Genomic DNA, 288,358 nt, shown 5'->3' with positions numbered 1-288,358 from the left:
TATCGAATCGACTTTAAGCCAGATAATCACATTGGCCTCTCTTCTCTCTCAGACGGTTACATTTATCGTCTGCATGCAAAGCTATGTCGCGTGATCGGTATGTGGAGACACTAAAAGCACCAAAGTATAACACATAAGAAGCTTCTAAGTAGATGTAATAGCCAGCAAGAAGCAGTACAATTCAAGTTTTAGTTATCGATTATTGACTTTTTACCCTTCTTTGATGCCTTGGACATGAGCTAGGACCTTAAGATTTTGCATGAAAGGAGGACAAGCAGCCGCGTTGCACGGGAGAATGTGAAAAGTCATCATATGTAGTAAAAACCAGAGAAATCCGTCCGTTTTCGTCATTTGTTATCGAATCGACTTAAAGCCAGATCGTCACATTGGCCGCTCTTCTCTCTGAAACGGTTTTATTTATCGTCTGCAATGCTATGTCGCGTGCTGAGGTATATACAGACACTAAAAGCACCATAGTAGAACACAGAAGAAGCTTCTAAGTTGATGTAATAGCCAGTAAGAAGCAGTACAATTTAAGATTTAGTTATGGATTATTGACTTTTTACCCTTCTTTGGTGCCTGAGGCATGAGGTAGGACCTTGAGATTTTGCATGAAAGGAGGGCTAGCAGCCGCGTTGCATGGGAGAATGTGAAAGGTGTTCATATGCAGTAAAAACGTGAAAAATCCGTCCGTTTTTGACCATTTGTTATCGAATCGACTTAAAGCCAGATCGTCACATACTCCACTCTTCTCTCTGAAACGGTTACATTTATCGTCTGCAAAGCTATGTAGCGTGCTGCGGTATGCGGAGACACTAAAAGCACCATAGTAGAACTCAGAAGAAGCTTCTAAGTTGATGTAATAGCCAGTAAGCAGCAGTACAATTCAAGTTTTGTTATCGATTATTGACTTTTTACCCTTCTTTGGTGCCTTGGGCATGAGATAGGAGCTTAAGATTTTGTATGAAAGGAGGGCTAGCAGCCGCGTTGCATGGGAGAATGTGAAAGGTGTTCATATGCAGTAAAAACCTGAGAAATTCGTCCGTTTTCGTCATTTGTTATCGAATCAACTTAAAGCCAGTTCGTCACATTGGCCGCTCTTCTCTCTGAAACGGTTACATTTATCGTCTGCAAAGGTATGTCGCGTGGTGCGGTACGCGGAGACACTAAATGCACCATAGTAGAACTCAGAAGAAGCTACTAAGTTAATGTAATAGCCAGTAAGAAGCAGAACAATTCAAGTTTTAGTTATCGATTATTGAGTTTGTACCCTTCCTTGGTGCCTTGGACATGAGGTAGGACTTTAAGAATTGCATGAAAGAACGTCTAGCAGTCGCGTTGCACGGGAGATTGTGAAAAGGGTTCATATATATTAAAAACCTAAAAAATCCGTCCGTTTTTGACCATTTGTTATCGAATAGATTTAAAGCAAGATCGTCACATTGGCCGCTCTTCTCTCTGAAAAGGTTACATTTATCGTCTGCAAAGCTATGTAGCGTGCTGCGGTACGCGGAGACACTAAAAGCACCATAGCAGGCCATAGAAGAAGCTTCTAAGTCGATGTAATGGCTAGCAAGAAGTAGTACAATTCATGTTTTAGTTATCGATTATTGACTTTTTACCCTTCTTTGCTGCCTTGGACATGACCTAGGACCTTAAGGTTTTGCATGAAAGGAGGACTAACAACCGCGTTGCACGGGAGAATGTGAAATGTGTTGATATGTAGTACAAACCTGAGAAATTCGTCCGTTTTCATCACTTTTACTTGAATCGACTTAAAGTAAGATCGTCACATTGGCCGCTCTTCTCTCTGAAACTGTTACATTTATCGTCTGCAAAGCTATGTCGCGTGCAGCGGTATGCGGAGACACTAAAAGAACCGTAGCAGAACCCAGAAGAAGCTTCTAAGTTGATGTAATAGCCAGTAAGAATCAGTACAATTCAAGATTTAGTTATCGATTATTGAGTTTGTACCTTTCTTTGGTGCCTTGGGCATGAGCTGGGACCTTAATATTTTGTATGAAAGGAGGGCTAGCAGCCGCGTTGCACGGGAGAATGTGAAATGGTTGATATGTAGTACAAACCTGAGAAATTCGGCCGTTTTCGTCATTTGCTATCGAATCGACTTAAAGCCAGATCGTCACATTGGCTGCTCTTCTCTCTGAAACGTTTTTATTTATCGTCTGCAAAGCTATGTCGCGTGCTCAGGTATCCAGAGACACTAAAAGCACCATAGTAGAACACAGAAGAAGCTTCTAAGATGATGTAATAGCCAGTAAGAAGCAGTACATTTTAACTTTTAGTTATCGATTATGACTTTTTACCCTTCTTTATTGCCTTGGACATGAGGTAGGTCCTTAAGATTTGATTGAAAGGAGGTCTAGCAGTCGCGTTGCCCGGGAAAATGTGAAAAGTGTTCATATGTAGTAAAAATCTGAAAAATCCGTCCGTTTTTGACCATTTGTTATCGAATCGACTTTAAGCCAGATCATCACGTTGGCCTCTCTTCTCTCTCAGACGGTTACATTTATCGTCTGCATGCAAAGCTATGTCGCGTGATACGGTATGTGGAGACACTAAAAGCACCAAAGTAGAACACATAAGAAGCTTCTAAGTAGTTGTAATAGCCAGCAAGAAGCAGTACAATTCAAGTTTTAGTTATCGATTATTGACTTTTTACCCTTCTTTGCTGCCTTGGACATGACCTAGGACCTTAAGGTTTTGCATGAAAGGAGGACTAACAACCGCGTTGCACGGGAGAATGTGAAATGTGTTGATATGTAGTACAAACCTGAGAAATTCGTCCGTTTTCATCACTTTTACTTGAATCGACTTAAAGTAAGATCGTCACATTGGCCGCTCTTCTCTCTGAAACTGTTACATTTATCGTCTGCAAAGCTATGTCGCGTGCAGCGGTATGCGGAGACACTAAAAGAACCGTAGCAGAACCCAGAAGAAGCTTCTAAGTTGATGTAATAGCCAGTAAGAATCAGTACAATTCAAGATTTAGTTATCGATTATTGAGTTTGTACCTTTCTTTGGTGCCTTGGGCATGAGCTGGGACCTTAATATTTTGTATGAAAGGAGGGCTAGCAGCCGCGTTGCATGGGAGAATGTGAAAGGTGTTCATATGCAGTAAAAACCTGAGAAATTCGTCCGTTTTCGTCATTTGTTATCGAATCGACTTAAAGCAAGATTGTCACATTGGCCGCTCTTCTCTCTGAAACGGTTAGATTTATCATCTGCAAAGCTATGTAGCGTGCTGCGGTATGCGGAGACACTAAAAGCACCATAGTAGAACTCAGAAGAAGCTTCTAAGTTGATGTAATAGCCAGTAAGCAGCAGTACAATTCAAGTTTAGTTATTGATTATTGACTTTTTACCCTTCTTTGGTGCCTTGGGCATGAGCTAGGACCTTAATATTTTGTATGAAAGGAGGGCTAGCAGCCGCGTTGCATGCGAGAATGTGAAAGGTGTTCATATGCAGTAAAAACCTTAGAAATTCGTCCGTTTTCGTCATTTGTTATCGAATCGACTTAAAGCCAGATCGTCACATTGGCCGCTCTTCTCTCTGAAACGGTTACATTTATCGTCTGCAAAGCTATGTAGCGTGCTGCGGTATGCGGAGACACTAAAAGCACCATAGCAGGCCATAGAAGAAGCTTCCAAGTTGATGTAATGGCTAGTAAGAAGTAGTACAATTCATGTTTTAGTTATCGATTATTTACTTTTTACCCTTCTTTGCTGCCTTGGACATCACCTAGGACCTTAAGGTTTTGCATGAAAGGAGGACTAGCAGCCGCGTTGCACGGGAGAATGTGAAATGGTTGATATGTAGTACAAACCTGAGAAATTCGGCCGTTTTCGTCATTTGCTATCGAATCGACTTAAAGCCAGATCGTCACATTGGCTGCTCTTCTCTCTGAAACGTTTTTATTTATCGTCTGCAAAGCTATGTCGCGTGCTCAGGTATCCAGAGACACTAAAAGCACCATAGTAGAACACAGAAGAAGCTTCTAAGATGATGTAATAGCCAGTAAGAAGCAGTACATTTTAACTTTTAGTTATCGATTATGACTTTTTACCCTTCTTTATTGCCTTGGACATGAGGTAGGTCCTTAAGATTTGATTGAAAGGAGGTCTAGCAGTCGCGTTGCCCGGGAAAATGTGAAAAGTGTTCATATGTAGTAAAAATCTGAAAAATCCGTCCGTTTTTGACCATTTGTTATCGAATCGACTTTAAGCCAGATCATCACGTTGGCCTCTCTTCTCTCTCAGACGGTTACATTTATCGTCTGCATGCAAAGCTATGTCGCGTGATACGGTATGTGGAGACACTAAAAGCACCAAAGTAGAACACATAAGAAGCTTCTAAGTAGTTGTAATAGCCAGCAAGAAGCAGTACAATTCAAGTTTTAGTTATCGATTATTGACTTTTTACCCTTCTTTGATGCCTTGGACATGAGCTAGGACCTTAAGATTTTGCATGAAAGGAGGACAAGCAGCCGCGTTGCACGGGAGAATGTGAAAAGTCATCATATGTAGTAAAAACCAGAGAAATCCGTCCGTTTTCGTCATTTGTTATCGAATCGACTTAAAGCCAGATCGTCACATTGGCCGCTCTTCTCTCTGAAACGGTTTTATTTATCGTCTGCAATGCTATGTCGCGTGCTGAGGTATATACAGACACTAAAAGCACCATAGTAGAACACAGAAGAAGCTTCTAAGTTGATGTAATAGCCAGTAAGAAGCAGTACAATTCAAGATTTAGTTATGGATTATTGACTTTTTACCCTTCTTTGGTACCTTGGGCATGAGGTGGGACCTTATGATTTTGCATGAAACGAGGGCTAGCAGCCGCGTTGCACGGGAGAATGTGTAAGGTGTTCATATGCAGTAAAAACTTGAGAAATTCGTCCGTTTTTGACCATTTGTTATCGAATCGACTTCAAGCCAGATCGTCACATTGGCCACTCTTCTCTCTGAAACGGTTACATTTATCGTCTGCAAAGCTATATAGCGTGCTGCGGTATGCGGAGACACTAAAATAGCCTTAGCAGAACCCAGAAGAAGCTTCTAAGTTGATGTAAGCGCCAGTAAGAATCAGTACAATTCAAGATTTAGTTATCGATTATTGAGTTTGTACCTTTCTTTGGTGCCTTGGGCATGAGCTGGGACCTTATGATTTTGCATGAAACGAGGGCTAGCAGCCGCGTTGCACGGAGAATGTGAAAGGTGTTCATATGCAGTAAAAACCTGAGAAATTCGTCCGTTTTCGTCATTTGTTATCGAATCGACTTAAAGCCAGATTGTCACATTGGCCGCTCTTCTCTCTGAAACGGTTACATTTATCGTCTGCAAAGCTATGTAGCGTGCTGCGGTACGCGGAGACACTAAAAGCACCATAGCAGGCCATAGAAGAAGCTTCTAAGTTGATGTAATGGCTAGTAAGAAGTAGTACAATTCATGTTTTAGTTATCGATTATTGACTTTTTACCCTTCTTTGCTGCCTTGGACATGACCTAGGACCTTAAGAGTTTGCATGAAAGGAGGTTTAGCAGCCGCGTTGCACGAGAGAACGTGAAATGTGTTGATATGTAGTACAAACCTGAGAAATTCGGCCGTTTTCGTCATTTGCTATCGAATCGACTTAAAGCCAGATCGTCACATTGGCTGCTCTTCTCTCTGAAACGGTTTTATTTATCGTCTGCAAAGCTATGTCGCGTGCTGAGGTATCCAGAGTCACTAAAAGCACCATAGTAGAACACAGAAGAAGCTTCTAAGATGATGTAATACCCAGTAAGAATCAGTACAATTTAAGTTATAGATATCGATTATGACTTTTTACCCTTCTTTGTTGCCTTGGACATGAGGTAGGTCCGTAAGATTTGCATGAAAGGAGGACTAGCAGTCGCGTTGCCCGGCAAAATGTGAAAAGTGTTCATATGTAGTAAAAACCAGAAAAATCCGTCCGTTTTTGACCATTTGTTATCGAATCGACTTTAAGCCAGATCATCACATTGGCCGCTCTTTTCTCTCAGACGGTTACATTTATCGTCTGCATGCAAAGCTATGTTGCGTGATGCGGTATGTGGAGACACTAAAAGCACCATAGTAGAACACATAAGAAGCTTCTAAGTAGATGTAATAGCCAGTAAGAAGCAGTACAATTCAAGTTTTAGTTATCGATTATTGACTTTTTACCCTTCTTTGATGCCTTGGACATGAGCTAGGACCTTAAGATTTTGCATGAAAGGAGGACAAGCAGCCGCGTTGCACGGGAGAATGTGAAAAGTCATCATATGTAGTAAAAACCAGAGAAATCCGTCCGTTTTCGTCATTTGTTATCGAATCGACTTAAAGCCAGATCGTCACATTGGCCACTCTTCTCTCTGAAACGGTTTTATTTATCGTCTGCAATGCTATGTCGTGTGCTGAGGTATATACAGACACTAAAAGCACCATAGTAGAACACAGAAGAAGCTTCTAAGTTGATGTAATAGCCAGAAAGAAGCAGTACAATTCAAGACTTAGTTATGGATTATTGACTTTTTACCCTTCTTTGGTACCTTGGGCATGAGGTGGGACCTTATGATTTTGCCTGAAACGAGGGCTAGCAGCCGCGTTGCACGGGAGAATGTGAAAGGTGTTCATATGCAGTAAAAACCTGAGAAATTCGTCCGTTTTTGACCATTTGTTATCGAATCGACTTCAAGCCAGATCGTCACATTGGCCACTCTTCTCTCTGAAACGGTTACATTTATCGTCTGCAAAGCTATATAGCGTGCTGCGGTATGCAGAGACACTAAAAGCACCATAGCAGGCCATAGAAGAAGCTTCTAAGTTGATGTAATGGCTAGTAAGAAGTAGTACAATTCATGTTTTAGTTATCGATTTTTGACTTTTTACCCTTCTTTGCTGCCTTGGACAACACCTAGCACCTTAAGGTTTTGCATGAAAGGAGGTTTAGCAACCGCGTTGCACGGGAGAATGTGAAATGTGTTGATATGTAGTACAAACCTGAGAAATTCGGCCGTTTTCGTCATTTGCTATCGAATCGACTTAAAGCCAGATCGTCACATTGGGTGCTCTTCTCTCTGAAACGGTTTTATTTATCGTCTGCAAAGCTATGTCGCATGCTGAGGTATCCAGAGTCACTAAAAGCACCATAGTAGAACACAGAAGAAGCTTCTAAGATGATGTAATAGCCAGTAAGAAGCAGTACAATTTATTTATAGATATCGATTATGACTTTTTACCCTTCTTTGTTGCCTTGGACATGAGGTAGGTCCGTAAGATTTGCATGAAAGGAGGTCTAGCAATCGCGTTGCCCGGCAAAATGTGAAAAGTGTTCATATGTAGTAAAAACCAGAAAAATCCGTCCGTTTTTGACCATTTGTTATCGAATCGACTTTAAGCCAGATCATCACATTGGCCGCCCCTCTCTCAGACGGTTACATATATCGTCTGCACGCAAAGCTATGTCGCGTGATGCGGTATGTGGAGACACTAAAAGCACCAAAGTAGAACACATAAGAAGCTTCTAAGTAGATGTAATAGCCAGTAAGAAGCAGTACAATTCAAGTTTTAGTTATCGATTATTGACTTTTTACCCTTCTTTGATGCCTTGGACATGAGCTAGGACCTTAAGATTTTGCATGAAAGGAAGACAAGCAGCCGCGCTGCATGGGAGAATGTGAAAAGTCATTATATGTAGTAAAAACCAGAGAAATCCGTCCGTTTTCGTCATTTGTTATCGAATCGACTTAAAGCCACATCGTCACTTTGGCCGCTCTTCTCTCTGAAACGGTTTTATTTATCGTCTGCAAAGCTATGTCGCGTGCTGAGGTATCCACAGACACTAAAAGCACCTTAGTAGAACACAGAAGAAGCTTCTAGGTTGATGTAATAGCCAGTAAGAAGCAGTACAATTCAAGATTTAGTTATCGATTATTGAGTTTGTACCCTTCTTTGGTGCCTTGAGCATGAGCTGGGACCTTATGATTTTGCATGAAACGAGGGCTAGCAGCCGCGTTGCACGGGAGAATGTGAAAGGTGTTCATATGCAGTAAAAACATGAGAAATTCGTCCGTTTTCGTCATTTGCTATCGAATCGACTTAAAGCCAGTTCGTCACATTGGCCGCTCTTCTCTCTGAAACGGGTAGATTTATCGTCTGCAAAGGTATGTCGCGTGGTGAGGTACGCGGAGACACTAAAAGCACCATAGCAGAACACAGAAGAAGCTTCTAAGTTGATGTAATGGCTAGTTAGAAGTAGTACAATTCATGTTTTAGTTATCGATTTTTGACTTTTTACCCTTCTTTGCTGCCTTGGACATGACCTAGGACCTTAAGATTTTGCATGAAAGGAGGGCTAGCAGCCGCGTTACACGGGAGAGTGTGAAATGTGGTGATATGTAGTACAAACCTGAGAAATTCGTCCGTTTTCATCACTTTTTCTTGAATCGACTTAAAGCCAGATTGTCACATTGGCCGCTCTTCTCTCTGAAACGGCTACATTTATCGTCTGCAAAGCTATGTAGCGTGCTGCGGTATGCGGAGACACTAAAGGCACCATAGTAGAACTCAGAAGAAGCTTCTAAGTTGATGTAATAGCCAGTAAGAAGCAGTACAATTCAAGATTTAGTTATGGATTATTGACTTTTTTCCCTTCTTTGGTGCCTTGGGCATGAGGTGGGACCTTATGATTTTGCATGAAACGAGGGCTAGCAGCCGCGTTGCACGGGAGAATGTGAAAGGTGTTCATATGCAGTAAAAACCTGAGAAATTCGTCCGTTTTCGTCATTTGTTATCGAATCGATTTAAAACTAGATCGTCACATTGGCCGCTCTTCTCTCTGAAACGGTTACATTTATCGTCTGCAAAGGTATGTCGCGTGGTGAGGTACGCGGAGACACTAAATGCACCATAGTAGAATTCAGAAGAAGCTTCTAAGTTGATGTAATAGCCAGTAAGAAGCAGTACAATTCAAGTCTTAGTTATCGATTATTGAGTTTGTACCCTTCTTTGGTGCCTTGGACATGAGGTAATACCTTAAGATTTGCATGAAAGGACGTCTAGCAGTCGCGTTGCACGGGAAAATGTGAAAAGGGTTCATATGTAGTAAAAACCTGAAAAATCCGTCCGTTTTTGACCATTTGTTATGGAATCGACTTAAAGCCAGATCGTAACACTGGCCGCTCTTCTCTCTGAAACGGTTACATTTATCGTCTGCAAAGATATATAGCGTGCTGCGGTATGCGGAGACACTAAGAGCCCCATAGCAGAACATAGAAGAAGCTTCTAAGTTGATGTAATGGCTAGTAAGAAGTAGTACAATTCATGTTTTAGTTATCGATTTTTGACTTTTTACCCTTCTTTGCTGCCTTGGACATGACCTAGGACCTTAAGATTTTGCATGAAAGGAGGGCTAGCAGCCGCGTTACACGGGAGAGTGTGAAATGTGTTGATATGTAGTACAAACCTGAGAATTTCGTCCGTTTTCATCACTTTTTCTTGAATCGACTTAAAGCCAGATCGTCACATTGGCCGCTCTTCTCTCTGAAACTTTTACATTTATCGTCTGCAAAGCTATGTCGCGTGCTGCGGTATGCGGAGACACTAAAAGAACCGTAGCAGTACCCAGAAGAAGCTGCTAAGTTGATGTAATAGCCAGTAAGAATCAGTACAATTCAAGATTTAGGTATCGATTATTGAGTTTGTACCTTTCTTTGGTGCCTTGGGCATGAGCTGGGACCTGATGATTTTGCATGAAACGAGGGCTAGCAGCCGCGTTGCACGGGAGAATGTGAAGGGTGTTCATATGCAGTAAAAACCTGAGAAATTCGTCCGTTTTCGTCATTTGTTATGGAATCGACTTAAAGCCAGATTGTCACATTGGCCGCTCTTCTCTCTGAAACGGTTACATTTATCGTCTGCAAAGCTATGTAGCGTGCTGCGGTATGCGGAGACACTAAAAGCACCATAGTAGAACCCAGAAGAAGCTTCTAAGTTGATGTAATAGCCAGTAAGAAGCAGTACAATTCAAGATTTAGTTATGGATTATTGACTTTTTTACCTTCTTTGGTGCCTTGGGCATGAGGTGGGACCTTATGATTTTGCATGAAACGAGGGCTAGCAGCCGCGTTGCACGGGAGAATGTGAAAGGTGTTCTTATGCAGTAAAAACCTGAGAAATTCGTCCGTTTTCGTCGTTTGTTATCGAATCGATTTAAAACTAGATCGTCACATTGGCCGCTCTTCTCTCTGAAACGATTACATTTATCGTCTGCAAAGCTATATAGCGTGCTGCGGTATGCGGAGACACTAAAAGAACCTTAGGAGAACCCAGAAGAAGCTTCTAAGTTGATGTAATAGCCAGTAAGAATCAGTACAATTCAAGATTTAGTTATCGATTATTGATTTTTTACCCTTCTTTGATGCCTTGGACATGACCTAGGACCTTAAGGTTTTGGATGTAAGGAGGACTAGCAGCCGCGTTGCACGGGAGAATGTGAAAGGTGTTCATATGCAGTAAAAACCTGAGAAATTCGTCCGTTTTCGTCATTTGCTATCGAATCGACTTACAGCCAGTTAGTCACATTGGCCGCTCTTCTCTCTGAAACGGGTAGATTTATCGTCTGCAAAGGTATGCCGCGTGGTGAGGTACGCGGAGACACTAAATGCACCATAGTAGAACTCAGAAGAAGCTTCTAAGTTGATGTAATAGCCAGTAAGAAGCAGTACAATTCAAGTCTCAGTTATCGATTATTGAGTTTGTACCCTTCTTTGGTGCCTTGGACATGAGGTAATACCTTAAGATTTGCATGAAAGGACGTCTAGCAGTCGCGTTGCACGGGAGAATGTGAAAAGGGTTCATATGTAGTAGAAACCTGAAAAATCCGTCCGTTTTTGACCATTTGTTATCGAATCGACTTAAAGCCAGATCGTAACACTGGCCGCTCTTCTCTCTGAAACGGTTACATTTATCGTCTGCAAAGATATATAGCGTGCTGCGGTATGCGGAGACACTAAGAGCCCCATAGCAGAACATAGAAGAAGCTTCTAAGTTGATGTAATGGCTAGTAAGAAGTAGTACAATTCATGTTTTAGTTATCGATTTTGACATTTTACCCTTCTTTGCTGCCTTGGACATGACCTAGGACCTTAAGATTTCGCATGAAAAGAGGGCTAGCAGCCGCGTTGCACGAGAGAATGTGAAATGTGTTGATATGTAGTACAAACCTGAGAAATTCGTCCGTTTTCATCACTTTTTCTTGAATCGACTTAAAGCCAGATCGTCACATTGGCCGCTCTTCTCTTGGAAACGGTTACATTTATCGTCTGCAAAGCTATGTAGCATGCTTCGGTATGCGGAGACACTAAAAACAACATAGTAGAATTCAGAAGTAGCTTATAAGTTGATGTAATAGCCAGTAAGCAGCAGTACAATTCAAGTTTTAGTTATCGATTATTGACTTTTTACCCTTCTTTGGTGCCTGAGGCATGAGCTAGGACCTTAATATTTTGCATGAAAGGAGGGCTAGCAGCCGCGTTACACGCGAGAGTGTGAAATGTGTTGATATGTAGTACAAACCTGAGAATTTCGTCCGTTTTCATCACTTTTTCTTGAATCGACTTAAAGCCAGATCGTCACATTGGCCGCTCTTCTCTCTGAAACTGTTACATTTATCGTCTGCAAAGCTATGTCGCGTGCTGCGGTATGCGGAGACACTAAAAGAACCGTAGCAGTACCCAGAAGAAGCTGCTAAGTTGATGTAATAGCCAGTAAGAATCAGTACAATTCAAGATTTAGGTATCGATTATTGAGTTTGTACCTTTCTTTGGTGCCTTGGGCATGAGCTGGGACCTCATGATTTTGCATGAAACGAGGGCTAGCAGCCGCGTTGCACGGGAGTATGTGAAGGGTGTTCATATGCAGTAAAAACCTGAGAAATTCGTCCGTTTTCGTCATTTGTTATCGAATCGACTTAAAGCCAGATTGTCACATTGGCCGCTCTTCTCTCTGAAACGGTTACATTTATCGTCTGCAAAGCTATGTAGCGTGCTGCGGTATGCGGAGACACTAAAAGCACCATAGTAGAACCCAGAAGAAGCTTCTAAGTTGATGTAATAGCCAGTAAGAAGCAGTACAATTCAAGATTTAGTTATGGATTATTGACTTTTTTACCTTCTTTGGTGCCTTGGGCATGAGGTGGGACCTTATGATTTTGCATAAACGAGGGCTAGCAGCCGCGTTGCACGGGAGAATGTGAAAGGTGTTCATATGCAGTAAAAACCTGAGAAATTCGTCCGTTTTCGTCGTTTGTTATCGAATCGATTTAAAACTAGATCGTCACATTGGCCGCTCTTCTCTCTGAAACGGTTACATTTATCGTCTGCAAAGCTATGTAGCGTGCTGCGGTATGCGGAGACACTAAAAGCACCATAGTAGAACTCAGAAGTAGCTTCTAAGTTGATGTAATAGCCAGTAAGCAGCAGTACAATTCAAGCTTTAGTTATCGATTATTGACTTTTTACCCTTCTTTGGTGCCTGAGGCATGAGCTAGGACCTTAAGATTTTGCATGAAAGGAGGGCTAGCAGCCGCGTTGCATGGAAGAATGTGATAGGTGTTCATATGCAGTAAAAACCTGAAAAATCCGTCCGTTTTTGACCATTTGTTATCGAATCGACTTAAAGCCAGATCGTCACATTGGCCACTCTTCTCTCTGAAACGATTACATTTATCGTCTGCAAAGCTATATAGCGTGCTGCGGTATGCGGAGACACTAAAAGAACCTTAGGAGAACCCAGAAGAAGCTTCTAAGTTGATGTAATAGCCAGTAAGAATCAGTACAAATCAAGATTTAGTTATCGATTATTGATTTTTTACCCTTCTTTGCTGCCTTGGACATGACCTAGGACCTTAAGATTTCGCATGAAAAGAGGGCTAGCAGCCGCGTTGCACGAGAGAATGTGAAATGTGTTGATATGTAGTACAAACCTGAGAAATTCGTCCGTTTTCATCACTTTTTCTTGAATCGACTTAAAGCCAGATCGTCACATTGGCCGCTCTTCTCTTGGAAACGGTTACATTTATCGTCTGCAAAGCTATGTAGTATGCTTCGGTATGCGGAGACACTAAAAACAACATAGTAGAATTCAGAAGTAGCTTATAAGTTGATGTAATAGCCAGTAAGCAGCAGTACAATTCAAGTTTTAGTTATCGATTATTGACTTTTTACCCTTCTTTGGTGCCTGAGGCATGAGCTAGGACCTTAATATTTTGCATGAAAGGAGGGCTAGCAGCCGCGTTGCATGGGAGAATGTGAAAGGTGTTCATATGCAGCAAAAAACCTGAGAAATTCGTCCGTTTTCGTCATTTGCTATCGAATCGACTTAAAGCCAGATGGTCACATTGGCTGCTCTTCTCTCTGAAACGGTTTTATTTATCGTCTGCAAAGCTATGTCGCGTGCTGAGGTATCCAGAGACACTAAAAGCACCATAGTAGAACACAGAAGAAGCTTCTAAGATGATGTAATAGCCAGTAAGAAGCAGTATAATTTAAGTTTTAGTTATCGATTATGACTTTTTACCCTTCTTTGCTGCCTTGGACATGACGTAGGACCTTAAGGTTTTGCATGAAAGGAGGACTAGCAGCCGCGTTGCAGGGGAGAATGTGAAATGTGTTGATATGTAGTACAAACCTGAGAAATTCGTCCGTTTTCATCACTTTTTCTTGAATCGACTTAAAGCCAGATCATCACATTGGCCGCTCTTCTCTCTGAAACGGTTACATTTATCGTCTGCAAAGCTATGTAGCGTGCTGCGGTATGCGGAGACACTAAAAGCACCATAGCAGAACATAGAAGAAGCTTCTAAGTTGATGTAATGGCTAGTAAGAAGTAGTACAATTTAAGTTTTAGTTATCGATTATGACTTTTTACCATTCTTTGTTGCCTTGGACATGAGATAGGTCTTTAAGATTTGCATGAAAGGAGGTCTAGCAGTCGCGTTGCTCGGGAAAATGTGAAAAGTGTCATATGTAGTAAAAACCTGAAAAATCCGTCCGTTTTTGACCATTTGTTATCGAATCGACTTTAAGCCAGATCATCACATTGGCCGCTCTTCTCTCTCAGACGGTTACATTTATCGTCTTTATGCAAAGCTATATCGCGTGATGCGGTATGTGGAGACACTAAAAGCACCAAAGTAGAACACATAAGAAGCTTCTAAGTAGATGTAATAGCCAGTAAGAAGCAGTACAATTCAAGTTTTAGTTATCGATTATTGACTTTTTACCCTTCTTTGATGCCTTAGACATGAGCTAGGACCTTAAGATTTTGCATGAAAGGAGGACTAGCAGCCGTGTTGCGCGGGAGAATGTGAAAAGTCATCATATGTAGTAAAAACCAGAGAAATCCGTCCGTTTTCGTCATTAGTTGTCGAATCGACTTAAAGCCAGATCGTCTCAATGGCCGCTCTTCTCTCTGAAACGGTTTTATTTATCGACTGCAAAGCTATGTCGCGTGCTGCGGTATGCGGAGACACTAAAAGAGCCGTAGCAGAACCCAGAAGAAGCTTCTAAGTTGATGTAATAGCCAGTAAGAATCAGTAAAATTCAAGATTCAGTTATCGATTATTGAGTTTGTACCCTTCTTTGGTGCCTTGGGCATGAGCTGGGACCTTATGATTTTGCATGAAACGAGGGCTAGCAGCCGCGTTGCACGGGAGAATGTGAAAGGTGTTCATATGCAGTAAAAACCTGAGAAATTCGTCCGTTTTCGTCATTTGTTATCGAATCGACTTAAAGACAGATCGTCACATTGGCCGCTCTTCTCTCTGAAACGGTTACATTTATCGTCTGCAAAGCTATGTAGCGTGCTGCGGTATGCGGAGACACTAAAAGCAGCATAGTAGAACTCAGAAGAAGCTTCTACATTGATGTAATAGCCAGTAAGCAGCAGTACAATTCAAGTTTTAGTTATGGATTATTGACTTCTTACCCTTCTTTGGTGCCTTGGACAAGAGATAGAACAATAAGATTTTGCATGAAAGGAGGGCTAGTAGCCGCGTTGCATAGGAGAATGTGAAAGGTGTTCATATGCAGTAAAAACCTGAGAAATTCGTCCGTTTTCGTCATTTGCTATAGAATCGACTTAAAGCCAGATCGTAACACTGGCCGCTCTTCTGTCTGAAACGGTTACATTTATCGTCTGCAAAGCTATATAGCGTGCTGCGGTATGCGGAGACACTAAAAGCCCCATAGCAGAACAGAGAAGAAGCTTCTAAGTTGATGTAATGGCTAGTAAGAAGTAGTACAATTCATGTTTTAGTTATTGATTTTTGACTTTTTACCCTTCTTTGCTGCCTTGGACATGACCTGGGACCTTAAGGTTTTGCATGAATGGAAGGCTAGCAGCCGCGTTGCACGAGAGAATGTGAAATGTGTTGATATGTAGTACAAACCTTAGAAATTCGTCCGTTTTCATCACTTTTTCTTGAATCGACTTAAAGCCAGATCATCACATTGGCCGCTCTTCTCTCTGAAACTGTTACATTTATCGTCTGCAAAGCTATGTCGCGTGCTGCGGTATGCGGAGACAGTAAAAGAACCGTAGCAGAACCCAGAAGAAGCTTCTAAGTTGATGTAATAGCCAGTAAGAATCAGTACAATTCTAGATTTAGTTATCGATTATTGAGTTTTTACCCTTCTTTGGTGCCTTGGGCATGAGCTGGGACCTTATGATTTTGCATGAAACGAGGGCTAGGAGCCGCGTTGCACGGGAGAATGTGAAAGGTGTTCATATGCAGTGAAAACCTGAGAAATTCGTCCGTTTTCGTCATTTGTTGTCGAATCGACTTAAAGCCAGATCGTCACAATGGCCGCTCTTCTCTCTGAAACGGTTTTATTTATCGCCTGCAAAGCTATGTCGCGTGCTGAGGTATCCACAGACACTAAAAGCACCATAGTAGAACACAGAAGAAGCTTCTAAGATGATGTAATAGCCAGTAAGAAGCTGTACAATTCAAGATTTAGTTATCGATTATTGACTTTTTACCCTTCTTTGGTGCCTTGGGCATGAGCTCTGACCTTATGATTTTGCATGAAACGAGGGCTAGCAGCCGCGTTGCACGGGAGAATGTGAAAGGTGTTCATATGCAGTAAAAACCTGAGAAATTCGTGCGTTTTCGTCAATTGTTATCGAATCGACTTAAAGCCAGATCGTCACATTGGCCGCTCTTCTCTCTGATACGGTTACATTTATCGTCTGCAAAGCTATATAGCGTGCTGCGGTATGCGGAGACACTAAAAGCAGCATAGTAGAACTCAGAAGAAGCTTCTAAGTTGATGTAATAGCCAGTAAGCAGCAGTACAATTCAAGTTTTAGATATGGATTATTGACTTTTTACCCTTCTTTGGTGCCTTGGACATGAGATAGAACATTAAGATTTTGCATGAAAGGAGGGCTAGCAGCCGCGTTGCATAGGAGAATGTGAAAGGTGTTCATATGCAGTAAAAACCTGAGAAATTCGTCCGTTTTCGTCATTTGCTATAGAATCGACTTAAAGCCAGATCGTAACACTGGCCGCTCTTCTGTCTGAAACGGTTACATTTATCGTCTGCAAAGCTATATAGCGTGCTGCGGTATGCGGAAACACTAAAAGCCCCATAGCAAAACAGAGAAGAAGCTTCTAAGTTGATGTAATGGCTAGTAAGAAGTAGTACAATTCATGTTTTAGTTATCGATTTTTGACTTTTTACCCTTCTTTGGTGCCTTGGACATGACCTAGGACCTTAAGATTTTGCATGAAAGGAGGGCTAGCAGCCGCGTTGCACGGGAGAATGTGAAATGTGTTGATATGTAGTACAAACCTGAGAAATTCGTCCGTTTTCATCACTTTTTCTTGAATCGACTTAAAGCCAGAACATAACATTGGCCGCTCTTCTCTCTGAAACTGTTACATTTATCGTCTGCAAAGCTATGTCGCGTGCTGCGGTAAGCGGAGACACTAAAAGAACCGTAGCAGAACCCAGAAGAAGCTTCTAAGTTGATGTAATAGCCAGTAAGAATCAGTACAATTCAAGATTTAGTTATCGATTATTGAGTTTTTACCCTTCTTTGGTGCCTTGGGCATGAGCTTGGACCTTATGATTTTGCATGAAACGAGGGCTAGGAGCCGCGTTGCACGGGAGAATGTGAAAGGTGTTCATATGCAGTAAAAACCTGAGAAATTCGTCCGTTTTCGTCATTTGTTATCGAATTGACTTAAAGCCAGATCGTCACATTTGCCGCTCTTCTCTCTGAAACGGTTACATTTATCGTCTGCAAAGCTATGTAGCGAGCTGCGGTATGCGGAGACACTAAAAGAACCGTAGCAGAACCCAGAAGAAGCTTCTATGTTAATGTAATAGCCAGTAAGAAGCAGTACAATTCAAGATTTAGTTATCGATTATTGAGTTTTTACCCTTCTTTGGTGGCTTGGGCATGAGCTGGGACCTTATGATTTTGCATGAAACGAGTGCTAGGAGCCGCGTTGCACGGGAGAATGTGAAAGGTGTTCATATGCAGTAAAAACCTGAGAAATTCGTCCGTTTTCGTCATTTGTTATCGAATCGACTTAAAGCCAGATCGTCACATTGGCCGTTCTTCTCTCTGAAACGGTTACATTTATCGTCTGCAAAGCTATATAGCGTGCTGCGGTATGCGGAGACACTAAAAGCCCCATAGCAGAACAGAGAAGAAGCTTCTATGTTGATGTAATGGCTAGTAAGAAGTAGTACAATTCATGTTTTAGTTATCGATTTTTGACTTTTTACCCTTCTTTGCTTCCTTGGACATGACCTAGGACCTTAAGATTTTGCATGAAAGGAGGGCTAGCAGCCGCGTTGCACGGGAGAATGTGAAATGTGTTGATATGTAGTACAAACCTGAGAAATTCGTCCGTTTTCATCACTTTTTCTTGATTCGACTTAAAGCTAGATCATCACATTGGCCGCTCATCTCTCTGAAACTGTTACATTTATCGTCTGCAAAGCTATGTCGCGTGCTGCGGTATGCGGAGACACTAAAAGAACCGTAGCAGAACCCAGAAGAAGCTTCTAAGTTAATGTAATAGCCAGTAAGAAGCAGTACAATTTTAGTTTTAGTTATCGATTATGACTTTTTACCCTTCTTTGTTGCCTTGGACATGAGATAGGACCTTAAGATTTTGCATGAAAGGAGGGCTAGCCGCCGCGTTGCATAGGAGAATGTGAAAGGTGTTCATATGCAGTAAAACCCTGAGAAAGTCGTCCGTTTTCGTCATTTGCTATCGAATCGACTTAAAGCCAGATCGTAACACTGGCCGCTCTTCTCTCTGAAACTGTTACATTTATCGTCTGCAAAGCTATGTCGCGTGCTGCGGTATGCGGAGACACTAAAAGAACCGTAGCAGAACCCAGAAGAAGCTTCTAAGTTGATGTAATAGCCAGTAAGAATCAGTAAAATTCAAGATTCAGTTATCGATTATTGAGTTTGTACCCTTCTTTGGTGCCTTGGGCATGAGCTGGGACCTTATGATTTTGCATGAAACGAGGGCTAGCAGCCGCATTGCACGGGAGAATGTGAAAGGTGTTCATATGCAGTAAAAACCTGAGAAATTCGTGCGTTTTCGTCATTTGTTATCGAATCGACTTAAAGCCAGATCGTCACATTGGCCGCTCTTCTCTCTGAAACTGTTACATTTATCGTCTGCAAAGCTATGTAGCGTGCAGCGGTATGCGGAGACACTAAAAGCACCATAGTAGAACTCAGAAGTAGCTTCTAAGTTGATGTAATAGCCAGTAAGCAGCAGTACAATTCAAGTTTTAGTTGTCGATTATTGACTTTTTATCCTTCTTTGGTGCCTTAGGCATGAGCTAGGACCTTAAGATTTTGCATGAAAGGAGGGCTAGCAGCCGCGTTGCATAGGAGAATGTGAAAGGTGTTCATATGCAGTAAAAACCTGAAAAATTCGTCCGTTTTCGTCATTTGCTATCGAATCGACTTAAAGCCAGTTCGTCACATTGGCCGCTCTTCTCTCTGAAACGGTTAGATTTATCGTCTGCAAATGTATGTCGCGTGGTGAGGAACGCGGAGACACTAAATGCACCATAGTATAACTCAGAAGAAGTTTCTAAGATGATGTAATAGCCAGTAAGCAGCAGTACAATTCAAGTTTTAGTTGTCGATTATTGACTTTTTATCCTTCTTTGGTGCCTTAGGCATGAGCTAGGACCTTAAGATTTTGCATGAAAGTAGGGCTAGCAGCCGCGTTGCATAGGAGAATGTGAAAGGTGTTCATATGCAGTAAAAACCTGAAAAATTCGTCCGTTTTCGTCATTTGCTATCGAATCGACTTAAAGCCAGATCGTCACATTGGCCGCTCTTCTCTCTGATACGGTTACATTTATCGTCTGCAAAGCTATATAGCGTGCTGCGGTATGCGGAGACACTAAAAACACCATAGCAGAACATAGAAAAAGCTTCTAAGTTGATGTAATGGCTAGTAAGAAGTAGTACAATTCATGTTTTAGTTACCGATTTTTGACTTTTTACCCCTCTTTGCTGCCTTGGATATGACCTAGGACCTTAAGATTTTGCATGAAAGGAGGGCTAGCAGCCGCGCTGCACGGGGGAATTTGAAATGTATTGATATGTAGTACAAACCTGAGAAATTCGTCCGTTTTCATCACTTTTTCTTGAATCGACTTAAAGCCAGATCGTCACATTGGCCGCTCTTCTCTCTGAAACTGTTACATTTATCGTCTGCAAAGCTATGTCGCGTGTTGCGGTATGCGGAGACACTAAAAGAACCGTAGCAGAACCCAGAAGAAGCTTCTAAGTTGATGTAATAGCCAGTAAGAATCAGTAAAATTAAAGATTCAGTTATCGATTATTGAGTTTGTACCCTTGTTTGGTGCCTTGGGCATGAGCTGGGACCTTATGATTTTGCATGAAACGAGGGCTAGGAGCCACGTTGCACGGGAGAATGAGAATGGTGTTCATATTCAGTAAAAACCTGAGAAATTCGTCCGTTTTCCTCATTTGTTATCGAATCGACTTAAAGCCAGATCGTCACATTGGCCGCTCTTCTCTCTGAAACCGTTACATTTATCGTCTGCAAAGCCATGTAGCGTGCTGCGGTATGCGGAGACACTAAAATCAGCATAGTAGAACTCAGAAGAAGCTTCTACGTTGATGTAATAGCCAGTAAGCAGCAGTACAATTCAAGTTTTAGTTATGGATTATTGACTTTTTAACCTTCTTTGGTGCCTTGGACATGAGATAGGACATTAAGATTTTGCATGAAAGGAGGGCTAGCAGCCGCGTTGCATAGGAGAATGTGAAAGGTGTTCATATGCAGTAAAAACCTGAGAAATTCGTCCGTTTTCGTCATTTGTTATCGAATCGACTTAAAGCCAGTTCGTCACAGTGGCCGCTCTTCTCTCTGAAACGGGTAGATTTATCGTCTGCAAAGGTATGCCGCGTGGTGAGGTACGCGGAGACACTACATGCACCATAGTAGAACTCAGAAGAAGCTTCTAAGTTGATGTAATAGCCAGTAAGAAGCAGTACAATTCAAGATTTAGTTATCGATTATTGAGTGTTTACCCTTCTTTGGTGGCTTGGGCATGAGCTGGGACCTTATGATTTTGCATGAAACGAGAGCTAGGAGCCGCGTTGCACGGGAGAATGTGAAAGGTGTTCATATGCAGTACAAACCTGAGAAATTCGACCGTTTTCGTCATTTGTTATCGAATCGACTTAAAGCCAGATCGTCACATTGGCCGTTCTTCTCTCTGAAACGGTTACATTTATCGTCTGCAAAGCTATATAGCGTGCTGCGGTATGCGGAGACACTAAAAGCCCCATAGCAGAACACAGAAGAAGCTTCTATGTTGATGTAATGGCTAGTAAGAAGTAGTACAATTCATGTTTTAGTTATCGATTTTTGACTTTTTACCCTTCTTTTCTGCCTTGGACATGACCTAGGACCTTAAGATTTTGCATGAAAGGAGGGCTAGCAGCCGCGTTGCACGGGAGAATGTGAAATGTGTTGATATGTAGTACAAACCTGAGAAATTCGTCCGTTTTCATCACTTTTTCTTGAATCGACTTAAAGCTAGATCATCACATTGGCCGCCCTTCTCTCTGAAACTGTTACATTTATCGTCTGCAAAGCTATGTCGCGTGCTGCGGTATCCGGAGACACTAAAAGAACCGTAGCAGAACCCAGAAGAAGCTTCTAAGTTAATGTAATAGCCAGTAAGAAGCAGTACAATTTTAGTTTTAGTTATCGATTATGACTTTTTACCCTTCTTTGTTGCCTTGGACATGAGATAGGACCTTAAGATTTTGCATGAAAGGAGGGCTAGCCGCCGCGTTGCATAGGAGAATGTGAAAGGTGTTCATATGCAGTAAAAACCTGAGAAATTCGTCCGTTTTCGTCATTTGCTATCGAATCGACTTAAAGCCAGATCGTAACACTGGCCGCTCTTCTCTCTGAACCTGTTACATTTATCGTCTGCAAAGCTATGTCGCGTGCTGCGGTATGCGGAGACACTAAAAGAACCGTAGCAGAACCCAGAAGAAGCTTCTAAGTTGATGTAATAGCCAGTAAGAATCAGTAAAATTCAAGATTCAGTTATCGATTATTGAGTTTGTACCCTTCTTTGTATGTCGCGTGGTGAGGAACGCGGAGACACTAAATGCACCATAGTATAACTCAGAAGAAGTTTCTAAGATGATGTAATAGCCAGTAAGCAGCAGTACAATTCAAGTTTTAGTTGTCGATTTTTGACTTTTTACCCTTCTTTTCTGCCTTGGACATGACCTAGGACCTTAAGATTTTGCATGAAAGGAGGGCTAGCAGCCGCGTTGCACGGGAGAATGTGAAATGTGTTGATATGTAGTACAAACCTGGGAAATTCGTCCGTTTTTATCACTTTTTCTTGAATCGACTTAAAGCCAGATCATCACATTGGCCGCTCTTCTATCTGAAACTGTTACATTTATCGTCTGCAAAGCTATGACGCGTGCTGCGGTATGCGGAGACACTAAAAGAACCGTAGCAAAACCCAGAAGAAGCTTCTAAGTTGATGTAATAGCCAGTAAGAATCAGTACAATTCAAGATTTAGTTATCGATTATTGAGTTTTTACCCTTCTTTGGTGCCTTGGGCATGCGCTGGGACCTTATGATTTTGCATGAAACGAGGGCTAGCCGCCGCGTTGCATAGGAGAATGTGAAAGGTGTTCATATGCAGTAAAAACCTGAGAAATTCGTCCATTTTCGTCATTTGCTATCGAAACGACTTAAAGCCAGTTCGTCACATTGGCCGCTCTTCTCTCTGAAACGGGTAGATTTATCGTCTGCAAAGGTATGCCGCGTGGTGAGGTACGCGGAGACACTAAAAGCCCCATAGCGGAACAGAGAAGAAGCTTCTAAGTTGATGTAATGGCTAGTAAGAAGTAGTACAATTCATGTTTTAGTTATCGATTTTTGACTTTTTACCCTTCTTTGCTGCCTTGGACATGACCTAGGACCTTAAGATTTTGCATGAAAGGAGGGCTAGCAGCCGCGTTGCACGGGAGAATGTGAAATGTGTTGATATGTAGTACAAACCTGAGAAATTCGTCCGTTTTCATCACTTTTTCTTGAATCGACTTAAAGCCATATCATCACATTGGCCGCTCTTCTCTCTCAGACGGTTACATTTATCGTCTTTATGCAAAGCTATGTCGCGTGATGCGGTGTGTGGAGACACTAAAAGCACCAAAGTAGAACACATAAGAGCTTCTAAGTAGATGTAATAGCCATTAAGAAGCAGTACAATTCAAGTTTTAGTTATCGATTATTGACTTTTTACCCTTCTTTGATGCCTTGGACATGAGCTAGGACCTTAAGATTTTGCATGAAAGGAGGACTAGCAGCCGCGTTGCACGGGAGAATGTGAAAAGTGATCATATGTAGTAAAAACCAGAGAAATCCGTCCGTTTTCGTCATTTGTTATCGAATCGACTTAAAGACAGATCGTCACATTGGCCGCTCTTCTCTCTGAAACGGTTACATTTATCTTCTGCAAAGCTATGTAGCGTGCTGCGGTATGCGGAGACACTAAAAGCACCATAGTAGAACTCAGAAGTAGCTTCTAAGTTGATGTAATAGCCAGTAAGAAGCAGTACAATTCAAGTTTTAGTTATCGATTATTGAGTTTGTACCCTTCGCCGGTGCCTTGGACTTGAGGGAGAACTTTAAATTTGCATGAAAGGACGTCTAGCAGTCGCGTTGCATGGGAGAATGTGAAAAGGGTTCATATGTACTAAAAACATGAGCAATTCGTCCGTTTTCGTCATTTGTTATCGAATCGATTTAAAGCCAGATCGTCACATTGGCCGCTCTTCTCTCTGAAACGGTTACATTTATCGTCTGCAAAGCTATGTAGCGTGCTGCGGTATGCGGAGACACTAAAAGCACCATAGTAGAACTCAGAAGTAGCTTCTAAGTTGATGTAATAGCCAGTAAGCAGCAGTACAATTCAGGTTTTAGTTATCGATTATTGAGTTTGTACCCTTCTTTGGTGCCTTGGACATGAGGTAGGACTTTAAGATTTGCATGAATGGACGTCTAGCATTCGCGTTGCACGGGAGAATGTGAAAAGGGTTCATATGTAGTAAAAACCTGAAAAATCCGTCCGTTTTTGACCATTTGTTATCGAATCGACTTAAAGCCAGATCGTAATATTGGCCGCTCTTCTCTCTGAAACGGTTACATTTATCGTCTGCAAAGCTATGTGGCGTGCTGCGGTATGCGGAGACTCTAAAAGCACCATAGTAGAATTCAGAAGAAGCTTCTAAGTTGATGTAATAGCCAGTAAGAAGCAGTACAATTCAAGTTTTAGTTATCGGTTATTGACTTTTTACCCTTCTTTGGTGCCTTAGGCATGAGCTAGGACCTTAAGATTTTGCATGAAAGGATTGCTAGCAGCCGCGTTGCATGGGAGAATGTGAAAGGAGTTCATATGAAGTAAAAACCTGAGAAATTCGTCCGTTTTCGTCATTTGCTATCGAATCGACTTAAAGCCAGTTCGTCACATTGGCCGCTCTTCTCTCTGAAACGGTTACATTTATCGTCTGCAAAGGTATGTCGCGTGTTGCGGTACGCGAAGACACTAAATGCACCATAGTAGGACTCCGAAGAAGCTTCTAAGTTGATGTAATAGCCAGTAAGAAGCAGTACAATTCAAGTTTTAGTTATCGATTATTGAGTTTGTACCCTTCGATGGTGCCTTGGACTTGAGGGAGGACTTTAAGATTTGCATGAAAGGACGTCTAGCAGTCGCGTTGCACGGGAGAATGTGAAAAGGGTTCATATGTAGTAAAAACCTGAGAAATTCGTCCGTTTTCGTCATTTGTTATCGAATCGACTTAAAGCCAGATCGTCACATTGGCCGCTCTTCTCTCTGAAACGGCTACATTTATCGTCTGCAAAGCTATGTAGCGTGCTGCGGTATGCGGAGACACTAAAAGCACCATAGTAGAACTCAGAAGTAGCTTCTAAGTTGATGTAATAGCCAGTAAGCAGCAGTACAATTCAAGTTTTAGCTATCGATTATTTACTTTTTACCCTTCTTTGGTGCCTTAGGCATGAACTAGGACCTTAAGATTTTGCATGAAAGTAGGGCTAGCAGCCGCGTTGCATTGGAGAATGTGAAAGGTGTTCATATGCAGTAAAAACCTGAGAAATTCGTCCGTTTTCGTCATTTGCTATCGAATCGACTTAAATCCAGTTCGTCACATTGGCCGCTCTTCTCTCTGAAACGGTTAGTCGCGTGGTGAGGTAAGCGGAGACACTAAATGCTCCATAGTAGAACTCTGAAGAAGCTTCTAAGTTGATGTAATAGCCAGTAAGAAGCAGTACAATTCAAGTTTTAGTTATCGATTATTGAGTTTGTACCCTTCTTTGGTGAATTGGACATGAGGTAGGACTTTAAGATTTGCATGAAAGGTCGTCTAGCAGTCGCGTTGCACGGAAAATGTGAAAAGGGTTCATATGTAGTAAAAACCTGAAAAATCCGTCCGTTTTTGACCATTTGTTATCGAATCGACTTAAAGCCAGATCGTCACATTGGCCGCTCTTCTCTCTGAAACGGTTACATTTATCGTCTTTATGCAAAGCTATGTCGCGTGATGCGGTATGTGGAGACACTAAAAGCACCAAACACGAACACATAATAAGCTTCTAAGTAGATGTAATAGCCAGTAAGAAGCAGTACAATTCTGTTTTAGTTATCGATTATTGACTTTTTACCATTCTTTGCTGCCTTGGACATGACCGAGGACCTTAAGATTTTGCATGAAAGGAGGGCTAGCAGCCGCGTTGCACGGGAGAATGTGAAATGTGTTGATATGTAGTACAAACCTGAGAAATTCGTCCGTTTTCATCACTTTTTCATGAATCGACTTAAAGCCAGATCGTCACATTGGCCGCTCTTCTTTCTGAAACTGTTACATTTATCGTCTGCAAAGCTATGTCGCGTGCTGCGGTATGCGGAGACACTAAAGAGCCGTAGCAGAACCGAGAAGAAGCTTCTAAGTTGATGTAATAGCCAGTAAGAATCAGTACAATTCAAGTTTCAGTTATCGATTATTGACTTTTTACACGTCTTTGGTGCCTTGGGCATGATCTGGGACCTTATGATTTTGCATGAAACGAGGGCTAGCAGCCGCGGTGCACGGGAGAATGTGAAAGGTGTTCATATGCAGTAAAAACCTGAGAAATTCGTCCATTTTCGTCATTTGTTATCGAATCGACTTATAGCCAGATTGTCACATTGGCCGCTCTTCTGTCTGAAATGATTACATTTATCGTCTGCAAAACTATGTAGCGTGCTGCGGTATGCGGAGACACTAAAAGCACCATAGTAGAACTCAGAAGAAGCTTCTAAGTTGATGTAATAGCTAGTAAGCAGCACTACAATTCAAACTGTAGTTATCGAATATTGACTTTTTACCCTACTTTGGTGCCTTGGGCATGAGCTAGGACCTTAAGATTTCGCATGAAAGGAGACCTAGCAGCCGCGTTGCATGGGAGAATGTGAAAGGTGTTCATATGCAGTAAAATCCTGAGAAATTGGTCCGTTTTCGACATTTGCTATCGAATCGACTTAAAGCCAGATCTTCACATTACCCGCTCTTCTTTCTGAAACGGTTACATTTATCGTCTGCAAAGCTATGTCGTGTTCTGCGGCATGCGGAGACACTAAAAGCACCATAGTAGAACACAGATGAAGCTTCTAAGTAGACGTAATAGCCAGTAAGAAGCAGTACAAATCAAGTTTCAGTTATCGATTATTGACTTTTTACCCTTCTTTGATGCCTTGGACATGAGCTAGGACCTTAAGATTTTGCATGAAAGGAGGGCTAGCAGCCGCGTTGCACGGGAGAATGTGAAAAGTCATCATATGTAGTAAAAACCAGAGAAATCCGTCCGTTTTCGTCATTTGTTATCGAATCGACTTAAAGCCTGATCGTCACATTGGCCGATCTTCTCTCTTTAACGGTTTTATTTATCGTCTGCAAAGCTATGTCGCTTGCTGAGGTATCCACAGACACTAAAAGCACCATAGTAGAACACAGAAGAAGCTTCTAAGTTGATGTAATAGCCTGTAAGAAGCAGTACAATTCAATTTTTAGTTATCGATTATTGACATTTTACCCTTCTTTGGTGCCTTGGGCATGAGCTAGGACCTTAAGATTTTGCATGAAAGGAGGGCTAGCAGCCGCGTTGCATGGGAGAATGTGAAAGGTGTTCATATGAAGTAAAAACCTGAGAAATTCGTCCGTTTTCGTCATTTGCTATCGAATCGACTTAAAGCCAGTTCGTCACATTGGCCGCTCTCCTCTCTGAAACGGTTACATTTGTCGTCTGCAAAGGTATGTCGCGTGATGCGGTACGCGAAGACACTAAATGTACCATAGTAGAACTCAGAAGAAGCTTCTAAGTTGATGTAATAGCCAGTAGGAAGCAGTACAATTCAAGTTTTAGTTATCGATTATTGAGTTTGTACCCTTCGATGGTACCTTGGACTTGAGGGAGGACTATAAGATTTGCATGAAAGGACGTCTAGCAGTCGCGTTGCACGGGAGAATGTGAAAAGGGTTCATATGTAGTAAAAACCTGAAAAATCGTCTTTTTTTGACCATTTGTTATCGAATAGACTTAAAGCCAGATCGTCACATTGGCCGCTCTTCTCTCTGAAACGGTTACATTTATCGTCTGCAAAGCTATGTAGCGTGCTGCGGTATGCAAAGACACTAAAAGCACCATAGCAGAACATAGAAGAAGCTTCTAAGTTGACGTAATGGCTAGTAAGAAGTAGTACAATTCTGTTTTAGTTATCGATTATTGACTTTTTACAATTCTTTGCTGCCTTGGACATGACCTAGTACCTTAAGATTTTGCATGAAAAGAGGGCTAGCAGCCGCGTTGAACGGGAGAATGTGAAATGTGTTGATATGTAGTACAAACCTGAGAAATTCGTCCGTTTTCATCCCTTTTCTTGAATCGACTTAAAGCCAGATCATCACATTGGCCGCTCTTCTTTCTGAAACTGTTACATTTATCGTCAGAAAAGCTATGTCGCGTGCTGCGGTATGCGGAGACACTAACAGAACCGTAGCAGAACCCAGAAGAAGCTTCTAAGTTGATGTACTAGCCAGTAAGAATCAGTACAATTCAAGATTTAGTTATCGATTATTGACTTTTTACCTTCTTTGGTGCCTTGGACATGAGGTAGGACTTTAAGAATTGCATGAAAGAACGTCAAGCAGTCGCGTTGCACGGGAGAATGTGAAACGGGTTCATATGTAGTAAAAAACTGAAAAATCCGTCCGTTTTTGACCATTTGTTATTGAATAGACTTAAAAGCCAGATCGTCACATTGGCCGCTCTTCTCTCTGAAACGGTTACATTTATCGTCTGCAAAGCTATGTAGCGTGCTGCGGTATGCGGAGACACTAAACGCACCATAGTAGAACTCAGAAGAAGCTTATAAGTTGATGTAATAGCCTGTAAGAAGCAGTACAATTCAATTTTTAGTTATCGATTATTGACATTTTACCCTTCTTTGGTGCCTTGGGCATGAGCTAATACCTTAAGATTTTGCATGAAAGAAGGACTAGCAATCGCTTTGCACTGTAGAATATGAAAAGTGTTCATAAGTAGTAAAAACCTGAGAAATCCGTCCGTTTTCGTCATTTGTTATCGAATCGACTTAAAGCCAGTTCGTCACATTGGCCGCTCTTCTCTCTGAAACGGTTACATTTATCGTCTGCAAAGGTATGTCGCGTGTTGCGGTACGCGAAGACACTAAATGCACCATAGTAGGACTCCGAAGAAGCTTCTAAGTTGATGTAATAGCCAGTAAGAAGCAGTACAATTCAAGTTTTAGTTATCGATTATTGAGTTTGTACCCTTCGATGGTGCCTTGGACTTGAGGGAGGACTTTAAGATTTGCATGAAAGGACGTCTAGCAGTCGCGTTGCACGGGAGAATGTGAAAAGGGTTCATATGTAGTAAAAACCTGAGAAATTCGTCCGTTTTCGTCATTTGTTATCGAATCGACTTAAAGCCAGATCGTCACATTGGCCGCTCTTCTCTCTGAAACGGCTACATTTATCGTCTGCAAAGCTATGTAGCGTGCTGCGGTATGCGGAGACACTAAAAGCACCATAGTAGAACTCAGAAGTAGCTTCTAAGTTGATGTAATAGCCAGTAAGCAGCAGTACAATTCAAGTTTTAGCTATCGATTATTTACTTTTTACCCTTCTTTGGTGCCTTAGGCATGAACTAGGACCTTAAGATTTTGCATGAAAGTAGGGCTAGCAGCCGCGTTGCATTGGAGAATGTGAAAGGTGTTCATATGCAGTAAAAACCTGAGAAATTCGTCCGTTTTCGTCATTTGCTATCGAATCGACTTAAATCCAGTTCGTCACATTGGCCGCTCTTCTCTCTGAAACGGTTAGTCGCGTGGTGAGGTAAGCGGAGACACTAAATGCTCCATAGTAGAACTCTGAAGAAGCTTCTAAGTTGATGTAATAGCCAGTAAGAAGCAGTACAATTCAAGTTTTAGTTATCGATTATTGAGTTTGTACCCTTCTTTGGTGCCTTGGACATGAGGTAGGACTTTAAGATTTGCATGAAAGGTCGTCTAGCAGTCGCGTTGCACGGAAAATGTGAAAAGGGTTCATATGTAGTAAAAACCTGAAAAATCCGTCCGTTTTTGACCATTTGTTATCGAATCGACTTAAAGCCAGATCGTCACATTGGCCGCTCTTCTCTCTGAAACGGTTACATTTATCGTCTTTATGCAAAGCTATGTCGCGTGATGCGGTATGTGGAGACACTAAAAGCACCAAACACGAACACATAATAAGCTTCTAAGTAGATGTAATAGCCAGTAAGAAGCAGTACAATTCTGTTTTAGTTATCGATTATTGACTTTTTACCATTCTTTGCTGCCTTGGACATGACCGAGGACCTTAAGATTTTGCATGAAAGGAGGGCTAGCAGCCGCGTTGCACGGGAGAATGTGAAATGTGTTGATATGTAGTACAAACCTGAGAAATTCGTCCGTTTTCATCACTTTTTCATGAATCGACTTAAAGCCAGATCGTCACATTGGCCGCTCTTCTTTCTGAAACTGTTACATTTATCGTCTGCAAAGCTATGTCGCGTGCTGCGGTATGCGGAGACACTAAAGAGCCGTAGCAGAACCGAGAAGAAGCTTCTAAGTTGATGTAATAGCCAGTAAGAATCAGTACAATTCAAGTTTCAGTTATCGATTATTGACTTTTTACACGTCTTTGGTGCCTTGGGCATGATCTGGGACCTTATGATTTTGCATGAAACGAGGGCTAGCAGCCGCGGTGCACGGGAGAATGTGAAAGGTGTTCATATGCAGTAAAAACCTGAGAAATTCGTCCATTTTCGTCATTTGTTATCGAATCGACTTATAGCCAGATTGTCACATTGGCCGCTCTTCTGTCTGAAATGATTACATTTATCGTCTGCAAAACTATGTAGCGTGCTGCGGTATGCGGAGACACTAAAAGCACCATAGTAGAACTCAGAAGAAGCTTCTAAGTTGATGTAATAGCTAGTAAGCAGCACTACAATTCAAACTGTAGTTATCGAATATTGACTTTTTACCCTACTTTGGTGCCTTGGGCATGAGCTAGGACCTTAAGATTTCGCATGAAAGGAGACCTAGCAGCCGCGTTGCATGGGAGAATGTGAAAGGTGTTCATATGCAGTAAAATCCTGAGAAATTGGTCCGTTTTCGACATTTGCTATCGAATCGACTTAAAGCCAGATCTTCACATTACCCGCTCTTCTTTCTGAAACGGTTACATTTATCGTCTGCAAAGCTATGTCGTGTTCTGCGGCATGCGGAGACACTAAAAGCACCATAGTAGAACACAGATGAAGCTTCTAAGTAGACGTAATAGCCAGTAAGAAGCAGTACAAATCAAGTTTCAGTTATCGATTATTGACGTTTTACCCTTCTTTGATGCCTTGGACATGAGCTAGGACCTTAAGATTTTGCATGAAAGGAGGGCTAGCAGCCGCGTTGCACGGGAGAATGTGAAAAGTCATCATATGTAGTAAAAACCAGAGAAATCCGTCCGTTTTCGTCATTTGTTATCGAATCGACTTAAAGCCTGATCGTCACATTGGCCGATCTTCTCTCTTTAACGGTTTTATTTATCGTCTGCAAAGCTATGTCGCTTGCTGAGGTATCCACAGACACTAAAAGCACCATAGTAGAACACAGAAGAAGCTTCTAAGTTGATGTAATAGCCTGTAAGAAGCAGTACAATTCAATTTTTAGTTATCGATTATTGACATTTTACCCTTCTTTGGTGCCTTGGGCATGAGCTAGGACCTTAAGATTTTGCATGAAAGGAGGGCTAGCAGCCGCGTTGCATGGGAGAATGTGAAAGGTGTTCATATGAAGTAAAAACCTGAGAAATTCGTCCGTTTTCGTCATTTGCTATCGAATCGACTTAAAGCCAGTTCGTCACATTGGCCGCTCTCCTCTCTGAAACGGTTACATTTGTCGTCTGCAAAGGTATGTCGCGTGATGCGGTACGCGAAGACACTAAATGTACCATAGTAGAACTCAGAAGAAGCTTCTAAGTTGATGTAATAGCCAGTAGGAAGCAGTACAATTCAAGTTTTAGTTATCGATTATTGAGTTTGTACCCTTCGATGGTACCTTGGACTTGAGGGAGGACTATAAGATTTGCATGAAAGGACGTCTAGCAGTCGCGTTGCACGGGAGAATGTGAAAAGGGTTCATATGTAGTAAAAACCTGAAAAATCGTCTTTTTTTGACCATTTGTTATCGAATAGACTTAAAGCCAGATCGTCACATTGGCCGCTCTTCTCTCTGAAACGGTTACATTTATCGTCTGCAAAGCTATGTAGCGTGCTGCGGTATGCAAAGACACTAAAAGCACCATAGCAGAACATAGAAGAAGCTTCTAAGTTGACGTAATGGCTAGTAAGAAGTAGTACAATTCTGTTTTAGTTATCGATTATTGACTTTTTACAATTCTTTGCTGCCTTGGACATGACCTAGTACCTTAAGATTTTGCATGAAAAGAGGGCTAGCAGCCGCGTTGAACGGGAGAATGTGAAATGTGTTGATATGTAGTACAAACCTGAGAAATTCGTCCGTTTTCATCCCTTTTCTTGAATCGACTTAAAGCCAGATCATCACATTGGCCGCTCTTCTTTCTGAAACTGTTACATTTATCGTCAGAAAAGCTATGTCGCGTGCTGCGGTATGCGGAGACACTAACAGAACCGTAGCAGAACCCAGAAGAAGCTTCTAAGTTGATGTACTAGCCAGTAAGAATCAATACAATTCAAGATTTAGTTATCGATTATTGACTTTTTACCTTCTTTGGTGCCTTGGACATGAGGTAGGACTTTAAGAATTGCATGAAAGAACGTCAAGCAGTCGCGTTGCACGGGAGAATGTGAAACGGGTTCATATGTAGTAAAAAACTGAAAAATCCGTCCGTTTTTGACCATTTGTTATTGAATAGACTTAAAAGCCAGATCGTCACATTGGCCGCTCTTCTCTCTGAAACGGTTACATTTATCGTCTGCAAAGCTATGTAGCGTGCTGCGGTATGCGGAGACACTAAACGCACCATAGTAGAACTCAGAAGAAGCTTATAAGTTGATGTAATAGCCTGTAAGAAGCAGTACAATTCAATTTTTAGTTATCGATTATTGACATTTTACCCTTCTTTGGTGCCTTGGGCATGAGCTAATACCTTAAGATTTTGCATGAAAGAAGGACTAGCAATCGCTTTGCACTGTAGAATATGAAAAGTGTTCATAAGTAGTAAAAACCTGAGAAATCCGTCCGTTTTCGTCATTTGTTATCGAATCGACTTAAAGCCAGATCGTCACATTGGCCGCTCTTCTTTCTGAAACGGTTACATTTATCGTCTGCAAAGCTAAGTCGCGTGATGCGGCATGCGGAGACACTAAAAGCACCATAGTAGAACACAGATGAAGCTTCTAAGTTGATGTAATAGACAGTAAGAAGTAGTACAATTCAAGTTTTAGTTATCGATTATTGACTTTTTTATTTATTTATTTATTTATTTATGCATTTATTTTACGTGGCAAGATTAGGGCCTTCAGGCCCTCTCTTACACCTAACCAGGCATACTCAGATTGAACGAGTTACAGTTACTAAATAACATTAAGAACATTTAACGTATTATGCAGTATTGATGTCAAACGAAAAAAATTTGAGATTATAACAGTAGTACAATGATAGTTATAACAATAAAAATAATTATAACAATCAACGATAATAATGATAATAATAATGATAATAGTAATGATAATAATAATAATAATAATAATAATAATAATAATAATAGTGACTAAGTATATGAAAGTAAACATACATTTCTTTTGTGAATGTCAGTTAGTTGGGAATTTTCTCGTTATATTCTTGCAGCTTGTGAGTTATTCTCATCGAGTAGAGACATAAGACGATAGAATGGGGTGAAAGAGGTAGATAGGTTTGAGGAAGAGAAAAAGAATGGTAAAATTCGAAGCTGTGATGGAGAGAAGAAAGAAAGAGATGTTAGGGGCACAACAATGGTGGCTATACCGTCCCTAATATGTAAGTTTTGAGTTCCCTCTTGAATGTTGAGTAGTTCTGGATAAGACGCAGATCACAGGGGAGTGCGTTCCATAGTCGTATGGCTGAGATGGAGAATGACATGGAGAAAGATTTTGTGTTATGTAAAGGTACAGCCAAGATGATAGACGTATCCGATCTGGTATTGCGATTGTGGAATGATGATAGATGTTTAATGTGAGAAGATAAGTATTGAGGGCACCAGTGGCTAAGAAATCGATGAAGTAAGCACATCGTGTGGAGATCGCGTGCCTTATGTGGGCGTATCCAACCTAGCTGGGAGTATGAAGGACTGATATGATCATACAACCGAATATTGCACACGTATCTGACACAAGCATTCATCACTAGCTCGAGGCATCTAGAATTTTCACTATTTGTGCCATGTTGAACTACATCGCAGTAGTAAAGATTAGGCAAGACTAGTGTTTGGACTAATTTTTGTTTAACATGGGTTGGAAATATTTTTCTAAATTTTTGAATTGCATGTAGGGAGGAGAGCGATTTCCGGCAAGCTGTGACTGTTTGTTCTTCCCAGTTTAGGTGTTCATCCAAGATTATTCCAAGGTCTTTTACTGTTTTTTGGTATGGTAGTTGGGTAGTCGGCTTTGGCGCCTTGGACATAAGCTAGGACTTTAAGATTTTGCATGAAGGCAGGACTAGCTGCCGCGTTTCACGGGATAATACGAAAAGTGTTCATATGTAGTAAAAACCTGAGAAATCCGTCCGTTTTCGTCATTTGTTATCGAATCGACTTCAAGCCAGATCGACACATTGGCCGCTCTTCTCTCTGCAACGGTTACATTGATAGACCGCAAAGCTGTGTCGCGTGCTGCGGTATGCGGAGAAACTAAAAGCACCATTATAGAACAGAGATGAAGCTTCTAAGTTGATGTAACAGCCAGTATAAAGTAGTACAATTTAAGTTTTAGTTATTGATTATTGCCTTTTTACCCTTCTTTTGCGCCTTGGACATGAGCTGGGACCTTAAGATTTTGCATGAAAGGATTACTAGCAGCCGCGTTGCATGGGAGAATGTGGAAAGTTTCATATGTAGTAAAAACCTTAGAAATCCGTCCATGTTCGTCATTTGTTATCGAATCGTATTAAAGCCAGATCGTCACATTGGCTGCTCTTCTCTCTGAAACGGTTACATTTAGCGTCTGCATAGCTAAGTCGCGTGCTGCGGTATGCCGAGACACTAAAAGCACCATAGTAGAACACAGATGAAGCTTCTAAGTTGATGTAATAGCCAGTAAGATGTTGCGCAATTCAAGTTTTAGTTATCGATTATTGATTTTTAGATGGCTTTGGTGCCTTGGACATGAGCAAGGACCTTAAGATTTTGCAGGAAAGGAGGACTACGAGCCCCGTTGCATGGGAGAATGTGAAAAGTGTTCATATGTAGTAAAAACCTGAGAAATCCGTCCATTTCCGTCATTTGTTATCGAATCAACTTAAAGCCAGATCGTCACATTGGCCGCTCTTCTCTCTGAAACGGTTACATTTATCGTCTGCAAAGCTATGTCGCTTGCTGCGGTTTGCGGAGACACTAAAAGATCCATAGTAGAACAGAGATGACGCTTCTAAGTTGATGTAATAACCAGTAAGAAGTAGTACAATTCACGTTTTAGTTATTGATTATTGACTTCTTACCCTGCTTTCGTGCCTTGGGCATGTGCTAGGACCTTAAGATTTCCATGAAAGGAGTACTAGCAACCTCGTTGCACGGGAGAATGTGAAAAGTGTTCATAAGTAGTAAAAACCTGAGAAATCCGTCCGTTTTCGTCATTTGTTATCGAATCGACTTAAAGCCAGATCGTCACATTGACCGCTCTTCTCTCCGAAACGGTTACATTTATCGTCTGCAAAGCTGTGTGGCGTGCTGCAGTATGCGGAGTCACAAAAAGCACCATAGTAGAACACAGATGAAGCTTCTAAGTTGATGTAACAGCCAGTAAGTAGTGGTACAATTTAAATTTTAGTTATAGATTATTGACTTTTAGCCGGCTTTGGTGCCTTGGACATGAGCTAGGACCTTAAGATTTTGCATGAAAGGAGGACTACCTGCCGCGTTTCACGGGAGAATATGAAAAGTCTTCATATGTAGCAAAAGCCTATGAAATTCGTCGGTTTTCGTCATTTGTTATCGAATCAACTTAAAGCCCGATCGCCAAATTGGCCGCTCTTCTCTCTGAAACGGTTACACTTATCGTCTGCTAAGCTGTGTCGCGTGCTGCGGTATGTGGAGGCACGAAAAGCACCATAGTGGAACACAGATGATTCTTCTAAGTTGATGTAATAGCCAGTAAGAAGTAGTACAATTCAAGTTTTAGTTATCGATTATTTACTTCATACCCTACTTTGTTGCCTTGTACATGAGCTAACACCTTAAGATTTTTCATGAAAGGAGGACTAGCAATCGCTTTGCACGGTAGAATATGAAAAGTGTTCATAAGTAATAACAACCTGAGAAATCCGTCCGTTTTCGTCATTTCTTATCGAATCGACTTAATGCCAGATCGTCACATTGGCCGCTCTTCTCTCTGAAACGGTTACATTTATCGTCTGCAAAGCTGTGTGGCGTGCTGCGGTATGCGGAGACACTAAAAGCACCATAGTAGAACACAGATGAAGCTTCTAAGTTGATGTAATATCTAGTAAGTAGTAGTACAATTCAAGACTTGGTAATCGCTTATTGACTTTTTACTCATCTTTGGCGCCTTGGACATGAGCTGGACCTTAAGATTTTGCATGAAAGGAGAACTAGCAGCCGCGTTGCACGGGAGAATGTGAAAAGTGTTCATATGTAGTAAAAAGCTGAGAAATCCGTCCGTTTTCGTCATTTGTTATCGAATCGACTTCAAGCCAGATCGTCACATTGGCCGCTCTTCTCTCTGCAACGGTTACATTGATAGACCGCAAAGCTGTGTCGCTTTCTGCGGTTTGCGGAGACACTAAAAGAACCATAGTAGAACAGAGATGACGCTTCTAAGTTGATGTAATAACCAGTAAGAAGTAGTACAATTCAAGTTTTAGTTATTGATTATTGACTATTTACCCTGCTTTCGTGCCTTGGGCATGTGCTAGGACCTTAAGATTTTGCACGAAAGGAGTACTAGCGGAATCGTTGCACGGGAGAATGTGAAAAGTGTTCATAAGTAGTAAAAACCTGAGAAATCCGTCCGTTTTCGTCATTTGTTATCGAATCGACTTAAAGCCAGATCGTCACATTGGCCGCTCTTCTCTCTGAAACGGTTACATTTATCGGCTGCAAAGCTGTGTGGCGTGCTGCGGTATGCGGAGACACAAAAAGCACCATAGTAGAACACAGATGAAGCTTCTAAGTTGATGTAATAGCCAGTAAGTAGTGGAACAATTTAAATTTTAGTTATAGATTATTGACTTTATAGCCGGCTTTGGTGCCATGGACATGAGCTAGGACCTTAAGAATTTGCATGAAAGGAGGACTAGGAGTCGCTTTGCACGTGAGAATGTGGAAAGTGTTCATATGTGGTAAAAACCTGAGAAATCCTTCCGTTTTCTTCATTTGTTATTGAATCGACTTAAAGCCAGATCGTCACATAAGCCGCTCTTCTCTCTGAAACGGTCACATTTATCGTCTGCAAAGCTACGTCGCGTGCTGCGGCATGCGGAGACACCAAAAGCACCATATTAGAACACAGATGAAGCTTCTAAGTTGATGTAATAGACAGTAAGAAGTAGTACAATTCAAGTTTTAGTTATCGATTATTGAATTTTTAGCTGGCTTTGGTGCCTTGAACATGAGGTAGGCCCTTAAGATTTTGCATGAACGGAGGCCTAGCAGGCCACGTTGCACGGGAGAATGTTAAATGTTTTCATATGTAGTAAAAACCTAAGTAATCCTTCCGTTTTCGTCATTTGTTACTGAATCGACTTAAAGCAAAATCGCCACATTGGCCGCTCTTCTCTCTGAAACGATTACATTTATCGTCTGCAAAGCTATGTCGTGTGCTGCGGCATGCGGAGACACTAACAGCACCATAGTAGAACACATATGAAGCTTCTAAGTTGATGTAATAGACAGTAAGAAGTAGTACAAATCAAGTTTCAGTTATCGATTATTGACGTTTTAACCTGCTTTGGTGCCTTGGATATGTGCTGGGACCTTAAGGTTTTGCAAGAAAGGATGACTAGCAGCCACGTTGCACGGGAGAATGTGAAAAGTGTTCATACGTTGTAAAAACCTGAGAAATCCGTCCGTTTACGTCATATGTTACTGAATCGACTTAAAGCAAGATCGCCACATTGGCCGCTCTTCTCTCTGAAACGGTTACATTTATCGGCTGCAAAGCTGTGTGGCGTGCTGCGGTATGCGGAGACACAAAAAGCACCATAGTAGAACACAAATGAAGCTTCTAAGTTGATGTAATACACAGTAAGAAGTAGTACAATTCAAGTTTATTTATCCAGTATTGACTTCATACCCTTCTTTGGCGCCTTGGACATGAGCTTCGACCTTAAGAGTTTGCATGAAAGGAGGACTAGCAATCGCTTTGCACGGTAGAATATGAAAAGTGTTCATGAGTAGTAGAAACCTGAGAAATCCGTTCGTTTTCGGCATTTGTTATCGAATCGACTTGAAGCCAGATCGTCACATTGGCCGCTTTTCTCTCTGAAACGGTTACATTTATCGCCTGCAAAGCTAAGTCGCGTGCTGCGGCATGCGAAGACACTAAAAGCACCATAGTATAACACAGATGAAGCTTCTAAGTTGATGTAATAGACAGTAAGAAGTAGTACAATTCAAGATTTAGTTATCGATTATTGACTTTTTAGCCGGCTTTGGTGCCGTTTACATAAGCTAGGCCCTTAAGATTTTGCATGAAAGGAGGACTAGCTGCCGCGTTTCACGGGAGAATATGAAAAGTGTTCATATGTAGCAAAAGCCTGAATAATCCGTCGGTTTTCGTCATTTGTTATCGAATCAACTAAAAGCCACATCGCCAAATTGGCCGCTCTTCTCTCTGAAACGGTTACACTTATCGTCTGCTAAGCTGTGTCGCGTGCTGCGGTATGCGGAGACACTAAAAGCACCATAGTGGAACACAGATGATTCTTCTAAGTTGATGTAATAGCCAGTAAGAAGTAGTACAATTCAAGTTTTAGTTATCGATTATTGACTTCATACCCCTCTTTGTTGCCTTGGACATGAGCTAGGACCTTAAGATTTTTCATGAAAGGAGGATTAGCAATCGCTTTGCACGGTAGAATATGAAAAATCTTCATAAGTAGTAAAAACCTGAGAAATCCGTCCGTTTTCGTCATTTGTTATCGAATCGACTTAAAGCTAGATCGTCACATTGGCCGCTCTTCTCTCTGAAACGGTTACATTTCTCGTCTGCAAAGCTGTGTGGCGTGCTGCGGTATCCACAGACACTAAAAGCACCATAGTAGAACACAGATGAAGCTTCTAAGTTGATGTAATAGCCAGTTAGTAGTAGTACAATTCAAGACTTGGTAATCGCTTATTGACTTTTTACCCATCTTTGGCGCCTTGGACATGAGCTGGACCTTAAGATTATGCATGAAAGGAGAACTAGCAGCCGCGTTGCACGGGATAATGTGAAAAGTGTTCGTATGTAGTAAAAACCTGAGAAATCCGTCCGTTTTCGTCATTTGTTATCGAATCGACTTCAAGCCAGATCGTCACATTGGCCGCTCTTCTCTCTGCAACGGTTACATTGATAGACCGCAAAGCTGTGTCGCGTGCTGCAGTGTGCGGAGAAACTAAAAGCACCATAGTAGAACACAGATGAAGCTTCTAAGTTGATGTAACAGCTAGTAAAATGTAGTACACTTTAAGTTTTAGTTATTGATTATTGCCTTCTTACCCTTCTTTTGCGCCTTGGACATGAGCTAGGACCTTAAGATTTTGCATGAAAGGAGTACTAGCAGCCTCGTTGCACTAGAGAATGTGAAAAGTGTTCATAAGTAGTAAAAACCTGAGAAATCCGTCCGTTTTCGTCATTTGTTATCGAATCGACTTAAAGCCAGATGGTCACATTGGCCGCTTTTCTCTCTGAGACGGTTACATTTATCGTTTGCAAAGCTATGTCGCGTGCTGCGGTATGCGGAGACGCTAAAAACACCATAGTGGAACACAGATGAAGCTTCTAAGCTGATGTAATAGCCAGTTAGTAGTGGTACAATTTAAATTTTAGTTATAGATTATTGACTTTTTAGCCGGCTTTGGTGCCTTGGACATGAGCTAGGACCTTAAGATTTTGCATGAAAGGAGGACTAGTAGTCGCTTTGCACGTGACAATGTGGAAAGTGTTCATATGTGGTAAAAACCTGTGAAATACTTCCGTTTTCTTCATTTGTTATGGAATCGACATAAAGCCAGATCATCACATTAGACGCTCTTCTCTCTGAAACGGTTACATTTATCGTCTGCAAAGCTAAGTCGCGTGCTGCGGCATGCGGAGACACCAAAAGTACCATAGTAGAACACAGATGAAGCTTCTAAGTTGATGTAATAGACAGTAAGAATTAGTACAATTCAAGTTTTAGTTATCGATTATTGAATTTTTAGCTGGCTTTGGTGCCTTGAACATGAGGTACGCCCTTAAGATTTTGCATGAACGGAGGCCTAGCAGATCACGTTGCACGGGAGAATGTTAAAAGTGTTCATATGTAGTAAAAACCTTAGTAATCCTTCCGTTTTCGTCATTTGTTACCGAATCGACTTAAAGCGAGATCGCCACATTGGCCGCTCTTCTCTCTGAAACGCTTACATTTATCGTCTGCAAAGCTACGTCGCGTGCTGCGGCATGCGGAGACACTAAAAGCACCATAGTAGAACACAGATGAAGCTTCTAAGTTGATGTAATAGCCAGTAATAAGTAGTATAATTCAAGTATTAGTTATCGATTATTGACTTTTTACCCTGCTTTGGTGCCTTGGATATGTGCTAGGACCTTAAGATTTTGCATGAAAGGAGGACTAGCAGCCACGTTGCACGGAGAATGTGAAAAGTGTTCACATGTAGTAAAAATCTGTGAAATCCATCCGTTATCCTCATTTGTTATCGAATCGACATAAAGGCAGATCGTCACATTGGCCGCTCTTCTCTCTGAAACGGTTACATTTATCGTCTGCAAAGCTAAGTCGCGTGCTGCGGCATGCGGAGACACTAAAAGCACCATAGTAGAACACAGATGAAGCTTCTAAGTTGATGTAATAGACAGTAAGAAGTAGTACAAATCAAGTTTCAGTTATCGATTATTGACTTTTTAACCTGCTTTGGTGCCTTGGGTATGGGCTAGGACCTTAAGGTTTTGCACGAAAGGAGGACTAGCAGCCACGTTGCACGGGAGAATGTGAAAAGTGTTCATACGTTGTAAAAACCTGAGTAATCCGTCCGTTTTCGTCTTATGTTACTGAATCGACTTAAAGCAAGATCGCAACATTGGCCGCTCTTGTCTCTGAAACGGTTGCATTTATCGTCTGCAAAGCTGTGTGGCGTGCTGCGGTATGCGGAGACACTAAAAGCACCACAGTAGAACACAGATGAAGCTTCTAAGTTGATGTAATAGACAGTAAGAAGTAGTACAATTCAAGTTTTAGTAATCGATTATTGACTTTTTAGCCGGCTTTGGTGCCGTGGACGTAAGCTAGGACCTTAAGATTTTACATGAAAGGAGGACTAGCTGACGCGTTTCACGGGAGAATATGAAAAGTGTTCATATGTTGCAAAAGCCTGAGAAATCCGTCGGTTTTCGTCAATTGTTATCGAATCAACTTAATGCCAGATCGCCAAATTGGCCGCTCTTTTCTCTGAAACGGTTACACTTATCGTCTGCAAAGCAGTGTCGCGTGCTGCAGTATGCGGAGACACTAAAAGCATCATAGTGGAACACAGATGATTCTTCTAAGTTGATGTAATAGCCAGTAAGAAGTAGTACAATTCAAGTTTTAGTAATCGATTATTGACTTCATACCCTTCTTTGTTGCCTTGGACATGGGCTAGGACCTTAAGATTTTGCAAGAAAGGAGGACTAGGACTCGCTTTGCACGTGAGAATGTGGAAAGTGTTCATATGTGGTAAAAACCTGTGAAATACTTCCGTTTTCTTCATTTGTTATGGAATCGACTTCAAGCCAGATCGTCACATTGGCCGCTCTTCTCTCTGCAACGGTTACATTGATAGACCGCAAAGCTGTGTCGCGTGCTGCGGTGTGCGGAGAAACTAAAAGCACCATAGTAGAACAGAGATGAAGCTTCTAAGTTGATGTAACAGCCAGTAAAATGTAGTACAATTTAAGTTTTAGTTATTGATTATTGCCTTTTTACCCTTCTTTTGCGCCTTGGACATGAGCTAGGACCTTAAGATTTTGAAGGAAAGGAGGACTACCAGGTCCGTTGCATGGGAGAATGTGAAAAGTGTTCATATGTAGTAAAAACATGAGAAAACCGTCCGTTTTCGTCATTTGTTATTGAATCGACTTAAAGCCAGATCGTCACATTGGCCGCTCTTCTCTTTTAAACGGTTACATTTATCGTCTGCAAAGCTGTGTGGCGTGCTGCGGTATCCACAGACACTAATAGCAATATAGTAGAACACAGATGAAGCTTCTAAGTTGATGTAATAGCCAGTAAGTAGTGGTACAATTTAAATTTTAGTTATAGATTATTGCCTTTTAGCCGGCTTTGGTGCCTTGGACATAAGCTAGGACCTTAAGATTTTGCATGAACGGAGGCCTAGCAGGCCACGTTGCACGGGAGAATGTTAAAAGTGTTCATATGTAGTAAAAACCTTAGTAATCCTTCCGTTTTCGTCATTTGTTACTGAATTGACTTAAAGCAAGATCGCCACATTGGCCACTCTTCTCTCTGAAACGGTTACATTTATCGTCTGCAAAGCTATGTCGTGTGCTGCGGCATGCGAAGACACCAGAAGCACCATAGTAGAACACAGATGAAGCTTCTAAGTTGATGTAATAGCCAGTAAGTTGTGGTACAATTTAAATTTCAGTTATCGATTATTGAATTTTTAACTGGCTTTGGTGCCTTGAACATGAGGTAGGCCCCTTAAGATTTTGCATGAACGGAGGCCTAGCAGGCCACGTTGCACGGGAGAATGTTAAAAGTTTTCATATGTAGTAAAAACCTTAGTAATCCTTCCGTTTTCGTCATTTGTTACTGAATCGACTTAAAGCAAGATCGCCACATTGGCCGCTCTTCTCTCTGAAACGATTACATTTATCGTCTGCAAAGCTATGTCGTGTGCTGCGGCATGCGGAGACACTAACAGCACCATAGTAGAACACAGATGAAGCTTCTAAGTTGATGTAATAGACAGTAAGAAGTAGTACAAATCAAGTTTCAGTTATCGATTATTGACATTTTAACCTGCTTTGGTGCCTTGGATATGTGCTAGGACCTTAAGGTTTTGCACGAAAGGATGACTAGCAGCCACGTTGCACGGGAGAATGTGAAAAGTTTTCATACGTTGTAAAAACCTAGAAATCCGTCCGTTTTCGTCATATGTTACTGAATCGACTTAAAGCAAGATCGCCACATTGGCCGCTCTTCTCTCTGAAACGGTTACATTTATCGGCTGCAAAGCTGTGTGGCGTGCTGCGGTATGCGGAGACACAAAAAGCACCATAGTAGAACACAGATGAAGCTTCTAAGTTGATGTAATAGCCAGTAAGAAGTAGTACAATTCAAGATTTAGTTATCCAGTATTGACTTCTTACCCTTCTTTGGCGCCTTGGACATGAGCTAGGACCTTAAGAGTTTGCATGAAAGGAGGACTAGCAATCGCTTTGCACGGTAGAATATGAAAAGAGTTCATGAGTAGTAAAAACCTGAGAAATCCGTTCGTTTTCGTCATTTGTTATCGAATCGACTTAAAGCCAGATCGTCACATTGGCCGCTCTTCTCTCTGAAACGGTTACATTTATCGTCTGCAAAGCTAAGTCGCGTGCTGCGGCATGCGAAGACACTAAAAGCACCATAGTAGAACACAGATGAAGCTTCTAAGTTGATGTAATAGACAGTAAGAAGTAGTACAATTGAAGACTTAGTTATCGATTATTGACTTTTTAGCCGGCTTTGGTGCCGTTTACATAAGCTAGGCTCTTAAGATTTTGCATGAAAGGAGGACTAGCTGCCGCGTTTCACGGGAGAATATGAAAAGTGTTCATATGTAGCAAAAGCCTGAGAAATCCGTCGGTTTTCGTCATTTGTTATCGAATCAACTTAAAGCCAGATCGCCAAATTGGCCGCTCTTCTCTCTGAAACGGTTACACTTATCGTCTGCTAAGCTGTGTCGCGTGCTGCGGTATGCGGAGACACTAAAAGCACCATAGTGGAACACAGATGATTCTTCTAAGTTGATGTAATAGCCAGTAAGAAGTAGTACAATTCAAGTTTTAGTTATCGATTATTGACTTCATACCCTTCTTTGTTGCCTTGGACATGAGCTAGGACCTTACGAATTTGCATGAAAGGAGGACTAGGACTCGCTTTGCACGTGAGAATGTGGAAAGTGTTCATATGTGGTAAAAACCTGTGAAATACTTCCGTTTTCTTCATTTGTTATGAAATCGACTTCAAGCCAGATCGTCACATTGGCCGCTCTTCTCTCTGCAACGGTTACATTGATAGACCGCAAAGCTGTGTGGCGTGCTGCGGTATGCACAGACACTAATAGCACCATAGTAGAACACAGATGAAGCTTCTAAGTTGATGTAATAGCCAGTAAGTAGTGGTACAATTTAAATTTTAGTTATCGATTATTGAATTTTTAGCTGGCTTTGGTGCCTTGAACATGAGGTAGGCCCCTTATGATTTTGCATGAACGGAGGCCTAGCAGGCCACGTTGCACGGGAGAATGTGAAAAGTTTTCATACGTTGTAAAAACCTGAGAAATCCGTCCGTTTTCGTCATATGTTACTGAATCGACTTAAAGCAAGATCGCCACATTGGCCGCTCTTCTCTCTGAAACGGTTACATTTATCGGCTGCAAAGCTGTGTGGCGTGCTGCGGTATGCGGAGACACAAAAAGCACCATAGTAGAACACAGATGAAGCTTCTAAGTTGATGTAATAGCCAGTAAGAAGTAGTACAATTCAAGATTTAGTTATCCAGTATTGACTTCTTACCCTTCTTTGGCGCCTTGGACATGAGCTAGGACCTTAAGAGTTTGCATGAAAGGAGGACTAGCAATCGCTTTGCACGGTAGAATATGAAAAGTGTTCATGAGTAGTAAAAACCTGAGAAATCCGTTCGTTTTCGTCATTTGTTATCGAATCGTCTTAAAGCCAGATCGTCACATTGGCCGCTCTTCTCTCTGAAACGGTTACATTTATCGTCTGCAAAGCTAAGTCGCGTGCTGCGGCATGCGAAGACACTAAAAGCACCATAGTAGAACACAGATGAAGCTTCTAAGTTGATGTAATAGACAGTAAGAAGTAGTACAATTCAAGATTTAGTTATCGATTATTGACTTTTTAGCCGGCTTTGGTGCCGTTTACATAAGCTAGGCTCTTAAGATTTTGCATGAAAGGAGGACTAGCTGCCGCGTTTCACGGGAGAATATGAAAAGTGTTCATATGTAGCAAAAGCCTGAGAAATCCGTCGGTTTTCGTCATTTGTTATCGAATCAACTTAAAGCCAGATCGCCACATTGGCCGCTCTTCTCTCTGCAACGGTTACATTTATAGACCGCAAAGCTGTGTCGCGTGCTGCGGTGTGCGGAGAAACTAAAAGCACCATAGTAGAACAGAGATGAAGCTTCTAAGTTGATGTAACAGCCAGTAAAATGTAGTACACTTTAAGTTTTAGTTATTGATTATTGCCTTCTTACCCTTCATTTGCGCCTTGAACATGAGCTAGGACCTTAAGATTTTGAAGGAAAGGAGGACTACCAGGCCCGTTGCATGGGAGAATGTGAAAAGTGTTCATATGTAGTAAAAACCTGAGAAAACCGTCCGTTTCCGTCATGTTTATCGAATCAACTTAAAGCCAGATCGTCACATTGGCTGCTCTTCTCTCTGAAACGGTTACATTTATCGTCTGCAAAGCTATGTTGCTTTCTGCGGTTTGCGGAGACACTAAAAGAACCATAGTAGAACAGAGATGACGCTTCTAAGTTGATGTAATAACCAGTAAGACGTAGTACAATTCAAGTTTTAGTTATTAATTATTGACTTTTTACCCTGCTTTCGTGCCTTGGGCATGTGCTAGGACCTTAAGATTTTGCACGAAGGGAGTACTAGCAGCCTCGTTGCATGGGAGAATGTGAAAAGTGTTCATAAGTAGTAAAAACCTGAGAAATCCGTCCGTTTTCGTCATTTGTTATCGAATCGACTTAAAGCCAGATCGTCACATTGGCCGCTCTTCTCTCTAAAACGGTTACATTTATCGTCTGCAAAGCTGTGTGGCGTGCTGCGGTATGCACAGACACTAATAGCACCATAGTAGAACACAGATGAAGCTTCTAAGTTGATGTAATAGCCAGTAAGTAGTGGTACAATTTAAATTTTAGTTATAGATTATTGACTTTTTAGCCGGCTTTGGTGCCTTGGACATGAGCTAGGACCTTAAGATTTTGCATGAAAGGAGGACTAGCAGCCTCGTTGCACGGGAGAATGTGAAAAGTGTTCATATGTGGTAAAAACCTGAGAAATCCTTCCGTTTTTTTTCATTTGTTATGGAATCGGCTTAAAGCCAGATCGTCACATTAGCCGCTCTTCTCTCTGAAACGGTTACATTTATCGTCTGCAAAGCTAAGTCGCGTGCTGCGGCATGCGGAGACACCAAAAGCACCATAGTAGAACACAGATGAAGCTTCTAAGTTGATGTAATAGACAGTAAGAAGTAGTACAATTCAAGACTTAGTAATCGATTATTGACTTTTTACCCATCTTTGGCGCCTTGGACATGAGATGGACCTTACGATTTTGCATGAAAAGATTACTAGCAGCCGTGTTGCACGGGAGAATGTGGAAAGTGTTCATATGTAGTAAAAACCTGAGATATCCGTCCGTTTTCGTCACTTGTTACTGAATCGACTTAAAGCCAGATCGCCACATTGGCCGCTGTTCCTCTGAAACGGTTACATTTATCGCCCGCAAAGCTGTGTCGCGTGCTGCGGTATGCGGAGACACTAAAAGCTCAATAGTGGAACACGAAGCTTCTAAGTTGATATATTAGCCAGTAAGAAGTGGTACAATTCCAGTTTAAATATCGATTATTGATTTTTAGCCGTCTTTGGTGCCTTGGACATAAGCTAGGACCTTAAGATTTTGCATGAAAGGAGCACTAGATGCCGCATTGCACGGGAGAATGTGAAAAGTTGTCATACCTTGCAAAAACCTGAGAAATCCGTCAGTTTTCGTCATTTGTTATGGAATCGACTTAAAGCCAGATCGTCACATTGGCCGCTCTTCTCTCTGAAACGGTTACATTTATCGTCTGCAAAGCTATGTCGCTTTCTGCGGTTTGCGGAGACACTAAAAGAACCATAGTAGAACAGAGATGACGCTTCTAAGTTGATGTAATAACCAGTAAGAAGTAGTACAATTCAAGTTTTAGTTATTGATTATTGACTTTTTACGCGGCTTTCGTGCCTTTGGCATGCGCTAGGTTCTTAAGATTTTGCATGAAAGGAGTACTAGCAGCCTCGTTGCACTAGAGAATGTGAAAAGTGTTCATAAGTAGTAAAAACCTGAGAAATCCGTACGTTTTCGTCATTTGTTATCGAATCGACTTAAAGCCAGATGGTCACATTGGCCGCTTTTCTCTCTGAGACGGTTACATTTATCGTCTGCAAAGCTACGTCGCGTGCTGCGGCATGCGGAGACACTAAAAGCACCATAGTAGAACACAGATAAAGCTTCTAAGTTGATGTAATAGACAGTAAGAAGTAGTACAATTCAAGTTTTAGTTATCGATTATTGAATTTTTAGCTGGCTTTGTTGCCTTGAACATGAGGTAGGCCCTTAAGATTTTGCATGAACGGAGGCCTAGCAGATCACGTTGCACGGGAGAATGTTAAAAGTGTTCATATGTAGCAAAAACCTTAGTAATCCTTCCGTTTTCGTCATTTGTTACCGAATCGACTTAAAGCGAGATCGCCACATTGGCCGCTCTTCTCTCTGAAACGCTTACATTTATCGTCTGCAAAGCTACGTCGCGTGCTGCGGTATGCGGAGACACTTCAAGCACCATAGTATAACACAGATGAAGCTTCTAAGTTGATGTAATAGCCAGTAATAAGTAGTATAATTCAAGTATTAGTTATCGATTATTGACTTTTTACCCTGCTTTGGTGCCTTGGATATGTGCTAGGACCTTAAGATTTTGCGTGAAAGGAGGACTAGCAGCCACGTTGCACGGAGAATGTGAAAAGTGTTGACATGTAGTAAAAATCTGTGAAATCCATCCGTTATCCTCATTTGTTATCGAATCGACATAAAGGCAGATCGTCACATTGGCCGCTCTTCTCTCTGAAACGGTTACATTTATCGTCTGCAAAAGTAAGTCGCGTGCTGCGGCATGCGGAGACACTAAAAGCACCATAGTAGAACACAGATGAAGCTTCTAAGTGGATGTAATAGACAGTAAGAAGTAGTGCAAATCAAGTTTCAGTTATCGATTATTGACTTTTTAACCTGCTTTGGTGCCTTGGATATGGGCTAGGACCTTAAGGTTTTGCACGAAAGGAGGACTAGCAGCCACGTTGCACGGGAGAATGTGGAAAGTGTTCATACGTTGTAAAAACCTGAGAAATCCGTCCGTTTTCGTCTTATGTTACTGAATCGACTTAAAGCAAGATCGCCACATTGGCCGCTCTTGTCTCTGAAACGGTTGCATTTATCGTCTGCAAAGCTGTGTGGCGTGCTGCGGTATGCGGAGACACTAAAAGCACCACAGTAGAACACAGATGAAGCTTCTAAGTTGATGTAATAGACAGTAAGAAGTAGTACAATTCAAGTTTTAGGAATCGATTATTGACTTTTTAACCTGCTTTGGTGTCTTGGACATGAGCTAGGACCTTAAGATTTTGCATGAAAGGAGGACTAGGACTCGCTTTGCACGTGAGAATGTGGAAAGTGTTCATATGTGGTAAAAACCTGTGAAATACTTCCGTTTTCTTCATTTGTTATGGAATCGACTTAAAGCCGGATCATCACATTAGCCGCTCTTCTCTCTGAAACGGTTACATTTATCATTTGCAAAGCTAAGTCGCGTGCTGCGGCATGCGGAGACACCAAAAGCACCATAGTAGAACACAGATGAAGCTTCTAAGTTGATGTAATAGACAGCAAGAAGTAGTACAATTCAAGTTTTAGTTATCGATTATTGAATTTTTAGCTGGCTTTGGTGCCTTGAACATGAGGTAGGCCCTTAAGATTTTGCATGAACGGAGGCCTAGCAGGCCACGTTGCACGGGAGAATGTTAAAAGTTTTCATATGTAGTAAAAACCTTAGTAATCCTTCCGTTTTCGTCATTTGTTACCGAATCGACTTAAAGCAAGATCGCCACATTGGCCGCACTTCTCTCTGAAACGGTTACATTTATCGTCTGCAAAGCTATGTCGTGTGCTGCTTCATGCGGAGACACTAAAAGCACCATAGTAGAACACAGATGAAGCTTCTAAGTTGATGTAATAGACAGTAAGAAGTAGTACAAATCAAGTTTCAGTTATCGATTATTGACCTTTTAACCTGCTTTGGTGCCTTGGATATGGGCTAGGACCTTAAGGTTTTGCACGAAAGGAGGAATAGCAGCCACGTTGCACGGGAGAATGTGAGAAGTGTTCATACGTTGTAAAAACCTGAGAAATCCGTCCGTTTTCGTCATATGTTACTGAATCGACTTAAAGCAAGGTCGCCACATTGGCCGCTCTTGTCTCTGAAACGGTTGCATTTATCGCCTGCAAAGCTGTGTGGCGTGCTGCGGTATGCGGAGACACTAAAAGCACCACAGTAGATCACAGATGAAGCTTCTAAGTTGATGTAATAGACAGTAAAAAGTAGTACAATTCAAGTTTTAGTAATCGATTATTGACTTTTTAGCCGGCTTTGGTGCCGTGGACATAAGCTAGGACCTTAAGATTTTGCATGAAAGGAGGACTAGCTGACGCGTTTCACGGGAGAATATGAAAAGTGTTCATATGTGGCAAAAGCCTGAGAAATCCGTCGGTTTTCGTCATTTGTTATCGAATCAACTTAATGCCAGATCGCCAAATTGACCGCTCTTTTCTCTGAAACGGTTACACTTATCGTCTGCAAAGCAGTGTCGCGTGCTGCGGTATCTACAGACACTAATAGCACCATAGTAGAACACAGATGAAGCTTCTAAGTTGATGTAATAGCCAGTAAGTAGTAGTACAATTCAAGACTTAGTAATCGATTATTGACTTTTTACCCATCTTTGGCGCCTTGGACATGAGCTCTACCTTAAGATTTTGCATGAAAAGATTAGTAGCAGCCGCGTTGCACGGGAGAATGTGGAAAGTGTTCATATGTAGTAAAACCTGAGATATCCGTCCGTTTTCGTCACTTGTTACTGAATCGACTTAAAGCCAGATCGCCACATTGGCCGCTCTTCTCTCTCAAACGCTTACATTTATCGTCTGCAAAGCTACGTCGCGTGCTACGGTATGCGGAGACACTACAAGCACCATAGTATAACACAGATGAATTTTCTAAGTTGATGTAATAGCCAGTAATATGTAGTACAATTCAAGTTTTAGTTATAGTTTATTGACTTTTAACCTTTCTTTGGTGCATTGGACATGAGCTAGGACCTTAAGATTTTGCATGAAAGGAGGACTAGCAGCCTCGTTGCACGGGAGAATGTGAAAAGTGTTCATATGTGGTAAAAACCTGAGAAATCCGTCCGTTTTCGTCATTTGCTATGGAATCGACTCAAAGCCAGATCGTCACATTAGCCGCTCTTCTCTCTAAACAGCTACATATTTCTTCTGCAAAGCTAGGTCGCGTGCTGCGATATGCGGGGACACTAAAAGCACCATAGTAGAACACAGATGAAGCTTCTAAGTTGATGTAATAGCCAGTAAGTAGTAGTACAATTCAAGACTTAGTAATCGATTATTGACTTTTTACCCATCTTTGGCGCCATGGACATGAGCTGGACCTTAAGATTTTGCATGAAAAGATTACTAGCAGCCCCGTTGCACGGGAGAATGTGGAAAGTGTTCATATGTAGTTGAAACCTGAGATATCCGTCCGTTTTCGTCATTTGTTATCGAATGGACTTAAAGGCAGATCGTCACATTGGCCGGTCTACCGTCTGAAACATTTACATTTATGGACTGCAAAGGTATGTCGCGTGCTGCGGTATGCGGAGACGCTAAAAGCACCATAGTGGAACACAGATGAAGCTTCTAAGTTGATCTATTAGCCAGTAAGTAGTGGTACAATTCAAGTTTTAATTATCGATTATTGACTTTTTAGCCGGCTTTGGTTCCTTGGACATAAGCTAGGACCTTATGATTTTGAATGAAAGTAGGACTAGCTGACGCGTTTCATGGGAGAATATGAAAAGTGTTTATATGTAGCAAAAACCTGAGAAATCCGTCGGTTTTCGTCATTTGTTATCGAATCAAGTTAAAGCCAGATCACCAAATTGGCCGCTCTTCTCTCTGAAACGGTTACACTTATCGCCTGCAAAGCTGTGTCGCGTGCTGCGGTATGCGGAGACACTAAAAGCACCATAGTAGCACACAGCCGAGGCTTCTAAGTTGATGTAATAGCCAGTAAGAAGTAGTACAATTCAAGTTTTAGTTATAGATTATTGACTTCTTACCCTTCTCTGGTGCACTGGACATGAGCTAGGAGCTTAAGATTTTGCATGAAAGGAGGACTAAAAGCCGCGTTGAACCGGAGAATGTGAAAAGTGTACATATGTAGTAAAAACCTGAGAAACCCGTCCATTTTCGTCATCTGTTATCGAATCGATTTGAAGCCAGATCGTCACATTGGCCGCTGTTCCTCTTCAACGGTTACATTTATCGCCCGCAAAGGTGTGTCGCGTTCTGCGGTATGCGGAGACACTAAAAGCTCCATAGTGGAACACGAAGCTTCTAAGTTGATGTATTAGCCAGTAAGAAGTGGTACAATTCCAGTTTAACTATCGATTATTGACTTTTTAGAAGGCTTTGGTGCCTTGGACATAAGCTAGGACCTTAAGATTTTGCATGAAAGGAGCACTAGATGCCGCATTGCACGGGAGAATGTGAAAAGTTGTCATATTTTGCAAAAACCTGAGAAATCCGTCCTTTTTCGTCATTTGTTATCGAATCAACTTAAAGCCAGATCGTCACATTGGCCGCTCTTCTCTCTGAAACGTTTACATTTATCGTCTGCAAAGCTATGTCGCGTGCTGCGGTATGCGGAGACGCTAAAAACGCCATAGTGGAACACAGATGAAGCTTCTAAGTTGATGTCTTAGCCAGTAAGAAGTGGTACAATACAAGTTTTAATTAACGATTATTGACCTTTTAGCCGGCTTTGGTGCCATGGACATAAGCTAGGACCTTTATAGTTTGCATGAAAGGAGGACTATCTGCCGCGTTTCGCGGGAGAATATGAAAAGTGTTCATATGTAGCAAAAACCTGAGAAATGCGTCGGTATTCGTCATTTGTAATCGAATCAACTTAAAGCCAGATCGCCAAATTGGCCGCTCTTCCCTCTGAAACGGTTACACATATCGTCTGCAAAGCTGTGTCGTTTGCTGAGTTGTGCGGAGGCACTAAAAGCACCATAGTGGAACACAGACGAGGCTTCTAAGTTGATGTAACAGCCAGTAAGAAGTAGTACAATTCAAGTTTTATTTATCGATTATTGACTTCATACCTTTCTTTGGCGCCTTGGACATGAGCTAGGTCCTTATGATTTTGCATGAAAGGAGGACTAGCAATCGCTTTGCACGGTAGAATGTGAAAAGTCTTCATAAGTAGTAAAAACCTGAGAAATCCGTCCGTTTTCGTCATTTGTTATCGAATCGACTTAAAGCCAGATCGTCATATTGGCAGCTCTTCTCTCTGAAATGGTTACATTTATCGTCTGCAAAGCTGTGTGGCGTGCTGCGTTATGCGGAGACACTAAAAGCACCTTAGTAGAACACAGATGAAGCTTCTAAGTTGATGTAATAGCCAGTAAGTAGTAGTACAATTAAAGACTTAGTAATCGATTATTGACTTTTTACCCATCTTTGGAACCTTGGACATGAGCTGGACCTTAAGATTTTGCATGAAAAGATTACTAGCAGCCGCGTTGCACGGGAGAAAGAGGAAAGTGTTCATATGTAGGAAAAACCTAAGATATCCGTCCGTTTTCGTCACTTGTTAGTGATTCGACTTAAAGCCAGATCGCCACATTGGCCGCTCTTGTCTCTGAAACGCTTACATTTATCGTCTGCAGACCTACGTCGCGTGCTGCGGTATGCGGAGACACTACAAGCACCATAGTATAACACAGATGAAGTTTCTAAGTTGATGTAATAGCCAGTAACAGGTAGTACAATTCAAGTTTTAGTTATCGATTATTAACTTTTTACACTTCATTGGCGCCTTGGGCATGAGCTTGGACTTTACGATTTTGCATGACAAGAGGACTAGCAGCCACGTTGCACGGGAGAATGTGAAAAGTGTTCATATGTAGTAAAAACCTCAGAAACCCGTCCGTTTTCGTCATTTGTTATCGGATCGACTTAAAGCCAGATCGTCACATTGGCCGCTCAACTCTCTGAAACGGTTGTACTTATCGTCTGCAAAGCTGTGTCGCGTGCTGCGGTGTGCGGTGACACTAAATGCACCATAGTAGAACACAGATGATGCTTCTAAGTTGATGTAATAACCAGTAAGAAGTAGTACAATTCAAGTATTAGTTATCGATTATTGACTTTTTACCCTGCTTTGGTGCCTTGGATATGTGCTAGGAGCTTAAGATTTTGCATGAAAGGAGGACTAGCAGCCAAGCTGCACGGGAGAATGTGAAAAGTGTTCATATGTAGTAAAAACCTGAGAAATCCATCCGTTTTCGTCATATGTTACTGAATCGACTTTAAGCAAGATCGCCACATTGGCCGCTCTTGTCTCTGAAACGGTTACATTTATCGTCTGCAAAGATATGTCGCGTGCTGCGGTATGCCGAGACACAAAAAGCACCATAGTAGAACACAGATGAAGCTTCTAAGTTGATGTAATAGATAGTAAGAAGTTGCACAATTCAAGTTTTAGTTATCGATTATTGACTTTTTAGATGGCTTTGGTGCCTTGCACATGAGCTAGGCCCTTAAGAGTTTGCATGAAAGGAGGACTAGCAGCCCCGTTGCATGGGAGAATGTGAAAAATGTTTATTTGTAGTAAAAACCTGAGAAATCCGTCCGTTTCCGTCATTTGTTATGGAATCGACTTCAAGCCAGATCGTCACATTGGCCCCTCTTCTCTCTGAAACGGTTACATTTATCGTCTGCAAACCTATGTCGCTTGCTTCGGTTTGCGGAGACACTAAACGAACCATAGTAGAACAGAGATGAAGCTTCTAAGTTGATGTTATAACCAGTAAGAAGTAGTACAATTCAAGTTTTAGTTATTGATTATTGACTTTTTACCCTGCTTTGGTGACTTGGCCATGTGCTAGGACCTTAAGATTTTGCATGAAAGGAGAACTAGAAGCCGCGTTGCATGGAAGAATGTGAAAAGTGTTCATTTGTAGTAAAAACACGAGAAATCCGTCCGTTTTCGTCATTTGTTATCGAATCGACTCAAAGCCAGATCGTCACATTGGCCGCTCTTCTCTCTCAAACGGTTACATTTATCGTCTGCAAAGCTGTGTCGCGTGCTACGCTATGCGGACACACTAAAAGCACCATAGTAGAACACAGATGAAGCTTCTAAGTTGATGTAATAGCTAGTAAGTAGTGGTACAATTTAAGTTTTAGTTATAGATTATTGACTTTTTAGCCGGCTTTGGTGCCTTGTCATGAGTTAGGACCTTAACATTTTTTTTCATGAAAGGATTAATAGTAGCCTCGTTGCACGTGAGAATGTGGACAATGTTCATATGTAATAAAAACCTGAGAAATCCTTCCGTTTTCGTCATTTGTTATCGAATCGACTTAAAGCCAAATCGTCACATTGGCCGCTCTTCTCTCTGAAACGATTACATTTATCCTCTGCAAAGCTGTGTCGCGTGCTGCGGTATGCGGAGACACTAAAAGCACCATAGTAGAACACAGGTGAAGCTTCTAAGTTGATGTAATAACCAGTAAGAAGAAGTACAATTAAAGTTTTAATTATCGATTATTGACTTCTTACGCTGCTTTGGTGCCTTGGATATGTGCTTGGACCTTAAGATTTTGCATGAGAGGAGGACTAGCTGCCGCGTTGCACGGGAGAATATGAAAAGTGTTCATATATAGCAAAAACCTGAGAAATCCGTCGGTTTTCGTAACTTGTTATCGAATCGACATAATGCCAGATCGTGACATTAGCCGCTCTTCTCTCTAAGCGGTTACATTTATTGTCTGCAAAGCTATGTCGTGTGCTGCCGTATGCGCAGACACTAAAAGCACCATAGTAGAACACAGATGAAGCATCTAACTTGATGTAATAACCAGTAAGAAGTAGTACAATTAAAGTTTAACTTATCGATTATTGACTTTATACGCTGCTTTGGTGCCTTGGATATGTGCTAGGACCTTAAGATTTTGCATGAAAGGAGGACTAGAAACCGCGTAGCACGGGAGAATGTGAAAAGTGTTCATATGTAGTAAAAACCTGAGAAATTCATCCGTTTTCCTCATTTGTTATCGAATCGACTTAAAGACAAATCGTCACATTTCTGCTCTTCTCTCTGAAACGGTTACATTTATCGTCTGCAAAGTTATGTCGCGTGCTGCGGTATGCGGAGACAATAAAAGCACCACAGTAGCACAGAGGTGAAGCTTCTAAGTTGATGTAATAGCCAGTAAGAAGTAGTACAATTTAAGTTTTAATTCTCTATTATTGACTTTTTACCCATCTTTAGCGCCTTGGACATGAGCCAGGACCTTATGATTTTGCATGAAAGGATTACTAACAGCCGCGTTGCACGCGAGAATGTGGAAAGTGTTCATATGTAGCAAAAACCTGAGAAATCCGTCGGTTTTCATCATTTGTTATGGAATCGACTTAAAGCCAGATCGTCATATTAGCCGCTCTTCTCTCTAAACGGTTACATTTGTCGTCTGCAAAGTTATGTCGCGTGCTGCGGTATGCGGAGACACTAAAAGCATCATAGTAGATCACAGTTGAAGTTTCTAAGTTGATGTAATAAGCAGTAAGAAGTAGTACAATTCAAGTATTAGTTATCGATTATTGACATTTTACCCTGCTTTGGTGCCTTGGATATGTTCTAGGACCTTAAGATTTTGCATGAAAGGAGGACCAGCAGGCACGTTTCACGGGAGAATGTGAAAAGTGTTCACATGTAGTAAAAATCTGTGAAATCCATTCGTTTTCGTCATTTGTTATCGAATCGACTTAAAGCCAGATCGTCACATTGGCCGCCCTTCTCCCTGAAACGGTGACATTTACCGTCTGCAAAGCTAAGTCGCGTGCTGAAGCATGCGGAGCCACTAAAAGCATCATAGTAGATCACAGTTGAATCTTCTAAGTTGATTTAATAGCCAGTAAGAAGTGGATCAATTCAAGTTTTAATTATCGATTATTAACTTTTTAGCCGGCTTTGGTGCCTTGTACATCAGCTTGGACCTTAAGATTTTGCATGAGAGGAGGACAAGCTGCCGCGTTGCACGGGAGAATATGAAAAGTGTTCATATATAGCAAAAACCTGAGAAATCCGTCGGTTTTCGTAACTTGTTATCGAATCGACATAATGCCAGATCGTGACATTAGCCGCTCTTCTCTCTAAGCGGTTACATTTATTGTCTGCAAAGCTATGTCGCGTGCTGCCGTATGCGCAGACACTAAAAGCACCATAGTAGAACACAGATGAAGCATCTAAGTTGATGTAATAACCAGTAAGAAGTAGTACAATTAAAGTTTTACTTATCGATTATTGACTTTATACGCTGCTTTGGTGCCTTGGATATGTGCTAGGACCTTAAGATTTTGCATGAAAGGAGGACTAGAAACCGCGTAGCACGGGAAAATGTGAAAAGTGTTCATATGTAGTAAAAACCTGAGAAATTCGTCCGTTTTCCTCATTTGTTATCGAATCGACTTAAAGACAAATCGTCACATTTCTGCTCTTCTCTCTGAAACGGTTACATTTATCGTCTGCATATCTAAGTCGCGTGCTGCGGTACGCCGAGACACAAAAAGCACCATAGTAGAACAGAGATGAAGCTTCTAAGTTGATGTATAGCCAGTAAGAAATAGTACAATTCAAGATTTAGTTATCGATTAGTGACTTTTTACCCTTCTTTGGCGCCTTGGACATGAGCTAGGACCTCTTGATTTAGCATGAAAAGATAACTAGCAGCCGCGTTGCACGGGAGAATGTGGAAAGTGTTCATATGTAGTAAAAACCTGAGAAATCCGTCCATTTACGTCATTTGTTACTGAATCGACTTAAAGCCAGATAGCCACATTTGCCGCTCTTCTCTCTGAAACGGTTGTACTTATCGTCTGCAAAGCTATGTCGCGTGCTGCGGATTGCGGAGACCATAGTAGAACACAGATGAAGCTTCTAAATTGATGTAATAGCCAGTAAGATGTAGTACAATTCAAGTTTTAGGTATCGATTATTGACTTTTTACCCTTCTTTGGCGACTCGGACATGAGCTAGGAACTTAAAATTTTGCATGAAAGGAGGACTAGCACCCGCGTTGCACGGGAGAATGTGAAAAATGTTCATGTGTAGTAAATACCTGAGAAATCCGTCCGTTTTCGTCATTTGTTATCGAATCGACTTAATGCCAGATCGTCACATTGGCCGCACTTCTGTCTGAAACGGTTACATTTATTGTCTGCAAAGCTATGTCGCGTGCTGCGGTATGCGGAGACACTAAAAGCACCATAGTAGAACACAGATGAAGCTTCTAAGTTGACGTAATAGCGAGTAAGATGTAGTACAATTCGTGTTTTTGGTATAGATTATTGACTTTTTACCCTTCTTTGGTGCCTTGGACTTGAGCTAGGGACTTAAGATTTTGCATGAAAGGAGGACTAGCAGCCGCGGTGCACGGGCGACTATGAGAAGTGTTCATATGTAGTAAAAACCTGAGAAATCGGTCCGATTTCGTCATTTGTTATCGAATCGACTTAAAGCCAGATCGTCACTTTGGCCACTCTTCTTTCTGAAACGGTTACATTTATCGTCTGCAAAGCTATGTCGCGTGCTGCGGTATGCGGAGACACTAAAAGCACCATAGTAGAACACAGATGAAGCTTCTAAGTTGATGTAATAGCCAGTAAGAAGTAGTACAATTCAAGTTTTAGATATCGATTATTGACTATTTTCCCTTCTTTGTTGCCTTGGACATGAGCTAGGAACTTAAGATTTTGCATGAAAGGAGGACTAGCAGCCGTGGTGCACGGGCGACTGTGAGAAGTGTTCATATGTAGTAAAAAGCTGTGAAGTCCGTCCGTTTTCGTCATTTGTTGTCGAATCGAATTATATCCAGATCGTTACAATGGCCGCTGTTGTCTCTAAAACGGTTACATTTATCGTCTGCAAAGCTATGTCGCGTGCTGCGGTGTGCGGAGACACTAAAGGCACCACAGTAAAACACAGATGATGCTTCTAAGTTGATGTAATAGACAGTAACAAGTAGTACAATTCAAGTTTTAGTTATCGATTATTGACTTTCTACCCTTCTTTGGTGCCTTGGTCAAGAGCTAGGACCTTAAGATTTTGCAAGAAAGGAGAACTAGAAGCCACGTTGAATGGGAGAATGTGAAAAGTATTCATCTGTATTAAGATCGTGATAAATCCGTCCGTTTTCGTCGTATGTTACTGAATCGACTCAAAGCCAGATCGTTACATTGGCCGCTCTTCTCTCTGAAACGGTTACGTTTATCGTCTGCAACGCTGTGTCGCGTGCTGCGGTGTGCAGAGACACTAAAAGCACAATAGTATATCACAGATGAAGCTTCTACGTTGGTGTGATACACAGTAACAAGTAGTACAATTCAAGTTTTAATTATCGATTATTGACTTTTCACCCTTCTTTCGTGCCTTGGACATGAGCTAGGACCTTAAGATTTTGCATGGAAGGAGAACTAGCAGTCGCGTTGCACGGGAGAATGTGAAAAGTGTTCATATGTAGTAAAAACCTGAGAAATCCGTCCGTTTTCGTCATTTGTTATCGAATCGACTCAAAGCCAGATCGTTACATTGGCCGCTCTTCTCTCTGAAACGGTTACATTTATCGTCTGCGACGCTGTGTGGCCTGCTGCGGTATGCGGAGACTCTAAAAGCACCATAGTAGAACACAGATGAAGCTTCTAAGTTGATGTATAGACAGTAAGAAATAGTACAATTCAAGATTTAGTTATCGATTAGTGACTTTTTTCCCTTCTTTGGCGCCTTGGACATAAGCTAGGACCTTAAGATTTTGCATGAAAAGATAACTAGCAGCCGCGTTGCACGGAAAATGTGGAAAGTGTTCATATGCAGTAAAATCCTGAGAAATTCGTCCGTTTTCCTCATTTGTTATCGAATCGACTAAAAAAACCAGATCGTCACATTGCCCGCTCTTCTCTCTGAAACGGTTACATTTATCGTCTGCAAACCTATGTCGCTTGCTGCGGTTTGCGGAGACACTAAAAGAACCATAGTATAACAGAGATGAGGCTTCTAAGTTGATGTAATAACCAGTAAGAAGTAGTACAATTCAAGTTTTAGTTATTGATTATTGACTTTTTACCCTGCTTTGGTGACTTGGCCATGTGCTAGGACCTTAAGATTTTGCATGAAAGGAGGATTAGCAGCCGAGTTGCACAGGCGAATGTGATAAATGTTAATATGTAGTAAAAATCTGAGAAATCCGTCCGTTTTCTTCATTTGTTATCGAATCGACTTAAAGCCAGATCGTCACATTGGCCGCTCTTCTCTCTGAAACGGTTACATTTATCGTCTGCAAAGCTGTGTCGCTTGCTGCGGTGTGCAGAGACACTAAAAGCACAATAGTATATCACAGATGAAGCTTCTACGTTGGTATGATACACAGTAACAAGTAGTAGAATTCAAGTTTTAATTATCGATTATTGACTTTTCACCCTTCTTTCGTGCCTTGGACATGAGCCAGGACCTTAAGATTTTGCATGGAAGGAGAACTAGCAGCCGCGTTGCACGGGAGAATGTGGAAAGTGTTCATATGTAGCAAAAACCTGAGAAATCTGCCCGTTTTCGTCATTTGTTATCGAATCGATTTAAAGCCAGATCGTCACATTAGTTGCTCTTCTCTTTAAACAGTTACATTTATCGTATGCAAACCTATGACACGTGCTGCGGTATTCGGAGACACTAAAAGCACCATAGTAGAACACAGATGAAGCTTCTAAGTTGATGTAATAGCCAGTAAGAAGTTGCACAATTCAAGTTTTTGTTATCGATTATAGACTTTTTAGATGGCTTTGGTGCCTTGCACATGAGCTAGACCCTTACGATTTTGCATGGAAGGAGGACTAGCAGCCCCGTTGCATGGGAGAATGTGAAAAGTGTTTATTTGTAGTAAAAACCTGAGAAATCCGTCCGTTTCCGTCATTTGTTATCGAATCGACTTCAAGCCAGATCGTCACATTGGCCGCTCTTCTCTCTGAAACGGTTACATTTATCGTCTGCAAACCTACGTCGCTTGCTGCGGTTTGCGGAGACACTAAAAGAACCATAGTAGAACAGAGATGAAGCTACTAAGTTGATGTAATAACCAGTAAGAAGTAGTACAATTAAAGTTTTACTTATCGATTATTGACTTTATACGCTGCTTTGGTGCCTTGGATATGTGCTAGCACCTTAAGATTTTGCATGAAAGGAGGACTGGAAACCGCGTAGCACGGGAGAATGTGAAAAGTGTTCATATGTAGTAAAAACCTGAGAAATTCGTCCGTTTTCCTCATTTGTTATCGAATCGACTTAAAGACAAATCGTCACATTTCTGCTCTTCTCTCTGAAACGGTTACATTTATCGTCTGCATATCTAAGTCGCGTGCTGCGGTACGCCGAGACACAAAAAGCACGATAGTAGAACACAGATGAAGCTTCTAAGTTGATGTATAGCCAGTAAGAAATAGTACAATTCAAGTTTTAGTTATCGATTAGTGACTTTTTACCCTTCTTTGGCGCCTTGGACATGAGCTAGGACCTCTTGATTTAGCATGAAAAGATAACTAGCAGCCGCGTTGCACGGGAGAATGTGGAAAGTGTTCATATGTAGTAAAAACCTGAGAAATCCGTCCATTTACGTCATTTGTTACTGAATCGACTTAAAGCCAGATAGCCACATTTGCCGCTCTTCTCTCTGAAACGGTTGTACTTATCGTCTGCAAAGCTATGTCGCGTGCTGCGGTATGCGGAGACCATAGTAGAACACAGATGAAGCTTCTAAATTGATGTAATAGCCAGTAAGATGTAGTACAATTCAAGTTTTAGGTATCGATTATTGACTTTTTACCCTTCTTTGGCGACTCGGACATGAGCTAGGAACTTAAAATTTTGCATGAAAGGATGACTAGCACCCGCGTTGCACGGGAGAATGTGAAAAATGTTCATGTGTAGTAAATACCTGAGAAATCCGTCCGTTTTCGTCATTTGTTATCGAATCGACTTAAAGCCAGATCGTCACTTTGGCCGCTCTTCTGTCTGAAACGGTTACATTTATCGTCTGCAAAGCTATGTCGCGTGCCATGGCATGCGGAGACACTAAAAGCACCATAGTAGAACACAGTGAACCTTCTAAGTTCATGTAATAGCCAGTAAGAAGTAGTACTATTTAAGTATTAGGTATCGATTATTGACTTTTTACCCTTCTTTGGTGCCTTGGACATGAGCTAGGAACTTAAGATTTTGCATGAAAGGAGGATTAGCAGCCGAGTTGCACAGGCGAATGTGATAAATGTTAATATGTAGTAAAAATCTGAGAAATCCGTCCGTTTTCTTCATTTGTTATCGAATCGACTTAAAGCCAGATCGTCACATTGGCCGCTCTATCGTCTGCAAAGCTATGTCGCGTGCTGCGGTATGCGGAGACACTAATAGCACCATAGTAGAACACAGATGAAACTTCTAAGTTGATGTAATAGCCAGTAAGATGTGGTACAATTCAAGTTTTAGGTATCGATTATTGACTTTTTACCCCTCTTTGGTGCCTTGGACTTGAGCTAGGAACTTAAGATTTTGCATGAAAGGAGGATTAGCAGCCGAGTTGCACGGGCGAATGTGAAAAATGTTCATATGTAGTAAAAACCTGAGAAATCCGTCGGTTTTCGTCATTTGTTATCGAATCGACCTAAAGCCAGATCGTCACATTGGCCACACTTCTGTCTGAAACGCTTACATTTATCGTCTGCAAAGCTATGTCGCGTGCTGTGGTATGCAGAGACACTAAAAGCACCATAGTAGAACACAGATGAAGCTTCTAAGTTGACGTAATAGCGAGTAAGATGTAGTACAATTCGTGTTTTAGGTATAGATTATTGACTTTTTACCCTTCTTTGGTGCCTTGGACTTGAGCTAGGAACTTAAGATTTTGCATGAAAGAAGGACTAGCACCCGCGTTGCACGGGAGAATGTGAAAAATGTTCATATGTAGTAAATACTTGAGAAATCCGTCCGTTTTCGTCATTTGTTATCGAATCGACTTAAAGCCTGATCGTCAAATTGGCCGTACTTCTGTCTGAAACGGTTACATTTATCGTCTGCAAAGCTATGTCGCGTGCTGCGGTATGCGGAGACACTAAAAGCACCATAGTAGAACACAGATGAAGCTTCTAAGTTGATGTAATAGCCAGTAAGAAGTAGTACAATTCAAGTTTTAGGTATCGATTATTGACTTTTTACCCTTCTTTGGCGACTCGGACATGAGCTAGGAACTTAAGATTTTGCATGAGAGGAGGACTAGCTGCCGCGTTGCACGGGAGAATATGAAAAGTGTCCATATATAGCAAAAACCTGAGAAATCCGTCGGATTTCGTAACTTGTTATCGAATCGACATAATGCCAGATCGTGACATTAGCCGCTCTTCTCTCTAAGCGGTTACATTTATTGTCTGCAAAGCTATGTCGCGTGCTGTGGTATGCGCAGACACTAAAAGCACCATAGTAGAACACAGATGAAGCATCTAGGTTGATGTAATAACCAGTAAGATGTAGTACAATTAAAGTTTTACTTATCGATTATTGACTTTATACGCTGCTTTGGTGCCTTGGATAAGTGCTAGGACCTTAAGATTTTGCATGAAAGGAGGACTAGAAGCCGCGTAGCACGGGAGATTGTGGAAAGTGTTCATATGTAGTAAAAACCTGAGAAATCCGTCCATTTACGTCATTTGTTACTGAATCGACTTAAAGCCCTTCTTTGGTGCCTTGGGCATTAGCTCGAACCTTACGATTTTCCATGAACGGAGCACTAGCAGCACCGTTCACGTGAGAATGTGAAAAGTGTTCAATCTAGAAAAAACCTGAGATATCCGTCCGTTTTCGTCATTTGTTGTCCAATCGAATTATATCCAGATCGTTACAATGGCCGCTGTTGTCTCTAAAACGGTTACATTTATCGTCTGCAAAGCTATGTCGCGTGCTGCGGCATGCGGAGACACTAAAAGCACAATAGTATATCACAGATGAAGCTTCTACGTTGGTGTGATACACAGTAACAAGTATTACAATTCAAGTTTTAATTATCGATTATTGACTTTTCACCCTTCTTTCGTGCCTTGGACATGAGCTAGGACGTTAAGATTTTGCATGGAAGGAGAACTAGCAGCCGCGTTGCACGGGAGAATGTGAAAAGTGTTCATATGTAGTAAAAACCTGAGAAATCCGTCCGTTTTCGTCATTTGTTATCGAATCGACTTAAAGCCAGATCGTCACATTGGCCGCTCCTCTCTCTGAAACGGTTGTACTTATCGTCTGCAAAGTTATGTCGCGTGCTGCGGTATGCGGAGACACTAAAAGCATCATAGTAGAACACAGATAAAGCTTCTAAGTTGATGTAATAGCCAGTAAGAAGTAGTACAATTCAAGTTTTATTTATGGATTATTGACTTTTTACCTTTCCTTGGAGCCTTGGACATGGGCTAGGACCTTAAGATTTTGCATGGAAGGAGGACTAGCAGCCGCGTTGCACGGGAGGATGTGAAAAGTGTTCACATGTAGTAAAAACCTGAGAAATCCGTCCGTTTTCGTCATTTGTTATCGAATCGACTTAAAGCCAGATCGTCACATTGGCCGCTCTTCTGTCTGAAACGGTTACATTTATCGTCTGCAAAGCTACGTCGTGTGCTGAGGTATGCAGAGACACTAAAAGCACGATAGTAGAACGCAGATAAAGCTTCTAAGTTAATGTAATAGCCAGTAAGAAGTAGTACAATTCCAGTTTTAGTTATCCATTATTGACTTTTTACCCGTCTTTGGTTCCTTGGACGTGAGCTAGTAACTTAACATTTTGCATGAAAGGAGGACTAGCAGCCGCATTAAACGGGAGCATGTGAAAAGGGTTCATATGTAGTAAAAACCTGAGAAATCCGTCCCTTTTCGTCATCTGCTATCGAATTGAGTTAAAGCCAGATCGTCACATTAGCCGCTCTTCTCTCTAAAGCTGTCGAATTTATCGACTGCAAAGTTATGTCGCGTGCTGCGGAATGCGGAGACACTAAAAGCACTCTAGTAGAACACAGATAAAGCTTCTGAGTTGATGTAATAGCCAGTAAGAAGTAGTACAATTCAAGTTTTAGGTATCTATTATTGACTTTTTAACTTTCTTTGGTGCCTTGGACGTGAGCTAAGAACTTAAGGTTTTGCATGAAAGGAGGACTAGCAGCCGTATTAAACGGGAGAATGTGAAAAGTGTTCATATGTAGTAAAAACCTGAAAAATCCGTCCGTTTTCGTCATTTGTTATCGAATCGACTTAAAGCCAGATCGTCACATTATCCGCTCTCCACTCTGAAACGGTTACATTCATCGTCTGCAAAGCTATGTCGCGTGCTGCGGTATGCTTGGACACTAATAGCACCATAGTAGAACACAGATGAAGCTTCTAAGTTGATGTAATAGAAAGTAAGAAGTAGTACAATTCAAGTTTTAGTTATGGATTATTGACTTTTTACCCTTCTTTGGCGCCTTGGACATGAGCTAGGACCTTAAGATTTTGCATCAAAGGATGACTAGCAGCCGCGTTGCAAGGGAGAATGTGAAAAGTGTTCATATATAGTATAAACCTGAGAAATCCGTCCGTTTCCGTCATTTGTTATCGAATCGACTTAAAGCCAGATCGTCACATTGGCCGCTCTTCTGTCTGAAACGGTTACATTTATCATCTGCAAAGCTATGTCGTGTGCTGAGGTTTGCAGAGACACTAAAAGCACCATAGTAGAACACAGATGAAGCTTCTAATTTGATGTAATAGCCAGTAAGAAGTAGTACAATTCAAGTTTTAGTTATCGATTAATGACTTTTTACGCCTCTTTGGTGCCATGGACATGGGCTACGACCTTAAGATTTTGCATTAAAGGAGGACTAGCAGCCTCGTGGTATGGGAGAATGTGAAAAGTTTTCATATGTAGTAAAAACCTGAGAAATCCGTCCGTTTTAGTCATATGTTATCGAATCGACTTAAAGCCAGATCGTCACATTGGCTGCTCTTCTCTCTAAAACGGTTGTACTTATCGTCTGCAAAGTTATGTCGCGTGCTGCGGTATGCGGAGACACTAAAAGCACCATAGTAGAACACAGATAAAGCTTCTAAGTTGATGTAATAGCCAGCAAGAAGTAGTACAATTCAAGTTTTAGGTATCGATTATTGACTTTTTAACTTTCTTTGGTGCCTTGGATGTGAGTTAGGAACTTAAGGTTTTGCATGAAAGGAAGACTAGCAGCCGTATTAAACGGGAGAATGTGAAAAGTGTTCATATGTAGTAAAACCCTGAGAAATCCGTCCGTTTTCGTCATTTGTTATCGAATCGAGTTAAAGCTAGATAGTCACATTGGCCGCTCTTCTGTCTGAAACGGTTAACTTTATCGTCTGCAAAGCTATGTGGCGTGCTGCGGTATGCGAAGACACTAAAAGCACCTTAGTAGAACACAGATGAAACTTCTAAGTTAATGTAATAGCCAGTAAGATGTAGTACAATTCAAGTTTTAGTTATCGATTATTGACTTTTTACCCTTCTTTGGTGCCATGGACATGGGCTACGACCTTAAGATTTTGCATGAAAGGAGGACTAGCAGCCGCGTGGCATGGGAGAATGTGAAAAGTTTTCATATGTAGTAAAAACCTGAGAAATCCGTCCGTTTTCGTCATTTGTTATCGAATCGACTTAAAGCCAGATCGTCACATTGGCCGCTCTTCTCCCTGAAACGGTTGTACTTATCGTCTGCAAAGTTATGTCGCGTGCTGCGGTATGCGGAGACACTAAAAGCACCATAGTAGAACACAGATAAAGCTTCTAAGTTGATGTAATAGCCAGTAAGAAGTAGTACAATTCAAGTTTTAGGTATCGATTATTGACTTTTTAACTTTCTTTGGCGCCTTGGACGCGAGCTAGGAACTTAAGGTTTTGCATGAAAGGAGGACTTGCAGCCGTATTAAACGGGAGAATGTGAAAAGTGTTCATATGTAGTAAAACCCTGAGAAATCCGTCCGTTTTCGTCATTTGTTATCAAATCGACTTAAAGCCAGATCGTCACATTAGTTGCTCTTCTCTTTAAACGGTTACATTTATCGTATGCAAACCTATGTCACGTGCTGCGGTATGCGGAGACACCAAAAGCACCATAGTAGAACACAGATGAAGCTTCTAAGTTGATGTAATAGCCAGTAAGAAGTAGCACAATTCAAGTTTTTGTTATCGATTATTGACTGTTTAGATGGCTTTGGTGCCTTGCACTTGAGCTAGACCCTTACGATTTTGCATGAAAGGAGGACTAGCAGCCCCGTTGCATGGGAGAATGTGAAAAGTGTTTATTTGTAGTAAAAACCTGAGAAATCCGTCCGTTTCCGTCATTTGTTATCGAATCGACTTCAAGCCAGATCGTCACATTGGCCGCTCTTCTCTCTGAAACGGTTACATTTATCGTCTGCAAACCTATGTCGCTTGCTGCGGTTTGCGGAGACACTAAAAGAACCATAGTAGAACAGAGATGAAGCTTCAAAGTTGATGTAATAGACAGTAACAAGTAGTACAATTCAAGTTTTAGTTATCGATTATTGACTTTTTACCCTAATTTGGTGCCTTGGACATGAGCTAGGACCTTAAGATTTTGCATGAAAGGAGGACTAGCAGCCGCGTTGCACGGGGGAATGTGAAAAGTGTTCATATGTAGTAAAAACATCAGAAATCCTTCCGCTTTCGTCATTTGTTATCGAATCGACTTAAAGCCAGATCATCACATTGGCCGCTTTTCTCTCTGAAACGTTTACATTTACCGTCTGCAGAGCTATGTCGCGTGCTGCGGTTATCGGAGACGCTACAAGCACCATAGTGGAACACAGATGAAGCTTCTAAGTTGATGTATTAGCCTGTAAGAAGTAGTTCAATTCAAGTTTTAATTATCGATTATTAACTTTTTAGCCGGCTTTGGTGCCTTGGACATAAGCTTGGACCTTAAGATTTTGCATGAGAGGAGGACTAGCTGCCGCGTTGCACGGGAGAATATGAAAAGTGTCCATATATAGCAAAAACCTGAGAAATCCGTCGGATTTCGTAACTTGTTATCGAATCGACATAATGCCAGATCGTGACATTAGCCGCTCTTCTCTCTAAGCGGTTACATTTATTGTCTGCAAAGCTATGTCGCGTGCTGCGGTATGCGCAGACACTAAAACCACCATAGTAGAACACAGATGAAGCATCTAGGTTGATGTAATAACCAGTAAGATGTAGTACAATTAAAGTTTTACTTATCGATTATTGACTTTATACGCTGCTTTGGTGCCTTGGATAAGTGCTAGGACCTTAAGATTTTGCATGAAAGGAGGACTAGAAGCCGCGTAGCACGGGAGATTGTGGAAAGTGTTCATATGTAGTAAAAACCTGAGAAATCCGTCCATTTACGTCATTTGTTACTGAATCGACTTAAAGCCCTTCTTTGGTGCCTTGGGCATTAGCTCGAACCTTACGATTTTCCATGAACGGAGCACTAGCAGCACCGTTCACGTGAGAATGTAAAAAGTGTTCAATCTAGAAAAAACCTGAGATATCCGTCCGTTTTCGTCATTTGTTGTCCAATCGAATTATATCCAGATCGTTACAATGGCCGCTGTTGTCTCTAAAACGGTTACATTTATCGTCTGCAAAGCTATGTCGCGTGCTGCGGCATGCGGAGACACTAAAAGCACAATAGTATATCACAGATGAAGCTTCTACGTTGGTGTGATACACAGTAACAAGTGTTACAATTCAAGTTTTAATTATCGATTATTGACTTTTCACCCTTCTTTCGTGCCTTGGACATGAGCTAGGACGTTAAGATTTTGCATGGAAGGAGAACTAGCAGCCGCGTTGCACGGGAGAATGTGAAAAGTGTTCATATGTAGTAAAAACCTGAGAAATCCGTCCGTTTTCGTCATTTGTTATCGAATCGACTTAAAGCCAGATCGTCACATTGGCCGCTCCTCTCTCTGAAACGGTTGTACTTATCGTCTGCAAAGTTATGTCGCGTGCTGCGGTATGCGGAGACACTAAAAGCATCATAGTAGAACACAGATAAAGCTTCTAAGTTGATGTAATAGCCAGTAAGAAGTAGTACAATTCAAGTTTTATTTATGGATTATTGACTTTTTACCTTTCCTTGGAGCCTTGGACATGGGCTAGGACCTTAAGATTTTGCATGGAAGGAGGACTAGCAGCCGCGTTACACGGGAGGATGTGAAAAGTGTTCACATGTAGTAAAAACCTGAGAAATCCGTCCGTTTTCGTCATTTGTTATCGAATCGACTTAAAGCCAGATCGTCACATTGGCCGCTCTTCTGTCTGAAACGGTTACATTTATCGTCTGCAAAGCTACGTCGTGTGCTGAGGTATGCAGAGACACTAAAAGCACGATAGTAGAACGCAGATAAAGCTTCTAAGTTAATGTAATAGCCAGTAAGAAGTAGTACAATTCCAGTTTTAGTTATCCATTATTGACTTTTTACCCGTCTTTGGTTCCTTGGACGTGAGCTAGTAACTTAACATTTTGCATGAAAGGAGGACTAGCAGCCGCATTAAACGGGAGCATGTGAAAAGGGTTCATATGTAGTAAAAACCTGAGAAATCCGTCCCTTTTCGTCATCTGCTATCGAATTGAGTTAAAGCCAGATCGTCACATTAGCCGCTCTTCTCTCTAAAGCTGTCGAATTTATCGACTGCAAAGTTATGTCGCGTGCTGCGGAATGCGGAGACACTAAAAGCACTCTAGTAGAACACAGATAAAGCTTCTAAGTTGATGTAATAGCCAGTAAGAAGTAGTACAATTCAAGTTTTAGGTATCTATTATTGACTTTTTAACTTTCTTTGGTGCCTTGGACGTGAGCTAAGAACTTAAGGTTTTGCATGAAAGGAGGACTAGCAGCCGTATTAAACGGGAGAATGTGAAAAGTGTTCATATGTAGTAAAAACCTGAAAAATCCGTCCGTTTTCGTCATTTGTTATCGAATCGACTTAAAGCCAGATCGTCACATTATCCGCTCTCCACTCTGAAACGGTTACATTCATCGTCTGCAAAGCTATGTCGCGTGCTGCGGTATGCTTGGACACTAATAGCACCATAGTAGAACACAGATGAAGCTTCTAAGTTGATGTAATAGAAAGTAAGAAGTAGTACAATTCAAGTTTTAGTTATGGATTATTGACTTTTTACCCTTCTTTGGCGCCTTGGACATGAGCTAGGACCTTAAGATTTTGCATCAAAGGATGACTAGCAGCCGCGTTGCAAGGGAGAATGTGAAAAGTGTTCATATATAGTATAAACCTGAGAAATCCGTCCGTTTCCGTCATTTGTTATCGAATCGACTTAAAGCCAGATCGTCACATTGGCCTATCTTCTGTCTGAAACGGTTACATTTATCATCTGCAAAGCTATGTCGTGTGCTGAGGTTTGCAGAGACACTAAAAGCACCATAGTAGAACACAGATGAAGCTTCTAATTTGATGTAATAGCCAGTAAGAAGTAGTACAATTCAAGTTTTAGTTATCGATTAATGACTTTTTACGCCTCTTTGGTGCCATGGACATGGGCTACGACCTTAAGATTTTGCATTAAAGGAGGACTAGCAGCCTCGTGGTATGGGAGAATGTGAAAAGTTTTCATATGTAGTAAAAACCTGAGAAATCCGTCCGTTTTAGTCATATGTTATCGAATCGACTTAAAGCCAGATCGTCACATTGGCTGCTCTTCTCTCTAAAACGGTTGTACTTATCGTCTGCAAAGTTATGTCGCGTGCTGCGGTATGCGGAGACACTAAAAGCACCATAGTAGAACACAGATAAAGCTTCTAAGTTGATGTAATAGCCAGCAAGAAGTAGTACAATTCAAGTTTTAGGTATCGATTATTGACTTTTTAACTTTCTTTGGTGCCTTGGATGTGAGTTAGGAACTTAAGGTTTTGCATGAAAGGAAGACTAGCAGCCGTATTAAACGGGAGAATGTGAAAAGTGTTCATATGTAGTAAAACCCTGAGAAATCCGTCCGTTTTCGTCATTTGTTATCGAATCGAGTTAAAGCTAGATAGTCACATTGGCCGCTCTTCTGTCTGAAACGGTTAACTTTATCGTCTGCAAAGCTATGTGGCGTGCTGCGGTATGCGAAGACACTAAAAGCACCTTAGTAGAACACAGATGAAACTTCTAAGTTAATGTAATAGCCAGTAAGATGTAGTACAATTCAAGTTTTAGTTATCGATTATTGACTTTTTACCCTTCTTTGGTGCCATGGACATGGGCTACGACCTTAAGATTTTGCATGAAAGGAGGACTAGCAGCCGCGTGGCATGGGAGAATGTGAAAAGTTTTCATATGTAGTAAAAACCTGAGAAATCCGTCCGTTTTCGTCATTTGTTATCGAATCGACTTAAAGCCAGATCGACACATTGGCCGCTCTTCTCCCTGAAACGGTTGTACTTATCGTCTGCAAAGTTATGTCGCGTGCTGCGGTATGCGGAGACACTAAAAGCACCATAGTAGAACACAGATAAAGCTTCTAAGTTGATGTAATAGCCAGTAAGAAGTAGTACAATTCAAGTTTTAGGTATCGATTATTGACTTTTTAACTTTCTTTGGCGCCTTGGACGCGAGCTAGGAACTTAAGGTTTTGCATGAAAGGAGGACTTGCAGCCGTATTAAACGGGAGAATGTGAAAAGTGTTCATATGTAGTAAAACCCTGAGAAATCCGTCCGTTTTCGTCATTTGTTATCAAATCGACTTAAAGCCAGATCGTCACATTGGCCGCACATCTATCTGAAACGTTTACATTTATCGTCTTCAATGCTATGTTGCGTGCTGCGGTATGCGGAGACACTAAAAGCACCATAGTAGAACACAGGTAAACCTTCTAAGTTGATGTTATAGCCAGTCAGAAGTAGTACAATCAAGTTTTATTTATGGATTATTGACTTTTTACCCTTCTTAGGTGCCTTGGACATGGTCTAGGACCTTAAGATTTTGCATGAAAGGAGGACTAGCAGCCGCGTTGCATTGGAAAATGGGAAAAGTGTTCATATGTAGTAAAAACCTGAGAAATCCGTCCGGTTTCGTCATTTGTTATCAAATCGACATAAAGCCAGATCGTCACATTAGCCGCTCTCCTCTCTGCAGCTTTTTGAATTTGTCGACTGCAAAGTTATGTCGCGTGCTGCGGTATGCGGAGACACTAAAAGCACCATAGTAGAACACAGATAAAGCTTCTAAGTTGATGTAATAGCCAGTAAGAAGTAGTACAAATCAAGTTTTAGGTATCGATTATTGACTTATTACCCTTCTTTGGTGCCTTGGACGTGAGCTGGGTACTTAAGGTTTTGCATGAAAGGAGGACTAGCAGCCGCGTTCCACGGGAGAATGTGAAAAGTGTTCATATGTAGTAAAAACCTGAGAAATCCGTCCGTTTTCGTCATTTGTTATCGAATCGACTTAAAGCCAGATCGTACATTGGCCGCTCTTCTCTCTGAAACGGTTGTACTTATCGTCTGCAAAGCTATGTCGCGTGCTGCGGTATGCGGAGACACTAAGAGCACCATAGTAGAACACAGATGAAACTTTAAGTTGATGTAATAGCCAGTAAGAAGTAGTACTATTCAAGTTTTAGGTATCGATTATAGACTTTTTAGCTTGGTTTGGTGCCTTGCACTTGAGCTAGGTCCTTAAGATTATGCATGAAATGAGGACTAGCACCTGAGTGGCAAGGTAGAATGTGAAAAGTGTTCATATGTAGTATAAACCTGAGATATCCGTCTGTTTTCGTCATTTGTTATCGAATCGAGTTGAAGCGAGATCGTCACATTGGCCGGTCTTCTCTCTGAGACGGTTACATTTGTCGTCTGCAAAGCTATATCGCGTGCTGTTGTATGCGGAGACACTAAAAGCACAACAGTAGAACACAGATGAAGCTTCTAATTTGATATAATAGCCAGTAAGAAGTAGAACAATTCAAGTTTTAGTTATCGATTATTGAATTTTTAGCCGGCTTTGGTGCCTTGGACATGAGGTAGGACCTTAAGATTTTGCACCAAAGGAGGACTAGCAGCCGAGTTGCAGGGGAGAATGTGAAAAGTGTTCATATGTAGTAAAAACCGGAGAAATCCGTCGGTTTACGTCATTCGTTATCGAATCGTCTTAAAGCCAGATCGTCACATTGGCCGCTCTTCTCTATGAAACGGTTACATTCATCGTCTGCAAAGCTATGTCGCGTGCTGCGGTATGCTTGGACACTAAAAGCACCATAATAGAACTCAGATGAAGCTTCTAAGTTGATGTAATAGCCAGTAAGAAGTAGTACCATTCAAGTTTTAATTATCGAATATTGACTTTGTAGCCGGCTTTGGGGCCTTGGATATGAGGTAGGACCTTATGATTTTGCGTGAAAGGAGGACTAGCAGCCGCGTTGCAAGGGAGAATGTGAAAAGTGTTCATATGTAGTAAAAACCTGAGAAATCCATCCGTTTTCGACATTTGTTATCGAATCGACATAAAGCGAGATCGTCACATTGGCCGCTCTTCTCTCTGAAACGGTTACATTTATCGTCTGCAAAGCTATGTCCCGTGCTGCGATATGCGGAGACACTAAAAGCACCATAGTAGAACACAGAAGAAGCTTCTAAGTTGAAGAAATAGACAGTAAGAAGAAGTACAATTTAAGTTTTAGTTATCGATTATTGACTTTTTTCCATACTTTATTGCCGTGGACGTGAGCTAGGACCTTAAGATTTTGCATGAAAGGAGGACTAGCAGCCACGTTTCACGGGAGAATGTGAAAAGCGTTCATATGTAGTAAAAACCTGAGAAATCCGTCCGTTTTCGTCATTTGTTATCTAATCGACTTAAAGCCAGATCGTCACATTGGCCGCTCTTCTGTCTGAAACGGTTACATTTATCGTCTGCAAAGCTATGTCGCGTGCTGCGGTATGCGGAGACACTAAAAGCACCATAGTGGAACACAGATGAAGCTTCTAAGTTGATTTAATAGCCAGTAAGTAGTAGTACAATTCAAGTTTTGTTATCAATTACTGAATTTTTAGCCGGCTTTGGTGCTTTGGACATGAGCTAGGACCTTAAGATTTTGCACCAAAGGTGGACTAGCAGCCGAGTTGCAAGGGGACACTGTTCATATGTATTAAAAACCTGGGAAATCCGTCCGTTTTCGTCATTTGTTATCGAATCGACTTAAAGCCAGATCGTCACATTGGCCGCTCTTCTCTCTGAAACGGTTACATTTATCGTCTGCAAAGCTATATCGTGTGCTGCGGTATGCGGAGACACTAAAAGCACCATAGTAGAACACAGATGAATCTCCTAAATTGATGTAATAGTGAGTAAGAAGTAGTACAATTCAAGTTTAATTATCGATTATTGAATTTTTAGTCGGCTTTGGGGCCTTGGACATGAGCTACGACCTTAAGATTTTGCACCAAAGGAGGACTAGCAGGCGCGTTGCAAGGCAGAATTGAATAGTGTTCATTTGTAGTATAAACCTGAGAAATCCGTCCGTTTTCGTCATTTGTTATCTAATCGACTTAAAGCCAGATCGTCACATTGGCCGCTCTTCTCTCTGAAACGGTTACATTTATCGTCTGCAAAGCTATGTCGCGTGCTGCGGTATGCGGAGACACTAAAAGCACCAAAGTAGAACACAGATGAAGCTTCTAAGTTGATGTAATAGCCAGAAAGAAGTAGTAACTTTCAAGTTTTAATTATCGAATATTGACTTTGTAGCCGGCTTTGGGGCCTTGGACATGAGGTAGGACCTTATGATTTTGCGTGAAAGGAGGACTAGCAGCCGCGTTGCAAGGGAGAATGTGAAAAGTGTTCATATGTAGTAAAAACCTGAGAAACCCGTCCGTTTTCGACATTTGTTATCGAATCGACTTAAAGCGAGATCGTCACATTGGCCGCTCTTCTCTCTGAAACGGTTACATTTATCGTCTGCAAAACTATGTCGCGTGCTTCGATATGCGGAGACACTAAAAGCACCACAGTAGAACACATATGAAGCTTCGAAGTTGATGTAATAGCCAGTAAGAAGTAGTACAATTCAAGTTTTAGTTATCGATTATTGGCGTTTTAGCTGGCTTTGGTGCCTTGGACATGGGCTAGGACCTTAAGATTTTGCACCAAAGGAGGACTAGCAGGCGCGTTGCAAGGCAGAATGTGAAAAGTATTCATATGTAGTATAAACCTGAGAAATCCGTCCGCTTTCGTCATTTGTTATCGAATAAATTTAATGAATGATCGTCACATTGGACAGTCTTCTCTTTAACGGTTATTTTTATCGTCTGCAATGCAATGTCGCGTATTGCGATATGTGGAGACACTAAAAGCACCACAGTAGAACACAGATGAAGCTTCTAAGTTGATGTAATAGACAGTAAGAAGTAGTACAATTCAAGTTTTAGTTATCGATTATTAAATTTTTAGCCGGCTTTGGTGCCTTGGACAAGAGCTAGGACCTTAAGATTTTGCATGAAGGGAGGTCCAGCAGCCGCGTTGCACGGGAGAGTGTGAAAAGAGTTCATATGTAGTAAAAACCTGAGAAATCCGTCCGTTTTCGTCATTTGTTATCGAATCGACTTAAAGCCAGATCGTCACATTTGCCGCTCTTCTCTCTGAAACGGTTACATTTATCGTCTGCCAAGCTATGTCGCGTGCTGCGGAATGCGGGACACTAAAAGCACCATAGTAGATCACAGATGAAGCTTCTAAGTTGATGTAATAGACAGTAAGAAGTAGTAGAATTCAAGTTTTAGTTATCGATTATTGACTTTTTTCCCTAATTTATTGCCTTGGACATGAGCTAGGACCTTAAGATTTTGCATGAAAGGAGGACTAGCAGCCACGTTGCACGGGAGAATGTGAAAAGTGTTCATATGTAGTAAAAACCTGAGAAATCCGTCCGTTTTCGTCATTTGTTATCTAATCGACTTAAAGCCAGATCGTCACATTGGCCGCTCTTCTGTCTGAAACGGTTACATTTATCGTCTGCAAAGCTATGTCGCGTGCTGCGGTATGCGGAGACACTAAAAGCACCATAGTGGAACACAGATGAAGCTTCTAAGTTGATTTAATAGCCAGTAAGTAGTAGAACAATTCAAGTTTTGTTATCAATTACTGAATTTTTAGCCGGCTTTGGTGCTTTGAACATGAGCTAGGACCATAAGATTTTGCACCAAAGGTGGACTAGCAGCCGAGGTGCAAGGGGACACTGTTCATATGTATTAAAAACCTGGGAAATCCGTCCGTTTTCGTCATTTGTTATCTAATCGACTTAAAGCCAGATCGTCACATTGGCCGCTCTTCTTTCTGAAACGGTTACATTTATCGTCTGCAAAGCTATGTCGCGTGCTTCGATATGCGGAGACACTAAAAGCAACACAGTTGAACACAGATGAAGCTTCTAAGTTGATGTAATAGCCAGTAAGAAGTAGTACAATTCAAGTTTTAGTTATCGATTATTGACGTTTTAGCTGGCTTTGGTACCTTGGACATGGGCTAGGACCTTAAGATTTTGCACCAAAGGAGGACTAGCAGGCGCGTTGCAAGGCACAATGTGAAAAGTATTCATATGTAGTATAAACCTGAGAAATCCGTCCGCTTTCGTCATTTGTTATCGAATAAATTTAATGAATGATCGTCACATTGGACAATCTTCTCTTTAACGGTTATTTTTATCGTCTGCAAAGCAATGTCGCGTATTGCGATATGTGGAGACACTAAAAGCACCATAGTAGAACACAGATGAATCTCCTAAATTGATGTAATAGTGAGTAAGAAGTAGTACAATTCAAGTTTTAGCTATCGATTATTGAATTTTTAGTCTGCTTTGGGGCCTTGGACATGAGCTACGACCTTAAGATTTTGCACCAAAGGAGGACTAGCAGGCGCGTTGCAAGGCAGAATTGAATAGTGTTCATTTGTAGTATAAACCTGAGAAATCCGTCCGTTTTCGTCATTTGTTATCTAATCGACTTAAAGCCAGATCGTCACATTGGCCGCTCTTCTCTCTGAAACGGTTACATTTATCGTCTGCCAAGCTATGTCGCGTGCTGCGGTATGCGGGACACTAAAAGCACCATAGTAGATCACAGATGAAGCTTCTAAGTTGATGTAATAGACAGTAAGAAGTAGTAGAATTCAAGTATTAGTTATCGATTATTGACTTTTTTCCCTAATTTATTGCCTTGGACATGAGCTAGGACCTTAAGATTTTGCATGAAAGGAGGACTAGCAGCCACGTTGCACGGGATAATGTGAAAAGTGTTCATATGTAGTTTAAACCTGAGAAATCCGTCTATTTTAGTCATTTGTTATTGAATCGACCTAATGCCAGAACATCACATTATCTGCTCTTCTGTCTGAAACGGTTACATTTATCGTCTTGAAAGCTATGTCGCGTGCTGCGGTATGCGGAGACCCTGAAAGCACCATAGTAGAACACAGACAAAGGTTCTATGTTGTAATAGCCTGTAAGATATAGTAACATTCAAGTTTTAGTAATCGATTATTGACTTTGTAGCCGGCTTTGGTGCCTTGGACATTAGCTAGGACCTTAAGATTTTGCACCAAAGGAGGGCCAGCAGCCGCATTGCAAGGCAGAATGTGAAAAGTGCTCATATGTAGTATAAACCTGAGAAATCCCTCCGTTTTCGTCATTTGTTATCGAATCGACTTCAAGCCAGATCGTCACATTGGCCGCTCTTCTCTCTGAAACGGTTACATTTATCGTCTGCAAAGCTATGTATCGTGCTGCAGTATGCGTAGGCACTAAAAGCACCATTGTAGAACACAGATAAACCTTCTAAGTTGATGTAATAACCAGTAAGAAGTAGTAGAATTCAAGTTTTAGTTACGGATTATTTACTTATTACCCTTCTTTGGTGCCTTGGACATGAGCTATGACCGTACGATTTTGCATCATAGGAGGACTAGAAGCCGCGTTGCAAGGGAGAATGTGTAAAGTGTTTATATGTAGTATAAACCTGATAAATCCGTCCGTTTTTATCATTTGTTATCGAATCGACTTAACGCCAGATCGTCACATTGGCCGCTCTTCTCTCTGAAACGGTTACATTTATCGTCTGCAAAGGTGTGTTGCGTGCTGCGGTATGCGGAGACACTAAAAGCACCATAGTAGAACACAGACGAAGCTTCTAAGTTGATGTAATAGCCAGTAAGAAGTAGTACAGTTCAAGTTTTAGTTATCGATTATTGACTTTTTGCCTTTCTTTGGTGCCTTGGACATGAGCTAGGACCTTAAGATTTTGCATGACAGGAGGACTAGCAGCCGCGTTGCATGGGAGAATGTGAAAAGTGTTCATATGTAGTAAAAACCTGCGAAATCCGTCCTTTTTCGTCATTTGTTATCGAATCGACTTAAAGCCAGATCGTCACATTGGCCGCTCTTCTCTCTGAAACGGTTACATTTATCGTCTGCAAAGCTATGTCGCGTGCTGCGGTATGCGGACACAAAAAACACCATTGTAGAACACAGATGAAGCTTCGAAGTTGATGTAATAGCCAGTAAGAAGTAGTACAATTGAAGTTTTAGTTATCGATTATTGACTTTTTACACTTCTTTGGTGCCTTGGACATGAGCTAGGACCTTAAGATTTTGCATGAAAGGAGGACTAGCAGCCGCGTTGCACGGTAGAATGTGAAAAGTGTTCATATTTAGTATAAACCTGAGAAATCCGTCCATTTTCGTCATTTGTTATCGAATCGACTTAAAGCCAGATCGTCACATTGGCCGCTCTTCTCTCTGAAACAGTTGTGCGGTATGCGGAGACACTAAAAGCACGATAGTAGAACACAGATGAAGCTTCTAAGTTTATGTAATAGCCAGTAAGAACTAGAACAATTCAAGTTTTAATTATCGAATATTGACTTTTTACCCTTCTTTGGTGCCTTGGACATGAGCTAGGACCTTAAGATTTTGCATCAAAGGAGCACTTGCTGCCGCGTTGCAAGGGAGAATGTGAAAAGTGTTCATATGTAGTAAAAACCTGAGAAATCCGTCCATTTTCGTCATTTGTTATCGAATCGACCTGATGCCAGAACATCACATTATCTGCTCTTCTGCCTGAAACGGTTACATTTATCGTCTGCAAAGGTGTGTTGCGTGCTGCGGTATGCGGAGACACTAAAAGCACCATAGTAGAATACAGACGAAGCTTCTAAGTTGATGTAATAGCCAGTAAGAAATAGATCAATTCATGTTTTAGGTTCCGATTATTGACATTTTAGCCGCCTTTGGTTCTTTGGGCATGAGCTAGGACCTAAAGATTTAGCATTAAAGGAGGACTAGCAGCCGCGTTGCACGGTAGAATGTGAAAAGTATTCATATGTAATATATACCTGAGAAATCCGTCCGTTTCCGTCATTTATTATCTAATCTACTTAAAGCCAGATCGTCACATTGGCCGCTCTCCTCTCTGAAACGGTTGTATTTATCGTCTGCAAAGCTATGTAGCGTGCTGCGGTATGATAAGACACTAAAAGCACCATTGTAGAACACAGATGAAGCTTCTAAGTTGATGTAATAAAAAGTAAGAAATAGTAGAATTCCAGTTTTAGTTATCGATTATTGACTTTTTAGCCGGATTAGTTGCCTTGGACATGAGCTACTACCTTAAGATTTTGCAGGAAAGAAAGACTAGCAGCCGCGTTGCATGGGTGAATGTGAAAAGTGTTCATATGTAGTAAAAACATGAGAAATCCGTAAGTTTTCGTCATTTGTTATCGAATCGACTTTATGCCAGATCCACATTGGCCGCTCTTCTCTCTGAAACGGATACATTTATCGGCTGCAAAGCTATGTCGCGTGCTGCGGTATGCGGAGACGCTAAAAACACCATAGTAGAACACAGATGAAGCTTCTAAGTTCATGTAATAGCCAGTAAGAAGTAGTACAATTCAAGTTTTATTTATGGATTATTGACTTTTTACCCTTTTATGGTGCCTTGGACATGAGGTAGGACCTTAAAATTTTGCATGAGAGGATGAGTAGCAGCCGCGTTGCATGGGAGAATGTGAAAAGTGTTCATATGTAGTACAAACCTGAAAAATCAGTCCGTTTTCGTCATTTGTTATCGAATCGACTTGAAGCGAGATCGTCACATTGGCCGGTCTTCTCTCTGAGACGGTTACATTTGTCGTCTGCAAAGCTATATCGCGTGCTGTTGTATGCGGAGACACTAAAAGCACAACAGTAGAACACAGATGAAGCTTCTAATTTGATGTAATAGCCAGTAAGAAGTAGAACAATTCAAGTTTTAGTTATCGATTATTGAATTTTTAGCCGGCTTTGGTGCCTTGGACATGAGGTAGGACCTTACGATTTTGCACCAAAGGAGGACTAGCAGCCGCGTTCCACGGGAGAATGTGAAAAGTGTTCATATGTAGTAAAAACCTGTGATATCCGTAAGTTTTCGTCATTTGTTATCGAATCGACTTAAAGCCAGATCGTCACATTGGCCGCTCTGCTCTCTGAAACGGTTAAATCGTCTGCAAAGCTATGTCGCGTGCTGCGGTATGCGGAGACAATAAAAACACCATTGTCGAACACAGATGAAGCTTCGAAGTTGATGTAATAGTCAGTAAGAAGTACTACAGTTCAAGTTTTAGTTATGGATTATTGCCTTTTTACCTTTCTATGGTGCCTTGGACATGAGCTAGGACCTATAGATTTTGCATGAAAGGAGGACTACCTGCCGCATTGCACGGTAGAATCTGAAAAGTGTTCATATGTAGTATAAACGTGAGAAATCCGTCCGCTTTTGGCATTTGTTATCGAATCGACTTAAAGCCAGATCGTCACATTGGCCGCTCTTCTCTCTGAAACGGTTACATTTATCGTCTGCAAAGCTATATCGTGTGCTGCGGTATGCGGAGACACTAAAAGCACCATAGTAGAACACAGATGAATCTCCTAAATTGATGTAATAGTGAGTAAGAAGTAGTACAATTCAAGTTTTAGTTATCGATTATTGAATTTTTAGTCGGCTTTGGGGCCTTGGACATGAGCTACGACCTTAAGATTTTGCACCAAAGGAGGACTAGCAGGCGCGTTGCAAGGCAGAATTGAATAGTGTTCATTTGTAGTATAAACCTGAGAAATCCGTCCGTTTTCGTCATTTGTTATCTAATCGACTTAAAGCCAGATCGTCACATTGGCCGCTCTTCTCTCTGAAACGGTTACATTTATCGTCTGCAAAGCTATGTCGCGTGCTGCGGTATGCGGAGACACTAAAAGCACCAAAGTAGAACACAGATGAAGCTTCTAAGTTGATGTAATAGCCAGAAAGAAGTAGTAACTTTCAAGTTTTAATTATCGAATATTGACTTTGTAGCCGGCTTTGGGGCCTTGGACATGAGGTAGGACCTTATGATTTTGCGTGAAAGGAGGACTAGCAGCCGCGTTGCCAGGGAGAATGTGAAAAGTGTTCATATGTAGTAAAAACCTGAGAAATCCGTCCGTTTTGACATTTGTTATCGAATCGACTTAAAGCGAGATCGTCACATTGGCCGCTCTTCTCTCTGAAACGGTTACATTTATCGTCTGCAAAACTATGTCGCGTGCTTCGATATGCGGAGACACTAAAAGCACCACAGTAGAACACAGATGAAGCTTCGAAGTTGATGTAATAGCCAGTAAGAAGTAGTACAATTCAAGTTTTAGTTATCGATTATTGACGTTTTAGCTGGCTTTGGTGCCTTGGACATGGGCTAGGACCTTAAGATTTTGCACCAAAGGAGGACTAGCTGGCGCGTTGCATGGCAGAATGTGAAAAGTATTCATATGTAGTACAAACCTGAGAAATCCGTCCGCTTTCGTCATTTGTTATCGAATAAATTTAATGAATGATCGTCACATTGGACAGTCTTCTCTTTAACGGTTATTTTTATCGTCTGCAATGCAATGTCGCGTATTGCGATATGTGGAGACACTAAAAGCACCACAGTAGAACACAGATGAAGCTTCTAAGTTGATGTAATAGACAGTAAGAAGTAGTACAATTCAAGTTTTAGTTATCGATTATTAAATTTTTAGCCGGCTTTGGTGCCTTGGACAAGAGCTAGGACCTTAAGATTTTGCATGAAGGGAGGTCCAGCAGCCGCGTTGCACGGGAGAGTGTGAAAAGAGTTCATATGTAGTAAAAACCTGAGAAATCCGTCCGTTTTCGTCATTTGTTATCGAATCGACTTAAAGCCAGATCGTCACATTTGCCGCTCTTCTCTCTGAAACGGTTACATTTATCGTCTGCCAAGCTATGTCGCGTGCTGCGGAATGCGGGACACTAAAAGCACCATAGTAGATCACAGATGAAGCTTCTAAGTTGATGTAATAGACAGTAAGAAGTAGTAGAATTCAAGTTTTAGTTATCGATTATTGACTTTTTTCCCTAATTTATTGCCTTGGACATGAGCTAGGACCTTAAGATTTTGCATGAAAGGAGGACTAGCAGCCACGTTGCACGGGAGAATGTGAAAAGTGTTCATATGTAGTAAAAACCTGAGAAATCCGTCCGTTTTCGTCATTTGTTATCGAATCGACCTGATGCCAGAACATCACATTATCTGCTCTTCTGCCTGAAACGGTTACATTTATCGTCTGCAAAGGTGTGTTGCGTGCTGCGGTATGCGGAGACACTAAAAGCACCATAGTAGAATACAGACGAAGCTTCTAAGTTGATGTAATAGCCAGTAAGAAATAGATCAATTCATGTTTTAGGTTCCGATTATTGACATTTTAGCCGCCTTTGGTTCTTTGGGCATGAGCTAGGACCTAAAGATTTAGCATTAAAGGAGGACTAGCAGCCGCGTTGCACGGTAGAATGTGAAAAGTATTCATATGTAATATATACCTGAGAAATCCGTCCGTTTCCGTCATTTATTATCTAATCTACTTAAAGCCAGATCGTCACATTGGCCGCTCTCCTCTCTGAAACGGTTGTATTTATCGTCTGCAAAGCTATGTAGCGTGCTGCGGTATGATAAGACACTAAAAGCACCATTGTAGAACACAGATGAAGCTTCTAAGTTGATGTAATAAAAAGTAAGAAATAGTAGAATTCCAGTTTTAGTTATCGATTATTGACTTTTTAGCCGGATTAGTTGCCTTGGACATGAGCTACTACCTTAAGATTTTGCAGGAAAGAAAGACTAGCAGCCGCGTTGCATGGGTGAATGTGAAAAGTGTTCATATGTAGTAAAAACATGAGAAATCCGTAAGTTTTCGTCATTTGTTATCGAATCGACTTTATGCCAGATCCACATTGGCCGCTCTTCTCTCTGAAACGGTTACATTTATCGGCTGCAAAGCTATGTCGCGTGCTGCGGTATGCGGAGACGCTAAAAACACCATAGTAGAACACAGATGAAGCTTCTAAGTTCATGTAATAGCCAGTAAGAAGTAGTACAATTCAAGTTTTATTTATGGATTATTGACTTTTTACCCTTTTATGGTGCCTTGGACATGAGGTAGGACCTTAAAATTTTGCATGAGAGGATGAGTAGCAGCCGCGTTGCATGGGAGAATGTGAAAAGTGTTCATATGTAGTACAAACCTGAAAAATCAGTCCGTTTTCGTCATTTGTTATCGAATCGACTTGAAGCGAGATCGTCACATTGGCCGGTCTTCTCTCTGAGACGGTTACATTTGTCGTCTGCAAAGCTATATCGCGTGCTGTTGTATGCGGAGACACTAAAAGCACAACAGTAGAACACAGATGAAGCTTCTAATTTGATGTAATAGCCAGTAAGAAGTAGAACAATTCAAGTTTTAGTTATCGATTATTGAATTTTTAGCCGGCTTTGGTGCCTTGGACATGAGGTAGGACCTTACGATTTTGCACCAAAGGAGGACTAGCAGCCGCGTTCCACGGGAGAATGTGAAAAGTGTTCATATGTAGTAAAAACCTGTGATATCCGTAAGTTTTCGTCATTTGTTATCGAATCGACTTAAAGCCAGATCGTCACATTGGCCGCTCTGCTCTCTGAAACGGTTACATTTATCGTCTGCAAAGCTATGTCGCGTGCTGCGGTATGCGGAGACAATAAAAACACCATTGTCGAACACAGATGAAGCTTCGAAGTTGATGTAATAGCCAGTAAGAAGTACTACAGTTCAAGTTTTAGTTATGGATTATTGCCTTTTTACCTTTCTATGGTGCCTTGGACATGAGCTAGGACCTATAGATTTTGCATGAAAGGAGGACTTCCTGCCGCATTGCACGGTAGAATCTGAAAAGTGTTCATATGTAGTATAAACCTGAGAAATCCGTCCGCTTTTGGCATTTGTTATCGAATCGACTTAAAGCCAGATCGTCACATTGGCCGCTCTTCTCTCTGAAACGGTTACATTTATCGTCTGCAAAGCTATATCGTGTGCTGCGGTATGCGGAGACACTAAAAGCACCATAGTAGAACACAGATGAATCTCCTAAATTGATGTAATAGTGAGTAAGAAGTAGTACAATTCAAGTTTTAGTTATCGATTATTGAATTTTTAGTCGGCTTTGGGGCCTTGGACATGAGCTACGACCTTAAGATTTTGCACCAAAGGAGGACTAGCAGGCGCGTTGCAAGGCAGAATTGAATAGTGTTCATTTGTAGTATAAACCTGAGAAATCCGTCCGTTTTCGTCATTTGTTATCTAATCGACTTAAAGCCAGATCGTCACATTGGCCGCTCTTCTCTCTGAAACGGTTACATTTATCGTCTGCAAAGCTATGTCGCGTGCTGCGGTATGCGGAGACACTAAAAGCACCAAAGTAGAACACAGATGAAGCTTCTAAGTTGATGTAATAGCCAGAAAGAAGTAGTAACTTTCAAGTTTTAATTATCGAATATTGACTTTGTAGCCGGCTTTGGGGCCTTGGACATGAGGTAGGACCTTATGATTTTGCGTGAAAGGAGGACTAGCAGCCGCGTTGCCAGGGAGAATGTGAAAAGTGTTCATATGTAGTAAAAACCTGAGAAATCCGTCCGTTTTGACATTTGTTATCGAATCGACTTAAAGCGAGATCGTCACATTGGCCGCTCTTCTCTCTGAAACGGTTACATTTATCGTCTGCAAAACTATGTCGCGTGCTTCGATATGCGGAGACACTAAAAGCACCACAGTAGAACACAGATGAAGCTTCGAAGTTGATGTAATAGCCAGTAAGAAGTAGTACAATTCAAGTTTTAGTTATCGATTATTGACGTTTTAGCTGGCTTTGGTGCCTTGGACATGGGCTAGGACCTTAAGATTTTGCACCAAAGGAGGACTAGCTGGCGCGTTGCAAGGCACAATGTGAAAAGTATTCATATGTAGTACAAACCTGAGAAATCCGTCCGCTTTCGTCATTTGTTATCGAATAAATTTAATGAATGATCGTCACATTGGACAGTCTTCTCTTTAACGGTTATTTTTATCGTCTGCAATGCAATGTCGCGTATTGCGATATGTGGAGACACTAAAAGCACCACAGTAGAACACAGATGAAGCTTCTAAGTTGATGTAATAGACAGTAAGAAGTAGTACAATTCAAGTTTTAGTTATCGATTATTAAATTTTTAGCCGGCTTTGGTGCCTTGGACAAGAGCTAGGACCTTAAGATTTTGCATGAAGGGAGGTCCAGCAGCCGCGTTGCACGGGAGAGTGTGAAAAGAGTTCATATGTAGTAAAAACCTGAGAAATCCGTCCGTTTTCGTCATTTGTTATCGAATCGACTTAAAGCCAGATCGTCACATTTGCCGCTCTTCTCTCTGAAACGGTTACATTTATCGTCTGCCAAGCTATGTCGCGTGCTGCGGAATGCGGGACACTAAAAGCACCATAGTAGATCACAGATGAAGCTTCTAAGTTGATGTAATAGACAGTAAGAAGTAGTAGAATTCAAGTTTTAGTTATCGATTATTGACTTTTTTCCCTAATTTATTGCCTTGGACATGAGCTAGGACCTTAAGATTTTGCATGAAAGGAGGACTAGCAGCCACGTTGCACGGGAGAATGTGAAAAGTGTTCATATGTAGTAAAAACCTGAGAAATCCGTCCGTTTTCGTCATTTGTTATCTAATCGACTTAAAGCCAGATCGTCACATTGGCCGCTCTTCTGTCTGAAACGGTTACATTTATCGTCTGCAAAGCTATGTCGCGTGCTGCGGTATGCGGAGACACTAAAAGCACCATAGTGGAACACAGATGAAGCTTCTAAGTTGATTTAATAGCCAGTAAGTAGTAGAACAATTCAAGTTTTGTTATCAATTACTGAATTTTTAGCCGGCTTTGGTGCTTTGGACATGAGCTAGGACCTTAAGATTTTGCACCAAAGGTGGACTAGCAGCCGAGTTGCAAGGGGACACTGTTCATATGTATTAAAAACCTGGGAAATCCGTCCGTTTTCGTCATTTGTTATCTAATCGACTTAAAGCCAGATCGTCACATTGGCCGCTCTTCTTTCTGAAACGGTTACATTTATCGTCTGCAAAGCTATGTCGCGTGCTTCGATATGCGGAGACACTAAAAGCACCACAGTTGAACACAGATGAAGCTTCTAAGTTGATGTAATAGCCAGTAAGAAGTAGTACAATTCAAGTTTTAGTTATCGATTATTGATGTTTTAGCTGGCTTTGGTTCCTTGGACATGGGCTAGGACCTTAAGATTTTGCACCAAAGGAGGACTAGCAGGCGCGTTGCAAGGCACAATGTGAAAAGTATTCATATGTAGTATAAACCTGAGAAATCCGTCCGCTTTCGTCATTTGTTATCGAATAAATTTAATGAATGATCGTCACATTGGACAGTCTTCTCTTTAACGGTTATTTTTATCGTCTGCAATGCAATGTCGCGTATTGCGATATGTGGAGACACTAAAAGCACCACAGTAGAACACAGATGAAGCTTCTAAGTTGATGTAATAGACAGTAAGAAGTAGTACAATTCAAGTTTTAGTTATCGATTATTAAATTTTTAGCCGGCTTTGGTGCCTTGGACAAGAGCTAGGACCTTAAGATTTTGCATGAAGGGAGGTCCAGCAGCCGCGTTGCACGGGAGAGTGTGAAAAGAGTTCATATGTAGTAAAAACCTGAGAAATCCGTCCGTTTTCGTCATTTGTTATCGAATCGACTTAAAGCCAGATCGTCACATTTGCCGCTCTTCTCTCTGAAACGGTTACATTTATCGTCTGCCAAGCTATGTCGCGTGCTGCGGTATGCGGGACACTAAAAGCACCATAGTAGATCACAGATGAAGCTTCTAAGTTGATGTAATAGACAGTAAGAAGTAGTAGAATTCAAGTTTTAGTTATCGATTATTGACTTTTTTCCCTAATTTATTGCCTTGGACATGAGCTAGGACCTTAAGATTTTGCATGAAAGGAGGACTAGCAGCCACGTTGCACGGGAGAATGTGAAAAGTGTTCATATGTAGTAAAAACCTGAGAAATCCGTCCGTTTTCGTCATTTGTTATCTAATCGACTTACAGCCAGATCGTCACATTGGCCCCGCTTCTGTCAGAAACGGTTACATTTATCGTCTGCAAACCTATGTCGCGTGCTGCGGTATGCAGAGACACTAAAAGCACCATAGTGGAAAACAGATGAGGCTTCTAAGTTGATGTAATAGCCAGTAAGTAGTAGTACAATTCAAGTTTTGTTAACAATTACTGAACTTTTAGCCGGCTTTGGTGCCTTGGACATGAGCTAGGACCTTAAGAATTTGCACCAAAGGTGGACTAGCAGCCGAGTTGCAAGGGGAAAGTGTTGATATGTATTAAAACCCTGGGAAATCCGTCCGTTTTCGTCATTTGTTATCGAATCGACTTAAAGCGAGATCGTCACATTGGCCGCTCTTCTCTCTGAAACGGTTACATTTATCGTCTGCAAAGCTATATCGTGTGCTGCGGTATGCGTAGACACTAAAAGCACCATAGTAGAATACAGATGAATCTTGTAAGTTGATGTAATAGCGAGTAAGAAGTAGTACAGTTCAAGTTTTAGTTATCGATTATTGAATTTTTAGTCGGCTTTGGTGCCTTGGACATGAGGTACGGCCTTAAGATTTTGCACCAAAGGAGGATTAGCAGGCGCGTTGCAAGGCAGAATTGAATAGTGTTCATATGTAGTTTAAACCTGAGAAATCCGTCCGTTTTCGTCATTTGTTATCGAATCGACTTAAAGCCAGATCGTCACATTGGCCGCTCTTCTCTTTGAAACGGTTACATTTATCGTCTGCAAAGCTATGTCGCGTGCTGTGGTATGCGGAGACACTAAAAGCACCATAGTAGAACACAGATGAAGCTTCTAAGTATATGTAATAGCCAGTAAGAAGTAGTACAATTCAAGTTTTAACTATCGAATATTGACTTTTTACCCTTCTTTGGTGCCTTGGACATGAGCTAGGACCTTAAGATTTTGCATCAAAGGAGGACGTGCAGCCGCGTTGCAAGGGAGAATGTGAAAAGTGTTCATATGTAGTAAAAACCTGAGAAATCCGTCTATTTTCGTCATTTGTTATTGAATCGACCTAATGCCAGAACATCACATTATCTGCTCTTCTGTCTGAAACGGTTACATTTATCGTCTTGAAAGCTATGTCGCGTGCTGCGGTATGCGGAGACCCTGAAAGCACCATAGTAGAACACAGACAAAGCTTCTATGTTGTAATAGCCTGTAAGATATAGTAACATTCAAGTTTTAGTAATCGATTATTGACTTTGTAGCCGGCTTTGGTGCCTTGGACATTAGCTAGGACCTTAAGATTTTGCACCAAAGGAGGGCTAGCAGCCGCATTGCAAGGCAGAATGTGAAAAGTGCTCATATGTAGTATAAACCTGAGAAATCCCTCCGTTTTCGTCATTTGTTATCGAATCGACTTCAAGCCAGATCGTCACATTGGCCGCTCTTCTCTCTGAAACGGTTACATTTATCGTCTGCAAAGCTATGTATCGTGCTGCAGTATGCGTAGGCACTAAAAGCACCATTGTAGAACACAGATAAACCTTCTAAGTTGATGTAATAACCAGTAAGAAGTAGTAGAATTCAAGTTTTAGTTACGGATTATTTACTTATTACCCTTCTTTGGTGCCTTGGACATGAGCTATGACCGTACGATTTTGCATCATAGGAGGACTAGAAGCCGCGTTGCAAGGGAGAATGTGTAAAGTGTTTATATGTAGTATAAACCTGATAAATCCGTCCGTTTTTATCATTTGTTATCGAATCGACTTAACGCCAGATCGTCACATTGGCCGCTCTTCTCTCTGAAACGGTTACATTTATCGTCTGCAAAGGTGTGTTGCGTGCTGCGGTATGCGGAGACACTAAAAGCACCATAGTAGAACACAGACGAAGCTTCTAAGTTGATGTAATAGCCAGTAAGAAGTAGTACAGTTCAAGTTTTAGTTATCGATTATTGACTTTTTGCCTTTCTTTGGTGCCTTGGACATGAGCTAGGACCTTAAGATTTTGCATGACAGGAGGACTAGCAGCCGCGTTGCATGGGAGAATGTGAAAAGTGTTCATATGTAGTAAAAACCTGCGAAATCCGTCCTTTTTCGTCATTTGTTATCGAATCGACTTAAAGCCAGATCGTCACATTGGCCGCTCTTCTCTCTGAAACGGTTACATTTATCGTCTGCAAAGCTATGTCGCGTGCTGCGGTATGCGGACACAAAAAACACCATTGTAGAACACAGATGAAGCTTCGAAGTTGATGTAATAGCCAGTAAGAAGTAGTACAATTGAAGTTTTAGTTATCGATTATTGACTTTTTACACTTCTTTGGTGCCTTGGACATGAGCTAGGACCTTAAGATTTTGCATGAAAGGAGGACTAGCAGCCGCGTTGCACGGTAGAATGTGAAAAGTGTTCATATTTAGTATAAACCTGAGAAATCCGTCCATTTTCGTCATTTGTTATCGAATCGACTTAAAGCCAGATCGTCACATTGGCCGCTCTTCTCTCTGAAACAGTTGTGCGGTATGCGGAGACACTAAAAGCACGATAGTAGAACACAGATGAAGCTTCTAAGTTTATGTAATAGCCAGTAAGAACTAGTACAATTCAAGTTTTAATTATGGAATATTGACTTTTTACCCTTCTTTGGTGCCTTGGACATGAGCTAGGTCCTTAAGATTTTGCATCAAAGGAGCACTTGCTGCCGCGTTGCAAGGGAGAATGTGAAAAGTGTTCATATGTAGTAAAAACCTGAGAAATCCGTCCATTTTCGTCATTTGTTATCGAATCGACCTGATGCCAGAACATCACATTATCTGCTCTTCTGCCTGAAACGGTTACATTTATCGTCTGCAAAGGTGTGTTGCGTGCTGCGGTATGCGGAGACACTAAAAGCACCATAGTAGAATACAGACGAAGCTTCTAAGTTGATGTAATAGCCAGTAAGAAATAGATCAATTCATGTTTTAGGTTCCGATTATTGACATTTTAGCCGCCTTTGGTTCTTTGGGCATGAGCTAGGACCTAAAGATTTAGCATTAAAGGAGGACTAGCAGCCGCGTTGCACGGTAGAATGTGAAAAGTATTCATATGTAATATATACCTGAGAAATCCGTCCGTTTCCGTCATTTATTATCTAATCTACTTAAAGCCAGATCGTCACATTGGCCGCTCTCCTCTCTGAAACGGTTGTATTTATCGTCTGCAAAGCTATGTAGCGTGCTGCGGTATGTTAAGACACTAAAAGCACCATTGTAGAACACAGATGAAGCTTCTAAGTTGATGTAATAAAAAGTAAGAAATAGTAGAATTCCAGTTTTAGTTATCGATTATTGACTTTTTAGCCGGTTTAGTTGCCTTGGACATGAGCTACGACCTTAAGATTTTGCAGGAAAGAAAGACTAGCAGCCGCGTTGCATGGGAAAATGTGAAAAGTGTTCATATGTAGTAAAAACATGAGAAATCCGTAAGTTTTCGTCATTTGTTATCGAATCGACTTTATGCCAGATCCACATTGGCCGCTCTTCTCTCTGAAACGGTTACATTTATCGGCTGCAAAGCTATGTCGCGTGCTGCGGTATGCGGAGACGCTAAAAACACCATAGTAGAACACAGATGAAGCTTCTAAGTTCATGTAATAGCCAGTAAGAAGTAGTACAATTCAAGTTTTATTTATGGATTATTGACTTTTTACCCTTTTATGGTGCCTTGGACATGAGGTAGGACCTTAAAATTTTGCATGAGAGGATGAGTAGCAGCCGCGTTGCATAAGAGAATGTGAAAAGTGTTCATATGTAGTACAAACCTGAAAAATCAGTCCGTTTTCGTCATTTGTTATCGAATCGACTTGAAGCGAGATCGTCACATTGGCCGGTCTTCTCTCTGAGACGGTTACATTTGTCGTCTGCAAAGCTATATCGCGTGCTGTTGTATGCGGAGACACTAAAAGCACAACAGTAGAACACAGATGAAGCTTCTAATTTGATGTAATAGCCAGTAAGAAGTAGAACAATTCAAGTTTTAGTTATCGATTATTGAATTTTTAGCCGGCTTTGGTGCCTTGGACATGAGGTAGGACCTTACGATTTTGCACCAAAGGAGGACTAGCAGCCGCGTTCCACGGGAGAATGTGAAAAGTGTTCATATGTAGTAAAAACCTGTGATATCCGTAAGTTTTCGTCATTTGTTATCGAATCGACTTAAAGCCAGATCGTCACATTAGCCGCTCTTCTCTCTGAAACGGTTACATTTATCGTCTGCAAAGGTGTGTTGCCTACTGCGGTATGCGAAGACACTAAAAGCACAACAGTAGAACACAGATGAAGCTTCTATGTTAATGTAATAGCAAGTAAGAAGTAGTACAATTCAAGTTTTAGTTATCGATTATTGAATTTTTAGCCGTCCTTGGTGCCTTGGACAAGAGCTAGGACCTTAAGATTTGGCATGAATGGACGTCCAACAGCCGCGTTGCACGGGAGAGTGTGAAAAGAGTTCATATGTAGTAAAAACCTGAGAAATACGTCCGTTTTCGTCATTTGTTATCGAGTCAACATAAAGCCTTATCGTCACATTGGCCGCTCTGCTCTCTGAAACGGTTACATTTATCGTCTGCAAAGCTATGTCGCGTGCTGCGGTATGCGGAGACACTAAAAACACCATAGTAGAACAGAGATGAATCTTCGAAGTTGATATAATAGCCAGTAAGAAGTAGTACAACTCAAGTTTTAGTTGTCGATTATTGACTTTTTACCCTTCTTTGGTGCTTTGGACATGAGCTAGGACCTATAGATTTTGCATGAAAGGAGGACTACCTGCCGCATTGCACGGTAGAATCTGAAAAGTGTTCATATGTAGTATAAACCTGAGAAATCCGTCCGCTTTTGGCATTTGTTATCGAATGGACTTAAAGCCAGATCGTCACGTTGTCCGCTCTTCTCTCTGAAACGGTTACATTTATCGTCTGCAACGCTATGTCTCGTGCAGCGGTATGTGGAGACACTAAAAGCACCTTAGTAGAACACAGATGAAGCTTTTTAGTTGATGTAATAGCCAGTAAGAAGTAGTACCATTCAAGTTTCAGTTATCGATTATTGACTTTGTAACCGGCTTTGGTACCTTGCACATGAGGTAGGACCTTAAGATTTGGCGTGAAAGGAGGACTAGCAACCGCGTTGCATGGGAGAATGTGAAAAATGTTCATATGTAGTAAAAACATGACAAATCCGTCCGATTTCCTCATTTGTTTTCGAATCGACTTAAAGGAAGATCGTAACATTGGCCCCTCTTCTCTCTGAAACGGTTACATTTATCGTCTGCAAAGGTATGTCGCGTGCTGCGGTATGCGGAGACACTAAAAGCACCATAGTAGAACACAGATGAAGCTTCTAAGTTGATGTAATAGCCAGTAAGATGTAGTAGAATTAATGATTTAGTTATCGATTGTTGACTTGTTACCCTTTTTTGTTGCCTTGGACATGAGGTAGGACCTTAAAATTTTGCATGAAAGGAGGACTAGCAGCTGCGTTGCACGGGAGAATGTGAATAGTGTTCATATGCAGTACAAACCTGAGAAATCCGTCTTTTTACCTCATTTGTTATCGAAACGACTTAAAGCCAGATCGACACATTGGCCGCTCTTCTCACTGAAAAGGTTACATTTATCGTCTGCAAAGCTATGTCGAGTGCTGCGGTATGCGCAGACAGTAAATGCACCATAGTATAACACAGATGAAGCTTCCAAGTTGCTGTAATAGCCAGTAAGAAGTAGTACTATTCAAGTTTTAGTAATGCATTTTTGAGTTTGTACCCTTCTTTGGTGCGTGGACATGAGGTAGGACCTTATAATTTAGCATGAAAGGACGACTAGCATCCGCGTTGCACGGTAGAATGTTAACAGTATTCATTTGTAGTATAAAACTGAGAAATCCGTCCCTTTTCGTCATTTTTTATCGAATCTATTAAAGCCAAATCGTCACATTGGCCACTCTTCTCTCTGAAACGGTTACATTTATCGTCTGCAACGCTATGTATCGTGTTGCGGTATGTGGAGACACTAAAAGCACCATAGTAGAACACAGATGAAGCTTTTAAGTTGATGTAATAGCCAGTAAGAAGTATTACACTTCAAGTTTTAGTTATCGATTATTGACTTTTTACCCTACTATAGTGCCGTGCACATGAGCTAGGACCTTAAGACTTTGCATGAAAGGAGGACTAGCAGCCGCGTTGCACGGGAGAATGTGAATAGTGTTCATATGCAGTAAAAACCTGAGAAATCCGTCCGTTTTCGTCATTTGTTATCGAATCGACTTAAAGCCAGAACGTCACATTGGCCGCTCTTCTCTCTGAAACGGTTACATTTATCGTCTGCAAAGCTATGTCGCGTGCTGCGGTATGCGGAGACACTAAAAACACCATTGTAGAACACAGATGAAGCTTCCAAGTTGATGTAATAGCCAGAAATAAGTAGTATAATTGAAGTTTTAGTTACCGATTATTGACATTTTACCCTTCTTTTGTGCCTTGGACATGGGCTAGGACCATAAGATTTTGCATGAAAGGAAGACGAGCAGCCATGTTGCACGGTAGAATGTGAAAAGTGTTCATATGTAGTATAAACCTGAGAAATTCGTCCGTTTTCGTCATTTGTTATCGAATCGACTTAGAGCCAGATCAAACATTGGTCGCTAATCTCTCTGAAACGGTTACATTTATCGTCTGCAACGCTATGTCTCGTGCTGCGGTATGTGGAGACATTAAAAGCACCTTAGTACAACACAGATGAAGCTTTTAAGTTGATGTAATAGTCAGTAAGAAGTTGTACCATTCAAGTTTCAGTTATCGATTATTGACTATGTAACCGGCTTTGGTGCCTTGCACATGAGGTAGGACCTTAAGATTTTGCGTGAAAGGAGGACTAGCAGCCGCGTTGCATGGGAGAATGTGAAAAGTGTTCATATGTAGTAAAAACCTGAGAAATCCGACCGTTTTCGTCATTTGTCATCGAATCGACTTGAAGGGGGTCGTATCATTAGCCGCCCTTCTCTCTCAAACGGTCACATTTATCGTCTGCAAATCTATGTCGCGTGCTGCGGCATGCGGAGACACTATAAGCACCCTAGTAGAACACAGATGAAGCTTCCAAGTTTATGTAATAGCCAGTAAGAAGTAGTACCCTTCAAGTTTTAGGTATCGATTATTTACTTTGTACCCAGCTTTGGTGCCTTGGACATGAGGTAGGACATTAAGATTTTGCGTGAAAGAGGACTATCAGCCGCGTTTCACGGGAGAATGTGAAAAGTGTTCATATGTAGTAAGAACCTAAGAAATCCGTCCGTTTTCGTCATTTGTTATCGAATCGACTTAAAGCAAGATCGTCACACTGGCCGCTCTTCTCTATGAAACGGTTACACTTATCGTCTGCAGAGCTACGTCGCGTGCTGCGGTATGCGGAGACACTAAAAGCACAATATTAGAACACAGATGAAGCTTCTATTTTGCTTTAATAGCAAGTAAGAAGTAGTACAATTCAGGTGTTAGATATCGATTATTGACTTTTTAGCCGTCTTTGGTGCCTTTGACATGTGCTGGGCCTAAAGATGTTGCAGGAAAGGAGGACTAGCATCCGCGGTGCATGGGAGAATGTGAATAGAGTTCAAATGTAGTAAAATCAAGAGAAGTCCGTCCCTTTTCGTCATTTGTTATCGAATCGACTTAAAGCCAGATCGTCACATTGGCCACTCTTCTCTCTGAAACGGTTACATTTATCGTCTGCAAAGCTATATCGCGTGCTGCTGTATGCGAAGACACTAAAAGCACCACAGTAGAACACAGATGAAGCTTCTGAGTTGATGTAATAGCAAGTAAGAAGTAGTACAATTCAAGTTTTAGTTATCGATTATTGACTTTTTACCCTACTTTGGTGCCTTGGACTGAGCTAGGACCTTTAGAATTTGCATGAAAGGAGGACTACTAGCCGCGTTGCACGGTAGAATGTGAAAAGTGTTCATGTGTAGTGTAAACCTGAGAAATCCGTCCGCTTTTGGCATTTGTTATCGAATGGACTTAAAGCCAGATCGTCACATTGACCGCTCTTCTCTCTGAAACGGTACCATTTTCGTCTGCAGAGCTATGTGGCGTGCTGCGGTATGCAGAGACACTAAAAGCACCATAGTAGAACACAGATGAAGCTTCTAAGTTGATGTAATAGCCACTAAGAAGTAACACAATTCAAGTTTTAGCTATCGTTTATTGCTTTAAAGTGAAAAGTGTTCATATGAAGTATAAACCGGAGAAACCCGGCCGTTTCCGTCATTTGTTATCGAATCGACTTAAAGCCAGATGGTCACATTGGCCGCTCTTCTGTCTGAAACGGTTACATTTATCGTCTGCAAAGCTATGTAGCGTGCTGCGGTATGCGGGGACACTAAAAGCAACATGGTAGAACACTGATGAAACTTCTAACTTGATGTAATAGCCAGTAAGAAGTAGTACCATTCAAGTTTTAGTTATCGATTATTGACTTTGTAGCCGGCTTTGGTGCCTTGGACATGAGGTAGGACCTTTAGATTTTGCGTGAAAAGGAGGAATAGCAGCCGCGTTGCATAGGAGAATGTGAAAAGTATTCATATAAAGTTAAAACCTGAAAAATCCGTCCGTTTTGTCATTTGTTATCGAATCGACTTGAAGGTGGTCGTACCATTAGCCGCTCTTCTCTCTGAAACGGTCACATTTATCGTCTGCAAGCTGTGTCACGTGCTGCGGTATGCTGAGACACTAAAGGAACCATAGTAGAACATAGAGGAAGCTTCTAAGTTGATGTAATAGCCAGTGAAAAGAAGTACAATTCAAGTTTCAGTTATGGATTATTGAATTTTTAGCTAGCTATGGTGCTTTGGACAAGAGCTAGGACCTTAAGATTTTGCATGAAGGGGGGTCTAGCAGCCGCGTTGCACGGGAGAGTGTGAAAAGATTTCATATGTAGTAAAAACCTGAGAAAACCGGCCGGTTTCGTCACTTGTAATCGAATCGACTTACAGCCAGATCGTCACATTGGCCGCTCTTCTCTCTGAAACGGTTACATTTATCGTCTGCTAAGCTATGTCGCGTGCTGCGGTATGCGGACACAAAAAACACCATTGTAGAACACAGATGAAGCTTCTAAGTTGATGTAATAGCCAGTAAGAAGTAGTACAATTCAATTTTTAGTTATCGATTATTGACCTTTTACCCTTCTTTGGTGCCTTGGACATGAGCTAGGACCTTAAGATTTTGCATGAAAGGCGGTCTAGCAGCCGCGTTGCACATGCGAATGTTAAAGGCAGATCGTCACATTGCCGCTCTTTTCCTTGAAACGGTTACATTTATCGTCTGCAAAGCTATGTCGCAAGATGCGGTATGCGGAGACACTAAAAGCACCATAGTAGAACACAGATGAAGTTTCTAAGTTGATGTAATAGCCAGTAAGAAGTTGTACAATTCAAGTTTTAGTTATCGATTATTGACTTTTTACCCTTCCTTGGTGCCTTGTACATGAGCTAGGACCATAAGATTTTGCATGAAAGGAGGACTAGCAGCTGCGTTGCACGGGAGAATGTGAATCGAATTCGTATGTAGTATAAACCAGAGAAATCCGTCCGTTTTCGACATTTATTATCGAATCGACTTAGAGCCAAATCGTCACATTGGCCGCTCTTGTCTCTGAAACGGTTACATTTATCGTCTAAAAAGCTATGTGGCGTGCTGCGGTATGCGGAGACACTAAAAGCACCATTGTAGAACACAGATGAAGCTTCTAAGTTTACGTAATAGCCAGTAAGAAGTAATATAATTAAAGTTTTAGGTATTGATTATTGACTTTTTAGCCGGCTTTGATTTCATGGACATGAGCTATGACCTTACGATTTTTCATGAAAGGAGGACTAGCAGCCGCGATGCACGGGAAAATGTGAAAAGTGTTCATATGTAGCATAAACCTGAGAAATCCGTACGTTTTCGTCATTTGTTATCGAATCGACTAAAATCAAGATCGTCACATTGGCCCCTCTTCTCTATGAAACGGTTACATTTATCGTCTGCAAAGCTATGTCGCGTGCTGTGATATGCAGAGACACTAAAAGCACCATAGTAGAACACAGATGAAGCTTCGAAGTTGATGTAATAGCCCGTAATAAGTAGTACAATTCGAGTTTTATATATCGATTATTGAGTTTTTACCCTTCTTTGGTGCCTTGTACATGAGCTAGGACCTTAAGATTTTGCATGAAAGGAGCACTAGCAGCCGCGTTGCACGGGAGAATGTGAAAAGTGTTCATATGTAGTAAAAACCTCAGAAACCCGTCCGTATTCGTCATTTGTTATCGAATCGACGTAAAGCCAGATCCTCACATTGGCCGCTCTTCCCCTGTAACCGTTACATTTATCGTCTGCAAAGATATGTCGCGTGCTGCGGTATTCGGAAACACTAAAACCACCATAGTAGAACACAGATTAAGTTTCTAAGTTGATGTAATAGCCGGTAAGCAGTAGTACAATTCAAGTTTTAGTTATCGATTGTTGACATTTACCCTACTTTGGTGCCTTGGACATGAGGTAGGACCATAAGAATTTGCATGAAAGCAGTACTGGCAGCCGCGTTGCACGGGAAAATGTGAAAAGTGTTCATATGTACTAAAAACTTCAGAAATCCGTCCGTTTTCGTCGTTTGTTATCAAATCCACTTAAAGCCAGATCGTCATATTGGTCGCTCTTCTCTCGAAACGGTTACATTTATCGTCTGCAAACCTATGTCGCCTGCTGCGGTATGCGGAGACACTAAAAGCACCATAGGAGAACACAGATGAAGCTTCAAAGTTGATGTAATAGCGAGTAAGAAGTAGTACAATTCAAGTTTTAGTTATCGATTATTGACTTTTTACCCTTGTTTGATGCCTTGGACATGAGCTATGTCCTTAAGACTTTGTATGAAAGGAGTACAAGGAGCCGCGTTGCACGGGAGAATGTGAAAAGTGTTGATATGTAGTAAAAACCTTAGAAATCTGTCCGTTTTCGTCATTTGTTATTGAATCGACGTAAAGCCAGAACGGCACACTGGCCGCTCTGCTCTCTGAAACGGTTTGTATTTATCGTCTGCAAAGGTATGTCGCGTGCTGCGGTATGCGGAGACACTAAAAGCACCATTGTAGAACACAGATGGAGCTTCTAAGTTGACGTAATAGCCAGTAAGAAGTAATATAATTCAAATCTTAGTTATGGGTTATTGACTTTTTAGCCGGCTTTGGAGCCTTGTACATCAGCTAGGACCTTAAGATTTTGCATGAAAGGAGCACTAGCAGCCGCATTGCACGGGAGAAAGTGAAAATTGTTCATAAGTTGCAAAACCAGAGAAATCCGTCCGTTTACGTCATTTGTTATCGAATCGACTTAAAGCCAGGTCGTCACATCGGCCGCTCTTCTCTCTGAAACGGTTACATTTATCGTCTGCAAAGCTATGTCACGTGCTGCGATATGCAGAAACACTAAAAGCACCATAGTAGAACACAGATGAAGCTTCGAAGTTGACGTAATATCCCGTAAGAAGTAGTACAATTCAAGTTTTATGTATCGATTATTGACTTTTTACGCTTCATTGGAGCCTTGGACATGAGCTAGGACCTTAAGATTATGCATGAAAGAAAGACTAGCAGCTGCGTTGCACGGGACAATGCGAAAACTGTTCATATGTAGTAAAAACCAGAGTAATCCGTCCGTTTTCGTCATTTGTTATCGAATCCACTTAAAGCCAGATCGTCATATTGGTCGCTCATCTCTCTGAAACGGTTACATTTACCATCTGCAAAGGTATGTCGCGTGCTGCGGTATGCGGAGACACTAAAAGTAACATAGTAGAACACACATGAAGCTTATAAGTTGATGCAATAGCGAGTAAGATGTACTACAATTCAAGTTTTAGTTATGGATTATTGATTTTTTTACCACCTTTGGTGCATTGGACATGAGCTTGGACCTTAAGATTTTGCATATAAGAAGTACTAGCTGCCGCGTTGCACGGGAACGTGTCAAAAGTGTTCATATGTAGAAAAAACCTGAGATATCCGACAGTTTTCGACATTATTATCGAATCGACTCAAAACAAGATCGTCACATTGGCCTTTCTTCTCTCCGAAACGGTTACATTTATCGTCTGCAAAGGTATGTCGCGTGCTGCGGTTGCGGAGACACTAAAAGCACCATAGTAGATTACAGATGAGGCTTTTAAGATAATGTAATAGCCAGTAAGATTTAGTACAATTCAAGTTTTAGTTATCGAATATTGACTTTTTACCCTTTTTTGGTGCCTTGGACATGAGGTAGGACCTTAAGATTATGCATGAAAGGAGGACTAGCAGCCGCGTTGAACGGGAGAATGTGAAAAGTGTTCATATGTAGTAAAAACCAGTGAAATCCGTTCGTTTTCGTCATTTGTTATCGAATCGACTTAAAGGCAGATCGTCACATTGGCCGCTCTTCTTCTTGAAACGGTTACATTTATCGTCTGCAAAGCTATGTCGCAAGATGCGGTATGCGGAGACACTAAAAGCACCATAGTAGAACACAGATGAAGTTTCTAAGTTGATGTAATAGCCAGTAAGAAGTTGTACAATTCAAGTTTTAGTTATCGATTATTGACTTTTTACCCTTCCTTGGTGCCTTGTACATGAGCTAGGACCATAAGATTTTGCACGAAAGGAGGACTAGCAGCTGCGTTGCACGGGAGAATGTGAATCGAATTCGTATGTAGTATAAACCAGAGAAATCCGTCCGTTTTCGACATTTATTATAGAATCGACTTAGAGCCAAATCGTCACATTGGCCGCTCTTGTCTCTGAAACGGTTACATTTATCGTCTGAAAAGCTATGTGGCGTGCTGCGGTATGCGGAGACACTAAAAGCACCATTGTAGAACACAGATGAAGCTTCTAAGTTTACGTAATAGCCAGTAAGAAGTAATATAATTCAAGTTTTAGTAATGGGTTATTGACTTTTTAGCCGGCTTTGGTGCCTTGGAATTGAGCTAGGACGTTAAGATTTTGCATGAAAGGAGGACTAGCAGCCGCGTTGCATGGGAAAATGTGGAAAGTGTTCATATGTAGTAAAAACCTGAGAAATACGACCGTTTTTGTCATTTGTTATCGAATCCACTTAAAGCCAGATCGTCATATTGGTTGCTCTTCTCTCTGAAACGGTTACATTTATCGTCTGCAAAGCTATGTCGCGTGCTGCGATACGCGGAGACACTAAAAGCACCATAATAGAACAAAGAAGAAGGTTCAAATTTGATGTGATAGCCAGTACGAAGCAGAAAATACAGGTTTTAGCTATCGAATATTGACTCTTTAAAGGGCTTTGGTGCCTTGGACATGACCTAGGAACTTAAGATTTTGCATGAAGTGAGGTCTAGAAGCCACGTTGCACGGGTGAATGTGAAAAGTGTCCATCTGTACTGAAAACCTTAGAAATCCGCTCGTTTTCGTCATTTGCTTTTGAATCGACTTTATGCCAGATCGTCTTATTGGTAGCTCTTCTCACTGAAACGGTTACATTTATCGTGTACAAAGCTATGTCGCGTGATGCGGAATGCCTAGACACTAAAAGCACCATTATAGACCACAGAAGAAGCTTTTATGTTGGTGTAATAGGCAGTACGAAGCAGTGTAATTCAACTTTTAGTTATCGATTATTGACTTTTTAGACGGCTTTGGCGCCTTGGACATGAGCTAGGACCGTAAGATTCTGCATGAATGGAGGTCTAGCTGCAACGTTGCACGGGAGAATGTGAAAAGTGTTCATATGTAGTGAAAAACTGACAAATAGGACCGTTGTCGTCATTTGCTATGTAATCGACTTAATGAAAGATCGTCATATTGGCCGCTCTTCTCTCTGCAACGGATACATTTATCGTGTGCAAAGTTATGTCGCGTGCTGCGGAATGCCTAGACACTAAAAGCAACATTATAGACCACAGAAGAAGCTTCTAAGTTTTTGTAATAGACAGTACGAAGCAGTGTAATTCAACTTTTAGTTATCGATTATTGACTTTTTAGACGGCTTTGGTGCCTTGGTCATGAGCTAGGACCTTAAGATTTTGCATGAAGGGAGGTGTAGCATCGCGTTGCACGGGAGAATGTGAAAAGTGTTCATATGTACTGAAAAACTGACGAATAGGCTCGTTTTCGTCATTTGCTATCGAATCGACTTCATGCCAGATCGTCATATTGGCCGCTCTTCTCTCTGAAACGGTTACTTTCATCGTGTGCAAACCTATGTCGCGTACTGCGGAATGCCTAGACACTAAAAGCACCATAGTAGAACACAGAAGAAGCTTCTAAGTTGATGTGATAGCCAGTACGAAGCAGTACGATTCAGGTTTTAGTTATCGATTATTGACTTTTTAGCCGGCTTTGGCGCATGGGATATGATCCAGGATCTTAAGATTTTGCATGAATGGAGTTCTAGAAGCCACGTTGCACGAGAGAATGTGAAAAGTGTTCATATGTACTGAAAACCTGTGAAATCCGGCCGTTTTCGTCATTTGCTATTGAATTGACTTAATGCCAGATCGTAATATTGCCCGCTCTCCTGTCTGAAACGGTTACATTTATCGTGTACAAAGCTATGTCGCGTGATGCGGAATACCTAGACAATAAAAGCACCATTATAGACCACAGAAGAAGCTTTTATGTTGGTGTAATAGGCAGTACGAAGCAGTGTAAATCAACTTTTAGTTATCGATTATTGACTTTTTTGACGGCTATGGTGCCTTTGACATGAGCTAAGACCTTACGATTTTGCATGAAGTGAGGTCTAGCAGCCACGTTACATGGGAGAATGTGAAAAGTGTTCATATATAGTGAAAACCTGAGATATCCGCCCGTTTTCGTCATTTGCTATCGAATCGACTTAATGCCAGATCGTCATATTGGCCGCTCTCCTTTCTGAAACGCTTACATTCATCGTGTGCAAAGCTATGTCGCGTATTGCGGAATGCGGAGACACTAAAAGCACCATAACAGAAAACAGATGAAGCTTCTAAGTTGATGTGATAGCCAATACGAAGCAGTAGAATTCAAGGTTTAGTTATTTATCATCGACTTTTAGACGGCTTTAGTGCATGGGACATCAGCTAGGACCTTAGGATTTTGCATGAAGGGAAGTCTAGCAGCCACTTTGCACGGGGGAATGTGAAAAGTGTTAGTATGTAGTGAAAACCTGAAAAATCCGCCTGTTTTCGTCATTTGCTGTCGAATCGACTTAGTCCCAGATCGTCATATGGGTCGCTATTATCTCTGAAACGTTTACATTTGTCGTGTGCAAAGCTATGTCGCGTGCCGCGGGATGAGGAGACACTAAAAGCACCATAATAGAAAACAAAAGATGCTTCTAAGTTGATGTGATAGCCAGTACGAAGCAGTAAAATTGAAGGTTTAGTAATCGATTATTGAATTTTTAGACGGCTTTGGTGCCTTGGACGTGAGCTAGGTCCTTAGCATTTCGCATTAAAGGAGGTCTAGTAGCCGCGTTGCACGGGGGAATGTGAAAAGTGTTCATATATAGTGAAAACCTGAGATATACGCCCGTTGTCGTCATTTGCTATCGAATCGACTTGATGCTAGATCTTCATATTGGCCGCTCTTCTCTCTGAAACGGTTACATTGATCGTGTACAAAGCTATGTCGCGTGATGCGGAATGCCTAGACACTAAAAGCACCATTATAGACCACAGAAAAAGCTTCTAAGTTGTTGTAATAGACAGTACGAAGCAGTGTAATTCAACTTTTAGTTATCGATTATTGACTTTTTAGACGGCTTTGGTGCGTTGGTCATGAGCTAGGACCTCAAAATTTTGCATGAAGGGAGGTGTAGCATCGCGTTGCACGGGAGAATGTGAAAAGTGTTCATATGTAGTGAAAAACTGACGAATAGGCTCGTTTTCGTCATTTGCTATCGAATCGACTTCATGCCAGATCGTCATATTGGCCGCTCTTCTCTCTGAAACGGTTACTTTCATCGTGTGCAAACCTATGTCGCGTACTGCGGAATGCCTAGACACTAAAAGCACCATAGTAGAACACAGAAGAAGCTTCTAAGTTGATGTGATAGAAAGTACGAAGCAGTACAATTCAAGTTTTAGTTATCGATTATTGACTTTTTAGACGCCCTTGGTGCCTTGGACATGAGCTAGGACCTTACGATTTTGCATGAAGTGAGGTCTAGCAGCCACGTTGCACGGGAGAATGTGAAAAGTGTTCATATGTAGTGAAAACCTGAGATATCCGCACGTTTTCGTCATTTGCTATCAAATCCACTAAATGCCAGATCGTCATATTGGATACTCTTCTCTCTGAAACGGTTACATTTATCTTGTGCAAAGCTATCTCGCGTGCTGCGGAATGCATAGACACTAAAAGCTCCATAATAGAACACAGAAGAAGCTTCTAAGTTGATGTGATAGCCAGTACGAAGCAGTACGATTCAGGTTTTAGTTATCGATTATTGACTTTTTAGCCGGCTTTGGCGCATGGGATATGATCCAGGACCTTAAGATTTTGCATGAATGGAGTTCTAGAAGCCACGTTGCACGAGAGAATGTGAAAAGTGCTCATATGTACTGAAAACCTGTGAAATCCGGCCGTTTTCGTCATTTGCTATTGAATTGACTTAATGCCAGATCGTCATATTGGCCGCTCTCCTGTCTGAAACGGTTACATTTATCGTGTACAAAGCTATGTCGCGTGATGCGGAATACCTAGACAATAAAAGCACCATTATAGACCACAGAAGAAGCTTTTATGTTGGTGTAATAGGCAGTACGAAGCAGTGTAAATTAACTTTTAGTTATCGATTATTGACATTTTTGACGGCTTTGGTGCCTTTGACATGAGCTAAGACCTTACGATTTTGCATGAAGTGAGGTCTAGCAGCCACGTTACATGGGAGAATGTGAAAAGTGTTCATATATAGTGAAAACCTGAGATATCCGCCCGTTTTCGTCATTTGCTATCGAATCGACTTAATTCCAGATCGTCATATTGGCCGCTCTCCTTTCTGAAACGGTTACATTTATCGTGTACAAAGCTATGTCGCGTGATGCGGAATACCTAGACACTAAAAGCACCATTATAGACCACAGAAAAAGCTTTTATGTTAGTGTAAGAGGCAGTACGAAGCAGTGTAATACAACTTTTAGTTATCGATTATTGACTTTTTAGACGGCTTTGGTGCCTTGGACAAGAGCTAGGACCTTAAGATTTTGCATGAAGGGTGGTCTAGCATCACCTTGCTCGGGAGAAAGTGAAAAGTGTTCATATGTAGTGAAAAACTGACGAATAGGATCGTTTTCGTCATTTCCTATCGAATCGACTTAATGCCAGATCGTCATATTGGACGCTCTTCTCCCTGAAACGGTTACATTCATCGTGTGCAAAGCTATGTCGCGTATTGCGGAATGCGGAGACACTAAAAGCACCGTAACAGAAAACAGATGAAGCTTCTAAGTTGATGTGATAGAGAATACGAAGCAGTAGAATTCAAGGTTTAGTTATTTATCATCGACTTTTAGACGGCTTTAGTGCATGGGACATCAGCTAGGACCTTAGGATTTTGCATGAAGGGAAGTCTAGCAGCCACTTTGCACGGGGGAATGTGAAAAGTGTTAGTATGTAGTGAAAACCTGAAAAATCCGCCTGTTTTCGTCATTTGCTGTCGAATCGACTTAGTCCCAGATCGTCATATGGGTCGCTATTATCTCTGAAACGTTTATAGCTGTCGTGTGCAAAGCTATGTCGCGTGCTGCGGTACGCGGAGACAATGAAAGCACCATAATAGAGCAAAGAAGAAGCTTCTAAGTTGATGTGATAGCCAGTACGAAGCAGAAAATTCAAGTTTTAGCTATCGAATATTGACTTTTTAGAGGGCCTTGGTGCCTTGGACATGAGCTAGGACCTTAAGATTTTGCATGAAGTGAGGTCTAGAAGCCACGTTGCACGGGATAATGTGAAAAGTGTTCATATGTACTGAAAACCTGTGAAATCCGGCCGTTTTCGTCATTTGATATTGAAACGACTTAATGCCAGATCGTCATATTGGCCGCTTTCCTGTCTGAAACGGTTACATCTATCGTGTGCAAAGCTATCTCGCATGCCGCGGTATGCGGCGACACTAAAAGCACCATAATAGAAAACAAAAGATGCTTCTAAGTTGATGTGATAGCCAGTACGAAGCAGTAAAATTGAAGGTTAAGTAATCGATTATTGAATTTTTAGACGGCTTTGGTGCCTTGGAGGTGCGCTAGGTCCTTAGCATTTCGCATTAAAGGAGGTCTAGCAGCCGCGTTGCACGGGGGAATGTGAAAAGTGTTCATATATAGTGAAAACCTGAGATATACGCCCGTTGTCGTCATTTGCTATCGAATCGACTTGATGCTAGATCGTCATATTGGCCGCTCTTCTCTCTGAAACGGTTACATGTATCGTGTACAAAGCTATGTCGCGTGACGCGGAATGCCTAGACACTAAAAGCACCATTATAGACCACAGAAGAAGCTTTTATGTTGGTGTAATAGGCAGTACGAAGCAGTGTAATTCAACTTTTAGTTTCGATTATTGACTTTTTAGACGGCTTTGGTGCCTTGGACATGAGCTAGGACCGAAAGATTTTGCATGAAGGGAGGTATAGCTGCAATGTTGCACGGGAGAATGTAAAAAGTGTTCATATATAGTGAAAACCTGAGATATCCGCCCGTTTTTGTCATTTGCTAGAGACTCGACTTAATGCCAGATCGTCATATTGGCTGCTCTTCACTCTGAAACGGTAACGTTTATCGTGTGCAAAACTATGTCGCGTGCTGCCTTATGCGGAGACACTAAAAGCACCATAATAGAATACAGAAGAAGCTTCTAAGTTGAAGTGATAGAGAGTACGAAGAAGAAAATTCAAGTTTTAGCTATCGAATATTGACATTTTAGAGGGCCTTGGTGGCTTGGACATGCGCTAGGACCTTACGATTTTGCATGAAGTGAGGTCTAGCAGCCACGTTGCATGGGAGAATGTGAAAAAGTGTTGATATGTAGTGAAAACCTGAGAAATCTGCACGTTTTCTCCATTTACTATCGGATCGACTAAATGCCAGTTCGTCATATTGGATACTCTTCTCTCTGAAACGGTTACAATTCTCGTGTGCAAAGCTATGTCGCGTGCTGCGGAATGCATAGACACTAAAAGCTCCATAATAGAACACAGAAGAAGCTTCTAAGTTGATTTGATAGCCAGTACGAAGCAGTACAATTTAAGTTTTAGTTATCGATTATTGACTTTTTTGACTGCTTTGGCACCTTGGACATGAGCTAGGACCTTACGATTTTGCATGAAGGGAGGTCTAGCTGCCACGTTGCCCCGGATAATGTGAAAAGTGTTCATTTGTAGGAAAAACCTGAGAAATCCGCCCGTTTTCGTCATTTGCTATCGAATCGACTTAATGCCAGAACGTCATATTGGCCGCTCTTCTCTCTGAAACGGTTACATCTATCGTGTGCAAAACTATGTCGCGTGCCGCGAAATGCGTGGACACTAAAAGCACCACAATAGAACACAGAGGAAGATTCTAAGTTGATGTGATAGCCAGTGCGAAGCAGTACAATTCAAGTATTTTTATCGATTATTGACTTTTTAGTCTGCTTTGGTGCCTTGGACATTAGCTAGGACCTTACGATTATGCATGAAGGGAGGTCTGGAATCCGCGTTGTACGGGTGAGTGTGCAAAGTGTTCATATGTAGTGAAAACCTCAGAAATCCGCCCGGTTTCGTCATTTGCTATAGAATCGACTTAATGCCAGGTCGTCATATTGGCCGCTCTTCTCTCTGAAACGGTTTCATTTTATCTTGTGGAAAGCTATGACGCGTGCTTCGGAATGCCTAGAAACTAAAAGCACCACAATAGAACACAGAAGAAGCTGCTATGTTGATGTGATAGCCAGTACGAAGCAGTACGATTCAAGTTTTAGTCATTGCTTATTGATTTTTTAGACGGCTTTTGAGACTTGGACATGAGCTAGGACTTTAAGATTTTGCATGTAGGGAGGTCTAGCAGCCGCATTTTATGGGGGAATGTGAAACTTGTTCATATATAGTGAAAACCTGAGGATTCCGCCCGTTTTCGTCACTTGCTATCGAATCGACTTAAAGCCAGATCGTCACATTGGCCACACGTCTCTCTTTAACGGTTATATTTATCGTGTGCAAAGCTATGTCACGTGCGGTATGCGGAGACACTAAAAGCAATATATTAGAACACAGAAGAAGCTTCTAAGTGGATGTGATAGCCAGTACGAAGCAGTACAATTCAAGTTTTAGTTATCGATTATTGACTTTTTAGACGGCTTTGGTGCCTTTGACATGAGCTAGGACCTGAAGATTTTGCATGAAGGGAGGTCTAGCTGCCACGTTGCACGGGGAATGAGTAAAGTGTTCATATGTAGTGAAAACCTGTGAAATCCGCACGTTTTCGTCATTTGCTATTGAATCAATTTAATGCCAGATCGTAATATTGGCCGCACTTCTCTCTGGAACGGTTACATTTATCGTGGGCAAAGGTATGTCGCGTGCTGCGGTTTGCGGAGACACTAAGAGCACCATAATAGAACACAGAAGAAGCTTCTAAGTTGATGTGACAGCCAGTACGAAGCAGTAATATTCAAGTTTTAGTTATCGATTATTGACTATTTAGACGGCTGTGGTGCCTTAGCCATGAGCTAGGACCTTAAGATTTTGCATGAAGGGAGGTGTGTCTGCCGCGTTGCACGGGGGATTGTGAAAAGTGTTCATATATAGTGAAAACCTGAGAAATCTGCCCGTTTTCTTCTTTCGCTATCGAATCGACTTAATGCTAGAACGTCACATCGGCCGCTCTTCTCTCTGGAACGGTTACATTTATCGTGTGCAAACTATGTCTCATGCTGCGGTATGCGGAGACGCTAAAAGCACCATAGTAGAACACAGAAAAAGTTTCTAAGTTGATGTGATAGAAAGTACGAAGCAGTACAATTCAAGTTTTAGTTATCGATTATTGACTATTTAGACGGCTTTGGTGACTTCGACATGTTCTAGGACCTTAAGAATTTGCATGAAGGGAGGACTAGCAGCCGCGTTGCACGGAGGAATGTGAACCATGTTCATATGTAGCTTAAACCTGAGAAATCCGCCCGTTTTGGTCATTTGCTATCGAATCGACTTATTGCCAGATCATCATATTGGCCGCTCTTCTCTCTGATACGGTTACATTTAAAGTGTGCAAAGCTATGTCGCGTGCTGCGGCGTGCCTAGACACTAAAAGCACCATAATAGAACACAGAAGAATCTTCAAAGTAGATGTGATAGCCAGTACCGAGCAGTACAATTCAGGTTTAAGTTATCGATTATTGACTTTTTAGACGGCTTTGGTTCCTTGCACATGAGCTAGGACCTTAGAATTCTGAATGAAGGGAGGTCCAGCAGCCGCGTTGTACGGGGGAATGTGAACCGTGTTCATATGTAGTTTACACCTGAGAAATCCGCCCGTTTTCGTCATTTGCTATCGAATCGACTTAATGCCAGAACGTCATATTGGCCGCTCTTCTCTCTGAAACGGTTACATCTATCGTGTGTAAAGCTATGTCGCGTGCTGCGGTATGCGGAGACTCTAAAAGCACCATAATAGAACACAGAAGAAGCTTCTAAGTTGATGTGATAGCCAGTACGAAGCAGTGTAATTCTACTATTAGTTATCAATTATTGACTTTTTAGACGGCTTTGGTGCCTTGGACATGAGCTAGGACCTGAAGATTTTGCATGAATGGAGGTCTAGCAGCTACGTTGCACGATAGAATGTGAAAAGTGTTGATATGTTGTAAAAACCTGAGGAATCCGCCCGTTTAAGTTATTTGCTATCGAATCGACTTAATGCCAGATCATCATATTGGCCGCTCTTCCCTCTGAAACGGTTACATTTATCGTGTGCAAAGCTATGTCGCGTGCTACGGTATGCGGAGACTCTAAAAGCACCATAATAGAACACAGAAGAAGCTTTTAAGTTGATGTGATAGCCAGTACGAAGCAGTACAATTCAAGTTATAGTTATCGATTATTGCCTTTTTAGATGGCTTTGGTGCTTTTGACATGAGCTAGGACCATAAGATTTTGCATGAAGTGAGGTGTAGAAGCCGAGTTCCACTGGGCAATGTGAAATGTGTTCATATGTAGTGTAAAACTAAGAAATCCGCACGTATTCGTCATTGGCAATCGAACCGACTTAATACGAGATCGTCATATTGGCCGCTCTTCTCTCTGAAACGGTTACATTTATCGTCTGCAAAGTTATGTCACGTGCTGCGGTATGAGGAGACATTAAAAGCACCATAATAGGACACAGAAGAAGCGTCTAAGTTGATGTGATAGAAAGTACGAAGCCGTACATTTCAAGTTTTAGGTATCGATTATTGACTTTTTAGACGGCTTTGGTGCCTTGGACATGAGCTACGACCTGAAGATTTTGCATGAAGGTAGGTATAGCAGCCGCGTTGCACAGGGGAATGTGAAAAGTGTTCATATGTAGTGAAAACCTGAGAAATTCTCCTTTTCGTCATTTGCTATCGAATCGACTTAATGCCATATCGTCAAATTGTCCTCTCTTCTCTCTGAAACGGTCACATTTATCGTGTGCAAACCTATGTCGCGAGCTGCGGAAAGCCTTGACACTAAAAGCACAATAATAGAACACAGAGGAAGCTTCTAAGTTGATGTGACTGCCAGTATGAGACAGTGCAATTCAAGTTTAAGTTATCGATTATTGCCATTTTAGACGGCTTTGGTTAATGGACATGAGCTCGGACCTTGAGATTTTGCAGGGAGGGAAGTATAGCAGCCGCGTTGCATGGGGGAATGTGAAAAGTGTTCATATGTAGTGAAAACCGGAGAAATCCGCCCGTTTTCGTCATATGCTAATGAATCGACTTAATGCCAGATCGTCAAATTGGCCGCTCTTCTCTGTGAAACGGTTACATTAGTCATGTGCAAAGCTAAGTCGCGTGCTGCGGTATGCGACGACACTAAAAGCACCATAATAGAACGCAGAAGAAGCTTCTAAGTTTATGTGATAGCCAGTATGAAGCAATACAATTTAAGTTTTAGTGATCAATTATTGACTTTTTAGACGGCTTTGGTGCCTTGCACATGAGCTAGGACCTTAAGATTTTGCACGAAGGGAGGTCTACTATACGCGTTGCACGGGGTAATTTGAAAAGTGTTCATATGTAGTGAAAACCTGAGAAATCCGACCGTTCTCGTCATTTGCTATCGAATCGATATAATGCCAGATCGTCATATTGACGCTGTTCTCAATGAAACGGTTACATTTATCGTGTGCAAAGCTATGTCGCGTGCTGCGACATGCGGAGACACTAAAAGCACCATTGTAGAACACAGAAGAAGCTTCTAAATTGAAGTGATAGCCAGTACGAAGCAATACAATTCAAGTTTTAGTTATCGATTATTGCCTTCTTAGACGGCTTTGGTGCCTTTGACATGAGCTAGCACCTTAAAATTTTGCATGAAGGGAAGCCTATCAGCCGCGTTGCACTGGGGAATGTGAAAAGTGTTCATATGTAATGAAAACCTGACAAATCCGCCCGTTTTCGTCATTTGCTATCGAATCGACTTAATGCCAGATCGTCATATTGGCCGCTCTTCCCTCTGAAACGGTTACATTCATCGTGTGCAAAGCTATGTCGCGTGCTAAGTTAAGCGGAGACACTAAAAACACCACAACAGAACACACATGACACTTCTAAGTTGATGTGATAGGCAGTACGAAGAAGTATAATTCAAGTTTTAGTTATCGATTATTGAATTTTTATACGGCTTTGGTGCCTTGGACATGTCCTAGGACCTTCAGAATTTGCATGGAGGGAGGCTAGCTGCAGCGTTGCACGGGGAAATCTGAAAAGAGTTCAAATGTAGTGAAAACCTGAGATATCCGCCTGTGTTTCGTCATTTGCTATCGAATCGACTTAATGCCAGATCGTCATATTCTCCGCTCTTCTCTCTTAAACGGTTACATTTATCGTGTGCAAAGCTATGTCGCGTGCTGCGGAATGCCTAGACACTAAAAGCACCGTAATAGAACACAGAAGAAGCTTCTAAGTTGATGTGATAGGCAGTACGAAAGAGTACAATTCAAGTTTTAGGTATCGATTATTGACTTTTTAGACAGCTTTGGTGCCTTGGACATGATCTAGGACCTTAAGATTTTGCATTAAGGGAGGTCTAGCAGCCGCGTTGCACGGGGAATGTGAAGAGTGTTCATATGTAGTGAAAACCTGAGAAATCCGCCAGTTTTCGTCATTTGCTATCGGATCGACTTAATGCCAGATCGCCATATTGGCCGCTCTTCTCTCTGAAACGGTTACATTTATCGTGTGCAACGCTATGTGCGGGCTGCGGTATGCGGAGACACTAAAAGCACCATAACAGAACACAAAAGAATCTTCTAGGTTGATGTGATAGCCAGTACGAAGCTGTACAATTCAAGTTTTAGTTATCGATTATTGACTTTTTACACGGCTTTGGTGCCTTGCACATGAGCTATGACCTTACGATTTTCATGAAGGGAAGTCCAGCAGCAGCGTTGCACGGTGGAATGTGAAAAGTGTTCATATGTAGTGAAAACCTGAGAAATCCGCCCGTTTTCGTCATTTGCTATCGAATCGACTTAATGCCAGATCGTCAAATTGGCCGCACTTCTCTCTGAAACGGTTACATTTATCGTCTGCGAAGCTATGTCACGTGCTGCGGTATGCGGAGACACTAAAAGCACCATAATTCACTCCTGGAAATGGAAAAAAGAACACATTGACACCGGTGTGTCAGACCCACCATACTTGCTCCTGACACTGCGAGAGGGCTGTACAAGCAATGATCACACGCACGGCACAGCGGACACACCAGGAACCGCGGTGTTGGCCGTCGAATGGCGCTAGCTGCGCAGCATTTGTGCACCGCCGCCGTCAGTGTCAGCCAGTTTGCCGTGGCATACGGAGCTCCATTGTAGTCTTTAACACTGGAAGCATCTGCGACAGCGTGGACGTGAACCGTATGTGCAGTTGATGGACTTTGAGCGAGGGCGTATAGTGGGCATGCGGGAGGCCTGGTTGACGTACCGCCGAATTGCTCAACACGTGAGGCGTGCGGTCTCCACAGTACATCGATGTTGTCGCCAGTGGTCAGCGGAAGGTGCACGTGCCCGTCGACCTGTGACCGCACCGCAGCGACGCACGGATGGACGCCGAGACCGTAGGATCCTACGCAGTGCTGTAGGGGACCGCACGGCTACTTCCCAGCAAATTAGGGACACTGTTGCTCCTGGGGTATTGGCGAGGACCATTTGCAACCGTCTCCATGAAGCTGGGCTACGGTCACGCACTCCGTTAGGCCGTCTTCCGCTCACGCCCCAACATCGTGCAGCCCGCCTCCAGTGGTGTCGCGACAGGCGTGAATGGAGGGACGAATGGAGACGTGTCGTCTTCAGCGAAGAGAGTCGCTTCTACCTTGGTGACTATGATGGTCGTATGCGTGTTTGGCGCCGTGCAGGTGAGCGCCACAATCAGGACTGCATACGATCGAGGCACACAGGGCCAACACCCGGCATCATGGTGTGGGGAGCGATCTCCTACACTGGCCGTACACCTCTGGTGATCATCGAGGGGTCACTGAATAGTGCACGGTACATCCAAACCGTCATCGAACCCACCGTTCTACCATTCCTAGACCGGTAAGGGAACTTGCTGTCCCAACAGGACAATGCACGTCCGCATGTATCACGTGCCACCCAACGTGCTCTAGAAGGTGTAAGTCAACTACCCTGGCCATCAAGATCTCCGGATCTGTCCCCCATTGAGCATGTTTGGGACTGGATGAACCGTCGTCTCATGTGGTCTGCACGTCCAGCACGAACGCTGGTCCAACTGAATTGCCAGGTGGAAATGGCATGGCAAGCCGTTCCACAGGACTACATCCAGCATCTCTACGATCGTCTCCATGGGAGAATAGCAGCCTGCATTGCTGCGAAAGGTGGATATACACTGTACAAGTGCCGACATTGTGCATGCTCTGTTGCCTGTGTCTATGTGACTGTGGTTCTGTCAGTATGATCATGTGATGTAACTGACCCCAGAAATGTGTCAATAAAGTTCCCCCTTCCTGGGACAATGAATTCACGGTGTTCTTATATCAATTTCCAGGAGTGTAAAACACAGAATAAGCTTCTAAGTTATTGTGAAAGCCAGTACGAAGCAGTACAATTCTAGTTTTAGCTATCGATTATTGACTTTTTAGACGGCTTTGGTGCCTTGTATATGATCTAGGACCCTAAGATTTTCCGTGAAGCGAGATCTAGCAGCCGCGTTGCACGGGAGAATGTGAAAAGTGTTCATGTGTGGTGAAAACCTGAGAAATCCGCCCGTTTTCGCCATTTGCTATCGAATCGACTTAATGCCAGATCGTCATATTGGCCATTATTCTCTCTGAAATGATAACGTTTATCGTGTGCAAAGCTATGTCGCGTGCTGCGGTATGCGGAGACACTAAAAGCACCATAATAGAACACAGAAGAAGCTTCTATGATGACATGACAGCCAGTACGAAGCAGTACAATTCAAGTTTCAGTTATCGATTATTGACTTTTTAGACGGCTTTGGTTCCTTTGACATAAGCTTCGACCTTAAGATATTGCATGAAGGGAGATCTAGGAGCTGCGTTGCATGGGGGAATGTGAAATGTGTTTATATGTAGTGAAAACCTGAGAAATCCGCCCGTTATCGTCATTTGCTATCGAATCGACTTAATGCCAGATCGTCATATTGGCCGGTGTTCTCTCTGAAACGGTTACATTTATCGTGTGCAAAGCTATGTCGCGTGCTGCGGTATGCGGAGACACTAAAAGCACCATAACAGAACACAGATGAAGCTTCTAAGTTGATGTGATAGCCAGTGCGAAGCAGTACAATTCAAGTTTTCGTTATCGATTATTGACTTTTTTGACGGCTTTGGTGCCTTTGACATGAGCTAGGACCTTAAGATATTGCATGAAGGGAGATCTATGAGCTGCGTTGCACGGGGGAATGAGAAAAGTGTTCATATGTAGACAAAACCTGAGAAATCCGCCCATTTTCGTCATTTGCTCTCGAATCGACTAAATGGCAGATCGTCATAATGACCGGTATTTTCTCTGAAACGGTTACATTTATCGTGTTCAAAGCTATGTCGCGTGCTGTGGTATGCGGAGACAGTAAAAGCTCCATAATAGAACAGAGAAGACGCTTCTAAGTTAATGTCATAAGCCAGTAAGAAGCAGTACAATTCAAGTTTTAGTTATCGATAATTGAATTTTAGATGGCTTTGGTGCCTTGGACATGAGCTGGGACCTTACGATTATGCATGAGGGAGTTCTACCAGCCGCGTTGGACGGGGGAATGTGAAAAGTGTTCATATGTAGTGAAAACCTAAGAAATCCACCCGTTTTCGTCATTTGCTGTCGAATCGACTTAATGCCAGATCGTCATATTGGCCGGTATTCACTCTGAAACGGTTACATTTATCATGTACAAAACAATGTCGCGTGCTGCGGTATACGGAGACACTAAAAGCACCATAATAGAACATAGAAGAAGCTTCTAAGTTAATGCGATAGCTAGTACAAAGCAGTACAATCCAAGTTTTAGATATCGATTATTGAATTTTTACACGGCTTTGGTGACTTGGACATGAGCTATGACCTTACTATTTTGCATGAAGGGAGGTCTTGCAGCCGCGTTACACGGGAGAGTGTGAAAAGTGCTCATATGTAGTGAAAACCTGAGAAATCCGCCCGTTTTCGTCATTTGCTGTCGAATCGACTTTTGCCAGATCGTCATATTGGCCGCCCTTCTCTCTGAAACGGTTACATTTATCGTGTGCAAATTATGTCGCGTGCTGTGGAATGCAGGAGACAGTAAAAGCTCCATAATATAACAGAGAAGAAGGTACTAAGTTGATGTGATAGCCAGTACGAAGCAGTACAATTCAAGTTTTAGTTATCGATTATTGACTTTTTAGATGGCTTTTTTGCCTTTGACATGAGCTAGGACCTTACGATTTTGAATGAAGGGATGTCTAGCAGCCGCGTTGCACGGGAGAATGTGAAAAGTGTTCATGTGTGGTGAAATCCTGAGAAATCCGCACGTTTTCGTCATTTGCTATCGAATCGACTTAATGCCAGATCGTCATATTGGCCGCTCTTCTCTCTGAAACGGTTACATTTATCGTGTGCAAAGCTATGTCGCGTGCTGCGGTATGCGAAGACACTAAAAGCACCATAACAGAACACAGAAGAAGCTTCTATGATGACATGATAGCCAGTAAGTACGAAGCAGTACAATTCAAGTTTCAATGATCGTTTATTGACTTTTTAGACGGCTTTGGTTCCTTTGACATAAGCTTCGACCTTAAGATATTGCATTAAGGGAGATCTAGGAGCTGCGTTGCATGGGGGAATGTGAAATGTGTTCATATGTAGTGAAAACCTGAGAAATCCGCCCGTTATCATCATTTGCTATCGAATCGACTTAATGCCAGATCGTCATATTGGCCGGTGTTCTCTCTGAAACGGTTACATTTATCGTGTGCAAAGCTATGTCGCGTGCTGCGGTATGCGGAGACACTAAAAGCACCATAATAGAACACAGAAGAAGCTTTTAAGTTGATGTGATAGCCAGTACGAAGCAGTACAATTCAAGTTTTCGTTATCGATTATTGACTTTTTTGACGGCTTTGGTGCCTTTGACATGAGCTAGGACCTTAAGATATTGCATGAAGGGAGATCTATGAGCTGCGTTGCATGGGGGAATGAGAAAAGTGTTCATATGTAGACAAAACCTGAGAAATCCGCCCATTTTCGTCATTTGCTATCGAATCGACTAAATGGCAGATCGTCATAATGACCGGTATTTTCTCTGAAACGGTTACATTTATCGTGTTCAAAGCTATGTCGCGTGCTGTGGTATGCGGAGACAGTAAAAGCTCCATAATAGAACAGAGAAGACGCTTCTAAGTTGATGTCATAAGCCAGTAAGAAGCAGTACAATTCAAGTTTTAGTTATCGATTATTGAATTTTAGATGGCTTTGGTGCCTTGGACATGAGCTGGGACCTTACGATTTTGCATGAGGGAATTCTACCAGCCGCGTTGGACGGGGAATGTGAAAAGTGTTCATATGTAGTGAAAACCTAAGAAATCCACCCGTTTTCGTCATTTGCTGTCGAATCGACTTAATGCCAGATCGACATATTGGCCGGTATTCACTCTGAAACGGTTACATTTATCGTGTACAAAGCAATGTCGCGTGCTGCGGTATGCGGAGACACTAAAAGCACCATAATAGAACATAGAAGAAGCTTCTAAGTTAATGTGATAGCTAGTACAATGCAGTACAATCCAAGTTTTAGATATCGATTATTGAATTTTTACACGGCTTTGGTGCCTTGGACATGAGCTATGACCTTACTATTTTGCATGAAGGGAGGTCTAGCAGCCGCGTTACACGGGAGAGTGTGAAAAGTGCTCATATGTAGTGAAAACCTGAGAAATTCGCCCGTTTTCGTCATTTGCTATCGAATCGACCTAATGCCAGATCGTCATATTGGCCGCCCTTCTCTCTGAAACGGTTACATTTATCGTGTGCAAATTATGTCGCGTGCTGTGGAATGCAGGAGACAGTAACAGCTCCATAATATAACACAGAAGAAGGTACTAAGTTGATGTGATAGCCTGTATGAAGCAGTACAATTCAAGTTTTAGTTATCGATTATTGAATTTTTAGACTATTTTGGTGCCTTGGACATGAGCTAGGACCTTACGATTTTGAATGAAGGGAGGTCTAGCAGCCGCGTTGCACGGGGGAGTGTGAAAAGTGTTCATATGCAGAGAAAACCTGAGAAATCCGCTGTTTTTCCTCATTTGCTATGGAATCGACTTAATGCCAGATCTTCATATTGGCCGCACTTCTATCTGAAACGGTTACATTTATCGTGTTCAAAGCTATGTCGCGTGCTGCGGTATGCGGAGACACTAAAAGCACCATAATATAACACAGAAGAAGCTTTTAAGTTGATGTGATAGCCAGTACGAAGCAGTACAATTCAAGTTTTCGTTATCGATTATTGACTTTTTTGACGGCTTTGGTGCCTTTGACATGAGCTAGGACCTTACGACCTTGCATGAAGGGAGATCTATGAGCTGCGTTGCACGGGGGAAAGAGGAAAGTGTTCATATGTAGACAAAACCTGAGAAATCTGCCCATTTTCGTCATTTGCTATCGAATCGACTAAATGGCAGATCGTCATAATGACCGGTATTTTCTCTGAAACGGTTACATTTATCGTGTTCAAAGCTATGTCGCGTGCTGTGGTATGTGGAGACAGTAAAAGCTCTATAATAGAACAGAGAAGACGCTTCTAAGTTGATGTGATAGCTAGTACAAAGCAGTACAATACAAGTTTTAGATATCGATTATTGAATTTTTACACGGCTTTGGTGCCTTGGACATGAGCTAGGACATTACGATTTGGCATAAAGTGAGGTCTAGCAACCGCGTTGCACGGGGGAATGTGAAAAGGGTCCATATGCAGCGAAAACATGAGAAATCCGCCCGTTTTCGTCATTTGCTATCGAATCGACTTAATGCCAGATCGTCATATTGGCCGCTCTTCTCTCTGAAACGGTTACATTTACCGTGTGCAAAGCAAGGTCTCGTGCTGCGGTATGCGGAGACACTAAAAGCACCATAATGGATCACAGAAGAAGCTTCTCAGTTAATGTGATAGACAGTACGAAGCAGTACAGTTAAAGTTTTAGGTATCGATTATTGACTTTTTAGACTGTTTTGGTGCCTTCGACATGAGCTAGGACCTTACGATTTTGAATGAAGGGAGGTCTAGCAGCCGCGTTGCACGGGAGAATGTGAAAAGTGTTCATGTGTGGTGAAAACCTGAGAAATCCGCCCGTTTTCGTCATTTGCTATCGAATCGACTTAATGCCAGATCGTCATATTGGCCGCTCTTCTCTCTGAAACGGTTACACTTATCGTGTGCAAAGCTATGTCGCGTGCTGCGGTATGCGGAGACACTAAAAGCACCATAACAGAACACAGAAGAAGCTTCTATGATGACATGATAGCCAGTGCGAAGCCGTACAATTCAAGTTTCAGTTATCGATTACTGACTTTTTAGACGGCTTTGGTTCCTTTGACATAAGCTTCGACCTTAAGATATTGCATGAAGGGAGATCTAGGAGCTGCGTTGCATGGGGGAATGTGAAATGTGTTCATATGTAGTGAAAACCTGAGAAATCCACCCGTTTTCGTCATTTGTAATCGAATCGACTTAATGCCAGATCGTCATATAGGCTGCTATTCACTCTGAAACCGTTACATTTATCGTGTGCAAAGCAATGTCGCGTGCTGCGGTATGTGGAGAAACAAAGAGCTCCATAACAGAACACAGATGAAGCTTCTAAGTTGATGTGATAGCCAGTACGATGCAGTACAATTCAGGTTCTAGTTATCGATTATTGATTTTTTAGACTGCTTTGGTGCCTTGCACATGAGCTAGGACCTTAAGATTTTCCATGAATGGAGATCTAGCAGCCGCGTTGCACGGGGGAATGAGGAAAGTGTTCATATGTAGACAAAACCTGAGAAATCTGCCCATTTTCGTCATTTGCTAGCGAATCGACTAAATGGCAGGTCGTCATAATGACCGGTATTTTCTCTGAAACGGTTACATTTATCGTGTTCAAAGCTATGTCGCGTGCTGTGGTATGTGGAGACAGTAAAAGCTCCATAATAGAACAGAGAAGACGCTTCTAAGTTGATGTGATAGCTAGTACAAAGCAGTACAATACAAGTTTTAAATATCGATTATTGAATTTTTACACGGCTTTGGTGCCTTGGACATGAGCTAGGACCTTACGATTTTTGCATAAAGTGAGGTCTAGCAACCGCGTTGCACGGGGGAATGTGAAAAGGGTCCATATGCAGCGAAAACATGAGAAATCCGCCCGTTTTCGTCATTTGCTATCGAATCGACTTTTGCCAGATGGTCATATTGGCCGCTCTTCTCTCTGAAACGGTTACATTTATCGTGTTCAAAGCTATGTCGCGTTCTGCGGTATGCGGAGACACTAAAAGCACCATAACAGAACACAGATGAAGCTTCTAAGTTGATGTGATAGCCTGTACGAAGCAGTACAATTCAAGTTTTAGTTATCGATTATTGAATTTTTAGACTATTTTGGTGCATTCGACATGAGGTAGGACCTTACGACCTTGCATGAAGGGAGGTCTAGCAGCCGCGTTGCATGGGAGAATGTGAAAAATGTTCATATGTAGTGAAAACCTGAGAGATCCGCCCGTTTTCGTCATTTGCTATCAAATCGACTTAATGCCAGATCGTCATATTGGCCGCTCTTCTCTCTGAAACGGTTACATTTATCGTGTGCAAAGCTAGGTCTCGTGCTGCGGTATGCGGAGACACTAAACGCACCTTAATGGATCACAGAAGAAGCTTCTCAGTTAATGTGATAGACAGTACGAAGCAGTACAGTTAAAGTTTTAGGTATCGATTATTGACTTTTTAGACTGTTTTGGTGCCTTGGACATGAGCTAGGACCTTACGATTTTGAATGAAGGGAGGTCTAGCAGCCGCGTTGCACGGGAGAATGTGAAAAGTGTTCATGTGTGGTGAAAACCTGAGAAATCCGCACGTTTTCGTCATTTGCTATCGAATCGACTTTTGCCAGATGGTCATATTGGCCGCTCTTCTCTCTAAAACGGTTACATTTATCGTGTTCAAAGCTATGTCGCGTGCTGCGGTATGCGGAGACACTAAAAGCACCATAACAGAACACAGATGAAGCTTCTAAGTTGATGTGATAGCCTGTACGAAGCAGTACAATTCAAGTTTTAGTTATCGATTATTGAATTTTTAGACTATTTTGGTGCCTTCGACATGAGGTAGGACCTTACGACCTTGCATGAAGGGAGGTCTAGCAGCCGCGTTGCACGGGAGAATGTGAAAAATGTTCATATGTAGTGAAAACCTGAGAGATCCGCCCGTTTTCGTCATTTGCTATCAAATCGACTTAATGCCAGATCGTCATATTGGCCGCTCTTCTCTCTGAAACGGTTACATTTATCGTGTGCAAAGCTAGGTCTCGTGCTGCGGTATGAGGAGACACTAAACGCACCATAATGGATCACAGAAGAAGCTTCTCAGTTAATGTGATAGACAGTACGAAGCAGTACAGTTAAAGTTTTAGGTATCGATTATTGACTTTTTAGACTGTTTTGGTGCCTTGGACATGAGCTAGGACCTTACGATTTTGAATGAAGGGAGGTCTAGCAGCCGCGTTGCACGGGAGAATGTGAAAAGTGTTCATATGTAGTGAAAACCTAAGAAATCCACCCGTTTTCGTCATTTGCTGTCGAATCGACTTAATGCCAGATCGTCATATTGGCCGGTATTCACTCTGAAACGGTTACATTTATCATGTACAAAACAATGTCGCGTGCTGCGGTATACGGAGACACTAAAAGCACCATAATAGAACATAGAAGAAGCTTCTAAGTTAATGCGATAGCTAGTACAAAGCAGTACAATCCAAGTTTTAGATATCGATTATTGAATTTTTACACGGCTTTGGTGACTTGGACATGAGCTATGACCTTACTATTTTGCATGAAGGGAGGTCTTGCAGCCGCGTTACACGGGAGAGTGTGAAAAGTGCTCATATGTAGTGAAAACCTAAGAAATCCGCCCGTTTTCGTCATTTGCTGTCGAATCGACTTTTGCCAGATCGTCATATTGGCCGCCCTTCTCTCTGAAACGGTTACATTTATCGTGTGCAAATTATGTCGCGTGCTGTGGAATGCAGGAGACAGTAAAAGCTCCATAATATAACAGAGAAGAAGGTACTAAGTTGATGTGATAGCCAGTACGAAGCAGTACAATTCAAGTTTTAGTTATCGATTATTGACTTTTTAGATGGCTTTTTTGCCTTTGACATGAGCTAGGACCTTACGATTTTGAATGAAGGGATGTCTAGCAGCCGCGTTGCACGGGAGAATGTGAAAAGTGTTCATGTGTGGTGAAATCCTGAGAAATCCGCACGTTTTCGTCATTTGCTATCGAATCGACTTAATGCCAGATCGTCATATTGGCCGCTCTTCTCTCTGAAACGGTTACATTTATCGTGTGCAAAGCTATGTCGCGTGCTGCGGTATGCGAAGACACTAAAAGCACCATAACAGAACACAGAAGAAGCTTCTATGATGACATGATAGCCAGTAAGTACGAAGCAGTACAATTCAAGTTTCAATGATCGTTTATTGACTTTTTAGACGGCTTTGGTTCCTTTGACATAAGCTTCGACCTTAAGATATTGCATTAAGGGAGATCTAGGAGCTGCGTTGCATGGGGGAATGTGAAATGTGTTCATATGTAGTGAAAACCTGAGAAATCCGCCCGTTATCATCATTTGCTATCGAATCGACTTAATGCCAGATCGTCATATTGGCCGGTGTTCTCTCTGAAACGGTTACATTTATCGTGTGCAAAGCTATGTCGCGTGCTGCGGTATGCGGAGACACTAAAAGCACCATAATAGAACACAGAAGAAGCTTTTAAGTTGATGTGATAGCCAGTACGAAGCAGTACAATTCAAGTTTTCGTTATCGATTATTGACTTTTTTGACGGCTTTGGTGCCTTTGACATGAGCTAGGACCTTAAGATATTGCATGAAGGGAGATCTATGAGCTGCGTTGCATGGGGGAATGAGAAAAGTGTTCATATGTAGACAAAACCTGAGAAATCCGCCCATTTTCGTCATTTGCTATCGAATCGACTAAATGGCAGATCGTCATAATGACCGGTATTTTCTCTGAAACGGTTACATTTATCGTGTTCAAAGCTATGTCGCGTGCTGTGGTATGCGGAGACAGTAAAAGCTCCATAATAGAACAGAGAAGACGCTTCTAAGTTGATGTCATAAGCCAGTAAGAAGCAGTACAATTCAAGTTTTAGTTATCGATTATTGAATTTTAGATGGCTTTGGTGCCTTGGACATGAGCTGGGACCTTACGATTTTGCATGAGGGAATTCTACCAGCCGCGTTGGACGGGGGAATGTGAAAAGTGTTCATATGTAGTGAAAACCTAAGAAATCCACCCGTTTTCGTCATTTGCTGTCGAATCGACTTAATGCCAGATCGACATATTGGCCGGTATTCACTCTGAAACGGTTACATTTATCGTGTACAAAGCAATGTCGCGTGCTGCGGTATGCGGAGACACTAAAAGCACCATAATAGAACATAGAAGAAGCTTCTAAGTTAATGTGATAGCTAGTACAAAGCAGTACAATCCAAGTTTTAGATATCGATTATTGAATTTTTACACGGCTTTGGTGCCTTGGACATGAGCTATGACCTTACTATTTTGCATGAAGGGAGGTCTAGCAGCCGCGTTACACGGGAGAGTGTGAAAAGTGCTCATATGTAGTGAAAACCTGAGAAATTCGCCCGTTTTCGTCATTTGCTATCGAATCGACCTAATGCCAGATCGTCATATTGGCCGCCCTTCTCTCTGAAACGGTTACATTTATCGTGTGCAAATTATGTCGCGTGCTGTGGAATGCAAAGGGCAGTAACAGCTCCATAATATAACACAGAAGAAGGTACTAAGTTGATGTGATAGCCTGTACGAAGCAGTACAATTCAAGTTTTAGTTATCGATTATTGAATTTTTAGACTATTTTGGTGCCTTGGACATGAGCTAGGACCTTACGATTTTGAATGAAGGGAGGTCTAGCAGCCGCGTTGCACGGGAGAATGTAAAAAGTGTTCATGTGTGGTGAAAACCTGAGAAATCCGCTGTTTTTCCTCATTTGCTATCGAATCGACTTTTGCCAGATGGTCATATTGGCCGCTCTTCTCTCTGAAACGGTTACATTTATCGTGTGCAAAGCAATGTCGCGTGCTGCGGTATGCGGAGACACTAAAAGCACCATAATAGAACACAGAAGAAGCTTCTATGTTGATGTGATAGCTAGTTCGTAGCAGTAGAATTCAAGTTTTAGATATTGATTATTGAATTTTTAGACGGCTGTGGTGCCTTGGACATGAGCTAGGACATTACGATTTTGCATAAAGGGAGGTCTAGCTACCGCGTTGCACGGGGGAGTGTGAAAAGTGTTCATATGCAGAGAAAACCTGAGAAATCCGCTGTTTTTCCTGATTTGCTATCGAATCGACTTAATGCCAGATCTTCATATTGGCCGCACTTCTATCTGAAACGGTTACATTTATCGTGTTCAAAGCTATGTCGCGTGCTGCGGTATGCGGAGACACTAAAAGCACCATAATATAACACAGAAGAAGCTTTTAAGTTGATGTGATAGCCAGTACGAAGCAGTACAATTCAAGTTTTCGTTATCGATTATTGACTTTTTTGACGGCTTTGGTGCCTTTGACATGAGCTAGGACCTTACGACCTTGCATGAAGGGAGATCTATGAGCTGCGTTGCACGGGGGAATGAGGAAAGTGTTCATATGTAGACAAAACCTGAGAAATCTGCCCATTTTCGTCATTTGCTATCGAATCGACTAAATGGCAGATCGTCATAATGACCGGTATTTTCTCTGAAACGGTTACATTTATCGTGTTCAAAGCTATGTCGCGTGCTGTGGTATGTGGAGACAGTAAAAGCTCTATAATAGAACAGAGAAGACGCTTCTAAGTTGATGTGATAGCTAGTACAAAGCAGTACAATACAAGTTTTAGATATCGATTATTGAATTTTTACACGGCTTTGGTGCCTTGGACATGAGCTAGGACATTACGATTTGGCATAAAGTGAGGTCTAGCAACCGCGTTGCACGGGGGAATGTGAAAAGGGTCCATATGCAGCGAAAACATGAGAAATCCGCCCGTTTTCGTCATTTGCTATCGAATCGACTTAATGCCAGCTCGTCATATTGGCCGCTCTTCTCTCTGAAACGGTTACATTTACCGTGTGCAAAGCAAGGTCTCGTGCTGCGGTATGCGGAGACACTAAAAGCACCATAATGGATCACAGAAGAAGCTTCTCAGTTAATGTGATAGACAGTACGAAGCAGTACAGTTAAAGTTTTAGGTATCGATTATTGACTTTTTAGACTGTTTTGGTGCCTTCGACATGAGCTAGGACCTTACGATTTTGAATGAAGGGAGGTCTAGCAGCCGCGTTGCACGGGAGAATGTGAAAAGTGTTCATGTGTGGTGAAAACCTGAGAAATCCGCCCGTTTTCGTCATTTGCTATCGAATCGACTTAATGCCAGATCGTCATATTGGCCGCTCTTCTCTCTGAAACGGTTACACTTATCGTGTGCAAAGCTATGTCGCGTGCTGCGGTATGCGGAGACACTAAAAGCACCATAACAGAACACAGAAGAAGCTTCTATGATGACATGATAGCCAGTGCGAAGCCGTACAATTCAAGTTTCAGTTATCGATTACTGACTTTTTAGACGGCTTTGGTTCCTTTGACATAAGCTTCGACCTTAAGATATTGCATGAAGGGAGATCTAGGAGCTGCGTTGCATGGGGGAATGTGAAATGTGTTCATATGTAGTGAAAACCTGAGAAATCCACCCGTTTTCGTCATTTGTAATCGAATCGACTTAATGCCAGATCGTCATATAGGCTGCTATTCACTCTGAAACCGTTACATTTATCGTGTGCAAAGCAATGTCGCGTGCTGCGGTATGTGGAGACACAAAGAGCTCCATAACAGAACACAGATGAAGCTTCTAAGTTGATGTGATAGCCAGTACGATGCAGTACAATTCAGGTTCTAGTTATCGATTATTGATTTTTTAGACTGCTTTGGTGCCTTGCACATGAGCTAGGACCTTAAGATTTTCCATGAATGGAGATCTAGCAGTCGCGTTGCACGGGGGAATGTGGAAAGTGTTCATATGTAGTGAAAACCTGAGAAATCCGTCCGTTTTCGTCATTTGCTATCGAATCGACTTTTGCCAGATGGTCATATTGGCCGCTCTTCTCTCTGAAACGGTTACATTTATCGTGTTCAAATCTATGTCGCGTGCTGCGGTACGCGGAGACACTAAAAGCACCATAATAGAACACAGAAGAAGCTTTTAAGTTGATGTGATAGCCAGTAAAGAGCAGTACAATTCAAGTTTTCGTTATCGATTATTGACTTTTTTGACGGCTTTGGTGCCTTTGACATGAGCTAGGGCCTTAAAATATTGCATGAACTGAGATCTATGAGCTGCGTTGCACGGGGGAATGAGGAAAGTGTTCATATGTAGACATAACCTGAGAAATCTGCCCATTTTCGTCATTTGCTAGCGAATCGACTAAATGGCAGATCGTCATAATGACCGGTATTTTCTCTGAAACGGTTACATTTATCGTGTTCAAATCTATGTCGCGTGCTGCGGTACGCGGAGACACTAAAAGCACCATAATAGAACACAGAAGAAGCTTTTAAGTTGATGTGATAGCCAGTAAAGAGCAGTACAATTCAAGTTTTCGTTATCGATTATTGACTTTTTTGACGGCTTTGGTGCCTTTGACATGAGCTAGGACCTTAAGATATTGCATGAACTGAGATCTATGAGCTGCGTTGCACGGGGGAATGAGGAAAGTGTTCATATGTAGACAAAACCTGAGAAATCTGCCCATTTTCGTCATTTGCTAGCGAATCGACTAAATGGCAGATCGTCATAATGACCGGTATTTTCTCTGAAACGGTTACATTTATCGTGTTCAAAGCTATGTCGCGTGCTGTGGTATGTGGAGACAGTAAAAGCTCCATAATAGAACAGAGAAGACGATTCTAAGTTGATGTGATAGCTAGTACAAAGCAGTACAATACAAGTTTTAAATATCGATTATTGAATTTTTACACGGCTTTGGTGCCTTGGACATGAGCTAGGACCTTACGGTTTTTGCATAAAGTGAGGTCTAGCAACCGCGTTGCACGGGGGAATGTGAAAAGGGTCCATATGCAGCGAAAACATGAGAAATCCGCCCGTTTTCGTCATTTGCTATCGAATCGACTTTTGCCAGATGGTCATATTGGCCGCTCTTCTCTCTGAAACGGTTACATTTATCGTGTGCAAAGCTAGGTCTCGTGCTGCGGTATGAGGAGACACTAAACGCACCATAATGGATCACAGAAGAAGCTTCTCAGTTAATGTGATAGACAGTACGAAGCAGTACAGTTAAAGTTTTAGGTATCGATTATTGACTTTTTAGACTGTTTTGGTGCCTTGGACATGAGCTAGGACCTTACGATTTTGAATGAAGGGAGGTCTAGCAGCCGCGTTGCACGGGAGAATGTGAAAAGTGTTCATGTGTGGTGAAAACCTGAGAAATCCGCACGTTTTCGTCATTTGCTATCGAATCGACTTTTGCCAGATGGTCATGTTGGCCGCTCTTCTCTCTGAAACGGTTACATTTATCGTGTTCAAAGCTATGTCGCGTGCTGCGGTATGCGGAGACACTAAAAGCACCATAACAGAACACAGATGAAGCTTCTAAGTTGATGTGATAGCCTGTACGAAGCAGTACAATTCAAGTTTTAGTTATCGATTATTGAATTTTTAGACTATTTTGGTGCCTTCGACATGAGGTAGGACCTTACGACCTTGCATGAAGGGAGGTCTAGCAGCCGCGTTGCATGGGAGAATGTGAAAAATGTTCATATGTAGTGAAAACCTGACAGATCCGCCCGTTTTCGTCATTTGCTATCAAATCGACTTAATGCCAGATCGTCATATTGGCCGCTCTTCTCTCTGAAACGGTTACATTTGTCGTGTGCAAAGCTAGGTCTCGTGCTGCGGTATGCGGAGACACTAAACGCACCATAATGGATCACAGAAGAAGCTTCTCAGTTAATGTGATAGACAGTACGAAGCAGTACAGTTAAAGTTTTAGGTATCGATTATTGACTTTTTAGACTGTTTTGGTGCCTTGGACATGAGCTAGGACCCTACGATTTTGAATGCAGGGAGGTCTAGCAGCCGCGTTGCACGGGAGAATGTGAAAAGTGTTCATGTGTGGTGAAAACCTGAGAAATCCGCACGTTTTCGTCATTTGCTATCGAATCGACTTTTGCCAGATGGTCATATTGGCCGCTCTTCTCTCTGAAACGGTTACATTTATCGTGTTCAAAGCTATGTCGCGTGCTGCGGTATGCGGAGACACTAAAAGCACCATAACAGAACACAGATGAAGCTTCTAAGTTGATGTGATAGCCTGTACGAAGCAGTACAATTCAAGTTTTAGTTATCGATTATTGAATTTTTAGACTATTTTGGTGCCTTGGACATGAGCTAGGACCTTACGATTTTGAATGAAGGGAGGTCTAGCAGCCGCGTTGCACGGGAGAATGTGAAAAGTGTTCATGTGTGGTGAAAACCTGAGAAATCTGCCCGTTTTCGTCATTTGCTATCGAATCGACTTAATGCCAGATCGTCATATTGGCCGGTGTTCTCTCTGAAACGGTTACATTTATCGTGTGCAAAGCAATGTCACGTGCTGCGGTATGCGGAGACACTAAAAGCACCATAATAGAACACAAAGAAGCCTCTATGTTGATGTGATAGCTAGTTCGTAGCAGTAGAATTCAAGTTTTAGATATCGATTATTGAATTTTTAGACGGCTTTGGTGCCTTGGACATGAGCTAGGACATTACGATTTTGCATAAAGGTAGGTCTAGCTACCGCGTTGCACGGGGGAGTGTGAAAAGTGTTCATATGCAGAGATAACCTGAGAAATCCGCTGGTTTTCCTCATTTGCTATCGAATCGACTTAATGCCAGATCGTCATATTGGCCGCTCTTCTATCTGAAACGGTTACATTTATCGTGTTCAAAGCTATGTCGCGTGCTGCGGTATGCGGAGACACTAAAAGCAAAATAATAGAACACAGAAGAAGCTTTTAAGTTGATGTGATAGCCAGTAAAGAGCAGTACAATTCAAGTTTTCGTTATCGATTATTGACTTTTTTGACGGCTTTGGTGCCTTTGACATGAGCTAGGACCTTAAGATATTGCATGAACTGAGATCTATGAGCTGCGTTGCACGGGGGAATGAGGAAAGTGTTCATATGTAGACAAAACCTGAGAAATCTGCCCATTTTCGTCATTTGCTAGCGAATCGACTAAATGGCAGATCGTCATAATGACCGGTATTTTCTCTGAAACGGTTACATTTATCGTGTTCAAAGCTATGTCGCGTGCTGTGGTATGTGGAGACAGTAAAAGCTCCATAATAGAACAGAGAAGACGCTTCTAAGTTGATGTGATAGCTAGTACAAAGCAGTACAATACAAGTTTTAGATATCGATTATTGAATTTTTACACGGCTTTGGTGCCTTGGACATGAGCTAGGACATTACGATTTTGCATAAAGTGAGGTCTAGCAACCGCGTTGCACGGGGGAATGTGAAAAGGGTCCATATGCAGCGAAAACATGAGAAATCCGCCCGTCTTCGTCATTTGCTATCGAATCGACTTTTGCCAGATGGCCATATTGGCCGCTCTTCTCTCTGAAACGGTTACATTTATCGTGTTCAAAGCTATGTCGCGTTCTGCGGTATGCGGAGACACTAAAAGCACCATAACAGAACACAGATGAAGCTTCTAAGTTGATGTGATAGCCTGTACGAAGCAGTACAATTCAAGTTTTAGTTATCGATTATTGAATTTTTAGACTATTTTGGTGCCTTCGACATGATTTAGGACCTTACGACCTTGCATGAAGGGAGGTCTAGCAGCCGCGTTGCATGGGAGAATGTGAAAAATGTTCATATGTAGTGAAAACCTGAGAGATCCGCCCATTTTCGTCATTTGCTATCAAATCGACTTAATGCCAGATCGTCATATTGGCCGCTTTTCTCTCTGAAACGGTTACATTTATCGTGTGCAAAGCTAGGTCTCGTGCTGCGGTATGCGGAGACACTAAACGCACCATAATGGATCACAGAAGAAGCTTCTAAGTTAATGTGATAGACAGTACGAAGCAGTACAGTTAAAGTTTTAGGTATCGATTATTGACTTTTTAGACTGTTTTGGTGCCTTGGACATGAGCTGGGACCTTACGATTTTGAATGAAGGGAGGTCTAGCAGCCGCGTTGCACGGGAGAATGTGAAAAGTGTTCATGTGTGGTGAAAACCTGAGAAATCCGCACGTTTTCGTCATTTGCTATCGAATCGACTAAATGCCAGATCGTCATATTGTCCGCTCTTCTCTCTGAAACGGTTACACTTATCGTGTGCAAAGCTATGTCGCGTGCTGCGGTATGCGGAGACACTAAAAGCACCATAACAGAACACAGAAGAAGCTTCTATGATGACATGATAGCCAGTGCGAAGCCGTACAATTCAAGTTTAAGTTATCGATTACTGACTTTTTAGACGGCTTTGGTTCCTTTGACACAAGCTTCGACCTTAAGATATTGCATGAAGGGAGGTCTAGCAGCCGCGTTGCATGGGAGAATGTGAAAAATGTTCATATGTAGTAAAAACCTGAGAGATCCGCCCGTTTTCGTCATTTGCTATCGAATCGACTTAATGCCAGATCGTCATTTTGGCCGCTCTTCTCTCTGAAACGGTTACATTTATCGTGTGCAAAGCTATGTCGCGTGCTGCGGTATGTGGAGACACTAAAAGCTCCATAACAGAACACAGATGAAGCTTCTAAGTTGATGTGATAGCCAGTACGATGCAGTACAATTCAGGTTCTAGTTATCGATTATTGACTTTTAGACTGCTTTGGTGCCTTGTACATGAGCTAGGACCTTAAGATTTTCCATGAATGGAGATCTAGCAGCCGCGTTGCACGGGGGAATGTGGAAAGTGTTCATATGTAGTGAAAACCTGAGAAATCCGCACGTTTTCGTCATTTGCTATCGAATCGACTTTTGCCAGATGGTCATATTGGCCGCTCTTCTCTCTGAAACGGTTACATTTATCGTTTTCAAAGTTATGTCGCGTGCTGCGGTATGCGGAGACACTAAAAGCACCATAACAGAACACAGATGAAGCTTCTAAGTTGATGTGATAGCCTGTACGAAGCAGTACAATTCAAGTTTTAGTTATCGATTATTGAATTTTTAGACTATTTTGGTGCCTTCGACATGAGGTAGGACCTTACGACCATGCATGAAGGGAGGTCTAGCAGCCGCGTTGCACGGGGGAATGTGAAAAATGTTCATATGTAGTGAAAACCTGAGAGATCCGCCCGTTTTCGTCATTTGCTATCGAATCGACTTAATGCCAGAACGTCATATTGGCCGCTCTTCTCTCTGAAACGGTTACATTTATCGAGTGCAAAGCTAGGTCTCGTGCTGCAGTATGCGGAGACACAAAAAGCACCATAATGGATCACAGAAGAAGCCTCTAAGTTGAAGTGATAGCCTGTACGAAGCAGTACATTTCAAGTTTTAGTTATCGATTATGGAATTTTTAGACTATTTTGGTGCCTTGGACATGAGGTAGGACCTTACGACCTTGCATGAAGGGAGGTCTAGCAGCCGCGTTGCACGGGTGAATGTGAAAAGTGTTCATATGTAGTGAAAACCTGAGAGATACGACCGTTTTCGTCATTTGCTATCGAATCGACTTTTGCCTGATGGTCATATAGGCCGCCCTTCTCTCTGAAACGGTTACATTTACCGTGTGCAAAGCAAGGTCTCGTGCTGCGGTATGCGGAGACACTAAACGCACCATAATGGATCACAGAAGAAGCTTCTCAGTTAATGTGATAGACAGTACGAGGCAGTATAGTTAAAGTTTTAGGTATCGATTATTGACTTTTTAGACTGTTTTGGTGCCTTGGACATGAGCTAGGACCTTACGATTTTGAATGAAGGGAGGTCTTGCAGCCGCGTTGCACGGGAGAATGTGAAAAGTGTTCATGTGTGGTGAAAACCTGAGAAATCCGCCCGTTTTCGTCATTTGCTATCGAATCGACTTAATGCCAGATCGTCATATTGGCCGCTCTTCTCTCTGAAACGGTTACACTTATCGTGTGCAATGCTATGTCGCGTGCTGCGGTATGCGGAGACACTAAAAGCACCATAACAGAACACAGAAGAAGCTTCTATGATGACATGATAGCCAGTGCGAAGCCGTACAATTCAAGTTTCAGTTATCGATTACTGACTTTTTAGACGGCTTTGGTTCCCGTGACATATGCTTCGACCTTAAGATATTGCATGAAGGGAGATCTAGGAGCTGCGTTGAATGGGGGAATGTGAAATGTGTTCATATGTAGTGAAAACCTGAGAAATCCACCCGTTTTCGTCATTTGTTATCTAATCGACTTAATGCCAGATCGTCATATAGGCCGCTATTCACTCTGAAACCGTTACATTTATCGTGTGCAAAGCTATGTCGCGTGCTGCGGTATGCGGAGACACTACAAGCACCATAACAGAACACAGATGAAGCTTCTAAGTTGATGTGATAGCCAGTACGATGCAGTACAATTCAGGTTTTAGTTATCGATTATTGATTTTTTAGACTGCTTTGGTGCCTTGTACATGAACTAGGACCTTAAGGTTTTCCATGAATGGAGATCTAGCAGCAGCGTTGCACGGGGGAATGTGGAAAGTGTTCATATGTAGTGAGAACCTGAGAAATCCGTCCGTTTTCGTCATTTGCTATCGAATCGACTTTTGCCTGATGGTCATATTGGCCGCTCTTCTCTCTGAAACGGTTACATTTATCGTGTTCAAAGCTATGTCGCGTGCTGCGGTATGCGGAGACACTAAAAGCACCATAACAGAACACAGATGAAGCTTCTAAGTTGATGTGATAGCCTGTACGAAGCAGTACAATTCAAGTTTTAGTTATCGATTATTGAATTTTTAGACTATTTTGGTGCCTTCGACATGAGGTAGGACCTTACGACCTTGCATGAAGGGAGGTCTAGCAGCCGCGTTGCACGGGGGAATGTGAAATATGTTCATATGTAGTGCAAACCTGAGAGATCCGCCCGTTTTCGTCATTTGCTATCGAATCGACTTAATGCCAGATCGTCATATTGGCCGCTCTTCTCTCTGAAACGGTTACATTTACCGTGTGCAAAGCTAGGTCTCGTGCTGCAGTATGCGGAGACACTAAAAGCACCATAATAGAACACTGATGAAGTTTCTAAGCTGTTGTGATAGCCAGTAAGAAGCAGTACAATTCAAGTTTTAGTTATCGATTATTGACTTTTTAGACGGCATTTGTGCCTTGGGCATGAGCTAGGACCTTAAAATTTAGAATGAATGGAGATCTAGCAGCCGCGTTGCATGGAGGAATGTGAAAGGTGTTCATATGTAGTGAAAACCTGAGAAACCCGCCCGTTTTCTTCATTTGGTATCGAATCGACTTAATGCCAGATCGTCATATTGGCCGTACCACTCCCTGAAACAGTTACATTTATCGTGTGCAAAGCTATGTCACATGCTGCGGTATGCGTAGTCACTAAAAGCACCGTAATAGATCAAAGAAGGAGCTTCTAAGTTGATGTGATAGCCAGTACGAAGCAGTACAATTCAAGTTTTAGTTATCGAGTATTGACTTTTTAGACGGCTTTGTTGCCTTGGACGCGAGCTAGGACCTTAGGATTTAGCATGAAGGGCGGTCTAGCAGCCGTGTTGCACTGGGGAATGTGAAAAGTGTTCATATGAAGTGAAAACCTGAGAAATCCGACCGTTTTCGTCATTTGCCATCGAATCGACCTAATGCAAGATCGTCATATTTCCCGCTCTTCTTTCTGAAACGGATACATTTATCGTGTGCAAAGCTATGTCGCGTGCTGCGGTATGCGGAGACAGTAAAAGCACCATAATGGATCACAGAAGAAGGTTCTAAGTTGACGTGATATCCAGTACGAAGCAGTCCAATCCAAGTTTTAACTATCGATTATTGACTTTTTAGACGGCTTTCGTGTCTTGGTCATGAGGTAGGTCCTTAAGATTTTGCATGAGGGAGGTCTAGCAGCCGCGTTGGACGGGGGAATGTGAAAGGTGTTCATATGTAGTGAAAACCTTGGAAATCCGCCCGCATTCCTCATTTGCTATCGAATCGACATTTGCCAGATCGTCATATTGGCGGCTTCTCTCTTTGAAACGGTTACATTTATCGTGTGCAAAGCTATGTCGCGTGCTGCGGTACGCGGAGACACTAAGAGCACCAAAATGGATCACAGAAAAAAGCTTGTAAGTCGATGTGATAGCGTGTACGAAGCAGTCCAATTCAAGTTTTAATTATCGATTATTTATTTTTTAGACGGCTTTGTGGCCTTGGACATGAGCTAGGTCCTTAAGATTTTGCATGAAGGGAGGTCTAGCAGCCGCGTTGCACGGGGAAATGCGAAAGGTGTTCATATGTAGTGAAAACCTGAGAAATCCGACCGTTTTCGTCATTTGCCATCGAATCGACCTAATGCTAGATCGTCATATTTCCCGCTCTTATCTCTGAGACGGTTACATTTATCGTGTGCAAAGCTATGTCGCGTGCTGCGGTATGCGGAGACACTAAAAGCTCCATAATAGAACACAGAAGAAACTTCTAAGTTGATGTGATAGCCAGTACGAAGCAGTACAATTCAAGTTTCAGTTATCGTTTATTGACTTTTTAGCCGGCTTTGGTGCCTTGGACATGAGCTAAGAACTGAAAGTTTTGCATGAAGGGAGATCTGGCAGCAGCGTTGCACGGGGGAATGTCGAATGTGTTCTTATGTAGTGAAAACCTGAGAAATCCGCCCGTTTTCGTCATTTGCTATCGAATCGACTTTTGCCAGATCGTCATATTGGCCGGTATTCTCCCTGAAAAGGTTATATTTATCGTGAGGAAAGGGATGTCGCGTGCTGCGGTATGCGGAGATACTAAAAGCACCATAATAGAACACAGAAGAAACTTCTAAGTTGATGTGATAGCTAGTACGAAGCAGTACAATTCAAATTTTAGATATCGATTATTGAATTTTTAGACGGTTTTATTGAATTGGACATGAGCTAGGACATTACGATTTTGCATGAAGAGAGGTCTAGCAACCGCGTTGCACAGGTGAATGTGAAAAGTGATCATATGTTGTGAAAACCTGATAAACCCGCCCGTTATGGTCATTTGCTATCGAATCGACTTAATGCCAGATCGTCATATTGGCCGTACTTCTCTCTGAAACGGTTACACTTAACGTCTGCAAAGCTATGTCGCGTGCTGCGGTATGCCGAAACACTAAAAGCACCATAGTAGAACACAGAAGAAGCTTCTAAGTTGATGTGATAGCCAATACGCAGCAGTACAATTCAGGTTTCAGTTGTCGATTATTGACTTTTTAGACGGCTTTGGTTCCTTTGACATGAGCTAGGACCTTAAGATATTGCATAAAGGGATGTCTAAGAGAAGGGATGCACGGGCGAATGTGAAAATTGTTCATATGTAGAGAAAACCTGAGATATCCGAGCGTTTTCGTCATTTGCTATCGAATCGACTTAATTACAGATTGTCATATTGCCCGCAATTCTCTCTGAAACAGTTACATTTAGCGTGTGCCAAGCTATGTCGCGTGCTGCGGTATGAAGAGACACTAAAAGCACCATAATAGATCACAGAAGATGCTTCCAAGTTGATGTGATAGCCAGTAAGAAACAGTGCAATTCAGGTTTTAGTTATCGATTATTGAATTCTTAGACGGCTTTGTTGCCTTGGACATGACCTAGGACCTTAAGATTTTGCATGAAGGGAGGTCTAGCAGCCGCGTTGCACGGGGGAATGTGAAAAGTGTTCATATGTTGTGAAAACCTGAGATATCTGCCCGTTTTCGTCATTTGCTATCGAATCGACTTTTGCCAGATCGTCATATTGGCCACTCTTTTCTCTGAAACGGTTACATTTATCGTGTGCAAAGCTTCGTCGAGTGCTGCGGTATGCGGAGACACTAAAAGCACGATAATAGAAAGCAGAAGAAGCTTCTATGTTGGTGTGATAGCCAAAACGAAGCAGTACAATTCAAGTTTTAGTTATCGATTGTTGACCTTTTTGACGGCTTTGGTGCAATGGACATGAGCTAGGACCTTAAGATTTTCCATGAAGGGAGGTCCAGCAGCCGCGTTGCACGGAGGAATGTGAAAAGTGTTCATATGTAGTGGAAACCGGAGAAATCCGCCCGTTTTCGTCATTTGCTATAGAATCGACTTAATGCCAGATCTTCATATTGGCCGCTCATCAATCTGAAACTGTTACATTTATCGTGTGCAAAGCCATATGGCGTGCTGCGGTATGTGGAGACACTAAAAGCACCATAATAGAACACAGATGAAGCTTCTAAGTTAATGTGATAGTCAGTACGATGCAGTACAATTCAAGTTTTAGTTATCGATTATTAACTTTTTAGACGGCTTTGGTGCCTTGGACATGAGCTAGGACCTTAAAATTTTGCATGAAGGGAGATCTAGCAGCCGCGTTGCACGGGGGAATGTGAAAAGTGTTCATATGTAGTGAAAACCTGATAAACCCGCCCGTTTTCTTCATTTGCTATCGAATCGACTTAATGCCAGACCGTCATATTGGCCGTACTTCTCTCTGAAACGGTTACATTTATCATGTGCAAAGCTATGTCGCGTGCTGCGGTATGCGGAGACACTAAAAGCACCATAATGGATCACAGAAGAAGCATCTAAGTTGATGTGATAGCTAGTACGTAGCAGTACAATTCAAGTTTTAGATATCGATTATTGAATTTTTAGACGGTTTTAGTGCCTTCGACATGAGCTAGGACATTACGATTTTGCATGAAGGGAGGTCTAGGAGCTGTGTTGCACTGGGGAATGTGAAAAGTGTTCATATGTAGTGAAAACCTGAGAAATCCGCCCGTTTTCGTCATTTGCTATCGTATCAGCTTAATGCCAGATCGTCATATTGCCCGCTTTTCTCTCTGAAACCGTTAGATTAATCGTGTTCAAAGCTATGTCGCGTGCTTCGGTATGCGGAGACACTAAAATCACCATAGTAGAACACAGAAGAAGCTTCTAAGTTGATGTGATAGCCAGTACGAAGCAGTACAATTCAAGTTTTAGTTATCGATTATTGACTTTTTAGACGGCTTTGGTTGCTTTGAGATGTCCTAGGACCTTAAGATATTGCATAAATTGATGTCTAAGAGACGCGTTGCACGGGGGAATGTGAGAAGTGTTCATATGTAGAGAAAACCTGAGATATCCGAGCGTTTTCGTCATTTGCTATCGAATCGACTTAATTTCAAATCGTCATATTGCCCGCTTTTCTCTCTGAAACCGTTACATTTATCGTGTACAAAGCTATGTCGCGTACTGCGGTATGCGTAGACACTAAAAGCACCATAATAGAACAAAGAATAAGCTTCTAAGTTCATGTGATAGCTAGTACGAAGCAGCACAATTCAAGTCTAGCTATCGATTATTGATTTTGTTGACGGCTTTGTTGCGTTGGGCATGAGCTAGGACCTTCAGATTTTGCATGAATTGAGCTCTAGTAGCCACATTGCTCGGGGGAATGTGCAAAAGTGTTCATATGTAGTGATAACCTGAGAAACCCGCCAGTTTTTGTCATTTGCTATCGAATCGACTTAATGCCAGATCGTCAGATTAGACGCTCTTCTCTCTGATACGGTTAAATTTATCGTCTGCAAAGCTATGGCGCGTGCTGCGTATGCGGAGATACTAAAAGCACCATAGTAGAACTCAGATGAAGCTTCTAAGCTGATGTAATAGCCAGTAAGAAGCAGTACAACTCAAGTTTTAGCTATCGATTATTGACTTTTTACCCTTCTTTGGTGCCTTAGACATGAGCTAGGACCTCACGATTTTGCATGAAAGGAGGCCTAGCAGCCGCATTGCACTGGAGAATGTGAAAAGTGTTCATATATAGTAAAAACCTGAGTAATCCGTCCGTTTTCGTCATTTGTTATCGATTCGAGTTAAAGTCTAATCGTCACATTGGCCGCTCTTCTCTCTAAAACGGTTACATTTATCGTCTGCAAAGCTATGTCGCGTGCTGCGGTACGCGGAGACACTAAATGCACAATAGTAGGACACAGAAGAAGCTTCTAAGTTGATGTAATAGCCAGTAAGAAGTAATACAACACAAGTTTTAGATATCGATTATTGTCTTTTTAGACTTTGGTGCCTTTGACATGAGCTAGGAACTTACGATTTTGCATGATGGGAGGTCTAGCAGCCGCGTTGCACGAGAGAGTGTGAAAAGTGTTCATTCGTAGTAAAAACCAGAGAAATCAGTCCGTTTTCGTCATTTGTTATCGAATCGGCTTTTATCTAGATCGTCACATTGGCCGGTCTTCTCTCTGAAACGGTTACATTTATCGACTGCAAATCTATGTCGCGTGCTGCGGTATGCGTAGACACTAAAAGCAGCATAGCAGAACCCATAAGAGGCTTCTAAGTTGATGTAATAGGCAGCAAGAAGCAGTACAATTCAAGTTTTAGTTATCGATTATTGACTTTTTAGCCTTCTTTGGTGCCTAGGACTTGAGCTAGGACCTTACAATTTTGCACGAAAGAAGAACTAGCACAAGGGAGAATGTGAAAAGTGTTCAAAAGTAGTAAAAACCTGTGAAATCCGTCCGTTTTCGTCATTTGTTATCAAATCGTCTTAAAGTGAGATCGTCACATTGGCCACTCTTCACTCTGAAACGGTTACATTTATCGTCTGCAAAGCTAAGTCGCGTGCTGCGGTATACGGAGACAATAAAAGCACCATAGTAGAACACAGAAGAAGACTCTCAGAAGATGCAATCTTCTAGTACGAAGCATTACAATTCACATTTTACTTATCTATTATTGACTTAATAACCGGCTTTGGTTATTTGGAGATGAGCTATGACCTTGAGATTGTTCATGAAACGAGGTCTGTCTGCCACGTTGCGCGTGAGAATGTGAAAAGTGTTCATATGTAGTAAAAACCTGAGAAATCCTCCCGTTTTCGTCATTTTCTATTTAATCGATTTACTGCCAGATCGTCACATTGGCCGCTTTTCTCTCTGAAACTGTTACATATATCGTCTGCAAGCTTATGTCACGTGCTGCGTTATGCGGAGACAGTCAAAGCATCACAGTAGAACACAGATGAAGCTTCTCTGTTGGTGTAATCAGCGAGAAAGAACCAGTAATAAGCAGTACAATTTAAATTTTAGTTATCATTTATTGACTTATTAGCCTGCTTTGGTACCTTGGACATGAGCTAGGGCCTTAAGATTTTGCATGAAACGCGGTCTGGACGCCACGTTGCACGTGATGATGTGAAAAGTGTCCATTTGTAGTAAAAACCTAAGAAATCCGACCGTTTTCTTCATTTGCTGTCGAATCGACTTATTGGCAGATCCTCACATCGGCCGCTTTACGCTCTGAGACGGTTAAATTTATAGTCTGCAAACTTATGTCGCCTGCTGCGGTTTGCGGAGACACTAAAAGCACCAGAGTAGACGACAGAAGAAGGTGTTAAGAAGATGTATTTGGCCAGTAAGAAGCAGTACAATTCAAGTTTTAGTTATCGATTACTGACTTATTAGCCGGCTTTGGTGCCTTGGACATGATCGAGGACCTCAAGCTTTTGCATCAAACGAGGTCTGAACGCCACGTTGCACGGGGAAATGTGAAACGTGTTAATATGTAGTAAAAACCTAAGAAAACCTTTCGCATTTATTTAAGTTCCGTTAGTACAATAAGAATCTGTTAAAAATCTGACTACAATAATCATAATCTTGCTGTACAAGGGAAGTAGCTACTATTATTAACAGTATTTATTAACAGCAAATAAAACAAAAGGTAAAACAGAAAGATTATCAAACGTCTAATGGCACAGTAACGAAACTGAAAACAGTTCGCGACAATTTCTTCTGAAATTATTTCACCAGGAAACAACAAGAACAGCGATTGAAGACTACTAAAGTTCCAAAATAAACCACTATACACAAACAACTAATTAGTACTTAGCTTTGGATGTCCCGCTACAGCTGCAACTGGTCAGCGCGGAATGTAAACACAGGTAAGAAGTTAAGTTGCTCGATACGAAACACTCGCAAATATCAGGTCACAACCCAAGAAAGGCGGAGGTGAATGAAGAAACCACTAATAAGTATCTTATATAGTAAATATTATCACAAAAACCGTTAAAATATGTATCTGAAACCTATAAATGTATGAAAACTTAGAGAGCGATTTCACACGCACTCACGCGCCTAATCGTAATGCCAGATCGTCGCAGTGGCAGCTTTGCTCACGGAACTGTTTACATATACATCTGGAAACTTACGTCATGTGCTGTGGTATGCGGTCGCACCACAAACAACAAAATAGGAGCTTCTCATTTGATGCAATCGGCAGGTAAGAAGTAGTACTACTCAAGTTTTAGGTATCGAAAATTCAACTGTAGGCCGGTTCTGGTGTCTTGCAGTTGATAGAGGACCTTGGAACATGTCTGTCTTTTTACCCCCCTCCGCCCTCGTAAGATGACTGTCTACGTACACCCGCCACCCCCCCCCCCCCACCTCGTAATATGTCTGTCTACCTACTCACGCCTTCTGAAAATGTGTGTCTACCCACTTCCCCCTCAGAAGATGACTCTCTACTTATCCCCCCAACCGGAAAACGTCAGTTTTCCCACCCCCTCAGAAGATGACTGTCTACCTACACACCCTCGGAAGATACCTGTCTACCTAACCCCCCCCCCCCCTCGTTTGGAACATGTCTGCCTACCTACCAGCCTCTCAAAATATGTCTTTCTATCTACATCCCCCACCCCCCTCAGAAGATCACTCTCTACCTACTCCGCACGTGGATGATGTCTGTCTCCCTAACCCACCCTTCAGAAGATGTTTGCCTACCTACTACTCCATGGAAGATGTCTCTATACATACCACCTATCGGGTGATGTTTGTCTACTCGCCCCCCCCCCACCCCATAAGATGCCAATCTAACATCCCCCCCTGTGAAGATGCCTATCTATCGCCTAGCTCGGAAGCTACCCCAACTCAGAAGATTCCTATCTACCTGCACTTGGAAGATGACTATCTCTCCATCACCTTCAGAAGACTCTTATCTACCCCCTCAGAAGATGGCTGTCTACATACCCCACCCTCAGAATATGACTCTCTCTGATCTCCCACCCTATCTATCTGTCGACCATTCTCACACATCGAGAGAGGTGGTACAGTGGTTAGCACACTGGACTCGCATTCGGGAGGACGACGGTTCAATCCCGTCTCCGGCCATACTGATTTAGGTTTTCCGTGATTACCCTAAATCGTTTCAGGCAAATGCCGGGATGGTTCCTTTGAAAGGGCACAGCCAATTTCTTTCCCAATCCTTCCCTAACCCGAGCTTGCGCTCCGTCTCTAATGACCTCGTTGTCGACGGGACGTTAAACACTAACCACCACCACCACCATTCTCACAATCAGAAACTGTCTGTCTACCTACCCCCCCCCCCCCCCGAAGATGTTTGCCTATCTGCCTAGGTACCGCCATTTAGATGGTGTCTGCCTACCTACACCCACTTCAAAAGATGTGTAACTGACTACCCCACCTCCGAAGATCTCTGTCAAACCCTCCTCCCATCCCTGGAGGATGTATGTGTGCAGACCCCCGTCTTGGAAGACATTTGACAACCGAAAAAACCGCTTTGGAAGATGTATGACTTCCTACCACTACCCTCGAAGATGCCTGTCTATCTACCGAACCACGGTATATGCCTGCCTCACCCTGTCAGAATATGTCTGTCTACATACCCCACATGGAAGATGTCTGTCTACTTACCCCCCCCCCCCCCCCCTTGGAAGATGTTTGTCTACGTAGCCCCTCTTGGAAGATGTCTGCCCACATAAACACACACTCGGAATATGTATGACTAGCCACCACTCCCCTCGGAACATGTGTGTCTACCTACCCCACTTCCGGACATGTCTCTCTACCTACGCCCCCACTCATAAGTTGTGTGTCTACCAACCCGCCATTTGAAGATGTCTGTCAACCTGGCCCTCCCTCAGAAAATGTCTGTCTACCTGCCCACCTTGGAATATTTATGTCTACCAAAACCCGGAGGATGTCTGTCTACCCAACACCCCCCTCAGAAGATGATTGTCTACCTACCCCCGGAAGATTTCAGTCTACCTGCACCCCCTCACTTCTGAAAGATGCCTGTCAATCAACCCCTCCAACAGAAAATGTCTGTCTACCTACTGCCCCTCGAAAGTTGTATGTCTATCACCCCTCCTTGGGAGATGTCTGTCTACCTACCCCCCTTCAGAAGATGTCTATCTACCTACCCTCCACCCCCTCGGTAAATGCCTGTCTACCCAACCCCCTCTCGGGAAAAGTATGTCTATCTATCCCCACTCGGAAGATGGCTGTCTACCTACCACCTCCCTCGGAATATGTCTGTACATCTAACCCGACCTCGGAATATGATTTTCCACCTACTGCATGGGAGATGTTAGTCCACCTGCACCCCACTTTGTAAAATGCCTGTCTACTTTCCACCCCTTTGGAAGATGTCTATCATCCCACCTCGGAAGATGCATGTCTACCTACCCCCCTCTGAACATGATTGCCTACTGAACCACAACTCAGAAGATGATTGTCTACTGTCCACCCAGAAGATGGAAGCCTACCTGCCCCCTCCCACTACAACAGAAGATGACCATACATCTAACCCCCTTGGTGGATGTCTGTTAATCTCCCCCCCCCCCCCCTTGGAGGACTTTGTCTTCCTACCCCCTCGGAAGATGTATGTATTCCATTCGCCCCTCAGAAGATGTCTATCTTCCAACCCCCCTCAGACGATTTTTGTCTACCTACCCTGCCTTGGTATATGTATGTCTTCCTACACCCCCTCATACGATGTCTGCATACCTACCCCCCTCGGAAGAAGTTTATCATCCCTCTGTTGGAGATTTTCTGCCTACCTTGCCCCCCCCCCCCCCCCTCGGAAGATATATGTCTTCATATCCTCTACCCTTGGTGCCTACATACTCAACCTCAGAAGATGTCTACCAACCTACCCCACCTTATAAGAAATCTTTCTACCTACCCCCCCCCCCCTCGTAATATCTGTGTCTACCCCTCGTAAAATGTCTATCTTTCCCAGTTGGAAAGATGTCTATCATCCCACTCTTAGAAGGTGTCTGTCTACCTATCCTCCCACTCTGAAGATGTCTGTGTACCTACCCTCCCTCAGGAGATATCGGTCTAATTGCCCACCGGGACTATGTCTATCTATATACTCTCAGCCTTGGAAAATACGTGCCTACTTACTCCACCCCCTGTAAGATATCTGTCTACCTACAACCTGCCCTCGGAAACTGTCTGTCTACATACACCCTCTAATAAGATGTCTGTCTACCTACCCCACACTGTCTGTCTTCCTACCCAAACCATCCTCGGAAGATGTATGTCTACCTACCCCTCCTTGGAAAATGCCTGTCTACCTAAATCTCGCTTGGAAAATATCTGTCTGCCTACCCCCCATCCTTGGAAGGTGTCTGTCCACCAACTCTCCTGTCGGAAGATGTATGGCTACCTAACACCCCTCAGAAGATGTCTGTCCATCTATCTGCCTGTGGAATGTGTATGTCTACCTAACTACCTTAGACAATGTCAGTCTACATACCCCCCTCGGAAGATACCTGTCTACCAATACTCCTCTACATGCCAAAACTAATAATAAGATAGCTGCCAACCTAACCCACCTCAGAAGGTCTCTGTTTATGCACCCAAACTGAACATGTATGTCTATCTACCCCCCAGAAGTTGTCTGTCTACCTGCCCCCTCAGAAAATGTCAGTCGACCTACCCCCCCTTGGAAGATTTCTGTCTACCTATAACACCTCACGGAAAATATCTGTCTACCAGCCCCCTCTCAGAAGATGTCTCTCTACCTACCACCCCCCTCAGAAGTAGTATATCTATCTACCCTACCCTTGAAACATGTCTGTCTACCTACCCCCCCCCCCCCCCCCAGTCAGCAGATGTCTGTCTACCACCTACATAAGTTGTCTATCTACACCCGCTCGGAAGATGTCTGTCCAATACACCACCCTCAGAAGATATCTGTCCTACCCCTCTCGAAAATGTTAGTCTACCTACACCCCAGATAATGAATGTCTACCAACCCCACCTCGGAAGATGTTTGTCTACCTACCCCATGGAAGATGTGTTTACCTACCACCACTCGTAGTATGTGTGTCTACCTACCCCCATTGGAAAATATCGGTCTACCAACCGCCCTTGAAGATGTATGCCTACATACCCAACACCCTCGGAAGACGTCTGGCTACCTAGCTCCCCCTACGAAGATATCTGCCTTCATACCCACTTCTGTTGGAAGATGTCTGTCAACATACCCAAATTCAGAAAACGACTGCCTACCTACCCCACCTCAGAAGATGTCTGCCTACCAACCACCCCTCGGAATATGTATGTCTACCTACACTCATTCGGAATATTGCTTTCTACCAGCCCTCCCTCTGAACATGTCTATCTCCCTCCCTCCCTCAGAACATGTCTATCTACCAACATCCCCCACCTCCTATGAAGTCTCTCTCACTACCCCCACCCCCTCCCCCCTTCGAAAGTGACACCCTACCTACCATCCTCAGGAAATGTCAGTCTTCCTACTCCCCATACCTCAGAAGGTGTGTCTAACTATCCCCATGGACAATGTCTGTCTACATAGCCCTAGCCTCAGAAAATACTTGTCTAACTACACCCCCTCAGATTATTTCTGTCTACCTACAACCCAGCCTCGGATAATGTCTGTCTACCTACCCCCTCACTAATTGTCTCTCTACCTATGCTACCTTAGAAGATGTCTGTCTACATATCCCTCATCCTCTGAAGCTGTATGTCTACTACCCCTGCTCAGTAGATATCTGTCTACTTAAAAAACCCTCAGAACATGTCTGTCTAACAACCCCCCCCCTCAGTTGTCTGTCTACCTACCCCCTTGAAGATGTCTGTCTACCTACCCCCAGTAAAACATCTCTGTACCCATCTTCCCCTCAGAAAATGATTGTCTACCTACCCCTGTATGTAAGATGTCTCACTACCTACCCCACCCCTTCGGGAAATGTCTGTCTATCTACCCCATCCACTCATGGAAGATGCTTATCTAATCACCTTGGAAGATGCCTTTCTACCCCAGCTCAGAAATTGTTTATCTACCCCCTCCTCAGAAGATGTCGGCCAGTGTACCACCCCTTCAGAAAATGTCTATCTACCACCCTTGGAAGATGTATGTCTGTCTACCCCTTCAAAGATATATGTCTACCTGCCCAACTCAGAAAATGTCCGTCAATGTGCCCCCCTTTGGAAAATGTCTAACATCACCAAACTCAGTAGATGTGTGTCTATCTGTCCCACACCCTCGGAAGATGTCTGTATTTCCAGCGCATCTCAGAAGAAGTATGTTTACCAACTTTACATCAGGAGAAGTCTGTCCAACTACCCCCTAGGAAGGTCTCTGTCTCCCTACCCCCTCTTGGAAGATACCTCTCTACCTACAAAACCCCTCAGAAAATGTCTGTCTACCTACCCCCTCAGAAGGTTTCTGTCTACCTACACCTCCTCAGATGATGTCTATCTACCTACCCCCCCCCCCTCATCCTCAGAAGACGTATGTCTACCTACCATCCTCAGAAGATGTCTGTCTACCTAACCACCCCCCAGAAGATTTCTGTCTATCTACTGCCTCCCTTAGAAGAAGTCTGTTACCAACACACCCATCAGAAGATGTCAGTCTACCAATCCCCACCTCAGAAGATGTCAGTCTTACCCCCCCCCCCCCCCCTCCTTGGAAAAAGTCTATCAACCTCCCTCATCAGATGTCCATCTACCACCCCATCAGAAGATGTCTGTCAACATACCCCCAGAAGATGGCACTTTTCCCAACCACAATCAGAAGATGTTTGTCTACCTGCCCTTCTGCTATAGGAAGATTACCTATCAGCCCTCAGAATATGTCTGTCTACCTAAATCCCCTCAGAAGATGTCTTACTACCAACCATCCCCCCTAAGGAAAAGTCTGTCTATCTACCCCCCCCCCCTCGGAGGAATTTCTATCTAACCCCTAACTAGAAGTCTGTCTACCTATACCCCCTATCTAAGGTGTCTGTCTACATACCCAACCTCCAAAGATGACTGTCTACCTCCCGCCCTCAAAAACGTTGGTGTACCCATCTTCCCCCTCAGAAGATGATTGTCTACCTACTCTCATGTGCTAGATGTCCCTCTACCTGCCTCCCTTTGGAAGATGTCTGTCTAACTGCCCGCTCCACCCACAAAGATGCCTTTCTAATACTGGCAGAACATGTCTATCAACCCCCCCTCAGATTATGTCTGTCTACCCACCCCCGGAAGAGGTCTGTGTACCCATCCCCCTCAGAAGATGATTGTCTACCTACCCCCGTACAGAAGATGCCAGTCTACTTACACCCCTTTCCGAAAATGTCTGTCTACCTACCCAATCCACGCACGGAAGATTCCTATCTACCCATCTTGGACGATGCCTTTCTACCCCAACTCAGAAATGTCTATCTACCACCATCTCAGAAGATGTCTGTCTACCTACCCCCCATTGAATATATCTGCCTACCCAACCCATCTTTGGAAGATGATTGGCTACCTACCCCATGGAAGATGTCAGGCAACCTGCCCGCTCACTTAGGAAGATGCCTACCTCCCCCTTGGAAGTGGTCTATTTTCCACCACTCAGAAGATGTCTGTCTAACTACCCCCTCTGAATGTATATGTCTGTCAACTATGTCTGTTTACCTACTCCCATAAGATGTCTATCATCCCCCTCAGAAGGTATCTTCCTATATACTCCCTCCCCTTGGAAGATGTCTGTCTACATACCCAAACTAAGATGACGTCTGCCAACCTACTCCCCCACAGAAGATGTCTGTCTACCTACCACCCTTGGACCATCTATGTCTTTCTACTCCCCGGAAGATGTCTGTCAGTCTGCCCAACTTGGAACATGTCTGTCTACGTGCCCTCCTTCGGAAGATGTCTATCATCCCCAGCCTCAGAAGAATTATGTCTATATGTCCCGCACCAACAGTAGACGTCTGTGTACCTACCCCCTTAAGAAGAAGTCTGTTTACCAACCCCCCATCAGGAGATTCTCAAACCACCCACCAGGAAAGTCTCTGTCTACCTATCCGCCCCCCCCCCCTTTGGGAGATATCTGTCTACCTACAACACAACTCGGTAAATGTCTGTCTACCTACACCCTCAGAAGATGTCTGTCTACCTACCCCCCTTGGAAGATGTTGGTCTACTTACCCCTCTAGATGATGTCTGTCTAAGTACACCCCTCAGAAGATGGCTGTCTACCAACCCACCAATGGGAGATGTCTGTCAACAAACCCCCTCGAAAGGTGCCTTTCTGCCTACCCCCTCAGAAGATTGTCTACCTACGAACACTCAGAAAATGTATGTATACCTACCCCCCCCCCCCTCGGAAGAAGTCTGTCTAATTATTCCCCACCCCTTGGTAATTTCTGTCTACATACCACTCCCTTGCAAGATGTCTGTCTACCTACTCCCTCTTGAAAAGATATCTGTTTACCTACATCTTCTGTGGGGAGGTAGGAAGACACACATCTTCCACGAGGGGTAGGTAGACAGACATATTCCAAAGCAGGGTACATGGTCAGACATCTTCTGAATGGTGGTAGGTAGACAGACATCTTCCAAGAGGGGGGAGAGACAGCTTCTGTGGTGATAATGGTAGACAAACAATTCCAAGGAGGGGTAGTAAGACAGACATCTTCTGAGGGGTTGTTTCTTAGTCATACGTCTTCAAGGGGGAGGCTTGGTAGACCGACATTTTCCAAGGGGGAAGACATTTTTCGATTGGGGCCAGATAGGAGAGGTAGACATTTTCCGGGGGGGGGGGGAGATATTTTCGAGGGGGGGAGTAGATTGACATCTTCTGGGAGGGGGAGATAGTATTCTTCCATGGGGGGAGGTGAGTAGTCAGACATCTTCAAAGGTTGGGGGGGGGGGTCAGTAGACAGACATCTTCCAAGAAATGTCGGTAAGTAGACAGACATCTTCTGTGGGGAGTGATGGTATGTACACTTACGTCTTCTGATGGGTTCGGGTAGATAAACAGGCATCTTTCATGAAGGGGGGATAGAGCTCCTTGAAGATGGGGTGTAGATATCTTTGGCAAGGAGGGTAGATAGACATAATCCGAGAGGGGTTTAGATATATTTCTTCCATAGTGGGGATAGATAGACTTGTCCCGAGTTTGTGAGGTAGACAGACATACAGACATCTTCCTAGAATTTGGAGGTAGACAAACATATACAGAATGGGCAGTAGACACATTCCAAATGAAGGAAGGCTGTAGAAATCTTCTGAGTCTAGGATAAATGTTCTCTGAGAGGAGGGGCTAGATGGAAATCTTAACAGGGGTGGGGTAGGTAGACATACATATTCTGAGAGGAGGGGGTTGATAGACAGGCATCTTTCATGAGGTGAGTTATAGACATCCGCCTGGGGGATAGACATCTTCTGAGGTGGGGGTAGATACACCTCTTCCGAGGAAGGTATGGATAGATAATCTTATGAGGTGGGTGTTGGTAGGCATCAGCTGAAGGGAGCTAGATTGGCATCTTCCGATGTGGAAGGGTTCAGGTAGGCATTTTTAGAGGGAGGGATTTCATCCCAGGGGTTTAGATAGGCATCTTCCAAGTGGGTGTAGAATGACATCTCAGAGAGGGGGTAGACAAAATCTTCCGAGAGGGGGTAGGTAGAAAGACATCTTTGGATGGGAGAGTAGGTAAGCAGACATCTTTTGAGTGGGGTTGGTAAACTGACATCTTCCAAAGGGGCAAGGTAGACAGATAGTTTCTGAGGGTGGGGCATAGGTAGACTGACACTTTCCGATGTGTGGTAAGTAGAATTACATCTTCTGAAGTGATGGGGTAGGTAGACAGACATTTTCCGAAGGGGTGTAGGTATACAGACATATACCTAGGGGGAAGGTAGACAGACATGTCCCGAGTGGTGGTAGGTAGACAGCCATCTTCCAGTTGGGTAGGTACACAGACATCATCCAAGGGGGTTAGAAGGACAGACATTTTCCATGTGGGGGTTGGTAGACATAAATCATCTGAGGGGGGAGAGACATCTTTTGAGGGGAGGGTACATAGACGGACATCTTCAGAGAGGAGGTAGTCATCCTCCGAGAGGGAGATAGTCATCCTCCGAGAGGGGGAGTAGATGTCTTCCAAGATGGGAGGCAGTTGTACATCTTCCACTGGTCTTAGCTAGGCAGACATCTTCTGAGGGAGGGTATGTAGACAGACATCTTCTGAGGGGGATAACGTTGACAGTCATCTTCTGATCGGGGTGGGTGGGTAGACAGACATCTTCCGAGTGGTGGTAGGTATGGAGACATCTTCTGAGGCTGGATTCGGTAGACAGGCATCTTCCAAGGGGGGTTTTGGAAGACAGATATCTTTCAAGGGGTGGGAAACATCTTCTAAAGGATGCAGTTTGGTAGACAGTATCCTCCGAGAGGGGCCTAGACATTCTGTGAGGGAGATAACGTCGACAGTCATCTTCTGATGGGGGTGGGTAGGTAGAAAGACATCTTCCGAGGAGTGTTAGGTATGGAGACATCTTCTGAGCCTGGGTGCGGTAGAAAGACATCTTCCAAGGGGGGGAGGGGGGTGTTGGAAGACAGACATCTTCCAAGGGGTGGGAAGCACCTTCTAAAGGATGCAGTTTGGTAGACAGACATCCTACGAGAGAGGATGTAGACATTCTCAGATGGGGAGTGTATATCTTCTGAGAGGAGTGGTAGATTGACATCTTCCGAGAGGGGGGAGATACTTTTCTTCCATGGCGGCAATAGATACATATCTTCCCAGAGGAGTACATAGATAGACATGTTTAAATGTGTGGTGAATGTAGACAGACAACTTTCGAGAAAGGGGGGGTAGGTATACAGACATCCTCAGAGGGGGTGGGTTGGGAGACAGACATCTTCCAAGATAGGGATAAGATAGAGACAAATCATTCAAGGTGTGGTAGATAAATATACAGATTCTGAGGGGTTTAGGTAAACATTCATATTATGACGGGTTGTGGGTGTAGGTAGACAGAAACCATCCGAGGAGGGGTATTTAGGCAGATAACGTCTGAGAGGGGTTATGAAGACTGACATCTTCTGAGGGGTTGTAGGAGGACAGACATCTTCCAAGTGGAGGGTTGGTAGACAGACATCTTCAGATGTGGGTTGGGGTAGGTAGCCAGACATCTTCCAATAGGAGGTTGGTAGGCAGACATATCATGTGAGGGGATGGTTGTAGACAGCCTTCTTCTGATGGGTGGGTGAGTAGACTGACATCTTCCATGATGGGGCGTAGGCAGAGAGACATTGTCCGAGGCAGGGTGACTATAGACATTTTTTGAGAGGGGGGGAGTTAGACAGACTTCTTCTGGGGGGTTGTAGGTAAACTGACCTCTTCAGAGGGGTGGTGTAGAATGACATTTGCCAAGAGCGGTAGGTAGAGAGACATTTTCCAATGGTGGAAAGTAGACAACATCTTCTGATGAGTGTAGGTAGACAGACATCTTCTGAGGGGGATGTGTAGATGGACATACATCTTCCGATGGTTGGTGGGTACATAGACAGACATATTCCAATGGGTGCGGTAGGTAGACAAACATCTTCCAAGTGCGGGCGTCATAGATAGATATCATACAAAAGTTCATGTAGGTAGACACACATCTTCTGAGGGGGTGTAGGGAGACAGACATTTTCCGAGGGGTGTACATAGACATACATTTTCCAAGTGGGGTCTAGGTAGACAGACATCTTCAGATGAGGGGGTAATTAGACAATCATCTTCTGGGGTAGGTAGACAGACATATTCAGAAGTATGGGTTGGTAGACAATACTTTATGACTGGAGGGATGTAGAGAGACATCTTCCAAGGGGTGTAAGTAGGTAGACAGACCTCTTCCGAAGCAGAGGTGTTGGTAAACAGACAATTATCATGGACAGGGTTAGGTAGGCAGACATCTTCCCAGTGAAGTTTTGTAGACAGGCATCTTCCGACGAAGGGTTAGGTAAACTGACACCTTCTGAGGCAGGGTAGGTAGATAGTCATCTTCAGAGGGGTGTTTGGTATACAGACATCTTCCGAATGGGTGTAGGTATACAGACATATACCTAAGGGGGAGGTAGACAGACATCATGGGAGTGGGGGTACATAGACAGACAGGTGGGTAGGTATACTGACATCTTCCGAGGGGGATTAGGAGGACAGACATTTTCCATTTGAGGGTTGATAGACTTACATCATCTGAGGGAGGAGAAATATCTTTCGAGAGGAGGGTATGTAGACAGACATCTTCAGAGAGGGGGTAGACATCATCCGAGAGGGAGGTAGTCATCCTCCAAGACAGGGGTAGATATCTTCCTAGAGGGGTCTAAATAAATATCTTCCAAGATGCGAGGTAGATGGACCTCTTCCGAGGGTTTTAGGTAGGCAGACATGTTCCGAGGCGTGGCATGTAGACATACACCTTCTGAGGGGAATAAGGTAGACAGTCATCTTCTTATGGGAAATGGATAGGTAGACAGACATATTCCAAGGGAGGGGGGGTAGGTTAGGAGGAGATATATTCTGAGGGTGAGTTCAGTACACAGACATCTTCTGTGGGGTGTTCATTGTAGACAGACATCTTTCAAAGGGGGTGAGACATCTTCCAAAGTATGCGTTTTGGTATACAGACATCCTCCAAGAGGTGTGTGGACATTCTCTGATGTGGGAGTAGATATCTTCCCAGAGGAGTGGTAGTTTAACAACTTCCGGGAGGGGGGGGGGGGTAGGCAGACAGATATCCTCAGAGGTAGGGGTAGGGAGACAGATATCTCCCACAGGAGGGATAAAATCGAATCATTTGAAGGGGGTAGATAGGCATACATCTTCTGAGGGGTTTAGGTAGACATTCATCTTATGACAGGGGAAGGGGTAGGTAGACAGATCATGCGGGGGGGGGGGGGATATGTAGACAGATATCTTACGAGAGGGGGGTAGGTAGGCAGACATATTCTGAAGAGTTGTAGGAGGACGGACATATTCCAAGGGGGTAGGTAGACAGGCATCTACAGAGGGGGGTTAGGTAGACAGTCGTCATCAGAGGTGTATAGGTAGACAGACATCTTCTAAGGGGTTTGGTAACCGACATTTCCTAAGGAGTGGCAGGTAGACAAACTTTTTCCGAGTGTGGGTGGGTATGTAGACAGACACCTGTAAGGAATTGTAGGCTGACAGACAACCTTTGTGATAGATGGTAGGTAGGCAGAAATATTCTGAAGGGAGGGTTGGAAAACATATATCTTCCAATGGGAGGGGTAGGTAGTCATACATCTTCTGAGGGCTGGGTTTAGGTATACAGAGATCTTTCCAAGGGGGGGCAGGTAAGTAGACAGACATATACTCAGGGTAGGGGGATGAGAGACAGACATTTTCCGAGGGGGAGGGGTAGGTAGACAGACATCTTCTGATGGTTGGGTAGGTAGACAGACATCTTCCGGGGTGGATAGCTAATCGGACATGGTTTGAGGGAGCTTAGGTAGACAGACATTTCCGATGGGGAGTGTAGGTAGACAGACATATTCCAAGGGTGGGGAGATGAGAGACAGACATTTTCTGATGTGGAGATACGTAGACAGACGTCTTCTGAGGGGTTGTAGGTAGACAGACATCTTCCAAGCGGGAGCTGTAGGTAGACAGACATCTTCAGAAGGAGATTGTAGGTTGATGGACATATTTTGTGCAGGTAATGATAGATAAACAAATTCCAAGGGGTGGTAGTTTAACAGACATCTTCCCAGGGGGGCTGAGTAGATAGACAGACATCATCCAACGTGGGTAGACAGACATATTCCAGGTGGAGTAGACATCCTCCAAGGGGTAGACATCTTCGAATGGTGGTGAGGGTAGGTAGACAGACATCCTATGAGAGTGGGGTTAGAGATTCTCTGAGAGGGGGGTGTAGATAGCTACCGAGAGTGGAGGTAGATAGACATATTCCAAGTGGGGGGGGGGGTTGGATAGAAATCTTCCGGGGGTTGAAATTTGGCAGTTGGTAGACTGGGCTCTTCTGAGACTGTGTTTGGAAGACATTTTCCGAGGTGGGAGGTAGACAGATATATTCCGAGGCACTTGGTAGGTAGACAGACTAATTCCAGGGTGGTTGGTATGCTGACAGACATCTTCTGAGGGGGGGGGGGGTAGACAGACATCGCCTGAGGGGCTGGAAGACACCTTCCAAAGTTTGGGGGTCGCTAGACATCTTCCGAGACAGGGGTAAACAACTTCCGAGTGGGGGGGCTGAGTAGGGTTGGGATAGGTCGACAGACAAATTCCGAGAGGGCAGGTAGGTAGATAGACATCTCCTTAGTGTGGGGGGGGGGGGGGTTGAGAGACATCTTTCAGGGTGATAGACATCTTATGAGGTGAGGAGAGAGTTTTTGTGGGGGTGTAGATAGACATCTTCACAGGGTGAGGTAGGTGGACAAACATCTTCCTTAGGGGGTGACGTAGGCAGACATCTGCCGAGGGGGCAGGTAGATAGACATCTCCTGTGGAGAGTTACGTAGACTGACATTTTCTAAGGAGGCAAGTAGGTAGAATTACATATTAGGTGGTGGGGCGATGAGAGACAGACAGCTTTCGATGGGGTAGAGGTAGTATGAAATCTTCCGATGTGGGAGGTGTAGGTAGATATCTTCTGAGAGGGGTAGGTACACAGACATCTCCCGAGGGGTGGGGTAGGTAGACATTCATATTCTGTGGGGAGGGGTAGGTAGTCATACATATTCTAAGGGGAGGGGGTTTAGGTAGACAGACATATTCCAAGGGTGTGGGTAGGTATACAGACATCATCTGAGGGGGGAGGGGAGGTGCAGGTTGACAGAGATCTTCCATGGATGGGTAGCTCGGTAGATATCTTCTGAGGGGGATAGATAGGCATATTTCGAAGGTGGGGTAGATAGGCACCTTCCCAAGGGGGGGGGGGGGCAGATCATCATGTGTGTGACGTCACGTGAGCTGCACTGCTGTTGAAATAGCTTGTTAATGTTTTATAAATTTTAGACTTCATTTACGTATTTTAAAGTTTTTTTGTGTTATTATTTTTGCCGTAAAAGCAAATTATTTGTGGATATTCATTTATCTCAGTCTTTCTTCCTGTGGTATTGACTCGAGTGGTCTATTATTTGTGAGTGTGCTTTCATGGTTCGTCTAAGCCTCGCGCCTCATCAGTGTGTTTACATTTTGCGGCGTGCACTGCATCTGTAGCGGTTATAAGTTAAGTACTGACGAACTTGTTTGTGCTCTGTAATACAGTTATTAAACTGAATAGATTGCAGTGGTGTTGCTTGCCATTTTTGGCGAAATAATGACTTAATAAACTCTTGTAATCGTTCGCTCGCTGTGTTTTATAGAGTTTTCAGTGTGTTGAAGTAGTTTAGTAAATTTCGTGCTTTAGTTTTCAACTGGCGTTTAGTTTAAATTTTTTGGTTTTAGCCAATAATTTTGTGAAGTTTTGCTGGTATTGGTATCGGCTGTGTTGTAGTAGTGTTAATACAAGAAGCTGCTTTCTTAGTAGACAGAGAATTTCGAGACCATAGTTGTTAGTTCTTAAATAGTGGTGCTTTTGTAACTGAACTTTGGTAACGTAGACGTATAGTTTTTTTTAGTAACTGTAAAATTTTATCGTGAGTGAGAAGTGATGGCTATGTCGTAGGTTTGTGAGTAGTGGATTACGCTGTGGGATTTGTTCAAAGTATTTTCATTGGGGGAAATGCAGTGGGGAAGCCAGTGGTCATTTGAGGGTGATCCTGTCCTGGGAATGTAGAATCTGTAGTAGAAACAAGTTAATAGAGGAGCAGGAGCGTAAGATCTGTGCCCTTCAGGTGCAGTTACAATGCGCAAAGGAGGAACTAGATAAGTTGAGGAGGGTGAAGGGTGCTGGGGAATGGGAACTGGCAGGTGACAAGAAGATAGATAGGAAAAGGAGGTAGTCAGACAGTTTTACTTTGCATACATGCAATAGATACGACAAACTGTCAAAGTTGAGCGGAGAGGAGCCTCGTGTAGCTGTATATGGAGGTAACTTGCAGCCGTCCTCAGCAATTAGGAGGCCTAGGTTCTGCTGCTAGGTAGTTACCGGGTAGAGGTGTGGGCCAGCATTTGCAAGAAGTTTTGTGGAGTGAGTACCAGGTCACAAGCATTGTGAAGCCTAATGCAGGGTTGTCTCAGGTGGCTGAAAGCATAGGGGAGTTATGTAAGAATTTTACAAAGGAGGATCAGGTAGTGATAGTGGGTGGTGCTGGGAGCAGTCACAATAGGGACAGGGGGTATGATGTCAGTGGTGACTTGGTTAAGATAGCTACTCAAACTGGTGGCACTAATGTGCTTTTCGTGCAACTGTTTCAGCATAATGATCGGGCACACCTTAATGCGGCTGTTGGGCGCGTAATTGTGGGGCTGGGGAGTGCACTGATGGGAGAGGGCATGGATCACATCTCAGTGGTGCCAGTTGGGTCTATCAGTAGATGGGGTTTCACTAGGCATGGCCTTCCCCTCAATAGGTATGCGAAGGAGAGGCTACCTAAGCTTATAGGTGACAGTGTAGTGGGTGGTGGTGGCGGTAGTGGTGTCACTCATGGAAAAATTCCTGTAGTAGTTGGTGTTAGAGCTGCACCTTTTTAATACTGAAGTCAGCTGATTGGTATACCTGCTTAAAGGAAGTGCTTCTAAGTTTCAAAAATGGTTCTAATGGCTCTGAGCACTATGCAAATTAACATATGGGGTCATCAGTCGCCTAGAACTTAGAACTAATTAAACCTAACTAACCTAAGGACATCACACACATCCATGCCCGAGGCAGGATTCGAACGTGCGACCGTAGCAGTCGCGCGGTTCCGAACTGAGCGCCTAGAACCGCAAGACCACCACGGCCAGCGTGCCTCTAAGGGCTCTCCTCCAGAGGATGTAATGTTTCCAAGTAGAGAAGGAATTGGCATATTTCATCAGAATATAAGAGTTATTAGGGATAAAGTTAGTGAACTGCTAACAGATGTTAACGCTGAAATTATTTGTATATCAGAGCACCACTTCAATAAATTGATAATTTATAGGCTTCCTTTACCAGGCTACATATTAGCTGGCTGTTTCTCAAGGAGTTTCTTGCGGGGTGGGGAGGTGTCACCGTACATAAAAAACAGTACGTTATTTGAGTCCATAGACTTATCACGACACTGCACTGAACAGATATTTGAAAGTTGTGCAGCATTTGTTGAATTTAGTGAAACTCAACTTCTAATTGCTTGTGTTTATAGGGCCTCTAACTCCAACTTCAGAGCATTTTTGCTTAAGCTAGAGAGGGTTCTTGATTCACTTTGTAGGAAGTACCAGCAAGTAGTTATATGTGGGGGACTTCAATATTAATTTTGTATATGATTGTGCAAGAAAAAGGGGGGTTGGGTTGTTTGGGGAAGGAGACCAGACAGCGATGTCATTGGCCTCATCAGATTAGGGAAGGATGGGGAAGGAAGTCGGCCATGCCCTTTGAGAGGAACTAACCCAGAATTTGCCGGGAGTGATTTAGGGAAATCACGGAAAACCTGAATCAAGATGGCTGAACGCGCGACTGAACCGTCGTCCTCCCGAATGTGAGTCCAGTGCCTTAACCACTGCGCCACCTCGCTCGGTCCCAAGAAAAATGATGTTGGTAGATCACCTAAATTCATATGATCTGATGCCAACTGTGTTTTTTTTTTTTCAAACTAGGGTGCAGGCGAATAGTAGCACGGTCATAGACAATATTTTTATTCGTTCCTCAATACTAGATGGGCATCCTGTTAGTAAAAGTGTGAATGGCCTTTCAGACCATAATGCACAAATTTTAACACTAAAAGGTTTTTGTACTCAACTCAATGTCATATTTAGTTACAAAGAACGTAGGAAAGTCAATCCAACAGCAATAGAGTGTTTTTTAAAACTTGTCAAGGAACAAGAGTGGCAAGATGTTTATAGTGCCAATAATACAGATGATAAATACAATGCTTTCCATGGCACATTTCTCATGCTCTTTGAGAGTTGTTTTCCATTAAAACATTCTGAATGGGGTACTAGCAGTAATAGACAGCACAGTTGGCTGACTAGTGGGATAATGATTTCATGTAAAACATAGGGCGAATTATATCAAAATGTTCGAAGTAGTCACAATCAAGCTAAATAAAAATTTAGTTCCAACAGGAAATCATACAAATTTCTTAGCAAATACCTTTCTGAGATTGACGTCTGAAATACTCCTCTGTGATACAAACAAGAGAGAGATTGAGTCAATAACTATATCACTGAAGACTAAGGACTCTCATGGATATGATGGAGTGCCTAGCAGCATATTAAAGTACTGTGCTGCACATGTTAGCCCTGTATTTAGCCATATTTGCAATTTTTCCTTTAGAACTGGTCAGTTTCCTGACCGATTAAAGTACTCATCAGTAAAGCCGCTTTATGAAAAGGGAGAAAGGGATAATGTAGCTAATTTTAGACCTACTTCTATGCCATCAGTGTTTGCAAAAGTTACCGAAAAGGCTGTGCATGTAAGGTTAATTGATCATTTGATATCACACAATTTGCTGTCAAATGAACAGTTCTGTTTTAGAAGCCGTTTGACAACTGAAAATGATGTATTCTGGCGTACAGACGTACTTTTATGCAAAATCGTAAGGTCCTAGCTCTTGTCCAATGCACCAAAGCCGACAAATAAGGGAATAACCGATAACTAAAACTTGAATAGTACTGCTTCTTACTGGCTATTACATCTTCTTAGAAGATATTTCTGTGTTCTAATAGGATGTTTTCATTTTTTTCCGCATACCGCAACACGCGACATAATTTTGCAGACGATAAATGTAACCGTTTCAGAGAGAAAAGCGGCCAATGTGAAGATGTGGCAATAAAGTCGAATCGATAGCAAATGACGAAAGCGGGCGGATTTCTGAAGTTTTTACTACGTATGAACAGTTTCCACATTCTCCCGTGCAACGTGGTTTCCAGACGTCGTTTCATGCTGAATCTTTAGGTCGTCGGTCATGTCCAATGTACCAAAGCCGGCAAATAAGTGAATAACCGATAACTAAAACTTGACTACTACTGCTTGTTACTAGCCGATAACATCTTCTTAGAAGCTTCTTCTGTGACTACTATAGTGCTTTTAGTGACTGCGCATACCGCGGCAAGCGACATAACTTTGTATACGATGAATGTAACCGTTTCAGAGAGAAAAGCCACCAGTGTGACGATCTGTCATTAAGTCGATTCTTATGCAAATGACGAAAACGGGCGGATTTCTCATGGTGTTACTACATATGAAAGCTTTTCTCATTCTCCCGTGCAACGTGGCGTACAGACGTACTTTCATGCAAAATCTTAAGATCTTAGCTCATGTCCAATGTACCGTTTCAGAGAGAAAAGCGGCCAATATGACGGTCTGACATTAAGTCGATTCGATGGAAAATGTCGAAAACGGGCGGATTTCTCATGTTGTTACTACATATGAACATTTTTTATATTCTCCCGTGCAACGTGGCGTACAGACGTACTCTCATGCATAATCTTAAGGTCCTAGCTCATGTCCAATGCACCAAGGCGGCAAATAAGTGAATAACCGATAACTAAAGCATGTATATTACTGCTTCCTACTTTCGATTATATCTTCTTTGAAGCTTTTTCTGTCTTCTAATATAATGTTTTCAGTTTTTTCCGCACACCCCAACACGCGACATAACTTTACAAACGATAAATGTAACCGTTTCAGAGAGAAAAGTAACCAATATGACGATCTGGCAATAAGTCGATTCAATGTCAAATGTCGAAAACGGGCGGATTTCTCATGTTTTTAGTACATATGAACACTTTTCACATTCTCCCGTGCAACGTGGCGTACAGACGTCGTTTCATGCGAAATCTATAGGTCGTCGGTCATGTCCAATATACCAAAGCCGGCAAATAAGTGAATTACCGATAGCTAAATCTTGAATAGTACTGCTTCTTATTGGCGATTACATCTTCTTCGAAGCTTTTTCTGTGTTCTAATATAATGTTTTCAGTTTTTTTCCATACCGCAACACGCGACATAATTTTGTCGACGATGGATGTAACCGTTTCAGAGAGAAAAGCGGCCAATGTTACGATCTGGCATTAAGTCGATTCGAACGCAAATGACGAAAACTGGCGGATTTCTCATGTTGTTACTATTATGTACACCTTTCTCATTCTCCCGTGCAACGTGGCGTACAGACGTACTTTCATGCAAAATCTTAATGTTATAGCTCACGTCCAATGCACCAAAGCTTGCAAATAAGTGAATAACCGATAGCAAAAACTTGAATAGTACTGCTTCCTACTTTCGATTACGTCTTCTTAGAAGCTTTTTTGTGTTCTGATATGATGTTTTCAGTTTTTTCCGCATATTGCAATACGCGACATAAATTTCCAGACGATAAATGTAACTGTTTCAAAGAGAAAAGCGGCCAATGTGAAGATTTGGCAATACATTCGATTCGATAGCAAATGACGAAAGCGATCGGATTTCTCAGGTTTTTACTACATATGAACACTTTCTACATTCTCCCGTGCAACGTGGCGTACAGACGTAATTTCATGCAAAATCCTAAGGTCCTAGCTCATGTCCAATGCAATAAAGTCGCAAATAAGTGAATAACCGATCGCTTAAACTTGAATAGTACTGCTTCCTACTTTCGATTACATCTTCTTGGAAGCTTTTTCTGTGTTCTATTATGATGTTTTTAGTTTTTTCCACATATTGCAAACACGTGACACAAATTTCCAGACGATAAATGTAACCGTTTCAGAGAGAAAAGCGGCCAATATGAAGATCTGGCAAATAAGTCGATTCGATAGCAAATGACGAAAGCGGGCGGATTTCTGAGGTTTTTAATACATATGAACACTTTCCACATTCTCCCGTGCAACGTGGCGTACGGACGTACTTTTATGCAAAATCTTAAGGTCCTAGCTCATGCCCAATGCACCAAAGACGGCAAATAGGTCAATAGTATAGTACTGCTTGCTACTTTCGATTACATCTTCTTAGAAGCTTTTTTTGTGTTCTAATAAGATGTTTTCAGTTTTTTCCGCATATTGCAATACGCGACATAAATTTCCAGACGATAAATGTAACTGTTTCAGAGAGAAAAGCGGCCAATGTGAAGATCTGGTAATACTTTCGATTCGATAGCAAACGACGAAAGCGATTGGATTCCTCAGGTTTTTACTACATATGAACACTTTCCACATTCTCCCGTGCAACGTGGCATACAGACGCACTTTCATGCAAAATCTTAAGGTCCTAGCTCATGTCCAACCGTGCGACTGCTAAGGTCGCAGGTTCGAATCCTGCCTGGGGCATGTATGTGTGTGATCTCCTTAGGTGAGTTAGGTTTAAGTAGTTCTAAGTTGTAGGGGACTAATGATCTCAGCAGTTGAGTCCCATTGTGCTCAGAGCCATTTAAACTGATGTCCAATGCACCAAAGCCGGCAAATTAGTAAATAACCAATAGCTAAAACGTGAATAGTACTGCTTCCTACTTTCGATTACATCTTCTTAGAAGCTTTTTCTGTGTTCTATCATGATGTTTTCAGATTTTTCCGCATATTGCAAACTCGTGGCACAAATTTCCAGACGATAAATGTAACCGTTTCAGAAAGAAAAGCGGCCAATGTGAAAATCTGGCAATTAATTAGATTCGATAGCAAATGACGAAAGCGGGCGGATTTCTTAGGTTTTTACTACATATGAACACTTTCGACATTCTCGCGTGCAACGATGCGTACGGACGTAATATTATGAAAAATCTTAAGGTCCTAGCTCATGCCCATTGCACCAAAGCCGGCAAATAAGTCAATAGTATATTTCTGCTTGGTACTTTCGATTACATCTTCTTAGAAGCTTTTTTGTGATCTAACATGATTTTTTCAGTTTTTTCCTCATATTGCAATACGCGACATAAATTTTCAGACGATAAATGTAATTGTGTCAGAGAGAAAAGCGGCCAATGTGAAGATCTGGCAATAAAATAGATTCGGTAGCAAATGACGAAAGCTGGCGGTTTTCTGTAGTTTTTACTACATATGAACAGTTTCCACACTCCCCCGTGCAAAGTGGTTTCCAGACGTCGTTTCATGCAAAACTTTAGGTCGTCGGACATGTCCAATGTACCAAAGTCGGAAAATAAGTGAATAACCGATAGCTAAAACTTGAATAGTACTGCTTCTTACTTGCGATTACATCTTCTTAGAAGCTTTTACTGTGTTCTAATATGATGTTTTCAGTTTTTTCAGCATACCGGAAAACATTTCATAATTTTGCAGATGATAAATGTAACCGTTTCAGAAACAAAAGCGGCCAATGTGAAGATGTTGCAATAAAATAGATTCAGTAGCAAATGACGAACGCGGGCGGTTTTCTCTAGTTTTTACTACATATGAACAGTTTCCACATTCCCCCGTGCAATGTGGTTTCCAGACGTCGTTTCATGCAAAATCTTTAGGTCTTCGGTCATGTCCATTGTACCAAAGGTGGCAAATAAGTGAATAACCGACTACTAAATCTTGAATAGTACTGCTTCTTATTGGCGATTACATCTTCTTAGAATGTGCTTCTGTATTATACTATGTTGCTTTTGTGTCGCCACATACCGCGGCAAGCGACCTATCTTTGCAGACGATGAATGTAACCGTTTCAGAGAGAAGAGCGGCCAATGTGGCGATCTGCCATTAAGTCGATTCGATAGCAAATGACGCAAACGGGGGTATTTCTCAGGTTTTTACTACATATGAACACTTTTCACATTTTCATATGCAACGCGTCTGCTAGACCTCCCCTCATGCAAAATCTTAAGGTACTAACTCATGTACAAGGCACCAAAGTCCCCAAAAAATTCAATTATCGGTAATTAAAACTTGAATTGTATTGCTTCTTGCTGGCTACTACATCAACTTAGAAGCTTCTTCTGTGTTCTACTATGGTGCCTTTAGTGTCTCCGCATACCTGAGAACGCGACATAGCTTTGCACACGATAAATGTAACCGTTTCAGAGAGAAGAGCAGCCAATGTGACGATCTGGCATAAAGTAGATTCGATAGCAAATGACGAAAACGAACGGATTTCTCTGGTTTTTACTACATATGAACACTTTCCACATTATCCAGTGCAACGCGGCTGCTAGACCTCCTTTCATGCAAAATCTTAAATTACTAACTCATGTCCAAGTCACCAAACCAGGCTAGTGAGTCAATAAACGGTAACTAAAACTAGAATTGTAGTACTCCTTACTACCCGACTATATCAACTTAGAAGCTTTTTCTGTGTTCGACTATGAAGCTTTTAGTGTCACCGCATACTTCAAAACGCTGCATAGTTTGGAAGACGATAAATGAAACCGTTTCAGAGATATAAGCCTCCAATGATTCGATCGTTCAATAAGTCGATTCGATAGCAAATGACGAAAACGGGAGGATTTCTGAGGGTTTTACTACATATGAAGACATTTTGCATTCACCCGTGCAACGCGGCTGCTAGTCCTCCCTTCATGCAAAATCTTAAGGTCTTAGCTCATTTCCAAGGCACCGACGAAGGGAAAAACGTCAGTAATCGATAACTAAAACTTGAATTTTACTGCTTCTTACTGGCTATTACATCAACTTAGAAGCTTCTTCTGTGTTCTACTATGGTGCTTTTAGTGTCTCCGCATTCCGCACCGCGCGACATCGTTTTACACACAATAAATGTAACCGTTTCAGAGAGAAGAGCGGCGCGTGTGACCAACTGACATAAGGTCGATTCGATAGCAAGTGAAGAAAAGGGGCGGATTTCTAAGCTTTTTACTACATATGAACACTTTTATCATTCTCCCGAGCAACGTGGCTGATATTCCTCCCTTCATGCAAAATTAAAAAGGTCCTAGCTCATGTGCAAGGCATCAAAGGCGGCTAAAAAGTCAAAAATCGATAACTAAACTTGAATTGTACTGCTACTTACTGGCTATTACATTAACTTAGAAGCTTCTTCTGTGTTCTAATATGGTGCTTTTAGTGTCTCCGCATTCCGCAGCACGCGACATAGCTTTGCACACGATAAATGTAACCGTTTCAGAGAGTAGAGCGGCGAATGTGACGATCTGACATTAAATCGATTCGATAGCAAATGACGAAAACTAGCAAATTTCTCAGGATTTTATTACATATGAACACTTTTCACATTCTCCCGTGCAACGTGGCTGCTATTCCTCCCTTCATGCAAGATCGAAAGGTCCTAGCTCATGTCAAGGCATCAAAGCCAGCTAAAAATTCAAAAATCGATAACTAAACTTGAATTCTACTGCTTCTTACTGGCTATTACATCAACTTAGAAGCTTCTTCTGTGTTCTACTAAGGGGCTTTTATTGTCTCCGCATTCCGCATTTCCGAGAGAAGAGCGGCCACTGTGACGATCCGACATTAAGTCGTTTGCAAAGCTAATGACGAAAACTGGCGAATTTCTCAGGTTTTTACTACATATGAACACCTTTCACATTCTCCCTTGCAACGTGGCTGCTATTCCTCCATTCATACAAAATTTTAAGGTCCTAGCTAATGTCCAAGGCACCAAAGCCGGCTAAAAAGTCAAAAATCAATAACTAAAACTTGAATTGTACTGCTTCTTACTGGCTATTACATCACCTTAGAAGCTTCTTCTGTGTTATACTATGGGGATTTTAGCGTCTCCGCATTCCGCTGCACGCGACATAGCTTTGCACACGATAAATGTAACCGTTTCAGGGAGAAGAGCGGCCAATATGACGGTCTGACAGTAAGACGATTCGATAGCAACTGAAGAAAACGGGCGGATTTCTTAGGTTTTTACTACATATGAACAATTTTCACATTCTCCCGTGCAACGTTGCTGCTGGTCCTCCCTTCATGCATAATCTTAAGGCCCTAGCTCATGTCCAAGGTACCAAAGCCGCCTTAAAAGTCAAAAATCGTTAACTAAAACTTGAATTGTACTGCTTCTTATTGGCTATTACATCAAAGTAGAATCTTGTTCTGCGGTCTACTATGGTGCTTTTAGTGTCTCCGCATTCTACAGCAAGCGACATAGCTTCGCACACGTTAAATGTAACCGTTTTAGAGAGAATAGCGGCCAATGTGGCCATCTGCCATTAAGTCGATTCGATAGCAAATGACGAAAACGGGCGGATCTCTTAGGTTTTTACTTTATATGAACAGATTTCACATTCTCCCGTTAAACGTGGCTCCTAGTCCTCCCTTCATGAAAAATCTTAACGTCTTAGCTCATGTGCAAGGCACCAAAGCCGACTAAGAAGTCAATAATCGATAGCTATAACTATTATTTTACTGCTTCTTACTGGCTATTACATCAACTTATAATCTTCTTCTGTTTTCTACTATGTTGCTTTTAGTGTCTCCGCAATTCGCAGCACGCGACGTATCCTTGCACACGATAAATGTAACCGTTTCAGAGAGAAGAGCGGCCAACGTGACCATCTGACATTAAGTCGATTCGATAGCAAATGACGAAAACGGGCGGATTTCCTAGGTTTTTACTACATATGAACACTCTCCACATTCTCCCGTGCCACGTGGCTGCTAGCCATCTCTTCATGCAAAATCTTAAGGTCCTAGCAAATGTCCAAGGCACCAAAGCTGGCTAAAAAGTCAAAAATCGTTAACTAAAACCTGAAATGTACTGCTTCCTATTGGCTATTACATCAACTTAGAAGCTTCTTTTGTGGTCTACTATGGTGCTTTTAGTGTCTCCGCATTCCGCAGCACGCGACATTGCTTTGCACACGTTAAATGTAACCGTTTCAGAGAAAAGAGCGGCCAATGTGACCATCTGACATTAAGTCGATTCAATAGCAAATGACGAAAACGGGCGGATTTATTAGGTTGTTACTACATATGAACACTTTTCACATTCGCCCGTGCAACGTGGCTGCTAGTCCTCCCTTCATAGAAATTCTTAAGGTCCTAGCTCATGTCCAAGGAACCAAAGCCGGCAGAAAGTCAATAATCGATAGCTAAAACTATTATTTTACTGCTTCTTACTGCCTATTACATCAACTTAGAAGCTTCTTCTGTGTTCTACTATGGTGCTTTTAGATTCTCTGCATTCCGCAGCACGCGACATAGCTTTGCACGCGATAAATGTAACCGTTTCAGGAGAAGAGCGGTCAACGTGACCATATGACACTGAGCCGATTCGATTGCAGATGACGAAAACAGGCGGATTTCTTAGGTTTTTACTACATATGAACACTTTTTACATTTTCACGTGCAACGTGGCAGCTAGGCGTCCCTTCATGCAAAATCTTAAGGTCCTAGCTCATGTCCATGGCACCAAAGCCAGCTCAAAAGTCAAAAATCGATAACTAAACTTGAATTGTACTGCTTCTTACTGGCATTTACATGAAATTAGAAACTTCTTCTGTGTTCTTTTATGGGGATTTTAGTGTCTCCGCATCCGCAGCAGGCGACATAGCTTTGCATATGATAATTGTCACTGTTCTACATCTACATCTACATGACTACTCTGCAATTCACATTTAAGTGCTTGGCAGAGGGTTCATCGAACCACAATCATACTATCTCTCTACTATTCCACTCTCGAACAGCGAGCGGGAAAAACGAACACCTAAACCTTTCTGTTCGGGCTCTGATTTCTCTTATTTTATTTTGATGATCATTCCTACCTATGTAGGTTGGGCTCAACAAAATATTTTCGCATTCGGAAGAGTAAGTTGGTGACTGAAATTTCGTAAAAAGGTCTCGCCGCGACGAAAAACGTCTATGCTGTAATGACTTCCATCCCAACTCGTGTATTATATCTGCCACACTCTCTCCCCTATAACGCGATAATACAAAACGAGCTGCCCTTCTTTGCACCCTCACGATGTCCTCCGTCAATCCCACCTGGTAAGGATCCCACACCGCGGAGCAATATTCTAACAGAGGACGAACGAGTGTAGTGTAAGCTGTCTCTTTAGTGGACTTGTTGCATCTTCTAAGTGTCCTGCCAATGAAACGCAACCTTTGGCTCGCCTTCCCGACAATATTATCTGTGTGGTCCTTCCAACTGAAGTTGTTCGTAATTTTAACACCCAGGTACTTAGTTGAATTGACAGCCTTGAGAATTGTACCATTTATCGAGTAATCGAATTCCAACGGATTTCTTTTGGAACTCAAGTGGATCATCTCACACTTTTTTTATTTAGCGTCAACTGCCACCTGACACACCATACAGCAATCTTTTCTAAATCGCTTTGCAGCTGATACTGGTCTTCGGATGACCTTAGTAGACGGTAAATTACAGAATCATCTGCGAACAGTCTAAGAGAACTGCACAGATTGTCACCCAGGTCATTTATATAGATCAGGAACAGTAGAGGTCCCAGGACGCTTCCCTGGGGAACACCTGATATCACTTCAGTTTTACTCGATGATTTGCCGTCTATTACTACGAACTGCGACCTTCCTGACAGGAAATCACGAATCCAGTCGCACAACTGAGACGATACCCCATAGCTCCGCAGCTTGATTAGAAGTCGCTTGTGAGGAACGGTGTCAAAAGCTTTCCGGAAATCTAGAAATACGGAATCAACTTGAGATCCCCTGTCGATAGCGGCAATTACTTCGTGCGAATAAAGAGCTAGCTGCGTTGCACAAGAGCGATGTTTTCTGAAGCCATACTGATTACGTGTCAATAGATCGTTCCCTTCGAGGTGATTCATAATGTTTGAATACAGTATATGCTCCAACACCCTACTGCAAACCGACGTCAATGGTATAGGTCTGTAGTTAAATGGATTACTCCTACTACTCTTCTTGAACACTGGTGCGACCTGCGCAATTTTCCAATCTGTAGGTACAGATCTATCGGTGAGCGAGCGGTTGTATATGAGTGCTAAGTAGGGAGCTATAGTATCAGCGTAATCTGAAAGGAACCTAATCGGTATACAATCTGGACCTGAAGACTTGACGGCATCAAGCGATTTGAGTTGCTTCGCAACCCCTAAGGTATCTACTTCTAAGAAACTCATGCTAGCAGATGTTCGTGTTTCAAATTCTGGAATATTCCATTCGTCTTCCCTGCTGATGGAATTTCGGAAAACTGCGTTCAATAACTCCGCTTTAGCGGCACAGTCGTCGATAACAGTACCATCGGCACTGCGCAGCGAAGGTATTGACTGCGTCTTGCCGCTTGTGTACTTTACATACGACCAGAATTTCTTCGATTTTCTACCAAATTTCGAGACAACGTTTCGTTGTGGAACCTATTAAAGGCATCTCGCATCGAAGTACGTGCCAAATTTCGCGCGTCTGTAAATTTTAGCCCATCTTCAGGATTTCGCGTTCTTCTGAACTTCGCATGCTTTTTCCGTTGCCTCTTCAACAGCTTTCGGACCTTTTTTGAGTACCACGGGGGATCCGTTCCATCTCTTACCAATTTATGAGGTATGAATATCTCAATTGCTGTTGCTACTATATCTTTGAATTTGAGCCACATCTCGTCTACATTCGCATAGTCAGTTCGGAAGAAATGGAAATTGTCTTTTAGGAAGGCTTCTAGTGGCACTTTATCCGCTTTTTTAAATAAAATTATTTTGCGTTTGTTTCTGATGGATTTGGAAGAAATGGTATTGAGCCTAGCTACAATGACCTTGTGATCACTAATTCCTGTATCAGTCATGATGCTCTCTATCAGCTCTGGATTGTTTGTGGCCAAGAGGTCAAGTGTGTTTTCGCAACCATTTACAATTCGCGTGGGTTCGTGGACTAACTGCTCGAAATAATTTTCGGAGAATGCATTTAGGACAATCTCGGAAGACGTTTTCTGCCTACCACCGGTTTTGAACAAGTATTTTTGCCAACATACCGAGGGTAGGATGAGTCCCCACCAACTATAACTGTATGAGTGGGGTATTTATTTGTTACGAGACTCAAACTTTCTCTGAACTGTTCCGCAACTATATCATCGGAGTCTGGGGGTCGGTAGAAGGAGCCAATTATTAACTTAATTCGGCTGTTAAGTATAACCTCCACTCACACCAATTCGCACGGAGTATCTACTTCGACTTCACTACAAGATAAACCACTACTGACAGACACAAACACTCCACCACCAATTCTGCCTAATCTATCTTTCCTGAACACCGTCTGAGACTTCGTAAAAATTTCTGCAGAACTTATTTCAGGCTTTAGCCAGCTTTCTGTACCTATAACTATATCAGCTTCTGTGCTTTCTATTAGCGCTTGAAGCTCAGGGACTTTTCCAGCGCAACTACAACAATTTACAACTAAAATTCCGACTGTTCCTTGATCCAAGCACGTCCTGTAATTGCCAAGCACCCTTTGACATTTCAGCCCATCCCGCACTTTCCCGAGGCCTTCTAACCTAAAAAACCGCCCAGTCCACGCCACACAGCCTCCGCTACCCGTGTAGCCGCCAGCTGAGTGTAGTGAACTCCCGACCTGTTCAGCGGAACCAGAAACCCAACCACCCTATGGCGCAAGTCTAGGAATCTGCAGCCAATACAGTCGCAAAACCGTCTGAGCCTCTGATTCAGACCCTCCACCCGGCTCTGCACCAAAGATCTGCAGTCGGTTCTGTCAACGATGCTGCAGATGGTGAGCTCTGCCTTCATCTCGTAAGCAAGACCGGCAGCCTTCACCAAATCAGATAGCCGCTGGAATCCAGAGAGAATTTCCTCAGATCCAAAGCGACACAATTCATTAGTGCCGACATGTGCCACCACCTGCAGCAGGCTGCACCCTGTGCTCTCCATAGCATCCGGAAGGACCCTTTCCACATCAGGAATGACTCCTCCCGGAATGCACACGGAGTGCACACTGGATTTCTTCCCCTCCTTAGCCGCCGTATCCCTAAGGGGCCCCATTACGCGCCTAACATTGGAGCTCCCAACTACCAGTAAGCCCACCCTCTGCGATTGCCTGGACCTTGAAGGGTGAGAATGATCCTCTGAAACAGGGCAGGCAGCTGCATCTGGCTGAGCCAGAGACAGTGCGTGAAACCGGTTTGTCAGACGCATCAGGGAAGCTTTCTGTTCTGCCTCCAGGGACGCCTTTCGCTGCCTGCCACGCCTTGGAACGACTTCCCAATCAACCACAGGCGAGGGCTCAGCCCCATTGCGGGCAGCAACCGGGGCAACCACAGCGGCAGACCGATCTGGGGACAGACGGGACGAGGTTGACATCCCCGTGATACCCGAGTCCGGCTCCCCACAGTGGTGCCCATTGGAAACAGCCTCAAGCTGCGCGACCGAAGTCAGCGCCGATTGCAGCTGTGAGGGAAGGGATGCCAAGTCAGCCCTCATCCGAACACAGCAATCGCAGTCCCTGTCCATTCTAATCGATGTTTAACAACAGTTATCGAAACACAAGTCCTTGCCTAGATAACGCAAGCGGAACACGCAAAGAATGTATCAACTAACCTGTTCAAATGCCTAACGACTGCGCTACAATCTGCTGATTTTACGATTACAATAACTAAAACTCGAAATTGCACCTCCTATACGAAACTCACACGCAATTTAAATAAGAATCTACGAAGTAAACACAGGGAAGAGCGGCCAATGTGACGATCTGACATTAAGTCGATTCGATAGCAAATGACGAAAACTGGCGGATTTCTTAGGTTTTTTTTTACATATGAACACTTTTCACATTCTCCCGTGCAACGTGGCTGCTAGTCCTCCCTTCATGCAAAATCGTAAGGACCTAGCTCATGTCCAAGGCACCAAAGCCGGCTAAAAAGTCAAAAATAGATAACTATACTTGAATTGTACTGCAGGTTACTGGCTATTACATCAACTTAGAAGCTTCTTCTGTGTTCTACTGTGGTGCCTTTAGTGCCTCCGCATATCGCAGCACGCAACATAGCTTTGCACACCATAAATGTAACCATTTCAGAGAGAAGAGCGGCCAATGTGACTATATGACATTAAGTCGATTCGATAGCAAATGACGAAAACGGACGAATTTCTCAGGTTTTTACTACATATGTACACTTTTCACATTCTCCCGTGAGAGGTGGCTGCTAGTCCTCCCTTCATGCAAAATTGTAAGGTCCTAGCTCAGTCCGATGCACCAAAGCCGTCTAAAAATTCAAAAATCGATAACTAAAACTTGAATTGCTATGCTTCTTACTGTTTATTACTTCAACTTAGAAGCTACTTCTGTGTTCTACTATGGTACTTTTAGTGTCTGCGCATTTCGCAGCACGCCACATGGTTTTGCTCACGATAAATGTAACAGTTTCATTGAGAAGAGCGGCCAATGTGACGAACTGACATTAAGTCAATTCGATAGCAAATGACGAAAACGAGCGGATTTCTTAGGTTTTTACTACATTCGATCACTTTACACATTCTCCCGTGCTACGTGGCTGCTAGTCCTTCCTTCATGCAAAATCTTAAGGTCCTAGCTCATGTCCAAGGCACCAAAGCCGGATAAAAAGTCAAAGATTAATAACTATAACTTGAATTGTACTGCTTCTTACTGGTTATTACATCAACTTAGAAGCTCCTTCTGTGTTCTACTATGGTGCTTTTTGAGTCTCCGAATTTTGCAGCACGCAACATAGCTTTGCACACGATAAATGTAACCGTTTCAGAGAGAAGAGCGGCCAATGTGGCGATATGACATAAAGTCGATTCGATAGCAAAGGAAGAAAACAGGCGGATTTCCTACGTTTTTACGACATATGAACACTTTTCACATTCTCGCGTGCAACGTGGCTGCTAGGCGTCCCTTCATGCAAAATCGTAAGGTCCTAGGTCATGTCCAAGGCACCAAAGCCAGCTAAGAAGTTTACAATCGATAGCTAAAATTATTATTTTACTGCTTCATACTGGCTATTCCATCAACTTAGAAGCTTCATCTGTGTTCTACTATGGTGCTTTTAGTGTTTCCGCATATCGCAGCACGCGACATAGCTTTGCACACGACAAATGTAACCGTTTCAGAGAGAAGAGCGGCCAATGTGACGATCTGACATTAAGTCGATTCGACAGCAAATGACGAAAACGGGCGGATTCCTAGGTTTTTACTACATATGAACTCTTTTCACATTCTCCCGTGCAACGTGGCTGCTAGTCCTTACTTCTTGCAAAATCTTAAGGTCCTTGCAAAATGTCCAAAGCAATAAAGCCGGCTAAAAAGTCAAAAATCGATAACTAAACTTGAATTGTAGTGCTTCTTACTGGCTATTACATCAACTTAGTAACTTCTTCTGTGTTCTTTATGGTGCTTTTTGTTTCTCCGCATTACGCAGCACGCAACATAGCTTTGCACACGATAAATGTAACCGTTTCAGAGAGAAGAGCGGACAACGTGACCATATGACATTGAGTCGATTCGATAGCAGATGACGAAAACAGGCGGATTTCTTAGGTTTTTACTACATATGAAAACTTTTTACATTCTCCGGTGCAACGTGGCAGCTAGTCCTCCCTTCATGCAAAATCTTAAGGTCCTAGCTCATTTCCAAGGCACCAAAGCCAGCTCAAAAGTCAAAAATCGATAACTAAACTTAAATTGTACTGCTTCTTACTGACATTTACATCAAATTAGAAACTTCTTCTGTAGTCTACTATGGTGCTTTTAGTGTATCCGCATTCCGCAGCACGCAACATAGCTTTGCACACGATAAATGTAACCGTTTCAGAGATAAGAGCGGCCTACGTGGCCATCTGACATTAAGTCGATTCGATAGCAAGTGACGAAAACGCTAGGGTTTCTTAGGTTTTTGATACATATGAACACTTTTCACATTATTCCGTGCAATGTAGCTAATAGTCCTCCCTTCATGCAAAATCTTAAGGTCCTAGCTCAGTCCAAGGCACCAAAGCCCGCTAAACAGTCAAAAGTCGATAAATAAACTTGAATTCTACTGCTTCTTACTGGCTATTACATCAACTTAGAAACTTCTTCTTTGTTCTACTATGGTGCTTTAAGTGTCTCCGCATATCGCAGCACGCGACATAGCTTTGCACACGATAAATGTAACCGTTTCAGATAGAAGAACGGCCAATGTGACGATCTGACATTAAGTCGATTCGATAGCAAATGACGAATACGGGCGGATCTCTTAGGTTTTTACTACATATGAAAACTTTTCACATTCTCCGGTACAACGTGGCTGATAGTCCTCCCTTCATGCAACATCGTAAGGTCCTAGCTCATGTCCAAGGCATCAAAGCTGAATAAAAAGTCAAAAATCGTTAACTAAAGCTTGAATTGTACTGCTTCTTATTGGCTATTATATCAACTTAGAAGCTTCTTCTGTGGTCTAGTATGGTGCTTTTAGTGTCTCCGCGTTCCGCAGCACGCAACATAGCTTTTCACACGTTAAATGTAACCGTTTCAGAGAGAAGAGCAGCCAATGTGACGATTTGATATTAAGTCAATTCGACAGGAAATGACGAAAACTAGCAGATTTCTTAGATTTTTACTACATTTGAACACATTTCACATTCTCCCGTGCAACGTGGCTGCTAGTCCTCCCTTCATACAAATTCTTAAGGTCCTAGCTCAGTCCAAGGCACAAAAGCCGTTTAAAAAGTCAAAAATCGATAGCTAAAACTTGAATTGTTATGCCTCTTAGTGTATTTTTACATCAACTTAGAAGTTACTTCTGTGTTCTACTACGGTACATTTAGTGTCTGCGCATTCCGCAGCACGCCACATAGTTTTACACACGATAAATGTAACCGTTTCATAGAGAAGAGCGGCCAATGTGACGATCTGACATTAATTCGATTCGATAGCAAATGACGAAAACGCTCGGATATCTTAGGTTTTTTTTACATATGAACACTTTTCACATTCTCCCGTACAACGTGGCTGCTAGTCCTCCATGCAAAATCGTAAGTTCCCAGCTCATGTCCATGGCACCAAAGCCGGCTAAAAAGACAAAGATCGTTAACTAAAACTTGAATTGTACTGCTTCTTATTGGCTATTACATCAACTTTGAAGCTTCTTCTGTGTTCTACTATGGTGCTTGTACAGTCTCCGCATTCCGCAGCACGAGACATAGCTTTGCACAAGATAAATTTAACCGTTTCAGACAGAATAGCGGCCAGTGTGACTATCTGACATTAAGAAGATTCGATAGCAAATGACGAAAACGGGCGGATTTCTTAGGTTTTTACTACATATGAACAACTTTCACGTTCTCCCGTGCATCGTGGCTGCTAGTCCTCCCTTCATACAAAATAGTAAGGTACTAGCTCATTTCCAAGGCACCAAAGCCAGCTTAAAAGTCAAAAATAGATAAATAAAACTTGAATTGTACTGTTTCTTACTGGTTATTACATCAACTTAGAAGCTCCTTCTGTGTTCTACTATGGTGCTTTTAGTGTCTCCGAATTCCGCATCACGCGACATAGCTTTGCACACGATAAATGTCACCGTTTCAGAGGGAAGAGCGGGCAATGTGACGATCTGACATTAAGACGATTCGATAGCAAATGACGAAAACGGGCGGATTTCTTAGGTTTTTACTACATATGAACAACTTTCACGTTCTCCCGTGCATCGTGGCTGCTAGTCCTCCCTTCATACAAAATAGTAAGGTACTAGCTCATTTCCAAGGCACCAAAGCCAGCTTAACAGTCAAAAATAGATAAATAAAACTTGAATTTTACTGTTTCTTACTGGTTATTACATCAACTTAGAAGCTCCTTCTGTGTTCTACTATGGTGCTTTTAGTGTCTCCGCATTCCACAGCACGCGACATAGCTTTGAAACGTTGAATGTAACCGTTCAGTTGGTAGACTGGGCTCTTCTGAGACTGTGTTTGGAAGACATTTTCCGAGGTGGGAGGTAGACAGATATATTCCGAGGCACTTGGTAGGTAGACAGACTAATTCCAGGGTGGTTGGTATGCTGACAGACATCTTCTGAGGGGGGGGGGGGTAGACAGACATCGCCTGAGGGGCTGGAAGACACCTTCCAAAGTTTGGGGGTCGCTAGACATCTTCCGAGACAGGGGTAAACAACTTCCGAGTGGGGGGGCTGAGTAGGGTTGGGATAGGTCGACAGACAAATTCCGAGAGGGCAGGTAGGTAGATAGACATCTCCTTAGTGTGGGGGGGGGGGGGGGTTGAGAGACATCTTTCAGGGTGATAGACATCTTATGAGGTGAGGAGAGAGTTTTTGTGGGGGTGTAGATAGACATCTTCACAGGGTGAGGTAGGTGGACAAACATCTTCCTTAGGGGGTGACGTAGGCAGACATCTGCCGAGGGGGCAGGTAGATAGACATCTCCTGTGGAGAGTTACGTAGACTGACATTTTCTAAGGAGGCAAGTAGGTAGAATTACATATTAGGTGGTGGGGCGATGAGAGACAGACAGCTTTCGATGGGGTAGAGGTAGTATGAAATCTTCCGATGTGGGAGGTGTAGGTAGATATCTTCTGAGAGGGGTAGGTACACAGACATCTCCCGAGGGGTGGGGTAGGTAGACATTCATATTCTGTGGGGAGGGGTAGGTAGTCATACATATTCTAAGGGGAGGGGGTTTAGGTAGACAGACATATTCCAAGGGTGTGGGTAGGTATACAGACATCATCTGAGGGGGGAGGGGAGGTGCAGGTTGACAGAGATCTTCCATGGATGGGTAGCTCGGTAGATATCTTCTGAGGGGGATAGATAGGCATATTTCGAAGGTGGGGTAGATAGGCACCTTCCCAAGGGGGGGGGGGGCAGATCATCATGTGTGTGACGTCACGTGAGCTGCACTGCTGTTGAAATAGCTTGTTAATGTTTTATAAATTTTAGACTTCATTTACGTATTTTAAAGTTTTTTTGTGTTATTATTTTTGCCGTAAAAGCAAATTATTTGTGGATATTCATTTATCTCAGTCTTTCTTCCTGTGGTATTGACTCGAGTGGTCTATTATTTGTGAGTGTGCTTTCATGGTTCGTCTAAGCCTCGCGCCTCATCAGTGTGTTTACATTTTGCGGCGTGCACTGCATCTGTAGCGGTTATAAGTTAAGTACTGACGAACTTGTTTGTGCTCTGTAATACAGTTATTAAACTGAATAGATTGCAGTGGTGTTGCTTGCCATTTTTGGCGAAATAATGACTTAATAAACTCTTGTAATCGTTCGCTCGCTGTGTTTTATAGAGTTTTCAGTGTGTTGAAGTAGTTTAGTAAATTTCGTGCTTTAGTTTTCAACTGGCGTTTAGTTTAAATTTTTTGGTTTTAGCCAATAATTTTGTGAAGTTTTGCTGGTATTGGTATCGGCTGTGTTGTAGTAGTGTTAATACAAGAAGCTGCTTTCTTAGTAGACAGAGAATTTCGAGACCATAGTTGTTAGTTCTTAAATAGTGGTGCTTTTGTAACTGAACTTTGGTAACGTAGACGTATAGTTTTTTTTAGTAACTGTAAAATTTTATCGTGAGTGAGAAGTGATGGCTATGTCGTAGGTTTGTGAGTAGTGGATTACGCTGTGGGATTTGTTCAAAGTATTTTCATTGGGGGAAATGCAGTGGGGAAGCCAGTGGTCATTTGAGGGTGATCCTGTCCTGGGAATGTAGAATCTGTAGTAGAAACAAGTTAATAGAGGAGCAGGAGCGTAAGATCTGTGCCCTTCAGGTGCAGTTACAATGCGCAAAGGAGGAACTAGATAAGTTGAGGAGGGTGAAGGGTGCTGGGGAATGGGAACTGGCAGGTGACAAGAAGATAGATAGGAAAAGGAGGTAGTCAGACAGTTTTACTTTGCATACATGCAATAGATACGACAAACTGTCAAAGTTGAGCGGAGAGGAGCCTCGTGTAGCTGTATATGGAGGTAACTTGCAGCCGTCCTCAGCAATTAGGAGGCCTAGGTTCTGCTGCTAGGTAGTTACCGGGTAGAGGTGTGGGCCAGCATTTGCAAGAAGTTTTGTGGAGTGAGTACCAGGTCACAAGCATTGTGAAGCCTAATGCAGGGTTGTCTCAGGTGGCTGAAAGCATAGGGGAGTTATGTAAGAATTTTACAAAGGAGGATCAGGTAGTGATAGTGGGTGGTGCTGGGAGCAGTCACAATAGGGACAGGGGGTATGATGTCAGTGGTGACTTGGTTAAGATAGCTACTCAAACTGGTGGCACTAATGTGCTTTTCGTGCAACTGTTTCAGCATAATGATCGGGCACACCTTAATGCGGCTGTTGGGCGCGTAATTGTGGGGCTGGGGAGTGCACTGATGGGAGAGGGCATGGATCACATCTCAGTGGTGCCAGTTGGGTCTATCAGTAGATGGGGTTTCACTAGGCATGGCCTTCCCCTCAATAGGTATGCGAAGGAGAGGCTACCTAAGCTTATAGGTGACAGTGTAGTGGGTGGTGGTGGCGGTAGTGGTGTCACTCATGGAAAAATTCCTGTAGTAGTTGGTGTTAGAGCTGCACCTTTTTAATACTGAAGTCAGCTGATTGGTATACCTGCTTAAAGGAAGTGCTTCTAAGTTTCAAAAATGGTTCTAATGGCTCTGAGCACTATGCAAATTAACATATGGGGTCATCAGTCGCCTAGAACTTAGAACTAATTAAACCTAACTAACCTAAGGACATCACACACATCCATGCCCGAGGCAGGATTCGAACGTGCGACCGTAGCAGTCGCGCGGTTCCGAACTGAGCGCCTAGAACCGCAAGACCACCACGGCCAGCGTGCCTCTAAGGGCTCTCCTCCAGAGGATGTAATGTTTCCAAGTAGAGAAGGAATTGGCATATTTCATCAGAATATAAGAGTTATTAGGGATAAAGTTAGTGAACTGCTAACAGATGTTAACGCTGAAATTATTTGTATATCAGAGCACCACTTCAATAAATTGATAATTTATAGGCTTCCTTTACCAGGCTACATATTAGCTGGCTGTTTCTCAAGGAGTTTCTTGCGGGGTGGGGAGGTGTCACCGTACATAAAAAACAGTACGTTATTTGAGTCCATAGACTTATCACGACACTGCACTGAACAGATATTTGAAAGTTGTGCAGCATTTGTTGAATTTAGTGAAACTCAACTTCTAATTGCTTGTGTTTATAGGGCCTCTAACTCCAACTTCAGAGCATTTTTGCTTAAGCTAGAGAGGGTTCTTGATTCACTTTGTAGGAAGTACCAGCAAGTAGTTATATGTGGGGGACTTCAATATTAATTTTGTATATGATTGTGCAAGAAAAAGGGGGGTTGGGTTGTTTGGGGAAGGAGACCAGACAGCGATGTCATTGGCCTCATCAGATTAGGGAAGGATGGGGAAGGAAGTCGGCCATGCCCTTTGAGAGGAACTAACCCAGAATTTGCCGGGAGTGATTTAGGGAAATCACGGAAAACCTGAATCAAGATGGCTGAACGCGCGACTGAACCGTCGTCCTCCCGAATGTGAGTCCAGTGCCTTAACCACTGCGCCACCTCGCTCGGTCCCAAGAAAAATGATGTTGGTAGATCACCTAAATTCATATGATCTGATGCCAACTGTGTTTTTTTTTTTTCAAACTAGGGTGCAGGCGAATAGTAGCACGGTCATAGACAATATTTTTATTCGTTCCTCAATACTAGATGGGCATCCTGTTAGTAAAAGTGTGAATGGCCTTTCAGACCATAATGCACAAATTTTAACACTAAAAGGTTTTTGTACTCAACTCAATGTCATATTTAGTTACAAAGAACGTAGGAAAGTCAATCCAACAGCAATAGAGTGTTTTTTAAAACTTGTCAAGGAACAAGAGTGGCAAGATGTTTATAGTGCCAATAATACAGATGATAAATACAATGCTTTCCATGGCACATTTCTCATGCTCTTTGAGAGTTGTTTTCCATTAAAACATTCTGAATGGGGTACTAGCAGTAATAGACAGCACAGTTGGCTGACTAGTGGGATAATGATTTCATGTAAAACATAGGGCGAATTATATCAAAATGTTCGAAGTAGTCACAATCAAGCTAAATAAAAATTTAGTTCCAACAGGAAATCATACAAATTTCTTAGCAAATACCTTTCTGAGATTGACGTCTGAAATACTCCTCTGTGATACAAACAAGAGAGAGATTGAGTCAATAACTATATCACTGAAGACTAAGGACTCTCATGGATATGATGGAGTGCCTAGCAGCATATTAAAGTACTGTGCTGCACATGTTAGCCCTGTATTTAGCCATATTTGCAATTTTTCCTTTAGAACTGGTCAGTTTCCTGACCGATTAAAGTACTCATCAGTAAAGCCGCTTTATGAAAAGGGAGAAAGGGATAATGTAGCTAATTTTAGACCTACTTCTATGCCATCAGTGTTTGCAAAAGTTACCGAAAAGGCTGTGCATGTAAGGTTAATTGATCATTTGATATCACACAATTTGCTGTCAAATGAACAGTTCTGTTTTAGAAGCCGTTTGACAACTGAAAATGATGTATTCTGGCGTACAGACGTACTTTTATGCAAAATCGTAAGGTCCTAGCTCTTGTCCAATGCACCAAAGCCGACAAATAAGGGAATAACCGATAACTAAAACTTGAATAGTACTGCTTCTTACTGGCTATTACATCTTCTTAGAAGATATTTCTGTGTTCTAATAGGATGTTTTCATTTTTTTCCGCATACCGCAACACGCGACATAATTTTGCAGACGATAAATGTAACCGTTTCAGAGAGAAAAGCGGCCAATGTGAAGATGTGGCAATAAAGTCGAATCGATAGCAAATGACGAAAGCGGGCGGATTTCTGAAGTTTTTACTACGTATGAACAGTTTCCACATTCTCCCGTGCAACGTGGTTTCCAGACGTCGTTTCATGCTGAATCTTTAGGTCGTCGGTCATGTCCAATGTACCAAAGCCGGCAAATAAGTGAATAACCGATAACTAAAACTTGACTACTACTGCTTGTTACTAGCCGATAACATCTTCTTAGAAGCTTCTTCTGTGACTACTATAGTGCTTTTAGTGACTGCGCATACCGCGGCAAGCGACATAACTTTGTATACGATGAATGTAACCGTTTCAGAGAGAAAAGCCACCAGTGTGACGATCTGTCATTAAGTCGATTCTTATGCAAATGACGAAAACGGGCGGATTTCTCATGGTGTTACTACATATGAAAGCTTTTCTCATTCTCCCGTGCAACGTGGCGTACAGACGTACTTTCATGCAAAATCTTAAGATCTTAGCTCATGTCCAATGTACCGTTTCAGAGAGAAAAGCGGCCAATATGACGGTCTGACATTAAGTCGATTCGATGGAAAATGTCGAAAACGGGCGGATTTCTCATGTTGTTACTACATATGAACATTTTTTATATTCTCCCGTGCAACGTGGCGTACAGACGTACTCTCATGCATAATCTTAAGGTCCTAGCTCATGTCCAATGCACCAAGGCGGCAAATAAGTGAATAACCGATAACTAAAGCATGTATATTACTGCTTCCTACTTTCGATTATATCTTCTTTGAAGCTTTTTCTGTCTTCTAATATAATGTTTTCAGTTTTTTCCGCACACCCCAACACGCGACATAACTTTACAAACGATAAATGTAACCGTTTCAGAGAGAAAAGTAACCAATATGACGATCTGGCAATAAGTCGATTCAATGTCAAATGTCGAAAACGGGCGGATTTCTCATGTTTTTAGTACATATGAACACTTTTCACATTCTCCCGTGCAACGTGGCGTACAGACGTCGTTTCATGCGAAATCTATAGGTCGTCGGTCATGTCCAATATACCAAAGCCGGCAAATAAGTGAATTACCGATAGCTAAATCTTGAATAGTACTGCTTCTTATTGGCGATTACATCTTCTTCGAAGCTTTTTCTGTGTTCTAATATAATGTTTTCAGTTTTTTTCCATACCGCAACACGCGACATAATTTTGTCGACGATGGATGTAACCGTTTCAGAGAGAAAAGCGGCCAATGTTACGATCTGGCATTAAGTCGATTCGAACGCAAATGACGAAAACTGGCGGATTTCTCATGTTGTTACTATTATGTACACCTTTCTCATTCTCCCGTGCAACGTGGCGTACAGACGTACTTTCATGCAAAATCTTAATGTTATAGCTCACGTCCAATGCACCAAAGCTTGCAAATAAGTGAATAACCGATAGCAAAAACTTGAATAGTACTGCTTCCTACTTTCGATTACGTCTTCTTAGAAGCTTTTTTGTGTTCTGATATGATGTTTTCAGTTTTTTCCGCATATTGCAATACGCGACATAAATTTCCAGACGATAAATGTAACTGTTTCAAAGAGAAAAGCGGCCAATGTGAAGATTTGGCAATACATTCGATTCGATAGCAAATGACGAAAGCGATCGGATTTCTCAGGTTTTTACTACATATGAACACTTTCTACATTCTCCCGTGCAACGTGGCGTACAGACGTAATTTCATGCAAAATCCTAAGGTCCTAGCTCATGTCCAATGCAATAAAGTCGCAAATAAGTGAATAACCGATCGCTTAAACTTGAATAGTACTGCTTCCTACTTTCGATTACATCTTCTTGGAAGCTTTTTCTGTGTTCTATTATGATGTTTTTAGTTTTTTCCACATATTGCAAACACGTGACACAAATTTCCAGACGATAAATGTAACCGTTTCAGAGAGAAAAGCGGCCAATATGAAGATCTGGCAAATAAGTCGATTCGATAGCAAATGACGAAAGCGGGCGGATTTCTGAGGTTTTTAATACATATGAACACTTTCCACATTCTCCCGTGCAACGTGGCGTACGGACGTACTTTTATGCAAAATCTTAAGGTCCTAGCTCATGCCCAATGCACCAAAGACGGCAAATAGGTCAATAGTATAGTACTGCTTGCTACTTTCGATTACATCTTCTTAGAAGCTTTTTTTGTGTTCTAATAAGATGTTTTCAGTTTTTTCCGCATATTGCAATACGCGACATAAATTTCCAGACGATAAATGTAACTGTTTCAGAGAGAAAAGCGGCCAATGTGAAGATCTGGTAATACTTTCGATTCGATAGCAAACGACGAAAGCGATTGGATTCCTCAGGTTTTTACTACATATGAACACTTTCCACATTCTCCCGTGCAACGTGGCATACAGACGCACTTTCATGCAAAATCTTAAGGTCCTAGCTCATGTCCAACCGTGCGACTGCTAAGGTCGCAGGTTCGAATCCTGCCTGGGGCATGTATGTGTGTGATCTCCTTAGGTGAGTTAGGTTTAAGTAGTTCTAAGTTGTAGGGGACTAATGATCTCAGCAGTTGAGTCCCATTGTGCTCAGAGCCATTTAAACTGATGTCCAATGCACCAAAGCCGGCAAATTAGTAAATAACCAATAGCTAAAACGTGAATAGTACTGCTTCCTACTTTCGATTACATCTTCTTAGAAGCTTTTTCTGTGTTCTATCATGATGTTTTCAGATTTTTCCGCATATTGCAAACTCGTGGCACAAATTTCCAGACGATAAATGTAACCGTTTCAGAAAGAAAAGCGGCCAATGTGAAAATCTGGCAATTAATTAGATTCGATAGCAAATGACGAAAGCGGGCGGATTTCTTAGGTTTTTACTACATATGAACACTTTCGACATTCTCGCGTGCAACGATGCGTACGGACGTAATATTATGAAAAATCTTAAGGTCCTAGCTCATGCCCATTGCACCAAAGCCGGCAAATAAGTCAATAGTATATTTCTGCTTGGTACTTTCGATTACATCTTCTTAGAAGCTTTTTTGTGATCTAACATGATTTTTTCAGTTTTTTCCTCATATTGCAATACGCGACATAAATTTTCAGACGATAAATGTAATTGTGTCAGAGAGAAAAGCGGCCAATGTGAAGATCTGGCAATAAAATAGATTCGGTAGCAAATGACGAAAGCTGGCGGTTTTCTGTAGTTTTTACTACATATGAACAGTTTCCACACTCCCCCGTGCAAAGTGGTTTCCAGACGTCGTTTCATGCAAAACTTTAGGTCGTCGGACATGTCCAATGTACCAAAGTCGGAAAATAAGTGAATAACCGATAGCTAAAACTTGAATAGTACTGCTTCTTACTTGCGATTACATCTTCTTAGAAGCTTTTACTGTGTTCTAATATGATGTTTTCAGTTTTTTCAGCATACCGGAAAACATTTCATAATTTTGCAGATGATAAATGTAACCGTTTCAGAAACAAAAGCGGCCAATGTGAAGATGTTGCAATAAAATAGATTCAGTAGCAAATGACGAACGCGGGCGGTTTTCTCTAGTTTTTACTACATATGAACAGTTTCCACATTCCCCCGTGCAATGTGGTTTCCAGACGTCGTTTCATGCAAAATCTTTAGGTCTTCGGTCATGTCCATTGTACCAAAGGTGGCAAATAAGTGAATAACCGACTACTAAATCTTGAATAGTACTGCTTCTTATTGGCGATTACATCTTCTTAGAATGTGCTTCTGTATTATACTATGTTGCTTTTGTGTCGCCACATACCGCGGCAAGCGACCTATCTTTGCAGACGATGAATGTAACCGTTTCAGAGAGAAGAGCGGCCAATGTGGCGATCTGCCATTAAGTCGATTCGATAGCAAATGACGCAAACGGGGGTATTTCTCAGGTTTTTACTACATATGAACACTTTTCACATTTTCATATGCAACGCGTCTGCTAGACCTCCCCTCATGCAAAATCTTAAGGTACTAACTCATGTACAAGGCACCAAAGTCCCCAAAAAATTCAATTATCGGTAATTAAAACTTGAATTGTATTGCTTCTTGCTGGCTACTACATCAACTTAGAAGCTTCTTCTGTGTTCTACTATGGTGCCTTTAGTGTCTCCGCATACCTGAGAACGCGACATAGCTTTGCACACGATAAATGTAACCGTTTCAGAGAGAAGAGCAGCCAATGTGACGATCTGGCATAAAGTAGATTCGATAGCAAATGACGAAAACGAACGGATTTCTCTGGTTTTTACTACATATGAACACTTTCCACATTATCCAGTGCAACGCGGCTGCTAGACCTCCTTTCATGCAAAATCTTAAATTACTAACTCATGTCCAAGTCACCAAACCAGGCTAGTGAGTCAATAAACGGTAACTAAAACTAGAATTGTAGTACTCCTTACTACCCGACTATATCAACTTAGAAGCTTTTTCTGTGTTCGACTATGAAGCTTTTAGTGTCACCGCATACTTCAAAACGCTGCATAGTTTGGAAGACGATAAATGAAACCGTTTCAGAGATATAAGCCTCCAATGATTCGATCGTTCAATAAGTCGATTCGATAGCAAATGACGAAAACGGGAGGATTTCTGAGGGTTTTACTACATATGAAGACATTTTGCATTCACCCGTGCAACGCGGCTGCTAGTCCTCCCTTCATGCAAAATCTTAAGGTCTTAGCTCATTTCCAAGGCACCGACGAAGGGAAAAACGTCAGTAATCGATAACTAAAACTTGAATTTTACTGCTTCTTACTGGCTATTACATCAACTTAGAAGCTTCTTCTGTGTTCTACTATGGTGCTTTTAGTGTCTCCGCATTCCGCACCGCGCGACATCGTTTTACACACAATAAATGTAACCGTTTCAGAGAGAAGAGCGGCGCGTGTGACCAACTGACATAAGGTCGATTCGATAGCAAGTGAAGAAAAGGGGCGGATTTCTAAGCTTTTTACTACATATGAACACTTTTATCATTCTCCCGAGCAACGTGGCTGATATTCCTCCCTTCATGCAAAATTAAAAAGGTCCTAGCTCATGTGCAAGGCATCAAAGGCGGCTAAAAAGTCAAAAATCGATAACTAAACTTGAATTGTACTGCTACTTACTGGCTATTACATTAACTTAGAAGCTTCTTCTGTGTTCTAATATGGTGCTTTTAGTGTCTCCGCATTCCGCAGCACGCGACATAGCTTTGCACACGATAAATGTAACCGTTTCAGAGAGTAGAGCGGCGAATGTGACGATCTGACATTAAATCGATTCGATAGCAAATGACGAAAACTAGCAAATTTCTCAGGATTTTATTACATATGAACACTTTTCACATTCTCCCGTGCAACGTGGCTGCTATTCCTCCCTTCATGCAAGATCGAAAGGTCCTAGCTCATGTCAAGGCATCAAAGCCAGCTAAAAATTCAAAAATCGATAACTAAACTTGAATTCTACTGCTTCTTACTGGCTATTACATCAACTTAGAAGCTTCTTCTGTGTTCTACTAAGGGGCTTTTATTGTCTCCGCATTCCGCATTTCCGAGAGAAGAGCGGCCACTGTGACGATCCGACATTAAGTCGTTTGCAAAGCTAATGACGAAAACTGGCGAATTTCTCAGGTTTTTACTACATATGAACACCTTTCACATTCTCCCTTGCAACGTGGCTGCTATTCCTCCATTCATACAAAATTTTAAGGTCCTAGCTAATGTCCAAGGCACCAAAGCCGGCTAAAAAGTCAAAAATCAATAACTAAAACTTGAATTGTACTGCTTCTTACTGGCTATTACATCACCTTAGAAGCTTCTTCTGTGTTATACTATGGGGATTTTAGCGTCTCCGCATTCCGCTGCACGCGACATAGCTTTGCACACGATAAATGTAACCGTTTCAGGGAGAAGAGCGGCCAATATGACGGTCTGACAGTAAGACGATTCGATAGCAACTGAAGAAAACGGGCGGATTTCTTAGGTTTTTACTACATATGAACAATTTTCACATTCTCCCGTGCAACGTTGCTGCTGGTCCTCCCTTCATGCATAATCTTAAGGCCCTAGCTCATGTCCAAGGTACCAAAGCCGCCTTAAAAGTCAAAAATCGTTAACTAAAACTTGAATTGTACTGCTTCTTATTGGCTATTACATCAAAGTAGAATCTTGTTCTGCGGTCTACTATGGTGCTTTTAGTGTCTCCGCATTCTACAGCAAGCGACATAGCTTCGCACACGTTAAATGTAACCGTTTTAGAGAGAATAGCGGCCAATGTGGCCATCTGCCATTAAGTCGATTCGATAGCAAATGACGAAAACGGGCGGATCTCTTAGGTTTTTACTTTATATGAACAGATTTCACATTCTCCCGTTAAACGTGGCTCCTAGTCCTCCCTTCATGAAAAATCTTAACGTCTTAGCTCATGTGCAAGGCACCAAAGCCGACTAAGAAGTCAATAATCGATAGCTATAACTATTATTTTACTGCTTCTTACTGGCTATTACATCAACTTATAATCTTCTTCTGTTTTCTACTATGTTGCTTTTAGTGTCTCCGCAATTCGCAGCACGCGACGTATCCTTGCACACGATAAATGTAACCGTTTCAGAGAGAAGAGCGGCCAACGTGACCATCTGACATTAAGTCGATTCGATAGCAAATGACGAAAACGGGCGGATTTCCTAGGTTTTTACTACATATGAACACTCTCCACATTCTCCCGTGCCACGTGGCTGCTAGCCATCTCTTCATGCAAAATCTTAAGGTCCTAGCAAATGTCCAAGGCACCAAAGCTGGCTAAAAAGTCAAAAATCGTTAACTAAAACCTGAAATGTACTGCTTCCTATTGGCTATTACATCAACTTAGAAGCTTCTTTTGTGGTCTACTATGGTGCTTTTAGTGTCTCCGCATTCCGCAGCACGCGACATTGCTTTGCACACGTTAAATGTAACCGTTTCAGAGAAAAGAGCGGCCAATGTGACCATCTGACATTAAGTCGATTCAATAGCAAATGACGAAAACGGGCGGATTTATTAGGTTGTTACTACATATGAACACTTTTCACATTCGCCCGTGCAACGTGGCTGCTAGTCCTCCCTTCATAGAAATTCTTAAGGTCCTAGCTCATGTCCAAGGAACCAAAGCCGGCAGAAAGTCAATAATCGATAGCTAAAACTATTATTTTACTGCTTCTTACTGCCTATTACATCAACTTAGAAGCTTCTTCTGTGTTCTACTATGGTGCTTTTAGATTCTCTGCATTCCGCAGCACGCGACATAGCTTTGCACGCGATAAATGTAACCGTTTCAGGAGAAGAGCGGTCAACGTGACCATATGACACTGAGCCGATTCGATTGCAGATGACGAAAACAGGCGGATTTCTTAGGTTTTTACTACATATGAACACTTTTTACATTTTCACGTGCAACGTGGCAGCTAGGCGTCCCTTCATGCAAAATCTTAAGGTCCTAGCTCATGTCCATGGCACCAAAGCCAGCTCAAAAGTCAAAAATCGATAACTAAACTTGAATTGTACTGCTTCTTACTGGCATTTACATGAAATTAGAAACTTCTTCTGTGTTCTTTTATGGGGATTTTAGTGTCTCCGCATCCGCAGCAGGCGACATAGCTTTGCATATGATAATTGTCACTGTTCTACATCTACATCTACATGACTACTCTGCAATTCACATTTAAGTGCTTGGCAGAGGGTTCATCGAACCACAATCATACTATCTCTCTACTATTCCACTCTCGAACAGCGAGCGGGAAAAACGAACACCTAAACCTTTCTGTTCGGGCTCTGATTTCTCTTATTTTATTTTGATGATCATTCCTACCTATGTAGGTTGGGCTCAACAAAATATTTTCGCATTCGGAAGAGTAAGTTGGTGACTGAAATTTCGTAAAAAGGTCTCGCCGCGACGAAAAACGTCTATGCTGTAATGACTTCCATCCCAACTCGTGTATTATATCTGCCACACTCTCTCCCCTATAACGCGATAATACAAAACGAGCTGCCCTTCTTTGCACCCTCACGATGTCCTCCGTCAATCCCACCTGGTAAGGATCCCACACCGCGGAGCAATATTCTAACAGAGGACGAACGAGTGTAGTGTAAGCTGTCTCTTTAGTGGACTTGTTGCATCTTCTAAGTGTCCTGCCAATGAAACGCAACCTTTGGCTCGCCTTCCCGACAATATTATCTGTGTGGTCCTTCCAACTGAAGTTGTTCGTAATTTTAACACCCAGGTACTTAGTTGAATTGACAGCCTTGAGAATTGTACCATTTATCGAGTAATCGAATTCCAACGGATTTCTTTTGGAACTCAAGTGGATCATCTCACACTTTTTTTATTTAGCGTCAACTGCCACCTGACACACCATACAGCAATCTTTTCTAAATCGCTTTGCAGCTGATACTGGTCTTCGGATGACCTTAGTAGACGGTAAATTACAGAATCATCTGCGAACAGTCTAAGAGAACTGCACAGATTGTCACCCAGGTCATTTATATAGATCAGGAACAGTAGAGGTCCCAGGACGCTTCCCTGGGGAACACCTGATATCACTTCAGTTTTACTCGATGATTTGCCGTCTATTACTACGAACTGCGACCTTCCTGACAGGAAATCACGAATCCAGTCGCACAACTGAGACGATACCCCATAGCTCCGCAGCTTGATTAGAAGTCGCTTGTGAGGAACGGTGTCAAAAGCTTTCCGGAAATCTAGAAATACGGAATCAACTTGAGATCCCCTGTCGATAGCGGCAATTACTTCGTGCGAATAAAGAGCTAGCTGCGTTGCACAAGAGCGATGTTTTCTGAAGCCATACTGATTACGTGTCAATAGATCGTTCCCTTCGAGGTGATTCATAATGTTTGAATACAGTATATGCTCCAACACCCTACTGCAAACCGACGTCAATGGTATAGGTCTGTAGTTAAATGGATTACTCCTACTACTCTTCTTGAACACTGGTGCGACCTGCGCAATTTTCCAATCTGTAGGTACAGATCTATCGGTGAGCGAGCGGTTGTATATGAGTGCTAAGTAGGGAGCTATAGTATCAGCGTAATCTGAAAGGAACCTAATCGGTATACAATCTGGACCTGAAGACTTGACGGCATCAAGCGATTTGAGTTGCTTCGCAACCCCTAAGGTATCTACTTCTAAGAAACTCATGCTAGCAGATGTTCGTGTTTCAAATTCTGGAATATTCCATTCGTCTTCCCTGCTGATGGAATTTCGGAAAACTGCGTTCAATAACTCCGCTTTAGCGGCACAGTCGTCGATAACAGTACCATCGGCACTGCGCAGCGAAGGTATTGACTGCGTCTTGCCGCTTGTGTACTTTACATACGACCAGAATTTCTTCGATTTTCTACCAAATTTCGAGACAACGTTTCGTTGTGGAACCTATTAAAGGCATCTCGCATCGAAGTACGTGCCAAATTTCGCGCGTCTGTAAATTTTAGCCCATCTTCAGGATTTCGCGTTCTTCTGAACTTCGCATGCTTTTTCCGTTGCCTCTTCAACAGCTTTCGGACCTTTTTTGAGTACCACGGGGGATCCGTTCCATCTCTTACCAATTTATGAGGTATGAATATCTCAATTGCTGTTGCTACTATATCTTTGAATTTGAGCCACATCTCGTCTACATTCGCATAGTCAGTTCGGAAGAAATGGAAATTGTCTTTTAGGAAGGCTTCTAGTGGCACTTTATCCGCTTTTTTAAATAAAATTATTTTGCGTTTGTTTCTGATGGATTTGGAAGAAATGGTATTGAGCCTAGCTACAATGACCTTGTGATCACTAATTCCTGTATCAGTCATGATGCTCTCTATCAGCTCTGGATTGTTTGTGGCCAAGAGGTCAAGTGTGTTTTCGCAACCATTTACAATTCGCGTGGGTTCGTGGACTAACTGCTCGAAATAATTTTCGGAGAATGCATTTAGGACAATCTCGGAAGACGTTTTCTGCCTACCACCGGTTTTGAACAAGTATTTTTGCCAACATACCGAGGGTAGGATGAGTCCCCACCAACTATAACTGTATGAGTGGGGTATTTATTTGTTACGAGACTCAAACTTTCTCTGAACTGTTCCGCAACTATATCATCGGAGTCTGGGGGTCGGTAGAAGGAGCCAATTATTAACTTAATTCGGCTGTTAAGTATAACCTCCACTCACACCAATTCGCACGGAGTATCTACTTCGACTTCACTACAAGATAAACCACTACTGACAGACACAAACACTCCACCACCAATTCTGCCTAATCTATCTTTCCTGAACACCGTCTGAGACTTCGTAAAAATTTCTGCAGAACTTATTTCAGGCTTTAGCCAGCTTTCTGTACCTATAACTATATCAGCTTCTGTGCTTTCTATTAGCGCTTGAAGCTCAGGGACTTTTCCAGCGCAACTACAACAATTTACAACTAAAATTCCGACTGTTCCTTGATCCAAGCACGTCCTGTAATTGCCAAGCACCCTTTGACATTTCAGCCCATCCCGCACTTTCCCGAGGCCTTCTAACCTAAAAAACCGCCCAGTCCACGCCACACAGCCTCCGCTACCCGTGTAGCCGCCAGCTGAGTGTAGTGAACTCCCGACCTGTTCAGCGGAACCAGAAACCCAACCACCCTATGGCGCAAGTCTAGGAATCTGCAGCCAATACAGTCGCAAAACCGTCTGAGCCTCTGATTCAGACCCTCCACCCGGCTCTGCACCAAAGATCTGCAGTCGGTTCTGTCAACGATGCTGCAGATGGTGAGCTCTGCCTTCATCTCGTAAGCAAGACCGGCAGCCTTCACCAAATCAGATAGCCGCTGGAATCCAGAGAGAATTTCCTCAGATCCAAAGCGACACAATTCATTAGTGCCGACATGTGCCACCACCTGCAGCAGGCTGCACCCTGTGCTCTCCATAGCATCCGGAAGGACCCTTTCCACATCAGGAATGACTCCTCCCGGAATGCACACGGAGTGCACACTGGATTTCTTCCCCTCCTTAGCCGCCGTATCCCTAAGGGGCCCCATTACGCGCCTAACATTGGAGCTCCCAACTACCAGTAAGCCCACCCTCTGCGATTGCCTGGACCTTGAAGGGTGAGAATGATCCTCTGAAACAGGGCAGGCAGCTGCATCTGGCTGAGCCAGAGACAGTGCGTGAAACCGGTTTGTCAGACGCATCAGGGAAGCTTTCTGTTCTGCCTCCAGGGACGCCTTTCGCTGCCTGCCACGCCTTGGAACGACTTCCCAATCAACCACAGGCGAGGGCTCAGCCCCATTGCGGGCAGCAACCGGGGCAACCACAGCGGCAGACCGATCTGGGGACAGACGGGACGAGGTTGACATCCCCGTGATACCCGAGTCCGGCTCCCCACAGTGGTGCCCATTGGAAACAGCCTCAAGCTGCGCGACCGAAGTCAGCGCCGATTGCAGCTGTGAGGGAAGGGATGCCAAGTCAGCCCTCATCCGAACACAGCAATCGCAGTCCCTGTCCATTCTAATCGATGTTTAACAACAGTTATCGAAACACAAGTCCTTGCCTAGATAACGCAAGCGGAACACGCAAAGAATGTATCAACTAACCTGTTCAAATGCCTAACGACTGCGCTACAATCTGCTGATTTTACGATTACAATAACTAAAACTCGAAATTGCACCTCCTATACGAAACTCACACGCAATTTAAATAAGAATCTACGAAGTAAACACAGGGAAGAGCGGCCAATGTGACGATCTGACATTAAGTCGATTCGATAGCAAATGACGAAAACTGGCGGATTTCTTAGGTTTTTTTTTACATATGAACACTTTTCACATTCTCCCGTGCAACGTGGCTGCTAGTCCTCCCTTCATGCAAAATCGTAAGGACCTAGCTCATGTCCAAGGCACCAAAGCCGGCTAAAAAGTCAAAAATAGATAACTATACTTGAATTGTACTGCAGGTTACTGGCTATTACATCAACTTAGAAGCTTCTTCTGTGTTCTACTGTGGTGCCTTTAGTGCCTCCGCATATCGCAGCACGCAACATAGCTTTGCACACCATAAATGTAACCATTTCAGAGAGAAGAGCGGCCAATGTGACTATATGACATTAAGTCGATTCGATAGCAAATGACGAAAACGGACGAATTTCTCAGGTTTTTACTACATATGTACACTTTTCACATTCTCCCGTGAGAGGTGGCTGCTAGTCCTCCCTTCATGCAAAATTGTAAGGTCCTAGCTCAGTCCGATGCACCAAAGCCGTCTAAAAATTCAAAAATCGATAACTAAAACTTGAATTGCTATGCTTCTTACTGTTTATTACTTCAACTTAGAAGCTACTTCTGTGTTCTACTATGGTACTTTTAGTGTCTGCGCATTTCGCAGCACGCCACATGGTTTTGCTCACGATAAATGTAACAGTTTCATTGAGAAGAGCGGCCAATGTGACGAACTGACATTAAGTCAATTCGATAGCAAATGACGAAAACGAGCGGATTTCTTAGGTTTTTACTACATTCGATCACTTTACACATTCTCCCGTGCTACGTGGCTGCTAGTCCTTCCTTCATGCAAAATCTTAAGGTCCTAGCTCATGTCCAAGGCACCAAAGCCGGATAAAAAGTCAAAGATTAATAACTATAACTTGAATTGTACTGCTTCTTACTGGTTATTACATCAACTTAGAAGCTCCTTCTGTGTTCTACTATGGTGCTTTTTGAGTCTCCGAATTTTGCAGCACGCAACATAGCTTTGCACACGATAAATGTAACCGTTTCAGAGAGAAGAGCGGCCAATGTGGCGATATGACATAAAGTCGATTCGATAGCAAAGGAAGAAAACAGGCGGATTTCCTACGTTTTTACGACATATGAACACTTTTCACATTCTCGCGTGCAACGTGGCTGCTAGGCGTCCCTTCATGCAAAATCGTAAGGTCCTAGGTCATGTCCAAGGCACCAAAGCCAGCTAAGAAGTTTACAATCGATAGCTAAAATTATTATTTTACTGCTTCATACTGGCTATTCCATCAACTTAGAAGCTTCATCTGTGTTCTACTATGGTGCTTTTAGTGTTTCCGCATATCGCAGCACGCGACATAGCTTTGCACACGACAAATGTAACCGTTTCAGAGAGAAGAGCGGCCAATGTGACGATCTGACATTAAGTCGATTCGACAGCAAATGACGAAAACGGGCGGATTCCTAGGTTTTTACTACATATGAACTCTTTTCACATTCTCCCGTGCAACGTGGCTGCTAGTCCTTACTTCTTGCAAAATCTTAAGGTCCTTGCAAAATGTCCAAAGCAATAAAGCCGGCTAAAAAGTCAAAAATCGATAACTAAACTTGAATTGTAGTGCTTCTTACTGGCTATTACATCAACTTAGTAACTTCTTCTGTGTTCTTTATGGTGCTTTTTGTTTCTCCGCATTACGCAGCACGCAACATAGCTTTGCACACGATAAATGTAACCGTTTCAGAGAGAAGAGCGGACAACGTGACCATATGACATTGAGTCGATTCGATAGCAGATGACGAAAACAGGCGGATTTCTTAGGTTTTTACTACATATGAAAACTTTTTACATTCTCCGGTGCAACGTGGCAGCTAGTCCTCCCTTCATGCAAAATCTTAAGGTCCTAGCTCATTTCCAAGGCACCAAAGCCAGCTCAAAAGTCAAAAATCGATAACTAAACTTAAATTGTACTGCTTCTTACTGACATTTACATCAAATTAGAAACTTCTTCTGTAGTCTACTATGGTGCTTTTAGTGTATCCGCATTCCGCAGCACGCAACATAGCTTTGCACACGATAAATGTAACCGTTTCAGAGATAAGAGCGGCCTACGTGGCCATCTGACATTAAGTCGATTCGATAGCAAGTGACGAAAACGCTAGGGTTTCTTAGGTTTTTGATACATATGAACACTTTTCACATTATTCCGTGCAATGTAGCTAATAGTCCTCCCTTCATGCAAAATCTTAAGGTCCTAGCTCAGTCCAAGGCACCAAAGCCCGCTAAACAGTCAAAAGTCGATAAATAAACTTGAATTCTACTGCTTCTTACTGGCTATTACATCAACTTAGAAACTTCTTCTTTGTTCTACTATGGTGCTTTAAGTGTCTCCGCATATCGCAGCACGCGACATAGCTTTGCACACGATAAATGTAACCGTTTCAGATAGAAGAACGGCCAATGTGACGATCTGACATTAAGTCGATTCGATAGCAAATGACGAATACGGGCGGATCTCTTAGGTTTTTACTACATATGAAAACTTTTCACATTCTCCGGTACAACGTGGCTGATAGTCCTCCCTTCATGCAACATCGTAAGGTCCTAGCTCATGTCCAAGGCATCAAAGCTGAATAAAAAGTCAAAAATCGTTAACTAAAGCTTGAATTGTACTGCTTCTTATTGGCTATTATATCAACTTAGAAGCTTCTTCTGTGGTCTAGTATGGTGCTTTTAGTGTCTCCGCGTTCCGCAGCACGCAACATAGCTTTTCACACGTTAAATGTAACCGTTTCAGAGAGAAGAGCAGCCAATGTGACGATTTGATATTAAGTCAATTCGACAGGAAATGACGAAAACTAGCAGATTTCTTAGATTTTTACTACATTTGAACACATTTCACATTCTCCCGTGCAACGTGGCTGCTAGTCCTCCCTTCATACAAATTCTTAAGGTCCTAGCTCAGTCCAAGGCACAAAAGCCGTTTAAAAAGTCAAAAATCGATAGCTAAAACTTGAATTGTTATGCCTCTTAGTGTATTTTTACATCAACTTAGAAGTTACTTCTGTGTTCTACTACGGTACATTTAGTGTCTGCGCATTCCGCAGCACGCCACATAGTTTTACACACGATAAATGTAACCGTTTCATAGAGAAGAGCGGCCAATGTGACGATCTGACATTAATTCGATTCGATAGCAAATGACGAAAACGCTCGGATATCTTAGGTTTTTTTTACATATGAACACTTTTCACATTCTCCCGTACAACGTGGCTGCTAGTCCTCCATGCAAAATCGTAAGTTCCCAGCTCATGTCCATGGCACCAAAGCCGGCTAAAAAGACAAAGATCGTTAACTAAAACTTGAATTGTACTGCTTCTTATTGGCTATTACATCAACTTTGAAGCTTCTTCTGTGTTCTACTATGGTGCTTGTACAGTCTCCGCATTCCGCAGCACGAGACATAGCTTTGCACAAGATAAATTTAACCGTTTCAGACAGAATAGCGGCCAGTGTGACTATCTGACATTAAGAAGATTCGATAGCAAATGACGAAAACGGGCGGATTTCTTAGGTTTTTACTACATATGAACAACTTTCACGTTCTCCCGTGCATCGTGGCTGCTAGTCCTCCCTTCATACAAAATAGTAAGGTACTAGCTCATTTCCAAGGCACCAAAGCCAGCTTAAAAGTCAAAAATAGATAAATAAAACTTGAATTGTACTGTTTCTTACTGGTTATTACATCAACTTAGAAGCTCCTTCTGTGTTCTACTATGGTGCTTTTAGTGTCTCCGAATTCCGCATCACGCGACATAGCTTTGCACACGATAAATGTCACCGTTTCAGAGGGAAGAGCGGGCAATGTGACGATCTGACATTAAGACGATTCGATAGCAAATGACGAAAACGGGCGGATTTCTTAGGTTTTTACTACATATGAACAACTTTCACGTTCTCCCGTGCATCGTGGCTGCTAGTCCTCCCTTCATACAAAATAGTAAGGTACTAGCTCATTTCCAAGGCACCAAAGCCAGCTTAACAGTCAAAAATAGATAAATAAAACTTGAATTTTACTGTTTCTTACTGGTTATTACATCAACTTAGAAGCTCCTTCTGTGTTCTACTATGGTGCTTTTAGTGTCTCCGCATTCCACAGCACGCGACATAGCTTTGAAACGTTGAATGTAACCGTTCAGAGAAAAGAGCGGCCAATGTGACCATCTGACATTAAGTCGATTCAATAGCAAATAACCAAAGAGGGGCGGATTTATTAGGTTGTTACTACTTACGAAAACTTTTCACATTCGCCCGGGCAACGTGGCTGCTAGTCCTCCCTTCATAGAAATTCTTAAGGTCCTAGCTTATGTCCAAGTAACCAAAGGCGGCTAAAAAGTCAATAACCGATAGCTAAAACTATTACTTTACTGCTTTTTACTGCCTATTACATCAACTTAGAAGCTTCTTCTGTTTTCTACTATGGTGCTTTTAGATTCTCCGCATTCCGCAGCACGCTACATATCTTTGAACACGATAAACGTAACCGTTTCAGAGAGAAGAGCGGTCAAGGTGACGATATGATATTGAGTCGATTCGATAGCAGATGACGAAAACAGGCGGATATCTTAGGTTTTTACTACATGTCAACACTTTTTACATTCTCCCGTGCAACGTGGCAGCTAGGCGTCCCTTCATGCAAAATCTTAACGTCCTAGCTCATGTCCAAGGCACCAGAGCCAGCTCTAAAGTCAAAAATCGATAACTATACTTAAATTGTACTGCTGCTTACTGGCATTTACATCAAATTAGAAACTTCTTCTCTGTTCTTTTATGGTGCTTTTGTGTCTCTGCATTCCGCAGCACTCAACATAGCTTTGCACATGTTAAATTTAACCGTTTCAGAGAGAAGAGCGGCCAATGTGACCATCTGAATTTAATTCGATAGGAAATGACGAAAACGGGCGGATTTCTTACGTTTTTGCTACATATGAACATTTTTCACATTCTCCCGTGCAACATGGCTAATAGTCCTCCCTTCATGAAAATCGTAAGGTCCTAGCTCATGTCCAAGGCACCACAGCCGCCTATAAAGTCAACAATCGATAACTAAAACTTGTGTTGTACTGCTTCTTACTGGTTATTACATCAACTTAGAAGCTCCTTCTGTGTTCTACTATGGTAATTTTAGTGTCTCCGAATTTCGCAGCACGCAACATAGCTTTGCACACGATAAATGTAACTGTTTCAGAGAGAAGAGGGGCCAGTGTGACGATCTGACATTAAGTCGATTCGATAGCAAATGACGAAAACGAGCGGATTTCTTAGGTTTTTACTACATTCGATCTCTTTTCACATTCTCCCGTGCAACGTGGCTGTTAGTCCTCCCTTCATGCAAAATATTAAGGTCCTACCTCATGTCCAAGGCACCAAAGCCTGCTAAAAAATCAAAAATCGATAGCTAAATTTGAGTTCTACTGCTTCTTACTGGCTATTACATCAACGTAGAAGCTTCTTCTGTGTTCTACTATGGTGCTTTTAGTATCTCCGCATATCGCAGCACGCAACATAGCTTTGCACACGATAAATGTAACCGTTTCAGAGAGAGGAGCGGCCAATGTGACGATCTGATATAAAGTCGAATCGATAGCAAATGACGAAAACGAGCGGATTACTTAGTTTTTTACTACATTCGATCACTTTTCACATTCTCCCGTGCAACGTGTTTGCTTGTCCTCCCTTTATAGAAATTCTTAAGGTCCTAGCTCATGTCCAAGTCACCAAAGCCGGCTAAAAAGTTAATAATCGATAACTAAAACGATTATTTTACGGCTTCTTACTGGCTATTACGTCAACTTGGAAGCTTCTTCTGTGTTCTACTATGGTGCTTGTAGTGTCTCCGCATATCACAGCACTCGACGTAGCTTTGCACACGATAAATGTAACCGTTTCAGATAGAAGAGCCTCCAATGTGACCATCTGACATTAAGTCGATTCGATAGCAAATGAGGAAAGCGTTCGGATTTCTTAGGTTTTTACTACATATGAACACGTTTCACATTCTCCCGTGCAACGTGGCTGCTAGTCCTCCCTTCATGCAAATTCTTAAGGTCCTAGCTCATGTCCAAGGCACCAAAGCCGGCTAAAAAATCAAAAATCGATAACTAAACTTTAATTGTACTGCTGGTTACTGGCTGTTACATCAACTTAGAAGCTTCTTCTGTGTTCTACTATGGTGCTTGTAGTGTCTCCACATGTCGCAGCACGCGACGTAGCTTTGCACACGATATATGTAACCTTTTCAGAGAGACGAGCGGCCAATGTGACGGTCTGACATTAAGTCGAGTCGATAGCAAAAGACGAAAACGGGCGGATTTCTTAGGTTTTTACTACATATGAACACGTTTCATATTCTCCCGTACAACGTCGCTGCTAGTCCTTCCTTCATCCAAATTGTTAAGGTCCTAGCTCATATCCAAGGCACCAAAGCCGGCTAAAAAGTCAATAATCGATAGCTAAACTATTATTTTACGTCTTCTTACTGGCTATTACGTCAACTTAGAAGCTTCTTCTGTGTTCTACTATGGTGCTTGTAGTGTCTACGCATTCCGCAGCACGCGACATAGCTTTGCACACGATAAATGTAACCGTTTCAGATAGAAGAACGGCCAATGTGACGATCTGACATTAAGTCGATTCGATAGCAAATGACGAATACGGGCGGATTTCTTAGGTTTTTACTATATATGAACAATTTTAACATTCTCCCGTGCAACGTTGCTTCTGGTCCTCCCTTCATGCATAATCTTAAGGCCCTAGCTCATGTCCAAGGCACCATAGCCGCCTTAAAAGTCAAAAATCGTTAACTAAAACTTGAATTGTACTGCTTCTTATTGGCTATTACATCAAAGTAGAAGCTTGTTCTGCGGTCTGCTATGGTGCTTTTAGTGTCTCCGCATTCCGCAGCACGCGACATAGCTTTGCACACCACAAATGTAACCGTTTCAGAGAGAAGAGAGACCAAGGTGACCATCCGACATTAAGTCGATTCGATAGCAAATGACGAAAACGGTAATGATTCCTAGGTTTTTACTACATATGAACACTTTTCACATTCTCCCGTGCAACGAGGCAGCTAGTCCTTACTTCTTGCAAAATCGTAAGGTCCTAGCACATGTCCAAAGCACCAAAGCCAGCTATAAAGTCAAAAATCGATAACTAAACTTGAATTGTAGTGCTTCTTACTGACTATTACATCAACTTAATAACTTCTTCTGTGTTCTTTTATGGTGCTTGTAGTTTCTCCGCATTACGCAGCACGCGACATAGCTTTGCACACAATAAATGTAACCGTTTCAGAGAGAAGAGCAGCCAATGTGACGATTTGATATTAAGTCACTTCGACAGCAAATGACGAAAACTAGCGGATTTCTTAGATTTTTACTACATTTGAACACATTTCACATTCTCCCTTGCAACGTGGCTGCTAGTCCCCCCTTCATAAAAATTCTTGAGGTCCTAGCTCAGTCCAAGGCACCAAAGCCGTCTAAAATGTAAAAAATCGAAAACTAAAACTTGAATTGTTATGCCTCTTAGTGTATTTTACATCAACTTAGAAGCTACTTCTGTGTTCTACTATGGTATTTTTAGTGTCTGCGCATTCCGCAGCACGCCAAATAGTTTTGCACACGATAAATGTAACCGTTTAATAGAGAAGAGCGGCCAATGTGACGATCTGACGTTAAGTCGATTCGATAGCAAATGACGAAAACGGGCGGATTTCTTAGGTTTTTTTTTTACATATGAACACTTTTCACATTCTCCCGTGCAACGTGGCTGCTAGTCCTCCCTTCATGCAAAATCTTAAGGTCCTAGCTCATGTCCAAGGCACCAAATCCGGCTAAAAAGTCAAAAATCGTTAACTAAAGTTTGAATTGTACTGCTTCTTATTGGCTATTACATCAACTTAGAAGCTTCTTCTGTGGTCTTCTATGGTGCTTTTAGTGTCTCCGCATTCCGCAGCACGCAACATAGCTTCGCACACGTTAAATGTAACCGTTTTAGAGAGAATAGCGGCCAATGTGACCATCTGCCATTAAATCGATTCGATAGCAAAATGACGAAAACGGGCGGATCTATTAGGTTTTTACTATATATTAACAGATTTCACATTCTCCCGTGCAACATGGCTCCTAGTCCTCCCTTCATGAAAAATCTTAAGGTCCTAGCTCATGTGCAAGGCACCAAAGCCGCCAAAAAAGTCAATAATCGATAGCTAAAACTATTATTTTACTGCTTTTTACTGGCTATTACATCAACTTATAATCTTCTTCTGTTTTCTACTATGGTGCTTTTAGTGTCTCCGCAATTCGCAGCACAGGACATATCCTTGCACACGAAAAATGTAACCGTTTCAGAGAGAAGAGCGGTCAAAGTGAGGATCTGACATTAAGTCGATTCAATAGCAAATGACGAAAACGGGCGGATTTCTCAGGTTTTTACTACATATGAACACTCTTCACATTCTCCAGTGCAACGTGGCTGCAAGTCCCCACTTCATGCAATATCTTTAGGTCCTAGCTCATGTCCAAGCCACCAAAGCCGGCTAAAAAGTCAAAAATCGATAACTAAATCTTGAATTGTACTGCTTTTTACTGGTTATAACATCACCTTAGAAGCTCCTTCTGTGTTCTACTATGGTGCTTCTAGTGTCTCCGCATTCCGCAGCACGCGTCATAGCTTTTTGCACACGATAAATGTAACCGTTTCAGAGAAAAGAGCGGCCAATGTGACGATCTGACATTAAGTCGATTCGATAGCAAATGACGAAAACGGGCAGATTTCTTAGGATTTTTTTTACATATGAACACTTTTCACATTCTCCCGTGCAACGGGGCTGCTAGTCTTCCATGCAAAATCTTAAGGTCCTAGCTCATGTCCAAGGCACCTAAGCCGGCTAAAAAGTCAAAATCGTTAACTAAAACTTGAATTGTACTGCTTCTTATTGGCTATTACATCAACATAGAAGCTTCTTCTGTGGTCTACTATGGTGCTTTTAGTGTCTCCGCATTCCACAGCACGCGACATAGCTTTGCACACGTTAAATGTAACCGTTTCAGAGAAAAGAGTGGCCAATGTGACCATCTGACATTAAGTCGTTTCAATAGCAAATGACCAAAAAGGGGCGGATTTATTAGGTTGTTACTACATATGAAAACTTTTAACATTCGCCCGTGCAAAGGGGCTGGTAGTCCTCAATTCATAGAAATTCTTAAGGTATTAGCTCATGTCCAAGTAACCAAAGCCGGCTAAAAAGTCAATAATCGATAGCTAAAACTATTATTTTACTGCTTCTTACTGCGTATTACATCAACTTAGAAGCTTCTTCTGTGTTCTACTGTGATGCTTCTAGATTCTCCGCATTCCGCAGCACGCGACATATCTTTGCACACGATAAATGTAACCGTTTCAGAGAGAAGAGCGGTCAACGTGACGATATGACATTGAGTCGATTCGATAGCAGATGACGAAAACGGGCGGATTTCTTAGGTTTTCACTACATGTGAACACTTTTTATATTCCCCCGTGCAACGTGGCAGCTAGGCGTCCCTTCATGCAAAATCTTAACGTCTTAGCTCATGTCCAAGGTACCAAAGCCAGTTCAAAAGTCAAAAATCGATAACTAAACATAAATTGTACTGCTTCTTACTGGCATTTACATCAAATTAGAAACTTCTCCTCTGTTCTTTTATGGTGCTTTTGTGTCTCCGCATTCCGCAGCACTCAACATAGTTTTGCACACGTTAAATGTAACCGTTTCAGACAGAAGAGCGGCCAATGGGGCCATCTGACATTAAGTCAATTCGATAGGAAATGACGAAAACGGGCAGATTTATTAGGTTGTTACTACATATGAACACTTTTCACATTCTACCGTGCAACGTGGCTGCTAGTCCTCCCTTCATGCTAAATCTTAACGTCTTAGCTCAAGTCCAAGGCACCAAAGCCGTCTAACATGACAAAAATCGATAACTAAACTTGAATTGTACTGCTGGTTAGTGGCTATAACATCAACTTAGAAGCTTCTTCTGTGTTCTACTGTTTTGCTTTTAGTGTCTCCGCATATCGCAGCACGTGACATAGCTTTGCACACCATAAATGTAACCGTTTCAGAGAGAAGAGCGGCCAATGTGACGATCTGACAATAAGTCAATTCGATAGCAAGTGACGAAAACGAGAGGATTTCTTAGGTTTTTACTACATTCGAACTCTTTTCACATTCTCCCGTGCAACGTGACTGTTAGTCCTCCCTTCATGCAAAATATTAAGGTCCTACCTCATGTTCAAGGCACCAAAGCCTGCTAAAAAATCAAAAATCGATAGCTAAATTTGAGTTCTACTGCTTCTTACTGGCTATAACATCAACATAGAAGCTTCTTCTGTGTTCTACTATGGTGCTTTTAGTGTCTCCGCATATCGCAGCACGCAACGTGGCTTTGCACACGATAAATGTAACCGTTTCAGAGAGAAGAGCGGCCAATGTGACGATCTGATATAAAGTCGGTTCGATAGCAAATGACGAAAACGAGCGGATTACTTAGTTTTTTACTACATTCGATCACTATTCACATTCTCCCGTGCAACGTGGCTGCTTGTCCTCCATTTGTAGAATTTCTTAAGGTCCTAGCTCATCTCCAAGGCACCAACGCCGGCTAAAAAGTTAATAATCGATAACGAAAACGATTATTTTACGGCTTCTTACTGGCTATTACGTCATCGTGGAAGCTTCTTCTGTGTTCTACAATGGTGCTTGTAGTGTCTCCGCATATCGCAGCACGCGACGTAGCTTTGCACACGATAAATGTAACCGTTTCAGATAGAAGAGCCTCCAATGTGACCATCTGACATTAAGTCGATTCGATAGCAAATGAGGAAAGCGTTCGGATTTCTTAGGTTTTTACTACGTATGAACACGTTTCACATTCTCCCGTGCAACGTGGCTGCTAGTCCTTCCTTCATGCAAACTTGTAAGGCCCTAGCTCATGTCCAAGGCACCAAAGCCGGCTAAAAATTTAAAAATCGATCACTAAACCTTAAATTGTACTGCTTCTTACTGGGTATTGCATCAACTTAGAAGCTCCTTCTGTGTTATACTATGGTGCTTTTAGTGTCTCCGAATTTCGCAGCTCGCAACATAGCTTTGCACACGATAAATGTAACTGTTTCAGAGAGAAGAGCGGCCAATATGACGATCTGATATAAAGTCGCATCGATAGCAAATGACGCAAACGGATGGATTTCTTAGGTTTTTACTACATATGAACTCTTTTCACATTCTCCCGTGCAACGTGGCTGCTAGTCCTCCATTCATACAAATTCTTAAGGTCCTAGTGTATGTCCAAGGCACCAAAGCCGGCCAAAAAGTCAGTAATCGATAGCTAAAACTATTATTTTACGTCTTCTTACTGGCTATTACGTCAACTTAAAAGCTTCTTCTGTGTTCTACTATGGTGCTTGTAATGTCTCCGCATTCCGCAGCACGCGACATAGCTTTGCACACGATACATGTAACCGTTTCAGAGAGAAGAGCGGCCAGTGTGACGATCTGACATTAAGTCGATTCGATTGCAAATGACGAAAACGGGCGGATTTCTTAGGTTTTTACTACATATGAACTCATTTTACATTCCCCCGCGCAACGTGGCTGCTAGTCCTCCCTTCATGCAAAATCGTAAGGTCCTGGCTCATGTCCAAGGCACCAAAGCCGTAAAACATGTCAAAAATCGATAACTAAACTTGAATTGTACTGCTGGTTACTGGCTATTACATCAACTTAGAAGCTTCTTCTGTGTTCTAATGTGGTGCTTTTAGAGTCTCCGCATATCGCAGCACGTAACATAGCTTTGCACACCATAAATGAAACCGTTTCAGAGAGAAGAGCGGCCAATGTGACGATCTGACAATAAGTCAATTGGATAGCAAATGACGAAAACGGACAAATTTCTCAGGTTTTTGGTACATATGAACACTTTTCACATTCTTCCGTGGAAGGTGGCTGCTAGTCCTCCCTTCATGCAAGATCGTAAGTCCTAGCTCATGCCCAAGGCACCAAATCCGGCTAAAAATCCAAAAATCGATAACTAAACTTGAATTGTAGTGCTTCTTACTGACTATTACATCAACTTAATAACTTCTTCTGTGTTCTTTTATGGTGCTTTTAGTTTTGAGTTCTACTGCTACTTACTGGCTATAACATCAACATAGAAGCTTCTTCTGTGTTCTACTATGGTGCTTTTAGTGTCTCCGCATATCGCAGCACGCAACATGGCTTTGCACACGATAAATGTAACCGTTTCAGAGAGAAGAGCGGCCAATGCGACGATCTGATATAAAGTCGGTTCGATAGCAAATGACGAAAACGAGCGGATTACTTAGTTTTTTACTACATTCGATCACTATTCACATTCTCCCGTGCAACGTGGCTGCTTGTCCTCCATTTGTAGAAATTCTTAAGGTCCTAGCTCATGTCCAAGGCACCAAAGCCGGCCAAAAAGTCAGTAATCGATAGCTAAAACTATTATTTTACGTCTTCTTACTGGCTATTACATCAACTTAGAAGCTACTTCTGTGTTCTACTATGGGACTTTTAGTGTCTCCGCATTCCGCAGCACGCGACATAGTTTTGCACACGATAAATGTAACCGTTTCAGAGAGAAGAGCGGCCAATGTGACGATCTGATATAAAGTCGAATCGATAGCAAACGACGAAATCGGGCGGATTTCTTAGGTTTTTACTACATATGAACACATTTCACATTCTCCCGTGCAACGTGGCTGCTAGTCTTCCCTTCATGCAAAATCGTAAGGTCCTAGCTGATGTACAAGGCACCAAAGCCGCCTAAAAATTAAAAAAATCTATCACTAAAACTACAATTGTACTGCTCCTTACTGGCTATTACACCAACTTAGAAGCGTCTTCTGTCTTCTACTATGGGGCTTTTGGCGTCTCCGCATTCCTCAGCACGCGACATAACTTTGCACACTATAAATTTATCCATTACAGAGAGAAGTGCGGCCAATGTGACGACCTGACATTATGTCGATTTGACAGCAAATGACGAAAAAATCGGGCCGGTTTCTTAGGTTTTTACTACATATGAACTCTTTTCACATTCTCCCGTGCAACGTGGCTGCTAGTCTTCCCTTCATGTAAAATCGTAAGGTCCTATCTCATGTCCAAGGCACCAAAGCCGTATAACATGTCAAAAATCGATAACTAAAACTTGAATTGTTATGCCTCTTAGTGTTTTTTACATCAACTTAGAAGCTACTTCTGTGTTCTACTATGGGACTTTTAGTGTCTCCGCATATCGCAGCACGTGACGTAGCTTTGCACACCATAAATTTAAACGTTTCAGAGAGAAGAGCGGCCAATGTGACGATCTGACAATAAGTCAATTCGATAGCAAATGACGAAAACGGACAAATTTCTTAGGTTTTTGGTACATATGCTTTTCACATTCTTCCGTGGAAGGTGGCTGCTAGTCCTCCCTTCATGCAAGATCGTATGGTCCTAGCTCATGTCCAAGGCACCAAAGCCGCCTATAAAGTCAACAATCGATAACTAAAACTTGTATTGTACTGCTTCTTACTGGATATTACATCAACATAGAAGCTCCTTCTGTATTCTGCTATGGTGCTTTTAGTGTCTCCGAATTTCACAGCACGCAACATAGCTTTGAACACGGTAGATGTAACCGTTTCAGAGAGAATTTGCGGCCAGTGTGACGATCTGACATTAAGTCGGTTCGATAGCAAATGACGAATACGGGCGGGTTTCTTAGGTTTCTACTACATATGAACTCATTTCACATTATCCCGTTGAACGTGGCAGCTAGTCCTCCCTTCATGCAAAATCGTAAGGTCCTAGCCCATGTCCAAGGCACCAAAGCCGCATATAAAGTAAACAATCGATAACTAAAACTATTGTATTGCTTCTTACTGGTTATTAGATCAACTTAGAAGCTCCTTTTGTGTTCTACTATGGTGCTTATAGTGTCCGCGCATTCCGCAGCACGGCACATAGTTTTGCACACGATAAATGTCACCGTTTCATAGAGAAGAGCGGCCGATGTGACGCTCTGACATTAAGTCGATTCGATAGCAAATGACGAAAACGAGCGGATTTCTTAGGTTTTTACTACACTCGATCACTTTTCACATTCTCCCGTGCAACGTGGCTGCTAGTCCACCCTTCATGCAAAATCTTAAGGTCCTACCCCATGTCCAAGGCACCAAAGCCGGCTAATAATTCAAAAATCGATAACTAAATTTTAGTTCTACTGCTTCTTACTGGCTATTGCTTCAAATTAGAAGCTTTTTCTGTGTTCTACTATGGTGCTTTTAGAGTCTCCGCATATCGCAGCACGCAACATAGCTTTGCACACGATAAATGTAACCGTTTCAGAGAGAAGAACGGCCAATGTGACGATCTGATATAAAGTCGAATCGATACCAAATGACGAAAACGGGCGGATTTCTTAGGTTTTTACTACATATGAACACTTTTCACATTCTCCCGTGCAACGTGGCTGCTAGTCCTCCCTTCATACAAATTATTAAGGTCCTAGCTCATGTCCAAGGCACCAAAGCCGGCCAAAAAGTCAATAAACGATAACTAAAACTATTATTTTACGTCTTCTTAATGGTTATTACGTCAACTTAGAAGCTACTTCTGTGTTCTAGTATGGTACTTTTAGTGTCTGCGCATTCCGCAGCACGACAAATAGTTTTGCAAACGATAAATGTAACCGTTTCATTGGTAATAATGGCCAATGTGACGATCTGACATTAAGTCGATTCGATAGCAAATGACGAAAACGAGCGGATTTCTTAGGTTTTTTCTACATTCGATCACTTTTCACATTCTCCCGTGCAACGTGGCTGCTAGTCCTCCCTTCATGCATATCTTAAGGTCCTAGCTCGTGTGCAAGGCACCAAATCCAGCTAAAAATTCAAAAATCGATAACTAAACTTGAATTGTACTGCTTCTTACTGGGTATAACATCAACTTTGAAGCGGCTTCTGTGTTCTACTATGGTGCTTTTAGTGTCTCCGCATATCGCAGCACGCAACATAGCTTTGCACACAATAAATGTAACCGTTTCAGAGTGAAGAGCCTCCAATGTGACCATCTGACATTAAGACGATTCGATAGCAAATGACGAAAACGGGCGGATTTCTTAGGTTTTTACTACATATGAACACTTTTCACATTCTCCCGTGCAACGTGGCTGCTAGTCCTCCCTTCATGCAAAATCGTAAGGTCGTAGCTCATGTCCAAGGCACCAAAGCACGCTAAAAAGTCAACAATAGATAACTAAACTTGAATTGTACTGCTTCTTACTGGCTATTACATCAACATAAAAGCTTCTTCTGTGTTCTACTTTTGTGCATTTAGTGTCTCCGCAGTCCGCAGCACGCGACATAGCATTTCACACGATAAATGTAACCGTTTCAGAGATAAAAGCGGCCAACGTGGCCGTCTGACATTAAGTCGAATCGATAGCAAGTGACGAAAACGGGCGGATTTCTTAGGTTTTTACAACATATGAAAACTTTTCACATTCTCCCGTGCAAAGTGGCTGCTAGTCATCCCTTCATGCAAAATCGTAAGGTCCTAGCTCATGTCCAAGGCACCAAAGCCGGCTAAAAAGTCAAAAATCGATAACTAAAACTTGAATGGTAATGCTTCTTACTGGTTATTACATCAACTTAGAAGCTATTTCTGTGTTCTGCTATGGTGGTTTTAGTGTCTCCGCATTTCGCAGCACGCGACATAGCTTTGCACACGTTAAATGTCACCGTTTCAGAGAGAAGAGCGGTCAAATTGACGATCTGACATTAAGTCGACTCGATAGCAAATGACGATAACGGGCTGATTTCTTAGGTTTTTACTACATCTGAACTCTTTTCAGATTCTCCCGTGCAACGTGGCTGCTAGTCCTCCCTTCATGCAAAATCTTAAGGCCCTTGCTCAATTCCAACGCACCAAAGCCGGCTAAAAAGTCAAATATCGATAACTAAACTTGAATTGTACTGCTTCTTACTGGGTATAACATCAACTTTGAAGCGGCTTCTGTGTTCTACTATGGTGCTTTTAGTGTCTCCGCATATCGCAGCACGCGACATAGCTTTGCACACGATAAATGTAACCGTTTCAGAGAGAAGAACGGCCAATGTGACGATCTGACATTAAGTCGATTCGATAGCAAATGACGAATACGGGCGGATCTCTTAGGTTTTTACTACATATGAAAACTTTTCACATTCTCCGGTACAACGTGGCTGATAGTCCTCCCTTCATGCAACATCGTAAGGTCCCAGCTCATGTCCAAGGCATCAAAGCTGAATAAAAAGTCAAAAATCGTTAACTAAAGCTTGAATTGTACTGCTTCTTATTGGCTATTATATCAACTTAGAAGCTTCTTCTGTGGTCTAGTATGGTGCTTTTAGTGTCTCCGCGATCCGCAGCACGCGACATAGCTTTTCACACGTTAAATGTAACCGTTTCAGAGAGAAGAGCAGCCAATGTGACGATTTGATATTAAGTCAATTCGACAGCAAATGACGAAAACTAGCGGATATCTTAGATTTTTACTACATTTGAACACATTTCACATTCTCCCGTGCAACGTGGCTGCTAGTCCTCCCTTCATACAAATTCTTAAGGTCCTAGCTCAGTCCAAGGCACAAAAGCCGTTTAAAAAGTCAAAAATCGATAGCTAAAACTTGAATTGTTATGCCTCTTAGTGTATTTTTACATCAACTTAGAAGCTACTTCTGTGTTCTACTACGGTACATTTAGTGTCTGCGCATTCCGCAGCACGCCACATAGTTTTACACACGATAAATGTAACCGTTTCATAGAGAAGAGCGGCCAATGTGACGATCTGACATTAATTCGATTCGATAGCAAATGACGAAAACGCTCGGATATCTTAGGTTTTTTTTACATATGAACACTTTTCACATTCTCCCGTACAACGTGGCTGCTAGTCCTCCATGCAAAATCGTAAGTTCCCAGCTCATGTCCATGGCACCAAAGCCGGCTAAAAAGTCAAAGATCGTTAAATAAAACTTGAATTGTACTGCTTCTTATTGGCTATTACATCAACTTAGAAGCTTCTTCTGTGTTCTACTATGGTGCTTGTACAGTCTCCGCATTCCGCAGCACGAGACATAGCTTTGCACAAGATAAATTTAACCGTTTCAGACAGAAGAGCGGCCAGTGTGACGATCTGACATTAAGTCGATTCGATAGCAAATGACGAAAACGGGCGGATTTCTTAGGTTTTTACTACATATGAACACCTTTCACGTTCTCCCGTGCATCGTGGCTGCTAGTCCTCCCTTCATACAAAATAGTATTGTACTAGCTCATTTCCAAGGCACCAAAGCCAGCTTAACAGTCAAAAATAGATAAATAAAACTTGAATTGTACTGTTTCTTACTGGTTATTACATCAACTTAGAAGCTCCTTCTGTGTTCTACTATGGTGCTTTTAGTGTCTCCGCATTCCACAGCACGCGACATAGCTTTGACACGTTGAATGTAACCGTTCAGAGAAAAGAGCGGCCAATGTGACCATCTGACATTAAGTCGATTCAATAGCAAATAACCAAAGAGGGGCGGATTTATTAGGTTGTTACTACTTACGAAAACTTTTCACATTCGCCCGTGCAACGTGGCTGCTAGTCCTCCCTTCATAGAAATTCTTAAGGTCATAGCTTATGTCCAAGTAACCAAAGGCGGCTAAAAAGTCAATAACCGATAGCTAAAACTATTACTTTACTGCTTCTTACTGCCTATTACATCAACTTAGAAGCTTCTTCTGTTTTCTACTATGGTGCTTTTAGATTCTCCGCATTCCGCAGCACGCTACATATCTTTGAACACGATAAACGTAACCGTTTCAGAGAGAAGAGCGGTCAACGTGACGATATGATATTGAGTCGATTCGATAGCAGATGACGAAAACAGGCGGATATCTTAGGTTTTTACTACATGTCAACACTTTTTACATTCTCCCGTGCAACGTGGCAGCTAGGCGTCCCTTCATGCAAAATCTTAACGTCCTAGCTCATGTCCAAGGCACCAGAGCCAGCTCAAAAGTCAAAAATCAATAACTATACTTAAATTGTACTGCTTCTTACTGGCATTTACATCAAATTAGAAACTTCTTCTCTGTTCTTTTATGGTGCTTTTGTGTCTCTGCATTCCGCAGCACTCAACATAGCTTTGCACATGTTAAATTTAACCGTTTCAGACAGAAGAGCGGCCAATGTGACCATCTGAATTTAATTCGATAGGAAATGACGAAAACGGGCGGATTTCTTACGTTTTTGCTACATATGAACAATTTTCACATTCCCCCGTGCAACATGGCTAATAGTCCTCCCTTCATGAAAATCGTAAGGTCCTATCTCATGTCCAAGGCACCACAGCCGCCTATAAAGTCAACAATCGATAACTAAAACTTGTGTTGTACTGCTTCTTACTGGTTATTACATCAACTTAGAAGCTCCTTCTGTGTTCTACTATGGTAATTTTAGTGTCTCCGAATTTCGCAGCACGCAACATAGCTTTGCACACGATAAATGTAACTGTTTCAGAGAGAAGAGGGGCCAGTGTGACGATCTGACATTAAGTCGATTCGATAGCAAATGACGAAAACGAGCGGATTTCTTAGGTTTTTACTACATTCGATCTCTTTTCACATTCTCCCGTGCAACGTGGCTGTTAGTCCTCCCTTCATGCAAAATATTAAGGTCCTACCTCATGTCCAAGGCACCAAAGCCTGCTAAAAAATCAAAAATCGATAGCTAAATTTGAGTTCTACTGCTTCTTACTGGCTATTACATCAACGTAGAAGCTTCTTCTGTGTTCTACTATGGTGCTTTTAGTGTCTCCGCATATCGCAGCACGCAACATAGCTTTGCACACGATAAATGTAACCGTTTCAGAGAGAGGAGCGGCCAATGTGACGATCTGATATAAAGTCGAATCGATAGCAAATGACGAAAACGAGCGGATTACTTAGTTTTTTACTACATTCGATCACTTTTCACATTCTCCCGTGCAACGTGGTTGCTTGTCCTCCCTTTATAGAAATTCTTAAGGTCCTAGCTCATGTCCAAGTCACCAAAGCCGGCTAAAAAGTTAATAATCGATAACTAAAACGATTATTTTACGGCTTCTTACTGGCTATTACGTCAACTTGGAAGCTTCTTCTGTGTTCTACTTTGGTGCTTGTAGTGTCTCCGCATATCACAGCACGCGACGTAGCTTTGCACACGATAAATGTAACCGTTTCAGATAGAAGAGCCTCCAATGTGACCATCTGACATTAAGTCGATTCGATAGCAAATGAGGAAAGCGTTCGGATTTCTTAGGTTTTTACTACATATGAACACGTTTCACATTCTCCCGTGCAACGTGGCTGCTAGTCCTCCCTTCATGCAAATTCTTAAGGTCCTAGCTCATGTCCAAGGCACCAAAGCCGGCTAAAAAATCAAAAATCGATAACTAAACTTTAATTGTACTGCTGGTTACTGGCTGTTACATCAACTTAGAAGCTTCTTCTGTGTTCTACTATGGTGCTTGTAGTGTCTCCACATGTCGCAGCACGCGACGTAGCTTTGCACACGATATATGTAACCTTTTCAGAGAGACGAGCGGCCAATGTGACGGTCTGACATTAAGTCGAGTCGATAGCAAAAGACGAAAACGGGCGGATTTCTTAGGTTTTTAGTACATATGAACACGTTTCATATTCTCCCGTACAACGTCGCTGCTAGTCCATCCTTCATACAAATTGTTAAGGTCCTAGCTCATATCCAAGGCACCAAAGCCGGCTAAAAAGTCAATAATCGATAGCTAAACTATTATTTTACGTCTTCTTACTGGCTATTACGTCAACTTAGAAGCTTCTTCTGTGTTCTACTATGGTGCTTGTAGTGTCTACGCATTCCGCAGCACGCGACATAGCTTTGCACACGATAAATGTAACCGTTTCAGATAGAAGAACGGCCAATGTGACGATCTGACATTAAGTCGATTCGATAGCAAATGACGAATACGGGCGGATTTCTTAGGTTTTTACTATATATGAACAATTTTAACATTCTCCCGTGCAACGTTGCTTCTGGTCCTCCCTTCATGCATAATCTTAAGGCCCTAGCTCATGTCCAAGGCACCATAGCCGCCTTAAAAGTCAAAAATCGTTAACTAAAACTTGAATTGTACTGCTTCTTATTGGCTATTACATCAAAGTAGAAGCTTGTTCTGCGGTCTGCTATGGTGCTTTTAGTGTCTCCGCATTCCGCATCACGCAACATAGCTTCGCACACGTTAAATGTAACCATTTTAGAGAGAATAGCGGCCAATGTGACCATCTGCCATTAAGTCGTTTCGATAGCAAGTCACGAAAACGCTCGGATTTCTTAGGTTTTTGCTACATATGAACACTTTTCACATTATCCCGTGCAATGTTGCTAATAGTCCTCCCTTCATGCAAAATCTTAAGGTCCTAGCTCATGTCCAAGGCAACAAAGCTGACTAAAAAGTCAAAAATCGTTAACTGAAGTTTGAATTGTACTGCTTCTTATTGGCTATTACATCAACGTAGAAGCTTCTTCTGTGGTCTAGTATGGTGCTTTTAGTGTCTCCCCGTTCCGCAGCACGTGACATAGCTTTTCACACGTTAAATATAACCGTTTCAGAGAGAAGAGCGGCCAATGTGACTATATGACATTAAGTCGATTCGATAGCAAATGACGAAAACGGGCAGATTTCTTAGGATTTTTTTTACATATGAACACTTTTCACATTCTCCCGTGCAACGGGGCTGCTAGTCTTCCATGCAAAATCTTAAGGTCCTAGCTCATGTCCAAGGCACCTAAGCCGGCTAAAAAGTCAAAATCGTTAACTAAAACTTGAATTGTACTACTTCTTATTGGCTATTACATCAACATAGAAGCTTCTTCTGTGGTCTACTATGGTGCTTTTAGTGTCTCCGCATTCCACAGCACGCGACATAGCTTTGCACACGTTAAATGTAACCGTTTCAGAGAAAAGAGTGGCCAATGTGACCATCTGACATTAAGTCGATTCAATAGCAAATGACCAAAAAGGGGCGGATTTATTAGGTTGTTACTACATATGAAAACTTTTAACATTCGCCCGTTCAAATGGGCTGGTAGTCCTCACTTCATAGAAATTCTTAAGGTATTAGCTCATGTCCAAGTAACCAAAGCCGGCTAAAAAGTCAATAATCGATAGCTAAAACTATTATTTTACTGCTTCTTACTGCGTATTACATCAACTTAGAAGCTTCTTCTGTGTTCTACTGTGGTGCTTTTAGATTCTCCGCATTCCGCAGCACGCGACATATCTTTGCACACGATAAATGTAACCGTTTCAGAGAGAAGAGCGGTCAACGTGACGATATGACATTGAGTCGATTCGATAGCAGATGACGAAAACAGGCGGATTTCTTAGGTTTTTACTACATGTGAACACTTTTCACATTCTACCGTGCAACGTTGCTGCTAGTCCTCCCTTCATGCTAAATCTTAACGTCTTAGCTCAAGTCCAAGGCACCAAAGCCGTCTAACATGACAAAAATCGATAACTAAACTTGAATTGTACTGCTTCTTATTGGCTATTACATCAACTTAGAAGCTTCTTCTGTGGTCTACTATGGTGCTTTTAGTGTCTCCGCATTCCGCAGCACGCAACATAGCTTTGCACACGATAAATGTAACCGTTTCATTGATAAGAACGGCCAACGTGCCTATCTGACATTAATTCGTTTCGATAGCAAATGACGAATACGGGCGGATCTCTTAGGTTTTTACTACATATGAAAACTTTTCACATTCTCCCGTGCAACGTGTCTGCTAGTCCTCCCTTCATGCAAAATCGTAAGGTCCTGGCTCATGTCCAAGGCACCAAAGCCGTAAAACATGTCAAAAATCGATAACTAAACTTGAATTGTACTGCTGGTTACTGGCTATTACATCAACTTAGAAGCTTCGTCTGTGTTCTAATGTGGTGCTTTTAGAGTCTCCGCATATCGCAGCACGTAACATAGCTTTGCACACCATAAATGAAACCGTTTCAGAGAGAAGAGCGGCCAATGCGACGATCTGATATAAAGTCGGTTCGATAGCAAATGACGAAAACGAGAGGATTACTTAGTTTTTTACTACATTCGATCACTATTCACATTCTCCCGTGCAACGTGGCTGCTTGTCCTCCATTTGTAGAAATTCTTAAGGTCCTAGCTCATGTCCAAGGCACCAAAGCCGGCCAAAAAGTCAGTAATCGATAGCTAAAACTATTATTTTACGTCTTCTTACTGGCTATTACATCAACTTAGAAGCTACTTCTGTGTTCTACTATGGGACTTTTAGTGTCTCCGCATTCCGCAGCACGCGACATAGTTTTGCACACGATAAATGTAACCGTTTCAGAGAGAAGAGCGGCCAATGTGACGATCTGATATAAAGTCGAATCGATAGCAAACGACGAAATCGGGCGGATTTCTTAGGTTTTTACTACATATGAACACATTTCACATTCTCCCGTGCAACGTGGCTGCTAGTCTTCCCTTCATGCAAAATCGTAAGGTCCTAGCTGATGTACAAGGCACCAAAGCCGCCTAAAAATTTAAAAATCTATCACTAAAACTGCAATTGTACTGCTCCTTACTGGCTATTACACCAACTTAGAAGCGTCTTCTGCTTTCTACTATGGGGCTTTTGGCGTCTCCGCATTCCTCAGCACGCGACATAACTTTGCACACTATAAATTTATCCATTACAGAGAGAAGTGCGGCCAATGTGACGACCTGACATTATGTCGATTTGACAGCAAATGACGAAAAAAACGGGCCGGTTTCTTAGGTTTTTACTACATATGAACTCTTTTCACATTCTCCCGTGCAACGTAGCTGCTAGTCTTCCCTTCATGTAAAATCGTAAGGTCCTAGCTCATGTCGAAGGCACCAAAGCCGTATAACATGTCAAAAATCGATAACTAAAACTTGAATTGTTATGCCTCTTAGTGTTTTTTACATCAACTTAGAAGCTACTTCTGTGTTCTACTATGGGACTTTTAGTGTCTCCGCATATCGCAGCACGTGACGTAGCTTTGCACACCATAAATTTAAACGTTTCAGAGAGAAGAGCGGCCAATGTGACGATCTGACAATAAGTCAATTCGATAGCAAATGGCGAAAACGGACAAATTTCTCAGGGTTTTGGTACATATGAACACTTTTCACATTCTTCCGTGGAAGGTGGCTGCTAGTCCTCCCTTCATGCAAGATCGTAAGGTCCTAGCTCATGTCCAAGGCACCAAAGCCGCCTATAAAGTCAACAATCGATAACTAAAACTTGTATTGTACTGCTTCTTACTGGATATTACATCAACTTAGAAGCTCCTTCTGTATTCTGCTATGGTGCTTTTAGTGTCTCCGAATTTCACAGCACGCAACATAGCTTTGAACACGATAAATGTAACCGTTTCAGAGAGAAGAGCGGCCAGTGTGACGATCTGACATTAAGTCGGTTCGATAGCAAATGACGAATACGGGCGGGTTTCTTAGGTTTCTACTACATATGAACTCATTTCACATTATCCCGTTCAACGTGGCAGCTAGTCCTCCCTTCATGCAAAATCGTAAGGTCCTAGCCCATGTCCAAGGCACCAAAGCCGCCTATAAAGTAAACAATCGATAACTAAAACTATTGTATTGCTTCTTACTGGTTATTAGATCAACTTAGAAGCTCCTTTTGTGTTCTACTATGGTGCTTATAGTGTCCGCGCATTCCGCAGCACGGCACATAGTTTTGCACACGATAAATGTCACCGTTTCATAGAGAAGAGCGGCCGATGTGACGATCTGACATTAAGTCGATTCGATAGCAAATGACGAAAACGAGCGGATTTCTTAGGTTTTTACTACATTCGATCTCTTTTCACATTCTCCCGTGCAACGTGGCTGCTAGTCCTCCCTTCATGCATATCTTAAGGTCCTAGCTCGTGTGCAAGGCACCAAATCCAGCTAAAAATTCAAAAATCGATAACTAAACTTGAATTGTACTGCTTCTTACTGGGTATAACATCAACTTTGAAGCGGCTTCTGTGTTCTACTATGGTGCTTTTAGTGTCTCCGCATATCGCAGCACGCAACATAGCTTTGCACACAATAAATGTAACCGTTTCAGAGTGAAGAGCCTGCAATGTGACCATCTGACATTAAGACGATTCGATAGCAAATGACGAAAACGGGCGGATTTCTTAGGTTTTTACTACATATGAACACTTTTCACATTCTCCCGTGCAACGTGGCTGCTAGTCCTCCCTTCATGCAAAATCGTAAGGTCGTAGCTCATGTCCAAGGCACCAAAGCACGCTAAAAAGTCAACAATAGATAACTAAACTTGAATTGTACTGCTTCTTACTGGCTATTACATCAACATAAAAGCTTCTTCTGTGTTCTACTTTTGTGCATTTAGTGTCTCCGCAGTCCGCAGCACGCGACATAGCATTTCACACGATAAATGTAACCGTTTCAGAGATAAAAGCGGCCAACGTGGCCGTCTGACATTAAGTCGAATCGATAGCAAGTGACGAAAACGGGCGGATTTCTTAGGTTTTTACAACATATGAAAACTTTTCACATTCTCCCGTGCAAAGTGGCTGCTAGTTATCCCTTCATGCAAAATCGTAAGGTCCTAGCTCATGTCCAAGGCACCAAAGCCGGCTAAAAAGTCAAAAATCGATAACTAAAACTTGAATGGTAATGCTTCTTACTGGTTATTACATCAACTTAGAAGCTATTTCTGTGTTCTACTATGGTGGTTTTAGTGTCTCCGCATATCGCAGCACGCGACATAGCTTTGCAAAGATAAATGTAACCATTTCAGAGAGAAGGGCAGCCAATGTGACGATCTGACATTAAGTCGATTCGATAGCAGATGACGCAAACGGGCGGATTTCTTAGGATTTTACTACATATGAACACTTTTCACATTCTCCCATGCAACGTTGGTGCTAGTCCTCCCTCATGCAAAATCTTAAGATCCTAGCTCATGTCCAAGGCACCAAAGCAAACTAAAAAGTCAATAATCGATAACTAACCTTGAATTGTACTGCTTCTTACTGACTGTTACATCAACTTAGAAGCTTCATTTGTGTTCTACTTTTGTGAATTTAGTGTCTCCGCATTCCGCAGCACGCGACCGTTTCAGAGATTAGGGTCCAATGTGACCATCTAACATGAAGCCGAATAGATAGCAAATGAAGAAAACGGGCTGATTTCTTAGGTTATTACTACATATGCACACTTTTCAAATACTCCCGTGCAACGGGGTTCGCTAGTCCTCCGTTTATGCAATATCTTAAGGTCCTAGCTCATGTCCAAGGCACCGAACCCGGCTAAATATTCTATAACCTGTAACTTAAACTTGAATTGTACTGCTTCTTACTGTCTATTACATTAACTTAGAAGATTCTTCTGTGTTCTACTATGGTGCTTTTAGTGTCTCCGCATTTCGCAGCACGCGACATAGCTTTGCACACGTTAAATGTAACCGTTTCAGAGAGAAGAGCGGTCAAATTGACGATCTGACATTAAGTCGACTCGATAGCAAATGACTATAACGGGCTGATTTCTTAGGTTTTTACTACATCTGAACTCTTTTCAGATTCTCCCGTGCAACGTGGCTGCTAGTCCTCCCTTCATGCAAAATCTTAAGGCCCTTGCTCAAGACCAACGCACCAAAGCCGGCTAAAAAGTCAAATATCGGTAAGTAAACTTGAATGGTACTGCTTCTTACTGGCTATTACATCAACTTAGAAGCTTCTTCTGTGTTCTACTATGGTGCTTTTAGTGTCTCCGCATTCCGAAGCACGCGACATAGCTTTGCACACGGTAAATGTAACCGTTTCAGAGAGAAGAGCGGCCAATGTGACGATCAGACATTAACTCGATTCGAAAGCAAATGACGAAAACGGTCGGATTTCTTTGGTTTTTACTACATATGAACACTCTCCACATTCTCCCACGCAAGGTGTTAGCTAGTCCTCCCTTCATGCAAAATCTTATGGTCCCAGCTCAAGTCAAAGTCACCAAAGACCCCTAAAAAGGCAAAAATCGATAACTAAACTTTAATTGTACTGCTTCTTACAGGCAATTACATCAACTTCGAAGCTTCTTCTGTGCTCTACTATGGTGCTTTTAGTGTCTCCGCATATCGCAGTTCGCGACATAGCTTTGCACAAGATAAATGTAACCGTTTCAGAGCGAAGAGCGGCCAATGTGACTATCTGACTTTAAGTCGATTCGATAGCAAATTTATTTATTTATTTATTTATTTAACCTGACAAGATTAGGGCCATCAGTCCCTCTCTTACATCTAACCAGGCATTCTACTTATTTTACAGTCATATGTTGTAGTAGGCATGTTAAACTACATCTAACACAAAAAGTGAGATAAACAATTAGAAAGGTACACCTCCAAAAATACATTATTGAAGAGAAAGATTTCAGATAGGAGTGCTGGCAGCAGGGAGTGTGGGGGGAAATCATGGTGATGGGAGGAGAAGAATAGAGGGACATGATGAAACATAATTAAGGAAAATATAAAGGAAAATAAGACTGCGTGGCTAATAGAGATAGTTGAAGAAGAAGGCATCTCAGAAGCAAGATAGGAGACGCTAGCTTTGCTATTTGACATATGAGAGGATTGGCCTTGCACATTAATTTTGTGGAGAATTTTATGCGGATGATAGTAGGAAATGCTTCAACTTCTTCTTAAAAGCAACAGGAGATTGAATTTTCCTCAAGGTAAGGGGCAGTTTGTTCCAGAGGCGGACAGCGGCAACTGAGAAGGAGTTTGCAAAAGTTTTTGTTTTGTGAGTGGGCACAGCTAGGATACCAGATAAGAGCGACCTCGTGTTTCGATTATGATGGCATTACACGTTTTTAATCTCTGAAGCTAGGTACTGGGGTGCTTGCGCGACGAGGAGTCGGTGAAGTAGACATATAGTGTGGTAGTCACGCAGTTTGTCCGGCGGCAGCCACCCTAGCTCGGAGTATGAAGCACTAACATGATCATATCGGCGAATGTTGCAGGTGTAACGCACACAGGCATTCATGGTTAGCTCTAGCCGTCTTTTGTTTTCACTACTCATGCCTTGTTGAATCACATCACAATAGTGGAGGTTCGGTAGAACGAGTGCTTGCACGAGCTGGCGTTTCAAGTTCTGTGGGAATATGTTCCGAAACTTTTTGAGAGCATAGAGACAAGCAGACGTCTTTCGGCACACTGCGACTGTATTCTCCGCCCAGTTGAGATGCTCGTCGAAAGTTACACCCAAGTTCTTCACTGTTTTCTGATATGGTGTTGGAGTACCTTCGAGCAGAATAGGAGGTAGCCGTTCGCGGAAATCTGAACTTATTAATTTCTGATGGGCTATTAAGATTACTTGCGTCTTTTTTGCGTTTAATTTAAGCCCCTGGTTTTTCGCCCATGTCACTACTGAAGACAGATCATCATTCATCAGAGCGATTGCATTGTTTACGTCTTCAGGTCTGACGCTTAGGTAGTGCTGGAGGTCGTCGGCATATGTTTACAGGAGGACAAAACCGACGAAATATCGTTGACATATAAAGAAAACAACAGTGGTCCTAAGACTGATCCTTGTGGCACTCCCGAAGAAATATGTTTCAAGGAAGATTTTTCATTTGCGCAGACAACACATTGCTGTCTGTCTTTTAAGTAGCTTTTAAACCATCTCATTGCACTATCAGAGAAATTAAGCTGTTGCATTTTTCTGAGTAGTATGTCAAAGTTAACAATGTCAAAAGCTTTACTGAAGTCCAGTAGCGTCAATATTATTGCCTTCCGATTGTCGATGGCATATTTCAGGTCATCAGTTACTTTAATTAGAGCAGTGTTTGTGCTGTGATGTTTATGGAAACCAGATTGAAATTTGTCATATAGACTGAATTCATGCAAGTGTTCAGTGATTTGGTCATGAACAATATATTCAAGGGCTTTGGAAACAGCTGGCTGTATGCCAATTGGTCGGTAATCACTAGGCAGTTGCGGGTTTTCGATCTTAGGGATGGGTCGAATTATGCTTCTTTTCCATGCAGTGGGGTATATTCCGTTCACGAGGGAAAAATTAAATATGTCAGTTAAGACAGGTACTAAGATATCGGCAACATTCTTAATCATGGTTATACCGATAATGTCGTTGCCTATTGCATCAGAAGAGATTCTCATTATTGCTTTTCTTGCCGTATTTGTTATTACATGTTTTAGATGGAAGGTATCGTTGTTAGTTATCCTGTTTGGGGATTCTTGTGGACGGTAATTATCAGCCGTGCTGGTAATCAGAGGTGCAGAGAAGAATTCATTTAATTCGTTAGCTGACACATGAAAAGTAGTTTCCGATTTTGCCTTTCCGACCCCCAAGCTACGGAGATTCTTCCATAGAGTCGTGGGTGTCAGATCGCTGCATACAAGGGAGCGAGCGTGCCTGATTTTGGCATTGCGAATGCATTGTTTCACTCTGTTCCGTAGCTTTCTATATTCTTCGAAACTCTCGGTTTTCGGATCTGCCTTGAAACGCCTGTGGGCAGCATCCCTATTAGTCATCCTTTGACGTAATTCAGCTGTCAGCGATGGAGCAGGAGATATTCTTACACGGACTGTGCGCACAGGTGCATGTTTGTCAAAGAGGGCAGTGAGTTTATCACCAAGTTCATTAATTTTGCCGTCGCTTGTAGGTTCTCTGATTATTTGATGCCATGAGATTTCTGAGCAATCGGCTTTTAGAGCGTCAAGGTCAATACGTTTCATGTTCCTACAAGTTATGTAACGCGATTTGATCCTTGGGGGCTGCACAGAGTAGGCCAGGAATATTACATAATGTGCTGAGAGGCCAGGGGCTGCTGATTGACCAACATCTCTTACTTTGTCTGTTTCGTTGCGATCACGTCTATAAGAGTATGACTGTGCGCCATATGGTGTGTAGGTTGTAATGGAAGAATGTTCATGCTATTGCAACTAAACAATCTTCTTAGGTTTATTGCGGAGGAAGTGTCTCTTAGCAGGTCTATGTTAAAATCACCCATTACGATGACATGTTCGTATTGACACTGAAGTGAATGTAATTCCGACTGGAAGGAACTCATTGAGCTTACTTTTGGCGGATTGTACACGACGCCAGTCAAGAATCTCCGATTTTGTATATTTATCTCAATGAACATGAATTCAGCCTCTTTTTCTTCAGCAGGATTTGACGTACTTAAAACTTTCGCTTTGAGATCTGTTCATATATATGCGCCGACCCCGCCACCTCGCTTTTTTGATCTGTCTGCCCTAAGAAATTTGTACCCTGGGAGATGGACAGATGCAGAGGATACGTGTGGTTTCAACCACGTTTCGGATAAGAGGATTACGTGGTAGTTTAGTTGGTTGAAGAGGAGGCTAAGTTCTTCGTAATGCGCAGGTAAAGACTGAATGTTGCAGTGAGCTGCTAAAAGCTCGCTGAGCAGCCTGGAGTAGGGTGGCAGACTGGTTGTCCCTTTCTTAGGGACTACCTGCTGCGAGGGGCACTGGCCGGTGTTTCCGCCAATTGACATCATACAGGGGTGTCCGAGATTTTGCGCGCCCTGTTTGTGACTCCGCGAGTGTCAAAAGAAACGCGACTGCAAGAGATTTCCTGAGGTTGCGGGAGTATAGAAAATGGATTAGTGGTATTCGATGCAGGGAGAATATGACCAAAATGGAGACGGCTGTGTGTCACTGAGTATCCTATGTCGTAAGAGGAGAAATGTAATTAGAGTTGAAACGTCCCCTAGGAACAATTATACAAGACTGTGCTTAAACTGACACACAATATTTTTTAACGCAACGCAATCTGACTTTCAATAATCCCTACAAAAGAATGGCCCTGACTAACATTAACCTATACCTTTCACAAATCACTTACCTCACCAAAAATCTTCGTTACTCGAACTACTGCAATACAGCGAGCACCACTACTGCCAGCTAAATAAAAGATTCAAACTACGGAAGTCACTAACTACTGATAGGCAGGCATAGTTAGCAAATGAAAGATTTTAATTGAGAACAAACAATGTATTTACCTTAAGAGTCATTATATATATATATATATATATATATATATATATATATATATATATATATATATATCAGTTCATGACACCAATTCTTACAAATTTCAAAACTCCACCATCTCTCTCCGCACATCCACCACTGCTGGCGGCTCACCCCCAACTGCACAACGCTACGCGCTGTTAACATCCAGCCGCCCAACACTACAATGGCGAGTATTACAACAATGCCAACCAGCCACTGACTGCACACAGCACAGCCAGTGATTTTTCATACAGAGCGCTATGTGGCGTTACCAATAAAAAAATCTAAACAGCCTACTTACATAGCCCCCATGCTCACCACAAAAAAATTTACAAATTATTTTGGGCAGTGGCCAATACAGATTTGAAAAAAATTTTTCATAATTACAATAACAAAGAAATGAAATGCACACACTTATCACTACAATGTTGGTCAAAAGCTAAAATTTTCTCACTGTCCATAATGACAGTCCTGATCATTCATCACAGTAAAATTGCAGAATTTTTTTTTTCTCAAAGTCGGAGCAGTAAAAGAAAATGCACATGCAAGTAGTGTATTTCCATGCAGTCTTCAAGAAGTAGTGGTGTCCTTCCAACGGAAAGACATGCTGACAGGTAATGGGCCACAACGGAGCAAACCCACAGCAGAGTCAGTCGAAGTTTTGAAGAATATTGGAAGGTTGGTCATCACAGAGCAGACCTACTATAGTCCTAGTAGAGATTATGGTATTGGTGGGCCACCAGAGGTGCAGACCCACTGCAGTCCTTGTACAGATAATGGTATTGGTGAGTCATCAACGGTGTAGACCCACTGTAGTCCTTGTAGAGATGGCTAGCAGGCAACTGTTGCGACTGTGCAGGTGCACAATCACCATCGAAGAGTCTTGCGGAGAATATAGCAAATCCATCAACCAATTTTCCTTAGAACCAACAATGCTGTTAACCAGTCCCTTGCTGAATCATTAACACACGTGCAAACACTATCAGTCCCTGCTTCTCACATATTGTCTGTATACTATGGCCAACAGAAACGTGTGCAGTGAAATGTAACTTACAAGTTACTTAATTTGATGAACTGGTGTCAATTACAATTTTATAACATAAGAATACAATAACAAAGGTACAAAATACATCATTAAAACGTAATAATACAGATAACATTTGTAGTAAAACAGACATTACAAAAGAATAGAAATAAACATGCACATCAGAGTTACAAAAATTATGACATAAGTACATACATAAAAGATCAGAATAACTTTTGAAACATCAATTTCACACATGAGCATTAGAATAAAACAGAATAAATAATGTGTAAACATCTTTACGAAGTAAATAACATGTTATTAATGCAAATTATATTTGAGGATAACGGTATTCCTCATCATAGTGAATGTAGCTTAGTATTAGAAGAGAAAAAATTCTATGAAACAGTACATAGAGACAGGAAGAAAACAAATACACAAGGGTACACAAACACATAGTGGGATAACACAAAAGGAAAGGACAGGGTTTTTTTTCAATGTAACATTTGGTACTGCAGTGCAACCCAAAACTTCATTCCATAGATCGTCCCTCTTATTTCAACATTTGCTCCAGCCAAAAAAAATCCTATCCAAGCATGCTTTCTGTTTTCTGTTCACATCCTCTTTCAAAAATAGTTTTTCTCCACTGTACACTACTTTTTTGGCCAAACCATTTTCTTATAGCTTCTCAATGCTTTTCTTCCAATTCATCATAGTTAGTTTCTTATAAAGTCTACCCCCTCTTAAGCTAACTTCAACCTACTGAGCTCAGATGCTTAACTAAGGGACGAGGCAATGCAGCAGCACAAAACAATTTACACGAACAGCAATGATAAAAAAATGGAAATTGCCAAAAAAGGCAGCAATATTACAACTATATAAGGCAATGCGCACCAAACAAGAAAAATAAATCAGTAATAAAATTGGCTTAACCTAGTAACACAAAGTGACATTCAGTAGCACTATGAATGGCAAACAGCCGCAGAAAATGCTATAACTTATACCTAAACATGACAAAGCTCAAGCAGAAAAAAATGTACACTAAAGACAACAATGCAGATATGGACAATGTCCATTCACATCTTATAGTCTATGTAATTAAAGTGGTGCACCACGAAAACTTATTGTAAAAAAATATTACTGTGTACTTGAAAAGAAAATTTTGTATTCAGTTACTGTGATTAATCCCTTCGTATTGTTCTTTCTATTCAAAGTGCTCCTTTTTCGAATAATATGGATCATAAAATTATTATTTAATAGGTCTGTTGGCAGAAAGTGTTCATATTAGCAAATGCATTTAATTTTATTTTATAAAATCAGTGATGCAACACAGCTGGAAAACAGATATCAAATGAAATAAGCAACTATGGACAAAGCATAAAAATATCATTCAATAGTCATGTGACATTTCATAAGTTAGTAGAATTCTCTCAACTCTAGTAGAAAGACGTTTGTTATAATCAGGTGTCAAATGTAAGTATCTTTCTCAGTAATGAGCGTGTCGTATTTGCGGTGCTTTCTACAAAGGAATGTCAATAGCGAGGATAATGGCCTCCCTTTTTTTTTACCTGTGCCTCTGAAAGGCACACACTAATGGCTTTCTTTTGTCAGGTGGTTGTCGCGCAGCTGGGTGCCCACGACGCATTACGTGCAGGTGGTAACTTAACTGTCTTATCGAAATATTTACGACACCAGTTTCCCCTACAGTGGCAGTCTCATATAAAAGAAATTCACAGATGAAGAATTTGCGTTACAAATCTGTAGAAATAAAATCTTTTAAAAATAATAGTGTTCAAAAATTTTCGACAGCATAGTGATACATTCACGCATATACATAGTTTTCATAACACTTAAAGTACGATTCCTGGTTTCCAACAACATTTTTCACAAACCAGAGTCCCTAACCACTACTCATTATTCCTTACCTTATTCGTCTACACTTCTTCAATATTTCATCATAACAGATACGTAGCATAACCAAATAACTCATATAGCATCAGCTTAAACATACCTCAGCAGCATAATTCACATCGTCGTCGTAATAATAACATTGTAACACCTCAGTCAAATCTCAAAAATGTCATAGCTTTCTGCAATAATTTCAAAGCCTAAAAAAAATTCTCTGCTCATGACAAAAGTGTCATCTACCTCAAACGTACTTTAAAAATCATGATCCCATACCAAATATATCATTCAAAGCGCTCATAGTGTCACAATGGTTCCGAAAAAATATTAACTGTTCACAAAGTACAGACAAAATACAATTTCATAAGTGTGAAGTAATCCACCCGTATAATTACGTAAACATTTGTCACTGATGTAGTAAAAATATGTTTGTCTCTCAGTTAAATCATCAGATAGCTGTGTAATTAATGTGCTAGAGAAATATGGTACCGATGTGTAAAGTTGTATAAGCAAATACCATATTAGCTAGGCCTCCTTGAGCTTGCCATACACATGGTACACAAAGTAAGCGTGTAGCCCCCTGAGGATTAATGTAATTATATCCTCAGGTGTTACAGATTACAGCAAAGGAATGAAATGTATCACGGAAAACCTTTGTATCATTGTACTTCAAATATCTTTAAAAATAAATGTTTTAAGTACAAAATTAATCACTCAAATACGTGTACTGTAGCGCTAAACTGTGCGTCTTGTTGTAAGATAATCTCTGTGGAAGTGTCGTAGTTATCGTCCTCCGAAAGCTACGTTTTGCATAAGTCAATGTACTTACCTCATGATAAACAAAAGTGAAATGCTTTGCGTGTAGATATCGTAGTTACTACGCTTATTGCCGTGATGAAGTAAGTACTGTACTGTAACGTATTGTTGTGCTACAGGAAAGGCTGTCTCATTGTAGCTATACCACAAAGTTACTACTAAAACATGTTTTCCTTTCCAGAAGAATTCAGAAAAACTGTGCAGATATAAAACAGATACATCGTAAAAGCACAATGTAAATTGTGTCACACATTAGTAGCGTCGTGATATAATCGTGTAGCTATCAAAGAAACGAAATGCGAAGTCATCTTTAATCTCACAAAACTGCAAAGCAATTACCATGTTGTATAAGTCGATAAAAAATGTAAAAATTTTCTCAAAGTTAGCGTCTATGTTATTTTTCTCGGAGCCAACGTAGCTGCTAGTCCTCCCTTCTTGCAAAATCTTAAGGTCCTAGCTCACGTCCAAGGCACCAAACCCTGCTAAAACGTCCAAAATCGATAACTAAACTTGAATTGTAATGTTTCTTACTGGCTATTACATCAACTTAGAAGGTTCTTCTGTGTTCTACTATGGTGCTTTTAGTGTCTCCGCATTCCGCAGCTCCCGACATAGCTTTGCACACGATAAATGTAACGGTTTCAGGGAGAAGAGCGGGCAATGTGACGATCTGACATTAAGTCGATTCGATAGCAAATGACGCAGACGGTCAGATTTCTTAGGTTTTTACTACATATGGACACGTTTCACATTCTCCCGCCCAACTTGGCTCCTAGTCCTCCCTTCCTGCAAAATCTTAAGGTCCTAGCTCATCTCCAAGGCCCCAAACGCGGTTATAAAGTCAAAATTCGATAACTAAACTTGAAATGTAATGTTTCTTACTGGCTATTACATCAACTTAGAAGCTTCTTCTGTGTTCTGCTATGGTGCTTTTAGTGTCTCCGCATTCCGCAGCACGCGACATAGCTTGGCACAAAATAAATGTAACCGTTTGAGAGAGAAGAGCGGCCAATGTGACGATCTGACATCAAGTCGATTCGACAGCAAATGACGAAAACGGTCGGATTTCTTAGGTTTTTACCACATATGAACACTTTTCACTTTCTCCCGTGCAACGCTTGTGCTAGTCCACCCTTCTTGCAAAATCTTAAGGTCCTAGTTCACGTCCAAGGAGTAAAAGCCAGCTAAAGAGCCAAAAATCGATAACTAAACTTGAATTGTACTGCTTCTTACTGGCTATTACATCAACTTAGAAGCTTCTTCTGTGTTCTACTACGGGGCTTTTAGTGTATCCGCATTCCGCAGCACGTGACCTAGCTTTGCACACAATAAATGTAAGCGTTTCAGAGTGTAGAGCGGCCAGTGTGACGATCTGACAAAAAGTCGATTCGATAGCAAATGACGAAAACGGGCGGATTTCTTAGGTTTTTACTACATATGAACACTTTTCACACACTCCCGTGCAACGTGGATGCTAGTCCTACCTGCATGCAAAATCTTAAGGTCCTAGCTCATGTCCAAGGCACCAAAGCCGGCTAAAAAGCCAAAAATCGATAACTAAACTTGAATTGAACTGCTTCTTACTGTCCATTACGTCAACATAGAAGCTTCTTCTGCGTTCTACTGAGGGGCTTTTTGTGTCTCCGCATTCAGCTGCACGCGACATTGCTTCGCACAAGATAAATGTAACCGTTTCAGCGAGATTAGCGCCAAATGATACCATCTGACATTAAGTCCATTCGATAGCAAATGAAGAAAACGGCCGGATTTTATAGGTTGGTACTACATATGAACACTATTCACATTCCCCCGTGCAACGTGGCTGCTAGTCCTCCCTTCATGCACAATCTTAAGGTCCTAGCTCATGTCCAAGGCACCGAAGCCGGCTAAAATGCCAAAAATCGATAACTAAACTTGAATTGTACTGCTTCTTACTGGCTATTACATCAACTTAGAAGCTTTTTCTGTGTTCTACTGAGGGACTTTTAATGTCTCCGCATTCCGCAGCACGCGACATAGCTTTGCACACGATAAATGTAACCGTTTCAAAGACAATAACTGCCAATTTGATGATCTGACAAAAAGTCGATTCGATAGCAAATGACGAAAACGGGCGGATTTCTTAGGTTTATACTACAAATAAAAAGTTTTCACCATTTCCCGTACAACGTGGCTGCTAGTCTTCCCCTCATGCAAAATCGTAAGGTCCTAGCTCATGTCCAAGGCAAAAAAAGCTGGCTAAAAAGAAAAAATCGATATCTAAACTAGAATTGTACGGCTTCATACTGGCTATTACATACTTAGAAGCTTCTTCTGTGTTCAACTATGGTGCTTTTAGTATCTCCGCATTCCGCAGCTCGCGACATAGTTTTGCACACGATAAATGTAACCGTTTCAGAGAGAAGAGCGTACAATGTTACGATCTGATATTTAAGTTGATTCAATAGAAAATGACGAAAACGGGCGGATTTGTTAGCTTTTAACTACATATGAACACTTTTCACTTCCTGCCGTGCAACGTTGGTGCAAGTCCGCTCTTCATGCTAAATCTTAAGGTCCTAGCTCATGTCCAACGCACCAAATCCGGCTAAAAAGTCAAAAATCGAGAACTAAACTTGAATTGTAATGTTTCTTACTGGCTGTTACATCAACTTAGAAGTTTCTTCTGTGCTCTACTATAGTGCTTTCAGTGTCTCCGCATTCCGCAGCACCCGCCATAGCTTTGCACACAATAAATACAACCGTTTCAGAGAGAAGAGCGGCCAATGTGACCACCTGACATTAAGTCGATTCGATAGCAAATGACGAAAACGGGCGGATTTCTTAGGTTGTTACTACATATGAACACTTTTCATATACTCCTGTGCAACGTGGATGCTACTCCTCCCTGCATGCAAAATCTTAAGGTCCTAGCTCATGTCCAATGCACCAAAGCCGGCTAAAAAGCCAAAAATCGATAACTAAACTTGAATTGAACTGCTTCTTACTGTCCATTACATCAACATAGAAGCTTCTTCTGCGTTCTACTAAGGGGCCTTTAGTTTCTCCGCATTTCGCAGCACGCGACATTGCTTTTCACACGATAAATGTGCCGTTTCAGAGAGAAGAGCGGCCAATTTGACGATCTGACATTGAGTCAGTTCGAAAGCAAATGACGAAAACTGCTGGAAGTCTTACGTTTTTACTACATATCAACAATTTTCACATCCTCCCCTGCACCGTTGGGGCTAGACCACCAATCGTGCAAAATCTTAAGGTCCAAGCTCATGTCCAAGACACCAAAGCTTGCTAAAAAGTCAAAATCAATATCTAAAACTAGAATTGTACTGCTTCTTACTGCCTATTACAGCAACTCAGAAGCTTCTTCTGTTTCTACTATGGTGCATGTAGTATCCCCGCATATCGCAGCATGCGACATAGCCTTTGCACTCGATAAATGAAACCGTTTCAGAGAGAATAGTGGCCAATGTGACGATCTGACACTAAGTCGATTCGATAGCAAATGACGAAATCTGGCGGACTTCTTAGGTTTTTACTACATATGAACACTTTTCATATCCTCCCGTGCAACGTGGCTGCTGGTCCTCCCAGCATGCAAAATCTTAAGGTCCTAGCTCATGTCCAAGGCATCAAAGCCGGCTAAAAAATCAACAACGATAACTAAACATGAATTGTACTGCTTCTTACTATCTATTACAGCAACTTAGAATCTTCTTCTGTGTTCAATTATAGTACGTTTAGTATCTCCGCATATCAGAGCACGCGACATAGCTTTGCCCACGATAAATGTAACCGTTTCAGAGAGAAGAGCGGCCAATGTGACGATCTGACATTAAGTCGATTTGATAGCAAATGACGAAAACGGGCGGATTTGTTAGGTTTTTACTACATATGTACACTTTTCACATTCTCCCGTGCAACGTGGCTGATAGTCCTCGCTGCATGCAAAATCTTTAGGTCCTAGCTCATGTCCAAGACACCAACGCCGGCTGAAAAGTCAATAATCGATAACTAAATCTTAAATTATACTGCTTATTACTGGCTGTTATGTCAAATTAAAAGCTTCTTCTGTGTTCTACTATGGTGCTTTTAGTGTCTCCGCATATCGTAGCACACGATAAATGTAACCGTTTCAGAGAGAAGAGCGGCGAATGGGACGATCTGGCATTAAGTCGATTTGATAGTAAATGACGAAAACGGGCGGATTTCTTAGGTTTTAACTACATTTTAAGACTTTTCACATTCTCCCGTTCAACGTGGCTGCTAGACCTCCCTTCATGCCAAATCGTAAGATCGTAGCTCATGTCCAAGGCACCAAAGCCGGCTAAAAAGTCAATAATCGATAACTAAACTTGAATTGTACTGTTCCTTACTGGTCGATTACATCAACTTACAAGCTTCTTCTGTGTTCTGCTATGTTGTAATTAGTGCTTCCGCATACCGCAGCAAGCGACGTAAGTTTGCAGACGATAAATTTTATCGTTTCAGAGAGAAAAGCGGCCATTGTGGCGATCTGGTATTTCGTCGATCCGATAGCAGATGTCGAAAACGGGCGGATTTCTTAAGTTTTTACTACATATGATCAGTTTTCACATATTCTCGTGTAACGTGGTTCCCAGACCTCGTTTCATGCAAAATCGTAACGTCGTCAGTCACATCCCTGGCGCCAAAGGCGGCTAGTAAGTCCATAATCGATAGTAAAACTTGAATTGTACTGCTTCTTACTGGCAGATTACATAAACTTAGAGCCGGCCGCGGTGGTCTAGAAGTTCTGGCACTCAGTCCGGAACCGCGGGGCTGCTATGCTCGCAGGTTGGAATCCTGCCTCGGGCATGGATATGTTTGATGTAATTAGGTTAGTTAGGTTTAAGTAGTTCTACGCTCTAGGGGACTGATGACAACAGATGTTAAGTCCCATAGTGCTCAGAGCCATTTGAACCAATAACTTAGAAGCTTCTTCTGTGTTCTCTGGTGTTGCTATTAGTGCCTCCGCATGCCGCAGCCCGCGACATAAGTTTCCAGACGATAAATGTAACTGTTTTATACAGAAAAGCATCCAATGTGACGATCTGTCATTACGTCGATTCGACGGCAATTGACGAAAACGGGACGATTTCTTAGGTTTTTACAACACATGAACACTTTTCCAATTCTCTCGTGTAACGTGTCTTCCAGACTTCGTTTCATGCCAAATCTTAAGGTCGTCGGACATGTCTGAGGCACCAAAGCCGGATAATAAGTCAATAATCGATTACTAAAACTTGAATTTTACTGCTTCTTACTGGATGATTACATCAACTTATAAGCTTCTTCTGTGTTTTACTGTGTTGCTATTAGTGCCTCCGCATACCGCAGCACACAACATAAGTTTGCAGATGATGAAGGTAACCGCTTCACAGAGATATTTCAAATTCTGTGTCTGTGTCTATTGCCTGCTCATATTGTTTAAAGCAGGTTGCTCTAAATGCCCAGTGGATCTGATTCCCTTGATACCTATTCTAAACAATCTCGGATTGGTAAAGACCAAGCTCTGCTTATACTTATAGTCTGGGAAGTTGACATATCTTAGACAGTAAAATATGATGGTTAAAGATGTCCACTGAGTATTCCCATATACACTGAAGTTAGCTTTGAACGACAAATTATTAATTGGCCACCTACTCTTGACTCAATAGCTACTAAGATCTTTCACTAGTGAAGGAGGTGACGACGTTGTTATGTCCATTAGAGGCTTCTGTAGTTTGCTGAAAATGATGTGATATAATTGTGACTTGTGATTTTCTGTGGAGTTCCAGAGTAAGTTCTATACTGGTGCAGGACATTCATTCCTGCTGTTCTCATTCGAGGCAATCCTGGATTCTGAATCTCAAGCACCAGAGGATTATAAACAGCAATGATACCTCTGTCTTCCTGGCAGTGCACTATTTCAAAGTGCTCTGGTTGACAGTCTCTTCTCATTGTGCAGTGCTTGTAGATTATTGTAAATGGATTATCTGTAATATTTAGAACATCTCATTCTAAACTTTCTAAAGAACGAGACTTTTCTGTCATGACCACTTTTTGTGTGAGGTGATAAATACCAGGAATTTGATTGCATTTTGAGAACCTAATGGTAACTGTCATGATTGTCTATGTAAATTAATGGAACTGGATTTTTCCTGAGGTCAGCAGTTTTCCGAAGGTCGTCGTTTTTCCCGAGGTCGTCGTTTTTCCCGAGGTCGTCGTTTTTCCCAAGGTCGGCGTTTTTCCCCGAGGTCGGCGTTTTTCCCCGAGGTCGGCGTTTTTCCCCGAGGTCGGCGTTTTTCCCCGAGGTTGGCGTTTTTCCCCGAGGTCGGCGTTTTTCCCCGAGGTCGGCGTTTTTTCCCAACAGCGGCGTTTTTCCCCGATGTCGGCGTTTTTCCACGATGTCGTCGTTTTTCCCCCAGGTCGGCGTTTTTCCCCGAGATCGGCGTTTTTCCCCGAGGTCGGTGTTTTTGCCCCGAGGTCGGCGTTTTTCCCCGAGGTCGGCGTTTTTCCCCGAGGTCGGCGTTTTGTCCCGAGGTCTGCATTTTTGCCCCGAGGTCGGATCAAAGATTTTTTTCCCGAGGTCTACAAATCTATCGATATATTGAAAATCCAAAGTATTTTAATGTATGTAGACTATACTGTTATGTCATGTCATCTTGAAACATTTATCCGACCACTAGATAACGGTATTTATCAAGATAGCGATATATTTCGTTATATCTATTTATTTCGATATTCGTTTTCTTAGGGGTACAGATTTATTTTGAGACGTCCATACTTTTCCCATTATCGATTCAATTCGATATATCGACTTACATAGATGCACACATTATATCATGATATCGATTTATTTCGAGATATCTATCTATATTGAGGAGTCTATTTATTTCGAGGTATCGATTTATTTCGAGTATCCGATTATATCGAGATAACGATTTATTTTGATATACCGACACAATACAGGTTGTCTATATATTTCAAAGTATCGATATATTTCCATGTATTGGTGTACTACAGACATCGATTCTTCTCGAGATATCGATATATTTCAAGGTACCTCTATATCTCTAGTAATCCATAAATTTCTAGATATCGCTATTTTTAGAGATATCTTTATATTACGTGGTACCAATATATTTCGAGATATCGATATAATTCTATACCTCGATTTATCTCGATATGTCGACTAACATCGAGATTTCGGTCTATATAGTAAGCCGAAATGCGTCTAGATGTCGATATATTTCGGGATATCGACTCATTTCGATGTAGCGGTTTTTTGGAGGTGATTTGTTTCGAGGTTTCGAATTATTTCACGGTGTCGATTTATTTCGAGGTTGCGATTTATTTCGAGGTTGCGATTTATTTCGAGGTGGCGATTTATTTCGAGGTGTGGATTTATTTCGAGGTGTCGATGTATTTCCTGGTGACGATATATTTCGATGTTACTTGTCGACTGCATCAGCTTAGAACCTATTTCGTACAGAGTGGTGCGACTGCATACCTCAGCAGGCGAGATTGATATCCAGACGATGAATTTTACCGTTTCCTAGAGAAAAGCGTGCGATGTGACGAATTGTCATTATGAAAACAAATGACGAAAACGTGAGGTTTTCTTCGGTTTTTCTGCCACTGCTGCCAACTTTCAGCCCACCCCCTCCTCCCCTTCCCCAGTCGTGGCGATCAGCTGGTGTGATGGAAATGGACACAGGAAAGTAATAACGTTCCATGAAATCCCATTCTAGGGACGTTCAAGGGTAAATGTTCCAGACGGTTTAATTGCATTAAGACACGCATACTGGGCATCTACAATGTCACATCTGCCAGATCGTTTCTATTGTCAACAGTGGAAAACAAAACAGCGTACTGAAGAAGCCATAGTGAGACGCGGTTTTTGGTAGAATACTCTAGCCATTGATAATGATGATCTAATGAGAATTCTGTTATTGTTTTGAAAGATGCATTTAAATATGCATTGAACGTAGCTCCAAATTATTTTGTGAATTATAATTGTGGTATTATGAATCTACATTGGAGATTTTGTAATGCAAAACATTTCGATCTGAGAATACTTTACGTGATAGTACGTCATTGACCTTGTGTGTCATTAGGGTAAAGTTAATTTGCCGCGATTAACAAAAAATTTATCCGCCATTAAGGCTGAGTGCAACCCGAAAAATGCCAACAGCGCATAGCGGCCCATATGGTCACCCATCCAAGTGCCGACCACGCCCGAAAGTGCTAAACTTCAGTGATCTGACGGGAACCGGTGTATACACTGCGGCAAGGCCATTGCCCCTACCACTTTTACATGATATTTTTGATCGTAGTTCAGGTCTGATGGCTGGAAAGAATGGACCTTTACCATGTTATGCACATTTATATTTTCACTACGTCGACACAGCTGGTCCAATTACGACCACAGGTGATGGTAGCCATAATGATCGTGCCAAGCATCCCGTGTACATTAGTTACACCCAAGTGTGTGGGCATCACAGCATTCGTGACATTTAAGTTTGTTACTTCTTTGCTACTATATTCGCAATAAATTTTGCAGACAGTATCCGCTTATGACGCTGAATGTACCTATAAAATTATATCATTGTACGACACATGTTTCAGGAGATACGTCATAAAAACTCAGGACAAGGCCAGACGCTGCATAGTATGGACGTGGACGCACAGCTGTAAATAAATGCCTGGTCAACACCAAGCTTTTCCGCTAGTCATCTATAAAGATAAAAAATCCCCAATATTGTCTACCAGCGTATTTTTGAAAAACCTTCATTTTGTCATCCATTTTTTTCCTGTAAAAATCGTAAAAGCCGTGCATCATTGTGTTTTTAAAAATCGTTTCTTATTGTCATCTCTTTTTATGTATTTTAAACCATCTATCGCTTGTGTAACCTGTGGCTACAAGTCCATTCCCTTTATGGGGTAATCGAAATAATAAACAACGGAAAAAAGTGTGGCTCAATTTCTTCCTCATTTTTCGGAACTTCTGATAATAGTAAATCGTTGGCTCTTTGAGGGTGTGGTAGGTACATACAAGAGATTAGTGTAAGATTAGAATTTGGGTTAGATGCAGTGCCAGGATGTTCTGTTTCTATCTGGCTAGCTTCAGAGTACTTCACCATCTACTAAGTGATGCGTTTCATTGGGAATGGTGTGTTCTGTGCTAGGTCTACCCTTTACTGCACAATGCTGTTACTTCGATGCTATTAAAACCAGGATGTTATCAAAATATATGCACAGTGGCAGACTGGAGTCTGCAGAAATATTTCCAGTGGTGGGGAGGGGGGAAGGCGCGTCGGGGCTGGAGTGCATGATTCTGAAACTGGCACTCTGTGTACAAATCAGCTGGTCAGTTACGAGGTGCATCAAGCTACAAGACCCTAACTCTATAAGCGCTACAACTGGTCAAAGCTAAGGTTTAGCAGTATTGTGGAGAATTCTTATCTGGAAGAGTATACTGTAACGAGTAAAAACTCTTTACTCCAGATTCCAGGGAGGGTTGGGGGCGATGGGTGAAAGTGCCCTTTTGCCTATCCTCCCCTCCCCACCTCCTCCCCTCCCCATCCTCTCCCCCTCCCCCTCCCCTCCCCCTCCCCTTCCCCCTCGCGGACGCCAATGGCTGGCCCGTTCATTTTGAGAACATCAGAGCTGCAGTAACCTTTCTGAGAAACTGTTCTTGATGTCCTTGTGCGTCAATCTTACCACTCAGAACACCAGTGGGAATGTTGGTTATCGCGGAAACAACTGGTTTTCGGCTCTTATCAGTTTCCCAACCCTTCTTTAAGCTAATTGTTAAAACCCGTCACAATACCAGTTCTTGTAATAACCGATTTTCAGTCTTTTATTTACATTATTTCCTCTAGTAAACGTAGAAATCAAACAAATATTAAACAATTTTTACTTTCTCAGTTTCTTGATAAATGTAATCAAAATGTCAAATTAAATACCCTTATGATGACCTGCAGCCGTTAAGAACGAAATTAGAATTATATTAATACCGTCAGCTGCTCACGGGTGTCGATATATATCAACGGGGACAGGTGACAATGTGTGCACGTCTGGGACTCGAACCCGGGATCTCCTGCTTACATGGCAGGTGCTCTGCCCATCTGAGCCACCGAGGGCACAGACGATAGTGTGACTGCAGGTATTATCTCGCGCCCGCCTCCCGCGAGACTCACATTCTCACCTTGCACGTCCACACACTACATTCGTAGTGTCCCACACCGACACACTCATTACTCGTGGAACACATTCTTACCAAGTCCCGTAACAGTTCGCGGAATACGTGTGCATCTTCACAGAAGAAGGTCATGGCTGGTATTGCCAGAACCATATACTTATATGGATATGGACATGTCTTCCACGAGGAATGAGTGTGTTGGAGTGGGACTCTACGAGTGTAGTGTATGGACATTCAAGGTGAGAATGTGAGTCTCGCAGGAGGCGTGCGCGAGATAGTCCCTGCAGTCGAACCATACACTGTGTCCTCTGTGCCTCAGATGGATAGAGCGTCTGTCATTTTAGCAAGAGATCCCGGGTTCGAGTCCCGCTTGCGGCACACATTTTCACTTGTCCACGTTGATATTTATCAACGCCCGCGAGCAACTGACGGCATTAATATAATTCTAATTTCTTTAAATTAAATAGTCAAATAATACTTTGTCCGATCTTCGCTGCTGGCGAGTGCTTCTATACTACAGAAAACTGGCAATATTATCCTACTGATTATAGTTTTTAGAAGCTCTGCTCAAAAATTATATTGTAATCGATTATCACAGCACTATGCAGGCATTACGTATAGTCCAGCGATAAAGAGTGAAAACTGCGGCAGGAGAACTCTCTTTTTCGTTTTAATTTCTCTGTTTTTAAGGGCTAAAAGCAGATAACGGCATACTACGTAGACACAGCAGCAGATCAGGCACTTTCTACTTTTATCCCGAACTATGAATGATTTGTTAAATTTTAACTTATTTCCTTGTATGATGTCGCAAGTCGACCAAATCTAACTTTGTTCTTCACTCGTACCGCATATCGTAAAATACTTCCAGACTTCCAGATGGTGCCATTCTATGTTACAACTGACGTTCGACAACAGCGAGAAACTGTGTCCAGTTTCGCGCACTGCTTGTGTAACAGGGACAATATTGTCTCGGCAATGTTGGACCAATCCATTTGTTGCTCGTTTCTATCAGCAGTGTTATTAAAGTGGCATACATAACTTTTCCCATTTTTTTCTGTAATAACGCCGTATTTCAGTGCTATGGAAATCTTACGAATAAAAATAACTCGTCTTTTTTAAAAAAGGTTTATTTGAAAACAAAAAATTTTACTACCACATCTGTGGCTAATTGATATATCTGTTTTTACGTGGTTATCAGAAAAAAATAAAAAGGTACTTGTTATAACCGAGAGCAAACAAATACCGAAAGACATCGGTTATTCAGAACTAAAATACCCATATCGTTTTAACTGATCGGTTTTTCTATCTCTAAACTGCAGTGTCGCCATAGAAAAGTGTGTCGCTCCATTAATGTCCATAGCAACTTTGAGATATGTGTTTATGCGCAATATCGGCAAATGGAAACACGAAGAGGTAATAAGCACCTGAGCGATAGAATTTATTTCACAGTCAGAAAAGTCGAGTGACAGACAAGACTGAATCACTGTAATAGAAATTATATGGAAAGCTGTGTAAAGAAAAATTTCCAGTTCTTTCGTGGATTCCAAAATTGAAGCAAATTCCGGGACACCAAGGTGACATAGTCTTATACGGATAGTATTCCATGACTAACGTAATTGGCCCATACACTGTACTGGTATACGGATTATATTACACGACTAACGTAATTTACGTGAAATAATTTACAAACATGTTACTGTAACATTCGCTACTACTCATTACGCTAATTCACCTTCAGCCATTCAGCGCAAATCTCAGTTATGATACGTGCGCCAAACAAAAATTTATCAACGTAGTAACTCAAGACAACTACAAACGATCATTGTGTGCAAAATAAATAGATCACTTCATAAGAAGAACATGACGGGTTTGAATCATTCTCACCGCAAAGGATGAAAAATTCAGGCTCGCACACAAGACCACTTGATAACTAACCAGAAATTCAGATTAGTTGTAGCTTCGGTGACAATCGCCTTTTTTACATTTTCCCCGTAAACTAGATAATTATGAAACGTAAGCAACTACTCTGAAATATCTGCGGCAACGGCCTTGCCGCGGAGGTTGCATCGGTTCACGTGAGATCACCGAAGTTAAGTGCGTTGTCGGGCGTGGTCGGCACTTGGATGGGTGATCATCCAGGCAGCCATGCGCTCTTGCCATTTCTCGGGGTGCACTCAGCCTCATGATGCCAATCGAGGAGCTACTCGACCGAATAGTAACGGCTCCGGTCAAAGAATACCAACATAACGACCGGGAGAGCAGTGTGCTGACCCCCGCCCTTCCTGTTCGCATCCTCCACGGATGATGACACGGCGGTCGGATGGTGCTGTCCCAGTAGGCCACTCGTGGCCTGAGGACGGAGTGCTTACAAAGCAACTACTCTCCAGTGCATGGCCGTACTACTGAGACCTTGATGCCTGGCATCAACAACAGATGGCAGCACACAAGGTTGGCTTCCGCCTACTGCCGAATTTTGCGATCTGTCGTAAGCCTGCGTAGGCACGTAGGGCCTTCCGTCTTAAGTGCAAGCATATCCATTGCGTTTTCTGTCGCACGACTTGAGTGGAATGTTTCATTATTTCTGAAATTTTATAGAAATGTTTTTCGTTGTATATCCTCACCATCGGTACTGAATTTACTGTAAAATTACTTGCTCACTTTTCGGAACTTCCGTTCATAGTAAATCGATACTATTTGAAGCCGTGGTAGACACGAGTCTAGTGTGCTTCACCTTCAGCACCTTCTGTGTCAGTCTCGGTTAATATGTCGCTGATTTCACAACGAACAGTTCGTTGTCTACTGAGTATACTGTCTGTTGCACGACACTATCCCTCCCACGCTGCTAAATGTAGGTCGTCGGCAAAATATGACTGCAGTGGAACAAGGGCGTCTGCAGAAATTTCCCCAGGAGGTGGTGGTGGCATTGGTAGTGGTGTGTGTTGGTGTGTGTGTGTGTGTGTGTGTGTGTGTGTGTGTGTGTGTGTGTGTGTGTGTGTGTGTGTGTGTGTGTGTGTAGGACTATTACTATGAAACTCACACAGTCCAGACCGCCAAGGAAAATAAACCTTGACATTTGGAAAGGGTGTTGATCTTATACAGCTTATACTGCATATTTCGAAATTCCACCTCTAAGGGGGAGACGCAGGACATGAAAGGATTTCTGAATCATGTAGCTATTAAGGTAATTTTGAAGCTAGGCATACGAACATTTGTATCTGGTTTCTAGGTCAGAAATAAAGAAATATGTGTTCCAGTATCATTGGGAATTTAACCTCTATGAGGTGAAATAGTGGATGAACATTTTATTTTGAGATAAATAATTATGGAAGAACTATGAAAGTATTTTTAAGGCTACATCTAAGAAAATTGGTATTTGACTTCAAGGCTACAAATAAGAAAATACGTGTTTCGGTGTTTTTGGAAGTTCAACCCCTAAGGGGATGAAATAGAGTGAGCTGGTGCGTTTCTGGTGCCAGTTTCCGTCGACCGTTGTTTCGGTCTTTGAGTCGCAGTCCAGAGGACACTGTTCCTAAGTGACTGTAGTAGTTCTCTGTGCGGCCCCACATCGGGCTTACCGCGCTTACACTGGACACAGTTGCCAAGAAATCGCCTGCCATCGCGATATAGGTTGGGCCAAAACATGTATTCCCGAACTCGGTTCAAGGTCTTGAAGAACCCCAAATGACCCCCGTCCGCCAAATCGTGGAAATATCTGAGTGCCATGCTAACTCGTTCCTGTGGAATACAGACCTTCACTTGGCCACGGTTGGCTCCCCCTTTACACAAGAGGCCCGCACGAAGGCAACAGCCAGTGACGACGTCGCCATCCACCAACTGCTGCCTATTCGGTCCCCACCCGTCGTCCTCGGCCTGTTTGCCGGCTAAGTCTAAGAAGAAGCCGGGTGTCTCGGAGAGAAGGAAATTCACCCCCAGATCTGGCTCCACGTTTCTGAAAATGGTTCATTATGAAAGCATATCTGACAATTCGTATTCGGCTAATCTGTTACAATTTTTAAAAACTACGTGTTTCACTGGTTTTTAACTTCGAGCATAAGGGGATGAGAATTTTAATGAAATATTTATTGCGTTATATTAAAATATTTTAAATCTGCATCTACGATAACCGGTATTTCACTTCTCAATTAGATATAAAGAAATATGCGTTAGGGAATGAAAGACTCTGCGGAGATATCACCACAAGAATACAAACGGCTTGATTAACAAAAACCTTGGACTCCAGCTGTCAGCATTGCTTTTTGGTCATTCAGCAAAAGACCATGCTTCAACGGCATTAAGTTTAGAAAAGTTTAGAAAGTGTTGCAGTTTATAAAAGACATAAAAAAACGATTAAAGAAAAAAATGCTTTGCAGACCATGAACGGTCTAAGTAAGTAAAGAAGCGGATGATAAGCTAGCTCTTTATGCAAATAAGTTGGTCAGTTTAAGTTCCGAGACATGTCATGCAGCAGGAACGGAATCCTATAGTTGCTACGATTGGCTAAAGGAAAAGTTTTGCAGAATCACGCGAAATCACTTCTGCAAGTGGCTGAGAATCTCGTAATGAATAAAAATTCTGTACTAAGAATTCCAAGGTTGGAGATGCAAGATTCCTCCCCCCCCCCCCCTTTCCCCCTCCTCACAATCCTATCCTTCTTTACCTACAGCAAAAAATAAATAAATAAATAAAACTAGAGAAATTTCTACTGTGAAACTATTTGCATACAAGAGAACGGCCATTAAAATTTAACTCTTCAAAGTTTTAAGCCCTGCCCCGTTCGAAAAATTTAATTTCTTTGTAGTTGCATTTTTTAAAGGTGTACTTGTCTAGACTCCTGGAACGGAAAGGTTTTTTTTTTTAATCCGTGCTTTACAAAAGTTTCTACAGCCCAGTGTTTGAAGCAGTGTCACGGCTGCCATGAGCCGCGCGGGGTACCCGCCATGTCTCCAACGCCTTGTCAGGGTTTGCGCGGCTCCCCCCGTTGGAGGTTCGAGTCCTCCTTCGGGCATGGTTGTGTGTGTGTTGTCCTTAGCATAAGTTACTGTAAGTAGTGTGCAAACATACGGACTGATGGTTCAAATGGCTATGAGCACTTTGGGACTTAAGATCTGAGGTCATCAGTTTCCTAGAACTTAGAACGACTTAAACCTAACTAACCTAAGGACATCACACACATCCATGCTCGAGGCAGGATTTGAACCTGCGACCGTAGCGGTCGCGTGGCTCCCGACTGAAGTGCCTAGAACCGCTCGGCCACATCGGCCGGTCTATCATGTATTCTAGAAGTGCTGCACGGTCGTCAGTGGCGCCTGTTCTTTCGAGAACAGTTACTTCATATCTACGGTTAAACGTTACCCAGCCATTGACCTTCGTCTGTGCGAATGCGCACAGGTTGCCCGAACTCTTACGGGAATCGTCACATTAGTGTGAGCCAGTAATGAGTGGATAGGCAAATACCTATTACGTACATTACGTATGCGGATTGTGGACGGTTGGGGATGTGTCTCACGGGAAGCGTGCAAGGGATAAATTCCTGCAGTCGTGCTGTTCATTTGTGCCCTCGATGGCTCAGATGGATTGAGCGTCTGCCATGCAAGCAGGAGATCGTGGGTTCGAGTCCCAGTAGGGGCACACTTTTCAGCTGTCCCCATCGAAGTATATCAACAACACCTGTCGGCAGCTGAGGGTTTCAATTAATTATCAGTTGTGAAGGTGATTCGATGAACCATTTGCCAGGCACTTAAATGTGTTTTGCAGGGTATCCATATAGATGTAGATGATAACTCGTCCCGTGTCGCACGTGCTCAAAATGATTTATACTGCACAATGCATGCAAACATACTCACCGAAAATAAGGACGATTATCAAGTGCAGGCTGCCGAGTGCTGCAAATCCAGCTTAGACAGATCGGCTTTTCCTGCCAAGAAGAACAGGAAGTTGCTGTCTAGGAACAATCAGAGGTAGAGGAAGGGTTGATAAATACTCCTTGAATTGCAGACTAAACGTAAATAACGAAAATACAATTTTGGTAAAAATTGGTCAAAACATAATCGTTTGCCCTCCGTATTGGATTAGCTGTTTTGAATATTGAAAATCTGACTTCAGATTCGTTTTCAGCGACATTAAAAATATATATGTAACACTCAGTTCATGCAAATCGAAGTAATAATATAACTAAATGTTTTCCCTAAACATTGAACACATTTTTTTCGGGTAACTATTTTCTCAGAACGGCATGCAGCATAAATTGAAAGTGGTTCGATCTCTTAACTTCTACCTCTGACCCCTAAAAGTAAACACTTTTCTTAGGAACTTATAGCTATAATATGACATTTGTTAATATTAACTAATTTTTGTGTAGGCATAAGGAGTGAAACAAACCCCCAAAAATCGAACTCAAAGTTCGAATTAGCACTGTATCGTTAAATTTAAGGTTGTTTCATTGCGGTTAGGCATGCGCTCGCATAAATTTTATGTTTTATCGACTGATGTTATCCATTTTCAATTTCAGAGGAATAATGTAGTATCAACTGATGTTACCCATTTTTGAATTCAGGTAACATCTGTGGTGCCACACTGCACGCACTCTGCGTACTCCAGTCTCGCAGGCCCTTGATCAAATCATAATTACGGGCGCCATTTTTTATTGAAAATCTAAAATTAAGCTCATAGTATTATCACTCGTAATTCCCAAACACATCCTTCGAATGTATTGTCATTGTCTCAAAAAAAAAATTTCAAATGTACCCTTTGTTGCTCATTTGTATGAGAACCTGGCCGTAACGCCGGAATATAGTCACGAGATTTTTTTTTTCAGAGACGCTGTACGATCGCGAGAAGACTTTCGTTCTGCGCGTGTCGAAGGACATTCCTCAGATATTACTGTGTGTGTGCTACTCAGTCGTGCCATTTAAGTGTACATCTTTGCATAGTTTTCCTTTCACGATGTAAACAGTGTTCCGCTCAATTGCTAACTGGCCAGTGAGTGGTTCCGAAGGTGTCGGATGTGCGGTGCGTTCGGTATGCTAGGACAACAGCAGACTGGCGTGGTGCGATGGCAGAAGCAGACACTGAGGGAGCTAGCTGCTGGGACGCCAGCGAACAATTTATGCCAAGTAAGACGAAGAGGACTATTCTAAAATTACTAGCCGTCTCAAAAGTGTTTACCATTGGTAAATCTTGCTGTTGAGTCTGACAAAACTGGCAGTTGGGCCTAGAGATACATTAGAGAGAGATACAGGAAATCCCCCCACCCCCCTCAATGAATTTTTGGTTGTGATGACAGGCCGATTGGTAGTGTAGCCCGAGATCTAAGTTAGGTTGGAAGGTGGTAATTTGATTAAGAGTTGTTTACGCCAACGATTATGAATGCCGACTAAACGTTGTGCGAGCAGATTGCCCTGTAGCGTAGCCTAGTGTTTCCGTCCGCGCCACATTTAACACACTTTCTCTAACTGTGTACAAAAGTCACACAACAGCCACGATAACTACGTTTCTGGTGGGGGGAGGGTAGAGTCCACTATGTAACTTTCACTGCAAATTTTAGTAACCGCCGAAACTAACCGAAATAGAAGCGTAATTTTAACTATATTTCCTTTTGTGGGAAAATAATGGTTCTCCTCTTTCGGCAGCAACTGTAATATGTAGGCGACTTATTAGTTTTCTTTAAACTATGAATCATGATCTCAATAGACGCAGTGCTTTTTTTACGGTACTTGATTTGTGGTCTATAGTAAACAATGCAACGAATTGGTAAATTCTTTGAAGTTTGACGTGTGTTACATAGACGACGTCTGCAATGTTCGTAAGGCCAAGTTTGCATATATTCGGTGTCTGTTTTTTTGGCCATGTACTGTATAATTAAGGGGAGGAGGATTATGTTCAAGGAGCAGTGTATTAGCAGTCTATGGAGAAATTGAGAATTTCGATCTAACGAACGGCATGCTCGGGCAGTTCGTGCTATTCTGTTGACCACTGTGTAATTCGGACACAGTGATCATTGCCTCTCCCTAGTAACCAGGGGACTCGGGTGCTAATCCTGGTCTGGCACAAATTTTCAACAGTGCCCATTGACTAAAGTCTGTGCCCATTGTCAACTAATGTCATTGTTTCGGTGTTAAATTGTATTTTGTTCACGATACGTCGTTTAGCTTTTTCATGGATAACAGCTTTGAAAAGCGTACAGGTTATATTGATATTCGCTCGTCGTTAGTCCAAGGCAACTATAGCGATTTATGAACACAGTTGTAGTTCGTATTAAGCCTACATACGTAATTGTGTCCTGTGTTTCTTTACCAAGAACTGCTTCGTAAGTAATTCCCCGGTAGTGGTATTTTGTTTCAGTATTTTGTTTAAATATTTATAGACTGCAGGCTTGGATGAAATATGAAACACATGTCCGAAGTTCCTGTTGATACTGCAGATACTGTTTCATCCGTACTAGGGGCCAAAACATTTAATCTAATACAAAAGGACACAATTTGTCTCGAGATTTAGCAATTTTTCGTAATAGAGGCCTTGCTTCGATATGTTTTTCTCTAATTCTTGTTTGGATATAATCTTAAAACACACTAACTCTTCCACCAGTTATTCGATATGTTGTTTCATCCCTTTCGTAGCCTAGAGTTCCTAAACGGTCGATAATATTAATGATTTCCTTTCTCAATTTTATTTTCTGTAAAATCTCCTGTTTATGGTTAATTCTAACATGTTTCACGTTCTCACTTTTATTATTTTTATTTTTCTAGTTTTTGGCTGGTAGCCAAATTTTCTTTGAATCTGGTTTTTAATTCTGAAATAGTAACAGTTGAAGGTCAAGAGAAGATGGCGATCTATTTGAGGAGAGTGGCTTGGAGATTTTTTATAATAGACGTACACAGGTCATGGGGATCCTTACCTATATAAATTTACTTCGAGTGTGATGTAGCCCATTCTCTTGTCATGATCTCGGCTGTATCGTAGCACATTGTCTCGGTTAGGTTGGAGATTTCTGTTGAGAGTTGCCGAAGTCAACGAAAGTGATTACAAAGTGAGGACTTTGCTAACAGAACGATCTGTAGCGTAGTCCAACACGTTCTTTCTGTCCTTTTAAAGCCTCTTTTAATTAAAAATAACTAAAGCTGCAAGATACAATCACAAAAACTGTTACGTAATAGAGTAATCCCAGACTATTGTTGTGTAAGTTGTGTGCGTACACTTTTTTTTGTCAGTGAATATACATTTTTTTACTCATTTGCTGGGTTTCAGTTTTCCCCGTTTTCCGGCGAAAAACCTTTTCCTGTGAAGGGCCCATTAGCTTGTCGGTTATATTTGTGACTTTCTCGACGGTCAGTAATTTCGTGATAGTCCATCCACCGGCGTCATTGTTAACATCGAATATAGATTTAAGTATTAGGAAGGCTAATATGAAGCTAATGCATGAGTAGGTCTAATAATTAATAAAAATAGGAATGCGGGTAAGCCACTACAAACAGCATAGTGAAAGCATTGTTGTGGCCAATATAGCCACGAATCCCACGCCTACCACAGTCGTAAAAGTAGTCCGCAGATGATGAAGAAATTGATGGAATGTGTGATGAGATAAAAGAAATCATTCAGATAGTGATGGGAGATGAAAATTTAATATTAGTGGGTGACTGGAATTCGACGGTAGGAAATGGAATAAAAGGAAACGCAGTAGGTGAATATGGAATGTGGGTAAAAAATGAAAGAGGAAGCCGCCTGGTAGGTTTTTGCCCAGAGCATAATTTAATCATAGCTAACACTTGGTTCAAAAATCATGAAAGAAGGTTGTATACGTGGAAGAGACCTGGAGATACTGCAATATTTCATATAGATTATATAATGGTAAGACAGAGATTTAGGAACCAGATTTTAAATTGTATGACATTTCCAGGGGCAAATGTGGTCTCTGATAACAATATATTGATTATGAACTGTAGATAAAAACTGAAGAAACTGGAAAAACGTGGGAATTTAAGGATATGGGACCTGAAAGAACTGACAGAATCAGAAGTTGTAGAGTGTTTCAGGAAGTGCATTAGGGAACGATCTACAGGAATGGGGCAAAGTAATACAGTGTGATGGGGGATCTGAGTGGTATACTGTCAAGGGGGAGGGGGTTCCTCAGGGATCAGTGTTGTGGCCGCTCTAGTTCCTTATTTATATAAATGATATGCCCTCAAGTATTATGGGTAACTCTAAAATATTTCTGATTGCTGATGACACTAGCTTGGTAGTAAAGGATGTTGTGTGCAACATTGACTCCGTTTCAAGTAGTGCAGTACATGACCTCAGTCAATGGCTTGTAGAAAATAAACTAACGTTAAATCACAGTAAGATTCAGTTTTTACAGTTTCTAACACACAATTCAACAAAACCTGACGTTTTAATCTCACAGCATGGGCAAATGATTGGTGAAGCTGAGCGGCTCAAATTCCTAGGTGTTCAAATAAATAGTAAGGTGTCATGGAAAGCCCACATTCAGGATCTTGTTCAAAGACTTAATACTGCCATTTTCACTATTCGAACGGTACCGAAAGTGAGTGATACTTCGCCAAGTAAATTAGTCTACTTTGCTTATTTCCATTCACTTATGTCGTATGGTATTATGTTTTTGGATAACTCTTCCCATTCTAGAAGGATATTTTTGGCTCAGAAACGGGAGGTTCGGGCAAAAAGTGGTGTGAGTTCACGGACCTCTTGTCGACCTCTGTTCAGGGAGTCTGGGTATTTTGACATTGGCCTCTCAATATGTATATTCCTTATAGTCGTTTCTTGTTACCAATATTAGTTTATTTCCAACAATAAGCAGCTTTCACTCGGTTAATACTCGGGAGAAATCAAACCTCCATTTGGATCGGACTTCCTTAACTCTTGTGCAAAAATGTGTGCAGTATACTGCTACATCCATTTTCAATAAGCTGCTACTCGAATTCAAAAATCTTAGCAGTAATCCACGCGCTTTCAAATCGAAACTGGAGTGTTTCCTCATGGGTCACTCCTTCTATTCTGTCGAGGAGTTAATTGAAAAATTAAGCTGATTCTCATTGTACTGCTGATAGCGTTTGCTTAAACTTATGGACTGATTTTCTCTCTGGTTCATGAACATGTATTTTTATCTGTTATTACTTTTATGTTGTAAGTTCATGTGTCGCCCAAACCGCCGTCTGCTTCACGTCTGCTGTGCAGCGAGCTACCTTGATTGAAGTATTAACTGTAGTTTTCTTACTTGTCACTACTTCTTCCGTGTGTTTTTGCTTTTAGGAAGCTTTAATTGTCGAGTGCTAGTAATAGAGTTAAATAGATTTCATGTTTGTTTTGAATACAGTCAGATAGAGTCCTTTTAGTCAGCCATAGTGCTAGTAGTGCTAGTGTTTGTTTTCAATACAGTCCAGAGACAGGTAGTGCTATTTTCATTGTTTTCTACAAGAAGTGGTTAGCAATTACAGTTTAGTCAGTAATCAGCCGCCTTTAGTGAATTAGCAGTCTACTTAAAAGTTGATTAAGTCTCTTTAGTATATTGATTCCTTAGGATGGATAGGATGTGTGACTGCTGTGTACGGACGCTGGCCACTCTTCGCGAACAGCTGAGCGTGTTGATGGCCGCGGTCAGCCGTCTTCAGGCTGCTGCCTCGGAGGGTAGCGGCAGTGTGGAGTCTGGTGCGTCGCATGGTGCACCCCAGGTGTTAGATGCTTCACCCACTGTCCCTGCTGTCGAGACATTTTCGCGGGTACCGGGCGCGGTTGGGCCACCCTCTCCCCAAGGGGAGTGGCGGGTTCAGCGGCGTTCGCGGCGCACGAGGCAGAGGGTCAATGTGGAGGCTGGCCGTGTGGCATCGTCCGCTCTGCCTGTGAATGGACATGTGGCTGCTCATTCAGCAAGGTCCGAGCAGGCACACGGGGGGAGGGGTTTATTAGTTATTGGGAGCTCCAACGTTAAGCTGGTGATGGAGCCCCTTAGGGAAATAGTGGAAAGGTCGGGGAAGAAGGCCAGTGTTCACTCTGTCTGCTTGCCGGGGGGTCTCATCCGAGATGTGGAGGCGGCCCTACCGGCGGTGATAGAGAGCACTGGGTGCACCCGACTGCAAATTGTTGCTGATGTCGGCACCAATGACTCCTGCCGTGTGGATTCAGAGGTCATCCTCAGTTCGTACAAGCGGTTGTCGGAGTTGGTGAAGGCGGAAAGCCTCGCTCGCGGGGTGGAATCAGACCTAACTATTTGTAGTATCGTTCCCAGAACCGATCGCGGTCCTCTGGTTTGGATCCGAGTGGAAGGCTTAAACCAGAGGCTCAGACGATTCTGCGGAGAGCTGGGGTGCAAATTTCTCGACCTCCGCAATGGGGTGGAGAAATGTAGGGTCCCCTGAATATGTCAGTCGTGCACTACACGCCGGAAGCGGCTACGAGGGTAGCGGAGTACGTGTGGAGTGCACATGGTTTTTTTTTTTTTTTTTAGGTTAGAGAATTCCCTCCCTAGACCCGACAAGACGCCTCCTGAGACGCGGCAAGGCAGGAGTAGGCAAAATGCAACAGGGAATAACAATATTAATGTGCTAATAGTAAACTGCAGGAGCGTCTATAGAAAGGTCCCAGAACTGCTCTCATTAATAAACGGTCACAACGCCCATATAGTTCGCAGACAAAGGCTGGACAGTAAAGGGGGAGGCGTGTTTATAGCGATAATAAGTGCAATAGTATCGAAGGAAATTGACGGAGATTCTAATTGTGAAATGATTTGGGTGAAGGTCACGGTTAAAGCAGGCTCAGACATGGTAATTGGATGTCTCTATAGGCCCCCAGGCTCAGCAGCGGTTGTGGCTCTGCACCAGAAGAATAATTTGGAAAATATTTCGAGTAGATTTCCCCACCATGTTATAGTTCTGGGTGGAGATTTTAATTTGCTGGATATAGACTGGGAGACTCAAACGTTCATAACGGGTGGCAGGGACAAAGAATCCAGTGAAATATTTTTAAGTGCTTTATCTGAAAACTACCTTGAGCAGTTAAACAGAGAACCGACTCGTGGCGATAATATATTAGACCTTCTGGTGACAAACAGACCCGAACTATTAGAATCAGTTAATGCAGAACAGGGAATCAGCGATCATAAAGCGGTTACTGCATCTACGATTTCAGCCGTAAATAGAAATATTAATAGAGGTAATAAGATTTTTCTGTTTAGCAAAAGTGACAAAAAGCAGATTACAGAGTACCTGACGGCTCAACACAAAAGTTATGTCTCAAGTACAGATAGTGTTGAGAATCAGTGGACAAATTTCAAAACCATCGTACAATATGCGTTAGATGAGTATGTGCCAAGCAAGATCGTAAGAAATGGAAAAGAGCCACCGTGGTACAACAACCGAGTTAGAAAACTGCTGCGGAAGCAAAGGGAACTTCACAGCCAACATAAACATAACCAAAGCCTTGCAGACAAACAAAAATTACGCGAAGCGAAATGTAGTGTGAGGTGGTCTATGCGAGAGGCTTTCAATGAATTCGAAAGTAAAGTTCTATGTACTGACTTGGCAGAAAATCGTAAGAAATTTTGGTCCTATGTCAAAGCGGTAGGTGGATCAAAACAAAATGTCCAGACACTCTGTGACCAAAATGGTACTGAAACAGAGTATGACAGACTAAAGGCCGAAATACTAAATGTCTTCTTCCAAAGCTGTTTCACAGAGTAAGACTGCACTGTGCTTCCTTCTCTTGAAGTCGCACAGTTGACAAAATGGTAGATATCGAAATAGATGACAGAGGGATAGAGAAACAATTAAAATCGCTCAATAGAGGAAAGGCCTCTGGTACTGATGGGATACCAGTTCGATTTTACACAGAGTACGCGAAGGAACTTGCCCCCCTTCTTGCAGCGGTGTACCGTAGGTCTCTAGAAGAGCGAAGCGTTCCAAAGGATTGGAAAAGGGCACAGGTCATCCCCGTTTTCAAGAAGGGACGTCGAACAGATGTGCAGAACTATAGACCTATATCTCTAACGTCAATCAGTTGTAGAGTTTTGGAACACGTATTATGTTCGATTATAATGAATTTTCTGGAGACTAGAAATCTACTCTGTAGGAATCAGCATGGGTTTCGAAAAAGACGGCCGTGTGAAACCCAGCTCGCGCTATTCGTCCACGAGACTCAGAGGGCCTTAGACACGGGTTCACAGGTAGAAGCCGTGTTTCTTGACTTCCGCAAGGCGTTTGACACAGTTCCCCACAGTCGTTTAATGATCAAAGTAAGAGCATACGGACTATCAGATCAGTTGTGTGCTTGGATCGAGGAGTTCCTAGATAACAGAACGCAGCATGTCATTCTCAATGGAGAGAAGTCTTCCGAAGTAAGAGTGATTTCAGGTGTGCCGCAAGGGAGTGTCATAGGACCGTTGCTATTCACAATATTCATAAATGACCTGGTGGGTGACATCGGAAAGTCTCTGAGGCTTTTTGCAGATGATGCTGTGGTGTATCGAGAGGTTGCAACAATGGAAAATTGTACTGAAATGCAGGAGGATCTGCAGCGAATTGACGCATGGTGCACGGAATGGCAATAGAATCTCAATGTAGACAAGTGTAATGGGATGCGAATACATAGACTGATAGGTCCTTATCATTTAGCTACAAAATAGCAGGTCAGCAAATGGAAGCAGTTAAATCCATAAATTATCTGGGAGTACGCGTTAGGAGTGATTTAAAATGGAATGATCGTATAAAGTTGATCGTTGGTAAAGCAGATGCCAGACTGAGATTCATTGGAAGAATCCTAAGGAAATGCAATCCGACAACGAAGGAAGTAGGTTACAGTACGCTTGTTCGCCCACTGCTTGAATACTGCTCAGCAGTGTGGGATCCGCACCAGATAGGGTTGATAGAAGAGATAGAGAAGATCCAACAAAGAGCAGCGCGCTTCGTTGCAGGATCATTTAGTAATCGCGAAAGCGTTACGGAGATGATAGATAACCTCCAGTGGAAGACTCTGCAGGAGAGACGCTCCGTAGCTCTGTATGGGCTTTTGTTGAAGTTTCGAGAACATACCTTCACCGAAGAGTCAAACAGTCTATTGCTCCCTCCTACTTATATTTCGCGAAGAGACCACGAGGATAAAATTAGAGAGATTAGAGCCCACACAGAAGCATACCGAGAATCCTTCTTTCCACGTACAATACGAGACTGGAATAGAAGGGAGAACCGATAGAGGTACTCAGGGTACCCTCCGCCACACACCGTCAGGTGGCTTGCGGAGTACGGATGTAGATGTAGATACTGGCACGTTCCATGACCTAGAAGATTTGCTCCTCAATTTGGGCCTACGGAACTTGACATGCGCAAAGAAAGAGGGTAACAGAAGATATATTGAATTTAATTTATGAAAGGAGAAAATACAAAAATGCAGTAAATTAACCCGACAAAAAGAAATACAAACGTCTCAAAAATGAGATCGACAGGAAGTGCAAAATGGCTAAGCAGGGATATCTAGAGGACAAACGTAAGGATATAGATGCGCTTATCACTAGGGGCATGATAGATAGTGCCTAAAGAAAAACTAAAGAGACTTTTAGAGAAAAGAGATTCACTTGTATGCATATCAAGAGCTCAGATGGAAACCCTGTTATCAGCAAAGAAGATATTGCAGAAAGGTGGAAGGTGTATATAGAGGATCTATACAAGGGCAATGTACTTGAGGACAATATAATGGAAACGGAAGAGGATGTAGATGAAGATGAAATGGGAGATGACATACTGCGTGAAGAGTTTGACAGGGCACTGAAAGACCTTAGTGGAAATAAGGTTCCGGGAGTAGGCAACATTCCATTAGAACTACTGACAGGCTTGGGAGACCCAGCTCTGACAGAACGTGACCGTCTGATGAGCAAGATGCATGAGACAGCCGAAATACCGTCAGACTTCAAGAAGAATGAAATAATTCCAATTTCAAAGAAATCAGGTGTTGACAGGTGTGAAAATTAGCTAACTATCAGTTTAATAAGTCACAGCTGCAAAATACTAACGCAAATTCTTTACAGACGAATGGAGAAAATGGTAGAAGCCGACCTCAGGGAAGACCAGTTTGGATTCCGTGGAAATACTGGGACATGTGAGGCAATACTGACCCTACGACTTACCTTATAAAGTAGATTAAGAAAAGGCAAACCTACGTTTCTAACATTTGTAGACTTAGAGAAATCCTTTGACAATGTTGACTGGAATACTCTCTTTCAAATTCTGAAGGTGGCAGGGGTAAATTACAGGGAGCGAAAGGCAATTTACAATTTGTACAGAAAGCAGGTGGTAGTTATAAGAGTCGAGGGATATGAAACGGAAGCAGTGGTTGGGAAGGGAATGAGACAGGGTTGTAGACTATCCCCAATGTTATTCAATCTGTTTATTGAGCAAGTAGTAAAGGATACAAAAGAAAAATTCTGAGTAGAAATTAAAATCCATGGATAAGAAACTAAAACCTTGAGGTTTGCCGATGACGTTCTAATTCAGAGACAGCAAAGAACCTAGAAGAGTAGCTGAACAGAATGAAGTGTCCTGAAAGGATGATATAAGATCAGCATCAATAAAAGCAAAACGAGGATAATGGAATGTAGTCGAATTAAGGTGGGTGATGCTGAGGGAATTAGATTAGGAAATGAGACATTTAAAGTAGTAAAGGAGTTTCGCTATTTAGGGAGCAAAATAACTGATGACGGTCGAAGTAGAGAGGATATAAAATGTCGACTGTCAATGGTAAGAAAAGTGTTTCTAAAGAAGAAAAATTTGTTAACATCGAGTATAGCTTTAGGTATCAGGAAGTCCTTTCTCCGAGTATTTGTATGGAGTGTAGCCACGTATGGAAGTGAATAATGGACAATATATAGTTTGAACAAGAATAGAATAGAAGCTTTCGAAATGTGGTGCTACGGAAGAATGCTGAAGATTAAGTGGGTAGATTACATAACTAATGTGGAGGTATTGAATAGGATACTGGAGAAGAGAACTTTGTGGCAAAACTTGACTAGAAGATGGGGTCGGATGGTAGGACACGTTCTGAGGCATTAAGGGATCACCAATTTAATATTGGAGGGCAGCGTGGAGGGTAAAAATCGAGGTGGGAGACCAGGAGATGAATACACTAAGCAGATTCACAAGGATATAGGTTTGCAATGGGTACTGGGAGATGAAGCTTCCACACGATACAGTAGCATGGAGAGCTGCATCAAACCAGTCTGTGGACTGAAGACAAGAGCAACAACAACAACAACAACAACAACAACAACAACAAGGTATTTGTCTGATGTGTAACCTTCAACAGAAGTGGGGCAGACAAGAGGGTTAATTCATTAATGGTGTCGGAAGAGATGGTTAGCAAGAAATCCTTTAGGCGTGGTGCGTGATGCGGCGCTCCCCATCCCCATATACCGATCAAATCAGTCACGACTTGAACCGAGCGTGCCCGAACATTGTCCTACAAAATGATGGCCGCCTTCTGCAGAAACCGACGCCGCTTCTTTCTCTCAGTTGCTTTTCTACTTTGTAACACAGTCTGTTTCGTTTTCGAGTGCAAACCGCTTAACATATATTGTTCAAATTTGGCATGGAGACAGTTTGAACCCTGAGAAAGAACATAGCCCACTTTAAAAAGCAAGAAAAATTTTTTTGCATCAGTGAACGTAAACTACATTAAAACTTACTTATTTTGCTTGTACAACTTAAGAATTCTATAATGTATAAGTACTTCAGTAGTCGCCGCGCGGGATAGTCTCTACAAACGAAATTGCTCCCACGTCCGAGGCCTTTCAATATCACGTCTTCCATTCCGCTTGTAGTTCAGAATATTTTGGGGAAGTCTGGGACGTAGCATTCTCACCAGTCTTCACGATATTTTTGAATTTTTTAGTTTCTGTTGAAAATACTTAATTTTTCTCTAGTATCTTCATTCCTAATCATTTCTTGTTGTGCAGCTCTTCGAATTTCTTAGGAACCTCATCTCTGCCGTGTGATTTATTTTTCGTTTTTTTTTTTAACCATGTTTTCGCTTTCATAGCATAATACAGGAACCGCGACCACGTTATAGAATTTCGGGACAACCTTTTTGTACTTTATTGCCCAATGTTCAGATAATAGTGTCACAGACAGCTTAGAATTTGTGTAATTTATTTTAAGTATCAGAGTAAAAATCAGATCTTACAGCGTAGCCTAAATGAAAGATTAAGAGACCAGTTCTAAAGCAGGATTATCCAAAACTAGTTTTAAACTGACTGAGTATTTTCCTCGGAGTGCACTTATTTTCGTTTTATTACTAGAAATTTTAAAGTTGTATTCATTGCATATTTCGTTCAGGTGGTATATAGATCTTTGGAGGTCATTTCGTGAACTTGAATCATGTCATCTACAAACAGAAGCACAATCAGGTATTTCTCATTCGTTATCCCAATTCCTTGGTCTTGTCGTAGTTCCTGCTTTCATTTATGAAGAACGAAGTCAATGTAAATACTAAAAATGCTGACTTAATCTGCTCATTTAAATGTATACCAAGCGAGCTGCCGCAGTGGTTAGTACATGGTATGATGATGATGATGATGATGATGATGATGATGTTTGGTTTGTGGGGCGCTCAACTGCACGGTTATCAGCGCCTGTACAAAGCCCCAACCTTTACACAGTCCAGTTTCGCCACCATCACGAATGATGAAGAAATGATGACACCACAGACACCTACTTCCCGGGCGGAGAAAGCAACCCAGCCGTGAATCGAACCCGGAATCCCATCACCAGCAACGCTTGCTACACGACGAGCTGTCAACTAGTACACTAGACTCGCATTCGGGAGGATGACGTTTAAATCCGCATCCGGCCATCCTGATACGTATTCCGTAACTTTTCTGAATCGCTCCAAGCAAATGCTGGGATGGTTCCTTTGAAAGGGAACGGCGGACTACTTTTACCCTTCCCTGACGCAGTGCCAACTCCTGCTCCGTTTCTAATGACCTCAACATCGATAGCACATTAAATGCAATCCTCCTTCCGTCCTTCATTTAAAGGCATAGGTTTACGCAATAAGTCGGGCGTTAAAAGTTATAAACTGCGTACTCGTCTAAGGCAGCATAATTTCATGGCGCGCAAATTATCGAGACTATATTCACCGAGCATTTGTGAAAGGCAGCACGTGGCGACTTCCAACAAACTTCACACACAATTTCGAAACTTTTTTTCCCTCTGACATCCCTGGCAGAATGATGAAAGGAAAAAGACTTTTATCACTTCTACATTTTCGCTGTTCGTGTAGTAAGGTGTCAGCATCAGGCTTGATGTTTCACTTTATTACTTCTTTACTACTCACTTTATTCGCAACACATTTGTCAGACAGTATCCACATACGTCGCCGAATGTACCTGAAAATTATAGAATTGTACAACACCTAGTTCAGTACATAAATATTGAGACTTGTCAAAAAACTAGCTTCTCTTACAACAGAGCGTCTTCAACTGCAAAGGGTCATGTTTCTTCAGGTCAAGTTTTTAACACATTAACTGATACGGAAAGTGAACGAACTTCTGAAGGTGGTTTACATATGGGACTTCCAGTTTTCAGACAGCAATTTGGAGGGGAGAAGGGGGGGTGCTTACGCGGTCTATTTGAAACTTCAGTGTTTCCGTAAATGATGCAGTTGCCTGTAATAAAGTTCTGTTTGAAAGAAGCCACGCCCTCATAAGATTTCAGTGTAGTGCAAAGCATGACAACTTAGTTTAAATGTTCCCGAAATGTAGAATTGTTCGGTTCACAAAACGATATAACCTTATCCTACGAGTATAGTGCAGCGAGTCAAATTCGCAATCGCTCAACCCACATGAATACCTGGGTGTAAAAATTTCTAGAGATTTGAAATGGAACCGTCACATAGTCGCAGTCTTAGGGAAATACGGTGGCTGGCTGCAATTCGTTGGTAGAATTCTAGGAAAATACAATCAGTGTACAAAAGAAATTGCTTACAAATCACGCTTGCGACTTATCCCCCAATATTGGTCGAGATTCTTGGATCCTAATCAGATACAACTGCCAGGCGAAACTGAATGTATACAGAGAAGGGCGGCACGAATGGTCACAGGTTTTTTGACCCGTTGGAGAATGTCACGCAGTTTCTGCTCAAATTGAACAGGCAGGCGCTTGGAAACAAACGTACAATATCCAGAGTAAGTCTACTTGGAATATTTCCGGAGGAATCCTTAACTGTTGAATATAGGCGAATGGTAGTCAATGGAGGGAATGACTGTGAATGCTCGTTCGATTTGCGTTCTCTTCCGTAGGCTGCGATGCAAACTAATCCTGGCAATATTCCCGGTGTGAGATGTAGTTGGCAGCTCTGTAAATGCTGACCGGTGAGTCGCTTAAAGCCCAGGTGAAATTAATCTCGGAGGGACACATCACGCTCCCAACCGATGAAGCATATCCCCTAAGGATCGCCGAGAGCCTGTGACTAGTGCATTGAATTTAAATACGGAAAACTGCAAAAACTCACTTTTTGAACTATTTGTAATTCCATTAACTAGTTTTGTAACCTTTACAGACTCATCTTCAAATGTGGCACACAGAATTTCCGTCTCTCTGACGTGGAGACAGAGCGACAGTTACATGGCGACATGTGTCGGAAAACCAGTTATTCCACTTACTGACTAACGGACAGTTCATGGTAGACACAGACTATTCCGTGGAAGAGCAAAGTATCGCGAGGAGACCTAATTAGAAAGTTTCTAGAACTGACGTTACATGATGAATGTAGGAATGGAATATACTGAAACCGCCTACGTATTGTAACTGTAGGAAGCGTGATGACCAGAAGAGACTAAGCACAGCACGCACAGAGGCTTTTAAGCAGCCACAGTACGCACGCTCCATACGTCAGTGGAGTGGGAATAAGTCCTAATAACTGGTATACTGGCAAGTTCCATCTGTCACGCAATTCACGGTCGTTTATAGACTACAAATTATAAGCTGCCTATGTTTTGTTTAAATTTGGATTACAAGAAAATGGGCGTTTTGCAAAATATCCTACATAAGTCTCCTCTTCATCAACACCACCACCATGAGTGTTCTGCCCTAGGGCAGGTCTTCACATGTAGCTCTCCATGCAGTCCCATCATTTGTTACCCTCTTATTTTCTCACAACTATTTTCTGTTCTTACGCTGTCCACCACCTGGTATGTTCTGAGTCTTCTTCTTCTTCTTCTTCTTCTTCTTCTTCTTCTTCTTCTTATTGCATTCACCATTTCCTCCATACCATCAATATACAATCTCTTCTCATTCAGTGTCCATGCCAATTGTGTTTGCTCATCCTGCTACCTTTAAAATTTCTCTCTGTTCTCCCACTCAACACCACCTCATTTCTCACTGTGCTTGCCTATTTTATCACCTATCAACGCACCCACATAAAAGCCTCCTGTTATGAAACGTCTCGTTGGCAATTGCTATACGTATTTTCACCTCCTTATTACTTCCAATGTCGTCCATAATAGCACGTCGCAGTTATCTAAAAATACTAAATTGTTGTGTGTCTTCCTGCCTAACATTATAGTTGTTCTTGATTTTCTTGCACCTATCACCGGACATTTTGCGTTTTTCTTATTATTTCTCATTCCAATTTACTCACGACTCTTGTTCAATTCTTTTAACATTTCAGTCATACTTCTTTCGCTCTGTCAATAACACCACATGATCCGCGAGTCTAATACATTCTGCTCTCCTAACAACAACCCGCTCCCGTCTATGTCATTTCAAACGTTTTTGAATGACATGCTCCAAATATATTTACACACTAAGGAGAATAAACGTATCCCGAAGGACTTACCCCAGCGCGATGGAAATCGATACACGTGATGTCTATTCATGCCCAATAGTATCCGAACGACCTGAATTGAATTTCGCCTGATTCACATGCAACCCACATAGCGCAACTGTCTAGCAGGTCTCCTTATCGCTCCTTGGTACAGTCGTTTGACTATTGAAAGTGGTTCCAACAAGTCACCACGAGAAAAAACTGTTCTGTATCGCAATAACTCAAAATGTAAAGTAATACCACGATACTACAAATATCACGGAACACCTTATCACAGATAAGACTGCCCTTAAGGCTTGTAGCTCACATTTATTACAATAAATGACATATCTGACATTTTACCACTCTCATTATTACGTCAGATAGGTAATGCACGTAGTAAATTTGTCGTATTCTTCATTTACTCTTCAAAGTAACATACCGTACTAATTAAACACAAAATAAGATTAAAAATTAAAGGTATTCACGAGCAGCTAATTGAGAATATTTATGAACTTCAAATGACACGACGAACCGTCTCGTTCTGCATATGGGTGCAAACTCAGGTCATGCAGACTAAGCAATGATTTCGTGCCTGACGGATACTAACAGTCACTCGTGATTAGGCATATAGAGAGTGATATACCTCGATTTTAGACAGAGCCAGTTTGCAAATTCCAACTTTAAATTTCATAGCGCAAGCATTTTTGCCGGACGCGAATTCCTACCCAGCACCTGTTGTCCCTGTTAACGAACGACGAGAGATGTTGAATCTTGGTTCCTAACAAGTAACTTACTTGAATTGCCGTGAGGTAAGGCTTTGTATTTGGCAGGGATTCGAACTCAGAACTTAATCGGATAGATATCGACGCACAATCAACTGTGACATTTCGGATTTTCTCGGCAGTAGCTAGATGTTTTAACTGAAATGACGAGACGAAACATTATTTTTTTTTCCTTCCCAAGACTCCAACCTGGCACAAATCGCTGTTATATTCTACAGAAAACGAACGTTAAATATGGGTTTGTTGCACCAGCAGCGACATGTGAGCGTGTTTGAACTAGAAATAATATGACGAAGAGTTCAGTGCTCACTGGGAATACAGCTCCACACATCATATCGCTTTTGACTACACACAAAGATGCGTCAGCTTCCGAATTTTTGTCCAGCTCGGACTAACATCTTGAACTTACAGTGATCTCGCAAATAGTTCTGTCTCTCACTGGGTGTCAAAACGTCACATATCGTTAGTGTTGACAAGGAATGAAAATACATTAAACATTAAAATAATTATCCACCAGCAGATAGGTGTTCTCATGCTAGAGCTTGATAATACATAATGAAATCTATAGTGCCAGGCCAGGATTCGAACCCATTCACGCGCAGTATGTGGAGATGTTGAGGAATCTGCAGTTCTGAACAAACAACAAATTGTAGCCGTGCTGTATTCTCACGAAGGGATCAAATTCAGCCTTAAGTACGGTCTAAGTTGCATTCCCAGTTCAGAACCGATTTTATCGACATACAGAAGCTCAGATAAAATATGGACTAAATGTCCTGTGAGCCTACATAGCGTTTGTTTCGTCACTAGAAATAAATAATAAGTATAAGAAAGGTTTCTACGTGTCGCCGCCCCAGTCTTTATTGTGATTCATCCTAACGTCTACTTTGTAGAAAAGGAATATCATTTTTCATGTTAATTTCAGACCACAATGTCATTATATCTTCTTCACTTGGTGTAGCCAGAAGAGAATGGAATCTGTCTCACCTTATCTAAAATCATTGACAGAAGTTGGAATCGAACCAAGTCTATAGATATACAAGCATATCATAAGTATGTGGCTCATTTTTCTATCGTAACGCCGTTGCACCACACTGGATGAGAATTCTGACACACAGGCTTCCTGTAGTAATTTGCAGCAGGTTCAGTAAATTCATTTACTTGGTTGGCCGAATCACAATGAACTAGCTGCCTCGACTACCCAGTGCATACATTCGACTTTATTTTGTAATCACCGAAATAAAATCACGTACCTGCCACCTACACAGAACAGCCAACAGTCTAGGATGCGCAAATTTAAATAGGAAGTGTTTCTTTCCACTTGGTCTACTGTATTGCGCCATCTCTTTGTTGAAAACGTCGTGCAGTGCAAATGTCGCATTTCGTAAGTAAAGTTTTGTATTCCTAGAAACCCAAAATTTGCTTGTCATCGGCGGGAAGAGGAGTTACCTGTTGTGCAGCATTGTAAGTTTTCACCATTGCACTATGAGCCGAAAGTATTTTTTTGCGATTTCCTTATCGATGTTTTATCTGACTGCTTGTAGCTCTTTCACAGAAGGGATAAAAACGTTACAGTTAGTGAGACTGGAAGTGCGAACCATAACAGATGCTTTTTCTCAGGTCAGCGCATTACCATAGAGCTGGGGTAGAAATACGTGTCTTAGCTCACTCTTACGAGATCGATAATGTCTAGCACTCGTAAACCGCTATTTAAAGGACGAGATTAGTTGCGATTTCCACGTGCAACGACTTTCCTGGGCTGAAAACAGTAAATTTATAATCTTTTGTTACACCTAAAACGATAATAAATCAGATTATTCAATGGAAATGACAGGTAAAATCAAGTGAACCTTGAGGATAAATTTCGTGCACACCAGGAAGGAACTGGTCGACCACAGAGTTCCCAAACATACGTTGCCTTGTTGTCAAATCTCAGTTACAGTACCAGCAGAAAGACGACGACCCGATGTGATCGTACAGCGGGCTGGGAAGTGACCATAGCTGGTGTCTCCAAGTCGCGGCTACTACGGCCTGGAATACGTAATGCGTCTGATTCGCATTTCTGTAACTAGGTTTAGGGACTGGAGCGTGGTTACTAACAATACTCCGAACTGACTGAAAACTAAGCATCATATATCAGTAACTCTCACAGTTGTTTTTATATTTATTTCGTAAGTGTACTAAAAAGTAAGAAGCTCATTCAGAGACGTTTTGATGCCTCGCCGATAGTCGAGCAAAACAAACAAATAAAGAAAAAAGAATGTGTGTGTGTGTATGATAGAGAGAGAGAGAGAGAGAGAGAGAGAGAGAGAGAGAGAGAGAGAGAGAGAGAGAGAGAGAGAGAAAGAGAGAGATCAAAAAGAATGAGAGAGAGTAAGAAATTGTTGTAAAGAAATTGAATCATGGTATGTAAAGAAACCTTTCATTAAAATGACATGTTACACATCATTACGAAATATCGTTTTCATGATCTATGCATTAGGAGGTGTCTGCTTCGTGCAAAAGGTCTTGAGTTCATATTGACGACAACAAGTAATTCTTCATTATAGACGTTTATTTACAAACAGAACTGACAGACTCAACAACAGACTCTCCCAGCCAACCGCACTCCACATCCGAACTGCCCATTGACAACTCCTAGGTGTACTAATATCCTTCCAAACAATGAGAGTCTTTGACAATGCTTTGTTCACAATACGATAGCAATTCACGACTTAAAACCAAATCAGACATTACAGAACTTTAGCACAGATTAAAGCAAGTAAAAGGATGTGCACATATAAATTCTTACAAGCATAATTTCAAAATATAGTTTATAACATTTTTCTACCAGCCTTCGGATAACCTTCACCAGACTTGCACCGACGTTTCCAGAAATATCTTGACATTTGATTCTGGATATTTCTTGGGTGATTTAGAACAATTATTTATATGTAAAATGATTTAAATCCTGTTTCAAAACGTAAATAAATCTTTTTAGCAATATTTCTTGATACTAATCGTCTTTCGAAATTAGGTTATGAAACAGTTTTCACAAGTTTTCGTATTTTTGGGATGATAATATAGAATTCCTCCATAGAAAATTCCAGAAGTGTGCATTAAACGTTCATTTACAGACTTTCTCTTTAGCTGGTGAGTTTTTTAAAAGTATTTTGTCCATATTATACGAAATAATTTAGCTCAAAACTGATAATTTATACAATTAATCAGAGCTACAGCAAACAGTGAGTCTTTCTTTTACAAAATGAAATATAATTACAAAATTGAATGAAAATAGGTTACTAACACTAATATATACTTATATTAATTCTATTTTTGTTCTTTCTGTGCAAAATGTCCTAATATTGACACAGTACAATATTTAAACATCACCAAAGTTTCCCTTTACATTTTGCATATCTGTATCGACATCCCCTAAAAGTCTACAGTATCGAATACTTCAATATGTCCCAATATGTCCTGTAATGTTACAACATGAATATACATTAAAAGCGCACGTTGGTTTTCACTAGCGGGACGGTGTGCACGTTATAGGGCTTGAACTGAAACTATGAATGTTTTTGTATTGGATCAGGATGCGGACCCACATACTTACCTTTGGAGGAGACCTAGAGAAGGTTGCAGTCTTGCGAAAAGGAACGAAATGGTTGAACTATAATGTTCCGAGTGATTCAGATCCTCGAAAGAGGAGAAACGAATTCGAATCACAGTCCAGCACCAAATTTTTCAACGTCTCTAGTTCAATCAATTACAAGTAAAATAAGAGCCCCATCCTTTAAATGGCTATCGCTTCATAAAATAAAATAAAATTTTCTAATGTAAGTAAGTTTACTGGCGACTGTATTTCTGTTTACGATGACTTCCGCTATGTCGTTTCCCAACGTAACCTGGCTCTGCCCAGTTTGTAATGATGGAACGTGATTTGTATTGCGAAATCTGGATTATAACGTCTTTCTCTTGAGGTTACCAGAGGCAAAGTAAATCTGTTTGTGCTTCTTAAAAGTAAATGTCTGAACCCACGCATTGCTCCTGTGATAGTTCCACCAGACCATTGTGCCCACATTTCCCAGCCCCAGGAGTGAGCTGCAACGGATGATGTGCTGAGCTTACAAAAGTAGTCACGGTGGATAAAACGCGAGTCTATTAAATGGTTAAGTAGAAACAAGCTTCTGACGCGGAGATTATGTTATTCTCATGTCAGCAGGATGTAAAGACCCTTGTAGGCATCATAGGCTCGATGTGAAGCTATTTTGAAATGTTCACAAATTCAGAAATTTTCTTAGTTCGTGAAGATCCACTGGGAAGTGTGAAGTTACCGGATAATTGGATTATTACCGTCATTATTACTATCATTTTCTTCATGCCGCTGCTGGAACACTGTACTTGAATATCAGTTCGTTCCTTTTGGTCACTATACAAGTAGTTTCCCAAGAAGAGGTTTTTTCACTGTCAACAGAATTCTTTCCATGTTAAAATCAAACACCAGCAATTACTCATAGATTACATTAAAACTAAAGTAATCGATGAAGACGTTACTTGATAACAAAAATGCTCTGCCTTTCTTCTATTACTTGCGCCTAGAAATGGCTGTCGAGTACTGCCAAACCAAAAGCCAAGAGATCTTACTGCCTGCCGATATACGTCGCTGTCAATTTTTCCATAAGATTTGGTCGACGTGACCTGTTTCAAGTTGTGTATGACAGAGAATGTTTTAGAAAATCAATTGTTTTCCTTTGCAATAAAGAAAAAGATATTCATTCTAAGCTATCCAAGTTCAAAATTTTTGGAATATTAGTTCCAGTTTAATATTCGCTTCTATAATGTAGGAAAGTATTTCGCACTTGCAAAACTCGGATCCGGCCCACTGACCTTGCACTCAGCTGCTGGCCATAAATTCTGGCTCAGAGTGACACCAGATTAATTAAACTAATATACCGAAGACTATTTGCCAGTGCTCTCTCTCACCGGAAAATATGCAGTTCACTCATTAATTGGGCTCCATTAGTACACTGTAACAGTAATTTCTGTGTGTCTGCAATGCATTCGGATTGTAGAATTTAGCGGTGCTCTCTCTCCCACTTCTGTATACAATATGACTGACCTAAACGGGCCCTTTATCGTTACAGGCCCTGGGCAGTGCTACATCATACTGACAACAGTAATGTTCTTATACTGACAATCTGACTGGTCGTTTTACCTGATTTTGTAATCATTTAAATAAGACAACATGACCTTCCAGTGGGAGACATTTCTTTCTCCCTTTTCCTTCTGTGACATTTTTCCGTAAGCTATTTGCCTTCCAATCAGAGAAATGCGGCAGAGTACGGCCGGTAAACGATTTACAAACCACGATTTAGTCCCGTTAAGACGATTTCTTCAAACATTGTCGTTGCTGAAGGAATTTACTTTCGTCTTAAATCGTCTCAAGCAGCAACGTTCACAGACATCCCAAATACGTAAAAGCCCATTATCCTGGTACGAAGTTTGTAAAACAAACTTCCCACAGTTTGTGTCAGGTTGATCTTTTCGTCTGATAGCACTGCCTAAGTATCACAAGTAGTGTCCCTGTAGCTGTGGGAATCATTGGTTAATAACGAGTTTAACACCAATGAGTATAGTATTGCTAAATATTCAAATTAATTATCAACCTAAGTGTGAGTTCATCCGCAGACTGTAGCGAATTTATAATACTGAAGCTAGACTTTGCATCCTTGTCCTCCTTGAGTGGGCATTGGAAGGCGTTTGCACACACGAACACAACACTATGAATACTTCTACGCCATAGTTAACGTTGCTCTCATAAACTACTTTTGTTTTCTTAATTCTTCTAGGTGTTCAGGGTGCAATATGTGTTGTAGATACAGCCTTAGAGCAAAACATTGACCGCCGAGCCGTCCACATAAGGTGGACAACACAGTCGTGCTCCTCTCAGGATCCTGTGTCCGGCAGTATGCTCGATCAGCAACATTGTAGACTGCGGCACTTCCCAGAGGAAGTCTTGAGTTCAGTCTTAGTCCATTATTCTTGACTAAGGCTGTAGTCTTGAGGTAAAACGCGAGACTAGCTAATATGAAATCTGGCGACCGGAAGCAGACAACGACAAAATTTTTATCGCCCCTTTCGTCTCGGTGCTGAAGCTATGCGTGTAATTCAAGCGAATCTACAATATATTTCGCTTTGTGTCACACTGGTAATAATAGTTTGGTTCAACAATGTTTTAGCGAAAGATTTCTTTACCGAGCATCTGCCTCTGAACACCGTTTTCTGCCTACCGGCGGGGGCTGAGGCACTGCGCTGCCTTCTGCCGACAACATCTGCTCCACTCCACACTCTCAACCATGTACAATGCTTTAATGTTGTTGAGTAGTGACCCATAAAATCTGTCTACGATTTGTGTTTCACTCCTGATAGCAAAGGAGGCACAAAACCGTTTTTATTTGATGATTACTTTATTACATTAGAATGCAGTACATCAATGTGACACAAAATTAATTTCATTGTTTCAGATCCAGTGCGCTATAATTAAAGCGTCACATTCTGTTCTTTTCCTTGCACAAGAGATTCTTCAAATAATTTATTATTGTCGTGGATTCATATGTATTACTCAATGTACAGGGAGTAAATGCAATGTAATGTGTTTGGTTTCTTTCTTTGATTTTCTATGGTAAATGGATGAAAATGATTGCGTCAATACCTATCAGAACCTGCTCTATAGCTACTAAGGCAAATTGCTTGTTTTGAGGTCCATAAATTTAATTAATGGAGAAGTGAACGCTTTTCACAAATGATATTTAGATTATTCAATTGGATTTAAGGCGACAAAACTGCCCATATTTGAAGCTACCCAGAGAAAAAGTAAGTTGCTAGAGACACTGTCAGCACATGTCTGCAGGAAAGTTTAGCATAGAGTAATCAAGAGGCTCATTTCCTTCATACTTATCACCCTGGAATGTGAGTTAAGTGAAGAACAATACTGAAATTCGTATCGTTGATGGTCGATTCGAATTTCCTCAGAGACGCTGGTATTGCGAAGCAGCTTGGCAGTCAGAACGCCATGATCTATGACGATTAACACAACTTACTGAGTCGAGCTACCAAGAAGATTTGATGTGTAAAGGTTTTCTTCCGATTTCGATACAGAATTTTTTCTGGAAATTCGCAGCTCCATAAAAAAAAAGCTCGCACACGATGGTCCCTACCTCAGTTGGAACTGACGACTGATTGAGCCGTTCTGACACGAGACATGGGCGGCACCACCGGGTTACAGACACACTGCTACCTTTACACCACTCTCATCATGGTACTGGTCGCTCAGCCTCATAACGCATCGTGAAAAATAATAAAAGTTGCCACTTATGTGGAGAATAGCATTTCTTTAGCCAAAAAATTGAATTTTCTGCCTCAGTATCTTAGTTTACGTAAGGATTATACAGCATGAGCCATTCAAATGGAAAGGTACTATCAAGTAAATTTAGTGAGCCAATTCAGTACCATAGGCGGAAGTGATTGCACTGTCACAGTGTTGCCTAATGTTTGTGACGATGTTGCCAAATCTCAGGTATGCTAGGAACAGCTATGTAGCGGTATGCGTGGAGAATCCCCTGCTCGTGTCTTACGGGGATATGGAGAGGAACCGCGGGGTTTGGTTAGGATGCAGCGTTTTCTCCTAGCAGTTTTGTCAAACATTAAGGTGTATAATCTTCCATTACGATTACAGTTTCCTACAAAATATATACGAATAAAACACTTACCTTGTTTCTTTCCGACAAAAGATTATTTCAGTACGATAAAAAGTTTTTGGAAATCTCTTATGCCCACCTGTCACCAAAGTAAGATAAACACTTTGCACCTCGAAATCGATTGCATGTATGTGCAGTCTTGTGATGCTTAAATAACGCTCAAAGGACATTTAGTCCATATTTTATCTGAGCTTCTGTATGTCGATAAAATCGGTTCTGATCTGGGAATGCAACTTAGACCGTACTTAACGCTCAATTTGATCCCTTCGTGAGAATACAGCACGGCTACAATTTGTTGTTTGTTCAGAACTGCAGATTCCTCAACATCTCCACATACTGCGCGTGAATGGGTTCGAATACTGGCCCGGCACTATAGATTTCATTATGTATTATCAAGCTCTAGCATGAGAACACCTATCTGCTGGTGGATAATTATTTTAATGTTTAATGTATTTTCATTCGTTGTCAACACTAACGATATGTGACGTTTTTGACACCCAGTGAGACACAGGACTATTTGCGAGATCACTGTAAGTTCAAGATGTTAGTCCGAGCTGGACAAAAATTCGGAAGCTGACGTATCTTTGTGTGTAGTCAAAAGCGATATGATGTGTGGAGCTGTATTCCCAGTGAGCACTGAACTCTTCGTCATATTATTTCTAGTTCAAATACGCTCACATGTCGCTGCTGGTGCAACAAACCCATATTTAACGTTCGTTTTATCTAGAATATAACAGCGATAGATGCCGGGTTGGAGTCTTGGGAAGGAAAAAAATTAATGTTTGGTCTTATCATTTCAGTTAAAACATCTATCTACTGCCGAGAAAATCCGAAATGTCACAGTTGATTGTGCGTCGATATCTATCCGATTAAGTTCTGAGTTCGAATCCCTGCCCAATACAAAGCCTTTCCTCACGGCAATTCAAGTAAGTTACTTGTTAAGAACCAAGATTCAACATCTCTCGTCGTTCGTTAACAGGGACAACAGGTGCTGGGTAGGAATTCGCGTCCGGCAAAAATACTTGGGCTATGTAATTTAAAATTGGTATTTGCAAACTGGCTCTGTCTAAAATCGAGGTATATCACTCTCTGTATGCCTAATCACGAGTGACTGTTAGTTTCCGTCAGGCACGAAATCTTTGCTTAGTCTGCATGACCTGAGTTTGCATCCATATGCAGAACGAGACGGTTCGTCGTGTAATTTGAAGTTCATAAATATTCTCAATCAGCTGCTCGTGAATACCTTTAATTTTTAATCTTATTTTGTGTTTAATAAGTACGGTATGTTACTTTGAAGAGTATATAATGATTTCGACGAATTTACTATGTGCATTACCTATCTGACGTAATAATGAGAGTGGTAAAATGTCAGATATGTCATTAATTGTAATAAATGTGAGCTACAAGCCTTAAGGGCAGTCTTATCTGTGATAAGGTGTTCCGTGATATTTGTAGTATCGTGGTATTACTTTACATCTTGAGTTATTGCGATACAGAACAGTGTTTTCTCGTGGTGACTTGTTGGAACCACTTTCAATAGTCAAACGACTGTACCAAGGAGCGATAAGGGGACCTGCTAGACAGTTGCGTTATGTGGGTTGCATGTGAATCAGGCGAAATTCAATTCGTTCGTTAGGATAGTTTTGAGCATGACTGTACGTGTAGGGCCAAATGAATGATTAGAGTTGAAGAAAAACTGGATGATTAATTCAAGACAAAGAGCTTCACAAATTGATAAGTCGATAACGTGTTGGGCCACCTCTGGCAGTTACTAGGCTTGACATTGACTGATAGGGTTAGTGGATACCCTCCTGATGGATATGGTACCAAATTCAGTTCAGTTGGTTCATTACATCGCCAAAATCGCGACCTTCTTTACAGAACCTGTCCATTTTGCTCCAAATGTTCAAAATTGGCGAGAGATGTGGCTATCTTGCTGAGAAATGTATTGCCTTGCATGTACAAGCACGTAGATACGATCTCTGTGTGTGGTGCGTAAATTGTCGGCAGGCACCTCACTTAGTGTCCCGAGCAGAGTTCAAGCCGCCATAGAGACAAAGGTTGGACACACTGCATATTAATGTCCACTAATAGGTGTCTGTACATTCATTGATAGGATAGTGTATTTCGAAATGTTAGCAGATAAAGCTTACGTGGGGCGAGTCGTAGAATCTCTAAAAAGAGACACCTCTGGCAACACTAGTTGAAAGTTGCTTTCAAACTAGCCGTGCTGCGCTCTCTACCTCCGGCTATTCTCGTGGCCGTCAGAGCTCCCGTAGCCGAGACGCCCCCTGGGTAAACGCGCCTCGCGATCTGTCACGAATTATGGAATGTATTCGCAGATACCAATTGTAATACGACAACGGCTATACAGTTTGCTGGAAACGTACAGGATGTTCTGAAATTCCCGTCACTACCTGCTAGAACTTGTAGAGGGGACTGAGTACATAATACTCATATTTTAAATTGTAACCCGTCTCCCGAGACGTACCGTATACTAGAACCATTTGAAAACATGTTGGTAACGCTGTCACATTGACAAGTAATTTGTTACACTGTGGAGCCAAAGAAATATCGTTTATGGCCCCCGCGAGAAATCCCTCAACACGCCGTGGCATGGACTCTATTGATGGCTGAAGTCGCGCAGCAGGGAACTGACACCATGAAACCTGCAGAGCTGCCCATAAATCCGTAACAGTAAGAGGGAGCAGAGATCTCTTCTGATCAACACGTTGCAAGGCATTCCAGATATGCTAGTTAATGCTATAAAATTTACTAGAAACGTACAGTATATTTGGGGAGTTTGGTGGCCAGCGAAAGTGTTTAAGCTCGGAAGAGTGTTCCTGCAGCCACTCTTTAGCAACTGTGGTTGTGTGGGCCGCTCCTTTGTCCTGCTGGAATTAACCACTTCCGTCGGAATCCACAATGGACTCGAATGGATGCAGGTGATTAGACAGGATGTATCTAGACGTATCAGGGATCCCACATCACTCCGAATGCGCACGCTCTACAACGTCACAGAGCCTCCACCAGATTGAACAGTCCGCAGTTGACATGCGGGGTCCATGGAGTCATGATGTCGTATTCATACACATACTCTTCCATACTGTATATACATTTTGAAATGAGACACGTCCAACCAGGCAATATGTTTCGAGTCATCAACAGTCCAATGTTCGTACCGATGGGCCCAAATGAGGCGTAAAGCTTTGTACTGTGCAGCCAGCAAGGGTACACGAGTGGGCCTTCGGCTCTGAAAGCCCATGTAGATATATTGAATATTTCGCATGCTGAAACTTGTTGATGGTCAAGCATTGAAATTTTCAGTAATTTGTGGAAGGGTTGCACTTTCGCCACGCTGAACGGTTCTCTTCAGATTCCATTCTTGCAGGATATTTTTCCGGCCGCAGAGATGTCGGAGATTTGTTGTTTTACTGGATTGCTAATATTCACGGTGCCCTCGTGGAATGGTCGTAGAGGAAAATCCCCACTTCATCGCTACCTCGTAGATGCTGTGTCCCATCGGCCTTGCGCCCAGTATAAAACCACGTTCAAAGTCATTTAAATCTTGATAACCTGCCATTGTAGCAGCAGTAACCGATCTAACAACTGCGCCAGACACACGTCATACACAGGCGTTGCCGGCCGCAGCACCATATTAAACCTGTTTACATACCTCTCCGTTTGAATATGCATTATTATACTAGTTTCATTGGCATTTCAGTGTAAATGTGATCTAGTACATCTATTGTATTACACTTTCACTCGTTAATAATCAAGAAACAAAGAAATCGGTCTTCAGATACACTGTTTTTACAGGAGGGCCTTTTCCAATTTGAAATTAGAATGATATTATTTCCTTCAGCTACTGACGGGCGTTGATATATATCAACGAATACAGGTGAAAATGTGTGCCCCGACCGGAACTTGAACCATGGATCTCCTGCTTACATGGCAGTCGATCTGTCCATTTGAGCCACCGACGGCACAGAGGATAGTGAGACTACAGGGACTCTCTCGCGCACGCCTCCCGCGAGACCCACTTTCTCACCTTTGTATGACCACACACTACATTCGTAGAGTCCTTTCGGACATGTCCGAAAGAACAGACACCATATCCATATAAATATATTTTCCAATTCTCGTGCGCTGCGTCTCCACGGGGCACCTCAGACGCACCTGCTAAACGGTGAAGGCACCCTTACTCGAAGACGTTGCGCAATGGTAACGAAAAGCGTGTGGGGAGGAGTCAGACGTTGTGGAAAACGATCTTGATAAAGGCGACCAGCAGCTCTCCCAGTACTGTGCGCTTTGGCCACACAATACTCGTGTCGGTGTATTCGGCAAAAGTGTACTCAGCAATGTTCCTCTAACACTCACAGAAACATGAACGAGACTCGAACCAGGTCAGAGAGGAGACAGCTGTCAAATGACATCATACGATCCGACGTAAGTAACCCCCCCCCCCCCTTCAGTGATTATAACCCTGTTGCATACCACATTAGCGAAAGTGTATTCATACGGCTGTAGCACGGTTATACCTTTCCATACATGGGCTCCTCTTCAGAATATCATTACTCAGTTCCCTAGAAGTTTTAACGTGATTTTGGAACATCCTGTATCTCTCCAGTAACTATACAGCTGTTTCCAGAATTAGTTCCCTCTGGAGCGGAGTGTGCGCCGATATGAAACTTCGTGGCAGATTAAAACTCTGTGCGGGACCAAGATTCGAACTCGGTACCTCTGCCTTTCATGGGCAAGTGCTCTACCATCTGAGATACCCAAACACGACTCACGCCCCGTCTAAACAGCTTTACTTCTGCAGTACCTCGTCTCCTACCTACAGCTGTTGTACCACATTCGAAATATACGGATGTATTTCAGAATTTCGGCGTAATGCTACTTCGCAGAAACATGGCTGAATTTTCCTGTATATTGTTATCATTAAAACCAAGCACCGTCTCTGTCTCCATATCAAAAAGTATTAGGTACTATTTTCATCATTTCTAGCACTATTAAAGTTGGTAGGTGTAGGAAAAAATACTACTATCATTCTGAAAATATCGTTGAGAAGCGATAGAATTCCTACAAACAAATTTAAGAAAATCATTTTGGGTACTAGGCCATTTCATTATGCAACAGTGAAACAACTAAAATAACGACATTTCGACCATCGTTTCAACGATCCTCTTCAGAGCGAATAAATGCCACGAAATTTCAAATCAGCAGCAGCGAAATGAAAGGTCGATTTGGAAACAATTTCTATTTCTTCTTTCTTATCTTCGATTAATTTCCCAAATATCTCGTTCGTTTCGTATGTTGCTTTCTTTATACAAGGTGTTTCACATTTCTGGAGCTTGCAATTTTACCTAGTAACTCATGCATGCAAACGTCATCTAACGAGGCTACAGAGCATCAAAATACAGGCGCCAGCTCCGGCAAATGTATGTAAGTAGAGTGTGATGCCGTGATTATGTATCAATTTGATCATGTATCATGTTCCGGAAGTTACAAGGGAATATCGTTATCATACCTCTGACGGCGGAATACAAGTACTGGTACTGTTGTTGCTAACTTTCATAGGTGGTAGTATGGATCAAAGTAAGAAAAAAATGTCCGGTAAACATGGGATACAAAATGCATACCTGAGGCGCTATGAGCACTTGTTCAACAGTGGAGATATGTTTTATGCTAGCGAAGATGAACAAGTCCTCACAGCTCTTAAGGTATGCATTTTACAGCCCATGTGTACTGGACATTCGGTCCATACTACCACCTCTGAAAGTTTCCTGCCCTACATCTTAGCTGCAACACTACCGGTACATACTGTCACACGTAACAGGAATGTCTTCTCTTCCAATTTTCCGTTATAGGGACATAACCTCAAATTTATACATTTATCCATCTCCATCATCATAGAAAATTGCTAACATCTTCATTGGATCTCCCTGTGTACACATATTTTACAGACTCCAGTGCCTGTAACTTTGTTACTCTGTAGCGTCGCTGGATGACGTTTCCAGACATCGATTCCCAGGTAGGTCCCCTCTACAAACGCGATAAGTGTGTCGCACGACGTGTGAAACTTTCTGTATGCAAACTCTCTCTCTCTCTCTCCCTCCTCAACTATCAACTACCGGCTTCCTTATAAGTCTTACATCTGCTGGCTGATTTTTGGCAGAGCTCTAGATAACATGCCGCTCACTGTATTTTATTGCTGGTTGCATCTTAAATTCAAACTGTATATTTTGGTCAAAACTGTGAAAAGTTATTTTCTACATCTATAGATGTTATAAATATGGGTTGAATTTCTTCAACCGATCTCTAGCGGCTAGTGTGTTCGATTTTCCTCTAGATCGTCTCCTCTAATGTGTTCCATTCCTCTGCAAATATTTTGGATCTGTATTTTCAGCCAGGACGTATGAAAGAGATGGTTCGGTAGTATTCACAATTATCACTATTTGCCATATGTGGTGTTGGTGTTGTTTTTTTCGTTTATTCTGAAGATTTAGCAGCATATCAGCGAGCATAGATGTTGAGCAGTGAAGCAGCAAACGCCGACAGAGTGAGTCCTCGCCGATGGTGATAGAGCCCTCTGGTAGCGAAGCTCTGCACTACAGGCAACGAAGTGTGTGAGGTACTAGTAGCGACACGTAGCAGCGAAGTGATGAACCGCAAAATGGCCGCGAATATTGAGTGACTTAAATGTCTAGTTGCTGTTTATTTCTTCCTTTACACTATTATTACAAAACAGACTACGGCATCACTGCTCGGTTTGTCTGTTACCGTATTTTTGTGTATTTCACACATTACAAAATAATTCTGTTCTCTTAACATATAATGCAAACTACATCTCGAGCGACATTAATGTACGCAGAATGTTACATTCATCATTCCCTCTTCGTAATTTAGTATTACTAATAGTTTTGTCCACTCTTTTAAGCATTAAAAATGGATTTGTGGCTCGGAACAGGGCTACTGTTATATTAAATGTTAACAAAATAATCGCACGGTATAGTGAGTTAAAGAATATTGAACAGCAACGAGAACTGTAAGTAAGTTTATGCAATGCAACGCTAGTGATATAATAGTACAACAGTAATAGACTTTTTTCATCTCTTTTTCTATTTTACAGTTTCACTCATTACCGATGGCAAATGCCTTGCAGAGAAGGTAACATTCAGCATCTTCGGCTGAGGCCATTACAATCTCTTTCATTCAACCAGACTTAACGCGTAGAAGTAGTAATATAATTACTCTTCTGATCCAAAAGATACTTTTACATAAAGTAGAGGCAGAGAGGTAGTCATATAACTATTAATCGAAATATTATATCAAATATATGGGCGTGTTAGTGAAATCGCCAAGAAATTCCTCTTGTTAACGTTAAGTGTTATCTGTTTGATACAGCACTCAGCTCACATAAAACCACGAGAAACAACGTTTTTCATACAAAAAAAGAGTTTATCTCTTTAGTGACCTGTGTCACATCAAACATCCCATTTTGATACTAGAATAATTTGAGAAAAAAGAAGGCCTTTGTTCGTTTTTGAAAATGCAATTATACAGGATTTATTTATCACATAGTCAATCATGATACTAAAAATAACACAGCGTTGGCTTGTGATTTGCTATTGATGTAATATTTGGCATTTTCTTATGACGTTGAAATAATTACTGCTTTTTCAGCACTGAGAACGTGTGAAATACAGTATGTAATATATGAATCAGTATGATAACCTTTTTTTTTCGAATATTGACTGTTAACTACAGGAAAATGGCACATGTTTGGGTATTTACCTCAGCAGTATTCAGTACACGAAGGAAAACAAAATCTTTTTTTTGTAAGGGTTTTATTTGATAGTTGTAATCCTACAAATATACCAAGCAGTTTCTTTTGATAGTGAGATATATTAAATACCTTAAAATATATGTAGATGAAGTCTGGTGAAGAAAGTGTGTGAATTAAAATTTTAAATGTTTGTAGCAGCATAATTAGGTACAGTTTGTAGTGTGGGAGTGAGCTCCACGTGGGATCCAAAGCACGGACCCCACGGGGGTGCCTGACATGCGCCACATGCCAAGGCAGAGGTGGAGGCTAGTGTTCGGAAGTCTGAAAATTCCAGCGCCGGCCGGGGATTGAACCCCGACCCGGCTGGGGCGAATAGCCCCAGCCGAGGCGCTGGAACGTTTCAGACCCTCTTACCACTAGACCACCGGGGACCCCGGCTGTTTCCTGCTCTGGAGTCCAGCTAGTGGTCGTAGTGCACTTCCTGCTGTCCTCCGTGTTTACACCGAGGCAGCAGTGGCGTGGTGTAACAGGAAGTGTTTACCTGCGTCCGCTGGATGTCCACTTAGTGTGGGACTTATTTACCCGGCTGACGTTCGTGTCGCTATAAAGTCCTTAGTTGAGTTACAATTATTTCCAGGGACCGAAATCTGCCTATGCAGTTCCACACAGTCGCGTCTCACTATTTGAACCTCTGTAATTCGATCGTGTTGTCAAGACCCATGTAAGAACTTCTGTTTACCGAAGAAACCTCCTGTGTTCGGTACATTCCATAAACGGATGCGGCTGTCATAACAGACAGCCCCGTAAACATTTCGTAATGAAGTGCCAGCCGGTACATATTACTCGATATCTGGAATTGTTTTATCGGTTATTAAGATAATCGTTTCATCCCTAAACACTTTGAAAAATTCCCGTGTTTTCTCAATAAAGCATAAGCACAGTACATAGATCCGCCGTGAAAATGACATCGAAGAAGTACAAGTGTTCGAGTGCCACAGAAAAGAAGTTCGTCCTTGAAGGTGTGGAACGAAGAGCAGTACAAAAGTAAGATGTCACGTTTCGGGATTCCCTCATACTCGCTGTAGACACTCCAGAAGCAGGAAAATAAGTTTGATGATGTCTCATGAGGAGCGAGGAATAAATTCACTCTCATATAACTACTGTACGAGATGCCTCGCCGCCTCTTAAAGGGTGTCATGGGCTTCTGCGGCCGTGGACTCGGCGACCCGTGAGTCAACGTGGTGTTTCTGGCCACATACATTTTAGCTGCGGTTTCTGCGACCTGCAAGGGAAGCCGCGACAATGGGGAGGCTGTGTTTTGTAATAAGATCGCCCCTCCACATTTTATCTAGGCTTAAGGCTGTCTATGCACATAGTGCATAGCCGTGTTTAAAAAAATATTTTTTTTTACATTTTCCGTTCTACAACATTACTTCTGTCTTATTTTACGAACTTTTCGTACGAATGACGTAAATTTTAAACTCCTTAAATCCACCAAGTCATTATGTATTCTTAAAATATCTTTTAACTCCTTTTCAACACGGATTTATTTTTAATCTCTTTCACTGAATAGGCTAACCGACGGATTACTTTTTTTTTTAATTTCAGGTATTGATTTTATTACATTCTCCTTTAGCATATTGATCAGAAATTGTAGGTTCAGATACCTTTGCCTGATTGAGTATCGTTTGCTATGCCAAACTTCGACAGTATTCATGGTCCTGTGCATCGAATTGATGACGGTAGATAGCTGACCGAAATCACTTCGAAATAAATTCTCTGAACGCAGATGTGTTAGCTATCGAGGTGTTACCTAACGCAACTGAAGACAAGTTAAGCATGAATTTATTTCGATATAATTTCGGTCGACTGTCTGTCTTCACCAATTCCACATTTCAGATGGTGTACTAGGATTTTCCATCTATTGACTGACTATATAGTCAACGAATTCATGACCTTTTCGCCACCGGGCATTTGCTACGCTGTTACCATCCATGCATCATCAAGGCAGTCCGGTGGAAGATGTGCTCTACAGCATGCATGCGGCAAGACAATCGAACTACTTCTTCATCCCTGTATTTCTCCACTAATCCATTGCAGTTAATATCCATCTGACAACTTGGTTTTAGTTGTATATTGGCCACTGGTCAATCTCTCTTCATTGTAAATATAAATACGCATTGTCACCATATATCACCAGCATAACGTTTAATACAGATGTACATTACAAAGATCTTCACTTAAAAGTACAGCATACTTTGTTTCAGAGCAATTTTTTGGATTTTTGTGCTTATAACACGACGGCGTGCTGAGAAGATAACGACTCGGTCTGTTTTATTTGATGAAGTCAGTAACATTCTACATCTTTACTTTGGATTCCTACAGCCCTCTGATTTTGCGTAAGGAGCGTTTTGTAACAAGTGTTTATCCTTATTTTGGATAGTTACCTCTCTTATCTGAGTGACTATGTTGGTGGGTGAGAAAGAGCTCACAAAACTAAAAGAACGAATTCGAAGACTTCGTCCGCATGTGGAGCACACTCTCCTTGAGCACGGCAGTGCCAAACTACACACGATCGCTGCGGCATCTGCAGCAAGCCGACGTCCTTGGTTCACTGCCGTCGATCATCCTACACACAGTCTCGATTTTCGTCTATCGCAAAACTAAGAAAACCTTTGAGCACTTCAGTTGTGTCAAGCGGTGCAAGCAGGGGTAAGGTTGTGGCTCTGTTAACATAGTCAAACAATACACTGTGACGGTGTCAACAAAATAGTATCTAGTTGGGGAAATTTTGCTGGTTCCGAGGGTGAGTGTCTTGAGAAATAAATTTATAGACGTGAAGAATACAATGTAGAATGTTAATGAAGTTTGTTTTATTTAAAAAGCTTTGCGAGTTTTCACGTAAAACATCTGTCGACATTACTTTTCAGTGCGTCCTCGTACGGTGGATGTCTGAGAAAATACGTACATTGATTAAAATAAGTGGTGACATGAGTGCTGTTAAGAGCACTAGGTTCAAAAAATTTTAACTGTATGCCAATTGCAGATTAATTGTAATGGCAGCTAGCGCGATTATATGAGTGGAGTATTAGATTTAATGGTGAGCATTTATGTAATTTTTAAGCATTGTCATTCTTCCTCTCTTAAGTACCTCGTCCTCCAGTAACACTGCCGATCGATAGCATGATCTGTTGTCCGTCCATGGTTTTTCAGAACATTGATTCAGTGCTGAACCCAAACTGCTGGTTTGAGTTATTTAGCCAGGTTAATCCTGTGCGTCGTGGATCACATATTCCATTAATCTTTCAAAAAATGGTTCATATGGCTCTGAGCACTATGGGACTTAACATCGGAGCTCATCAGTCCCCTAGAACCTACAACTACTTAAACCTAACTAACCTAAGGACATCACACACACCCATTTCCCGGGCAGGATTCGAACCTGCGACCGTAGCGGTCGCATGGTTCCAGACTGAAGCGCCTAGAAACGCTCGTCCAGACTGCCGGCCATTAATGTTTCCTTTAATTATTAATTTCAACAGGTTTTATTTGTTGTTGCGGAATTGCGCTACCAAAACAATCGAGTTTTGCTCTCTGGATGCTGTTGAGAATTTCTACATTTTCGTACCGCCGTACTTTTGACTAAATCTGTCGATGGTATCCTTAATATTTTTCCATACGATCGCATTTCAAATGCCTAATACAGTCCATGACTCAGCTCCATAGAGTAGGACACCGAACGTGTAACATCGAAGTAGTAGAGTGCGAATCGTAATGACTGCTCTGAAGGTTCTCAACAGTCGCTACGGACTAAATGACTTCAGGGGACTCGGTTCATTGGCTACAAGTCTTCTAGTAATTCTGGAGATTTTCCATTGGACTAAGTGCGAGGTAGTCCCTCGTTGCTTAGATCGTGCAGTTTTCAGACCGTTTGTGTTACTATGGCTACACTACTAACTGTGTGTCCACCACCGTATCAGTAGATATAATGAAACGGCGGCACTCTTTCGTTATGTCTTACAAGGAGATTTCTCCAGGGGTAGGATCGACTTTCTGTAACCATCTATATGGTTATGTAGGTTAAGCACCCAAGTATTACACAGTGCAGCCATTCATCCTGGTGGGTAGACGGTTTCGAGGAACTGACGAGAAAAGAAATTCGGAATTTTGTGTGAGACTCAATAACGTGAAGAAAGCCGAATGACCTAAGTTGGTTGTGAGGGTATTGGAAAGGATACTAGCTTCACATGCATGAGGTTGTGGGTTTGAATCTCACCAGAGGAAGAAATCTATGCTAGGTGTTTATCGAAGTGATATTGATAATCATTTTCATTCAACTGATGTAAATATATATTTTTTTTTTATTTCCGCTCCTCGGTCACGTGATTCAATAGTGATATGAACTTCTTCATTTGCTCTAATTTTTCTTCTTATCATCCATTTTCCACTGGAAATATTTGTTCGTGAACTTTTAATTATCTTCATGTATTAATTCTGATGTAATTTCTCCTATTTTTATGGCCCTGTGTTTTCGTTATTGTGTTCATTATATCGATTTCTCACATTGCTTGAATTTTGTTTTACTTAGAAAACTTTCTCTCATTCATATCCTCATCTACCATACATTTCCATAGTACACAAAGAATTTAGGTTATGTTTTAAATATTTGTATGTCGATTACCATGCAAAAAAAGGCACGTCTTGTAACGAAAAATACGTTTTTCACGTTAATGCACAGTCAATATAAATAGATTATTTCGTCTTTTGTTTTTTTAATTAATTTATCGGAGTTTTGAAGTAATTGAATAGTCAAACAGATAGGTACAATAAAATACACATTCACAAAAATTCCGATTGGAAGAAGAATGATGTAAAGAAAAATGAAACAAATGGAAAAGTTCATACGGTGATTAAAACGATGTGACAGAGGAATAGAACGAAAGAAATTACATTTAAAACAATAAATTGAGTAAAAATAGGCACCAAAGTCATTTCGATAAGGATTTAAAAAAAAATTTACTGCACCTGACGAGGCATGGTTAAGCTTCTGTCCTAACCATTATGACACGCAACCAGACTATGGAATAAGACTTCCTTAACGCTATATAGCATGACGCAAAATTCCAAACTCTTCTGCGTCAGTTACTTGCAAACGGAGGCCCACCTGGATGCAGGGTCTGATACTGGGGGGTCTTGAGTTACACTACCGCTTATTTGGTTTCAAAAAGTCGACCCCACCGCTGGGGAGCTCTCCATGTTGGTTTTAAGAGTAACAAACGGCACATTTCGAAAGAACAGTAATGTCGCAATCCAATAGAAGCAACTAGCGGTGGCTCCTGCAAACTTAAAAGACGGCTCTAGCAAAGGCAAAAAAAAAAAAAAGAAATTACTGTAGCAAGTAACCTGGCAACGCTACACACACGTTAACCAACAGAACAACAACGAAATAATAATAATAACAAGCAACAAACCTAGCAACCAATACAACTGGATACAGATCACAAGTATACACAACATTTACTACCAGATGCCCAGAATTAAAATTTTTAACAGAACAACGACTAGCTGATCAGATCTGTGTAATAATCAGAATTAGAAAACATCAAACAACGAGTACAACAAATACTGGAACAAAATAATGCCCAATCAGAAGAAGAAGAAGAAAATAATACAGTAATGGACTCACACATCCCAGAGCAAACAAACGAAGAACAACACGCATCAATTAAACAATCAAAGGGAAACGAAATCTTAAGACTGCCACCAGAACAAGTACAAATAGAACACGAAGTGACACACATGTTAGATATAAAAGAAAAATTTCAGCTGACATATATAGAATACAAAGACACAAATACAGACATTAGACCATTCTTGCATACACCGCAAAATAACCCACAAGTCGAAACAACAATAAAAACTATCAACACAATCATACACAACAAAATAAATGAAAAAAACAACTATGGGAGAGTTACAACTACTGGTTTAAATAGGAGCATTCTCTACACTAAATTTACACACTAGACAGACATCAGAACCAACCAACACACAGAAGAAACCCACAAAACCTGCATGGCAACACAGGCTACAGATCGGAATAGAAAAACTGAGAGAAGACATCAGACAGCTAACACAATTTCTAAGAAAAGAAATATCATATAAAAAACGAAAAAGGTTAGGTAAAATCTCACAACAAGAAGCGATAGAGCAATTAGATGAAAAGAAGCAGAAATTAGAAGCATTGGCCAAACGACTTAGAACATACAAAAAAAGTGAAAATAGAAGGAAACAAAACCAAACATTCAACACAAACCAAAAGAAATTTTACCAGACAATAGATAACACACGCATTAAAATAGACAGTCCACCAAACATAACAGACATGGAACACTTCTGAAGCAACATATGGTCAAACCTGATACAACATTAAAGACATGCACGGTGGATACAAGCGGAAACAGAGACATAAAAGATGATACCACAAATGCCTGAAGTGATAATTTTGCAACATGAAGCGACCAAAGCAATTAATTCTACACACAATTGGAAAACCACTGGAAAAGATAAAATAGCAAATTTCTGCCTAAAGAAGTTCACGTCAACACATTCACATCTAACTAAATTATTTAACAGTTACATTGCAGACCCATACACATTCCCTGATACACATACACAAGGAATAACGTGTCTGAAACCTAAAGATCAAGCACACACAGCAAACCCAGCAAATTATTGCCCCATGACATGCCTACCAACAATATACTAAATATTAACTTCAGTCATTACACAGAAAATAACGATACATACAACACAGAACAAAATTACAAATGAAGAACAAAAAGGCTGTTGCAAAGGAGCACGAGGATGTAAAGAGCACCTGATAATAGATGCAGAGGTAACATATCAAGCTAAAACTAAACAAAGGTCGCTACAGTACAAATACATTGATTACCGAAAAGGTTTTGATAGTGTACCCCACTCATGGTTACTATAAATATTGGACATATACAAAGTAGATCCTAAATTGATACAGTTCCTAAACATAGTAATGAAAAACGACACTTAATATCCAAACAAATTCAAATAATATCACATCACAGCCAATACAGATTAAGCGTCGAATATACTAAGGAGACTCATTAAGTCCTTTCTGGTTCTGCCTTGCTCTGAACCCACTATCCAACATGCTAAATAATACAAATTATGGATACAATATTACTGGAACATACCCACACATGGATGATCTAAAACTACTGGCAGCAACAAATCAACAACTCAACCAATTACTGAAGATAACATAAGTATTCAGCAATTATATAAATATGGCTTTTGGAACAGACAAATGTAAGAAAAATAGCATAGGCAAGGGAAAACACACTAAACAAGAAGATTACATATTGGATAACCACAGCGACTGCATAGAAGCGCTGGAATAATCAGATGCCTATAAATATCTAGGATGCAGACAAAAAATAGGAATACATAATACAAATATTAAATTTAGGAGAGTATATTTTATGTTGTACAACTTCTTGTGGTTGTCCCGTACCTCATATTGTCACATTATGACAGTTCACCTCTCCGTGTAAATGGAGTGTTGCCTCGTCACTAAACACTAACTGTGGGAGAAAACAGCAATGCTCCACCTTGCCAAGAGTGAAATTACGGAACTTCACACGATGTTAGCACCCTCACGAACAGCTCGCAGTAGCTGAATTTAATGTTGTTTGATGCAGAAACGTCGACGCATAGACGCCAGACGGACATCGGGGGCGTGCTGAGCTGTCGAGCTGCACGGCGAACGGATTTCTGCGGACCCCTCGTGAAACTGTGGCGGATGCGTTCGACGTCTGTATCATTCACTCGGGGACAGCCCGGCGGTTTGCCTTTATGCAAACATTCTGTTTATCTTAACGCTAGGATGCATGGTGCCGAAAACAAACGTGAATGCATATGCAGGGCCTCCAAGGCCCTGACCTAATTTAAAATTTTCCTCTTTCCACATATTCATTCTTTGGAGTTAAATTTCGTTCTGTCAAATTTTTTGTCATATTGCAAGATTCCTAAGATACAGTGACAGGATCTGGTGGGCCTGATTAAAATTTTTTATATAAAACTCTAAGAGTGAATTTTTATTAGTTACTTTCCTTTACAAACAACATATACAAATTATTTTATTAATTCACTTATAACTTGCAGTTTACATTTTAAAACACTTATTACAACCAATTTCTTCAATTAAAACATGCTCATTATTCACAGTATTATGTATATAGGCAATATTTTTATAAAAAGTTATTATTCATTGTTCACATAAAATTGCATCTTTCTTAGTTTCCAACATGTGACAAACAAGAAGCACAAAGAACGCCACTATGTTCCTTACAAATGTTGGGTTTGCACTTAATGCATGTCATAGCACTTTTCCTGTGTTTCTTATATGGACAATAATTGCATCTTCTTCTTTTTCCTGAAACATGTAGTTGGTTCGGCAATATGACATCTTCGCAAATCATCAACGATTTTCTTTGGAAGATTAGGGATCTGAATATGAAGTTCCATTAGAGGTCTTACCATTTCCTCTGCTAAACCTCTTAGGAACAAACGCCTTTTATTGCTTCTTCCACTATGGTATGTCAGATGTTGGGCGGAAAATAAAATTTCAGTGGTCATTGCTGCGATGTCCATCATATTCATCCATAATGCAAATGGACATCTTCTCGTTTGTCTCTTGCAAGTGTAATAACGAATATTCTGGTCCATTTATCTACTCCACCCTTCGTAGAGTTATAGAAGTTTATTGCATCTGGTTTCTTTTTTGCATGAGTTTCATCAATGTTTCTGTCGTATTGCATTGTGCTAATGAGAACTATAGACTTCTTTTTATTGGGAAGATAACTCACCATTGTAATGACACCTATAAATGCAAACAAAGAGGAATGAATTGCTCTTGAGACAGATGGTTTCATCTCATTAGGAATTTCTGGTTTATTTTGTTTGATTGTTCCCACCACTGTAATTTGCTTCTGAAGCACACTAGTAAAGAAGTTGTCAACGTTAATATTTTTTGATGATCATTGAATGCTTTTAGCAAGATCTTTCACTACATTCAATCCAAGATTTTTCTGAATAAATTCATGGGGCTTCCTTCTCGTGTAAACAGTTCCCTCTAAAGCATATGATCACATAACAAAAATATTTTTATGCCGCACTTGGCTGGTTCAGAGGGCATATACTGGGTGAAGCTGCATCTTCCACGGATTAGGACTAGCTGTTCGTCAACTGTGAGCGAATGATTGGGATTCATTCTATTTCTACACTTATCAAGAAATAGTTCACATACATAGCGAACTGCTGCATCATCTGCAGATCGAGCTTCACGGGTACGCCTGTCATCAAATCTAATCATTCTCCTTATATCCTCGAATCTATTTACTGACAAGGTAGCCTTCTATGTAGGATTTTCCTTTTCATCCTAGAATAATTCTCTAATAAGGACATCCCAAGTCTTCTCATCACCAGAAAGCAGTAAAAGACCAATAAAACCCACCATTCCAGCAAGCAAAACGTTTTTCCACGTAAAGCAGCCACTCTTCTGCCTTCAATATTTGTGCAGATGATCATTTCCTTGGAGATGAAATAGTCCCAGGCATCCTTAGGTTTACAGGTATTCAAACCAAGGGCTGGACTAGATGCCTTCTTTACGATGTTATGGACAGGCGTACGAAAAGTTGCAGGAGGATCTAATTTCCAAATCGCTCCATTCCGACTAATGTATGTGTGGTCTTCTATACCTTTTTGTGGTGGTGCTCCATTTTCAGACTCTGATGAAGTAATATTATCGGAAGGACTGCCATCTGCCTCAATATTCACATCTGCAGGTTCATTGGCTAATTCTTCACTACTTGCATCTTCAAATATATTTCCTTCCTCGCAAGAATCATCTTCTTCAGACCACTGAGCCACAACACTTCTAGAGCTTGCAGTTTTACATAGAAACTCATGCCTGCAAACGTCACCCACCGACGCTGTGGAGCATCAAAGTCACAGGCGCCAGCTCCGGTAAATGTATGTATATGCAAGATGATCCGTGATTGTGTTACAAACTTCCTAGTATGATGGAAACAGACAAATGTATCGATTTGAGGTAAGGGCCCCTGTACCGGAAACAAACGTGTCGAAAGTTGTAAGTGAAAATCGTTATCCTGCCTCTGACAGTGGAATACATGTACTGGTACTGTTGTTGCTAGGATTGTAGGGTAGGCAAAGTTCAGAGGCGGCAGTATAGACCGAAACAAGAAAAAAAGTGCAGTAAACATGGAACTCTAAACTGCATAATTCTGGAGCTGTAAGCACTTGTTCAATAGTGGAGATGGCTTTCACGCAAGCGATGATGAACAAGTGCTCATGGTTCATGATGTATGCATCTTACAGCCTATGTGTACTGCACATTGTTTTCTTCTTTCGTTCCATACCACCGCCTCTGCAAGTTTCCTGTCCTACATCCTAGCAACAACGATAACGTTACATACTGTCAGAGGTAACAGAAAGGTTTTCTGTTATAATTTTCCGGTGCAAGGACATAATCACAAATGTACGCATTTATCCATCTGCATCATCTTAGAAAGTTTGTAACATCTTCATGGGATCCATCTATTTTTGTAGTTGCCGGTTCCTATAACTTTGACGTTCTGTAGCATCGCAAGATGACGTTTTCAGAAGTAGATTCCTATGTAAAACTTGATCAGTTAAATCCCCTGTATAGTCACGAGTAGTGTGAAACACCGTGCATATAGAATGAATAACATCAGGCAATGGACTAGAACGCTGTCTCACTCACTTCTCACGTATTGCCTTACTTTTATGTCCTTCGACTTGTACAGCCTCTGTCTCATTTCTGGTGGAGTTCTAAGTAATGTTTCTCTCGCTATATTTTATTCCTGGTTCCATCTTAAATTCAAACTGTATATTCTGGTCAACATCGTCAAAAGTTTTTTCTGTATCGAAAGATGTTATAAATATAGGTGCTGTTCCCTCCAAATTGATTTTCCTCTAAATCAGCTTCTGTAAGGTGCTCCATTCCTCCGCAAATAGTTTGTATCAGTATTTTCAGCTAGGAGTTATCATAGTGGTGGTTTGAAAATATTCGCACTGACCACGAGTTGCCTTATTTGGTATTGGTGCTATTACGCTTCTCGTTTAGTGTGAGGATTTAGCGGGTATCTCAGCTGGCGTACTCGTTCAGGAGTGAAGCAGCAAATCCCGGCAGAGTGAGTCGTCGCCAGCTCCGCTAGAGCCCTCTGGTAGCGAAGCCCTGCGCTACAGACAACTGACTGTATGAGGGACCAGTAGCGACACCTAGCAGCGATGTGGTGAAAAGGAAATAGTATTGCTAAAAGTTTTATCCACGCCTTTTAGCATTTAGAATGGAGATATGGCACGGAATTTAATAGCAAAAGAAAACAGCTATAGTAGCAGTCTCTCTCTCGCAATGCAACAATAGTACAACAACAATAGACCAACTGAATCTGTAGAGGTAGTAATAAAATTTCTTTTCTGACCTGCAAGGTACTTTTATATAAAGCTGAGCCTTAGAGGTTGTCATGAAACTACCAACAGAAATATTATATGAGACATGTAGACCTGTCAGTAAAATTCATTTTTTTAAATGTTAACTGTTTAATTTAGCATTCAGCTGACATAAGACCAGGAGAATTATCCTGTATCATACAAACAAAGAGTTTATCTCATTAGTGACCTGTATCCTATCTTAATCTCATTTTGACACTTGAATAATTTGAAAAAAAGGCCTGTGTTCGTTTTGAAACTACAATTACTGACAATATTCACTTATAAATGGCACTGAGTGTGAACTGTTACGAAACGATTTCTGATACAGAATTTATTTATTATCGTATAATCAATCAGGATACTAAAAAGAAAAGGCAGACTGAGACACCTGAAAATATCTTGTGTGATGGTATTGATATAATATTTTGCATTTCTTTGACATTGAGATAATTTATTCAGTATTATAGCCAAACTTACTTTCATAATTACCTACAAGAAAATGAAAGCTGTTTTGGTATTTATCTTAGCAGCATTTAGCACAAAAAGGAAAATAAAACTTATTAGTTTTTTTAGTGAGGATTTCATTTCATTGTTGCAATCCTACAAATGTTCATGATACTATGCAGTTTCTTGCGACAGTGAGATGTCTTATGTAGAAAGTACCTGGAAAATATATGTGGATGTGGTCTGGTGAAGAAAGTGTGCGTATTAAAATTTAAAATAAGTGATTGCAGCAGCATAATGAGGTATATTTTGTAGTGTGGGAGTGAGCTCCACGTGGGATCCGAAGCACGGACCCCACGGGGGTGCCCGGCATGCGCCACATGCCAGGGCAGAGGTGGAGGCTAGTGTTCGGAAATCTGAAAATTCCAGCGCCGGCCGGGGATTGAACCCCGGCCCGGCTGGGGCGAATAGCCCCAGCCGAGGCGCTGGAACGTTCCAGACCCCCTTACCACTAGACCACCGGGGACCCCGGCCGTTTCCTGCTCTGAACTCGGTCTGGTAGACCTGTCACACTTCCTGTTGTCGGCTGTGTTTACATCGGACGCTGAGTGGCATAGTGTAGCCGGCAACATTAGAACGCTGTGAGGAGGAAGTGTTTACCTCCGACTAGTAGCTGTCCCCCCTACCCAGGTGAAGTAGCTTTACAGTTACCAAAGACATTTGAAATCAGCCTTTGCGACTGTATGCAGTCGACGGTTGTTAATCGTTTGTTTCAACCTGTTCCCAAATGCCTCGAGAAAACCGAAGCAACTTCTTCACTAATCGAGGCGACTGTCATATCAAAACGACCCGCAGACATTCTATAATTACAAGTCAACGCCTAGCTTACACCAGATAATTCTGTCTGTTTCATCAGTTGTTTTAACAATGCACGAAATACCACAGCATATTATTAATCCGTTGCAAATAAATTTCTGTGTGTGCAGTTCAGGTCTGCGCCGTACATTTTTCGTGAAAACGTCGGGATAAAATCGTAACATGTGTTTCATATTAATATGAAATTAAGTTATCAATATCTTTATTACAGTGTTCACACTCACAATTTTGGACTTTTCAGTGGCTGGGGTACGATATAGCCTTTGAGTACGTTATCGCGTTGCGCAATTTCTTCCTTTTTTTCCGACTCTGAGGGAGCTGTCGCCTTCTCTCAGCGCTGCCCTATTTAGGCTTCTGGGAGGGCTTTTCTCGCGTTTTCTGTAATTTAGAGCATATTTACAAGTCCTGAGACGAACTCTCCCTTTGTGTCGTAGGTTTAAACTCAATATAGATTTTCGTTTATATTCCGGCGAATATTTTTATTTTCTGTTACTCCTAGCGGCGCTCCCTAAGCTGTTCATCGCAATGACACACAAATGAGAATCCTATCTTACAGCTACACCAGTTTATAACTTTACATAAAGATGATTCCTAACAATGACCCGCATATGCCAATACAGGCAATAAGTGACAACCACGTGGACTTAACCTTTGTTTGCGCACTGTCAGTCTCGTAATTAATAGTGATTCAAATCTGATGCCATTTTGTCACACAAGGAACTTCTACCACGGAGAAAGTAGACGTTTTTCACTTTAGGATATTTTCCAGGAAGTTTCCGACATTCGTAAAACAGAAACGAGTTTCGACGCTGTGGAATGCAACGAGAAGTAGCAGGTAACGAATTGTTTCGGGATTCCACCATCCAAGCTGCAAACGATCATCGAGCGGAAAGATAATGTTGCTCATAAGTATTAAAAAGCGGGAGCAAGCAGACCGGGCGAGGCGAAAGTTTATGGTATTGCCTTACTCAATGCAGGGTACAAAAGGTATATGTCGGAGGTTATAGCTTTACGGAACGCTAAGACATTTACGGTTAGTCTGGGAACAGAAGTCTCAGATACAAATAAGGAGTGACAAGCTAGCTCCAAAGACATAAGGTCCTTTATGAGAAACTTAATTGACAAAAAGCAACCATTCGTGACAGTTGATTCAGCATTGAAAAATGAATGAAGCTGAATTTATGTATTTTCGAACATTTGTGTGTACCTTCCTTTTCAAATACTAAAGCAAAAAACATGTAAGAAAACTGGAAATACGTTAGTAAAAAGAAAATAAAAATTTTATTTCGATTTTTCCTGATTTCATCTAGAGTAAAGTCGAGTTAAATAGAATTAATTATTCGAACTTCGAATTGTGCAGACTCGATTGTAACGGTCCTTTGCGCTTCGAATTTTCTAGTCAGGAGTAATGTCTAAAAAGTAAAAACAAATCTTTTCGTACTACTATCCACGTTGCAGTAGATGCTGGTTTGGTTGTCCTTTTTAGTATATCAGTATGATCATAGAGTCATAATCAACGTACACAACGCTGTTACGGTATAAAAGTACTTTTATTTTTACCAAAGTCGCGTAAGAATGCGCTTTTGCCATGCATCCCAACTCCCTAAATCCGCCACGATGGAAAAGAAAATGAATACTCTTTCCTTTGCTTTCACCCTTCATCAATGACAATTGATAATGACTTGGCAGCAGAGACCTGTTTAGCTTGAGTGAGCTTAAACGGAAGGCATTGACGAATAAAAATACAAAACAGATATATACGTAACGTCACGTAACCATGAAGAAAAGCAGACTTGGTTCATTTTACCATATAAGTTCATTCTTTTAAAACATCGTAAGTAGAATTAACAATTTCGGTCGCTTTCAACATCTAGGAATGTTCTTTATAATAAATAAGTTTCTGATATTTACTTACAGCAATCTTGTGTCTTTTCCCCTTGCATTTGGAGTTGTCTTCTCTGACTGCAGATCTTCGAGCAGCAGTGATGTCATTATCCTACATTTATGTTGGTCTGCTGCGCTGAGGTTGATCCCTCACCTGTGGTCGAGTGAGAGATCATTCCAAAGTATGGCAGGCAGCGAAAGACTTTGCGAGGGGCCGATCGTAGGGCCTCCAGAGGAAGCTTCTTGGAACGCAAATTCTGTGTGTTCACAGAAGGTGAGTTTGCTGGTAGTTCGGAACTCCAATAATAGGCGCGTAATTGGCCGCCTTAGTAACATGGCTGCCAAGGAGGGGAACGACGGCAGTGTGCACAAGGTGGGGGAGTCAGTCCTGATTTGTAAAGAGTGCTTCCGGATGCCATGAAGAGTACAGGGTGCACCCAACTGCAGGTGGTGGCCCAACTCGGTGCCAATGGCGTGTGTCGCTTTGGATTGTTGGAGATTCTCTCTCCTTTTGTTTAGCGGATATGGTTAAGCGAGTTTAAGGCGGAGCTCATAATCTGCACCATCATCGACAGAACCGACTGTGGTCCTTCGGTGCTGAGCCGAGTGGAAGGTATGAATAATAGGCTCAGGCGGTTACGTGACTGTGTAGGCCTCAGATTCCTTGACTTGAGCCATAGTGTGGTGGGTTTCCGGATTCCGCTTAATAGGTCAGGAGTCCACTGCACGGGTAGTGGGGGCGGCTGGGGTGCATTTTTAGGTTAGAGGGTCTCAGGAAAACATAGAAATGGCGTCTGTCTAAAAGGGGGCAGGTAACACACAGTAAGGTGGTTGTAGAAACGATCGGTGTTGTAAATTATCGTAGCTGTGTTGGGAAAGAACCAGAGCTCCAGGCCCTAATAGAAAGCACTAAAGCTCAAACAGTTATAGGTACGGAAACCTGGCTAAAGCCGGAAATAAGTTAAGCCGAAATTTTTTCAAACGACCTAACAACGTTCAGAAGGGATAGATTAAACATAGTTGGTGCTGGAGTATTTATTGCTGTCAGAAGTAGTTTACCTTGTAGTGAAACTAAAGTAGATAGTTCCTGCGAAACAGTATGGGTAGAGGCTATACTTGTCAATCGGACTAAACTGGATCGTTTTACCGACCCCGACTGAGAGGATATAGTTGCTGAACAGTTCAAAGAAAACGTGAGTCTCATTTCAAATCGGTACCCCACTTCCACAATTATAGTCGGTGTTGATTTCGATCTATCCTCGATATGCTGGAAAATTTATACCTTTAAAGGCGGCGGTACGCATAAAACGTCAGCCGAAATTGTACTGAATGCTTTCTAAAAACATTATTTTGAACAATTAGTTCGTGAGCCCACTCGAAGCATAAATGATTGCGAAGGCGTACTTGACCTCTTAGCAGCAAATATTCCTGGATGAATAGGTAGTATCATGACGAATACAGGGATTAGCGACCACAAGTCAGTTGCCTGTACACTGAATACTGTAACACCTACAACCATCAAAAAGAAACTTAAAGTACATCTGTTTAAAAAAAGGTGACAATGCTCTTAACGATTTTTAAGGAAACAGCCTCCACTCCTTCCGATCTGATCATGTAAGCGTAGAAAAGATGTGGAATGATTTCAGAGAAATAGTATCGATTGCAATTGAGAGATATATATACCACATCAATTAATAAGTGATGGTACTGATCCCCCATGGACAAAACGGGTGAAATCGCTGTTGCAGAAGTAACGAAAAAGCATGCCAAATCTAAAAGAATCCAAAATCCGCAAGACTGGCAATGTTTTGCAGAAGTTCTAAATATAGCGGTTACTACAGTGCGAGATGCTCTTGATAATTTCCGCAACAAAACTCTGTTTCGAAATCTGGCGAAAAACCCAAAGAGATTCTGATCATGCATAGAGTACACCAGTGTCAAGACG

Source organism: Schistocerca gregaria, unplaced genomic scaffold (genome assembly GCF_023897955.1).
Source record: "Schistocerca gregaria isolate iqSchGreg1 unplaced genomic scaffold, iqSchGreg1.2 ptg000251l, whole genome shotgun sequence".
NCBI lineage: Eukaryota > Metazoa > Arthropoda > Insecta > Orthoptera > Acrididae > Schistocerca > Schistocerca gregaria.
The sequence above is the reverse complement of the archived record's forward strand: the minus strand, read 5'-3'. Positions refer to the sequence as shown.